This window comes from Marmota flaviventris, chromosome X, assembly GCF_047511675.1.
Source record: "Marmota flaviventris isolate mMarFla1 chromosome X, mMarFla1.hap1, whole genome shotgun sequence".
Taxonomy (NCBI): domain Eukaryota; kingdom Metazoa; phylum Chordata; class Mammalia; order Rodentia; family Sciuridae; genus Marmota; species Marmota flaviventris.
The window spans coordinates 9,843,835-10,132,192 of record NC_092518.1 but is presented as its reverse complement, the minus strand read 5'-3'; the positions used below and the strand labels follow the sequence as shown (position 1 = coordinate 10,132,192).

Sequence of the window (288,358 nt, the reverse complement as noted above, 5' to 3'; positions counted from 1 at the left end):
CTTACAAAATGTATTCAAAATCCAACCACAGGGGGAGATTCAAGATGGCGGCCTAGAGGAAGGCTGCATTCCTACTTGCTCGGTGGCTTGGGATTCAAACAGCGGGAATACTGCTTCTCAACGAGGTGGGTGAAAGAGGGATTTCACTAAAAATCCAATATTAGCCAGAGTGTCTTAGAGACTCTGAAATGGGGGTACTTTAAACAAAGAAGAAAGAGGCCATTGGAGCCTAGCCGGTTGTGGCAGCAACAGCAGTAGCAGCGCTGGTTGGCCCCAGGGGAAGGGAGAACACACAGAGCACAATGGACAGATTTGGTACAGAAAAACTTGAGATCAGAAAAGCAGCCTGAACTTAGCTGATCCAGAGGCTGCACTGTGCACTGGTGTTTGAAAAGCGCCCTGTGTTTCCCAACTGGTGCGGAGAGCTGAGGCGGAGCCATCTCCAGGTGGCCACGCTGCTGCAGCTGCGGCAGGAGTCCGGGGATCTCAGCAAACACTGCCACCCGGTCCCGGTGAGCGCCTGCTGTGGGGCTTAGGGTGGACCTAACAGAACGGTAGCAAAACGGGCACAGGGAAGATTTTACACAGGAGGATTCAAGTTGGAAAAGCAAAAGGGAGCCAACTCGCTGCTCCTTTGAGACTGGCGGCTGAGGAGCAGCTGAAGCAGGTGGGGAATCTGGGCAGGCGAGTGTCCATACTCTGAGGGACTAAGCCCAGGAAGGCTGTGTTCGTGGGCTGCAGAGTGTATGGAGGATTGGCTCTCCTGCCCCCATGAATAGAATTTTGGGGAGGCTTCTGAGATCCAGATTCCCCACCGAGAGCCGGGCCCTAGGGGTATGTTGATTTAATCTCCCTAGAGCAGACACCACACACCCAAACCCCCGAGGCCTGATTAGACCTAAGCACCAGCTGCCAGAACTCCCCCTTATGGAACTCTGCAACACCAATCTGGTCTCTGCAAAGACTCCAACTGTCAGTACTTCCCATTCCATCCTATCTCATTCTGGTGAGAGGGGATTCTGGGACTTACTTTAACCATCTTCAGTCTTAGGCCCCTCTAACTGGCAGCTGGGAGAGCAACACCAAATGAGGAAGGAGTTAACAACCCCCAGCTTCTGCTCTCCTTCTCAGTACATAGCTCAGGAAGAAATGGAAAGCTGGGTGTGATAGCTCACACCTGTAATCCCAGCGACTTGGGGAGCTGAGGCTGGAGGATTACAACTTCAAGGCCAGCCTAAGAGACTTAGAGAGACCCTGTCTTAAAATAAATGAATACATACATACATACATACATACATACATACATAGTACTGGGCTATGGCTCAGTTGGTTAAGCACCCCTGGATTCAATCCCCAGTACAGGGTCGGGGGAAAAAAGAAGAAATGAAAAGAAGGGACAGCTGGGCATAGACAGTGACTGTTCATTCTCATTGACTATTTTGACCATTTAATTAAGAATCTTTTTCCTGTGTGTATGTACGTGCACTTGCTATGCTGATTGGTTCATGGACATATATACATATGCATATTGGGGGATTTTTTCCCCTCATTTTTAGCCTTTTGAAAATATAGTTCATTTTCCTTGCCTTGACTTTTAAAGGTTAGGATTTTTGGTTTGTGTGTTTTGGTTTTGTTTTGTATTGTTTTCATTTATTTCTCTCATTTCTCTTTTTCTTTTATTCTCCTGCTAGCAGCCAAATTCCATTATTCTCTATTTTTCTCTCCCTTTGTTTCTTCTCCTTCCTTATAACCATCATCTGCTATATCTCTTCTGCATTTTCTCTGTTTGCTTTTTGAAATTGTAAAATCTTTTACTACCTTCCTATCACATCTTCTTTTCTCTTAACTGTATTTTTACTATCTTTTAGAACTTATTGGTTTTTATAATTCCTGCTCCCACCGTTAGTAATGTTGCAATTATTCCTGCTATGGATAACATAGTTGACACCTATTGTTTGCTTCAATGCCAGACCTACTTTATGTTTACTTATCGTTTTTGCTGTTGGTAATTGCTGACCCCACCATTTCTTTTCTTTTCTTTTTTTTTTTTTTTTGTGGTAATTAACATTGTAGATATCACAGTGGGGACTAGGTATTTATTTTAATACTGTTTATTGTTGCGTTGGTTGATGCTATGATTTGTTTACCCCTTTTTTGTGAGGTGCTGGGACATATAGGGACACTACAAGTTCACAGGACAGAGACTTTGTTGCACACCTTGCTCCACCTGCAAATTAATGACACTCAATCTTCAGCTATACTTCAGTACAAAGAATAGAAGATCAGTAGAGAACTAGAGATCAGTAGAGAAAAGGGATCAAGGTAAAGAGGGAGAGGGAGTGGTAAAGAGTGACACTAGCCAAATTATATTGTTATACTGTGTGCATACATAAATATATAACAACAAATCCCATCATTATGTACAACTTTAATGCACCAATAAACGGGGGAAAAACAAACTAATGACTAGACCCCAAGTAGAAACAGCTAGGGATGGGCTACCAGGTCCCACCTATGGACATGCATTGCTACAGCAAAAACAGAATTAACACCAAAGCAGTGGATACCAAAACCTACAAGGGGCTCTCAGTTAAGATCACTCTAGGACACTTTGGCAAGTGAAGACTGCCCTAAAAAGGCCCACAAATAAAAGTGGAAGAGAAGTCCCTCTTAACAGATGTATAAAACCCAACAGAGAAATACAGGAAATATGAAAAAACAAGCCAACATGCCACTACCTAAAGTTCATAATTCACCAGCAACTGACCCCAAAGATATTGAAATGAGTGATATATCAGATAAAGAATTCAAAAGAGTCATTATAAAAATGACCAATGATTTCTAAGAGAACACTAAAAAACAACTGAATGAATTAAGGAAGTCAGTACAGGATATGAATGAGAAATTCAATAAGGAGATAAAATGTTGAAAAAGAACCAAACAGAAATCTTAGAAATGAAGGACACAATAAATCAAATACAATGTTAAGTTGATAGTCTCTCTAACGGAGCCAATCATGCTGAAGATAGAATCACAGAGCTAGAAGACAAAGTAGCCAACCTTGAACATTCAGACAGCATTAAAGAAAAGAAAATAAGTAACCGTGATCAGAATATACAAGAACTCTGGGACAACATTAAGAGACTAAGTTTAAGAATTACTGGAATTGAGGATGGTTGTGAGATGCAGGCTAATGGAATAGATAACCTCTTCACATAAATAAAAACAGAAAATTTTCCAAACCTTCAGAGTGAGATGAACATCCAGATAAAGTAGACATTCAGAACTTCAAATAGACAAGATCAAAAAAGAACCTCTCATCGGGCACAGTGGTGCACGTCTGTAATAACAGCAGCTTGAGAGGCTGATGCAGGAGGATTGCAAGTCTAAAGCCAGCATCAGCAACTTAGCAAGGCACTAAGCAACTCAGTGAGCTCTTGTCTCTAAACAAAATACAAAAAAGGGCTAGGAATGTAGCTCAGTGGTTAGGTGCCCCTGGGTTCAACTCCCAGTAGCCCCCCCCCAAAAAAAAATAAAACCTCTCCATGACACATTATAATTAAAATGCCCAATTATACAAAACAAGGACAGAATTTTTAAAGCCTAAAAAGAAAAATGTAAGTTTATATTTAGAGGAAAGCCAATCAGAATCACTTCTGCTTTTCTTAGCACAAACTTTAAAAATCAGGAGGGCTTGGAATGATGTATTCCAAGTTCTGAAAAAAAAAAAAGAAAACTATCAACCAAGACCGCTATATCCAGCAAAGCTATTTTTCAAAATCAAAAAGATTCATGCCTACTAAACTAACACTACAGAACTTACTTAAAGAAATACTTCACAAAGAAGAAATAAAAAAGAAACCCCAGAGCTCATGAATGAACAAATCTCATTTGAAGAATAGCTAAGTAAATGAAAAACAGAACCAAATTAAACATTATAAATAAATCAAAATGGCAGAAATTAATAAACATCTCTATATAATAATGTGAGTATAAGTGGCCTCAATTAATCAATTAAAAGACATAGGCTGGCAGAATGGTTTAAAAAACAAGACCCAACTTGATGCTGTTTGCAAGAGACACACCTTATGGGCAAAGACAGAGACTGAAAGTGAAAGGATGGAAATTATGCAAATGGAGAAAAAAAAGCAAGAGTAGCTACTCTGATATCTGTCAAAGCAGACTGTAAAACAAAATTAATCAGAAGAGACAAAGACGGTCAAAAACTATGCAACTCCTAGAAGAAAACATAGGGTCAATACTCCAGCATATAGGCACGGGCAACAACTTTCTCAATAGGACCCCTAAAGCTCAGGAAATAATGCCAAAAGTTAATAAATGTGATGGCATCAAATTGAAAAGCTTCTTCATGGCAAAGGAAACAATTAGGAATGTGAAAAGAACCTACAGAGTGGGAGGAAAATCTTTGCTAGCTATTCTTCTGACAGAGGATTAATATCTGGAATATTATGTAAAGAACTCAAAAACTTTATACCTAAAAAAATCAAATTGCCCAATTAATAAGTAGGCAAATGAGACTTTCCAAAAGAGGAAATACAAATGGCCAACAAATATATAATAAAATATTCAACATCATTAGAGGTTAGGAAAATGCAAATCCAAATACATTGAGATTTCATCCCACATCATTCAGAATGGCAGTCATCAAGAATACAGTTAATAATAAATGTTGGAGGTGGGCACGGTGGTGCATGCCTATAATTCCAGCATCTTGGGAGGCTAAGGCAGGAGGATTGCGAGTTCAAAGTCAGCCTTAGCAACTTAGTGAGGCCCTAAGCAACTCATTGAGACCCTGTCTCTAAATAAAATAGAAAAAAGGATTGGGGATGTGGCTCAGTGGTTGAGTGTCCCTGAGTTCAATCCCTGGTACCAAAATAAATAGATAGATAAATGTTGGAGAGGATGTGAAGAAAAAGGAACACTTTTACACTGTTGGTGGGATTGTAAATTAGTACAACCACTATGGAAATCAGTAGTGATTTCCTGAAAAGACTAGGCATGGAACCACCATATGACCCAGCTGTACCATTCCTCAGCATTATCCTAAAGAATTAAAGTCATCGTCCAGGCATGGTGGCACATGCATGTAATCCTAGCAGCTCAAGAGGCTAAGCAAGAGGATCAAGAGTTCAAAACCAGCCTCAACAACTTAGCAAGGCCCTTTCAACTTGGTGAGAACTTGTCTCAAAGTTAAAAAATAAAATAAAGCTGGAGCTGTGGCTCAGTGGTTAAGCACCCTTGGTACAAAAAAAAAAAATGGAATTAAAGGCATCATGCTAAAGTGGTACATGCATACCCATATTTATAACAGCACAATTCACAATAGTCAAACTATGGAACCAGCCTATGTGTCTATTGATGGATGGATGAATAGATAAAGAAAATGTGGTATGTACACACAATGGAGTTATATTCAGCCATAAAGAAAAATTAAATTATGTCATTTGCAGGGAAATGAATGGATTTAGAGATCATTATATTTAAGTGAAATAAGTAAAACTCAGAAAGTCAAGGGTTGTGTATTCTATCTCATATGCAGAAGCTAGAGAGGTAAAAGGAAAAGAGAGGTGGGGGAGGATCTCAAGAAAACCAAAGTGAGATCAGCAGAGGAAAGGGACCAGGGGATGGGATGTGGGAAGGAGGGGGAAAGTGCTAGAGAGAGATACTGGCCAAATTGTATTACTATATCTTGTGCATATACATATATGTAATGATAAGTCCCATGATTATGTACAAATATATAATACACCAATTTAAAAATTTAGGAGACAAAATGAAACAAAGCAAAACCTCAAAAAACATAGTTCAACCACATTGTATCAACTCCACTGCTGCTACGAATCCACTATCAGATGCCCCATGGGTTATTGCAGCAGTAGTTCCTCACTGGTCTCTCTGCCCAGAGAAATCACTCTGGCTGCTGTATGGAGAACACACTACATTTGGGCCAAATTGATTCCTCTTAAATATAAATAAGACCATGTCACTCCTTTGCTTGAACTCTGCTATGGATCCCATTTCATTTAGAATGAAGTCTCAGGTTTTTGAAGCTTGGGGACTAAGATGTAAATTTATATTAGTGGCTCCCTTGTTCTAATATAGTTTGTAGTGTCTAGGTGTGAAAATAAATTAGGAGTACTGAGGCAAGCAGTGTACTGTCATAAAATTAAGCCAGTCATAATCAGTACAACCTCCCTGGAATGCAGTTTATCCTTACAAATTTGAACTCTGTTGAAAATATTTGTCAAGTTGGTTAATGAAGATTATCTTTGCTCTATCTGTAGGGAAAACAGACTGCTACAAGACTACAATGTAAACAGGAAAGAGCTTTTAGCTTTTCCTTTAGGCAGAAAAGCCAACTGGTTATTTATGTTTTGTAAAGCACTTATAAATTCACTTTATGTGATAAACATGTGGTCAAAATCAATTGTACTAAATGGAAACAGTTCTTGGCCATGTAAACTTTTAAATTTCTCTGTGCTTTGTATTCCTGACAGCCTTTCTTCTTCCTGTCAAAAGCATTACTAAATGTTAAGATAAGGGCTGGGGTTGTGGCTCAGTGGTAAAGTGCTTGCCTGGCATGTGTGAGGTGCTGGGTTCAATACTTAGCACCACATAAAAATGAACAAATAGAATAAAGGTATTGTGCCCATCTACAACTTTAAAAAGAATATTTTAAAAAATGTTGAATTATACAAAACATTCTTTCTTCTTTGATGTCTACTAAAGTTATCCTCTCAAGTTGGGGAACTAGAAGAGGTTTTCCTATAACTATTAGGCAACCTCACCGTTTGTGACTCAGTTGGAAATCTGTAAAAAAGTTGAGCAGCAAGAGAAACATGATCTCAAAGTCTATGCACTTTGCTCTTGCAGAGTAAAGACCTATCCTATGGTTTGAGCCTATGAAAAGGGAAATTCCTGATGGACCTTCATGGTTATCTAGTTTCCATTTAAATCTTAGCAGACAGCAGATCAAAAACAGGGAGGAGATTTGTGGTGGGTAGGGCTACCAGAAGTCAATATTCCAGGAAGCGAATGTGCAGAGACAGTAGAATTAATAGCAATAAAGTATTTGCAATCATTTAATGTAAAGCCCTGAAGACATTGTCGCATTATAGCCTAGTCAGTAAACAATGTTCCAGATGATTACACTGAGTCATCTGAACATGCACACACACACACACACACATACACACACTCTCTCTCTCCTCTCTTCTCTTCCCTTCTCTCTCTCTCTCTCTCACACACACACACACATACACACACACACACACACACACGAATATCCAAGCAACAACCCTATTAGGATAAAATATAGTTTGGAAAAATTTCTATCTGAAATAGTTTCAAAATATGAAACTGGTATAATCATAGCAGTAAATTTTACTTTTACTTAATGTGGGTTTTCTTGCTCTCAGAATATGAAAGATTGACAAGGGATTTACTATTCCTACATGAGGTTAGCAGATAACTGAATCTATGGCTCCATGGAGAGAAGAAAGAAACCTTGTAAACAGCCTGGGATCAAAAACAGCTCCACTGCCTATCGGTTGTAGGAATTTGGGCATCATGGGAACACTAAGAAGCTCAGTTTCCTTAATTATAAAATGGATCTCACAATTCCCATCTACAAACATTGCTATGAAAAGTCTGTGTATGAAGTATATGCATCACAAAGACAAAAATATGTGAACTTTGGGAGGAATCATTTACATTCACCACATTTTTTTGTCCCTCAAGTTAGTAGTGATTGACTCAAGTTTTCTCCTATCTTTATATATGATGTTTTGTACCAGGACCAAATTTGATGATCAGAGCACTTGACAGTTTTTCCGTGGCTGAATTCATGCAGACTCCCTGGCTGACTCCCTTTTCCTTTCACAAATGACCCTGCTCATTCTATCGGTGAGCTCCTCAAGCCTGCTATTTCAGCACAGGTTAGCAAACTTCAACAATGCAGAATCCTATAGGCCAAATAAACCTTTGAGTCAAACTCAGCTAAGCTCTACTGCAGTGTCCTTGTAAAATGAACCTGCAAATGGTTTGCTTAAACATTTTAGTGTGGAAGTTTATTATTTATTACACTGCTTCTTTCATTTTAAGCATCTTTTATTATTAGGCTTCTGGTATTGTTATATACACTCTTATGTTATTCATATAATATAACATTCCTTTAAGGTGGATATAATATTATCATCAGCTTTTCAGTAAAGAAATTAGGTTCAGGGAGGATATCAAGTGCCTTAAGTCATATAGCTAATAAGTGGAAGAGTAAATTCACTATCTTATCTAAGTCTTTGTCTCAATGACAGTGCCACGATTGAGGAGAGTTGTCTACCCCAAGTCTTCCCAAATCTGAACTGTTCTTTAAATTATATTATTTTAGATCCATCTACTATCTTATTTATTTTCCTCTGGATAGTCTCTTGTATCTCTCTAAACTTGAACATAGATTATTTATTTATTTATTATCTAGATTATTTTGTATCTCATACTTCTATTAGCACAGTCCACTATAGTCTAAGATGGATTTACTTTTTGTTTGGGCATCCAAGTTGGATTTATAGTTGATATGAAGCTTTTATTCAATCATCTTGGCTGGGCTGCTGCAGGACTTCATTAACTGTTCTCTAAGCAGCAGGTGCACTGATCCTATTAAAACTTTTGCCAGGGCTGGGGATGTGACTCAAGCGGTAGCATGCTCGCCTGGCATGCGTGCGGCCCGGGTTCGATCCTCAGCACCACATACAAACCAAGATGTTGTGTCTGCCAAACACTAAAAAAAAATAAATATTAAAAAAAAAAAAAACTTTTGCCAGATACTCGCTCTGCTTGAAGCCTTCCATTGTCTTCCCACATTGCTTAGAGTAAAAGCCCAAGTGCTCTAAGGCCCTCCTGGTATGGCCCCTAGCTTCCTCCATACCCTTTGTACTTTCTGGTTCCCCTGTCTGGAAAAGTCTTCCCCTCGTTATCCGCATAGCTCTCTGCTCAAATGTCACCTCTTTGAGAGGCTGTCCTTGCAGAAAAATCTCCGCACTTCTTATTGTCTTTCCCTTATTTCCTGCTTATCATAGTCATAGCATTTATCATCAACTCTTTGTTTCTTTCCCTCACCTCACATAATAGGATAGTAACAGCCTTATTTATTGGTGTATATCTAACGTATAAAACAGTACCTGGTGCAGTAGGTAGTCAGCAAGTAATGGTTGAACCAGGATTATTGTTGTTTTGGACGTGAACTCTTTTTGATCAGACTGCCTAATCTTCTACTGTGTAGTTGTTTCAGGGGACATTTGGACCTAGTCATAGCGCTTTGTTTTATTAAATCCCTTGTTAAAATGGAAGATAAACTATGGCTTTAAAAAAAAAAAAAAAACAACCTATTGTGTTCTTTTATCAGAGGCAACATCTGGCTTATTCCCAGTGAAGTAGATATACATTTTTCCAAGTGCAAATCACGTTCTAAAAATTATGTTTTTGTCAAGTGTCAAGGTCAAACTCATTCCTCTATCCTTTTGAAATGAACCCCCACCTCCAGCACTTTTGAAAGTTAGAATAGCTTTCTTGTATGTTCAGTCTTCTAATTTTTTTCTGCTTCTCCATGATTTCTTAAAGACAATACATTCCTTTGGGCCAGTTGTTTTACTGGATCCCATCCCCTTGGGTTTTCATGGATTCTTTTCATTCTATCAGAACATCATATCTTCTCGATGGAGAATGAACACAAATTCCAAAACTCTAGTCAGTGCTTGCAGTTGTGCATCATGAGCTCATTTTCCTACAGAATCACTGTAAACAATTCCTCCATTTCCCTTGCTTGTCAAAGTTTATTGGCTTCCAGCATTTTCCTGTCTCACTCTTATCTCAGGCTTCTTGTCCACCTATTTTTAGCTTGAATTTTGGTTCTTGCTTTCTCCATTTCAATTTGATTATGTTGATCTTATTTTTTGCCTGAGAGAATTGATTTTGGACTACTGTATTTTCACCCCCAAACCTAAATATTTCATACGGGAAATTACCTGAATAGAGAATTGTTTCAACTTTTATTCAAGTAACAGCTCAACTCTTTGTTCAAAGACTTATGTGCTATTTCCGTTTTTGTAGCCTGTTTTTCTCCTAATATGTGAGAGAAGCGAGTGGATTTCAGCTTCCTTGAATGTAAAAGGAGCCTTACTGAAACTTCTACACTGATCACCCCCCAATCTCACTTTCTTTAAACATTCTTTCTTGTTATTTAAATTTGTCAACCACTTTGTTTTGTCAAATGATAGTATGTTTTAGATTCATATTTGATGTAGTAGTACCAAATCCATCATCTTCACTAAAGGCACAAGTCTGTCTGCTGTTCTTTAACTATAGCTCCATGACCACTCTTAGACTGTAGACTATATTTAGTTAAGGGTCTATATTGTAGAATCAGACTGTGGATCTATGCCTCATCTCCACCACTGATTATTGAAGTTTAGTAATTTTATGAGCAATTTCATAAGCAATAAAATGGCAATAAAAATATTTGCCTTTAGGTTTGTTATGATGCTTAAATAAAATATGTGCATATATGAATATGGCATAATGAATTCCATTATTATGTATAATTATAGTATACCAATAAAAAATTTAAAATATTACAACACAAAGCACTTTGAACAGTTATTGTTTCTTTCTTATTTATAATAACATGCATAATTTGGAATAAAGTTAAGTAGTGAGAATTTTTTTTAAGGCTTGGTTATTGCCATTTCATCTGAACCTGGAAGACTTGTTTTTCTGGGTGAAGAAATGTTTTCTCTGCATGAAGGTTTCATAATCACAATCAAGCAGGTCCATGAGCCCTGCCATTTGAAGTTGCTGCTCTCTTTTATCTGTGACATGCTTACACCCTGGTACTGAGAACACTATGCCAGCTCCTGAGATTCAACAGGATAACCACTAAAATCTCTCTGTTCTCTTGCCATGATCCTATGGCTATGGATGACCAGAACTTGACATGGGCACTCTTTGGATTTCATACATGCGGCAGCATTTCTTACTTCTCTTTAGCTTCAACTGAGTTTTGAACAGGTAAGTGAAAGGGAAGGACATCAAGTCAGCCTTAGAACTGGTGTTTAACATGGTCATCTAATAAGATGAAAATGAGCCGTTTGAAGTTTTCCACAGCTAGATCAGAGCCTTAGCCCATGCAGTGGAGAGTAGTCTCATAATTTAAAAAAAAAATGGCCATGGAAATTAAAATTAATCCAAAAAATGGATTTTATAAAGACAAAGTCTTTAAAAGGGAAAATATTACCCAACTACTGAGTTTCTGTGAACATGAGCTGGAAATAAAAATAAAAGAGGAATAACTGAATATTAGTGGAATTATCAGAAAAACATAAATGCCAACATTACCCCATGATTTCTAATTCTAACCCTCTCCATTACTGAAAAATCATAATACCCTCAGTGTATATTTAACAGTTTTGGGGGAATATATTAACCAAATGTACAAGTTTTGATTTAGCCATAAAGTGCTAGGAGAGCTAAGGTTTTCTAGGATTAATGAATAACATGTCTTTATTTGTTTTACTTTAAAGAATATCATTCTAAAATCTGTTTACATATCTGTCCTCTCCAGGATTAGGTTTATATTGGTTCAGCAGATTGTTTACTGTTTTCTTCTTCTTCGTTTTCTCCTCCTCCTCCTCCTCCTCCTTTTTTTCTTTCTTTTTTTTTTTTTTTTGGTGTGTGTGTGTGTGTGTGTGTGTGTTCCCTCCTCAATGCCCAACCCAAGTTCAAAGGCTGAAGAGAGAAAAACTCATGAGGAAATTTTACTCTAGGGAAAGTTGTTCAGTGGATGGGATCCTGTCCTGGCGCACGGGGAAAGATGTTAGGCTCTTCCTGGCTCCTTCTCAGCTTTGTTGCTGTGACTGCTACTCAGTCCACCATCGAGGAACTGGCCAAGACATTTTTGGACAAGTTTAACCAGGAAGCTGAAGACCTGGATTATCAACGTTCACTTGCTTCTTGGAATTATAACACAAATATCACAAAGGAGAATACCCAAAAGATGGTGAGTTCTCATGTTTACACAGCGGGTATTTGTTGCTTCTTACAGATTAGAACTACTGCCCATAAAACTAAAAAGGGAAATGAAAGAAATCTCTTGAGCTCTAAGCCTGGAAGTTTGCCTTTATATCCCTGATTCTGTAGTCCCAGATGACTAAACTTAATTGACCTTGGAGTTCATTTGAAAAAATGGCTGCAAAATCATTCACTGGTCTCAGTCCAGATTCTAGAAACAATATGCTTTACAACGTGATCATAATAATTGTCATTATAGTCCGAGTTATAAAGCATTTCATGGAAATGCTACTGTAATTGAGTTAATAATTTTCTCTAGTCTATAATGTCAACAGGGATATATAAAGACTAAAATGACATATTGACTAAAAAATGCAACTGGAGGCTTACTGAATGAACCAGCTAGTAATTAAGCTAACCAGGGGTTGGGTGAGACTGGACTTGGGAATTCCTTCTTTCATTGTCACGGAGTTCTGAGGGACTTCCAAGAGTGACAGAAGAGCCCTCCAAGAAAAACTATGATTAAACCAGTTCTGAAAAAAAAAATCTCAGAAAGTTCTAGGAAAGCAAAATGCTTTATTTGACAAGTACAAGGATTTAAGAAATTTTTCACAGATTCCCTAAGCAGTATCCTTACACAGTTAAGTGCTGGAAAAATCACACAATTAATTTGAGGAAAAAAAAATTGTGTTATTTGTGCAGCAAGTTCCTTCTTTCGAAAGTATTATAGTTTGGAAGCTTGTTTTTTTTTTTTTTCCAAATGATTAGTGTGTTGCATGTTTAATTTAAATAATTACTATTCACTGAACAGATTCAATCTGAAAATTGCTGCCTCATTTGAAATCCCCCAAGCTATTTTTTTTTTCTATTTTCTAAAGTTAAGAGGAAAGCCAGGAGATTTTGACAGCCCAGTGCTAGCATAGAAGATGTTTTGTCCTATCTTACATTTTGGTATTACCTCTCTTCATCTCATCATTGAACCCCCTCCATTTTTATTTGATTTCTGTTAGAGGTGATTGCAGAGTTTTGTGGGTTTCTTTTCATTCTCGGCTCAATGGTTCATGGGTGATGATGAGGTATACTAGAATAATACCCAAAAGCTAGAGCTGGACTACCTACATCCAAATTCTGATTCCACCACTTTTTAGGTGGGCGAAGTTGAGCTACTTAATTAGCTTTTGTCAGCCTTATTTTCTTCATCTGTGAAAAAAGTAACTAATACTCATATGTGCCTCATAGCATTGCTATGAAGACTAATTTAGTCTTAAAACCACAAGAACAGTGCTTGATGCTTGTGGGCATGGGAGAACAGTAAGACATCATTGTTATTAGTATGAGAAGGAGTTGGGTTTTTTGTTTTCAGAGACAGATTTATTTAGGAAAGCAGATACACATTCAAGGGAGATTGTGGGTCATCTCAAAAGAGGCACCTTTGGGGATAGATCAAGAAATACACATTCAGGAGAGAATGTGAGCCATCTCTGGAGGGAGAGACAGCAGGGAGTTAGAATTTTTTTTTCTCCCAGGGCCAAGGACCAAACTCAGGACCCTGTACATGCTAGGCAAGTGCTCTGACACTAGCTAAATTCCCAACCCCAGAGTTAGGATTTTTTAAAATACTTTTTAGCTGTAGTTGGACACAATACCTTTATTTTTATTTGTTTTTATTTTTATGTGGTGCTGAGGATCAAACCCAGCGCCTCGCATGTGCTAGGTGAGTGCTCTACTGCTGAGCCACAACCTCAGTCCCAAAGTTAGGATTTTTAAAGAAGCATGTAACAGTTCTGTTGAGAGCCCAGATGTGGAGAAGGCATGTTATGGAATGAGAGGTAGTGATGTTCATTGAAACCATCTCTGAATCATTAAAGTGTTATCACTTTTGAATTGTACAAAATGAAATGAAAGACAATAAATTACTAAATGTGGCTAAACTGGAAGAAAGGTATAAGTGCTTTAAAGGAACATTGAGAATATTTAAATGCAAGAAGCAAATGAGAGGTCCTGTATCTCCTTCAGCAGTGAAGAAGGGGCACGAATGCACTCAGGGGCACCTATGTGTATTTACTTGGGAAGGTGGGGAGGGAAGTGGCTCCTTCTATTCTCTGATCACATCTTGAGATTCCTAATGCACTGTGTACTGTGGCAGATGTAATAGAGAACTAGGCTGGGGATATAGCTTAGTTGGTAGAGTGCTTGCCTTACATGCACAAGGCCCTGGGTTCAAATCCCAGCAGCGCGTGCGCACAAACACACACACACACACACACCCAAAAAAAGACGAGGAATTGCTGAGATTTATTATGCTATAAGGATATGCACACACTATGGTCATGTATAAGTGTCTGCTATAGTAAGGGTGGACTCTGGGGTCTGACCTATTCTGGGTAGGTTCAAATACTACCTCTGAATCTTATAAATTGAGGGTCTTGGGTAAGTTTCTTTCTTTCTTTTGGATACTGGAGATTGAACTCAGGGGCACTCGACCACTGAGCCACATCCCCAGCCCTATTTTGTATTTTATTTAGAGACAGGGTCTTACTGCGTTGCTTAGTGCCTTGCCATTGCTGAGGTTGGCTTTTAACTCGTGATCCTCCTGAGCCGCTGGGATTACAGACATTTGCTATTGCACCCAGCTTGAGCAAGTTTCTTAACTTCCTTCAGCCCCAATTACCTCATCTATAAACTGAAGATTATTATCATAATACTAGTGATATAGTCTATGCTGTACCAGATTACTGAATTTGGTGAATTTATGTGTTTGAATGCATGTGACTTTAATCTTAGCACCATGTCTGGCAGTTCTCTACATCAACGTTGATGACAATAATATTATTCAGGGACTTTATATTCTGAAAGTCCCACAGTCTCACTGCTATCTCAAGTAGGTAGTTTTTTTTTTCCTTTTAAAATTATAAATACTAAGCTGGGCGTGGTGGTGCACACTTATAATTCCAGTGGCTGGGGAGGCTGAGACACGAGGATCTCAAGTTCAAAGCCAGCCTCCGCCAAAGCAAGGTGCTAAGCAAGTCAGTGAGTCCCTATCTCTAAATAAAATACAAAATAGGACTTGAGATGTGGCTCAGTGGTCGAGTGCCCCTGAGTTCAATCCCTGGTACCCACACAAAAAAATTATAAATACTAACTGATATTAACTGTACAAATTAATGGATTTCCCTATGACATTTCCATACGTGCATATATTATGTTTTAATCATATCACCCCTCCTTACGATCCTCCCTTGCCCTCAGTGGGTGGTTTTTAAAGAAATATTTACCAGAAAAAGTCAGAGCTAGGGAAAGTGAGAGTCTCCCACCTCTGAGACTCTTCTGATATTCACAGTGCAGTTACTGAAATGATATGAACTTGGGGGCAATGCAGTTCCCAGAAACAGCCATAATGTTCCTTCCTTTGCCTGCTTCTTGGCCTGTAAGCAGCAAACTCAGGGTCAGGAATTAACAAATATCAACCTTTGACTGTGTATCTTGACAACAAACCTTTCCTGCACAAAGGGGAGAATTCATCCCCATAAATTTATATACTACTGACTTCATGTTTTATTATAGACCAACATCTGTTCTTATAAAATGTACTAACTTGCTAAATTAAAAACAGTGTGGATTTATTTTAATGAGACTATCTGATGATCTGGTTTATTTTCTTTGGAATTAAACTATAAATGAACTTCTTGGACAGAGAAAATAACTGCCCCTGTAATCACCAGTGTTTTAACATTTGCTCAGCAATAATCCACTCAAGTGAAAGCAAGTAAAATATTTGAAATTACCATTAATATTTTTAAGGCCACTTGGTGTTTCAATTCTTGATATCGTTATACCTTAAGAAGATATATTTGTTTATTTCCTCAAAGAGGTTTTATAAATTCTGAAAAATGTTCTCCAATGACATGAATATAAGGTGCCATAAAGCAGATTTTGGGCAGATTATTAATGCATAGGCAAATGTTTGAAAAAAAATCAAATTATAATAAATAATCTTGCCACCAAAAGTTGTAATACATAGTAAAAATGACATAAATTAGAAGTAATCTAGAAAATCCAGGTTGGATATATGTGGGCTTTCTCCTGGGAACTAATGAGTTGTTAGAAATCATTTTTAACTCAGGAAAAAAACCTAGAAGTCATTCAAGATTGTTCCCTGAAGACTGAATAAGTTTCCATGACCACAATAGTCTAGACAGTTGTGGATATAAGAGAAAACATTTTCCCATGTCTTTAGAAACATAATGCTAGTGGCCCTGTTTAAAGGAAGAATTTTATAAAAGGACACTGTTACACCAAAAAGAGCAATCAGAGTGATTTAAGGGGATCAGAGGCAGTTGGGTGCTACAGAAAACCTGACTCAAAATGAAAAAGAAATCTGAATAGTTTGAGATGGAACAAGAAAGGATGGATGGAGTATTCACAACTATATTGGCTAAACCTCTTAATACTAGAAAGGTAGTACAGTTGAAAGCTCAATAGAGATAAATTTAGAGTAAATAGAAGGAAGTGCCATTTACACTAAGGTGGCAACACTGATAAGACTTGTAAAACTGAGCTATTCTTTAATCTAAAAAACGTGAGACATTTAAAACTGTAAATGGTTTTTTGACGTGTTTAAGCAAATGTGTGAATTGTAGATCCACTGTGGCTTAAGGAAGTATGGTCAACTGCATTTGATGGACTTAGTTCTTCATCCTTTCCTATAATAGTGTCTAAGGTCACGTCAGTCTGTTTGCAGTGCTGTCCCACAGCAGGTTATGTGACTGTGTCCTTCATCATGCGTCTTGGTTTGTGTTAGCAGAAATGATGAAAGCAGAAGCTTGGAATGCACTTGAATAATTGGGCTTGTTCTTTGCATCTTTTGCCTTTGCCAAGAAAACCTGCCTGGGCTAGCCAACTGAAGACCAGAGACACGTGGAACAGTTGCCCAAGCAGAAGCCAACTCCCAGAGTTGTAAGGAAATCTAGCCAAGATCGGCAGAGCTACCTGCCAAGCCCCAGTGATTCTAGACACATAAACAATAAATACTTAGGGCATTATGGTTTTTGGTTGTTTCTTATATAGTATCATTGTAGTAACAGACAACTTACACAGGAAGGGAAATTTGGGAATCAGCATGACATTTGTATGTTTATATCCCATCAGTTTAACATTATTAAAGATAATCTGCTATTTCCATATTGCTCCTTGGTGTAACTTTGACCTATCAGGATAATGGACTGACTTGTCAGCCTATGGATATGACTTAGTATGGCAATCCTTAGATCAAGTTGTAAGAATGTAACTTAAAATAATAGAGGGCATCAAACTTAATCAGTATAGAGTCCTAAAAGCAACTTTAGAAAGAACACACTTGATTTTTAATAGTGAAGCCGAAAACTCTCCAGCAACATAGGTGGTCCTGGACCATTGTTATCCTTGGAGAGAGCAAGATTCCATTGCTAGTAGAGGCAGCCTGGTTCATTGTTTTAGTATTTGGTAGTACCAACTACAGCTGCTCCAAACTCTTGTCAATGAAACTGAGTGCACATTTAAGACTGCCCAGCTGGAGTCTGCAAGGTCTCTAAGAACACTTCATAAATACTTCTTAGTTGTCAGAAGTTAGAGACCCACACTTTTTTTTTTTTTTTTTTTTTTTGTACTGGAGATCTAACCCAGGGACACTCTACCACTGAGCCACATTCCTAGCTTTGTTTATTTTTTATTTTTAGATAGGGTCTTGCTAAGTTGCTGAGGCTGGCTTTGAACTTGCCATCCTCCTGTCTCAGCTTTGGGAGTTGCTAGGATTACAAGCATGTACCACTGTGCCTGGCAGAGTAGGGTATTTCAAAACCACTATTCTATACTCAAGGAAAAAAATGTTGACTTAATCCTTATCTCTAACGAGTCTGTCCCATGCTTCAATGTACCCATAATACCCACACACAAGCATAGGAGTAAGGAAAGACACTGTAATGCAGTAAAATGGAATTTAGAGCTGAGCACTTTCCCCTCAGAAGATAAAATTCAGAAAAACAAAAAAGTCTATAAGTGTTTAAAAATTAAAGTTTTCAACTATTAAAACTGTCATGTAAAATACCAAAAAAAATAATATTTTGAATCCTAAGGTGGAGTGGTGGAATTCATATTCATATAAGTTATATTACTGTTAAATAAGTGTTTTTAAAAATATACCAGTTTGGAGCCAGGCCCTGTGGCGCACACCTGTAATCCAGCAGTTCAGGAGGCCGAGGCAGGAGGATTGCGAGTTCAAAGCCAGCCTCAGCAACTTAGCAAGGCACTAAGCAACTCAGTGAGACCCTGTCTCTAAATAAAGTACAAAATAAGGCTGGGGATGTGGCTCAGTGGTTAAGTATCCCTGAGTTCAATTCCCAGTACACAAAAAAAGCCAGTTGTAGCTCAGTGGTAGAGCACTTGTGAGGTACTGGGTTCCATCCTTGGCAGCACATAAAAATAAATAAATAAAATAAGGTATTGTGTCCATCTACAACTAAAAATATTTTTTAAAAAAGAAGGGTTATTTTTTAATGCCAGTTTGGGGGAGGGGTATACTTAAAATGTAACCTGGGCAGCTTCATCTTTGAACCTGATGTGGCGTTGAGAGCCATATCTAGAAACTGGGCCAGAATATGGAACTCAAGGTTTTCTTCCAAGCTTGTTATGCTCCAAGGTACTAGATGAACAATGTGTGTCTTGTTCCCAAATGCTCGTGTATGGCTATGGAAAATTTTCCTCTTTTAGTTGCTTCTCTCCTGCCTTCCACAGAGATAGTGTGGAATGTCACCTATTTTATCTGTACTAGTTTCTCTCAAGTGTGGAATGTCACATATGTTATCTGTACTAGTTTCTCTCAAGCCCTGGATTTATGTAGACTAGTGTACTATGTTTCATTTTAACCATTATTCAGGTCCAAAAACTACATGTAGCTGTTGACCATTATCTAAACAATCTGAATAGTATGTATGAACTGACTTTCATTCTCTGTATTCCAGCCAATCTGTTTTATTTAGGCTCAAGAGCCTTAACGTGAGGATATAAAATAAGTTGTAAATAATATTAAAAAGAATAGCTTGGGAAGGAACAGTATATCCTCAGAGACCAAAATGCAAGGCAATGTGAAGTAACTGTTTGGTGATATAAAGTATAACACTTGTAAAATAGTAGTGACAAATAAAATCAAATCAGATAGCCTAAAAGTTCCCACATGCAATAAAATAAAAAATGCTGTAAGACTGAAGCATTTGGGGTAGTTGTTAGTTGTTTTCAAAAATGATCAGCAATAACATTATAATTTGCCATCAAAGTTTTACCAGAAATTTTACATAAGAAAAAATTATCCTGGACTGGATGAAGAAAGGTAGGGATTGATAAGACAGTTATCTGTAGACCAAATTCCTCTTTCCACAGTTCACTCCCTCCCACTCCTGCATGTTAGAGAGAAAACTAGAATGTGTCAAATACAATCCCTAAGACAGTGGTTCAGAGCATTAGCTTTGGAAGTAAATACACCTGGGTTGGTGCCCCGGTTCTTTCAATTACTAGCTGTGTGACCTAAGAAAGGTTGCTGACATGCTCTGTCTCATTTCCCTCATTTTAAAAATGGGGATGATGACAACTTCTTCAAAAAGTTGTCACATGTGAAGATTAACTGAGAAGCAGTTCCTGAGGGGTTGTGGGTATTCAATAAAGACAAAAAAATATTTTCTATTTTCACTGCCACTATTTTTCTTCATCTCTTGTTTGGTCCATTATTGTGACTGTTGTGTACAATTCTCATCATGTCACATGCCTGTTTAAAGCTTCTCAGTGAATGCTTGATACTCACAGGATAAAAGTAAAATTCCTTGGCCTGGAAAGTGCAATCATGCCTGTAGTTCCGCCTGTGGGATCTGTACTAGTTACCTATTATATTAAAAGTTACCACAAGGTTAGTGGCTTAAAATAACCCACATGTATTCTACCACAGTTTCTGTGGGTGAGGAGTCCAGGCACAGTTTAGCTGGATCTTCTATTTCTAATTCTCATAAGTCACATTCAAGGTGGCAGCTAGAGTTGGGGTCTCATCTGAGGCTTGAGGTGAGAGAGATCTACTTCCAAGCCAGTGTGGTTGATGTTAACATTCAGATCTTTGTATGCTGCTGAACTAAGGTTCTTGGTTTATTGCAGGATGTTAGTCAGAGGCCATCTTGGATTCCTTCCCATGTGGCCCTTTCCATAAGATAGCTTGTATTATGGCTTCTTGCTGCATCAAAGTCAACAAAGGAGACTTCTAGCAAGATAAAATTTATAATCTTTTGTGATACAAATATGTATATCCTGTCACCTTGCTGTACACGGATGGCTAGAAGAAAGTCACAGGTCTGTTCTTAAGAAAAGGGTGTGCCCACCAGAGGGAGGGATCATGGGAGCCATCTGTCTGCCACATGCAGGATTGAATGCTGGTAATTGATTGCCAGTTCCACTATTTCTCTAAGCCTAATGGAGACACAGTGGTTTTCTATCTCACAGTTGTTAAAATCTTAAATGAAGCCAGGCACAGTGGTGCATGCCTGTAATCCCAGTGACTCGGGAGGTTGAGGCAGGAGGATGGCAAATTCAAAGCCAGCCTCAGCAACTTAACATGGCCCTATGTAACTTAGAGAGACCCTGTCTCAAAATAAAAGGGCTGGGGATGTGGCTCAGTGGTTAAGTGCCTCCTGGGTTCAGTTCCTGGTACCAAAAAATTAAATAAAAGCTCAAATGAGGTAAATGATTTGCAGAGGATTCTACACTCATCCAACTCATACATACTTTAAGGTTTGTCTTACATTCTACCTCCTCTATGAGGGCTTGGCCAAGTCTGATCACCCACATGAATTTTTTGTTTCTTATAACACAAATCGGGCCACTCATAGTTTATTCAGTATTATATACTCATGTTTCATAAATGAAACATTCATGATGTTTATCCATCTGATAAAATTAAAGCAACTTAAGAGCAAGGATTTTTTCTCTGTAAGTAATAAAGTAACATTTATTAAATATTTAGGATGTGTCAGGCATTCTGGTAATCATTTTATTAATTATTAATTCTTCTAATCCTTCCATCAACCCTTTGATAGAAGTCCTATTATTACTCTTATTTTGCAGATAAGGCAACTGGCTTGGAGATGCTAAGTAATTTGTCCAAGGTCATATAGCTAGTCAGAGGTGTCTGACTCCAGGGATGAAGTTCTTACCTACTTCATATGCTACTCTTTTGTATGGTCTAGGGCAGTATGATATACAAAGTAGTTGTTCATTTTAATCTTTGATACATGGAAATGAATTTATTTTGGAGGGAGAAGACTGCTAGAGAAGTCCACTTTCCTACTGATGTTCAAGATGGATTGGGAGTGGGGGGCAAGTGTGTCCTGGCATCCTGCTTATTGATTTCTTTTGCTGGTAGAAAGTTTCCATGGCTACCAAATAGCCACATCCTATGAAGCCTTCTTTTGAGATCACAACTTAAGTTCAGAATCTTTGTGCTATGTCATAACACCTAGGAGCTTACTGTGATCTGGTTCTCATTCATTCCTCTTGGTTCCCATGGTCATGAGGGACTATATTCCCACTATGTCCACTCTGTGTTCTACTCAGTTCTCCTTTAAGAGCATTCATCCTTGAATCCTTAGCCAACTCACCCAGTCACTGAACTAAGGCCATAAATTCCAAGGCCTCACAGTGTGAATTATCTGTGAGAATTTACTTCCAGTTCTGGGGACAGGACCCTTGGGAAAACTAGGCACTGGGCCAGAAAGAGAGAGTGACCAAGAGTGGCCTGGTCACCCTTAACCTGACCTTGACCTTCAGCAAAGTAGAGGACTAAGCCACTCAGGAAATAGTATATGTTTCACCAGATGTTCTCTGGACTATATCTTCTGCTTTATCTATTTAATCTGTGCTCTTCCAACTTCAATTTTATTTTTTGCCATTTCAGAATGAGGCTGAGGCAAAATGGTCTGCCTTTTATGAAAAGCAGTCAAAGCTTGCTAAAGCTTATCCACTACAAGAAATTCAAAATTTCACACTCAAGCGTCAATTGCAGGCCCTTCAGCAGAGTGGGTCTTCAGCGCTCTCCGCCAATAAGAGGGAACAGGTATGTTTCGGAACATTTCAGTACTGCCCCCAAGAGTTGAAATGTTTGGGAAATATTAACATTAATGTCACCCATGGATGCTTCTTTCATCTGCAAAGATAGTAATGCTGACATTAGAAAGAGATTTGTACCTCGGTCAAGTGACTGTAATTTATTATACAAACTGGCATCTCTTGGAGGGTGAAAGAAGACATTGGGTTCTGATATGGAAAGAAGTGAGTAGGAATGTATCACTCTGCACCCCGTGATCTACACCAACTAAGACAGTCAAGGACTATATTAGATTGTTTTGTTTTTTTGATAGCCAAATGCCATGGTTGGCTCATGTCAACCTCACTGTCAATGGAGTCTCCAAATCTCTTACACCAATGTTGCTTTCAAATGGCACTCTAAAATTTTGTTTTCTTAGTTTGTCCAAATTTGAGAAAGCCTATATTCACCCCTGTTAAAATAACATCCCTCATTCCATTCCTCTAGCCAAGGAATTGGCAAAGTTTTTTTCTGTAAAGGAACAAATAGTAACTATTTTAGGTTTTGCAGGCCATATTGTTGGTGTCACAACTAGTCAGCTCTGCCATTGTAGCAGGAAGTCAGCCATAGCTAATACATAAATGAATGGATGTGGCTGTATTCCAACAAAACCTAACAAAAACAAGCAACAGACAGGACTTGGTCTGCAGACCATAGTTTGCAGACCCCTGTTATAACCTACTGAAATATTTTTATCTAAAATATTTAGTTATTTAACATCAAAGTCGTCTTTCTCAGTTACTTGTCCTTTGGAACAAGGACATTTTTATAAAAATAAAAATGCATGATAAGGACAAAGATAAAGCCATATGGTATTTATTTCTACAAGTTGATATTTATTATTCTGCATTCTTTGGATCCAATTATCCCACGAGTTATCAATCCTCTTTATCTTATCCATTCCATGTTTCTCCGTTGTTTTCACAAGGACACCATGAGAAATCTTGGCCTTTTAATTTAGGCAGCATACTCTAGCCTGGATGGGACCTGGACATTCTATTTTTAAAAGATCCCCAAATAATTTTAATAGGTAGCCAGAATTGAAAACTGCTTAAATGCAAGTAAGAGCTTGAAGTGTCTGGGAAGGAGGGAGACTCCAGGATGCATGTGTTCAGTGAAGAGAAGGAAGGGAGATTAAGGAAGCAGATAGAGAAAGAGACTCTGAGGAGTTTTGTGCCAAGGGAAAGAATCTAGGTTTATTGTCTTGGACTATGGGATTTGTGGAAGTTTCAAGCATGGTATCTAGTTAATGTTTTAGGATAATGACTCTGTAGCAGAGTAGAAAAAATAATGGAAGAGGGAACTAGAAAAAGGGGAAACAGGACCTTTAATACAGTGCTTCTTAAATCATATCTTCCCTTCCTCCCTCCTTCCCCAGTCCCACCCATCACTTCCCTTTCTTCCTTTATTTCCAATCCACAGCAAATCAATATTTGATTAAGTTCATTAATTACATACTTAGATACCATGGAAATTTCAAATCATTTAAAGCTTATAAACATGTACTCTCACAATTCCTGTGCCTACCACAGCATGGAAAAGATCTTTTGCTGCCTTGCACTGACCCAGAGGCATGCTTTGCATAGCATGCCTTTCTTCACATAATTATCATCACTTTCCTTGACCTACAGAACAAAGTTTGAATTTTTCACTATGGCATACATGGTCCCTCATGATCTGGCCCCTGCTTACCTCTGCCTTTCTCATCTCCTCCATTTTCCCCAGTGAACATCGGTGCTCCACTTTTATTCAACATCTTGCCACTCCTTGAAAATGCATTATCATTTCCAACCTCCTCCCATTTTTAGGCTCTTCTCTCTACTTCCCTTCTGTACCAGACTAACTCCTACTTCTGTGTGACACAGCTCTAATGTCTTATCCTCTTTGAAGTCGTTTGTGAGTCTCCAGGCTATACATCCCTATTCTACCCTCTCATCAATACTGCCACATCACTTTTTGGTGACAGTTATTATAACACTTGTCATTCTGTTATGTAGTTATTGATTTCATGGCTGCCTCACTGTCTCATGACTCTGGGGTCTTTGAGGGCCTGTGACTTGTTTATTTCAGAATTGTCAAAGTGTAGGACATAGTAGAGACTCAATAAATGCTGAATAAAAGAAAAAATGCACATATTTTCCTATAAGTAATTGAGAAACATTGTTGGAGTTCTGGTAGATCTGTTCATTTCAATTACTCCACATACATTTATTATGTGTTTATAAGGCTATGTGCTAGTTGACAGTGAGGAAAATTAAATGTATTCCTCCCTTACATACAGGAAGAAATATGGAAAAGAAGTGAATCGCTGCATTCTGAGGGATCAAAAAGCCACATTAGGGGGCTGGGGTTGTGGCTCAGTGGTTGAGCACTCACCTAGCATGTGTGAGACCCTGGGTTCAATCCTCAGCACCGCATAAAAATAAGTAGATAAAATAAAGATATTGTGTCCATCTACAACCAAAAAGTAAATATTAAAAAAAGCCACATGACCAAAAGGATATCTTTAAGTTAGCATTCTCTTTAGCACATTTTCCATTTCCAATATTATTTATTATCTTTAATTTGCAGTTGAACACAATTCTAAATACGATGAGCACCATCTACAGTACTGGAAAAGTGTGTAACCCAAAAAAACCTCAAGAGTGCCTACTACTTGAGCCAGGTAGGCTATTAATTTTGAGTACTGATTGTGAAATTTACTTTTTTTTAATTCCAAATTTTAAAAATGAGATTGACTTTAGATTATGACATTTCACTTTTCAGATGGGCAACTGAAAGATGATAAGATTACAGATTTGTGTTTCAGCATAGATGCTCTTTTAACTTCAAAAAAATCTCATTATAAATTCTATCACATTCAAGTAATTTGTCAAGTAAATTATTGCACTGGTTTATTTTTCTCTGTAAACACAATTTGGATCTATAGTAAGGGCAAGGAAGTGAGTTAATCACAAGATTTCATTTAATAACTTTATGACCTTGATGTCTGCCAACTTTACTTTTAATTCTTTAAAATTCATATAATTATTTACAAAAAGATTTTTTACAAATGCATGTTTATTTTCCTTTGGGGCTTTGGGATAACAGGTTTGGATGGAATAATGGCAAATAGCACCGACTACAATGAGAGGCTCTGGGTTTGGGAAGGCTGGAGGTCTAAGGTTGGCAAGCAGCTGAGGCCATTATATGAAGAGTACGTGGTCCTGAAAAATGAGATGGCAAGAGCAAACAGTAAGTTTATTGGACTTAGAGTTCCTGGAGATCTCTGGGACCATGGGACTATTTATCATTCATTATTAAGCCTGACCTTGGATATTAAGATGTCTCTAAATTAATAATCATTTGCTAAACAATTCATGTTACCTGTTTCAACAGGAAACTACTGGGGCATATAAAAAGGTGCATTGAAACTCTAAGGTTTAAACAGCTCAGGAATGAGATTCAACTACAAGATCTCAAAGGAATTAATTGTCCAGAAATTATTAATTATAAGTTATTCAAGGAAGTCTCAGTCCCCCAAGGGGACTGAAGGAGGGAATCAGGGGATTGAGTTAGTATCCTATTTCTTAGACAGAATTAGAGACAGTGACATTATCCCTTATATAAACCCTCATCTGGCCATAGTTCATTTTCAAAACTCATTTACAGGGGCTGGGGTTGTTGCTCAATGGTAGAGCGCTTTCCGAACACGTGTGAGGCACTAGGTTCGATTCTCAGCACCACATAAAAGTAAATAAAATAAAGGCATTGTGTCCATCTACAACTAAAAAAAAATTTTAGAAACTTATTTACATATCTACCTCTGGGTGATGGCTCAGAAAGAAACAAAAAATCAGGTTAAGCTGGAAACCCTTTATTTTTTTCCATTGTAATTATAACTTGAATCAAGTAGTCATAAAAATATTAACTTGGGAAAGAATTTCCATATCTCATAACTTATTCTTCTACCTTTATAATGAGCTGAAGTCATGGTGTTATGAATAACTTTATGCTTTCATAATTCACTGCCCTCTGGGGTTGAGTAAGAATTTTTTCATTTATTGTTATTAGTTTCTTCCACAGCCTTAGGCAAACTGAAGACAGTAGCTTATCATCAATTTTATTATAATATCATGCATATCCTTCTATCCAAATTATTTCTTTCCTCATCTTCCTGATCATCCATTGCCAATGTGTGTGTAAAAATAAAAATGATTAAAATACATTTGCAAACTTTATTAGCTAATACCCTAATACCAGCTTGTTTTTCCTGATGGTTAGATACTAAATGAAGCACAGAGAGATGTGCTATGTATACATATAATTTGCAAACAAACACAGGCCCACTGTTACAGTGTCTAAGATGGGTTATATCATATCTGAAAATCTAAGGTCCTGAACAAAATGAAAATAAAAAGATTTAGAGATTCAATCATATGTTTTAAAGCTAATAATATAAACTGACATATGGAGTAAAGACCCAGGGCTGGGAAAGTAGAAGTGTGTTTCTGTCCCTTACCAGCTATATGACCTTAGCCTAGTGGTTTAATTGCTCTAGGCATAGGCTGTTGGTGACAATGTAGATTGGTGTAGCCATTATAGAAAACAGTGTGAAGGTTCCTAAAGAAAATTTAAAAAGAACTACTGTATGTGACCTAGCAATCCCTCTTCTTCGTATATACTTAGAGGAAATGAAATCACCACCTCAAACAGATATCTGCACTCCCATGTTCATTGTACATTATTTATAATAGTCAAGAAATGGGAACAACAGAGGTACCAATTAACAGACAAATGGATAAGAAACTGTGGAACAAATGTATAATAGAATGTTATTCAGCTTTAAAAAAGGGGAAACTCTACCATTTGCTACAACATGGATGGACCTGGAGGACGTTATGCTAAATGAAATAAACTTGACAGAAGAAGAAAAATACTGCATGGTTTCACTTATGTGTGGAACCAAAAAAACTTTTTTAAAAAAGGTCAAATATACAGACAAAGACAATAAAATCATGGCTACTAGGGATGGGATAGGAGGAAATGGGGATATGTAGGTCAAAGGATACAAAGTAGCAGGATATAATGAGTTTAGAGATCTAACGTACATGAGGACTGCAGTTAATGTAGTTTCCTATATTCAGAATTTTTGCTAAATGAGTAGATTATAGCTGCTCTTGCTATGGGAGGAAAGATGCAACATGATGGATATATTAATTTGTTTCACTATCATAAACATTTTAATATGTGTCTGTGTCTCATAACATCATGTGTATACCTTAAATATACACAATACAATTTATTTCAGAAGTAAGCACAGGCTGTTCATCTGTGTAGTGAGGGCTCTAATAATGACAATCTCCTATAGTTTTGTGTTTATTAATAAGATAATACATTTAAACTGCTGACACAGAACAAGTGCTTAACAGAATTAGCTAATGTTGTTATTCATTTATATTCCTTTGAGTTGATGTTTGGAAGGACAATAAAAATGTGATAAACCTTTAAATTTCTTTTAACTTCCTTGCAAGCTAATCTTTGCAAACTCCATTTTCTCTCTTTTCTTTCACTTATGTTCTCTTGTTTTGCTTTTGAAAACCAGATTATGAAGACTATGGGGATTATTGGAGAGGAGATTATGAAGCAGAGGGAGCAGATGGTTATGGCTATAACCACAACCAGTTGATTGAAGATGTGGAACGTACATTTGCAGAGGTAACTGAGGAACCAGAGCACACTGGAAGTGGGAAAATCTCCAAAGGCATTCTGGGTTGTTTTTAACATACTGGGCAGCCATTCCCAGGCTGACTAGAATTATGGAATATTAGAGCTTGAAAAGATTTTTGAATAATAGGGCAGCCCCTACACATGATCAGAGTTGCTCTGCTTAACTCCTCCTTTCACTCACTGATTAGTAGTTGCCAATAGACAGATTCTAAGAAGGAATACTCTTTTAGATTATAAAGAATGGCTTTTGTGAGCTATTTGTGGCTGGCAATGTCTTCCTTTATTAGTAGAACCATAAGGTTTTCTCCTTTCTGAGGAACAATTGATACTATTATTTCATTAGCCTTTGACTAAGGTAGTTTTTCCCATATTTTATTAGTATATTATAGCTGTATATAATGGTGGGATTTGTTGTTACATATTTGTATATGCACACAATATAACAATATAATTTGACCAATATCATTCCCTAGTATTTCTCCTTTCCCTCCCCTTGACTAAAGAAGTTTTTATAGGGAAGAGAGTACTATAAGTAGAAGTGTCCTATGGACACTTCTCACTATGCCCCTCTTTCATTTTGACCTCCCATGCCTCCCCTTTATCTCTACACCTTCAAACTTCTGATGTGAATCTATTGTCACAACCATAGTTGGGCAGAACTGTCAAAAATGGAAGTAAGCCAGACATGGTGGTGCACACTTGTAATACCAGCCACTCCATAGGCTGAGGCAGGAGGATCGTAAGTTCAAGCCAGCCTCAGCAAAAGAGGGTCTCAGTGAGATCCTGTCTCTAAATAAAATACAAAATAGGGCTGGGGTCATGGCTCAGTGGTCGAGTGCCCCTGAGTTCAATCCCTGGTACCAAAAATAAAATAAATAATCCCCCCCCCAAAAAAAAATTGCACAAGTGACTAAAGTGAGTAAGAAGTTATTGGGTAAATGCAAACTATAATCATGATGAAAATCTACTGTACATTCACCAGAATGGCTATGGCAATAAAAGATTGACAATACCAGTGGAGACTACTAGCAGAAATGTAAAATGATAGTCACTTTGGAAAACAGTTTGACAATTTCTTAAAAAGTTATATGTACACTTACCATAATACTTAGATATTCCAATCTTAGCTGTCTATATGAGATAAATGAAATACACATATCCAAGAAAGACATACACAAATGTTCATGGCAGCATTAGTCATAATAGCACCAAACCGGAAATAAGCAAGTCATGTTTTAACTGGTGAATGCATAGACTGACTCTAATATTTTCACACTATGCAATACTACTCAGTAATAAAATGGAAAGAACTATTGATACACGCAACGATATGGATGAACCTAAACATCGTTCTCTGCAAAGGGAGCCAGACACAAAAGATCACGTATGATTTTGTGTATATAAAATTTCCAAAATAGGCAGAAGTATAGAGACTGAAATAATTTCCATGATTACTGGGATCTGGAGATGAGAGTGAGATTGGCTGCTAATAGGCACAAGGAAATTTGGGGGGAATGGAAGTATTACAAAACTGGATGGTGGTAATGGTTTCTCAGCAGTTTTAATTTATTAAAACTTATGAAACTGTAGACTTAAAGTGGGTGAATTTTATGATATGTAAATTATACCTCAATTTAAAAATGAAAGAAGTAGATAACATCTTTAAAAAATATTTTTGGGGTATCTGCTATCTTTCTGAGATCTGCCTTCTTCCAGGTGTTTTTATTGATTTATGTGATAAGGCTAGTCATCATCAATACCTATAAAGAGGGAATGCTTTGAAACTCTCTGGAATATTGGAGAGGAAAAGAAATCATTTAGGAAATTCTACTTATATAAAGAAACTCTTGTTTCTAGTGTTGGGTATTGGAAATTTGATTTGGCTACTCTGGGTCTTAAACTTTCTTCCTGGGCTTTTCAGATTAAACCATTATATGAACATCTTCATGCTTATGTGAGAACAAAGTTGATGAATACCTATCCTTCCTATATCAGTCCAACTGGATGCCTTCCTGCTCATTTGCTTGGTAAGAAACCTCAGGAGTCTTTTGTGTTCTTTGTCAGTTATTTATTTCTACAAACAAAATTGTCTTTTGGAGTGAGATCCAACATAAAAGTTTTGAAAAATTCTGTACTTGTAGGAACATTATAGAGATCAAATTTTAAAGGCACTTTCTTTAACAGAAGGCTCAGTTTAAATCATTCTTTCTTACATTACTATTTTTATACATAATAATTATGTTGGCTATAATCCAAAGGATAAAGGAGTTATTTAAGATAAGTAGAAAAGAATTCCAGGTTAAAATGAGAGTGGAGGGGCTGGGATTGTGGCTCAGTGGGAGAGTGCTCGCCTAGCACACGTGGGGCCCTGGGTTTGGTCCTCAACACCACATAAAAATAAATAAATAAAACAAAGGTATTGTGTCCAACTACAATTTAAAAAATAATTTTTAAAAAAAAAATAAAAAATAAAATGAGAGTAGAAATGAGGAAAATAATTTTCAGTATTCAATTTGGTTGAATTAGCTTTTAGGTGAACTTTGGGATTTTTGTATTATATTGTCAGAGAAAGAAAATCTTGTTAGGCTAGAAATGCGAGGGGTGAGAGAAAGGCTTTCTACAATTAAGGTATGTCCTGGAAAGCTTCATGAGTTCATTCCAGATAACACCATTTAGTCTTGATGCAAAGTACTGGGTTTGGACTCATATGAGTAATGAATGAAGAAGAGTGACCATCCTCTTCTCCACCCCAAGGAGCCAAGGCCGAATAAGATAGAAATATTTGAAAATTTCATGCCAGGCCTACATAACATCCCTTCTATAGTCAAGTTTCTAGAAGTTAATTTTCCTCCACAGTGAAATCTCATAGCAAGAGAGAATATGGACAAAGGACCCATGGAGATTTTAACCCTAAAGTAATACAGAAATCTTTTCTACAATGTTCTTGACAATCATTATTCAGTAATTTAATATTTGATTAAATTCATCTGGTGTGATGGGGCTCTTTCTGCCTTCCAAAGTAGAATAACTTATTGCTACATGGCACCAGTTATAAGAAAGTTCTAACTTATATGGAATTGTATCAACAGTTCTCTAATGCCTTCCGTTAATCATTACTATTTCCATGCTATGAGTTTACCCAGAATATGTCAATTCCTATTTTACAAGATGACCTTCCAGATAGATGTAAACAACCACCATATAAGACACAGCATAGTACCTGGCACAAGAGTATGTATTCAATACATTTTAATGGCTGTCATGTTATCGTCAATTATATACTGTTTTCTTTTTTTCAAGTTAAATATCCTACACAAATTTTCAACCATTCCTTAAAATTCCACTTCTATATTCATCCTCCTTTGGATGAGCTATACTTTGTACATCCCCCTCTTCAATTGGCATGCTCAGAATCAAACAGTTACTTCAGATCAGGTCTTATTGATGTAGAAAAAAATTAGTATGAGGACTATCTTTATTCTAGATACTCTAACTCTATCAGTTTAACTGACAGTCTTATTTGTGTTTTAGAAGCCATCCCATAGTGCTTATTGGGTCTTTTACTGTGAAATGTGATTCATCATGATATCACATTTATATTTCTATGGTGAATAAGTTTTCCTTTAAAACTTTTATCTCTACTAATTTCTTTTTAAAAATAAAATAAAAATAAAGATGAATCCACTGGAGTACTCTTCATGTAGTTGTGTTGCCCCGTATCTTTGGTGGCAGGATTCTGCTTGCTGTTAGATTGATGACATTTTTCTGGATCCATTTCCCCTTTTAGTGTCTATGACCTTGGAATCCAGCCTCACATTTTTGGGGAAGCTTGAAAAGTCACCCACTATAGTAATAAAAATGAAATTTGGTTACTGCTTAAGAAGTTTTTGAATGGTGATCTTATATGATCTTATTTTAATCCAATACCAGGCATTATTGATAGTTTAATTTGTAGTATTTTGTCCCATGAATGATAGATTATAAAAATCTCTTTCTAATCTATAGTAACTATAATGTTCCATATATTTAATAAATTATGCATTTGAGTAATAGTTTCAGATAGGGGAAACTGGGATGATTCCCTAACAAGTTTTGCCTGACCACATAGTCTCCTGCCATTTTAGTCTTTTAGAGGAGGTAGAAGAAGGAAATGTTGCAAGTCTAAAATAGAGAAAGAAAAAAGTGAAAAACTGGTAGTGAAAGGGAAGCACAGAAATGATATTGTTTAGAACTAATATAATATATGGCTTACTTACAAATCTAACCTCATGCACTATGTAAAATCAGGTCTGTATTTCTGCTGTCGTTGTCATATATTAATGTATTCTTTTTTAACAACAGGTGATATGTGGGGTAGATTTTGGACAAATCTATACTCTTTGACAGTTCCCTTTCCAGAGAAACCAAATATAGATGTTACTGATGCAATGATAAAACAGGTAAGAAGAAGAGGCTTTAACTTCATTTCCTTTGATCTAAATTCTCTATTTCATTTCTTTTTATGCCATCCTTTCTGTTCTTATCTTTTGTATGTGAAATTTTATAACTCAAAAATTGAAACTACTTTAAACTTATTTTATTATGTATCTATATTTTCATGGAAAAGTTGTTCATAATGTCAGTGACCTCAAGTAGCTTAAATTACAGATATGGTATTGACCTTGTTGAGAGGTATGCAAAATGAAGATGACTTGAATTTTCCTCTAAGCAGTAAGATGTACAAATTACTAACTGCCTGACATCACTCATTCCAAAGTTAGTCATTGCTAAGTAATCAATCATCTCTATGAATAATAAAAAAGCCCAAGAATATAATTAGAAGATTTTTGCATATTTAGAAATCATCATTAAAAATATTACAACAATCCCTTAACTCATCCTTTTTGTTATTAGCATACATTAATTTTACAAATTAATGGGTTTCTCTGTGACATTTCCATATATTCATATACTATGCCTTGATTATGTCTACCCTGTGACTTCTCTTGCTTTCCCCACTCCCTTCTCTCCCTGGTCATCTACCTATTCCCCAATAGTCGCTCTTCTGCTTTCAGGTCATCTTTTTTCCTTAGTTTGCATATATGAGAGAAAATATGGGATATGAGAGAAAACAAGTGGTACTTGTCTTCCTAAGTCTGGCTTTTTTTCTTAACATAATGATCTCCATTTCTACCCATTTTCCTGGAAATGACATGATTTCATTCTTCTTTATGGCTGAATCATAAGCCATTGTGTTACATACCATGTTTTCTTTATCCATTCACCTGTTGGTGTGCACCTAGGCTGGTTCCATACGTTGGCTGTTGTAAATAGTGCCCCAATAACTATGGGCATTCAGGTATCTCTTCTATAAGCTAACTTCATTTCCTTCAGATATATATCTAGGAGTGGTATAGCTGGATCGTATGATAGTTCTACTTTTATTTTTTTGAAGGAGCTTCCATATGGAAGGGAGTGAGTGTACTAATTTACATTTCTACCCATGGTGAATTAGGGTTCCTTTTTTTCATATTATCTCCAGCACTTGTTACTTATTTATGTATTTTGTTAATGGCCATTCTGACTAGAGTGAAACGGAATATCAATGTAGTTTTGATTTGCATTTCCCTGATGGCTAAAGATATTGAGCATATATAACATGATCCAATTGTGGGGTTTCTAAAAATTTATTTATTCTAATTTGTTACACATGATCGCAGAATGCAATTCATTTCATATTGCACATATAAAGCTCAGTTTTCCAAGTCACTGATTGTACACAAAGTAGAGTCACACCATTTGTGTCTTCATACATGTACTTAGGGTAATGATGTCTAATTCATTCCACTGTCTTTCCTACCCTCATTCGTCTTCCTTTCCCCTTCCTCCCTTTGCCCTATCTAAAGTTCCTCCATTTCACCTATGTTTCCTACCATCACCATTATGAGTCAGCATCCTCTTATCAAAGAGAACATTCAGCCTTTGTTATTTGGGTATTGGCTTGCTTCACTTAGCATTTTATTCTCCACCTCCATCCATTTACCTGCAAATGCCATGATTTTATTCTCTTTTAATGCTGAGTAATGTTCCATTGTGTGTATTTATATCCCATTTTCTTTATCCATTCATCTACTGAAGGGCATCTGGTTTGGTTCCACAGTTCAGCTATTGTAAATTGTGCTGCTATAAACATTGATGTGGCTGTGTCCCTATAGTATGCTGTTTTTAAGTCCTTTGAGTATAGACCAAGGAGTGGGATAGCTGGGTCAAAATGGTGGTTCCATTCCAAGTTTTCCAAGGAATCTCCATACTGCTTTTCAGAGTGGTTACACCAATTTGCAGTCCCACCAGCAATGTATGAGTGTGTCTTTCCCCCCACATCCTCGTCAACACTTATTGTTGTTTGTATTCTTGATAGCTGCCATTCTGACTCCAGTTGTGTTTTAATGTGTATGTGTCTATACCACAACAAACCCCACCAATTTATATAATTAATATACACAAAAGAAGAATAAAAAAGAAGACATTTAAATGGTCAACAGTATTTGAAAAAAATGCTCAATATCACTAATCATCAGGAAAAAATGCAAATCAAAACCACAGTGAGGGGCTGGGGTTGTGGCTCAGTGGTAGAGTACTTGCCTAGCATGTGTGAGGCACTGGGTTTGATTCTCAGCACCACATATAAATAAATAAATATTAAAGGTCCATTGACAACTAAAAAACTTTTTTAAAAAACACAATGAGATATTGCCTTTCTGTAACAATAATGGTTAAGATTGAAAAAACTAACAAGTGCTAGAAAAGATGTGAAGCAAAGGGAACCCTTGTACACTATTATTGGGAATGCAAATTAGTAGAGTCGTTATGGAAAATAATACATTTCCTCAAAAAATTAAATATGATCCAGCAATCCCACTACTGGGGGTATGTTAAAAAGAAATTAAGTCAGAGACATATTCATTCCCTGGGTTATTGAAGCACTATTCTCATGAACTCAGAAATGGAAGCAACTTAAATATCTATGAAGTGATGGATGGATAAAGAAAATGTGGTATATATACACAGTGGAGTACTTACATAGCCATAAAAACGAATTCCTGTCACTTGCGACAAGATGGATGGAATTGAAGATCATTATGTTAAGTGAAATAAGCCAGGCACAGAAAGACAGGTACGAGAGTAGAATGGTAGTTTGCAGAAGCCAGAGAGAGTATTGGGAACTAAGTTAGAGTTAGGTAGGAGTAAGAAGTTCTGGCATGCAATAGCACAGTAGAGTGAGTATAAATAAGATAATGTACTGTATATTTTTAAAAGCTACAGGAAAAGACTTCCAATATTTTCACTATAAATAAATGATGTTCAAGGAGACAGATACATTTAACTTTATTTGAACATTATACAATGTATACTTGTGTTGAAACATTGTAAAACCCCAGAAATATGTAGTTTTTATGTATCAGTTAGAATTAATTCAAATTTTAAAAGAATGACATACTCATCAATACCAATTTCCTGATACTAAGCCTTTAAATGTGAATTTAAAAAAAACCCAGAGTCTTATATTCTGTTTCTTATTCCCAGGTTTGACATAGGAGAAAAACTAAACTTGACCGTGTGTTTAAGATTAGAGGAAGTTATCTGTGTTATTAAAATGATTTATGAGCTGGTTGTCAGTTACCCACTTAGCCTGCCTGATGTGGGCCTTATCTCCTAAGCTAAGACTTGGTCATCTCCTGGGACATTAATCTCAAGAAGAGTTTCCTTTGTGGCAGATGTCTATGGCTCTCTCTCTGCAGTTCCAAAACATTTTGATGGTTGTTTCCACTTTTTTCCCTATTAAAAATACACTCAGCTGAGCGTGATGGCACATGCCTGTAATCCCAGCAGCTGGGGAGGCTGAGGCAGGAGGATCGCGAGTTCAAAGCCAGCCTCAGCAAAAGCTAGGCACTAAACAACTCAGTGAGACCCTGTCTTCAAAATAGGGGTTAGGTATGTGGCTCAGTAGTCCAATGCCCCTGAGATCAATCCCTAGTACCCACCCCCGCAAAAATAAGTGCAATGTAAATTCTTTGATCTAATTTCCAAAGTTAGTTCTCGAGAGACATAATTACTGAAACAGGGTATAGCCATTCTGGAAGCTGTTCATACATGTTGCCAAACTTCCTTTTAGAAAGATTATTGTCAATGTACATATCTAACAGAAAGGATGCTGTTCTTTTAATGCTGAGATTAAATACTGTTCTTTTTTTCCCCCTAGAACTGGAATGCGGTGAGGATCTTCAAAGAGGCTGAGAAGTTCTTTGTATCTGTTGGCCTTCCTAATATGACTCAAGGATTCTGGGAAAACTCCATGTTAACTGAGCCAACAGATGGCCGGAAAGTGGTCTGCCACCCTACAGCTTGGGATCTACAGAAGGGTGACTTCAGGTAGTTGGATTAATACTTATAGCCCAGATACTAAATGGAAAATGATGAAGGCAGAGATTCCTTCTTTGCTTTTCTGAGTACAGAAAATACTTTTAAATAACTCTTTGAACTAAGATCGGGAGTCCACGAGAGCACATCTGGGTTTTGAAGATTACCAGCAGGTGCTAACTTGAACTTTAGATGATCTGCCTCATTTGAAATATTATACCCCTATTAGAGTTGCATGGTCATGAGGATGGTGGTGCCCCCATTAGAGAAGTTTTGTGCTGAGATTTATGGAGAGGAGATGTCAATCAGATATTGATCTTTCCCCCTGTGTTTTGCTTTCGAAATAGGATGAGTGAATAACAAGCTAGGATAAAAAGGAGAAAGTGCTATGTGCCCTTAGAGGGACAGAGGGAATGCTTTATGGGGAACTGGGAGAGAACTTGCCACACCTGGAATAGGACAGAAGATCAAAGAGGGCTTTGTGGGCAGCATTGGAATTGGGTCTGGAAAGCAAGAAGGCTTTGGACAATTGGGAGGAGATCAGCAGGATTAGATGCAGAGAGGCAGGACCCGGAGTGTATACCAGGGTCAACAAGTTAGGCAAGAATAACAAATATGTGAAGGGGAGTCTCTGTGATGTGGCAGGATGAGCACAGGCTTTGGAATCCTAGGTGTGTCACTTAATGACTAGGTAACCTTGGACAAGGAATTTAACCTTCTTAGGTTTCAATCTCTTTATCTATGAAGCAGATTAGTAATCCAAGTTTGCTGGTTGTGAGTGTCTTAGGCTGGGTTTACCAGCTTGCAATGAAGATTCTTATACAAGTGTACCCAGGCAAAGGGGAGCAAGGGAAACAGGCTGGAACAGGGGAAGGAAGGAAGAAAGAATAAGATCTGTGGTGGAGACTTGGCCTCAGCCTGATCCTATGAACCTCTTCAGAGCCTAATTTGAACTAACATTGGTCATGCCTGAAGACAAGGAAGCTGGCCACTTGTACCCTCTATTACTCAATCTTTGGCTGTAGTCTGCCCCAAGTGTGGAAAGACATAACCTCCTGGTTGAGGCGCCTCTCATTTAGCCAAACCAGTGAAGAAGAAAGCCATTTTGGGCCCTTATTAACACTGACTCAGACAGCTGGGGGAAGGTAATCTATCTAGTAGAGCAGACCTGGGAAGGGCCCAGGCCTACCAGTGCTCAGTGGAGTAGGAACTGGCAGTCCTTTCCTGAAGAGGACCAGATAGTAAAGAGTGTGGGCTTTGAAAGTCTGTATTGTAACTACTCAACTCTGCCTTTGTGGCATGAAAGCAGCCACAGGCTATCCATAAACAAATGGTCATGACTGAGTTCCAGTTAAATTTGATTTATAAAAACAGGCAGCAGGCTATGGAATACCAACCCCAATACTAGAGGGAGGCTTAAAAGTGAGAAAATACATGTAAGTTTCCTAGCACAGAATCTTACCTACAATAGACAATAAATATATAAGAGCTATTATAATTGTTAAAACAAGTCAAAACAGCAGATTGGAATAATATTGGGTGTATAAAGGAGGCCGAGTTAATTCTTGAGTATTGAAGAGTCCTTAAAGGGTATTTATGGGGGTAGTGTGACATGATCAGAGTAGTTGGAAAATTAATTTAGAAATCTACTGAAATATGACCCCTACACCCACCTGAATGAAAATGCTTTTGTCAAGTTGAAAAGAACCACAACCTAATTGCCAAATGCAGTCCTTATTTCATGGGGTCACAGCACCATTACAGTACTTACCAGTTGTCTTTTATTTTTTATTGTTTTAGTTTTGTTTGTTCCTGTTACCATAGAATAACCTAGCCTAATGGTTCTCAAAGTATGTTCCCTGGACTAGCAGTATCTGCTTCACTTGGGAATGTGCTAGAAATGCAAATTCTCAGGTTGTATCCTGGGATTACTGAAGAAACTCCAGGGTGGGGCTTAGTACTTTGAGTTTAAACAAATCTTCAAGGGATTCTCAAACACACTCAAGTTGAGAACCAGTGCCTTGCAGGTACGGACTGATACAGCCATCTCAAGAGTAGGAGGAATGAGAAGTCATGGAGAAAATCATTATAGTAAACTTAAAAAATCTGAGTAAGACATTAATTAGTGAGTCCGATGTCATTTTGAAGGGAGGGCACCTGGGATTGAACTCAGGGGCTCTTAACCACAGAAGCACATCCTCAGCCCTTTTAAAATATTTTATTTGGAGACAGGGTTTGCTAAGTTGCTTAGTTCCTCACTAAGTTGCTGACGCTGGCTTTTGAACTATGATCCTCCTGCCTCAGCTTCCAGAACCCCTGGGATTACAGGCATGCAACACCACACCCAGCCAATGGCATTTTTTTAATTGACCTCTGAACTGTCATCCTATTCCAGACTCCTTTGGCCTCTCTAATTACACTTTCTCCATCTTCCCTGAGGCTTCTCCCAAGGCTTTGGCTCTTCTTTCCATTCTATTCTTGCTGTATGAGCCATCAATCATATCCTCTCCATGAGTTACATATTAATGATCCTCAAGTCTCAATTTCCAGCCCTTTCTACTGCTTCTCTATCTATACTGGCTATAGTGAAAGGCTTGTAATATCCTGAATATCATATTTTTTTTCTCAAGCCCTTATCACTGAACACATCCAGGAATATCAGTCTCCCTGCCATCTACTTGGCAAGCTCCTGCACATTGATTGAGGTAAAAATTGCTCATCGTATTCTTAGTTATGCCCTCCTTGGTGCTTCTAGTAGACTGTGCTATATTCATTCATTGTTATGCCCAAGGTCATGTCTATTGCTAACTTATAGAGTATTTTCCTCAGAGTTTTGACAGCGAAGGGCTCTGGATGTCTCTGTTCCTATCAGTATGTGAGTGGGAGAACAGGAGTTAGCCCCACCCATCACTTTATATTGAGCAACTAGTATATAAGGACATAAGAGATAGATACACAAAATTCAATGGTGAATAAATCTTGTACAGAATTCATGCTACCAAAACTTCATACAACTCTACTATAATGATTAAATGAAATTCAGTGACATTCATTTTACTCTTGTCTATTTTTATACAGAATCAAGATGTGCACAAAAGTGACAATGGACAACTTCCTGACAGCTCATCATGAGATGGGACACATCCAGTATAACATGGCATATGCCATACAACCTTACCTGCTAAGAAATGGAGCTAATGAAGGGTTCCATGAAGCTGTTGGGGAAATCATGTCACTGTCTGCAACTACACCTAAGCATCTGAAATCCATTGGTCTTTTGCCATCTGATTTTCGTGAAGACAATGGTATGTTTTTTTTTTCATTGTTTGTTTTGGGGGCTCATTAGTGTGATGTGCACAAAAGTATTAACATGTCTAGGAAATATTTGCTTTTGCCACATAAAGTGTATTTGTGGGTAATTGGGAATCGCTACTGGTAAAAAAAAATTTTTTTTGAAGTATATATCAGAACATGCCAATATGTGGTTTTGTATTTTTGGACAAGGAATAAGAGAGGTAACTGACTGAATGATCTTATAACCCTAAAAATATCTACTAGAAACTCAGTGAGTTTTTAAAAATTTTTTTAGTTGTTGATTGACCTTTATTATTTGTTTATATGTGGTGCTGAGAATCAAACCCAGTTCCTCACACATGCTAGGCAAACACTCTACCAACTGAGCCACAACCCCAGTCCCTCAGTGAGTTTTTTTAAAGATGCTGAAAGAGTCTCACAGAATTAAGAAATAGCTTGTCCCAGGCCATCCAGCTAATTAGTATCAGGCTTCTGAATATATACTGTGATTCTAGGTAGAAACTTCTCACAATGTTAGCACTGGAATAGATTCTAAAAACTATTTTACAGAGGAGGAAACTGAAGAAATGAAAGGGAAAATACCTCAAGGTCAAAAAGCAATGCAGTGGACTGGGATTGTGGCTCAGTGGTAGAGTGCTTGCCTCGCATGTGTGAGGTACTGGGTTCAACTCTCAGCACCACATACAAATAAATAACTAAAATAAATAAATGGATAAAGGTATTGTGTCCATCTATAACTAAAAAACTATTTTTTAAAAGCAATGTAGTGGCAGATCCAGAACTAGACCCCTAATATGAAGCCTTTCCCATAATAGTATGCAAAGTATAGCTTGAAATTTGGGAGTTCTTAAAGGATAGGGGATGGAATCAAAATTTGAAGGGCCTGAAACATTTTGTTCATCCAGTGGAAGCATACTTTTTCCTGCAACATCTGATGCTTAAAGAGTCAGACCCAGGTTATCTGTCAACATGTTTGCCTGAGGCAGCCCACTTGACCTAAGGCTGCCAGTTTCTCTTTGAATGTCTTGGACATGACTGAACACAACACATACTCAGGAGATCCAGATTCTTTAGAGACGACGCCATGGCTTTTGATTCTTCCTTGTAAAAAAAAGACAATAAGAGCCTATTACCTACTCCTCTTCCGTGTATTTTCCTCCATGAATTTTAACAGTTTATGACACAACAATTAGCTCTGCTGGCTAGAATATTTGGTCAATGAGGTCAAGGTCATGAGCTCCATCCTTGTGTGGGCAATTCACTTCGCCTTGATCTCTGCCTCCAGGTCCTTGGTGATCTCATGAGGACCTGGGAGTAGGCCAGTATAAAATTGTCATCATGAAAAACCCAGTGGAGTATTATGTAGAACAGTTGTGTCAGCATCCAATAAAGAAAGCAACAAAGGAAAGAAAGTTCATGGCAACTATGCCTGATTCCCAATTTTAAAATATCATTCGCTTAAGTCAATGAACACACAAATATGTGTTTTATCATTTAATATTCCTTGAAGGTAGGCAAAAATGATGGTATCACTATGTTTCTTAAGATAATATCAGACATGGTTAAATTACTGGTTTAAAAAACTCTTGCTCCTTTTCTTAGCTCTGACCTTGATTTATGAATGATACTAAATAAATTCATCCCTTCTCTCCTTGTAAAAACATTTTAAATTCTTGGTAAGGAAGAATCAGAATATTTAGATTACATTGCATTTTTTGTATATCCAGTGGATGGTGCCTTCTAGGAGGGCTCTATTTATTTATGTATGTATATTTTTATTACATTTATTTTAATATAAAAATTATACATATTAATGGGGTAACCTATGATGTTCCAATACACATAGGCATCGTTTAATGTTTAAATTAGAGTAAACATATCTATGTTCTCAAATAGTTTTCATTTCTTTATAATGGAAACTTTCAAAAATCCTTTCTTCTAGCCTTTTTTGGTTTTTTTTTTTTTTTTCAGTGCTGGGGCCTCATGCATGTCAGGCAAGTGCTCTACCACAGAGCTAACCCCAGCATCTTGTAGCTTTTGAATTGTACAGTACATTGTTATCTATAGTCAATCTATTGTGCAACATCATGCTATTCCCCCCATTCCTGATTTACTAGCTTTTCACCACATGTTTAGTGTTTGCTTATTTACCACGGACTCAAAGAGGGCATTATGTAGCAGACACTGGAGAAGGAATACAGTGTAGAATGAGACATTAACAGTCACTGTCTTCATGGAGCTTTCAAGAACAAATAGTATGCCTGAGAAGGTAGATGAAATAGCCCTAATTATCTATGATAAGGAGTATTTAAGGGAGGTGACTGAAACTAATAAAAAAATAAGGATTAGGATTAACATGTGGATTTTTTTGGGTGGAAGGGTACTGGGGATTGAACTGAGGGGTACTCGACCACTAAGCCACATCCCCAGCCCTATTTTGTATTTTATTTAGAGACAGGGTCTCACTGAGTTGCTTAGCGCCTCACTGTTGCTAAGACTGGCTTTGAACTCGAAATCCTCCTGCCTTAGCCTTCCAAGCTGCTGGGATTACAGGCATGCGCCACTGCACCCAGCTAACATGTGGATTTTTATGTACCTGTTCTGTTCCAGGGCTTCACCCTGCTACAAATCCCTTAGCTGAGAAAATGAATATATACATATATTATTATGTCCACCATTAATATTCTTCATGTAATCATCCTTCTAGTAAATCTGTTTTGAAGCCTAGTATTTTGAGATTAGGAGAGTTTGTTTGTTTGTTTGTTTTTAACACAAAACAGCCACTGTCATCTTCATCTCACTATTTGCCCTTTTCCATTTACTTTCAGAAACAGAAATAAACTTCCTGCTCAAACAAGCACTAACGATTGTTGGAGCTCTACCTTTTACTTACATGTTGGAGAAGTGGAGGTGGATGGTCTTTAAGGGTGAAATTCCCAAAGATCAGTGGATGAAAAAGTGGTGGGAGATGAAGTAAGTTAATGAGTACACCGTCAGTAAAATGTTATCTCATGAGTTTGTTGTTTATTTTAAAGCGTTTGACTGGCGTGTACATACACACACACACACACACACACACACACACACACACAAAACTGGTATCTGTATTTCATTGTCTTTGGGGCTTCCTTAAGCCATCAGAACCCACAAAGGGCAAGAGGGGCTAAGGAACTAATGCCATCCCCAACAGCCCTCAACCAATACCTTATGGGAGTTGATGGATAAATACCCCAACTGCCCTGCCCTCAGGTGGGACTAGCCTTTGTGCTGAGTACTCTATAATGAATCCTAGGATTCTTCAGAGGGAATAAGTTACAATTACTTACAGTCATAACTTACTCAGTAACATCTTTTTTGGGTTGCTTTCATTTCCCTGTCTCACTTCCTCCCTCCTTTGCTGATGTTTCCAGGGATCACCTCCCAGGACCTTATCTATTTTTTTTTTAAGAGAGAGAAACAGGGGGAGAGAGAGAGAGATTTTTTTTAATATTTATTTTTCAGTTTTCGGCGGACACAACATCTTTGTTTGTACGTGGTGCTGAGGATCGAACCCCGGGCCGCACGCATGCCAGGCGAGCACGCTACCGCTTGAGCCACATCCCCAGCCCCCAGGACCTTATCTAAAGAGTCTGTTTCTGAGAAAATCCAATCTAAAAGAACTAGGATCAGGGTTCTCAGACAATGTTTCATAGTCAAAACCACTAGAATTTGAAAAGGTGAATCTTGAAAGCTGGTGATTGGAGTTAAATATGTGAAAAAGAGAAAACTGTATTCAGGTTAGAGGAATGCCACCATACTACGCATGCGTGTATGTATTCTCTCTCTCTCTCTCTCTCTCTCTCTCTCACACACACACACACACACACACACACACACACACACACACGTTAACTGCCTCCTTTTAAAATTTTTCAGTCTCCATTTGGGTGCCATCTCCTCAGATAAAATCTCCTTGGCTCTGCCCCATATCTTAGGTCAGGTGACACTACTTCATGGTGTATATTCTTAAATATACAAAAAAAATTTTGGATCACATTTTAAATTGTGATACCATTTAGGAAATGATCAATCTATTCACTTTTATGTATTCTGTGTCCATTCTTTTATTTTTATTTTATTTATTTATTTTTGGTATTGGAGATTGAACCTAGGGGTGCTCAACCACTAAGCCACACCCCCAGCCCATTTTTATATTTTTATTTAGAGACAGGGTCTTGCTGAGTTGCTTAGTGCCTCACTAAGTTACTGAGGCTGACCCTGAACTCACAATCCTCCTGCCTCAGCCTCCCAAGCTGATGGGATTTCAGGCATGGGCCACCACACCCATCTCATTCTTTTAAATAAAAATGGTGACTTCACATTTTGGGCAAAGCACTGGATGGAGATCTGCTAATCATTTCAAATGTGGTCCTTGATCCCCTGCTCCAAACTTTTGGTCTAAGGTACAAACGTGCAAGATAAAACCACTGTGTGATTGTGTGAAAGAAAGGTACGGGGATCCATGAGTATTTAAGAGGAGATCTAAAGCCCTTGGGGGGCCAGATGAAGAGAGACATCCATGTTGAGTCGTGAGAAAGGTGTGGGAGTTAGCCGGGTGTGTGTGGAGAGAATTTCAAGCTTGAGAAAACCTGGTACTGTATCCCAGATACCCTGCACTGTGTCAGGCACATGCAGCTATGAAACAATTATGAGAGAAATCTTTTTACCGTTGCATAGTAGTCAGAGCCCTGTCAATTACTTCTTGTTTTTCCTTTTTGAAGTGAAGATCTTATATGTGACATTCAGTCCTCCATGCACAAGTTTAAATTAGTACCATTCTTCCTTTAAGCTTTTCTATGTTAACATAAATCTTCCTTGGGAAGAAGGAGGCTGCACCTATATAACTGTGTTTCTAGTGTTTGAATATGACTGAAGCTGGCCATAAGGACCCCACAGTCATAAAGGACAAATGTATCCCTTTTGAAACAATGCCAAATATATAGTTTATCTTTTTTTTTCTAATTGGACTGATTTTTTGATCCCTTAGTTATTTGTTATTTTTTTAGTACTGAGGATTTAACCCACGGGTGCTTTACCACTGAGCTACATCCCTAGTCTTTTTTATTCTTATTTTGAGACAGGGTTTCTCTAAGTTGCTTAGAGCCTCACTAAATTGCTGAGGCTGGCCTCGAACTTGTGATTCTCCCGCCTCAGCCTCCTGAGCTGCTGGGTTTATGGGCATCCACCACTGTGCCTGGCAATGCCTCAGTTTATTTTAAAGGTACATGGAATCCGACCTTTAAAGTAATTTAGTGATTCCTTTAGTCATTCAACAAATAGGAATGAAGTTTTCCCTTAGTTTTAGGCACCATGTTTGGCACTAGAACTGTAAAGATGACCAAGGCACAGCCCCCATCCTCTAGGTGTCCAACTCTCCAGGACAAGGAGTTTTATGTTAATAACTATGACAGAGAGAGAGAGAAATGGCAAGGAGACAGCTAGAGAAGACTAAGGGAGATTGAAGGATCAATTGTGCTAGAAGGTGGGTGATATCAGGGCTGCTTACAGAAGAAGGTCCAGTAGAATTACACTTAAGGAAAAAAAACCTAAGATTTCAATTTTATAAAATGAAGATCTTCCAAAGGCACATAAACTATGGTGCCTGAGAGGAACTTCTAGGGCTTTCACTATATGTTTTTGGACACGCAAAGCACTTTATGAATTTTCTTAAATTAGTGTTTTGAAGATACAGCTATTTTCCAATGGTATATTTTGGTTATATTAAAGCAATGAGAGATAACAACTCAAGGAACTTTACTTTTTCTGATATATTATTCTGTTTTCATTTCACCTGACAACCAATTTCGATGATCAATGTTATTGTCTACTGAAACTGCCGAAGTTGTACCCAACTCTACCTTCTCACGTTGGTTGATCTACAACTAATGTATCTTTTCCTTTTCTTCCCAAAGGCGAGAGATAGTTGGGGTGATGGAGCCTGTGCCTCATGACGAAACATACTGTGACCCCGCAGCTCTATACCATGTTTCTAATGATTTCTCATTCATCCGGTAAATGACAATTTTCTTCTGTCTAACTTCGAGAATTTGTGGACAGCCATGCTATGACAGATACATAGGGCTCAATGAAGTGATAATTATGATTTTTCCTTCTCCACCTCTCACCCTTAAACTCAATATACATGATCAATTTCAATGCAGTTGAATCCAACATGATTTGTTGGCTTAAATAAAACTTGTGGGAGATCATTTTCCCGTCATCAAGGAATCAACAATACTATTGGGAAAAACGAAAAGTATTTTTGTTTGTCTTATTTTTACTGGCTGAGTTCACCATGTATTGAAAGAGCATTTTAAACTTGAAGTCTAAATCATATGTTCTTCACCTATTATCCCTAGATCTTAGATTGGCTGGGCCTCAGTTTCTGTATTTGTAGATTGGCATCATTTATATGAAAGGACTACAAATTTGTAAAACAGTACCAAGGTGAGCAAACAATTAACAGAATAATGATATCACCTTGTTTTTTGTGAATATTTTTATTAGTGCATTATAGTTAAACCTAATAGTGGGGCTTGTTTTGATATAATCATTACTGTCTTATTTATCAACTAATACATAAAATGCAGATAGATTATGATGAATCTATAGAATTCATGTTTAGGTTTCCTAGAGAAAGAGGTTTGACTACTATCTCTTTAGTTATTGGGCCCCAGAATTTACATATATGCCCCAATCTATGACTCTACTATAGTAACTAAACATGGGACGGACTTTTCTGTTTGTTTCTTTATCTCTTGCACAGATATTACACAAGGACCATTTATCAATTCCAGTTTCAAGAAGCCCTTTGTCAAGCAGCTAAACATGAAGGCCCCCTCCACAAATGTGACATCTCAAATTCCACCGAAGCTGGGCAGAAGCTGCTGTAAGAAATGTCTCAAAATTTTGAACCTCTCTGAGCTGGGGTGGTGGCTGAGTGGTAGAACGCTTGCCTAGCATATGTGAGACACTAGGTTGGATCCTCAGTACCACATAAAAATAAATAAATGTCTATCAACATCTAAAAAAATTTCCAAAAAAAGCTTTAAAAAACAAACAAACATGTTGACCCTCTCCTATCTCCTAGTGTCCAATATTGCTCATTTCTGTGCCTGTTTTGAATTTGATTTCTTTGTTCTAAAAAAGAAATTTGGAACCTCAAAATTTCCTCATTCACAAAGTAAATGTTTAATTTGTGGTCAGACACAGGAACCTAGCCCATGAAACGGCTGGATGGGTCACCTCCTCTCTCCATGTCAGAACTATAGAGCTCTATTTGTAGTAATTGGAAGGAAAGAGAGATTGAAGGATGAATCCATCCATTAATATGCATAATTTTCTTATCTGCTGGGAGAAAATTTAGCTAAGTCAAAGAAAAGAAATTGTAGATCATAAATGTACATATGTGTACATATGGAATCCCTCAAGAGGTCCTGAACCCCCTCTTTTTTCATGTAGCAATATGCTGCGTCTTGGAAAGTCAAAACCCTGGACCTTAGCACTGGAAAATGTGGTAGGAGCAAGGAACATGGACGTAAGACCACTGCTCAACTACTTTGAACCATTGTTTGGCTGGCTGAAAGACCAGAACAGGAATTCTTTTGTTGGGTGGAACACCAACTGGAGCCCTTGTGAGTACACCGAGTTGACTTGTTTTGCATTGCTCCCTGTCTGCCACCCTAGTCTCCTTTGGCCCCAGCCTTATGAGGGTGGTGACACAGCTGAATGCATGTTCCCTCTGTGTAGAACCTGCTTCTAACTGTGCTTCAAACTCTTTCAACTGTTTTATTAGTCTCATGTTTAAAACAAGAGTGTAACAATCTCCAAACCACTGCACTTGAATCTTCTCTTCAAAGACAAAAACTTTTAACACTGTCACCTCCTCTTTCTGGCAGTTACTTTCATATATCTAAATTATATTATTATTTTCTTTTTTATTAATTAATGTATTCTAATTAGGTATATATTGTTATTTTCTAATCAGTTTTAGACATCCACTTCTGCCTCCTTTTCCACTCTCATTTTCCCAGTGAAGCTTTATCATGATTTTTAGTAAAGCAGTTATCAGTGCTTTCATAAGGTTGCCTACAGAGCCAAGTTATATATCATTTGGTATCCTTTCTCATGTGACTTGTTTGCTCTGGAATTTGTACTTGTCTCGATTTTTTTTTCAGTATATCTAATTTACCACCTGCATTGTGTGTGTTTTCTCCGAGTTATTCCAACATATATATTCTTTTCAGCCTCAGTTTCTCCCCCTGGACACTTTCCTCCTGGAGTCCTGAATCCTCCTATCTCACTCAGACCCCAGTTTTCCGCATGCGTCATCTTTTTGTTGTTCTCCTGGGGAGAACCCTCTGTTTCCTGAATCCCATGCCTTCTTTCTTGGATTATCTCTTGTTTTGTTGGTGCACAGGCTCCAGGTGACTGTCTGAGCAAAGGCTCACAGGGGTAAGAGGATCAACTGTTCCCCCAGTAGCTTAACCACACCCTGAGTCCATCGTCCTTGTTTTTAGCCCAGTATCCCCTTCCCACCCTCTGCTGTACCTGAACCAAAGCTTCCCTGGGATTCTCTGGCTCTTTTGGGTCTGGACTCCCTCTGTGTACCCCTCAGGCCATGGCTTCCTGTCCTCTGAGAAAACAGTTACCTGTCTCCCATCGTTTCTCATTTTCCAAAAGTGTGTTTATACCTTGTAAAAAATTCCTTTGTGGGACCTTGGGAGGGAAAGGAAGTAAACACATGTGGTCAATCTGTAACCAGGAGTCTGCAATTTCTTTTTAATTAGATACTGACCAAAGCATCAAAGTGAGGATAAGCCTAAAATCAGCTCTTGGAGAAGAAGCAGTGAGTATTCCAGACAGTGTATCCATTATTTTCCAGCACACTTTTTTCCCCTTAAATAGTACATAATCAGCCCAATCTAGTATGGTCTAAACAAAGAAATGCTGGCCAGGCCCAATGGCACATGCCTGTAATCCCAGCGGCTCTGGAGGCTGAGACAGGAGGATTGCGAGTTAAAGCCAGCCTCAGCAATGGCGAGGTGTTTAGCAACTCAGTAGACCCTGTCTCTACTAAAATACAAAATAGGGCTGGGGATGGGGCTCAGTGGTCGAGTGCCCCTGGGTTCAATCCCCAGCACCCAAAAAGAAAAAAAAAAATGCTGTAAACCCCAGCTTCTGGCCTCCAGCTTTTTTACTTTCCCTACAACCAATTCCTTATTGGCTGTGCCTACTTTTTACTTATTATCTTGAGGTTGTTCTGAAGTGCAACGTGAAAATATATGTACCAATCCTTAAACATCAAATATCCATCCTTCCCATTAACTTCTCACCATTATTTGTATTTGAGGATGAGGACATGGTTATATTTCAAGAGGATGTCTCCTTTTAGAAGCAGTATCTTTAGGGGGTTTTGTTTGTTTTGGATCAATTGGTCCATCTACAGCCTCTCTGTTTATTCAGAGTGGTCTATGGACCAACAGCATTCAAATCTGAAAGCTTGTTAAAAATGCAGACTCTCAGGCCCCAGCCCCAGACCTACTTAACCAGAATCTGCATTTTAACAAGCCCTCAAGATGATTTGTATGCACAGTAAAGTCTGGGGAGCTCTGATTTCGAACACTGCTTCTCAAGCTCGGCCACACATTGGAGCCACATGGGAAGTTTTCAAAATGATATATGGGCTCCATCCCCAGAAATTCTGCTTCAATTGCCCCAGGTGTGGTATCAAGAATTGGGCATTAAGGAATCCCACTATTATGTATAATTGTAATGCACCAATTAAAAAAAAAAAGAAACCTGCCAAGCCATGTGAAAAAACAAAACAACTCATACCAAACCAAAAGAGAGTTGGGCATTAAGAATTTTAAAAGCTCTCAGTGGGATTCTAAGTTCAGCAAAGCTCACTCTTATCACGTGCATTAGTTGAGTCAGCTGTTGCCTTCTGAACACCTGTCTTAAGTGAGCCAGCCTAAGGAAGTACAGCAGCAGCTTTGATTGGGAAAGAGAGGACAGGAAATCTCAAGGCAGATGGGGATCAAAGGCCTGGGTGGCAACCTGAAGGCTTTGCAGGTTTAGAAACCAACCTGGGGTTACTAGATAAAAAGTCCAAGGTACTACAGAAAATTGTCATCTCATCGTATAGATCCAAAGATGAAAAGTTAAATATTTTCCAAGACTCAAAAATGCTTTTTGTATAATTTTCATAGATAAGTCAGACATCAAAATATAAATAACAGGAGTGAAAAATGAATATGAAGAAAGTAATAACAAAAATAGAAGTTTTCTTCCCAAACTCTGAGTTCATGTTCCTATTTTTTAATAATCATTGAGTGTGATTTTTTTTTCATCTTTGCCATACTTTATTAGCTTTCCCTTGGCCTAATAAGTTTTAATTACTCATGACAGATCAGAACTCTTTTCAATTGCCAGGCAGGGTGGCGCACACCTCTAATCCCAGCAGCTTGGGAGGCTGAGGCAGGAGGATCACAAGTTCAAAGCCAGCCTCAGTAATTTAGTGAGGCCCTAAGCAACTTAGCAAAACCCTGTCTCTAAATGAAATATAAAAAAGGGTTGGGGATCTGGCTCAATGATTAAGCACCCCTGGGTTCAATCCCTAGTACCAAAATAAAATAAATAAATTTTCTAAAAAAGATTTTTTTTCTTGATATTTGTGCTCATATTTTCTATGCAGTGAGGGATTGGCTAATAGTCTTCAGAAGTTTTGATGGTATAATGTTCTGAGACCAATTCACTAAGCAACAGTTGGCTTTGATGAAGTCAGAACTATAATCTTAATGCGTGTACACATCAGGGCCAAAATATTTGCCCTGTTCAAGTAATTTTCGGGTGATTATCAACCAGATCTATGGCCTTATTTTTGAGAACTCAGACTTTTTAAAAAAAATTTAAATATGGAAATAATAACCAGAATATTATTTGTAACAATGTTAATACTATCATTATTACTATTAAAGAGACTCCCTTTTCCTCAAAGATGAATGAAAAACAAATTGAGGTGAATGTGATAATTTTTTATTTTTTGTGAAATCATGTTTTGTCTGAAAGGGAAAGGAGAAACAAATCTTGTGCTATTCACTGATCTCTACTGCCATCTACTGGAGGAAAGAGTACATTTTTTTCCTCTTTAAGCAGGTTTTCAAAGACTATGCATTTGCCATCCATTTGTTCAGAATCAGAAAAAAAGAACAGATTACCTTGCTGTTTACAACACTTTATTTTTTTTCCTTGAGCCCCCAGTTTCTTTCTTTTTATTTTCTCTTTATACATATCGAGAACTTACTATAAAAATAGTGAGAACTGCTGGGCGCTGTGGTACACGCCTGTAATCCCAGCAGCTCAAGAGGCTGAGGCAGGAGGATCCAGAATTCTAAGCCAGCCTCAACAAATCAGCAAGGCCCTAAGCAACTTAGCGAAACCTTGCCTCAAATAAAATATAAAAAAGGGTTGGAGATGTTGCTCAGTGGTTAAGTGACCCTGGGTTCAATCCCCAGTACCCACCACCCCCAAAAAATATATATATATATAATCAGTTTATCTCCAAAATACAGACATTTTAAGTAAAACCCACAAATTTTGTTTGATCCCATTTAAAACTTATCCTCAGGATGCTCATTTCAGTTTAGATCAAACTAAATGAAAGGATCATGAGCCCAATTGTTCCTAAAGCATGGTTGCCTGGCCAGCAGCATTATCACCACCTGGAAGCTAATTAGAGATGTAAATTTGTGATCTCATTCCAGATTTCTGTATCAGAAACTTTAAGGTTGCTTTAACCATCCAGTTGCTGCTGCTGTGTACTCACATTGGAGGTCACTGGCTTAATGAACAGCAAGAGTCCTTGGAATATTAAAAATAATGCCTGAGGAATATTGAGCTTTAAATATGTCTTAGGATCCCTAATGAGCAGTGCCTGTCTTCTCATTTTGCAGTACCAATGGAATGACAATGAGATGTACTTGTTCCGGTCATCTGTGGCTTACGCCATGAGAATGTATTTTTCAAAAGTCAAAAACCAGACCATTCCTTTTGGGTGAGTTGATTTGCTGAGTTCTTAGGTTCTCCAACCAGCAATTCTCTTACTCTTGAGTCTTCAAGTGAAATTGAGAAAAACCTCCTGCTAACTTTTAAACTTCTTGGACATCCTGAAGTTTGGGTGACTCTATTTAGGGATAATTGTGGTTTATTTAACGTGTAGATAGCAAGAACATTGTTCTTATTAAGCTCTCTTGTCCAAATGCTCTTACCTACCCTTAGCACTGAAAGAAAAAAAAAAAGAAATTTTCACTTTCATGGAGCTTATATTCTGGTTTGGGGGGGGGGGGGGAGAAAGAGAGAAGGTAAGTGAAATATGATAGTTTTGCGAGAGACTTACATTCCCTGCTTAGCCAATTTCCTTCCATGGACAATAAAGGAAGGGAATTCTAAATGAGTGGGATTTATTTAAATGAGAAGAGATAGAACTCTTGAGATGCCAGAGGGGGCCAGATAGCTATAAAACCCATGTTGGAGTGCTAGCTTAAGGGCGCATATGGTTTGAGCATGGATCAAAATCTATGTTAAATGGGCACTGAAAACTTTACCAAGGCTATTGGCTGTGTCCTTGAGCCTGAGTTTTAATCCTTCCCTAACTCCTATTTGGGTTCACTCCCACCATTGATGTTTACCCCCCTCTCAGGTAGGAAGAAATGTTCCTGCTGGAAAGCCTCAAGGTCTTTTACTTTTGAAATAGGCCTTGATGGTGGCAGTAAATATTTCTGAGGATTAGCCTGGGGTGTGGTCTCTGCCTTGGAATAAGACCTTAATTGGGGCCCATTGCCTGACCATTATCTATTCACAATAAGTGCTGGGGAGAAAGACACAATAGGAAAAAGATTAGGGAGTGCTGGGGAGTGGAGGAGCAGTTCAATTTTAACCCAAATAGTCAGGAAAAAAAAAAAAAACTTCCCTAATATTGAGCAAATATGTGAAGCAGCAGAGAGAGCACCATGGGAGAAAATGTATCCACTAAGGGCGACAGCAGGCACAGACTCTGAGGAAGGACTTGTTGAAGGACCAGCAAGAAGGCCAGTATAGATGGAGTGGTGTTTACTAGTAGGAAATTTGGGCATGGAGGGCCGGAATGGGTAAAGAAAGTTCTTGTGGGCCTTGAAGGCCATTCTACAGACTTTGGCTCTTATTCTGAGAGAGATAGGTATTGATTCAAGGACTAGAGCCACATGATCCATCATAGTTTTTACTAGTATCACTCTGGCAGCTATAACAGCACAATCTTGTCACATTGTATGCTAAACCTTACTTTTTCCCTTCACCCATGAGTGTAACACCATGTTTTTTGCTGGGTGTGGTTGGGTGAGGGAATATTAACACACCATTTTTTTCCCTGATATACTGAGCCATCTTTGCCTACCAAATTTTTTATCACAGTCCCAAGCTATCAATGATTTCTTGCTGATTCTCTTCAGTCTTTCAGTTGGAAATCTTTCTATCATTGAAAAAAAATATGGATTTTTTTATGATAGAGGAAAGAGTGCCAAAATGTGACATATTTATTATTATTGTTGCCAAATTTGCTCACTTTGACTTTACAACATTATATAGTTGATTTCATGTGTTTGGAGCATTGGTAAAGTTTTTTGGATCTTATCTCCTGTCATTGTTCCCTCTGCTCTGTGTCTGGCTAACTTAGTTTTACCAGGTGGGAATGTCATTCTTTTTATTGTGTCCTCTGAGCCCAAAGGGAAGATGTTGCTTTTGTTTCTCCACAGAGAGGAGGATGTATGGGTGAGTGATTTGAAACCAAGAATCTCCTTCAACTTCTTTGTCACTACACCTCAAAATGCGTCTGACATTATCCCTAGAACTGATGTTGAAAAGGCTATCAGGTAACATTTTATTTCAAATAATCTATATAAAGGGTGAAGGAGTTAACAAATGCAACAATAGCTAATATTTAGGACCAGGCATTGTTGTGAATCATTCACATGTTTTGCCTCATCCCATGAATTTGCGTTTTAATTCTAGAAGAATCCAATAGCAGAGAAGTTAATAGGGAGGGTAAACATGATCAAAGTATATTATATGCATGTATGAAATGTCACAAAGAAACTTATATTTTGTACAATTAACATGCACTAAAATTTTATAATGAAATGGTGTGGAGATGAAAAATAATCTAATGGCAAGAGAATTATCTTGATTTAGAATCCCCCAGAGGCAGGCCCTTAGGCAAAGATTTAACTATAAGTAGTTTATTTGGGAGGCCATTTCAAGAAGCACTGATAAGAAAATGTGGACAGGCAACAGAGAAGGGAGGGAAGACAATAGATTACACTTTATCACCACCATTGTCACAAAGAGCTTAATACTTCCTTGTGGGCAACTCTGGGATAATGTGGGGAATGTGCACCTGACTTGTCCCATCAGAGAATTGAGGGAGCTCGGTCATCATCCATTCACCACCACTCACCAGTCATGGGCTGGGAACTGCTTCAAGGTGACATTAATTCCCCAGCAGTGCTCACAGGCAAAGGGAAGTAGGTGTTGGCTGAAGGAAGTCTAACCAGCATGCGTGGAAAATGCTGAAGGGACATGGACAGGTATTACCATCAGTTGCTAGAGGGACACTAACGGAGGATTCATTTGACTGCCCAAAGCCTGCAACAAGTTGACAAACATAGGATTCCTTGGACATTGGTTGTCCTCCATATTGAGAGAGAGACTTAGTATGGACAGTGAATGCTTAGAAGAAATGGTTTGCTCTATTTGCCTCAGTTCTTTCCCACAAGACAGCAGAAGTCATGGATGCATACATCTCATATATGGTTCCCCTTTTCATAAAAAAAAAAAAAAAGGCTTAATATAGCCACTGCTACTGGGGAGCTCAGTAGGTGGCCCTCTTGAGCTGCATCAATGTTAATTGTCTTTGAAAGCAGATCTAAGACCAGCTGGGCATAATGTGCCTAGAAAATCTGGCTTGGTTGGGGTGTATGACTCAACCACACCCAAAGATTCAGTCACTGCTTCAGAAGTCTTGTCTCCAAAAACCAGTAGAAGTATTGGCTGAGATCTTTGTAAAAGAGATTAGCCTTCTTGGAGTCCCAGTCACCTACAGTACACCTTAAACTTTCTGTTTCCAGAATGGCTTGAGATATGAACCCCCAAAGTTGCCAGGGGTTACATGGCTAAAAAAAATTCTGCTTTGGCCTCTTTTTCTCTCTGGTGAGCTCAGACCTCCTAACCTGGGATATACCCAAGGTTAGGAGGATGTGATACTAGACACTTTAGTCTTTGATCCAGAATGTTCTCCATTTCAACTGTTTTTGTTTTAAAAGATCTTCATCCTTTTTCCTCCATAAAATTTAGCCATATCCCATCCCAGTACTAGAGAAATTGGCCAAGGTCTCTTTCCTGTGTTACTCTTCAATGCTGGAAATTCTACTGTAGAAACTTGGGTATAGGATGTGATTTATTTATAGAAGACAGATATCAAATTATCCTTTTCCATTATTTGATATCAAGTCACAGCAGATATACTCTGGCAGACAGGAAATTATTACCAAATTTGCTCACTTTGCCTTTAAAGCACAGCAGTCACAAATGTACAAATACCAACCATTTGCACATTTCCATATTTGCAATTCAGTTTTTCAGTGAAGCTGTTGGCAAATCTAATTTAGGTTCCAGATATCAAAGATACATAACTGTCAAAAAATTCGTGTCTTTCATTAGACCTGATTGCCTAATTTCATTACTTTAGATGTATATTCTTATGATATACAAATTAAATTCTTTTGGGAACAATGATATAAAGAGTAAATAACTAAACACAATTTTATTTTGCCTAATTGTCCCCTTTACTGTTTCACTTTGGGGAAATAGAATGTCCCGGGGCCGCATCAATGGAGTGTTCCGCCTGGATGATAACAGCCTGGAATTCCTGGGGATTCAGCCGACACTTGGACCTCCTTACCAGCCACCTGTCACCATATGGCTGATTGTTTTTGGAGTTGTGATGGGATTGATAGTGGTTGGCATTGTCATCCTCATCTTCACTGGGATCAGAGATCGAAGAAGGTAAGAGTGCTTTCCTAGACCTATCTTCCGACAGGAAGATTTAGGGAATACTAATTGGAAAACTTCCAGTAAGTGGCAGGTTATATAGTTCAGTTACTTAATTGGACAATTTTGCCCCCAAACATTCTGAGGCATTCTCTAGAAATTTACTAGCACTCACCTTCCTAGCAAGCCACATAAGATATCTAGCCTGCAGTTTATTAGCATGCTCTTGTAAACTCATCCAAGCCATGACATCATTTCCCTACTGCCAAGAGGCACTGACAACTTAGCAGCGGTGGGTGGACTCGGTATTATCCTCACTGATGAGTTCTTCTTACTCTGCAAGTGACCCTAGAGACTTGACTGGTGATGGATTTCACTGTAAAGTCATTCAAGAAGGAGCTCTGAGATTTTTTTCAAACAGCTTCTCTTTAGTTGCCTTTGTTCCTCCTGGGGTAGCTCAAACTCCATATTATCTTAATTCATGGTCGGGTACTCTCAAATTTGTTCTTGAGTTGAAGATCCAAATTCACCGAGGATTTAAATCATTAAAGATCTGATTTATTTACTTACTTATTTTTTTTTTTTCTTTTGATACCAGGGATTGAACCCAGGGACACTTAACCACTGAGACACATCCCCAGCCTTTTTTATTTTTTATATTGAGACAGGGTTTTGCTCAGTTGCTGAGGTTGGCTTTGAACTTGTGATCCTCCTGCCTCAGCCTCCCAAGCCGCTGAGATTATAGGCATGTGCCACCATGCCCGGCTAGAGATTGGATTTCTACTCTTACTTGACACTAGACTTTTTTCTGCTAACTTTAAGAAATAAGTTTCACTGGGCTTATGAAGTAGGTTAATAATATTTTATAACATCTACACAAAACTATGCACACTTCAAATAGAACATATTCTTGATTGAATCTCTGCATATATTAATTTATTTCACTTAATATTCTTCACTATAATTTTTAGTTCTCCAAAGTAGCTTCATTTTAAAAATTAGACATTGACTAGGTAGTACATTTCATATTTAGTTAAAATTGTTAAAAATGCAAAAGAATACAGAATCTTTGTCGTCCTTTGCCTTTAAGTTTCCTCTCTTAAAGTTAACCAAAATGATCAGTTTCTTGGTGATATATAGCTATATACACTTTTTTAGTGTATGCAAATTATGTATAATATTCTGCATTTTTAATTTCCCACTGAATAGGTTTTAGTGATCTTTCCATATCACTTGTACAAAGAGATTTCCATCTTTTTTTAAGGCAATGTGGTTTCACATTTTATGGATAGATCATAATTTTGTTACCAAGTCCTCTACTGGTAGACTTTTAATAAAAAGGTGCAATGGCTTAATGCAGGCAGGTTCTTGTGTGTGCCAATATAGGTGCAAGGTAAGTCCTAGAAGTGGGAGAGCTGGGTCAAAGTCAATGTGCACTTCTAATTTTGATAAATATCACCAAATTGCTCTCCATAGTGGCTGAATCAGTGTATATTTGTACCATCAATTTATGAAATTTCTTTTTTCCCCCAGCTCACGTCCTTAGACATGATACCATCAAGCCATTTGATCTTCATCAGTCTGATCAATGAAAAGTTTCCTTCTAACATCCATTTTATTTAACAGGAAAAATCAAACAAAACGAGAAGAAAATCCTTACGCCGAATCCTCCATGGAAATGGGTAAAGGAGAAAATAATCCAGGATATCAAAACAATGATGATGTTCAGACTTCATTTTAGAAAAATATTTTTCCTCTTAAGGTGATTTTATTGTATGTGCATGTTAATTTCATGGTACCAAAAGTATGAGATTATAAAAATATTATTAAATATCAAAACTATGACTCTGTTCAGGAAGAAGTGCCCAAAGACATCATGATTGAGCAGTGGGCATCTTCCCTGACCTTGCTTTCAGTATTTATATTTGTCTCTAAACTTGACTTCGCTTTTGATTTCCGATAGGAAGGCTGATGTTAGAGTAAAATAGGGAGAGTATGCCTTTGGCCTCACAGGCTAGCTAGAGACAATGGAAATGGAAACATCTGTTGAGTAATCAGAGTTGGGGAAAAAGAAGACTATCATGATAGAGCGTGTTGGACCTTGTATGGAATCTGTGCTGTAAGCTGCTGGGGCTGCCAGATTGAGAATGCTACACACTGTTCACTTTAATCCAAGTGCCAAAGATAAAGAATGGCACGTTTTCTTTACATTAACTTAATCCAAATACTGCAGTAATTTTCTCAGAGTGATGTTTAGAATGGACCATGCCTTCTTCAGGGTGGCATGTCTAACAACGAAAGGAGAAGTCAGAGAACAGTAGAGAATATTATTTTTTCACTTTCAAGCTACTTGATCAACATCTCCCTGACAACACAAAACTAGCACAAGGGCCTCCATGAACCTCCAGAGAATGTCTGATAGAAACTTGCTTCCTTTGTTCTTTAACTGTAGAGTGAGTGGAAATTCCAACTGAGTGTTCATCCTCTGAAGTGGATACCCAGTCTCTTAAATCTTTTGTATACCCACTGCATCTGAGAAGTGCTGAGCACAAAGCAGACACGCAATAAATACTTATTAGATGTATATACTCCTGTAGTCTTATGTGTTCTTATATACTGGGATTTCTGTCCATTCTATCTGCTTTTCATTTCCGTGGACAAAATTGTCATCTTACTGTCCAGGACCTTTGACCTCCCAAATGTGTTGGGAGATATCCTAATTCTCAAATTGCTTTATTGGACAAAGAAATTGTAAAAGCAGGTCAAAAAGAGTTGTATTTATATTGTATTATACTGTCAGGTTAGGAAGCAAACCTAGTGCTACTTTTATATTTCTTAGAGTACCCAACCCAGTTCTGAGCACAGCATCTACTACCTACTTGAAGATTTGATTAAAACTAGATTAAATAGATTAACATATAAAAAGTTTACCCATTGAGCACATATATATGGTAACCACATAATGTCAGAGTAGCTCATGCTTAATAAATTTGATGTGATAATGGTAATGGTGGATCAGTTCCCCAAGTCAGGAGAGAATGACTTTCAAAATCCTCTATAAAATTGCTTCAAGATAGCTAAATAGGCCGAGTCATTTGAAGCTCTTCAGTATCTTTTTAATTATACTCAGATAGCAAAACTGGAACTCTTTATTTTCGCATGAAACCCATGTCTGTCTTTATCACCTTTGACCTCACTTTCACGTCATTCCTTGGGCCCACAGCTTGGGATAACTTACAACAACATCTCCTTATTTACATACCCATTTCATTGGCATCCTTCTATCTTGAGTATGTCCTATCTTCTCTAACACATCATGACAATCTCTGCCAAGCTTCTTGTTATCTAAACATTCCTTATAATTGCCACATTCTCTTTATGAAGTTCTCAGTCCTTGTTTTGGTTCAACTCAGTGCAAAAATAACCTCTACAGGAACCAACGTCATCACCTAACACCTTCAAAAGAGCCTCCCCAGCCAATGGAAAGGATCCATGGGTACATGACATAATGTTCAGCTGTAACTCAGAATTTAGAAAAACCTGCTGATTTCCCTACTTGATCTTGGGGTTTTCACCAGTGCTGTTCTCACTTTGCCCCCCAGGTGAAGCTTTGTGGTCCTTTGTACAATAGATCCTCTAAGAGGATGGAGACTCTACAAAGAGGGTCTTACACTGAGTCTAGGATGTGAATTGGCAAACTGTGACCTGTGAGCCAAATCCCACCCATCATCTGCCTTCCTATGGCCAGAGTTAGGAATGACTTTTGTATTTTTGAATGGCTGCAGGAAGAGTAGAATGATATTTCATGACACATAAAAATAATAGGCAATTCATATTTCATTGTCCATAAATGAGGTTTTATTGGAATCCAATTACATCCATTCATTTTCATATTGTCTAGGGTTACTTTCATGCTACAAAACAGTGTTGGGTAGTTGACTCAGAGATGGTACAGTTCACAAAGCCTTGTTTATTTTTTGGCGGGGAGGGGTACTGAGGATTAGACTGTTTTACCACTGAGCCATATTCTCAGCCCTTTAAAAAAAATTTTTTTTTTGGAGACAGGATCTCTCTAAATTGCTAAGCCCTCACTAAACTACTGAGGCTGGTCTGAAACTTGTGATCCTCCTGCCTCAGCCTCCTGAGTTGCTGGGATTACAGGAATGCACCACCATGCCATCTCACAGGGCCTTTTCCAGGCAAACTTTGCTGACTAAGGAAGCAAGGGTTAAATGAAATTATGAATGTGAACAAGCCATCATGGAGTTCAGAGACAGAAGGAACATCTGTTTATAGAATCAGAAGACATTCACTAAGTGTTTACTTCCTAGGAATTTAATTATTTTTTATGGGATGGGGTTGGTAGAAAAGTAATCAAAGCAAAAAGGGCAGATGCTACCTTCTTCTCCCCTGATGTCTGTCAATGAATTATTCTCCCTCATTTGAAAGCCATGCTTTCCCCATTAAGTAAAGATGGGGCCTTAGGTCCAATCTCTCCTCATTCACTTAAGAGTCAGAGTCAGAATCAAAATTGAGAAACTCAAATTTATAAGTCTACTATGTTAGAATCTTTCTCTTGATTAATTCAAGCAGATATGATATGGATTTTGCTAGACTCTCTTGACTTTGCATTTCACTTTTAGCAGATCAGAAAAAGCTCAGCAAGACTTTTGGACTTGGGGCTGGGGATGTGGCTCAAGTGGTAGCGCGCTTGCCTGGCATGCGTGCGGCCCAGGTTCAATCCTCAGCACCACATACAAAGATGTTGTGTCCACCGAGAACTAAAAAATAAATATTAAAAAATTCTCTCACTCTCTCTCTCACTCTTTCTTTAAAAAAAAAAAAAGACTTTTGGACTTCATCTAGAAAATCTCTTCTCTGAAGTTGCTCTTTGGCTTGCCCTTTGGGAAAGTTTCTTAGCAAAGAAGTCTGTGCCTTTTTCTTTACTCCCCTGAGAATGTGGGCAGACTTCTGTTTAAAATTATAACCATGAATGCTGCATATCACCACAAAACACAATTAAACCACATTTTAAAAGTCATTATGTATTTTTTAGATATATGAAGTTTTGTTGTTTTTTGTTTTGGGGGTTTTTTGGGGTTTTTTGTTTGTTTGTTTGTTTGTTTGTTTGTTTTGCTCCTCTTGGACTTATTTTCTGGTAAGCCTCTAGTGGTACCTTAAATTCTTGCTTGACTTGGTTTCAGGAGTCAGGCTTCTAAGCAAAGCTTTATTCTCTTTTCATAGTAAACAATTCTGTATTGTTTGAATTTTGCAACAAGCATGTACTACTTTTGTTATAAAGCAGATTATTTTTTAAAAGATCAAATACACAAAAATAAGGACAATAAAGGAAAACAATCAAGAGGGAGACCAAAAACAAAGATTAACAGTCTATGATGCAGGTTCCCACTGGTCTGCAGGCTCATGGAGAAGGCAGGATTGTGTCACTTGTTCCTTCTCTTCCTGTGGGTAGGAAAGAATGGGGCACACAGCAATCACAAAATAAAAGAGTAAATGAATGAATGTATAAATGACATGGTGATTATTTTTAAAGTACATTTCATTATATATTGAGATTTGTGTACCTCTATTCAAAATAGATGATGATCAAATGTTAATTTTCTTTTTTGGGGGGATTGAGCTCAGGGGCACTCAACCACTGAGCCACATCCCCAGCCCTATTTTGTATTTTATTAGAGACAGGGTCTCACTGAGTTACTAAGCACCTCGCTAAATTGTTGAGGCTGAACTCGTGATCCTCCTGCCTCCACCTCCTGAGCCACTGGGATTACAGGCATGCACCTGGCCTTAATTTTCTTTAAAAAAAAATTTTTTTTTAATTCACTGATAGACAGCATGCCTTTATTTGTTTATTTTTATGTGGTGCTGAGGATTGAACACAGTGCCTCACACATGCTAAGCAAGCACTCTACCACTGAGCCCCAGCCTCAAATGTAAATTTTCTGTTGAAATAAAGGAATCATTAATTAAATGTCAATAAATGAATAAGTAAGAGAGAACATTTGAGCTATCTGGTGGGTGAGGGAGTAAACAGGATGTCTCTTAAGGGAGAGTATTAATTTTTATCTGAAAAATAACAGTATGGTTTAATTGGAGTTTTTTGCTTTTTTAAATAGTGCCCCGTATAGCATTCCTTTCTCCCTTCTTGATAATACAAAAAAGACAATGAAATATTCCAAAAGATACTAAAAAAAAAAAAAAAAAAAAAACTAGAGCTGGGGTTGTGACTCAGTGGTGGAGAACTTACCTGATATGTGTGAGGCACTGGGTTTGATTCCCAGCACTGCATATAAATAAACGAATAAAATAAAGGTCCATAAATAAGTAAAAAAAAAATAACAAAAACAACCCTAATGGAGTCAGCAGCAGATTGCAAAGTAGGACACTCCCATAAACATTCTAAAATTAAGAAATACCCTTTATAATAGCCACAAGAAGCTAAAATAGTACTTCTGCATCTTTGTGTTAAGATCCAAGACTGAAATTGAAACTTCAGCTGTCAAACAAGCCAAAAGCCCCAGAGCTCCAAATTCAAGAATGTAAAATGATTCAAAAGCATCAATTTTAGAAAAAGACCCTGGTTTCACTGAGTTGTGATTGATCATAGTCAAGGTTAAGGCTAAAGTTAAGGAAAAAGATATCAAATTGTACCTTAGCATCTTTTAAAATTTGCTCTATGTGAAACACGTTTAATATATTGTTGAATAATATTATTTAACTTTAGTTTTATATGTGTATACATGAGGTAAACAATCGGTATTCTAAAAAGGCGAAAGATTTATACGATCTGAAGAGAAACCAGAGTATAACAATCGGTATTCTAATCTGGATATCAGAAGACAGTTGTGCCATTTGGATTGAATCATGGACCACAAAACAATGCCCCACCACAAAATGAGGTGCACTCAGGTAATTCAAATGACAGCATTAGCAATGTCTGGGAGCTTGTGAAAAAATACAGATTTACAGGCTGCACTCGGGCCTGCTCTATCAGAATCTCTGGGGCTGTTCCAAGAACAAGTATCTAACAAATAATTTTTCAATTCTACCCAATCTTGACACATGCTACACACTCTCTCCATATTGCAATATGAAAATGTACTTCTGCTACAGACTGGGAAGTGTTACAATAAAAGCAGCATAAAGGAAATTACTAATTTGACCTACATTTCAAGGAAATTTTTTATTTCCTATCTTACTCATTTCTAGATAATATGAACAGACAAACAGCATGCAGAATGCTATTAAGAACTAGCTAAATTACATTGGGACTTGCTACTTTTCTTCTGTTCAATATTTTTTAGTTGTAGATGAACACAATATCTTTGTTTTATTTATTCATTTTATGTGGTGCTGAGGATCGAACCCAGTGCTTCACACATGCTAGGCAAGCGCTCTACCACTGAGCCCCAGTCTCAGCCCTGCTAATTTCCTTTTAAAGAATGAAAATGTTGGCCAATATTTACATTCATTCTCATCAGCACTTCTAATTTCTTCTTCAAGGCTTGTCTTTTTCCCGAAGTGGTTCGATGGAAGATAGGAGTTGCTGAAATGTGGGGCGCTTTTCTGGAAGCTAAATAAAAGAAATATCCAATATTTTAGATAGTGAAAGTTATAATTAAAAACTTTAAAAAATCAAATATTTATACTTAAGTCCTAAGGCTAATAACTTTTGAAATGTGAAAGCCATAGATATTTCTGGTAAGGAACAAGGCAAGGGGCCTGCTATATCCATCACTCTGAACATCATGTTGAAGATATTAGAATGTGAAAACACTTAAAGGCCTATAATCCCAATGGCTCAGGAGGCCAAGGCAGGAGAATTGCAAGTTCAAAGCCAGCCTCAGCAACTTAGTAAGGCCCTAAGCAATTCAGGGACACCCTGTCTCTAAATAAAATGTAAAAAAGAGCTGGGGATGTAGCTTTGTGGTTGAACACCCCTGGTTCAATCCCTAGTTAAAAAAAAAAAAACTACAGCCTCATAAATTGAAAAAGGAAAATTATTATTTTTTCGCATAGACATAATTGTGTGCCTGGAAAACCCAAAAGGATCAATGATAGAACCAACTCAAGTGATAAAGGAATGTACCAGGAGAGCAGGATATAAAATTAAGATACAAAATCAATAACCTTCACATATACCTACAATGACCAGTTAAAAGATATCACAGAAAACTCTATTTCTTTTTTTTTAAATATTTTGTTTTAGTTGTAGTTGGACACAATACCTTTATTTTTTATTTACTTATTTTTATGTGGTGCTGAGGATCAAACCCAGCACTTCACACATGCTAGGTGAGCACTCTACTGCTGAGCCCCATCCCCAGCCCCTGAGAAAACTCCATTTCTAATAGCAACATCATCAAAATGAAATACTTAAAAATGTACTTCCCCTCCCCAATGAGGAAAGCTTTAAAACACTGCTGAAAAATACATATGTTCTAGAATGAGGCATGTCGGTATTATAAAGATGTCAAGTTTCTCAAATGAAATACAGTTTCCTAACAAATATGAAAGAGTTTGTTTCAAGCTAAACAAATTGATTCTTTGGTTCATAGATTGTTAAAATATGCAAAATGGCTAGGAAACTATAGAAAAAGGTGATTAATGTGGGGAGGGGTGGTGTGTTAGCCTACCCAGTATTAAAACATTGTCCAGTCTCTAGATATTTAAAACAATGTGGTGCTACCACACGAATGGAAAGAACAAAGAACAGAAGAGGAAGTCCTGAAATAAATCTAAATATATATCTGTAAATTTAGAGTAACGTTAGGGTGGCATTTCACTACAATTAAGGTGGTATCTCATCTCTTGGGATAAGATGGTCTTTTGATAAATAGTGCTTCCAACAACTGAATAAACATTTAAAACAATACACTTGGAGCCATACTTCATACTGTATAGCATAACAGACACAAACTAGATCAGAGACTTAAATAAAAAATAATGAAAAGTATTAGAGGAAAATCTGAGCAAATTCCACTATAATTTGGGTGTGGGAAAGACTATATGACTATGACTTAATTTCCAGAAGCAATAAAAGCAAATATTGACATATTCAGCTATATTTAAAAAGATGTTTGCATGGCCAAAACAAACAAAAACACTTAAATCAAAATATAGCTAAAAAACTGAGAGGAAATATTTGAAAATACAGCTTATATCTCAGACAAAAATTAATATGCCTGATTTATAAAGAAATCATTAACACCTGATAGAAAAAAAACGGGATTTATGGGTCTCAGAAAGATATATAAATGAGGGGCTGGGGATAAGGCTCAAGTAGTAGCGCGATCGCCTGGCATGCGTGAAGCACTGGGTTCAATCCTCAGCACCACATAAAAATAAAATAAATATATTGTGTCCATCTAAAGCTAAAAAATAAATTAAAAAAAGAAAGATATAAAAATGACCCTTAAATATATGAAAAGAGGCTCAACCTCATTCATAATTAAAGATATACATGTTAAAGCTATACTAAAATGCCATTTTTCATCATCAGATTAACAAAAATTTGAAAGTTGATAACGATCTCCATTGGTGACAGAAACAGATATTCACCTCCATTGCTAGCAGGGCAACCCCTGTGAAGAATAACGCATATGCTACTTCTTTGTAAGAAAAAAAGGGAAACACACAGCCGTTTTTTGCACAAGGAATTCCCAGAAGGATAAATCAGAATCTAATGAAATATTTGAATGTTCTTTAATCTTTTTATGATTTGAAAAGTTGCAAAGTAAAATATTAAAAAAGAGGGGGAACCCAAATCTCTAAACTCTACTCACCATATGCAGAATCTTTAACTGGGTATTGTCTCTGTGCAATCCCCTTCATAGATTCTGTCATAACTCATATTTTCATGGGCCAACCATGAGAAGCAGGCAGTTCCTCCCTATTTAGAGCCCCTGTCTATCTGATGGGCCAGTCATATTCCCAGGAGCTAGAGTTGGGAGGCCCAGGAGGTGCCCAGCTTCGTCTGAAAAACCCTTTTCTGTTCTTCTTCTTCAGACAGGTGACAGCAGTAAGTCAGCCTAGTTGTGAGTGGTCTGACCCTTTAGTGCAGCCTGAGACTCTTGGACTGTAATTTTGGGGTAGGAAAGGGTAGGGGAAATTTACGTACTAGTCCAAGTGGCATAGGGTGGGGAACTACAAAGTGCCCACGTTCTAGGAAAGCATTTAAGGCTATGTGATAAAATATTGTTATAGGATATAATCACTCAGTAGTTGCAAGCCTCCTAACATCTTGGTGCTCCACTGTAAAATAGTACTTTCCTCAAAGGATTATTGTATGGATTGGATAAATTACTATCGAGTCCTTAGAACTGTACCTGGTATATAGTCAGTACTTTCTGTTTGTTATTATTATTGCACATATAATTGCAAAGCAGCCATGCACCAAGCACTATGTTTGGAGCAGTGGTGACGCGCTCAGCAACTCAGTGAGACCCTGTGTCTAAATAAAATACAAAATAGGGCTGGGGATGTGGCTCAGTATCGAATGCCCCTGTGTTCAATCCCCAGTACCGCCCCCCCAAAAATTTTTTTTTAAATTTATAAAGTTCTTAGTATAGTGCTGGACACAAGTCTTTCAGTAAATTATCAGCACCTGAACTGCTTGGTTTAGATCTCAACCGTTTGAAAACAGAAGTCAGGAGCCATTTCCACCTCTTCTCTATCTAGCAAGTGCTTTCCCTGAAAAAATTTTGTCCCAGTGGTGATACAGCAACCACCCTGGATGCACTCGGGACCCCTTCCAGCTTACTCGTGGGTGTACTTGCCTCATGCCAGCAGCTGTACATGATCTGGTAGATGGTGTCCGACGCCAGTTGTGGCTGGTAGAGCCTATGGCCCTGGGAGACCTTCACGACCACCTGGGAGTTGTCATACAAGTCATAGGGCTGCTTCCCCAGGCTGAACACCTCCCACATCAGGATCCCTGCACCACACCCAAGGGGTGGTCAACGGACAAAAACAAAACAAGACCAAAAAAACAAAGAGTCAACGTGAGAAGGCACAGAGTGTGAATTAGCTTCACATCCAGGTACAGAAGGCCATGATCAGAGCCAGGGATCCCTGGGAGTGAGTCCTAGGGAAAAGGGCAGGCATGGAGGGTGGGACTGTGCCTTCATTTCTAGAGCCCAAGGTCTCTTCCCCCATCCCATGAGATCAGTCTAACTGTGCTTGTTGGAAAAAGATTGAATGGCAAGGGCAGTGCGGAGGAGGCCACTTGGGGCCAAGGTTCTTGGGCCTTTCCAGGCAAGCAGCTGAGGCCTCATTCCGCTCATAGTGACAACAACCTGTGTAGGGAGCCCCGGCCCCAACCTTTATGAGTAATCAATTGAAGTCCTCACCCTCTCTTTCTCTGCTTTGATGGTTATGTGCAACAACTTCATTGCACGAATTACCTTTCAGAGGAATTAAAGATAAAATCAGCCAAGCACAGTGGCACACACCTGTAATCCCAGCGGCTCAGGAGGCTGAGGCAGGAGAATCATGAGTTCAAAGCCAGCCTTAGCAACTAAGCAAGGTGCTAAGCAACTCAGGGAGACCCTGTCTCTAAATAAAATACAAAATAGGGCTGAGGATGTAGCTCAGTGGTTGAGTGCCCCCTAGTTCAATCCCTGATACCAAAACAATTAAAAAAGATAAAATCATTGATGATGTTCCCCTTCTCTTGCCACTGCCTTTCCCTTCAGCATTTTTGTGTTCAATTTCAGGGTGTTCACAATCCTTCAGGGCATGTGGACTCCACATTAAGAAACCGAGTTCTGGTCATGATGGCCAAGAGGGTGGCATTTCAAGAGGGTGGCATTTGAAATCAGTCAGAACTTTTTTTTTTTTTTTTTTTGATGCCAGGGATTAAACCCAGGGGTCCTTAACCACTGAGCCACATCCCCAAACCTTTTTATTTTTTATTTTGAGACAGGGTCATATTAAGTAATTTAGGGCCTTGCTAATTGCTGAGGCTGGTCTTGAACTTGCTATCCTACTGCCTCAGCCTCCAGAGCCACTGGGATTAAAGGAGTGTGTCACCATCATCCGGCTCTGTCAGAACTTTTAAGCCAAGTTCTGCCACTTATATAGGCTGGGTAGATTCCTTAGTCGCTCCCAGCCTCAGTTTCCCCACGTATAAAAGAGTATTTACACCACATGAACTTGCCATGAAGATTCAGTAGAATATGGCATGCAGTATACTTGAAAGTCTTCCAGGACATTTTAAGTGCTGTCTGAATAGTGCTGTTCTGTCTAAGGACAGAGAATTTCAACATTCTGCCAAATTCAAAACCTTGGAAAACCAGAAGAAAGAAAATTGTTCTAAAGCCATAACTGAGATACTAACTCTTTTTTTTATTTTAAGGTTACAGTTTTTTTTTTTTTTGGTAAGATATGTATAAATAAAGCAATCTTTTAAGTTGTTGTGACTCTTTTTTTGGTACCAGGAATTGAACCCAGGGGCGCTTAACCACTGAGCCACATGCCCAGTGTGACTCCTCTTTAAAAAAAAAAAAGAAAAAAAACACATTCTAAAACAACTATCCAGGAGAGTGCTGATCCCTCACAACCTTCTCTTTGGAAGTCTAAACATTTATTTCAAGGTTAACATCACTGCTAAAAAAAATCAGTGGGGCTACTCTTTGGGAACTGCTTTCAGAGGTCCTGATTCATTTTGTATATCGACCCTGGGAAAAACGAAGAATGGATTATTGTTTGTAAGCAGCCAGGAAATATCTAGAGCCAAATTTTGTTGCAAAAAGTGAATACTCAGGCTGGATAGGCTGAGTTTTGGCCAAAACCAAGTTAAAACTATTAAATGATAGTGCTGATTTTTAAGATATCATTTATTAGACATATCAACTGATGTGTGGACATTGAAACTAATTTTGACAACAAGGTACAAAATTTAATCAATACAAAAATGACATTAACTATTCAGCAAAATGCTAGCTTCATGATTTTTCTTTTCTGTGTATATTGGATTTTTTTTCCAATGAACAATGCCAAATATCCAAAGGGAAGAGTTATTTTTAAAAATGTTGTCACATACCCAACAACTTAGGAGGCTAAGGCAGGAGGATTGTGAATTCAAGAATGGCCTCAGCAACTTTAGCAAGGCCCTAGGCAACTTAGCAAGACCTTGTCTCAAAATAAAAAATAAAAATTGGGCTGGGGACGTGGCTCAGTGCTTGAGCACCCTGGGTTCAATTCCTAGTACCCCCCCAAAAAAAAAAAACCCCAAAAATCTGTGTCTCATAGAAAAATAAATGACTAATGAAATGTTTCTTTTGGGGGACCATCTTGCAAGTATTAAGCAGTAAGTCAAATTGCACTTATGAACTAAGACAGGCATGAAATAGGTCTGTCATATTTAATATGTTTTATAATTTTATGATAATTTAGATTACTTATCCTGGACCCCATCTGACAGTGATTGAAAACAGTGCTGACATTCTCATCACATTAAAAAAAAAAAACTCAAAATTTATAGAGTCACAAGAATTGATTCCCTTTCCTAATTACCTTTACCAATTTTTTTTTTTTTTTTTTTAGTGCTAGGGATTGAAGCCAGGTCCTTGAACATGCCAGGCAAGCACTCTACCACTAAATTTTAATATAGATATTTTAATAAAATAGGAGTTAACAAACTTCTTATGTAAAGGGCTGCCTAATAAACACTTTAAGCTTTGTGAGTCATTTGGCCTCTGTGGCAACTACTCTCCTCTGCTGTTGTAGCATAAAATCAGTCACAGACAATGTGGAATTAAATGGCCATGGCTGTGTACCAATAAAACTTTATTTACAGGTGGGCATAGTGGTACACACCTGAAATCCCAGTGGCTTAGGAAGCTGAGGCAAGAGGATTGTGAGTTCAAGGCCAGCCTCAATAATTTATCAAGGCCATAAGCAACTTAGTGACACCCTGTCTGTAAATAAAAATATTTTTAAAAAAGGTCTGGGGATGTGGCTCAGTGGTTAAGTGCCCCTAGGTACAATCTCTGGTTCAACAACAACAACAATAACAACAACCAAAAAACTATTTACAGAAATAGGCCACCTGTTTTTTTTCCTGCCCCCAATCTAAACTATGAATTTTAACAAGGAGAGGAGACTACTTGAAATGAGGACTGAACTTGCTCTTGTTTGGGTCTTGAATGTCCTCCAAAGACCATATGTCAAAGGCTTGGTCCCCAGGTTGATGCTATTGGGAGGTGTGGACACTTTAAAAGGTGGGGCTTAGTGGAAAGTCTTTAGGTTCTTGGGAGTGTGCCCTTAAAGGGGCTAGTGGGTCCCCTGCTCCTCCTCTTCTTCTCTTTTTTTTTCCCTTAAATTTTTTTATTAGTCATTGATGGATATTTATTTATTTATTTATATGTGGTGTTGAGAATCGAACCCAGTGCCTCTCACATGACAGGCAAGCAGTCTACCACCGAGCCATAACTCTAGCCCCTCTTCTCTTTTTTGCTTCCTGGCTATGAGGTGAGCAGCTTTGCTCCACCATGTGCTGCCTCACCACAGACCCAAAAGTCATGAAGCCAATTGATCATGGACAAGAACCTCCAAGACTGTGAGCCAAAACAAACCTTTCCTATTTATAAGTTGATTATCTGAGATATATGTTATAGTGATGAAAAGCTAATACCAAGCTGAAGAAAGTGCTGAGTCATGTCTGATGCTTCCATTAGGGATGCCCAAAGAATTGGTCTATTCAGAAGGGAATAGTTATCAGTTACTTTCATACAGAAAATGACTCCATCTTAAGTCTTTCAACTTTCTGGATTTTAAGCAAACTCAGATTTAGTTTTTAATGACTCCTTTAAAAAATGTTTGAAATCTTCATTGGGAGAGTTTTTATCCCCTTTGACTCTATGAAAAAATGTAAGGAGGATGCAAATTATGCGATGTGCACAGGACATCCTAACACCCGACCTAAGAAGGTAAGTCATCTTCTTCAATTTCTTGCTTGTCTCAAGCCATATGTATAATTTTGTAAAATGGCCTCTTTAAAATGGATGTTGTTGCTCTTGTGGTTTCCTGTTGTGGAAGCCAGCTTATGAAACAGGGCCAGGTCCTGTGTGGCCACTTCCTTACCAAATGCCCATACGTCTGACTTGCTGCTGTATTTGAAGTAGTGAAACACCTCTGGGGCTGACCACTTGACTGGAAACTTTGTTCCTACTGAGCTCACATACTGGTCATCAAGAACATACCTAGGGGGAAACATCAACACAGACATTAAGTACATGGTGATGCAAAATGGGAAGACCTCTGTTATGGTATAGATGTGGTATCCCCCAAGGGCTCACATGTGAGACAATGTAAGAAGGTTCAGAGGAGAAATGATCCGATTGTGAGAGCCTTAACCCAATCCGTGAATTAACGCCTGATGGGATTAACTGGGTGGTGACTGGAGGCAGGTGGGGTGTTGCTGGAGGAGGTGGGGCATTGGGGGCATGGCTTTGGGATATATATTTTGTATCTGGAGAGTGGAGTCTTGCTCTCTGCTTCGTGATCATCACGAGAGCTGCTTCTCTCTGCCACACTCTACCGCCATGATGTTCTCCCCCAAGGAATGGAGCCTGCTGTCTATGCATTGAGACCCCTGAAACTGTGAGTCCATAAACAAACTTTTTCTCCTTTATAATTGTTCTGGTTGGGTCTTTTAGTTGCAGCTGCAAAAAAGCTGACTAAAACAACCTCTGCTGGCCACTATTGCCTGTGTGGTGGAATAGGCTGGTGAAGGGCATCCAGAATCTTAGCTGAATGTCCTGGTTTTCTTTTGCTTTGCTTTCCATGTGTCAGTTTAATTAAAGGCTTCTCATGATTTGCAAGTATTTAGAAAATGTAACTTTGAAAATAGCAAAACATGAATGAAAAGTGGTAAATAGGGGAAAACACAAATATAGACAAATGAAAAAAATCACTCGGAATCCCACCCTGAAGATGACTGTAATTCTATCTCTCAAGGTATAATTTTGCTTGTATTTTCTGATCTTTTTTCTGGTATTACGTATTGAACGCAGGGGAGCTTAACCACTGAGCCACATCCCCAGCCCTTTTTATTTTGTATTTTGAAACAGGGTCTCACTGAGTTGTTTAGGGCCTTGCTAAATTGCTGAAACGGTCGGGAGGACTTGGGGTAGACTCTACTTTTAACTTTACATACTAATGCTATATTTCTTATAATATGTACATATTATTTATATAATTAGCAGAAGGAATACCATGTATTTGCTCACACACACACACAAAAAAACTCTAGTACAGGGACTGAGGCTGTGGCTTAGTGGCAGAACACTTGGCTAGCATGTGTGAGGTGCTGGATTCGATTCTCAGCATCATATATAAATAAATGAATAAAATAAAGGTCAATACATCTAAAAAAATTTAAAAAATAAAAAGAAACCCTAGTACACAAACAAAATGACTCAACTAGAGAAAATAAGAGAAAGAAAATTTCAGAAGTCAAAAAAATGAATATAATTGATAAGAATGCTACACAGCAAAATATGTTAGAAATCTCTACTGTAATATCAAACATCAGGAAAAACAACAACAAAAAAACCTGATTATTGGCTTACCTTGTCATTCCAAAATCAGAGACTTTCACAGACAGGTCACTGTCCACCAAGCAGTTCCGAGCAGCCTTTGGAGGGAAAACAAATCTCTGAGTGATAAAAGTGCCCAAGAATTTCCTGATATCAGAATCACTTTTTTTCTGCTGCAGCAGAATTCTAGGCAAAATCTAATATTGCCTATAATAACCCCAAATGCTTTTTTGTGGGGGTACCGGGGGTTGAACTCAGGGGCACTCGACCACTGAGCCACATCACCAGCCCTTTTTTGTATTTTATTTAGAGATAGGGTCTCACTGAGTTGCTTCATGTTTTGCTGTTCCTGAGGCTGGCTTTGAACTTGCAATCCTCCTGCCTCAGCCTCCTGAGCCACTGGGATTACAGGCGTGCACCACTATACCAGGCTCCAAATGCTTTGAAGTTGTCTTTTTTTCCCTTGCAATTTCAATTTTTTCAAAATACAAATGTGTTTCCCATAAGAATTTTCACCCAGCACCCATTCTTGTCAAGCAATATGAAAGTATATATTTAACACACAACATTAGCTTACAAAGGAGAAAGGAAAATTTTCTAGGTGCTCTGGATACTGAACTTTAACAAATATTTTGAAGTCATATAAACACTGCACCAGCGACTTATAGAATGAATACACTGGCCTGATAGGCATGGCATGTTTGTATGCACCACAAGAACATCTCTAAAGATAGACCTCAGGTAATGCCACCCACAATGCTCTCCATTCCATTCCCATCCCAACCCAAGAATCCACAAATTTCGTTTCCTTTTTTTTTTTTTTTTTTTTGTTATCAGGGATTGAACCCAGGGGTGCTTAACCACTGAGCTATATTCCCAGCCCTTTTCATTTTTTATTTTGAGACAGAGTCTCACTAAGTTCTAAGTTGCCTTGGGCCTTAGTAAGTTGCTGAGTTGGCCTCCAACTTGCAATCCTACTGCCTCAGCCTCCCAAGTTGCCTGGATTATAGGCGTGCACCAACATGCTCAGCTCTAAAGTCATGATATTTATTACAAAAGTGTTATGTGCTTATACAAGTTACAAGTAAGCAAAGTAAAAGTGAGGATTCCCTCCTTGCTATCCTTCTGAGTGGCCCATCCCTGGAGGTGGACACTTCCTTTCCATTCTTCAAGCTTCCAGTGGCTTAGCTTACCAAGTCCCGGTGTATGAATTGGTGACTCTCCAAGAAAGCCATGCCTTCACAGACATCATAGCACATTTCTAAGAGCTGGGAGGGTTCTAGTCCTTTTCCATGACTCTTCAGATAATTGAGCAAGCAGCCGTTAGTTATATATTCAGTCACTATGTATATGGGATATTTCTTTGAACACACTCCATAGAATTTAACCAGCTTGGGATGGTTGAGTTTCCTGGAAAGAACAGATTTTCAAAGTTCAATGCTCTACTCCATTTTTCCAGATGCCCTGAAAAAGAAGGATTGTCAGTACAAAATTTAAATATGCTTTTAATCTGAAATAGGCTAGGATTTGCAATTTCAATTATCTTTGACAAAACCTCTACTATAATATTATTTTCATACCCTGATACTTGGTTCCTCCAAAGTAGAGGGATCAGTTGCACTGGTTTGCCTGGGACTGAGGGGTTTCTGAGATACAGAACTTTCAGTTGTACATCCAGGAAAGTCCCAGGTAAACCTGGAGGATTGGTTACCTTCCAAAGTCTGATTCACCATGTTGACAAGAAGAGGGTGAATTATGTACATCACACACACACACACACACACACACACACACACACACACACACACGAGTGATGAGCTGTGTTGCTAAGAACTGAGGATTATGCTTGGAATCTAGATTCATTAGGAAGGAAATCTTCATTTATCAGGAAAGAAAAAAAGTAGGGTGAGAAGGGATTTTTACCAGACTGTATTGAAGGTATCAAGAAGGAAAAGGATATTGGTGGTAGCACATTACTTTACAGTGTCGTCTTAGTCCTGGGTAGTAGCACCACTCTGTCCCTCATCCCACCATGCACCTCCTCAAGGGTCAGAAAGGCCACAGTGTGAAGGAGACCTTCCTGCACAGCCTGTATATCCCTTTCTTAGCCACTCTTGGGGTGCTGGGACTCTGGAACCCCTTGTCCATATAGTCCTGAGGCTTCTTCCAGAATACTCCTTGGGTCTATCCCTTCAAGGGCGAACCTTGCTACCTCTAGTTAAGATCATTAGCTAATAGATGGTTATTTCTGGAGACAGGAGGGAGCCTGGGCTGAATGCTGTCTGCTTGAATTACCTGTGGATGGGAGGAGAAAGGGCAAGGGTGGAATTTGGAGGACCAAAGGCTGGTCACACTGTAGAGTCAGAATTCTGAATTCAAATCAGGTTGTTCAAATTCTTATGATGTGTCAAAGTAATAGTAACAGCACAAACTGTTATTTAAGTTTGTTAGCTCAACTTGTAACTTCTAAATATTTCTATGACATGAGGACACTTGCTCAGGCCTTGCATATATTAGGGACAGGCTCATGAGTACTAATGCCCTCCTGTGATGAAAGCCAAAATGTCATTCCTTAGAAGAAACTTACATCATGGTCTGGGCCTCCTGAAAGAATTCATCTTCTGACATGGAGCCCTCCTTGATCATCTTAACGGCAACGTCATACTGTTCCTTCCACTTGCCCAGCTGGACCACACCAAACTGGCCACTTCCCAGCTCCTTCAACAGGGTGATCTCTTCTCTTTTCAGTTCCCAGATTCCTAAGAAGGCAAGACAGACACTCTTGAGGATGAGTACAGAAGGCTTTGGGACCAACAGCTTCCTAAGTGATTTCCTCCTTAGTGAGATTTTTATATTGACATATGAAGAACAACAAAACTTGCCCTTTTTGTACTTCGAGACAGAGTCTTATTAAGTTGCTTAAGGCCTCACTAAATTGCTGAGGCTGGCTTTGAACTCTTCATTCTCCTGCTTCAGCATCCTGAGCTGCTGGGATTACAGGTGTACACCACCACACCTGGCCAAAACTTTTAAATTTAAGTCAGTAACTCAAAAAAAAAAAAAATCTTTAATGATGTGGTCTTATGACACACATAACACTGCTCAGGAAAACACTGTTCTTAAAGCAGCTGCAATTACCAATAAGAAAGTTTAATCTTAGTAGCTCAGGAGGCTAAGGCAGGAGGATCAAAAGTTCAAGGTCAGCCTCTGCAATTTAGTCAGACCCTGTCTCAAAATAAAAAGGGCTGGGGATGTGCCTCAGCAGCTAAGCACCCCTGGGTTCAATCCCCAGTATCAAAAAAAAAAAAAAAAAAAAAAAAAAAGAAAGAAAAACCTAGAGTAAAATGCTACCAACCAAAAGCATCTTGGAGAAATCAGTGTCAAAATGTGTTTGATGCCCTTAAGTTGGTAAAATATTGTTAAAAAAACTGTAGTCTAGGCAATGGGGTGCTAGAGAATAATGGTAGGATCAAATAAGAGGAAAAATTTGATAATCTTTTGGGTATTGCTGGAGAGTACAGATTTCAGTTGGGTGGATAGAATGTTTTAAGAAATGACTCAAGGGGCTGAAGCTGTGGCTCAGCAGTAGCACACTCACCTGGCATGTGTGAGGCACTGGGTTCAAGTCTCAGAATCTCATATAAATAAATAAATAAATAAATGTCTATCAACAACTTAAAAAAAAAAGAAGAAGAAGAAGAAGAAATCTCAATCTCCAGAGCTGAAGCCCTCCCTGGAACAATCTGAACAGGACTTTCCTTCCTGTCTTCCGTCATTTTTCCAATTAGTTAACTATTTATGCTTCAACCAAAAATGGTGGGAAATGAAGTTTAAGAGCCAAAAGGTGTATCCATACCACTTCCCAGGGACACAGAGGCTGGGACCTTGTTGGCCTTGGTTGACACAGGGTGGCGGAGCCTTGTGATCATGCCTGCAATGAAATAGCATCATATCATTGCACATATCATATCACTTCACATAGCATTAGTTTACAATTATTCTCTCTCCAGAGTAGTTGAGATGCAGAAAGAGAATCTATTCTGACTATGTTCATCTTGTAATTGTATTAATTTGCTTGACCTGATTAGGTTAAATCCAAAACAAAAGTTAAGAGTAAATCGCTTAATGTGATTTTTTAAAAATCTGTCGAAATTAGTAGCTTGATGGAATCTTTCACTTTAAAATTTTTTCTATTTTTATTTTGCTGTCTCCTTATAGTCCTACACTTAAATATGTGTACAAACAGCACATTCATTTGGCAAACATTTCAATAATATGGAAGGGTATACATTAAAAAAATAAACCACCTGTCTTTTTTTAAAAAAAATTAAACCTATTACCAAATTAAGCCTGTTACTAAATTTACATAGCATTATGGTAAAGCTTGGTTAAAATCATTATAATTTTTACAATGCTTTGAAAGAACCCATTCAAAAATGTAAACAATTCTTCTTTCAAATTTGGGGTGTTTTCCAAGTTCATTTTTCTTCCTTTTTCTGGGCATTTGTTGTTGTTGTTTTTTATTTATTGGTTTTTTTGGGGTTTTTTTGGTACTGGGGATTGAACTCAGGGGCACTCAACCACTGAGCCACATCCTCAGCCCTATTTTGTATTTTCTTTAGAGACAGGGTCTCACTGAGTTGCTTAGGGCCTCGTTTTTGCAGAGGCTGGCTTTGAACTCGCAATTCTCCTGCCTTAGCCTCCCAAGTCACTGGGATTACAGGCATGTACCACCACACCCAGCTTATCTACCACATTTTCTTTATCCACTCATCTGTGAATCATACAATACATTAATAGAAAACTTAAGAAAGTGAGACTTAAAAAAAAACTCTAAATAAACATTTTAATCTCTTCTTCCTATCCCCTATAAAGTTTCTTGTGTATCCTATAGGTGGAATCATTCATTTAAAGATGTCTGTTTACATAATACCTTTCTCAGAAGATACTTTTGAGGTACTACAAGTTGAAATAAGAAATTTGGATAAAAGAAAATTGCAAATAATAACCAAGTCAGATGCAGCAACACAAATCCAATGCTGAGCCCATGGTTTATTGTTATGTACTTATAGTTGGAAATTTCCTAGTCACTAACCTTAAGTGGTACTATTCTAGAAAACAGAGGGGATACACACACACACACACACACACACACACACACATACACATTCCATCTTATTTATATTTAATCTCCAGTCCACTAGGCAAAATTATAAATGAATAATAGTACCCAATGTTGGGGAAGATGAGAGAGAAATTGTTGTGGGATTTTACATTCCTGAAAAGCATTCAACAATTTCCAGGCTTTAAATATTCTTAGCCTTTGTCTTATAAATTCCACTTCTAGGAATTGGCTATAGAAGTAGTCAACTAAGAGTATGAGACCTCCGTGCAATGAAATATCCATTGGAATGTGCAAATATAGGACATGATCCAACTGGTAATCAATAGAGGGCTATGTGAATAAAGTATAGGGTAACTCTACAATAGGATTCTATGAAGCTGTTAAATAGAACAAAATAAGCTACATGTGTTTACAAAGAAAGACATAGTGAAGAATGAATACAAGCTTAATACATGGAAAATGATCTTATATCTATAAAAATGCAATGTTTATACATATGATTTATATTTATTATCAATAAAAGTGTTTGTAAGCATATAAAAACATCTGCCATAATTGAAACTAATTTGTTCATGGGGATTATCTATGATGCGTATTTCCTTAATATTTGAATTTTACAGTCAACTTGCTACCATAGGAAGGAACAAAAACCAACAAATATTTTTATAAACAGAATTTATCCTTCTAAGTCACTCAAATCACTCAACTTTATTCTTTTTTTTTTTCGGGGGGGGGGGCAGTACCAGAGATTGAACTCAGGGGCACTCAACCACTGAGTCACATCCCCAGACCAATTTTATATTTTATTAGAGACAGAGTCTCACTGAGTTGCTTAGCGCCTCGCCAAGTTGCTGAGGCTGGCTTTGAACTCACGATCCTCCTGCCTCAGCCTCCTGAGCTGCTGGGATTACAGGCATGCACCACTACACACGACCCTCAACTTTATTCTTGCAGGCATTATGGCATGTATCCTGTTATACTTCAAGAAGTGTAAGTGAAAGACAGTAGGCAAAGGGTTGCATTTTCCCCTACATTCTTGGTTCCTTATATAATTAAGAGTATTAGGAGGATCAGTAGTATCCAAGAAAATTGGTATTTATCCACAAGGACCCATACAAGGTAAATTACCTGCTGAATTGTGTTGATGATAATGAATAAGCTTTGGTATGGAATCAAAACAGTAGTTTTCTGCCAGGTATAATTTATTTTCAGCATTTGTATGCACATGGTAATGTTTGACAGTTCCTTTTTTATCACTAGTAAGGAAAAAAGATTGTTACAACACTTCAAACAAACAATTGAGGCTTGATTAAATGGTGGTTAAATAATTATTTTGGATGCATTTGCAAATTTTGGAGAGGAAGTCAGGGTGGGTTTCTCAGTCCTGACATCTGGTGTTTTTCCAAAGGTATCCATGACAGTAATTATGGAAGAGGGCTGCTCTCTGAACTCAATGTATCCTTTGTACACATACAAAATTCATGACTAATTAAATTCCAACTTTCCAGACTGTTCTTCCCATAGTAAATATAAAAATAGAATATTTCTTTGATCATTAAGAGCCTTGCAGTTCTTTAGGGTCATTTCTGAGCATAAATTCTCTTTCAGGATAATAATAGAAATGAAAATCCGGGAGACAAAGATGATTAGGTTGTGGGTCTTCTCACCCCAGAGCATGGATGGGAGATTATTTTGGGAGTAAGGCACATAGGATGGAGTGGGTGGAGATGTCCTTTAATTCCTCATATAAACTAATACCTTTTCTTTTTTATATATATATTTATTCTACTCTGATGGACTGAAGGGAGGAAAGACTAACAGTCATCCTTATCCAACAAGCCCTGATTCTTTTTTGTTGTTGTTAATTTTTAGTTGTAGGTGGATACAATACCTTTATTTTATTTATATGTGGTGCTGAGGATTGAACCCAGTGCCCAATGCTTACGAGGCAAGCGCTCCACCACTGAGCTACAATCCCAGTACCTTTTCTATATAAAACGTTTTTTTCTTTTTCTCTCCTTTTAGAAATCATAGATAATTGATGCACATTGATTTAGGCTAATCAGGAATAATATGATTGTCTTAGATTTTAGAGTATGGCATTGTGGTCAAGTACCAGGTTGTTAATCTGGTTCTAACACTTGCTAGCTACTTCCTCTAGTTGTTGTCTAGTGTTGGATGAGGTTGTGTGTGTATGTGTGTGTATGACCCACAAGAAGCAGTTAATGAGTTATTGCTGTTAGAATGCCAACCTATTTAAAATTGCAATTATAAAAACGAGAAAAGGGTGCTCCTTTTTGTTGCAAGTGGCTAATCTGGTCTTGGTGTCAGTGTGAAATTCCCTCAAGTGCACTGACAAGGTTTCATAAAGGAAGGCTTCTATATTCATGGATCATGATTATTTTCATTTGATTTCTTATCTATTTGCTAATTTGTCTACCTGGCCCCCTTCAAAAATGAATCTGGAGTTCAGAAGCTTGAATAGAAGAACATCTGATATTAGATTTGGCCCAAACTGCCAGGCCAGAGGGCCACAGAGGTCACTCAGTGAACACAGTCTTCTCCCACTTCTAACTAACTGCATTGGTTTTAGTTGACATCGTGTGCATCCTAGTATAGGAGCTACACTGCGGATATGACTTCTGGCATTGGAAAACGCCATGTGGTCACTCAGGATACACCCTATTATCTCAATTGGACATAAGTACTCTGTAAAAAAGTATTCTCAAAATACTTTTTATCACTTTATTATCATAAATACACAGGTAAGCACTGTGAAGTGGAGCACCCAGGAAGAGCACCGAGGCCAATGGTCATTCAATTCAGCTGTTAAAAAAGGATCCCACACATGGGTTGGGGTTGTGGCTCAGAGGTAGAGCGCTTACCTAGCATGCATGAGGCACTGGATTCGATCCTCATTAGAAAAGCTTACTTAAAACTGAACACTGGAGTAGCTTTCCGAGCTCAGCAGGTGGCTAGGGCTGAGAGTGTGGGGCTGCCATTGTGTATTTTTTTCTTTCTAAGCTTAGGCCTGAGCTAAAGGCAATCACCCATGAACCTCTTTTTTTTTTTAATTGGTTCTTTTTAGTTATACATGACAATATAATTTATTTTGACATAATTATAGACACATGAAATATAATTTGTTCTAATTCAGTCACCACCTCTGAGTCTTTTAATAAATATTTACTGAGGCATGTTGTTCTCTGGGCACTCTGCCATTGTCTAGGGTGGGAGGGAGGAGGTCACTCAGAGAACAGTTTCTTGAAAGTGGGGGTAAAAAGACAACAACAGGGCTGGGGTGGTGGCTCAGTGGTAGAGTGCTTGCCTAGCATATGTGAGGCATTGGGTTTGATTCTCAGCACCACATAAAAATAAACAAAATAAAGGTCCTTCATCAACTAAAAAATATTTAAACAAAAAAAAGACAACTACAAATGGTCACATTCAATAAAAATACTTTGACCCCAAATTTCAGAATTTATAGATGGTGTCTTACCTTAAAATGTGACAAAGTGATCAGCCTATTCAAAGAACATATGCAGAAGGATAAGAGAAATCTATATCATACTTACTTCACAGCCTTACTAAATAAGGACACCGTGTACATTCCCACCTGGCTGGAATTTCTAACCATAAATGCACCTTCTTTTCCCTGAAAAGGAAGGATTATTTTTATAGCTTTTTTTTGTGTGTGTGTGTGTGTGTGTGTGTGTATGTGTGTGTGGTGCCTTGTGCATGGGAGGCAAGCACTCTACCAACTGAGCTACATCCCCAGCCCCCCTTTATAGTTCTTGACAATGATTTTTCACATAAGCAGTAGGAAAAGAAATCTTTTAGATTCACTTTAAATGTCACTGAGGGTCCAGATTATCCAATAGTTAGCATAGAAGGGGTCCCACAGTTTTACTTTCCTACTTTTCTCAATATCTTTTTTTTTTCCTTTTTCTGTACTGAGGTTGGAACCCAGGGCCTTGCACATGGTAGGCCAGTGTGATAATACTCAACATCCAGCCCACTCAATATCTTTTTTTTTTTAAGGCAAAGAGAGATGTAATAGGGAATACTTCTGAGCCACAGCCACAGCCCCCCCCCCCCCCCCCCGCAATCAATATCTTTAAAAATCTATTCAGTGTGTTTCAACTCTTTCTCTCCAGTTAATTTTTAACTCTTGCTGCTTTTTTTTTCTTCATACTTATGCAAGCCTAATATTTTTTATGCTTACAAATAAAATTTAGAACCACATATCACCATGTTATGTCCTTGGAAGGTTTTAGAAAACCAAAGATGCATGCAGAATAAATCATTGTTAAAGTTTTACATCTGACTTGTCTTTCTCAATGACTTGTGCTAATTGTAAGCAGATCCAGATTCAGAAAAAGCAGATGATAAACTACGAATGTGACAAAGCACCAAGTGAAGTCATCAGATTCTCTCAAGTACCTCTCAAAGAAATATTTGGTATGTTCACTATTTTATTAGGTTAAATTATATCAAAATATCATTTTTATAGATAAAAGAGGTTGCTATTGGTAATTCCATATCAATTGGTGATAAAATCAGATAAATGTATTCCCTATTACATCTGCTGTAATAGGGAATTTAGATGCTAATGAGTGGTGACAGACCTGAAGTAAATGGTTACACTGATGGTCCTCAATAAATTATTTCTCTTGGGCTGGGTGTGTAGCTCAGTGGTAGAGCACTTGCCTAGCATTCATAAGGCTCAGGGTCCTATCCTCTGTACTGCAAAAATCAGACAAAACAAAATAAATCATCTCTCTTATTCATGGTCCTGTGCAGTATCTTCCTACATTGACTTTGGGCAGGACATCAAGAAACATGACAACAGCAGCAACTTCATAAGTGCTTGCACTATGTCCTGTTTTACCACTGCCGTTCTGTGAGGAGGCCCAGGTTAGGCACATGGAGAGGAAGAACTATGGTGCCTCAGTTGACTGCCTCAGCTGAATTCCACCCCCAGTCAATCCACCAATTAAATGCAGCCACAAGAGTGAGCCTATGTAAAATGTACATCTGGGCCAACTGACTCAGAACTGTGAGGAATCAAAAATCTTGTTTCAAGCCACCAAAATTTGGGGTGGTTTATTGTGCAGCAATAGAAAATGGAAGAGAAAATATGGTTGGACATCAAGGGCCTGGTAACCCAAAGGCTGGACAACCAACACTATGATGAGTTGACTATATACTTAGCAATATTTCTATGAGAATTGGATTAACCTCTGGGCCCACTAATACAAAGAAATTTCTAGACTGAGAATGTAGCTCAGTGATAGAGTGTGTACTTAGATGCATGAGGCCTGGTGCAATAAATAAATAAATAGTTTTTAAAAAGAGAAAGAGATTTTAGGGCTGTTTTAAAGAATACCACTTACCTTTTGTCTCAGTAACTGCTCAGATTGTGACCTGGAGATGTTACCTGCAAACCAACTGTAAGAGGAAAGGATTCCATATTTGAGAATTAATAATTTTTAAATTGCATCACTTGCATTCAAATTTTTAAAATAAAATGAGGCATTGGCCCACATCAGGGGTTTTAAAACCTGACTCCAAAAGAATCACCAGAAGATATTTTCAAAAATATAGATCCTTGAAAAAAAAATATATAGATCCTTGAGACTCTACCACCCAATTCTGATTCTAGGGCAGAGCCTGAACATCTGAAGTTTTAAATGGGCTGGTGTTCAGGAACCTCTGGCTTCCTTCTAGGTGACCTGTTTTGTAAGTTATCCTTCATGTCACCATTTGGCAAGAGGGCCAGAGATTAGACCAATGAAGACTCTTCCAATATAAAATTCAGAATTGCCAAGGATAAATGCTCTTGTCTTTCAACTCCATCATTTTCTTTTAATAATCTGAAAGAAACACACTATATATCATCTATGGTCAAAGCAAATGCTTTTTTAAAATTTAAAAAAAAATTTCAGGATAGCCATAGATAAGCATCTAAGATTACATTAGGGCTGGTTTAGTGAGATGAAACTGAGAAAAAGATGATATAGGGAAGACAGGAGTAGTTCTTTTCTTTGAAAATAACCTTTAAATATCACCCTTTTTACTAAATTAGCCAAGAACATCATGTCCTACATTGTATACAGAGCTCAACAGGCAAAGAGCTGTTTCTCACGTGGAGTCAACAATGTCTGTGGCCTTTGGCTTTGTACTAATAACAATGTACTAATAACAAACTGAGTAGAGTATGATTGGGATGGGGTGTAGGTTTGAAGGATTGAGAGGACCCCCTGGCTACAGCAGCGTAACTGAGGCAGAAAGAAGTACGTGAGGAGGATGGGAATGGACGGGAAGGGTTGTGTTGGTCCTTCTCAGTCTTGCATGTCTTAATATAAATTATGATACCAGATGCTTTCCTGAGGGTAGATATGAGGGCAGAAAGTGGGGCTAAAAGAGAGCTGGAATGTGGGGAAGAGATCATACTGCAAAGGGATAGAGATTACAGCACATCTACCCTGGTGTGACAGGCACACCCAGGACCAGGCTGGGTTAGAGTTTAAGAGGAAGAGTGCAAACAGTGACATATACTTTGTAAAAGCTCTCACTTTCACGTGTAACCAATGAATCAATGACAACCCTCATATGAAAACAGAACTAGAAATATGCATAGTCTAGTGTCCACACAAATTTTATAATTTGGGGCATAAAGTGTGTAAAAAATGCAAGATGCTCTATTACTCCCATCTTTCCTTAACATCAATCTTTATTGTTTAGAGAACAATTATATGTTGCTATTTGTAGAATGCTAGAACCCTATTTTTTGGAGAGAACCTTAATGGCCACTTAAATCAATGAAACTCAATATAATTAGGATGGCTACACTTTCTTATTTGCCTAGAATAATCCAGTTTATGCCAGATGTTTAGTGAAATTTTTCTCTCTCTCTAAAGCATTTCAATTTTGGTACTAAATGATAAGGTCACCCTGATAATAGGAATCTCTCAACAGAAATGCTGCCATGTTCAAGTTCTCAGGATGCTGCTACCTTGTAAAATCACCAATTTAATGTTAATAAGGCCTGAAGAAAGGCCTTTCAGGGAAAAAAATGAACAGAAACATCATATGCTCTATTTATAAAGACCAAGTGAAATGAAGGGGAACACTGGATAATGACAAATCCATTGAAAATGTGCAGCCAATTTAGAAAGCCTAGATTGGGGGAAATATAATCATTGATAATAACCTAGCTCATTGCCACCTGTCATTTAGAACCCACATGAGCTTACCCATGTAAACACAGCCTCCTGAGAAAGTCTGAGCCATCTGTTTTAATGCCTTTGAGGAATCAAATAGAAACATCTATGCCTAATCTTAGAGGAGCACAGAAGACTTTCAATACTCACTCATAATCATCCAGGTTTTCTTCTTCTTCAGATGAACTTGACTCAGGGAACCCCCTTAACAAGAGTCAAGGAACAACATGAATGAAAAAAAAAATCATCAGGAAACAATCAAAGTGCCAGTAATACAATATTAGACCCCACTCTTCTTCAATCCACATAAATAAAATCTAGACTATTAAGGATTCATTTTTGCACTAAGGAAGGTATCAGCAAAGTGAAGAGACAGTCACTCAAAAGTTGGGCTTATGCTCAGTTTAATGATAAAATGGCTCTTTAGTGTAGAAAGCCCCCTAGGAATATAGATGTCTTTCATTCTCTCTCTCTTTTTTTTTGGTACCAGAGATTGAACTCAGAGGCACTTGACCCCTGAGCTACATCCCCAGCCCTTATTTTGTATTTTATTTAGAGAAAGGGTTTCACTGAGTTGCTTAGCACCTTGCTAAGTTGCTGAGGCTGGCTTTGAACTCACAATCCTCCTGTCTCAGCCTTCTGATATAGGTCAGATAGTAGAGTGCTTGCCTCACAGGCACAAGGCCTTGGGTTCAATCCCCACCACCACCAAAAAAAAAAAAAAAAAAAAAAAACATTCTCTCCTTTTTAAACTATAATTATTAGTAAAAATTAATTGTACAAATTCAAATTCATGGGTTTCATTGTGATATTTCCATATAACATGCTTTGATTTTTTTCAAAATAGTGAGCTCATGAAATACATCCCCTTCAGGGGATAATATGAAGTTAAAAAACAATTTGGGCTGCGTCTTGAGCTATTCTTAGGGAAGAGTAAATCAATTCCAGGTTGGTTTCCCTCCTGCTAGAGATGCCTGAATCAGCTAGATTAATGTTCATGCTAACACCAGAGTATGTCATGAAGATTGGCTAGGAGAAATCAGTGTGAGAACTGTAACACACAAACCATGGATTCAGACCCACCTAAGAGTTCAGAGAGACAAACTACATGGACATTTCTGATTTATCTTCATCTTATACATAAAGCCTAGTTGCAAAATTATTGCAAATTTGGTTAGCTTTCCTACAAATGGAAGCCAATCCTGGATATAAATTAATATCTACATTTGATTTACCATGATATCTTTGAGGTGCTGTGATTTACAATATTTCTTTCCATCTGATAACTGCATGCAACATCTTCACTGCTGCAAAAGATGTTTCATAAGTTTATAAATTTATGCATACTTATACATCTTAAATGACAAAAGTAATTCTGTTCAAATATGATTTAGCTTTACTTGACATTTAGACCCACACATTTCATTTGGTTTGGAAACTTAAGCTAACTAATTACTTTCCCAGTGGTCTTTTCAGGGACTTCAATAAGAAGCAGTAGCTTGGCAATGTGCCTATATAATAATGGCTTATAATGACCCCAAATAATAACAAACCTGGATTAATAAATCATTTGACCTAGGTTTGCTCTGATTTTCTTATGGATATGTAAGCATTCTGTCACTTATATATTTAAAATAAGCTATTCTCCTCTTTGTTGTCATGATTATAATCAAAAGTCTTCAAAATGCTAAACTGTGAACTCTATGTGGACATAAATGGATAAACAGGATTTTCATCCTCTACCACCCATCATTTTATCTCTTCAATTTGGGTGAGACTGAGGAAGTGCCTTCCTCCCAAAGCCTCAACACTGTTTTATCTGGAATGTAGGACCTATTTCCTGTTTGCTTTCATAGACCAGGCTCTTTTTCAAAACCACATTTCATTGGCAAGGAAATGCTCTTCTGGCTCCATCTCAAAGAATGTCTAGAGAAAGCCCTTAAACACTGCAATGCCTCCCTCCTACCTTCCCACAGAACCTGGCCCACCAGAATGACCTTTCAGCTTTAACTCTTCATAAGAAAAGTCTTTATTTAAAAAGGCTAGGCAGGGCTGGGGTTGTGGCTCAGTAGTAGAGTGCTCGCCTAGCACCCATGAGGCACTGGGTTCAATCCTCAGCACCACATAAAAATGAAATAAAGATATTGTGTGTCCACCTACAACTAAAAAATAAATATAAATAAAAAATATAAAGGGTAAGCAATTTATTTAGCCTTCTTGTTTTGAAGAGTTTGTGTAGAGTAGCAATCAATAGTACATCACTTTGGTTTATCCATATAAAGGAGTACTTTATAGACATTAAAAATAATCAGGTAGATTTCCAACAATGTGAATGTACTGAACACTACTGAACTATGCATGTAAAAAATGACTGATTGTGATAAATGTGTATTTTACCACAATTAAAAATTGAAATAAAATTTAAAAATTAAGTATATCTTCATGTGTTCAGATGGGAAAAAAATGTCAGAGGTCAAGTGAAAAGAACAAAGGGCAGGGGCTGGGGTTGTGGATCAGTGGCAGAGCACTTGCCTAGCATGTGTGAGGCACTAGGTTCGATGCTCAGCACCACATATCAATAAATAAATAAAATAAACATATTGTGTCCATCTACAATTTAAAAATATTTTTTAAAAAAAAAGAACAAAGGGCAAAGAAGACTGAGCAGTGGGAATCTGCTTTGGTTAAAAAAAATATATATATATATATATATATATACACACATATTTTAAAATATATATAATAATTATAAGATATACATATTTTAGCATGTACACAGAAAACACTTAGAGGAATATACATTTGAATTTTAAAAATTCAAGCTCCATGAAGACCTTTTAACAAGTATTAAAGTATTCTAATTCACTCATAGATGTAATGTAGCCCATGCTAAGATGTGAGTGACCAATCCTTTGTATAAAAAATTAGCTTTCTAAAGGTCTAGGGCAAATCCAGGGTCAGAATTAAAGGTGGTTTAAAATGTAAGGGTACATGTCAAAAACTTAGTATTCAAGATAAATAGTTCTTTATTGAAATATTAATTAATGCTAAAAAAAAACTTTGAACAAAATGTCAACTTTTGAAATGCAGATAGGATCTGGCAATTTATGAAAATGTGAAAATTGTACAGTCATTTTCACCACACACCTCCCTCAGGAAATCACTGAGCCTTCTATCAGGGAGGTGACCTGGAAAAACTTAACATGACATTCACTGTCCTTGGATCTGGGCTTGTTGATCATCTCCTTCTATAGGAACATTGGGCTACAAGCAAATAAATGCAGCCTTTTCCCTCAGGTACCAGGTATGGATTAATACACTTGGATACTAGTTCCACTTTAAAATGAAAGGGACCACAGCTTATTATATTTAAAAAACAAAACAAAACAACAACAACAAACTAGAAGAATCCACTTACAGATTTTCAAATTCCATATGGCCTTGTGGCTGTATCATTGGTACAGTGAGACATTTGCTTTAGATAAAAAAATAATGAGCATGGAAAGAATAGAGGAATAAGAAGACAAGGGAGAAAACAAAGAGACAAAGATAAGTCAGAGAGATGATCTGCATCACTGTGGGGAAAGACAGACATGGGTACCCTGTATGGAGGCTCACAACTGGATGAAAAGATGGCAGGCAGTGGGCAATGTGATGGGGAGGAAGTCTAAGGCAGCAAATAAGAAAGGGAAGTCATGGCTAGGTGTGGTGGTGCATGCCTGTGATTCCAGCAGCTTGGGAGGCTGAGACAGGAGAATTACAAGTTCAAAGCCAGCCTCAGCAAAAGTGAGGTGCTAAGCAACTGAGTTGAGACCCTATCTCTAAATAAAATACAAAATAGGGCTGGGGATGCTCAGTGGTCGAGTGCCCCTGAGTACCAAAAAAAAAATTTTAAAGTTTCTTTAAAAACAAAAACAAGAACTTCCGGACCCGGAGGCTTAAACATGGATGTGCACCCCACGAACTTCCGGATCCTGGGCCTTAAACATGAACGTGCGCCTGAGGAACTTCCGGATTCAGGGGCCTAAACATGGACGTGCATCTGACAAACTTCCGGATCCTGGGGCTTAAACATGGACGTGTGCCCAAGGAACTTCTAGATCCAGGGTCCTAAACATGGACGTGCACCCGAGGAACTTCCGGATCCGGTGGCCTAAACGTGGACGCCTGAAGCGCTTCCAGATCCAGGGGCTTAAACATGGACATACACCTGAGGAACTTCCGGATGCTAAGGCCTAAACATGGATGCCTGAGGCACTTCCAGATCTGAGGGCCCAAAGATAGACGTGTACCTGAGGAACTTCTGGATCCGGGGGACCTAAACATGGACGCCTGAGGAACTTCCGAATCCTAGAGTCTCAACATGGACATGCACCAAAGGAACTTCCGGATCCTAGAGCCTAAACATGGACGTGCAACTGAGGAACTTCCAGATCCGGGGGCCTAAACATGGATGCCTGAAGCATTTCTGGATCCCAGAGCCTAAACATGGATGCCTGAGGAACTTCTGGACCCAGCGGGCTTAAACATGGACGTGCACCTGAGGAACTTCCAGATCCAGGAGCCTAAACATGGACATGCACCCGAGGAACCTCTGGATCCGTGAGCCTAAACATGGACACCTGAGGAACTTCCGGATCCTAGAGCCTAAACATGGACATGCACCTGAGGCATTTCCGGATGCTAAGGCCTAAACATGGACGTGCGCCTGAGGAACTTCCGGATCCGGTGCGTGCACCCATCGAACTTCCGGATCCTGGGGCTTAAACATGGACGTGCCCCTGAGGTCTGGGGGCCTAAACATGGATGCCCGAGGAACTTCCAGATCCGAGGGCCTAAATATGGACGGGTCCCTGAAACTTCTAGGTCCTTGTGCCTATAAAGGGCAGGGCATGACTCTCAGAAGGGACATGGCCCATGAAGGGGAGCCGAATATGGGGCCTGTTGGGAGGCAGACTGAGCTGTCACACCCTGAACTTGAATGTGACGGTGGCCTCACTTCCCGGCCTTCCCCTGGGTGTCACTTCCTCCCCTTCCAGGAAGTGCCGGGAAGGAAGTGAGACCAGGGGCAGGGACCAGACCCTGAGGAGGGACACCGTCTTTCTCCTGGCTTAGCCAGGCACCCAGCCTGGCTGGGGACAGTGACATCTTGTGACATTGGCTGCTTCCTGCATCCCTGCCCCAGGACCTCAGGGACCACAGGCAGAGACAGTCATTGGTTCTCCCCTGGCTTCTGACCCTCAGCCCCGGGGTCTGCCCAGGGAGAACTCTGTCTCCCAGAGGGTCAGGGACCCCTGTGACCTGCTGCTCCTTACCCACCGTCATCCTGGACAAGCACAGGTCAGGACACCAGACGCTACTGAGAGTGACATCTCCTAGATGGGTGGCTGGGGACTTTCCCTCTGTCCCCAGGCCTCGGACACTGGATGATCCCCCCCAGAGACAGAAAATAACCCCACACTGCCCAAGACTTATTTTTAAGCTTTGGATTCTGAAAATTTCCTGCTGCCACCTTCTTTGTGAAGCCAGTTTTTCAACGAGACAATATTCCAGGGGAAAAAAAAAAAAACAAAACAAAACATGGAGTCATTCAAACCAAGCTGACACATCTGGTCCTCCAAGAGAAATCTGGATTGGAGGGAGAACAGCCATTCTCAACTGGCGAAATAATGAAGTTCCCTTGTCCTTATTTTGTGTAAGCAAAATAAATAATCTGATGTTAACTCATCAAAAACAAAAACAGAGAAATTGCATGACCCTTTCTCCATGATCATCTTATGATTTAATTCAATATTTATTGAGCATCAAATTGGTCCAGACGCAGTGCCAGACCCTGGAGATATATACAATTTATATACCTTCAAGGTATTTAGATAGAAACTTTAGGCTGAAAAGCTTGAAAAGACTAATCAAGTAAGCTCCTTCTAAGCCATCTTTCATATAGAGAACATATTTTAAAGATTCTGTGTGTGAAATGTGCAGTTCTTTGGAAGAAGTGGGAACAGAAGGGAATCAAATGCTTAAATATCACTTAAAACATTAAATAAGATAATATAAATGGCAAGTGTATGCTGCTCAATCCCAGAAGAACCACACGCTTCCCCAGTTTTCTAGTTCAAGTACTGAACATTTTCTGAGTAGACAGCCCTATCTCAGCTAAAGCCTGTATCAACGGTTTTGAGGGTGAGGTCCAAGGCAGTGGGATCATGGGGACATTATCTACATGCTGAGCAGACAGCCCAAAAGCTGAGGTTTACCTTTTCAGTTTTCTTACTTGCCACCAGTCAGGGCAGTCTTCCCTTGGAATATATCGCATGTTGACATTTGGCTGGGAACTGAAGTTTTTCTTTGCATCAACGTCATATTGAGGTAGAGTAATACTTGAAGACGGTGCATCCATTTTGAGAATAGGAACTGCCCGAGGAATCTTTAGCTTTGAAGAACAGGAGATTTACTACATGGTGGTGAGGCACAGATTCAGGAACTAGGAACTAACAACTAAAGTATATCAGCTCTTAAATTAGAAGGAAAGAGGGGAGGAAGGGAGGAAGAGGGGGCATAGTAAGTATTGTTAAGGATATGGAGCGACCATAACGTATACTTTTGCTGGTTGGAGTATAAAGTGGTAAAAACACATTGGAAACTTATTTGCTGAATGCACTAAAGATGGATGTGCATATACTCTATGACCCAGCAATTATGGGCATGCACACACACATACATGCACATATACTCTATGACCCAGAAATTATACACACACAGACACACTCTATGAACCAGAGATTACACAAACACACACACACACACACACATATATATAAAATAGTGAAACAGAAAGATGTGGAAAACAACATTCATAGCAGAATATTTTGAATTAGATAAAAATTGGAAATTACTGAAGTGTTCATTAAGAGGATAAAATAGTAAATACACTGGTTGCAGAAGATTAAGTAATAGCTCCCCAATATGATCATGTCCTAATTCCCAGATGCTGTGATTATCTTACATAATACAAAGGATTTTGAAGATTGTGATTAAGGAATTTGAGGTGGAGACATTATTCTGGATTATAGATATGGGACTGATGTCATCAAAGGGACCCTTTTAAAAGGGAAGATGGTCAGGGATTAGAGAGAAGAAATAGGCATGGAAGCAGAGGTCAAAGAACAGAGAGGCTACTACCCTCTTGACTCTTAAGATGAAGGGAGAAACCAGGAACCAAAGAATATAGATAACCTTCAAAAGCTGGAAAAGTCAAGAAAATAGATCCTCTCCTAAAGTCTCCAGAATGAATACAGCTCTGTGGAACCATTTTAGACTTTTGACCTTCAGAACTATAAGATAAAAAAATTGTGTTGCTTTTAGCCACTGAATTTGTGGTAATTTCTTAGAGCAGCAATAACAAAATAATATAGTGGCATAGTCATACAATGGAATTCTATAAGCAGTAAGAATAAACTACAACCATACACTAAAAGAATGTGAATCTCATAACTTGAACAAAAGACAGACAACAAATGACTATATACTTTATGATTCTACTTATGTAAAGGTCAAAACCAGGCAAATAATCTATGATATTGAGAGTTAGGGGAGCAATTACTCTTGATGGGCTATAGTGACTGGAAGGGAACATACGGTTCTATGATGTTCTGTTTCTTAATCTGAATGTGTTTTATACAGATGTGTTCAGTTTGTGAAAATTCATCAAGCGGAACACTTAGGATCTGTGTGCTTTATACTTCATCAAAAATTGTGTGAGGGGCTGAGGATGTGGCTCAAGCAGTAGCGTGCTCGCCTGGCATGCACCACATAAAAAATAAAATAAAGATGTTGTGTCCACCGAAAACTGAAAAATAAATATTAAAAAAAAATGTGTGAGTGTGTGTGTGTGTGTGTGTACAAGCATGTGAGCACACATGTGTGAGCTCTAAATTTAATTTTTTCAAATTTATTTTCCTTTTTTCAGGTATATCATTTATTTGGAGTTGAGGCTTTGACAATCTGGAAAATTTTTGTTACACAGGATACTGATATATATAAGCTATAAAATGGGTTCTTTCTAAAGATAAATGCATTGGAAAGTTCCTTAAATGGAAATCTGAATAGAATGGCTATCAAGCTGATTTTTATTTCTACCATTCAGAAAATATGTCTTCTATTTAGTGCTTTGGTAAGAACAAAACAGAGAAAAAAATGCTTTTCACAATATCCTTTCTGAACTCTGGTTCATTTGGGCAGTTTATAATCAGAATAGGCTTAGGAACCCTTAGTCACTGATTTGCTTGGCTGATAATTTTCAACACATTTCCCAAAGAATTTCCTGCCAGAGGTGAGATGCAATTGTTTCTAACTTCTTAATTATCTTCTGCTCTTAGATTTGTTTAAAACAAACTTCATTGGAATTCACACTTTTAAAGTGAAGAATTATGTGACTCTTACTAAATTTATCAAGTTGTATAACCATCATAATCTGTTCTTAGTATATTTCCATCACCCCATTAAAATCCCTTGTGTGCACTGACAGCCAATCTCCATTTCCACTCTGGCCTTAGTCAACCATTATTTGACCTCTGTCTGTATAGAGTTGCTGAATCTGGACATTGCTGTTGGGGCCATGATTTTAATGTAATGATGGGGATGGAACCCAGGGTTTTGTGCATGCTAGATAAGCATTCCACCACTGAGCTACACCCCTGGCCCAAGGGTCATAATTTTTTTTTTTTTCCAAGGGTCATAATTTTTAAGCTTTAGGACTGGAGCAAGTATCCAAATCCAAACAGCAATGTTGCTGATAACAAAGTGAAAACTCCAAACCATAATAATTGTTTCCTTTGGCTGCTATAACAAATCACTGCACATTTGATGGGTTAAAATAACAAAAATTATTCTTTCAGGAGCTGGGGATATAGCTCAGTTGGTAGAGTGCTTGCCTTGCATCACAAGACCCTGGATTCAATCCTCAGAACCACACACACAAAAAAAGATAAGACATCTGTTCTGTCATAAATATTGATAACTTTGCAAATGTGGATTGAAAATTCAAATTATTTAGATCTTCACATGGTTCTCACATAAGACCAAGAATAAGCATTAGGAAGCTCACTCAGGTGCTACCGATACCTAATCACGATAGGACCAGCTATATAGGAGCATCTCTTTTTCACTAGATCCCCTTTGGCTTTAACCCTGAAAGGGTCAGAAATCTTAGCCTCTCTATGACCCTTCCTCCAAAGCAAGCTGCCAGCTGATGCCAACTCAAGTTAGGTAAAGTGGTGAAGGTGTAACTCAAAATAATGTTTGGAGTCATGTGATTATAACATTGGATGGGACAATTCAGAGGCTGTTCTTGTGACTACTAGCAATTAGGGCAAAACATCATCTGAGAGTGAATGAAAACTATGGAATCTGCCTAAGACTTTTTCTGGCAGCTTTGGAGGAATCACGGAGGGAAAAATGATGTTGTTTTATGCTTGTGTCTCATTCCGTCACTGGGATATCTCCAGGAGTCAGTGTTGGCAATGCTGGTGGTAGGGAAACAATGATCGATATTAATAATTGCTGGTTACATGTGACACCATCTTAAGTACTTCTCTCCCATTCACCCTTTTTGTGTGTGTGTCACTATTTATAGGTTTACTGGTTAGGAAAAGACCTAGTGGTTAATACAAAAATATAAAATGTTACAATGGTTCTATTTGAATCCATTTTGATACCACCCATAAGTAGTAGTGATTGCTCACATTTTTCCTCTCTTTGCTAAGTGGTCTGCATGAAGTCTACATTTTCTGGTCTTGAATCTGGCAACTCTTCATTCATTTAATATATCCTGACAATGAAAAACATTAAAACAAACAAACAAACAAAGAAAAACATTGACTTACCACCCTGTCTGGGAAAAAGGGAGTTCTGTGTTTCTCTTCATTAATGGCAATGTGCAGATCAGCATCTGAAATGTAAAACCAAGTATTATCAGAAGAAATGTGAAATAAAACAAAAACAAAACAAGAGAATGTTAAGAACTAATGGGCTCTTAACTAACTAATGTTAAGAACTAATGTTAAGAACTAGTTGTAGCTCAGCGGTAGAGCACTTGCTTGGCATGTGTAGGCCCTGGGTTCCATGCTCAGCACCACATATAAATAAATAAATAAAATAAAAGATCCATTGACAACTAAAAAATATTAAAAAAAAAAAAAAGAAGAAGAAGAAGTAAGAGAAGGAGCAGGACACAGTGGTACACGCCTGTAATCCCAGTGGCTCAGGAGGCTGAGACTGAAGGATCAAGAGTTCAAAGCCAGCCTCAGCAAATGCAAGGCGCTAAGCAACTCAGTGAGACCTTGTCTGAATAAAATACAAAATAGGGCTGGGGATGGGGCTCAGTGGCTGAGCGCCCCTGAGTTCAATCCCTGGTACCAAAAACATAAATAAATAAATAAATAATTTTAAAAAAGAATTAAGAGAATGAAACAGATTGTGTGAACAATACTCCAGACTCACTGAATTCAAACACAACATCTGGAATAATTCTGTAGCTTTCCTGTATGATGCCCAACTCAAACACCACTCCTCTATCATCAATTATTGATAACTTTGCAAATGTGGATTGAAAATTCAAGTTCCTCTAAATCCTATAAACTATTAATTTATACCTCATATCTATCCTATATTTTAGTCACAGATATCTAATCTGGTTAGGTAGTACATATGAGCCTAGGGGTCAGTATTTCTGTCCGATTCCTCTTTGATTGGCTCATACAAGATATTTTAATAATTATTGAAGATGAATAAATAATTCATGAATACATAAATAAATTTATTACATGCTTTCTGTTCTTATGATATTTGTTGATTTCTTTTCCACCCTTACATGGAAATAGATGCCCAATCTGTGAGAATGAAACCACTGTATGCGTTATCAGTGGAGTGATTATATGGTTTATTACCCAATCTGAATCATATGCCTTTAATAATTAGGCCAAATTGCTAGGCACCAAGTAAGAAGTCTTGAACAATGGGAGGCTTCCTGGCAAAGTGTTCCAGAATCTAGAAATTTGGTCCTAATGGGGGGGAGCCATCCACCCAGGGTTTAGTCCAACAAGGGGTCATGCATTACATGCTTCCCAGAGGGTACATCCTGGGGCCGCTTTGCAACTCTGCTGGCAGCACAGGAACTTCCCATCCACGAAGAACCCACTGTGGTACTTGATCAGCAGGTAGGGGTTGCCCCTTATCTCTGAGGAGCAGGTAGAAAGGAAACAAGATGTGAGCAGATGTTGGCCCAAGAGGAGAAACACAGCCAGCAAGCACTGTCATTGCAGAACAATAAAAACTCCATTTGCCAATAACTGAGGTAAGAGCCAGTGGTTCCTGAAGGATATGTCTTTCATTCAGAGGTTAATAAACCACAAAGAAAAAAGTTTAGCTATGTGCATAGTGAGAACAACACAATAACATATCATTCTTTAAAAAACACTAGTAAAAATGCATATACAAATCAGCTTGCTGTTGAATTTTAGAAATTCATCCATAGATCTAGTATGGAAGGACTAGATCTTAACAAGGAGACAAAAATTCTTATAGCTTACACTTCCCTTCACTTTTTATTTTGAAAACACTCAAATATACAGAAAAGTTATAATAGTATAATAAACATTCATGTACCCTTAACAGATATTCACCAATTATTAGTTAAACATTTTGCTTTTTCTTTCTTTCTATACATATCATTATTTCTAAAATTTTTATCATTATTAAATTTTGCTTAATAATTTGAGAGTGAATAGCAGGTATTATGACCTAAATAATGTCAACCATAGATACTTCAATGTGTAACTTTTATTAACAAGGGCATTCTGGGGCTGAGGTTATGGCTCAGTGGTAGAGCACTTGCCTAGCATGAATGAGCCACTGGGTTCCATCCTCACACCACATAAAAATAAATAAATGAAATGAAGGTATTGTGTCCATCTACAACTAAAAATATATATATATTAAAAAGAGAGTGTTCTCTTATATAACCATAATACAATCATCACATTCAGGAAATCTAGCAGTGATAAAATATTACTAATAATATGAATTTCACATTTAAACATTTTTCTGACTGTTCCAATTATGTCCTTTATAGTCACTTACTTTTTCTGATCAAGGATCCACTCCAGAGTCAATGTGACATTTAGTTATCTAGTTGCCCTTGACATAGAATGGTTTCTTATCCTTTGTCTTTCATGACTTTGACATGTTTAATGAATGGCTTATGGGTTACTTTTCATGGAATAGGTACATATTAAAAAAAACTATAGGAATACATCAATATTTGATCCAAAGAATTCAATTTCTAATCTTGGTGTATAATACTAAATCTATAACAATTTAGCCTCTTTTGAAATACAACAGAAAAGCTTACAGGGTCTTAATAGAGATTCGTTTAAGAAGCACTGCTAGGTGGGGGATTTCTTATTTTAATCTCAGAAGATCTGCTCCTCCTTTAGAACCTACTCAAGGAAGTGTATGGAGATAATAATAATAAATATTTTGCTGAGTCACTGGGAAGATATAAGATAATGTATATAAATATTTGGCCCCCAAAATAGGTGTTCAGCTTTTGTAATCATTCCCTTAGTTTAACTCAGTTCAGTTTAGCTAAAAATGCTGGCATTAAAAAACTTCATTACTGAAAATTATTACAAAAATCACAGAAAGCAAAAGGAATAAAGACTCTAAAACACAACTTTCTGATTTTGGTTCCAAAGGATCCTTGGAATTTCTTGGGCACATTACTTGTCTTCCTGCTGTCTAAGCTCCTGGTCTCACATGTCAAGATTCCTAGGATTTCCTACTATGTGGATTTAGATTCCTGGCTAGCTAATTCTTTTTCCAATCCAGTCCAAAAGTTTGCACTGCAACACTCCCACCACCTAATAATGACAATAAGAGGAACTTTCTATAAAAAATGAAAATACAGTAGCTACAGGACTTACACAGTCCCAGTAAGACCTGGACTTTGCCCTGGTAAAGGCAAGCACAGTGGGTGGAAAGCAGGTGGCTTAGCTTCCCGAGCTGCTGGCAAGACACAATAACAAGCTCTGTGCTGAGCAGGATGGGGGGCGGGAATCTGATCCTCAGGCTTCCTGTCTGTTAACAATGAGAATGCAAAAGGAGGATGGGTCTGGCATATTCCCTGAGGTTAGTAGGAAAATCAGTAGATTATTTCTTGGCATTGGGTCCTTTTACTGCTTTATCTTTCCTCCACCAAGCCTCAAGAGAATTCAATCCATGAGTCTCCTTTATATGACATTTTTATTACCTTTTTGTAATGCTTTCAACCACTGACTTCGGCTCTCTTCATTTGATGCATAGACATAGAGAAGTCCATCTTTATAGACAATCTGGAAAGGAAAGAATGTGGTTCATTTTGATATAATATATTGTTTATTAGCTTTGGAATTAGATGGAGAAAAATCTATACTTTTTGTTTGTTTTTATCTTCCACTTTTCAATTTATTTTATCCCAGACAGTTCAAATCTTTGGAAAATCATAGAAATTATGCATCTGACAGCGGTGAGCATTGAGGTCTCAGTAGGGATGCCCTGGACCGTGGAGAATTATGTTAGACATTACGTGTGTCTTACAAGGGTTCTGGCCCATCCATTTGCCCATTGATCAATTCCTTTTACAGCCCATTGAAAACCAACTGCTTTATCCTTAAAAATATGTCTAAGGATGGAATATTCTTTATTTTTTTCAGGTCATCTATCGGTCTTCATATATTCTGATCATTTTACAGTTCATCTTTACATTGAATAAAACTATGTCTACTTGTTACTTTAGTCTTGCTTCGTATGGCACCCTGGAAATCTCCAGAATACATATTATTTTGTTTGTTTGTTTCTAAAGAAACTTGTTTAAATGTTTGAAGATTATAGTGTTTTCTCAAGATCCCTCTCTACTTTATTCTATTCTTGATAATAATGTTTAATAAATTTATTAAACACCTACTAGTTTCTGGGCTCTTTCCTAGGTACTATAATATTTTAATCCTATTTCGATTCTATGAAAATATATGAGTATGCCTTTTTGTTAACAAATGAGAAAACATACTCAGAGAAAAGTTGAGTATGTGCTTATAGCTATACACCTGATAGGATTAGGAGCTCTGCAGGATTCCAAAGTCTGTGTGCCTTTGAGTACCCTATGCTTCTGTGATGTGAGTTTGTAGCCTCTTCCATGAGCACACTCTTCCCTGGTTTCTCCCAATTGGGTAATGTAGTTATACTTGGAAATATGGGTTGTTGAGCAACTGTATTATTGTACTTCATTTTTGACTACAGGTCCCCAATACTAGCACTGGATAATCTGGCCATCTGAAAGACAACCCATCCAGGGCTGGGATTGTAGCTCAGTGGCTGAGCGCTTGCCTTGTATGCATGAGGCACTGGGTTAGATCCTCAGCACCACATAAAATAAATAAATAAAACAAAGATATTGTGTCCATCTACAACTAAAAAAAAAAAAATGTTTAAAAAAAAAAGAAAGAAAAACAACCCATCTGTCTTTAAATCAGAAAGAAGTGTTGATTATATAATAAAAGTAGGGCATGACTTAAATCAAGCCACTTCCAAAAGGTACTGAAAGGATACTCTCCGTAGTATACCATACTTCAAGGTAAAATTAAAATTTCTTAGAATGATGTGCAAAGTCCTTCATGATTCTGCCCTGTCCACCTCTCCTGGATCATCTCTGTCTCTCTCATGAGGCTTCTTTTTCAGAGTGACTCCTATCTCACACATCAGTGCCTTGACACTCCTGTTCTTTTGTTCTGCTGCCTTTCCTTTCTGTGCTGGCTTAAACTCTTATTTGTCCTTCCTAACCTGATATCTTGGCGTGAGGAGCAAAGCTAGCTTCCGCTTCCTGGAGCACAGTGGATATACTATGCTGACCTCCGTCTTACCACTTGTTTGTTAGTCTATTTTGCTACGTCCTTGTAAATTACCTTGGGGCAGGGTGAATATTTTATTCTGTATAATGTTTCTATTACCTGGAACCCAGCAGAGACACTCAGCAATGTTTGATAACAGAAATTGTCAGAGCTGAGACAGGTCAGGCCATTGCAGTTTATACTCTCATCTTGCTTCCCTTCCCTCCAGGGATGTAGATTGGTAGTCAGAATTTTAGCAAAGTGTGCAACTCCCATTCGGGAATATTCCAAGTCATCATTCTCTTAACAAAGCGTTTTGCAATATTGTTATTTGCCTAGATATACTGAGTTCATGATAGAAAATGTCAAAGTGAAGAATCAACTACTCGAGGTGATGTTGTGCCTTGTTTTACCTGAAATGGGTACTGTCTCTCCACTGGTGTTTGCTCCTCGAGATTGACTTTCTCCACACATCTGATTTTCTTAATTTCAATTGATCCTTTTCTACTGCCTCTTTTCTGAATTAAAACACAAAATATTAGATTTCTCATGTGATACGCCATGGTACATAGGGAAAAGCATAAAGCTAAAGTTATGATTGGGAGAGAGATTTGGAGATGGTATGATCAATGGAGAATCACTTCCCTTTCTCTAGAGTAGTCAAGTGTAAACACACACATACTCCAAAAGCAAGTGTTTAAGTACTAGTTAAAATTTTGTTTGAGAATCATAAAATGGGGTTTGACCCCCCAGTTCCAAAAAAAAAAAGGGAGAATCATAAAATGTGTTTCAAATCACCTGCCATGTGGTTAATACACTCAGGAAAATCAAGAAATTTAATTCCCTAAAGCTTCTTCACTTCATTTCAATTTTATGACAGTATTTAGTGTGTTTTTACAAAGTTAAAATTCTCACCTGAACAGAGATATTTGTTTATCCAGTGTTGTTTTAAAGCTGCATTTCTGATCTTCAACACTATTAATATTTGGGGCTGGTGAGATCTTTGCTATGGGGTCTGTCCTACGTATTGTAGGATATTTAGTAGCATCCTGGAATTCACTCACTGGATGCCAGTAGTACTTGCCCCATAACTAGTTGTGACAACTGGAAATATCTCCAGTAGTTACCCAGTGTTCCCTGGGAAGCAAAAATGCCTTCAGTTGAGAACTACTATTCTAAAGTCATCTTTTTTGTTGTTGTTTTGTTTTTTGGTACCAGAGATTGAACCCAGAGGCCTTAAACATTGAGCCACATCTCCACATCCCCAGCCCTTTTTATTTTGAGACAGGGTCTTGCTAAGTTGCTCAGGCTGGCTTTGAACTTGTGATCCTCCTGCCTCGGCCTCCCAAGTTACTAGGATTACAGGTATGCCCCACCACACGGAGCTTATAAAGTTAAATTTGCTTTAGTAAAGTTAAACAACATGTACAAAATAAAAACACTCTTGCTTTTTATCCCAAAATAAAAAAAAAAATTTAAAACCCTTCATTTTGAATTCATCACACTTTGGTTAAGGAAGGGCAGTGTAATCAGTGGATACCAGTTGATCTTTACTGCACAAGCTGAGAAACCTGATATTCTTTCACTGTAATCAAGTACTTTGTGGAGACTTAGGAAAAATAATAAACAGTATAAAAACAATGGAATAGAGTCTCACCATTTTGTCGTATTCATAGTAAGAAAGGTTTGTTTTAGTCAAAACAAAAAGCCGCTCTTTGTAATTATTTGGTGACATTTTCTTCTTTTGCTGTGACCTTTTGAGAAGAAGTTCTTCTAGAATGGATTTTGAATCCATATTATCGTCCTAAATAAAATAAAATAATTTGAATGAGTGTAGCCTCTAGCCAGGTTCTCTTTCAGCCTTCCTATATTTTACTCAACTGTTTCTCATTTAGGACTAATCTATATGCTAATTTAAAAAAATAAGATTATAAATAACTACACACATACCTACAGCTTTTTCTACTGCCTTTGTTCTGAATTTTATAAATATGCTGATATTTTTAAACTTTATTTATTTTTTCTTATGTGGTACTGAAGATCAAATCCAGTGCCTTGCACGTATTAGGCAAGCACTCTACCACTAAGCCACAACTCCAACCCAAATATGTTGATTTTTAAAAGCATTTTGTGAATTGAATAATGAACTCATTTCCTGGTCTGCACCATAAATTCACCATCTTTACACCACCCTCTAGACCACCTTATCACAATGTTCTTTATTCCTTAAGCATTCCTTAGGTGTTTGTTGAATTGAATAGGATATAATAAAATTTTCAAAAAATTGCAGTTCAGAGAGTTCACCATATATGAATTAATTGATCAACTAAAATTTCCCTCCATTTATGTGGCTAGTGGTTTGTGAGAGAAATATCATGGCAGATGACATTGTAATGGTCAGATCTTCAACAAAAAGGATATGGGTATAATTTTAAATATTTCAGAGATTTTAAAATCAAAGTGATTCCTCAAGATAGAATAAAAGGAAGAAAATACTTGGAAATTCAACACAATTTATATCAAAAGAGATTTAAAAGACCTAAAAAAAAAAAATCAGTACATTTACAGAGTAAAACACTCTTGCTTTTCTATCAGAAGCATGTAAAGCATTGAGTAAGGTATTTTCGAAAAATAAATTCAAAGACTGTTGTTGTAACTTCAGTCTGATCTCAAATCTGATCATGAAAAAGACCTATGTTAGGCAGTAAGCCACAGAGATAAACTTTCTTTTGTTCTTTGCCTTCTCAAACTACATCATTGTTTATAGTTAGATGTCCACTAGTTAAGATCTTTGTTTGATGATCTGAGATAATTTACTTACCTCAAACTCCTTAGAGCCAAAGTCTACACGGGTCCCTAAGTTTAACTCTCAAGCTCTAAGCAAAAGTTAGTGTTCCGAGCCACCATCACTCATATTTCCTCTGGCTATGCCAGGGTTGGGCTTTAAAAAGAAGATATTTGCATCCTATTTATCACTCTTGATCAGGAAGCACCCACACAGGCATTGCTCTGTCTGACTGGAGGCAGGTGCCAGGTAAATCCATCCAATCAATTCTCACTGGCTCAGGACTATGAGGAGCCCACTATGGCCAGAAATGAAAAGAAAAGGAGACTAAGAAAGATAGCCAGATGTTGTATAAACCACCATCGGTCCAAGCCACCTTTCCTCCTGTCATACACCATGCAACTCTGAAAGAGGGAATTTGGAAAACCAGCTTTTATTATTGATTTGCCTTTTTTATTTACTTAAAAATGGCACTCCGGACAGCTCACAGGAGAGCTATTTATTATTAATAATGAGGAGACTATTTATTAATTCCTAAAATGGCCTCCATGGCCTTTGCTTGACTTATGGACAGAAGTAGTGAAAATCTTATTCATTAAAAATAATAACTTTTTGCTTTGGATATTGTTTCACTGAGTTTTAAAATAGGATAATTCTTTTGCAGAGGTAGAAAAGTGGAGTGGATTCTTTTGAGCACAGTGGATGTTGTCCACAGTGGTCACTGGTTTCTTTGCTTGGGGCTAGGAGACAGGGCAGAGATCAGGGTGGAGTGGAGCTGGCAGGATCTACAGAGGCAGATGTCACACCATCCTTACATCTCTGCCTTGGTTGGAAACTCTATGCATATGCCTGCCTAGATAAGCTTTTCTTTTTTTGAGGTGGAGGGGGGGTACTTGGAATTGAACTAAGCTGCACTCGACCACTGAGCCACATCCCCAGCCCTATTTTGTATTTTATTTAGAGACAGGGTCTCACTGAGTTGCTTAGTGCCTCACCATTGCTGAGGCTGGCTTTAAGCTTGCAATCTTGAGCCACAGGGATTATAGGTGTGTACCACCTCATCCAGTTTAAATTTATTTTTTTACATCCAAAATGTACAGCTAGCTGAGAATCTGCTTGAAATTCATGGAAACCATGCAGGTATACTTTTTGTGAGATGTAGACCCCTTTGGGGGAGCCAAACACTAGACAGAGCTTCAGGGCACACTTGCATTTCTATATTTAAAATTTTTACTAATAAAGCAGAAAGAGAAAAGTATAAAAACTTTTGCCAAATCTCTTTTATGCCTACAGCTAAAATATTACTCTTTAAAGAAGAGTGCTAATTAAATAGATCTGGTTGGTTGAACAGAAAGTTTGCTTTTTAGAATTTTTTCAGGTGCTGAATAAATTCATGACATTAAGGACACTTTATAAAATGCAAAACCCAAAGTCCCAGCAGTTCATGATGATATACACACTTTTCTATGTATGGAACTTTCATATGCATCACATTTAAAATTTTTTTTTCAAAATTTTATATAAAAATTAATGAGTGGCTGGGCTGGGGAGGTGGCTCAGTGGTAGAGTGCTTGCCTCGCATACACAAGGCCCAGAGTTCAATCCTCAGCACTGCAAAACAAATAAATAAATAAATAATGAGTTGAAGAAACCACTGACACATCCACAAATTTTCCTGTGTCTGTTGAAGAGAAGAAGAATATTGAGTAGAAATGAAGAAATGTATGAAGCCCTCAAGATTCTTCAATAAATCACCCAGGATTTACAAGGCTTGTTGCATCTGACAAAATAAAATTTGTCTAATTTCAACATAATTGTTCATTTCAAAATCTTGCCCATTGTGAATTTTTTTCTTTCATTTCTAAAATTATATGTGATATAGGTTTATTCTACAAAACCAAGAACTACAAGTAGGTGAAAGAATGTAAGTTTAGATTATTTTTTTTTTCAAATATACACAGGCACATGCTTATTTTCACAAAGATGGGGGTCACATCTCGTGCATGTGGGTCTGCAATATGCTGTTGTTATGTAACAAACACCTGGAGCCACATGTCTTTGAAGTTCTATCTCAGAGAGCCAGTCCCTCAGAACTCTCCTCCCCAAGGTGGACTCCAAGGCTTCCTTAACCAACTTCAAAGCCCTGTTTTGATGATGCATGCTTTTGTCATCTCCTGATGAGTTTCTTCAAAGACAAGCTTTGTGGTTCACACTCAGGCTTGCACCCACTGTTCCCCTTCTATTTGCTCTGTCTCTGTATTTTCCCCTTTCTGCTCTAAATAGTCTAGATTCTAAATTAAAGGCATTTCTATGGTCTCACTTGATATAGGGGTGATAATTGGTGATGACTAATTTTTAGAAATGTAATGACTTCTTCCTTGTATTAGGACGATAAATAAACAAGGATCAGGTACCACTGTTGGTTGATTCAAATGCCTGTCCAACACCTGGCAAACCCTTCTCTGCTCAGCCTTTCCCCACCCCCCTTATTAAAGGGAAATTCAGTTGAGAAGGTGAAAGAAAAACTTTTCAAAATATAATGAGATCCTACACCTAGTTAGCATTAAACAGAAATCTATTTCCATAGAGGAGCAGGTGGGATTTGGCTGGACTCTTATTACCTCCCATGTAGAATAGAAATACTGATTTGCTTACCAAATAGCCCAGGCTGCCTATTTCCATAAGCACATAAAACTAGAGAGATATTAAAGCATAGGGAAGAAAAAAAAAAACACTAGTTGCAATCAATACAGTATTTTCTACAAAGAAGCCAGTAAGCATTATGTAACCTATTACATACACAAAAGGCACATGTTGAATTAACAGGACTGTAATCACTATGATTATTTAGGATTTTTAAGGAAAGAATATTATGAGAGTAAGAAGTTCACATTTTGAAAGTCAATAAGAACATGCGACCTTAAAGATTGAAATAAATTTTAAGTGGTACCGAAGAGGCGTAGGAGGCACCCAAGGAGGGTGTTTAAATAGAGCTATTGAACCAAAAAGTCTATTCCCTGACTGGCTCATGATGCTGCCTTACAGTTTTCTTCTTTAAGAATGAGAGATGAGGACAGAAATTCCTTGTCCTTTTACTTGGTTCAGTTATATTCTTTTATTTTACATGTCATTTTTAGCTAATGATTTTGATTAGTAGTTAAACAATACATATGTTGAGAAGGCAGTAGAGGAGGGAGTATGAGAAGGAGGAGGAAGATTCTCCAAGAGGGGACTGGGCAGGGTCTGAAAGAGAAATCTGAGGACTCAGTGACAAACTTAATCTTCAAATATTTGCCCAAAGCCAGACCCGCTTATCTTCATGCAAAATAACTAAACAGAGTACAATGGCAAGTCTCAACAGGATCAAGAAGCTTAACTCAAAATCAGGTGGCAGGCAGTGGTTTAAGAAGTCTTACTATGCTGGTCAAAACCAAATACCAGCTCCTCAAAACCTGACAAATTCCTATTTCACATGCAGGACAGAGAAAATTGGAGTTGATCTTGGCATAGTATGACAGACAGAAACTCTAACTAACATGGACACTCAAATCCTCAGTATTTTGGAACACCATACGTTAATTACTCTGAAAGGAATTTATGAAAAACCAGACATTTGGGGAGGACTATTTTCTCACAAAGAAAACAAAATTTCAATGCTATTCCTGTTGGACTAAAATTTACTTTGAGTGTGAAATTCATGTTCAGCACTTTCTAGAGCTTTTGTAAGCCCTTTCTTCTTCTTTGCAGCAACCACTTTTCTTTTGTTACCTCCCCTCTGCCCAAGGCACTCTTTTGGGGCACTTCCCTTAGGAGCAAAACAAAAAGTGATCAATCCATGAGCTAAACAAACTGGATTAGTTTACCACATAATGCTGCTTAGGTTGATGTGGGTGAAAGCATCAGGTTTCGGTTCATTTGTATCCTTGCTGTTTCTATGCAACCCCATATGTTACTTCACCCTGCCAAACCTCAGCTTCCCCATCTGTAAAGGGAGTAAAAACAATAGCCACCTTGAAGGGTTATGAGGAGTCAAGAGAAAGTGGTAGTAACAATGCCCAGCACCCTAGTAGATGTTTTGGAAAGATACCCCTTCACCTTCCCACTCCCTAGGCAAAATTTAAAAGTAGACCATAGTAAAGTTAAAATAATGAAGACAATGAAAGGAACCCCGAAGATCAAATTTCACTTTTCATCCCCCTGCCTCCAACTGCTAGGCATAGAAGTTAATGGGAGGCAGAAAGATCTCTTGAATTCTCAAGTAAAAAAAAAAAAAAAAAGCAACTACTCTGTAGATTTGTTTCAGACTTCCCATCCTGGCACTCATTACCTTAAAATCAGGTTGAACCAGTCCCTTTTTGGTGGTGTATTATACCATCATATTTCTTACAAATTAAAACTTGGAAGTTACTCAAAGTGTGGTCGTTCTGTAGGCTAACAACATTGGCACCACTTGGGAGTTAATTAGAAATGCAGACTCTCAGGTCCCACACCAGACTTAGTGCATCTGAATCTGCATTTTAGCAAGATCCCAGTGATCCATGTGCACATAGAGCTTGAGAAATGGTGATGTAGAGCACGATGTATTTGTACTGTTTTTAAAAATCCAATGAAATGATCATGGCCCACAAGAACTTTGAGTGTAACTATATGCTTAACCTTCTCATCTTTCTATGTCTGTCTAAAATACCACCAAGTCTCTGATTTAGGGAGACTTCAGGAAACTAAGAACCAATATTTATAGCTAAATTAACATCATGAAAGTATAAAGAAGATATAAGTGAAAATTCTGTCTTTTTGAAAGCAGTTACAAAGTCAATATAAAAAGCAGTTAGCAGAGGAAATAGCACAATTTGATAGCTTTTGATGAGATTTTGAGCAAGCAGTAAATTCACAATAGCAGTCTAAGCCTCTGGTCCCCAAATTACACCTTCCAAAGTGCCAGGGGAAGCCCCAACAATTTCATATTCATAATTTGGTATTACTTTTTCCTATAATTTCAAGCCCCATGACACCTGGATCTGAATCTATTTTCTTGTAGGATGTGACAGTGCATAGCCACCTGCCACTAAAACGCACCATTTTGGCGTGTTTGGTCGCCTGGGTCCACTGTGGTGAAGTTAATCTGCTCTCCCAGGAACACAGCTGAGGCTGTCCTCTTCCCAGTAGCAGCAAATCGGCTCACATTTTCTTGGCTGCTGGGTCAGAAATGGCTACATTACTCAGTGTCCCCCAAACGTTTATTGTCCTGCAGGGCCTTACACAATCCTACAGGAAACCACGCTCAACACTTAGCCAACACTTGTTGATCTGATTGAATGCAACAAAAACGGAGACAAAAGCATATTTCATAAAGGTTCCAACTTTGATAACTACAGCTCCTGCTTTTCCCAGGCAGCACTCGGGTACATGCGATAACCCTGCCTTTGTTTAGAGAACTCTGTGCTGGAAAGAACAAGAAAATCTCTCAGCAAAACGGGACTGCTGACGCTGACTTCTCTCACAGGACTTGGTCAGGAAACCATTAGGTAATGCCAAAGGGCACAGAGAATAAGCAATGAAAACTTCAACTCCACACTTGGACAAAGGGAGCCTGCAAAAGGCAAAAGAATAGTTCCTATGACCAAAAAGGAGCACACTTCCACAGTTGCAATTATTAAGAATCTAGAAACAGAAAGGAGTTCAGTACAATGCACCAAGATTACAATGAAAAGGTGTGATTGTTACTTTATATCATGACAATATCACCATGTTTGGCTTTACATGTTCTGTTAGGTAGTAGCAACCAATGAGCAGTGAAATGCAGGCAAGGTCACAAGTGTTCTTTAAATTACTTTAGGATCTTCTTTAAGTGACTTCCAAAATAGATGAGAAAGCAAAGGGTGGTAGTTAATTTCTAAAAAAGAAACAGTAGCAAGGGAGCTATTTGTAAAACTCATCAAGAGAAAAGAATTAATGGGACTAACTCTTGACAGGATACACTGAGGTTGATGTAAAGCTAGGAATTATGGCTATAAGTGTCTTCAATTGTCTAGGAAGGAAGATTCCTTTAACAGTAAAGGTGCACTAAGGTAACTTCTGACCAGCTATTGCCCCCTGTGCCCACATTAACATGAGATTGACTTGTAGATGAAGCCCCCCTAAATAGGATGGCCATCATGACAGTTCTGGAGAGGACCAACTAAGATCAAAAACTTCACCATCCAATGTGAAGTAGGAGTTGAACACCTGATTGGCAAAGAGTACAGAAGGTGTTGCCAGTTCCCCTGGTAAACATCAAACAGTAATAAATTTGTAGACAGCATTGTCTCCTTGCTGTTCTCTGCTCAGAGATGGCTCACTCTATCTGGAGAGTGTTCTCTGCTTAAGCCTCACTTTGCTTTTACTTTACTTTCTAGACTAAAATAAAGTTCTCTTGCATGACTTTTGGAGTCAGACTTTAAATTTTATTTCATCAGAACACAAGAACCGAGATTTGAAGTTTCAGCTCCCTGCTTTACTGTGACCACCATTTTCTCTGGTGTACACTGGCTGGTCACATATAATAAATCTAATGACATGTTTTAGGCTCTTCTATGGATACCCAAGAAAATCAATCATTCTTTTGGCATGCATTGACACACTGTAGTAACATAAATTTTTGAATGCTTTAACTTACTCATAAGCATCTATGATGTGATAAAGTTTTGGAGGAAAGCAAAACTATTGACTTTCAAAGAGGTATATATATATATATATATATATATATATATATATATATACACACACACACACACACACACACACCAGGGGTGCTTTACCCCTGGGCTTCATCGCCAATCTTTTTTTTATTTTTGTACTTTGAGACAGGGTTTCGCTAAATTGCCAAGGCTGGCCTTAAACTTGAGATCATCCTGCGTTAGCCTCCCAAATTGCTGGGATTACAGGCATACACCGGCACACCTGGTGTCAAAGAGGTATTCTTTTGGGTGGACAAAGGAATAGCATAATTTCTATTCATTCAGTCAAATCTTACTGAGAGACACAACAGTCAACAGAACAGAGGAAGCCCACATTTCCGGGGGCTTATGTCTAGTGGGGGAAGAGCACAAATCATAGTTTAATTCCAGTAGAGTGTGAAAAAGAACTTGCAGAGACATTTTTAATATTTCTGTTTGGGAACTGGAATTTGCGAGAGGGCAAAGAGTCCTTCAGAAAATTCAAGAGTGTAGATTATACTTTGATAGCAAATAAAAGTCACTGATGAATTCCAAATAGCTCTCCATCCTCTAAGGATAAAGTTTGCAGTCATTGATATCTTGGGAGCAAAGCAGAGTAATGATAGCATAACAACCTGGTGAAGTAAGTTCTACCTTCTGCCAATTAACTTTTTTTTTTTCATATGGTGCTTTGTATTTATGCCACTGCTTATTAAATATGGTAACACAGTAAAAGATGGATTTTAGAATAAAAAGTAAATTTAAGGAGGCAAAGGAGGAGGTGGTATAACTGTGGAAACTCATGGGCACAATCTCTTGGAATTTCCATCCCTTCTCGGGGCTTAAAACACTCAAAGGCAGCTGGGAGGAGTGGTTTCCTCCAAGTCAAAATGTCATAGATTTATTTAGGTCTTCTATTCATTCACTTCCTCTGCTACTTCTCCTGAGTCTTGCATTAACTCTGCATTTTCCATATCTTCAGTTAAATCCTAATTTTTGACAACTTGCTATTTCAATTACATGATTTAATTTGCTCAGACTGCCTCGTCACCTTCACCCAGTTGAGGCCCTTAGGATTTTACCCTAAAGCTTGTTCCTGTAAACCTTTAGCAGGAAGTACAGCTAAAAGGACACAACATTGGCTCATTTGACTTTACAACATGAATAAGCTTCTTCACTTGTGCTTACATTTTTTAGAATAAGATACATTCCTTTGGCTTATGGGTTTAAACATCACTTGTATGCGTATGATTCCAACTTTTAGCCAAGATTCCGCCCCCCCCCCCCGATTCTAGAGTCACATTTCACTGTCAAATTGTCCATTTATGCTTGGAATATCTAATAGATGTATCAGATTTAATATGCCCAAAACAGACATACTGATTAACCCCTTAAACTAGCCCCTTCCACAGTCTCCCCCTTCTCAGCAAATAGCAACTCTATCCTTCCAGTTGCTCATGCTAAAGAAAGCACGATCACCCTTGTTTTGTTTTGTTTTAGCATTCCCATACACCTCAGCATTCAATCATTACTGAAATAAGGTTAGCTCTGTCTTCTAAATGTGTCCCAAATTTGGCCGCTTTTCAATACCTCTACTGCTACCTACTGGCCAAAGTTAACATCATCCCTCACCTGGAATATTGCACTAGCCTCCAGACTCTTCTCCTTTCCTCCACTCTTGCACCCTACAGGTATTCCTCACTGAGTAGCCAGATTAAATGTATATCAAATCTTTCCCACTTCTCCAGTCTGAATTCCCCGGTATTCCTTCCTCTTCTGGTCCCTGAGTACTGTTTCTAACATGATCTCATATTATTTTCCTTTATCTTACCTTTCCTAAAACTGGCCCACTTGCTGCGCCTCCTATGCTTTAAGTACCATCTTCCCCAGGGCCTGTGCATGGTCAGTATCCTCTGCTTGATCAACTGTCCCAGAAATTTGCCTGGCTCATCTCCAAGCTCTGTTTCAAATAGCTTCTTACTAATGAGCCCTGCCCATGCCACTCTGTTAATATTACAATCTCACCCCCACCCAGCTTGCCCAACTTCCTTACTCTTCTCTATCTTTTTTCCATAATACTTATGACCTTATAGCACAATGCATAATTTACTTATTTATCACTTTTATTGTCTGTCTTTATTAAAGAGTCAGCCCACAAGGGTGCCAACAGCTTCTTTCTGCAGCCTGAGCTTTTCCTGTGGTTATCTCTCCACAGGGAGTATCACTCCATCACTGTCTGCATTTATTCCTTTTGGTACTCTGCTCGGAGCCTGGAATCTGATGTGCACTGTTCATACTTACTGGAATTGTAGATTAATAAAGTGTCTCTCCTAAGGATGCTTGCTTCTCAAACCTTGGGTTCAGCAAACAACCTTGCTCCTGATGAAAGGAGATAGTTGAGTAAGGGATCTGAGGTACACACTAAAAGTCTTATTGTTTAATGTTGCTACAACCTTTCCTGACATCTATGAAATCTTTACATAGGCTATTGGCAGTTCATCAATGTTATTCCCAATTTTTTGTGGGAGGTAAGCATTTGGGGTCTAGATGAAGTACCATCTGTTTTGTAAATAAAACACATTGGAACAGAGCTATCATTCATTTGTACATCGAATCTGGCTGCTTTTATTCTATAATGGCAGAGTTGAGTGGTTATGACAGAGATTACACCTGGAAAGTGTCAAAAATTTACTATCTGACCTTCCCAGATTAAATTTTCTAACTCGTGCTTTAGTGAATCCTGCCAGGCCTGTAATCCCAGTGGCTTGAGAGGCTGAGGCAAGAGGATCATGAATTCAAAGCCAGCCTCAGCAAAAGCAAGGCACTTAGTGACTCAGTGAGACCCTGTCTCTAAATAAAATATAAAATAGTGCTGGGGATGGGGCTCAGTGGTCAAGTGCCCCTGAGTTCAATCCCTAGTATTAAAAAAAAAAAATCCTGCTGCCTGCAGAAGTGACCTAGTAGATTGGAATTCAGTTCAACAGCTCAATTTCACAGACATTGACTCAATTGTACTGTGCACAGGTGCCAGAGTTAGAGGCAAAGAAAGTGGACAAACAAGGTATCATTAAGGACTCCTTCCAGTCCTGATTCCCACTTTGATTTAAATTATTTTTTCTTGAAATTTTATCATGAAAAAGTCTCTATATATAGAAAAGTGAAAAGAGGTTGAAGCATTCATACACCATCATCTAGAGTCTACAATTAACATTTTATTGTATTACCTTTGTCATATAACTATTCATTCATCCCTCTAACTTATTGTTATTATTATCATTGCTTTTGCTATTTTGTGTGTATTCAGAGTAAATCTCAGATTTAGGTATGTGCCATCCATATAGACCTCAGCAGACATGACTTCAAATTGGTTTTTATTTTAACGCCAACACTACAATCCTGAAAGCAGTCCTCATCTAATTTGGTTAGAAAAAACGACTTTACCAAGGTTGAAAACTGAGAAAGGTTATCAGAGTAATTGAGGTAAGTATCAGGGGAATCATTCAGCTAAATTTTTCTCTTTTCCTAGTTCAGAGATGAATCAGCCTTTCAGGGCCAAGAGTGATTTGCTTGTGATGGATTCTAGGAATGTTCTGTGCCTTTGAAGAGAGGGTCATAAGCTATGCTTTTCTGGGATGCTGCCAAAAACCCACAGGAAAGACAGAGAGGAACACAGGAGTTTTATGCAATAGTAGGCCACATGTAGCTTCTAGGTCAGAAGCCTGGTTGATGGAACAGACCAGGCTGTGTGCTCTCACCAGGGTGGAAATGGGAGTCACATGTGTCCATCTTTTTTCTAGATATATTTGGATGTCCTTAACCACTCAATATGTTAATGGGTTTCAGAAACCAATGTCTACAAAATAATCAGTCCTTGATTTGAAGTCAACCGATTTCCTGGGTTCAGTGAGTCTGAATCCCTAATGTGGAATATTTCAGAGATATTTGTCACTTAATGAATAGCCGCTACACTGTCCTAGGAGACAAATTACCAAAATCTACAGGATAGAATTTTTGGTTGATAGCTTGAAGAAGAAAAACGATCGCAAGTGATGAAGTTTTTAAGATGTCCACACACTTGTATAAAATGTATCTTTGAAAAGAAATTTATTAAGTTATATGAATGAAGAAAATAAAATTTTTGAATAAAAAAGTCAAATAAAATGTGCTGACAATGTGGGGGTCTTTTTTTTTGGTACCAGGGATTGAACCCAGGGACGCTTAACCACTGAGCCACATCCCCAGCCCCCCCTGCTTTAAATTTATTTTTTAGTTATAGGTGGACACAATATTTTATTTTTATGTGGTGCTGAGGATCGAACCTGGCGCCTCATGCATGGTAGGCGAGCACTCTACCTCTGAGCCACAACCCCAGCGCCCCCCCCAGCCCCCAGCCCTTTTTAATATTTTTTTATTTTGAGACAGAGTCTTGCTGACTTGTTTAGGACCTTGCTAAATTATTGAGGTTGGCCTTGAACTTGGATCCTTTTATCTTAGCCTCCCAAGCCAAGTTGCTGGGATTACAGGTGTGCACCACCTCACCCAGCTGTGTGTGGGGTGGGGGGGAGGGTCTTTAAAGATTATAATAGTGTTATTTTATTTTTTAAAATTTTGTAGTTGTAGTTGGACACAATACCTTTATTTATTTTTATGTGGTGCTGAGGATGGAACCCAGTGCCTCACACGTGCAAGGCAGGCACTCTGCCACTGAGCTACAGCCCCAGCCCTATAACAGTGTTATTTAAAGTCACTTAGGGAAGGCATTACTCATTGTCATATGAGTGTGAAGCTTTCTGTTATGCATCCCAGGATTTCAAAGGTGATTGAAATCCTGGATTTCAAATGACATGGTAAAAATGGCTCAAGGTTCAATGTACAGGGTCATGCTTGTCATTTCAAAGGTGGGCCTTGTTATAGTGAAATATCAAATACCCTTTATTCCATTTCTAAACATTCTTCCCTCTGCCACCTTTTCACCCCATTTTTAAGTCTTTGAGTTCTTCAGAACTAACTTTCTTTCTCTCTTTCTCTCTTTCTCTCTTTCTCCCTCAAGGGGCCAGCAAATGGAATTCCCTGTTTTGCTCTGACCACTCACAGCCTTGAATTTATCTTCTAGCAAAGGCCAACTTCTCAAAGACTTCTATAAAGAAGGGGAAGCTTGCTCTTATTCCTATTATGGTCGTGGAGATGAAGGGGATTTTGAGTTCCAGAGGGAGCTCTGTACAGGCGTTAAATTGAAACATCTCCAAGAATATTGCAGATCCAGTAAAGAGATGGGTGAAAATGAGCATCTAAGCTATTCCCCCTTGTTCTCTTTTATTATAAAGTTGTCTTGGTAAATGCTGATTGTGAGGAAAGACACTGGAATGAATCTAACCTAACTTTCCTATGTACATATAGGAATAACCACAGTGAATCTCACCATTGTTTCATTTATAGGAAATTATTAAAAAAAAAAGGGGGGGGGAATGTCAGAAGGATCAATAGAAGGAAGGGATCTGGGATGGGGAGAGGAAAGGGGAAGGAGAGGTACTAGGGTCAGACTTAGAACAAGATATATTCCATGCTTGTATAATTATGTCAAAAAGGATTCTATTGTGTGTAAGTAAATGGAACCAAAAAAAAAAAAAAAAAAAAAAAAAGAAAGAAAGAAAGAAAAAAAAAAAAAAAGTAGAACAGTTGGAAAACCAAAAAACAGAGGGGCCTTTTTGAGACATCTGCACTTTTGTAGGTCACTGCTATGGCCAGTGGGATGAAACATTTAATCTCTAAAGCCTAGATTAATAATTATTTAACTTATTTGGTGGCTGGTCACCCTGGTAATAATTTAAATGGAATGTCCACTTTCTGAAAAGATAAATATTTGTAAAAGTTTGTCATTAGGCTGGAGATCTTTAAAAATCTACCTCTTCTCTTCATTTTTTGGGGGGAGGAGAGAGGGTATGGGGGTGGTTTGAACCCAGGGGCACTTAACCACTGAGCCATACCCCCAGCCCTTTTTATATTTTATTTAGAGACAAGGCCTCGCTAAGTTGCTGATGCTGGCTTGAACTTGAGATCCTCTTGCCTCAGCCTCCAGAGCCACTGGGATTATAGACATTCACCACTGGGCCTGGCCTTGTCTTGCATAAAGGCACATTTTTCATGTGTCCATTATCACAAAACAAACTACTCGAAACTGAATAGTTTAAAACAATCAAATTTTTTTTTTTTTTTTTTGCTTCACAATTTTGTGGGTCAGGAAGTTGGGAAGGATGGGGTTGGGTGCTCATGTCTTATCCATATGGCATGGGCAGGGGCAGCTGGGGCTGGTGCATCCATTTCCATGATGACTTCTTTGTGTTTTGTGCCTCAGTATTGTTGGCTTCTGTCTCTTTGTATGGTGTCTTCCTCCAGGGCTTTTCCTTCCTGTGGTATGGGTTTCTTCCAGAATGGTGACCTCAAGTTCATTGTTTTTCTTTTTCTTTCTTTTTTAGTACCAGGGATTGAACCCCATGGGTGCTTAACCACTGAGCCATATCCCCAGCCCTTTTATTTTTTATTTTGAGACAGGATCTCACTAAATTGCTTAGGACTTCGTTATGTTGCTGAGGCTGCCTCAGCCTCCAGAGTCACTGGGATTAGAGGTGTGTGCCACTGCACTGTTTGATGGAGGAATCAGACCTGATTATAAAATGAAATTATAAGAACATTATGATGAAGAACCAATGCCTGGGGAAAAAGTTAAGGCTCCCCCTCCCCAATCTCAGCTTCTCCTCAGGGAACCTACTTAACCACCTGGTCCCTATTTATTGGATTGTAAATAGCTTTCTCTAGGAGTTTTCCTCTCTTGAAAATGTAAACATCCTTGTGACAGACTTTCAAGGCCACAGATGCAACAGGTGCCCATGAAAAAAGTCATTTCTTCTTATACTTTGAAACTTTCTGAAGTCTGTAGGAATGTAGCCACATCATTTAACTGCTATGCCAATAACTGCTGTCTGAAACTATGACCTCCTAGGCTTACTTCTTACAAATATAGCTCTAGGGGCCAGGGTTGAAGCTCAGTGGTAGGGCGCTTGCTTAGCATGTGTGAGGCACTGGGTTTCATCCTCAGCACCACATAAAAATAAATAAACAAAGTAATTGTGTCCATCTACAACTAAAACAATATTTTTTTAAAAAAATGTAGCTCTTAGGGAGATAAAAACAACTTTTTTTTTTTTTTTAGATTTTCTTTTTGCAGTGCTGAGGGTCAAACCCAGGGCCTTGTGCATATGAGGTAAACACTCTACCAACTGAACCACATCCCCACCCCCCCAACTTACCTTGAGTTACTGCTACCTGTGGTGAAGGCCACTGTCTTTGTTCTACACCTGTGAACTACTGTGAATGATCTTTGGTCAGATAGGCCAAGAATTCAAACTCACCAATGTTGTAATAGTTAAGAAATGATGTCAAACTTCCTATAAAAGCCCCTAAACCTCAGTTCAGGGCCCAGAACTTCAGAGTACTCATTATCTCTTCTGGGTTTGCCAGTGTAAATAAACCTCAGTTCTCCAACCCTGGAGCAGCTGAGCTTCATCTCTTGCTGAGCGCAATTTCCATAACAAGCAAGAGCAAGATTTCCATAACAAGCTAAGTCATTGTTTTTCTTACAGTGCAGTTGGCTTCCATGAAGCAGGAAATGCGAGCTGCCAGGCCATTTCAGAGCCACACTCAGAGCTTGGCACAGTGTCGCTTCCACCATATTGTAGGTCAAAGTACCACAATCTCTGTCCAAACTCAAGAGGAAGAGATGTACCCTCTACTTTGTGTGTGTGGTGCTGGGGATTGAACCCAGGGTCTTGTGCATGCTAGGACCCTCTACGTTTGATTGAGTGTGAAAGTCACATTGCAGAACAAGAGCTTTTGAGATCAGAGACACTGTTCAGGGCATCATAGGAAAACAATCTTTCAAAGGTTGACAAACATGGCTCTGGGAAACAATGTGTAGGCGTGAGGATTTTCAGGCCAAACATCTTCCCTAGACTTGAAGGGATAGCTGAAGATTTCCCAGAGAGAAAGACATGGAAGCTAAGAGCTGAAAGATGAATGGAGATAAGCCAGATCCTAGAGAAGGAAAGAATGTTCCAGACAGAGGTATAGCAAACCAATGAGAGGGAGCATGCACATTCCAGAACCTAAAATAAGTTGGTGTGTGTTTATCTTTCAGATAGAGTGTATTAAGGGCAAGGCCAGTTCATGAAAAACCAGCCTCTACCTCAGAGCAAAGCCTGTCCAAGGAAGGGACATCACCTTTGTCCTTGGAAAGACCCACAGAACACTCCTAGGCACATTCCCACCCTGCTAAGTAGTTTATCTACAAATAACAAGAGAGATCTCTGCACCAGGTGTCCCTGACTCGGTCAGGCTAGGTGGGGATCCATAGCAACCCCCTAGCAGCCACCAATCAGCATGAGACAGGGAAATACCTGGGATGCCAGATGACCCTCCCAGTAGTTTATGGTGTTGGGAAATCACACAGTTCAGCACGAACACCCCTTTTGGCTTAAACCAATCAGTTCAAACGAATCCCCCTCTTGTAGTAACCAATCACCCCTACCCAACTTGTTCCCTCCAGTGAATGTGCTAATCATGTTTTAGAGTTGTTATTTGATTTTCCCACGGTGTGTGATGATTTGCTAAGAGATGCTATGATGTATGTGGGGGTCCCTGCCTTCTCCAAAGGATGTATAAAACTGCTGCAAACCCTGGGCTCTGGGCCTCTCAGTGTCACCAGTTGCTGTGTGTGCGCGGAGGACCCAGCTAGCTCGCAATAAACACCTCTTTGCTGTTTACATGGATCTTGGTCTCTGGTGGTCTTTTGGGGGTTCCGAATTCGAGCATAACGTTCAAAGATATCACAGAACTTTCTATTGAAGGTTTTAAGCAATTTTGATTCCATTTTTTTAAAATGAGGTAACTTTTTTTTTCATAGCTTTATTTTATTCATTTATTTTTATATAGGTGTTGAGGATCGAACCCAGGGCCTCACATGTGCTAAGCAAGTGCTCTACCACTGAGCCCCAGCCCCAGCCCCATTTACCTACGATTTAAGAGAATGGGTTAGCTAGGCAGGAAGAGCTGGTGGTTGTTGGAGAAGATGGACTGTGGTAGTCAAAATGGGAAGGACTGGGTGTGTTGAAAGTTCTTAGGAATCAGAATCTCTAGGCTTTCAAAGTGAAAGAGTGAGAGAGGGGACCTGGCATTCCATGAATCTAAGAATTGGTTGAAGTTGAGCTTTTGAGTAGGGAATGCAGAGCATTTATAAGGGCTGCAAAGTGCAGTCAGACAGAGTGCTCATGCTTATATTTTACTTGAAGACTGTTATGGTTTGGATGTGAGGTGTCCCCCAAAATCTCAAGAAGGTTCAGAGGAGAAATGACTGGGTTGTGAGTCTTAACCTGATGGCATGGCTTTGCGGTATATATTTTGTATCCGGGGAGCAGAGTCTTCTTTCTTTCCTTTTTTTTTTTTTAATACCTTTATTTTATTTACTTATTTTTATGTTGTGCTGAGGATCGAACCCAGGGCCTCACTCTACCGCTGAGCCACAGCTCCAGCCCCTCTTTCTGCTTTCTGATCATCATGTGAGCTGCTTCCCTCCACCACACTCTTCTGCCATGATGTTCTTCACCTTGAGCCCCAAGGAATGGAGCCAGCTTTTTATGGAGTAAGATCTCTGAAACCGAGTGCCCTCAAATAAATTTTGCCTCTACTAAAGCTGTTCTGGTTGGGTCTTTTTAGTCACAGCAGTGAAAAAGCTGACTTAAAACAGAGACAGTTGCAGAAGTAATTATAATGGTGATAAGAAACAATACATTATTCCATCATGCTTTTAATGGTCATATGTATTAACTCATTTAGACTTGCATCACACAAATAAGGTAGAGAAGGTGGTTTTGAGCCCCACTGATATGTAAAGAGCCCAGGGAAAAAGTCTTTGTTCCTCTATTAACCTGTTCTTAAGAGCAGGAGCCTGCAAATGAGGCCTGCAGCCAAAATTATCTATTTTGTGCAGTCTGAGAACTAAGAATGATTTTTTTGGGGGGGGGTGTGCAGGAGACTGAACTCAGTGGCACTCAACAACTGAGCCACATCCTCAACCCTTTTTTGTATGTTATTTAGAGACAGGGTCTCACTGAGTTGCTTAGCCCAGATCGCTGTTGCTGAGTCTGGCTTTGAACTCCCATCCTTCTGCCTCAGCCTCCCAAGCTGCTGGGATTACAGGCGTGTGCTACCGTGCCCAGGTAGCTAAGAATGATTTTTACATTTTAAGTGGTTGGAATAAAAATAAAAAGGAGAATAATATTTTGTGACAAGTGAAAATTATATGAACTCAAAATGAAATGAATCATCTGAATTCAAATTTCAGTATCTATGATGAAAGCTTTATTGAAATATAGGCACACCCATTCATTTAAGTATTATCTATGACTGCTTTCTTGCTATAAAGGCAAACTGGAGCAGTCTCCAGGGAAATACTCTGTGTTTTGCAAAGTCAAAAATATTTACTATCTGGTCCTTTACAGACACAGTTTGCGGGCCTTTTTTGTTGTTGTTGTTAAAGGAACCCCTTTCTTTTCTTTCTCAAAACCAGGCAAGAAGCCTTTTGGTGTTTAGAGTACAGGAACCACAGCCAGGCCTGTACCTCTGATTAATAGTCCTAGCAATTAACTAGATTGCCTGGCTAACTGGAGGCCACTCCTCATCTCCAGGGGAAACTCTACAAAGCCTGTTCATTGTATTCCAACAACATGGAAGCTCTTAACCAATTGTCCTAGCTGGAACCCTCCTTCTCTTTAGGTAGGAACGGAGATGTCTTTCTTGATTCTTGGCTCCTCCTCTTACCCCCAATTCTAACTGGCAAACAGCAGGAAACTTACATAACAAGCAATTTTATGGTGCCTAGGACGTGACAGGCTCTTTTAGTTCTCAGTATAACCCCATGAGGCTGGTACTATTATCATCAGCATCCTCAATTCACCGAAGAGGAATCTGAGGCACAGAGAAACTGAGCCACCTGCCTGAGATGACACTAAAGGATGCCTCCAAGTGGTGCAGGTAGCAGTCGAATCTGTGCAGCCAAGCTCTGCGGGTTGAGTGACAACTAGTCTGTGGTTAAAGACAGGTTTCCCGCGAAGGCAAATTGGGGGTCTTTGTTCTGATCAGAGCACCTGCTGGGCCCGCACACCCTTCCCGGGACCTGGCGCGCCCCCAAGCTGCCGGGGTGCGCATCTCTTCCGCGCGGTGCCGCAGCGGCGCAGAGACCAAAGGGCAACAGAACTGGCCCCAGGAAGGCGAAGGGCGGAGCAACAGGATCTGTGCCGAGCGTGAATAAAGGGAGTGGCGGTCAGGGCCCCGCAGACCCAGAGACTCCCGCCTCCCAGAGGCTGCCTTGGGCGAAGCGCTGAGTCACGGTGAGGAGCCTGTGGCCTCAGAGCCAGCCCGCGGTGCGCTCGGTGCGGTTCCCTTGTCCCCCATCCCACGGAGGCTCCAGGGGCCGCCGCGCCTCGCTCCTTGGCCGCCGCGATCGCTGTGTGAGTGCCTGGGGCTCCCCCAGAGGTGGGCTGGGTGGAGCATGTTGCAGATCGGTTGGCAAGATACCACCTTCCCAACCCTCTTCAGACTCCTGAAATGACTAAAGATGCTGCAATCAATAGTACTGAGATTTTGTCACAGTGCTAGTTGGCTTTTCTTTCCTCAAAGCACTGAAGCCTGTTAAATACCTCATCAGTTGTTCACAGGCATAGAATTTAATTGTGGGAGTCTGGAAGGACCCAGAATAGTCTAGCTGGGGGTAAACAAAGTTTCTAGTTGCTCTCTGGTAGGTAGATGTTGACAGGGCTGTACAGCTCTGAGTATTAAACTCCTTTCTCTGCCTTGCATTCTGTCGCCCAATAAATATTTACTAATTATCCACTGGGGGAGTATACATTTTAGGATGGGCCTTGAGTAACTGGAGGGTATTGCTGGGTAGAACCCCCCTGAGTAACAGCAACTAACATTCTCATGGTACTAACCACACCCCTTTGATATGGGCACTTATTACTCCCACATTATGGATGCAGAAAACTGAAGCATAGAGTCCCAGGTCAAAAGTGAAGTTAGGATGCAAACCTGGGCTGTCTGACTCCAGAATCTGCTTCTCGCTCAAGCATTTTTTTGAATTTCAGTAGGAAACTTTGAAGGAATTAGTTCTATTTCACTTGAAGAAGAGATTTAGAGAACCATAGGTACTATTTGCAAATACTTGAAGCGGAAGTGAAGTTAATTATATCTGTTCTGTGATAGTCCATTGGTTAGAACTTAGACCCCTCAAAGAGGAAACACTCTTCAATAACAAATGCAGAGTATAGGTCCTGAGTATGGAGTGCACCCTCAAGGGCAGTTCACCCATGAGTTGCCTGAGCTTTAGAAAGCTCAAAGATTTCTTTCCTAGAAAGTTGGCCCTGCACTTTAGGGATAGATGTATTTTTGAATTCAATGACCCTTGAAGATCCCTTTCATTGCTAAGATCTTAAGAATGTTCTGGTGAGAGTCATGGACCTCTTGGTTTTGTGTTTCCTATCTTGCCACACAAATCCTCCTCTGACTCCCTACTTCATGAAATAATGAGCAGGGTACTGGGCACCTAGAAAGTACTATCATTATAGTTATTTTAACTCACCTAATCCACACCCTGTATATAGTAAACATTCAATAAATTGTAGCTGTTGCTGGGCGCAGTGGCACACGCCTCTAATCCCAGCAACTCAGTGAGGCCCTAAGCAACTTAGTGAGACCCTGTCTCAAAATAAAAAATAAAAAGGGCTGGGGATATGGCTCAGTGGTAAGGCACCCCTGGGTCCAATCCCTGGCAATCAATCAATCAATCAATTTATAGCTGTTACCCTTTGGGCAAGTCCTAATTTTAATATCCTTTATGTTGTAGTCCTTGGATATTTTCTTCTGTATAACTTCTTTTTTGTTTTCTCTCCTCTTGCCTTTTATCCTTTGTGGCAGAGCATCAGAACACTCTCCTTTTGGATTTCTACATGGGGTCTTCCAAGAAGGTTACCATCTCAGTGCTCAGCCGGGAGCAGTCAGAAGGGGTTGGAGCACGGGTACGCAGAAGCATCGGCAGACCCGAGGTATGTTAGTTGGGTGGCTGCTCCTGTTTTCTTTTCAGAAGGAACTGGTGGGATGTTGAGGATGATTTGGAAAGAGAGGGCCAAGATGGGCATGAGCTTCCCTGTGCAGTGCCATAGATACAAACTCTAAGCTTCATGATTGAGGCCACATGCAGACCATCCCTATCCTAAAGGGAATTTCTAGAATGTGAATACAGAAGTCCGGGGCAACAAGTACAGTTGAGCTTCAGGAAGTGTGTCTGCTTCTGTCTGCACATCCATGTCCTACCTTGGGCTGACCTGCTCTCTGATTTAGCATGTGCATCACTGAACATATAGCTCCTCAGTTTATATGCTCACAATTCAAAGTATTTGGGAGTAATTTTGGGTCTCAATTCTAAATTCCCAGGAGACAGAATTGATTAGCCTAGCATGGGTCAGGTATCTATTCCTGGTCAATCCCAAAGTGTCGGGGATTTGGATTCACAGAGAGACTGCTTAAGACTCAACTCTGTAGACTTCTGGTGAGGGGCCCATAGATGGGGACTCAGTAAAGGTGAGATAGATATTTTCAACATTAGAGAATCTTTTCACTTGAATTATATTGGGAACTTGAGATTTAAAGGGGAATAAATTCTTAGTATCTATTATTTGTCAATTCAAAAAAATAAATAAGAGGTATCAAATAGTAGTCATAGCCCCGGGGCCATACCACATTCCAAAATTATTTTTGAATAAGAGGAAATGCATAAGAGAAATGGATTCCATTTTGAGAGTTGTCAATCCTCTTAAACTCTATTCAGATTGTACCTTTTTTTTTGTTTTTGTTTTATTTATTTATTTTGGTAACGGGGATTGAACTCAGGGGCACTCAACCACTGAGCCACATCCCCAGCCATATTTTGTATTTTATTTAGTGACAGGGTCTCAGTGAGTTGCTTAGAGCCTCACTGTTGTTAAGGCTGGCTGTGATTCGCGATCCTCTTGCCTCAACCTCCCTATCCACTGGGATTATAGGCGTGTACCACTGTGCCGGGCCAGTACCTTGTTTTAAAAATATTTTTTAGTTGTCAATGGACTTTTATTTTATTTCTTTATATGCGGTGCTGAGAATGGAACCCAGTGCCTCACATTTGTTAGGCCAGTGCTCTACCACTGAGCTACAACCCCAGCCCCTCAGATAGTATCTTGCTACTTTGTGGCTAAACCTAAGTTTTATGCCACTCATTGCATAAGACTTACTGTCTGCACCTTTAAACAAAAAGTTATCTTTGAAAATTGCTTACAGGGTTTTTAAAACATGGCTTTCCTCAGTGAATGTGGCTGTGCATTGTTGATAGATTGGATATTTTTTTAAAAGTAGTTATTTATTTTTTTGAATTAATCCCCTGATGGGATTAAACCAGTGGTAACTGAAGGCAGGCAGGGTGTGGCTGGAGAAGGTAGGCACTGGGAGCGTGGCTTTGGGGGGACACCTCACATCTAAACCACAACATATGTGTACATTGTGAAATGGCTAAATGAAGCTAATTAACATATGTATTACTTCACATCATATTTTTTTTTTCTTTTAGTGGTGAGAATGCTGAAAATCCCTGGTCTAAGTAACTTCCAAGGGTACAATACATTGTCATTAATTGTAGTCCCCATGTTGTGAAATGGATCTATTAAACTTGTTCCCTAATTGAAATTTTGTGACCTTTGACTAACATTTCTCCAGCATCCCCACCCCCACCCCTGGTAGCCACTGTTCTCTGCTTCTACTTGTTTAGATCCCACATATAAGTGAGATCACGCAGTATTTATCCTTGTGTGCTGACTTTATTTCACTGAGCAAGAATATTGCTGACTGGCCATTGAAGTAGGGGGTGAATTGTCAACCTAATTCTGCAGCCAGTCTACCAGGTTTCCCTGGCTGTTACTTGCTATTTCTCTTTACAGGGTTAACTTCTTGTTTACCCACAAATATCTCTCAAGGCCCATCAAATATTGTTTGCCAAGGATACATGCAGACTGGTTGGTACTAAGAGCTAAATGCGTAGGGGCAGATGGAGGTGGTGTCATATTCTACTATGCTCCATCAACAACAGAACAATTGGAAAGATTTCTCAAACACTACAGACACCTCTCAGTTAACTGTTATTGTATGTCAAGGGTAGCTAATACTTTAATGAGTCCAACCATCAAGAACACATTTGCTGAGGATTTTCTGAAAAAGAAATTTTGATCTGTTTGGTGGTCTGATGAAACCTATCAATTCCTTTGCAAAACAATGTTTTTAGATATATAAAATAGCTGGGTGCTATGGTACATACCCATAATGCCAACCACATGGAAGACTGAGGCAGGAGAATTGCAATTTCAAAGTCAGCCTCAGCAACTTAGGGTCTCGCTAAGTTGGTTAGGGCTTCACTGTCTCTAAATTTAAAAATATTAAAAAAAGAGCTGGGTGTGGTAGTGCACACTTGTAATTCCTGCAGTTTTGGAGGCTGAGACAGGAGGATTGCAAGTTCAAAGCCAGCCTCAGCGAAAGCAAGGTGCTAAGCAACTCAGCGAGACCCTGTCTCTAAATAGGGCTGGGGATGTGGCTCAGTGGTTGAGTATCCCTGAGTTCAATCCCTGGTACCCACCCACCACCCCACAAAAAAACAAAACAAAACAAAAAAATTAAAAAGGGCTGGGGATGTGGTTCAGTGGTTAAGCACCCTGGATTCAATCCCTGGTACCAAAATAAATAAATAAATAAATAAATACGTAAAATAAACCACAGAGGATTACCAAGAAAAAATTTTATACTACAATATGGTTAAAATTTTTGAGAACCACTGGTGCAGTGCTGTACACCTGTAGTGCCAGCACTCCTTGGGCTGAGACAGGAGCTTTGCAAGTTTGAAAGCAGCCTCGATAACTTAGTGAGACCCTTATCAACCGAGGGAGACTGGTTTTGGAGAATGCTCTTAACACACAGCTGAACCTAATCCTAAATGATATAAAGCCAATAATACCTGAGGTAGCAGGGTACAATCAAGTGATTCTAGGTTAGCCTACATCAAGACAAGATTGTAGGGCTGGGGTTGTGCCTCAGTGGTAGAGCACTTGCCTTAAATGTGAGGTACTGGGTTTGATTCTCAGCACCACATATAAATAAAAAATAAAGGTCCATCAACAACTAAAATGAATGAATAAATAAAATTTAAAAAAAAGACAAGATGGCAGCAGCAAAGGGAGACCCTCCTCACTAAGTTATTCATGACCCTATTTTTGACCATTTAGGTTCTTGCTGTGTTTTTGTTTGTTTGTTTGTTTTTTGGTACTGAGGATTGAGCCCAGAGGCACTTAATGACTGAGCCACATCCCCAGTCCTTTTTTATTTAGAGAGAGGGTCTCACTGAGTTGCTTAGGGCCTTGCTAAGTTGTTGAGGCTGGCTTTGAACTCATTATTCTCCTGCCTCAGCCTCCAGAGCTGCAGGGATCACAGGCGTGTGCCACTGTCCTGAATGTTGCCATGTTTTCTCAGCACTACGCACTACCATCTTGTCAGAAAGGTAGACCCCTAGTCTCATCAGCAGAGAATAAAGCCATTTGTCTAATGTCAAGGAAGTTACTTTTCAAATTCTCTGCACTAAGGTTTAGATCTCTGAAGAAATATCTCATAAACATTGGATCCCAGTGCTATTTTTTGTACAAGGGATTGAACTCGGGGGCACTCAACCACTGAGCCACAACTCCAGATCTATTTTGTATTTTATTTAGAGACAGGGTCTCACTGAGTTGTTTAGCACCTCACTATTGCTGAGGCTGGCTTTGAACCTCCAATCCTCCTTCCTTAGCCTCCTGGGCTGTTTTACAGGTGTGCGCCACTGCGCCTGGCTCATATCCATGTTTTTAGTATCCACAATGATTGACTCATGGGCAATCATTTTGTGTATATCCTCCTCTATTTCTCCCCTTAAAGCATTTTGAAGGGACCCCTAGCCATCTTTTCATTTATATATATATTTTCAGTCTATAAAAGAGAAAAATTGAAAATATATGTATGAATACAATCCCATTATCACACTTATAACTTAAAATAATTACTTAATATCACCAAATAGCCCTGCCAAATCTTGGTCTTCATTGATTTAGCCCCTGTAGCTGGTGCTCACCATTATCAAGATACTGAGTTAAGGTAGAGGGTGTAAGAGTCACAGCTCAAGATAGTTCAAGGCTTTATCTAGATTTCTGTCTGGGATATGTGCTTGTGGTCTCCTAAAACCTCAGGCCACAGTCTAGATGCTGAGTAAGCCTAGGAGGTTAAGCCTCTGAGCTGCTAGAGGGCCTCCCTTTTTTGCTGCCATCTTGTTTTGATGTAGGCTAACGTAGAATCACTTGATTGTACCCTGCTACCGCAGGTATTATTGGCTTTATATCATTTAGGATTAGGTTCAGCTGTGTGTAACAGCATTCTCCAAAACTAGTGGATAACAGAAGTGTTTGTATTTCTGTTTTGTAAAGCCCCAAAAATAGGCAGTCAGGGGGTTAAAGGCCTCACTGTTCCTCATTCTATCTTAGGTCATAATTCTTGTTTATTCCTTATGGTCCAAGACAACTATTAGGGCTATGTTAGTCATCTTTACATTGCAGTGATCAAAATACCTGACAAGACAATTTAGAGGAGGAAACATTTAGACTCATGGTTTCAGAGGTTCAGTTCGTGGTAGGCCAACTCCATTGCTTTGGGCCTGAGATGAGGCAACATCATGGCGGAAGGGCATAGTGGAGGAGTGCTGCTCTGTTTCTGGCAGCCAAGAAACAGAGGGGAAGAATCCAGGAAGCAGAGAGAGGGGTAAGGGGCCACAGGGAAGATGAACCCTTCCAGGTATGTTCCCAGTGAGCCACCTCCTCCAGTCATGCCACCCCTGCCTACAGTTACCACATAGTTAGTTCATTCAAACTAGGATGGATGCTTTAGGTTACAGTTCTCATAATCTGATCATTTTGCCTCTGAATATTCCTGCATTAACATAGGAGCTGGGGGGCAGGGGCATACCTTATATCCAAGCAACAACAAGGGCATCAACAACCATTTACACTCGGCCACACAAAGGAGGAAGAGGGGAAAGGAAAAAGAACACACCTCAGCTGTCCATCCCCCTTTTATAAGGAATTTTCCTAAAGGCTCCACTCTGTAATTTCTACATTGTGGCTAGTTTCAATCATATGACCACACCTAGCTACAGAAAACTAGGGAATCTAACACAAGTACTACTCAGGATTTTTTGTGGGGTACCTTCCTTGTATATAGAAGTATTCTAAATTCAGTGGAGCATCATAACAAAAGCACAGCCCTAGCATCATAACAAAAGCACAGCATGTGTCCTATCCCCAGGGAACTGCCATTCCTAGTTGGTACTTCCAGTGCTTCCTGACTTAAACAAATACCAGGCTGCTGGAGTTTTATTATGCAAGTGCTGTGGGCCAAGGGGTGGTGACCACAGATTTTGATTGACTTTCTCAGGAGATCAAAAGAAATAACTTGGAAGATACAGCTTGAATTTGGCAGTTAAAGGATTTGGAAGTGTGTACAGGAAAGGAAAAATTTAAAAGAGCATCAATTTGATATGTAGAGAAAGAAATATGTGATTGAGTTGGGGTCTTAGTTAAAACAGGTTAGAAAATCAGTTTTCATATAAACTGATCTTATATACAGGTAACATATTTATTTAACACATTGTGGAATCTATGCTCAATGTTTAGAGAATATTAGGAACTTTGATAAGGACTATTTTTTTTCTTTTTTAAAATATCTTTATTTTGTTTGTTTGTTTATTTATTTATTTATTGTTTATTTATATATGGTGCTAAGGATCGAACCCAGTGCCTCACATGTGCAAAGCAAGTGCTCTACCACTGAGCCACAACCCCAGCCCCAAGTACTAATTCTTGACCCTGCAAATAACACTTTAGTACAATAGTTTAACACAAGATACTCATACTTATTGGAGAAAGATAGTCTCTAACACTATCTTTCACCTTTTGGCCACTAAAACTGGTTGTTACAGAGCTGGGGCCTTCTGGGAAATTGAGGCATGAAGAGACCCCCCCCCCCCTTCAAACCCCAGTTCTTTCGATCAAGTCAGAAAGATTTCAGACATGTCACTCAAAGTAACAGGCATGAATTGATTGAAGGTATAGAAAAAGGGAAAGGAGAAACTCTCAAGGGAGAGAGAGGGTCCTATGAGAGATACGAGGGACAGTTTGCCTCTCTTGCACTCCAGTTTTATTGGGGATCCCAGAGAAGTTTCCAGAGATTCCTACCCAGGTTCACTTCTTGACTTTTGACTGACAGCAGGGTGACATCAGACATCTACATCCCCACTGCCATGACCACTCTAGTTATATTGGGCCTTGCTGACTGGTTCTAATTGGATTCTTAACCTTTCTTTTATGGTTAAGATTTTATGGTTAGGTTAAGATTTTATGGTTAGGAAGAATTACCCTTATCTCCCTTGAGTTTCAGGATCTGGTCACCAAAGTCTCCTGGGTTCCTCCCATCAACTTTATCTTGGGTCTGCATTTCGCCTGCAGTTAACAGGTAGTTTGCTCAGGAATGTGACATATCGGTCCAATTATGCCCTGCAGGGCTGCAGGTAAATTGCTTCTTGAAAAAGAAAGCATGTGGGGTCAGCACAGTGGGCCCATCTTATAGAATTATTCTCTTGTGTTCCCACCATCCTCATCTGTCTGTCCCCTATCAAGGTCATCCCTCTGACTCGCTTCAACCAACCCCCTGGCTTCTGTAATCTCTTCCTGGTCATGGCTTTCTTCCTGTGTGTGTTGCTACATCATGGTTTGGTGACCAGTATTACAAATAGTTTTGATATGGTTGAAATTATCCTCAAATTGATATGTTGAGACCCTAATCTCGAAGGTGATGTTATCAGCAGGTGGAGGCCCTCAGGAGGTAGGTCATGGGGCTGGGACATACCATAGAGTCAGCTGGCCCCTTCCAGTATGTGAGGACACAGCTAGAAGTTGCCATCTATGAACCAGGGGGTGGATCCTCACCAGATTCTGAATTTGCTGGTGCCTTAATCTTGGATTTCTCAGCCTCCAGAACAATAAGAAATATACATATATATAGTCATTTATAAGCCACTCAGTTTATGGTATATTGTTTTAGCACCTCAAAAAGAATAAGAAAATTGGCACCAAGAGAGGGGTCATTCTTCCATTGTTTTGGACAATATATCCTAGCTTCTGTTTAAAATGGCTCCTTATCAAGTGGTGATTTGGCCACATCCTTGGTTTTTCTCCCACACATTTCTTTACAATGAGAAAGCTTTATTCCAAGTAGGCTGAGGATTTTCCAAATCTTTTAAGCTCTACTTCCCTTTTAATTAGCAATTATTTATTTATTTATACTGAGAATTAGACCCAGAGGTGCTAAACCATGGAGCCACAACTCTAGCCCTTTTTATTTTTTATTTTGAGACAAGATTTTGGCAAGTTACTTAGGGCCTCACTAAGTTGCTGATGCTGGCCTTAAATTTGTAATCCTCCTGCCTCAGCCTCCAGAGCTGCTGGGATTATAGGTGTGTGCCACCATGCCCAGCTTAATGATTAACTCCTACATGTACTTTAAGACCTCCTTTATTCTACCTCATTCTCACATGTGTAAAATTGTCTTTCCTTAGAGCATTTACAATCACATTGCATTACTTGGTTTTGTAGTCTGTTCCATTATGAATCTGTTTAGGACACAGATGATCTTATTTGTACTTCACTATTTATATCTCAATTGATTATGAAATGTTTGTTCACTCTTAGTAAAACATCAACTCTCTAACACAATCAGCAAAAAAAAAAATTCCCTATTGTTGCAGGAATAAGGAGTTCTTTTTTTTAAAAAAAATTTTTTTTGTTTTTGGTACCAGGGATTGAACTCAGGGGCACTCAACCACTGAGCCACATCCCCAGCCCTATTTTGTATTTTATTTAGAGACAGGGCCTCACTGAGTTGCTTAGCACCTTGCCATTGCTGAGGCTGGCTTTGAACTCGAGGTCCTCCTGTCTGAGGCTCCCGAGCCACTGAGATTATAGGTGCGTACCACAGTACAGGCAGAAATAAGGAATTCTTCCTGAAAGCAATTTTCATCACAAGAAGTTGCTTTCTGGCTATGTAGTTTTTGATGAGTTTTGCTAAATCGGTTCATGAATGCAGTCTCTGGTATCATGGCTGAAAAAGCACATCTAATCTGATGAATTATATTTTGATTTCAGTTAAAAAATCTGGATCCGTTTTTACTTTTTGATGAATTTAAAGGAGGTAGACCTGGTGGGTTTCCTGATCATCCACATCGAGGTTTTGAAACAGTAAGTATGATAATTTGCTTGTGAAAGTGTGTATTTTAAAACTCACTTCTAATTGAAAATTCAATTTTGGAATAATGGATAATAGACTAAAATTCATTTTATAAGTTTCTGGCTATGCACTGTCTTACCATAGAACTGTAATATCAATTTTACATGAGATGTACTCAAGTTTAAGTATTTACTGTTAATATTCTTTGGATTTGTGCCACTGGAGGCATTTCATTTGAGCAGTTAATAAGCAAAAATTGGCTTCTTAAAGTACTTTTATAATTAAAAAAATTTATTGGAGATGAAAAAACTATTTAAGATGTGATTAGTTATATCTATCTATCTATCTATCTATCTATTTCTATGCAAGAATAGATACATTTAACCTCATGTAATATAAACCCCCAAAGACAATTCAAGAACTCAGTGAGTATTTATACTAGGTTCTAAGAAATTATAGAATCAGGGGGCCAAAATGCAACATAGCCTAAAAATTAGGGTTTTGAGGACATACTTAGACCTTTGCAAGTTTAATTGCAAAATTTAGAGATTCTGTTGAATAATATTTTTAGTTTTGATTAGATATGGAAAAAATATGCAATATAATATTGTGGCACATTCAATGTTTTCCATATATATATATATATAAACACAAAATAAAACACAAAATATATATATATATATTTTTTTTCTGGGAAAACTCAGTGACACTTCCTGTTACAAAGTTTAGCCATTTGCTCTTTATTATTTTTTTTTAATATTTATTTTTTAGTTTTCAGTGGACACAACATCTTTATTTTATTTTTGTGTGGTGCTGAGGATCGAACCCAGTGTCCCGCGCGAGCGCGTTACCACTTGAGCCACATCCCCAGCCCTGCTCTTTATTCTTAACAAATAATTCAGGGCTTGTTAAAGGTTTAATATATTTGCAAAGCCAATTAGTGAATAAGTAAATATTTACTGAAGGCTGGTGACATGCAAGTGTTGGTATAGGGTGATCTTTTGTATTTCCGTGTGTTTATTGTGTGTTGGGGACTGTTGGTACAAGGCAGAAGGAGTGAGGCTAAAGAAGAATGGGGCATGATCCTTACTCATATCCATATGTGGTCTAGTTAAGGATATGAAAGCTGGCTAGAGAGTTAGCCATCATTGTGTAGAAGTTAAACGAACCCAGAAACTTCTAGAAACAGGATCAGGGTAGTTGGGATCTGTCTTCCTTTAGCAATTTGCCATCTAGTTCATCTCTGCTAATATATAGGGAGCACTGTGCTTTACATAAACAGCAATTTCGGGAGCCATGTGTCTCATGTTCTCTATATCCATGTTGGATTCCAGCACTTTTCCCAGAACATGTCTCCTCTGCATACCTCCCTCTAGTTTCCATCTTACTAATCCCTTAAAAAATTTTTAAAACGTCATTATGTCTATCAAGTTTTCCAGACAATCCCAAGAGGATGCACTTTCTCCTTTGTTTGATCTGCATAGTGTTATATTTTTTACTAGTCTCACATCCATTATATATTAAGGGTGATCTTGATCATTTTCTTTCTGTCTTGTGTTAGAGTTGGGACTTACCTCAACCTCCCCTCACCACACCCAAGAAAACTGTAAATTGCTTCAGTAACTACTGGCTAAAATTAATTGGATAATAAAGATGACTTTTGCTGAAGACAACAAGTATATTTAATAAAATGAATGGGGAAACATATTACTTTCATTTCCATTATGGAAAGTGCCTTCTAAGGGGACTGTTTTATATATTGGAAGTCATTCAACTTTAAAAACTCAACTGTCAAATATCCATGTTTGGTGCTTTCTTTTTAAAAATTTTCCTTAAATCTGTAAATTAGTAATCACAAGTGATGCTCATTATTTGTGGATTGCATATTCATGAATTCACCTACTTGGAAAATTCACTGGTAACCCCAAATCAATACTTGTGGGGCTTTTGTGGTAATTCATGGACATGTATGGAGTGGTGCAACTTTGGAGTTGCCCAGTGTTCATGTTCCCAGCTAAGGTTGAATAAGGCGATGCTCGGCTTTCTTGTTTCAATTCTCATAATGTAAGTAAGTGTCCTTTTCATGGTCTTAGTGCCACATTTCTTATATTTTCATGCTTCTTCTTGGTCATTTCACTGTTTAAAGTGGCTCCCAAGTATAGTTCCACAGTGCTGTCTAGAACCCCTACGCACAAGAATACAGTTAATGTAGGGCTGGGGTTGTAGCTCAGTGGTAGAGTGCTTGCCTCGAATGAGTGAGGCCCTGGATTCGATCCTCAGCACCACATAAAAATAAAGATATTGTGTTCATTAACTGAAAATAAATAAACAAAGAATACCGTTAATGTGTCTTTTCTCATGGAGAACAGTGTATCTTACATAAACTGTGTTCATGTATGAATTGTAGCACTGTTGGCTGAGAGTTCAATGTCAATTAATTGACAATACATATTACATAATGTGTCTTTAAACAGAAACACATAAAACAGAGTCAGATATTGACAGGTTGACAAAAAATACTATGGAGGCTTGAAGGAACCCAATCCTGTATTTCCTGTAGGAACAGTGGTTCAGCATTCACTAATCCAGTGATCATGGTAACTTTATAAAACATAACTGCCTTGAATCATGAGAAATGACTTTGTGGGTTTTCCCCACAAGGGTTGGTAAGCCAGGGACTCAACTATCTCTTCATATGGACTTTAAAAAGTCTACGATTTAAAGCCAAGTTCAGTGCTGGGGATGTGGCTCAAGCGGTAGCGCGCTTGCCTCGCATGCGTGCGGCCCGGGTTCGATCCTCAGCACCACATACAGACAAAGATGTTGTGTCCGCCGGAAATTAAAAAATAAATATAAAAAAAAAAAAATAAAGCCAAGTTCACCTGTAGTCTCTCATCACCTTTTCTCTGGAGGTTTATCTAACTTATACAGGCTTATAAATTTTGAAAATGCTGGCAAATATAAAGAACAAAATTAGGATGTGCTGTTATGTTACCTTAGTGTACAAAAATATTGTTATTTTTTATCTATTTTCCTCTAGTACTTTTCTGTTATCTTGCTATATATGTTTTGCATTTTTTTAACCTAACATTATACTGTTAGCATTTTTCTAATATTCTTCAAAAACCTAATTTTTATTGGTCTCATTAAGTATCTGCCATGATGATTGTACCAATTGACATTATCTTGGTGAAGTATGAAAGCAACTATTTTCTTTCAATATCACCAACATAATGCATTTTTAAATCTTCTTTGCCCTTTTTCTTTCTTTCTTTTTTTTTTTTTTTGACTGGGAATTGAAACAAGAGGCGGGTGCTTTATCATTGAGCCATATCCCCAGTCTTTTATTAATTTTTTTTTTAATTTTGAGACTGGATCTCACTAAGTTGCTTAAGGCCTTGCCGAGTTGCTGAGGTTAGACTGAAACTTGTGATGCTCCTGCCTCAGCCTCCTCAGTTGCAAGGATTACAGATGTGTGCCATGGATCCCAGCTAAATCTTTGCTATTTAGAGAAGTGAAAAACAATGCCTCATCATAGTTTTAATTGACATTTCTTTTATTTGAGCAAGACTGATTTTCTTTTCATTTTAAAACATTCATTTATCATAGATATTTAGATCTTTGCCCTATATTTTTTCTGTTGTGCTGTATTGTCAATAGTGTGTAAACCATGAGTATCTTCTTTTCAGGCTAATCTAAACTTTGGCAGGACTTGCCAAGGTTTATTCTTTTTTGGCAGGGGTGGTGGTGGGGTGTGCTGGGGATTGATTTCAGGGGCACTCAATCACTGAGCCACATCCCCAGCCCTATTTTGCATTTTATTTAGAGACAAGGTCTTACTGAGCTGCTTTAGCGCCTCGCCATTGCCGAGGCTGGCTTTAAACTTGTGATCCTCCTGCCTCAGCCTCTTGAGCTGCCTGGATTACAGGCATGCACCACCCCATCCAGCTCAAGGTTTATCCTTATTGGTATTATTTTTATTATTTTACATAAGTTCCTTATATATTAAGGAAACAAGATCCTCTTAGTGATAGGAGGTGAAATAGTGTTAAGAAAGATTAGAATGTTTTGCATGTCTCCAAACAAAGCGTAGATACTAGTTAATAGAAGAACTTTCTAAGCTGGGTGTGGTGGTGCATGCCGGTAATCCCAGTGACTCAGGAGGCTAAGGCAGAAGGATTGCAAGTTCAAAGTCAGTCTCAGCAATTTAGCAAGAGCCTGTCCCAAAATAAAAATAAAAAGGTCTGGGGATGTGGCTTAGTGGTTAAGTGCCCCTGCATTCAATTCCCAGTACCAAAAGATTTTAAAGAAGACTGAGCAGTAAGGGGTGGAATAATTTTGCAGTTATCCAATTTTTAGACTCTCCTGATATGATAATTTGTTTAGGGAAGCTATAAATAATCACAAGCACAGGATGATCTAAAAAATAAGAAAGCCCTGCCCAAGTTTAGTTTAGTTCAAAAAAGAGGTACTTAGCTAGGTGTAGTGGTGCATTCCTGAGATCCCAGTAGCTCAGGAGGATTGTGAGTTCAAAGCCAGCCTCAGCCATGGTGAGGAGCTAAGCAACTCAGTGAGACCCTGTCTCTAAATAAAACACAAAATAGGCTGGGGTTGTGGCTCAGTGGTCAAGTGCCCCTGAGTTCAATCCCCAGTACCCGCACCCACCCCCTCAAAAAAAAAAAAAAAAAAAAAAAGAGGTACTCACAGCACACACCTATCCTGAGAAGAAACATATTTTGTGTCTTTCAAAATCGCCCTTAAATTATGGTCTTAAGTCTTCCCAGGTTTTATCACTGAAAAGTCTCATGTCCCTGGGAACCCCTCAGGCCTGAATAAACTGAGATGGTTAGTGGTTACTCCTGCGTCATTTTAGGATGGTCTCATTCATTATGTTCTTAGTTAGGCTAAAAAGTATTTTAAAAAAAGTTTTTCACTACAAGCCTCAGCAGGTCCTTTGATTTTCTTCATGAGAACAAAACCACCCTGTTTCCAAGGGTGTGCCTATCAGAAAAGCCACACTCATAATAACTGGTTGGTAGCCAGCAGCATTTGCAGGCATTGCCTGAAAAATATCCTAGAGAGGAAGGGAAAGGCCCTAGTGATTCACACCTAAAACTTATGACCAAATTCCAGCGTCCTATCTCCCACACAGCCTGTTTCTTCTAGCTTGCTATGTGCCATTTTCAAAAGCAAACCATATCATCCAGGCTGAATCAAGGGTGAAAAAGAGAGAGAGAGAGAGAGAGAGAGAGAGAGAGAGAGCGCTTGATGAGAAGAAAAAAAGTTTCTGGAAAAATTGGGAAATGATACTTTCTTAATATCATAGAGACTATTGTTTTATGAGTATCTTATGTCATATTTATTTATTAAAAATTTGTTCTAATTAGTTATGTATGATAGTAGTTATGTCATATTTAACACTCAGATATTGCTAGCCCAAACTGGATTCAGCTACTGTGAATTTTCTTTTGTTATCATATTACCTACAAACAAATAATTTTCTTCCTCCTTTCCAATATTTATGACTCTTATTAGTAATGGTTAAAGCTCTCAGAACCATAAGAAATTGTGATTGGAGGACTCAGGACTTGTCCTAAAGTTGTGGGTATAGTGAGGCATATGGATTTTAGAATATATGTTGATTTTGGAAAGAAGTTAAAGAGTTGATAAGAGGGACATCCCCACCCCTATGACATCCCTGGGCACCACCATAATAAGAATGTCAACCAAAACCTCTAAGTAAATGGCTAGATCTAAAATAGCTATGTAAAAATCAACCACTTTTCTACATAAAAGCAATAAACAGATGTAATTCGGGGAAAACATTCTCTTCCTAATGCAAATAAGAACCTCATATAATTCCAGAGAAAGAAGTTATTTCCCATTAACACAGTAATCCTACTTCTATGAATCTAATAATTTCCTGGAAAACAGCCCAGAGTAAGAACAAAGGCTTATTATACATGTTTACCCCAGTACATTTTTTTTTAAAGAAAAGAACAAAGTTATTCAGAGTAATAGGGTGATAATTACATATGTGGAAATTATATATGAGGAAATTATTATGTGTCTGGAAAATGAAATATTAAGCTGCATTATTTATAAAGATAATGTTGTAAACTGTTTAAATATTTATCAATCACATTCTGTTTACATTGAGATTTTTCAACCTCAGCAACTATTGACATTTTGGATGGATGATTCTTTGCTGCAGCAGGGGTGGAGGGGAGAAGTTCTGTGTGTTGTAGGATGTTTAATGGTGTCCCTGGCCTTTACCCACTAGATGCCAATAGCATCTACCCCCAATTACTGCAATAAAAATGTTCGAAAATCTTGTCAACTGTCTGCTGGGTGGGAGGAAGTAGGGTCAAAATCACCTGTGGTTGAGAACCAGTAGTTTAAATCTAGTGTCTATGTAATAGCTCACTACCCAGTCCTTAAGAAGAATAACACAGTTTGGTAGGTATTAGTACAGAACAAACCCCATGATATTTGGAAAGCGACAGAAGCAAGGTATAGAAATTATAGCACAGTGAAGGATTTATATAAAAGCAAAAGGTATACCTTTATTGTTTAATGGTTTATTATCAGGATTATTGTTAGGAGGACGGATTATTTTAATGCATGGCTACTTCCACAGACTATATGGAATCAAAGAAAATAACATTACAAAACACATGTTACAGTACCAAAAGAAGTGGTGCTTAGAAAGAAAATGAACAAATCATTACAGCTACAACAAGTTCTTAGGCATACCTAGATTATCTCTGAATGGGTACTTAAGAAACTGGTGACATTGCTTCCAGGGAACATTTCTAAATGACAAGGGAGAAGGGGTGGGAAGTTTGTTAACTTTCACTCCTTTTTTTTTTTGATACTGGGGATTAAACCCAAGAGCTCTTAACCACTGAGCCACATCCCAGCTTTTTAGACAGGGTCTCGCTAAATGGCTTAGGGCCTCAGCTAAGTTTCTGTGGCTGGCTTTGAACTTGTGATTCTTCTGCCTCAGCCTCCTGAGTGGTATGCCACTGCACCTGGCAGAAGCTATCACTTCTAACAGAGGATCTGGGAGGTTTCAGGGGGAATGTGGACATTTATATTAAGACCTTCAGGAATAAATAAGATTTGACTGGATAGTGCAAGTTAAGTGTGGAGGTCCTGGTTTAGAGGATATAATAAAAACAGTAAGTAGCCTAGTCAGGCTTAAAAACTGTATGAACAGCCCAGCATGGTGGCTCACATCTGTAATCCCAGCGGCTCAGGAGATTGAGGCAGGAGGATTGCAGTTTCAAAGCCAGCCTCCACAATTTAGCAAGGCCCTAAGCAACTCAGTGAAATCCTGTCTCAAAATAAAAAGGGCTGGGGAATGTGGCTCAGTGTTTAAGTGCCAGTTGAGTTTACTCCCTGGTATAACCAAACCAAACCAAACCCTGTATGTACAAGGGCAGGATGGGGCTGGGGGATGTGATGGCATCTAAAGCTATAGGTTGGGTCATTGTTGGAGAAGGTCTTCAAGGCCAAGCTTGATCTCTAGTTGGGAGTGAATGGCTGATATTATACATTCGGAAACTGTCAGGTTGAAATAATTTTGTTAAAATAGAGCCATCTCTAGCCTAAAAGTTCAGCTTTTTTGGAGAGTATTATTTTTTTTTCATGTAACCATTTATAGTATGGGTGTTTTATTTTGTGGAGAGTATTATTTATGTCAGTGTTTCTCAACTGGATAATTTTGCCCACCCAGGTCATTTGGCAATTTATATAGGCATTTCTGGTTGTCACAACTGATATGACACTGCCATCTAGCGGATAGTGGCCAGAGATGCTGCTAAGTATCCTATGGTGCACAGGGCAGGTCCCACAACAAAGAATTAAAACCTGGTTTATGTCAACAGGCATAAACCATGTAGAGGAAGGGAGAACTTTAACTGAAATATTCTTTGAAAATAATCCAAATAAAGTCCAAATTTTCCCATCCATCTCACCCAAACTACATTACAATTACAAGCAGAAACCATCCATTCATCCGAGAATACTTTCCTAAAATTCTTAAGTAGAAAAGTTGGTATGTGTACATGTGTGTAAAATGACTCTAAACTAGTTATTAAAAGATTATTTTATGTTGGGCGTGGAGGTACGCTCCTGTAATGTCTCAGAAAACTGAGATAGGAAGATCGCGAGATCAAATACAGCCTCAGCAAAAGTGAAGTGCTGAGCAACTCGGTGAGACCCTGTCTCTAAATAAAATGCAGAATAGGGCTAGGGATGGGTCTGGTGGTTGTGTGCACCTAAGTTCAAGCCCTAATACCAAAAATAGTAATAATAAAATAAAATAAAAGGACTGGGGATGTGGCTCAGTGGTTAATTGCCCCTGGTACAAAAAAAAAAAAAAAAAAAAAAAAAAAAGAATTGTTGTCCCCTCATTTTACAAATGAGGCACTCCCCAAGCTGAAATAATTGAATGATTGTGTTAAAGCAGAACCATCTTTAGCCTAAAGAAATGGTGATTTGTCAAGTTCACTTGCAGAGCAGGATTGGACAGGCCCGTGTGATCCCAGGCCCACACTTGTCCACTCTTCCATACTACCACTCCCTTCCAGAACAAGGTTGCCTTTGTGTACATGTGATGTTCTTTCAATACACTCACATGTTCCAATGAGTAAAAGGTTTTATTACTATTAGAAATGAAATTGCATGAGTAGCATAGATCACAGAACTATTAAACATTCCATACTTCTTCCAAACTTATTTACTATGGGACCTGATGTTTTCTGGGGTTAGGGATCCAGATTTTCCTACCTGAGAGTGCAAAGTAATGCTGTTTATCTGAACTTCTAGTTTAATGAAAAAATGAATTGTTATACCTGGATATAGAAGGACTTTCTAAAGTCACAAGGAGACCCTTCATGATCTAATAACATAATAGTTAACAAATTCATACTTAAATCACTCATACATTTTATTACAAACTAAAAATTCTTTCTCTTCTTTTGTACACTTCTGGCCCCACCTTACCCTGGGTTTTCCTCAATATATCAATCTTTTAAGGCCCATCTGGGAAGATGCCTCTCCCGCGAATAATTCCCCAATTCTTCCAGATTCTTCTTTACCAGAATTAATCCTTCTGTGTATCCACTGGAACTGCTCCTATTCCTCTTTATCTTTTGTTTTTTTTTTTTAATTTTTTTAAGTTGTAGATGGATACAGTATCTTTATTTTTATTTATTTATTTTTATTTGGTGCTGAGGATTGAACCCAAGGCCTCACACATGTGAGGCAAGCGCTCTGCCACTGAGCTACAGTAACCCCAGCCCTCCTCTTTATCTTTTCTACACTTGTCTGTATATTTTAATAGCTTATCCCCTACTGGAATGGTAGCTCCCTAAGGGTAGAGAAGTAATGGTCACTATGTTCCTTCTTGATGATTCCTAACTTCCTGTTTGTGATTTTTATTATATTTCCCCCTGTGCAGGCCAAAATGAAAAACAGAAAAATGATTAAGAAAATAGTAGGGATAAATTTATTTTATTTAAAATAATGCCAAGTGTGGTGATACACACCTGTAATCCCTGCTACTCAAGAGACTGAGGCAGGAGGATCACACGCTCAAGGCCAACCTGGACAAATGTAGCGAGACCCTGTCTCAAAATAAAAAATAAAGAGGGCTGGGGATGTGACTCATTGCTTAAATGCCCTTGGGTTTAATCCCTGGTACCAAAAATAAATTATTTAAAATTTTGGAAAGATTCTTTTTTATGTAGATATTGCTATTATTTCTTTTTTTGATTGTTTACATGGACTTTCTTTTTATAAAATGATGGCCACATAGTCTTCATGTCTCTTCAAAATTATTGAGCTCATGAAAAGCAAGGAAAGAATGAGAAAGTGCCACAGGTGGAAGAAACTGAAGAGACACGATGACATGGATCCTGGAGCAGATAAAAGACATTAGTGGAAAAATTGGTGAAATCCATATATGTTATATACTTTACTTAATAGTGACATATCTAATCAATGGGTACAAACTTACACTTAGGGGAAAAATTTCTGGTAAAAATTGCTTACAGCCTCCCTAAGTTACTGAGGCTGGATTTGAACCTGTGATCCTCCTGCCTCAGCCTCCTGAGCCACTGGGATTACAGGTGTGTGCCACCACGCCCAGCTATAATAACGTTTTTAATTAAATATTAAAACCAAAGTGAAATTGACACAAGTCTCTCAAACCTGTACCTATGTAAGAGCCCTACAAGCCCCAACCTGCCTAGGACTCTGTGCTGGAGTAGTTTTCAGGCACTTCATTCTCAGGTGTCTCCCTGGACAATTTTTGATCAGAGTTTGAGCTGAGCAGAATAACTTCCCTCTAAACTACAACATAGCTGGTGCTTTGGCGATAAGATGGCAGCCTGCTACACTGACACTCAGTTCTTAAGCTCAGGTGCCATGCATGTGCTAGAAGGCATATTTACTTATCCTGGTTTGGTGAGGCGTGATTGTGGAAGTGAGCACACATCATTTGGGTCAGCAGAGGGCGCTCTTAAGCAACAGTCGTAGTCACTACCTACTTTCTCCACTGGGTGTGGACAGAAGACTGTTGCATGGGGGAGATTTTGTATAATCGTAGAAGTTGGCAAATCATTCCTTTGAGGACCCTTAAATATAACATGGAAGGTAAAACAATGCAGGTAAAGCACCTTTATCACATTTTATAGAATGTAGGTGGTACCAGTTAGGAAGCTGGGCTACTGATTACATGGACAGGCAGCAGTAATTTGTCCGAAGAGATTCCTCAACAGTTTGAACTTGTTCTGGATTCAAAGAGGAAGAGGCATCCTATCCCTGTGATTCTAGAAGTAGATGCTGCAATTCAGCTTGACTGAATACTTAGGTTTGTGGATATGATTAATGTGCATGTCTAGAAATTTTAATCAGAATAAAAGGAAAATGAGTAGGTTTGGGAGACTTTTGAGAATGTGAACAACAGAAAAATATGAGGAAAATAGCCAGATTTCTCTCTCTCTCTCTCTCTCTCTCTCTCTCTCTCTCTCTCTTTGTAGTTAGATATTATCGGGTAGAACTCCTCAATGTCCATACCAATGAAGGACTCTATGATCACTTCAAATCAGGATACTGTGGCTCTGGGTCCCTTGGCTGAGCTCTTCTTTTCACTTAGGAATCATGAAACCTATTATCAGCTTTGCATACTGAGGCATGAGATCCTTCCTCTGAGCTAGCCAGTTCACCTGAAGCCACTGACATTGGTAATGTCCTGTTGTTACCTGTGTGAAACCCCTACAATCTGGCTGCTATTGCAATTGGGGAGGGTGAAAATAGTTTTATTTTCAGAGACAGAAAATGTTGATTTACGTCCTTGCTCTGCTCTTAGGAACCACACACCCTAATTGTACTTGGCCACAATTGTTTTCATCAGCAATGTGTAGATGATGATATGTACCCAGCGTCAGATGCTTTGTAAAGGCTGAAATTCTATGCAAAGGCAAGATGTCATTCGTTCATTCATTCATTCAGCGAATCTTCAGTGTCAGCTGTATGCTGGGTTTTGTTGAAGATGAGTTTAAAAAAAGTCCTTGCCCTCAGGGATTTTATGTTCTCTTAGGGAAGATGGATAATAAATGAATAACCAAATAATTTTATAATATAGTGTTATGTAGTAAAAAATCTGGAAGAAACAAATCAGGGTATGAGATAAAGATTAGATTGAAATGAAACTGTAAAATTAATATGTGATATTAATTATAATAATAATAAAGACTAGATTGATAAATTAGATGCAATGGGCTGGTTGAGGCAGGTTTACTTAGGCAGTGACATTGAGCAGAGGCCTGAATGATGTGAGGAAGTGAACCATGAGAACGTTGGGGGAAATATATATCAGAAAGCATGAGGATCTGAGGGAGGACCCACAAATGGGATCTCTGCCCAAGGAGGTGTAACAGATGGGCTAAGTCTAGAACTTACTGAGCAGGTACTTTGCACACATGACCTCATAGCTTCCTTCCAAGGTCCTTTTTTTTTTTTTTTTTTTTGGTACTGGGAATTGAACTCAGGGGCACTTGACCACTGAGCCACATCCCCAGCCCTATTTTGTATTTTATTTAGAGACAGGGTCTCACTGAGTTGTTTAGGGCCTCACTGTTGCTGAGGCTGGCTTTGAACTTGCAATCTTCCTGCCTCAGCCTCCAGAGCTGCTTAGATTATAAGCATGCGCTACCACACCCAGCCCAATGTTCATTTTATACATGCATAAATTGAGCCTCCAAGAAATTAAAGGACTTCACCCCACATCTCACACCTGGTAAATAGCAAACCTGAGATTCCAACCAGGGCACCCAAACTTGACTGATTTCTGGAGACAGAGCCATGTCAACAATGGGAAGTGAAAGCAGGAGTCCCCGAAGCATCTGGGCCTCTTCAGGGTGTGACACAGAAATGTCATGAAGGGACCTAGTAGAATTTAAAGTAGTTGGGTTTGCCTGTGGGCTAAACACCTGAACTGTGTTGGTCATTTTCTTCCTTTTTAATTAAAACTACTTTTTGTTTCTTGTGAAGGTACCTATGTGGGGTTTTGGATTAGATGAATCAGTTTAGTGGGATGATTTTTTTAGGTTTTTGAGTGATTGCTCAAGTTGGCAAATCCTTGTTAAACATTGTTAAAATATTTGTGTAAACTAGCTTGTGTTCTTCATTGTATGGATTCAGACATCATATTTCTATCCCTGACACTAGTTAGCAGAGTCTATTATGCAGGCTGTTCCTTGGTGGCATTTCTCATCAGCCACATATGACCTCAACTTGTGTTTTCGTTTTGTTTTACTCAGCTACCAAGAGGCAGGGGAAAAAAGCTACCACTTAAGGGCAAATGTAAATGAAAGAAAAATATAATTTCCCCTATGATATAAACTTTTTGCTTTAAAGAAAAAGTCTTGCATCGTATTGCGAAACAGAATGAGGCACCCACACTCTTCCTTCTAGGTACCATTTGGAAAGAAACCACAAACTATATTTTCTTTTGCGTTGTAATTCTTCAGAATTAATTTACAGTTCCTTGAGGGACACCTTTCCTAAATTACATATGGCAAGTGACACTTTTCTGTCATCACTGTTATGGGTTTGTTTCTTTCTCTCTCCATACACAAACACAAAGAAATAAGAACTGACAAGGAAGCAAAAATATTTAGTAAAGATCCATGGAAAGGACTAGAAGGAGGAAAGGAGGAAGACCGACCAAGAAGCACATCAACTGCTTTAAGAAAACACCTGGTTCAGATTACAAACTTCTTACTTAATTAGACACACACAACCCTTGACTTTAAACATAACACTCAGAATTCGTCAGCCACCCACAGCAATTCTCCAGGTGTTTCTGATTATGTAATGCCCTCAAAAATCATCTGGATTGTGTCAACTCTCAGAAGCACTGCTTGACTTTTTGTAAAAAGAAATCCTCTACGGACATTGATTTATATGTAAGGTCTCAGGGTAACATTTATAGCACTCAGCCAAAAATAAAAGATTATAATAAAAGGTCAGGGTTTCCTTGGTTTCTGAGGTTTTTTTTTTTTTTTTTTGCTTTAAGTAGTAAAAGGTAGGCATTATGTGTTCAATAATTCTTCATTGACCAGACTTCTAATTCAGATTTTATAGTCTTTGGGGTGGGAGAAACAATGTTTACTTTATTAATAATCAGGGAGAAAGAGAAGGTCCACACTGCAAACGTGAAGGAAAAGGGGAGATGACTATCTTTGCAATTTTTGAGAACAGGGTTGAAGTTGCTCTCCAAAATCAAATTTGAAAATTAAAAAACAAAACAAAACAAAACACCTCTCTTCTCTTGGTGTCCACTTAAATTTTCATCTTTAAATGAGTCACAACACAATTTATTTATTTATTTTTTTGAAGTTCCCTGGCATATTTTCTGATGATTAGCAAGTTGAAAGTCCTTAGGCTTGGATAACTGAAAATTTGGGGATGGAAAATAATATGATTGGAAAGGGACTATTTGAGAACCCAAAGGGGAGCTTCAGTACCAACACAATGGGAATGGCTTTTCTTATCCAATTATTTAAATTGAAAGTGTATATGTAGGGCTTGGGCTGTGGCTCAGTGGTAGAGCACTTGCCTAGCATGTGTGAGGCACGGGGTTCAATCCTCAGCACCACATAAAAATAAATAAAATAAAGGTATTATGTCAATCTACAACCAAAAATATTTAAAAATAATATATGAGTAGCAGGAAAAGGAATGCCATTCTAGACCCACTCCTTAGAGTTTAGCTGACTGTTGTTTGAAAATTGGAAAGTTTTTACTCCTATTCTGACACGAATATCCTCTATAAAAATTACAGGTCTTTTCCACCTAGTATACATGTTAAAGTCTGAGCTATATGGCCTTATATGTGATAGGGAGTTATTCTTCTTATTCTTCATATTTCTTCTTATGTCCCCTTGCTTTTCTGTTCATCTGTGGTTCACCTAAGCAGGAAACAGATATTTACCAGCATCTACATGCATAGAAAGAAGCAGAACACTTATTCTCATCCCGCTGATTAGAGGCAGCATCTTTATTTTTTCTAAAATAAAAAGCTATTTCCATTAGAAAAGTAAATTAATCATTGCCAAAATTCAAACTATCGGAAAAATGGAAGATTTTCTTTCCATTTTTATTTATTTTCAATAATATATACCTGAAATTCCGTTACTTGAAGATGACTGCTGTTCACATTTGGGTATGTGTCTATCTGAGCACCTTCATGTACACTAACAATAACTGGATAAAATTTTACTGATTGAACCCATTTAAAAACACTTGTATTTGACTCCTTTATAAATGGAGTTGCTGTTCTTTGACCTGTTTTTTTGATTAAATAATCATTGATTTTTTCTGTGTCAATAGAGATCTATACCACTTTTTATCAGTTGCATAGTATTCTCTTATATGGCTATATCATAATTAAGTGTCTGATATTAATCCATCACCTAGATTGTTTCTGTTTTTTTTTCTATTGTAATAAATATTGCAAAGGATAGATTTGTGCAGACATTTTGTATTTCTTTTGTCTCATTAGATTCTAATCTTGGAAGTATATTATTTATATTTAATTCATCCACTGGAATATGGTTTTCTATTTGGTGGGAGTTTTCTCATATGATCACTCAGTAATTCCAATACTGTTTATTGGAAAATGCTTGTCTGCCCCTCTGATTTAAGATCGCTGTTATCAAATATTAATTTCACATACAAATGGCTCTTTTGTTCCTGTGTCAATGTTGTACTGTCACTGTTACCATAGTAAGTCTCTAGGTATGATGAGTTTTATAGTTAAAAACCTATAACCTCTAATTTCTGAAGCCATCTGCCTATCACCTGCTAGAGTAAAGGTTCTGCCTAGGCTGTTCTGTTCACAGTGAACCTTAACAGCATTGTTTTGCACGATGAAACATGGAGAGTCCTCTGTTAGCTAGCCTGGATTTGTAGTATAGTAAGTGCTTTATAAATATTTGGTTCCAAGAACTGGTACCGAACACGGTTAGCTCAAGAAGAGGAGGGTTTACTCTCAGGCTACAAGATAAAACTTCAACAGCACCACAATACAGGTCTTTTATTGCCTTGGTTTGGGATATGAAGAGGCATAATGAATAATGAGCTGGTTCCCAGCCTGAGTTGTCAACCAGTTGAGAAGATTAAAAAAAAAAAAAAAAGAAAAGAAACAAGGCAGACAAAAATGTACCTTCATTTCTGATAAGGCTGATATTGGAGAAGGTGGCTTATATCTGCAGGCAGGTCATGCTCCTGAAAACTAGGCAGACATACTCAGATCTCACTAACAGTGTTGGACCCCTGAATGCCACTTCTATGAGGGCTGGTCCCCTCCCAGAGGCCAAGAACTAAAGAGGACTACTCTTACTTTCGGGGCGGGGCTGAGATCTAAGAGGAAGGGGAAAGAAAGCAGTTCAGCTTTGCAAGCTCAGTTTCTTCTTTCAAGTCTACTTGACTGTGAAGGGGAGGGTGAGGTACAAGAGGCAAAGTGTGGCCTGCGAGGTGGCGCACACGTGTCATTCCAGTGGCTTGGGAAGCTGAGACAGGAGGCTCATGAGTTCAAAGCCAGCCTCAGCAAAAGCGAGGCCCTAAGCAACTCAGTGAGACCCTGTCTCTAAAGAAAATACAAAATAGGGCTAGGGGTGTGGCTCAATGGTCAAATGCCCCTGAGGTCAATCCCTGGTAGCCCTCTCCAAAAGAAAAGAGGCAAAGTGTGTTAACATTAATGAAGTTTCCTTCATGCCGAAGCATACATCAAAAAAGGGAGCACAGGTTCTAAGCCTTTGTGGAAGGTCCTGCCCTGCTTTTATCAGCTGTGACTGATGGAGCATTACTCACATGGAATGGGTGAGAATATGGCAGTAGGAGGCTAAAATTATGGATCAATCCAGAATAGTACTATTATTTGTTTTATTTCTAGGAACTTTCTCATCTCCCTGTTGCCATTCCTATTTGTTGGATGAGTCCTGTTTTTTTGTTTTTTTTCTCACTTCTTGACTTTCACACATGCCTGGAATACACTTCCTGCCCATCACCACCACCATCTTTTTTTTTCCTGGTATACTCCTATCCCTCACCTCCTCTAAGGAGCTTTACCTTGCACTCAAGTGTTAGTAAAATACCCACCTGTCCTTATCAGCACCATGTTCTAACTTGGCAGGATGCAAGTTCTCTGTTTTACTTCCTGCCTGATATTTGTCTTTCCCATGAGAATAGAAGCTTCATGAAGACAATTAACATATCTGTCTTTTCTACTCTTTTTGTTTTTAATCTTCTCCCAACATGATATATAGAACTTATAAAGGAATAGTGTAGATGAATTCATCTTCTTAATATTTTTAAATGATTATCATAGGTTTTATACCTTTGAATTGATGATCTTATGATTATTTTCCCCAACACAAATTTATAGGAAAAATGATTTTAAAAACACATTGCCACTTATGAGTTATAAAATAACTTTTTGAATTTCATGTTAAATGGCCACTTAGGTCTACTTTTTATACTTTGTTATAAAGCAAAGACATACTACAAAAGCAATCTAGCCTGAATATATTTGAGAGGTTCTTGTGTAGAGGAGAAAATAATTATGTTTGTGTAAAACAGAAGTATCTGATGTATATGTTAAGAACTTCATAACTGGTTTTTCTTTTCTTTTTTTTAAGTTGATGGACCTTTACTTTATTCATTTATTTGTATGTGGTGCTGAGGATCAAACCCAGTGCCTTACACTTGCTAAGCAAGCACTCTACAACTGAGCCACAACCCCAGCACTCCCCCCAACCTTTTTTTTTGACTTATTTCAGACAAGAGGCCTAACAGTGTTGGCCTATTTTTTATTAGGTACTGGGGATTGAACCCAGTGGCACTTAATCACTAAGCCACATCCCCACCCCTTTTTATTTGTTTATTTATTTATGAGATGGGGTCTTGCTGTTATGGTTTAGTTTTTGTTTTGTTTTGTTTTTGTGGTGCTGAGGATTGAACCCAGGGCCTTGTGCATGCGAGGCAAGCACTCTACCCAACTGAGCTATATCCCCAGCCTGCTGTTATGATTTACATGTGAGGTGTCCCCCAGAAGTCCATGTGTGACACAATGCAAGAGGGTTCAGAGGAGAAATGAAAGATTGGGTTATGAGAGCCTTTACCCAATCAGTGACTTAATCCCTGATGGTATTAACTGAGTGGTAACTGGAGGCAGGTGAGGTGCTGCTGGAGGAGGTGATTCACTGGGTCATGGCTATGGGGTATATATTTTGTGTCTGGAGAGTAGAGACTTTTTCCCTTGCTTCCTGATCGTCACCTAGAGCTGCTTCCATCTGCCATGATGTCTACTTCACCTCACCATGATGTCCACCTCATGGAGCCTGCTGTCTATGGACTGAGACCTCTGAAACCATGATCCCCTGAATAAACCTTTTCTCCTCTACAGTTGTTCTGGTTGGGTCTTTCAGTCGCAGCAGAAAAAAAAAAAAAGCTGACTAAAACACTCACTGAGTTACTTAGGGCCTTGCTAAATTCCTGAGGCTGGATTTGAATTTGTGATCGATCCTTCTGCCTCAGCCCCTCCGGAGCCACTGAAATTACACGCATGGGCCACTGTGCCCAGACATAACTAGTTTTTTTTTTTTTTTTCAATATATATATTTTTAGTTATAGATGGACACAATATCTTTATTTTATTTATTTATTTTTATATGATGCTGAGGATTGAACCCAGTGCCTCATGCCTGCAAGGCAAGCACTCTACCACTAAGCTACAACCCCAGCCCCATAACTAGTTTTTCTTACCTCTTCGGCATAGTTTTTTTTTTTTTCCTTCTTCTTTAAATAATAGTTTCACTTGCTTTTTTAAATTGAGATTTAGGGAATTGGTAACAGTTGCAAGTTCAAGAAGTTGGTAAGAAGCATAATTTATTCTTTTTAAATACTGACTTAAACTGCTATATTTGGTTGAAAATTAAGTCTAGATACATAATAATAGATGTTGGGATTTTAATCACAATTGGCTTTTTCTGGTTCGTTCATTTAATAATGGTTGATAAAATTTTGAAGTGAAATTTCTGGTATTAAAAAAGATAATGATATTAGGAAAATATTGAGATAGCTAAAGTATGAAAAAGTCATCCAATAATGTAAATGTTAGAAGTTGTTACCCTTAAGCCTGAGGTAAGGAGCCCTGAGTGGTTTGCAGATAAACAGCATTTTTTTAATGTTCCTTTCAGGACTATCTAGGCTGATTGGCAATTCCTGTAGGAGTAAAAGATGAATTTCACAAATGTTTACAAATTGAGCAAAATGGTTGTCAAATCTAAATAGAATGTACAAAGAGATCCTTGTATCTTGACACACATGACATTTTAAGTCTTACATGCTAAATTGTGCATTTCAAAAAACAATATTACCACATCCCTTAGGTAATTAAAAATTCTAAGTATTTGGTTTCTCTTTAATCCTTGTTTTCTAGGGTAATCATAATAGCCTTAAAAATGAGAATTTTAGAACTGCTTGATTTTTTTCTTATAAAAATTATTTTTTCACATATTTATTGGCTCATTATAGGTGTATATAATGGTGAGATGTTGTTATGTAATTTGTACATGCACATGATATAGCAGTATAATTTGGCCAATAACACTCCCCAGTACTTTCTCCCTTGATTTTTTTTCCTTTTAGTAAAATAATGATAGGAGGGAGGCTCAACTTTCTTCTGCTTTTCAGAGTTTTCCACCCATACAAAATGCTCACCATTGTTGACTGTTGATTTTCAAATTCATTTTTCTAGATCATATTGTCAAATAGAAATTTCTGTAAAGATGGAATATTTGCCAGGCATGGTGGCGCATGCCTGTAATCCCATCAGCTTGGGAGGCTGAAACAGGAGGATCATGAGTTCAAATCCAGCTTCAGCAACAGTGAGGCCCTAAACAACTCAGTGAGACCCTGTCTCTAAATAAAATACAAAATAGGGCTGGGGGTGTGGCTCAGTGGTCTAGTGCCCCTAAGTTCAATCCCCGGTACCAAGAAAAAAAAAAAAAGAGATGGAAATATTCTGTAATATTCCCCATCCATTATGGTAGCCATTAGCCACTTGGGGCTATTGAGCACTTAACATGTGGCTGGTGCAACTGAGGAGCTGAATTGAAATTTTATTTGATTTTAATTAATTTAAACTTCAGCAGCCCCACATGGCTAGTGGCTACTCTGTTGGATAGCACAGAATTTCCATTTTTAGATTCAATATGGACATAAATCCAGAAAAGTGGACTTTATGTGAATTTATTTGACATATTTCATAAGAATTTATTGAGTACCTAGTAAATTTGTGTGCCTGGTGTGAGAAATGTTTCATTTGGACTCTCTGAATTGGCTTTTAGGGGAAGGTATGGAGATCTGAGATGCATCATCCCACAAACCTGTGAACAAGGCCTTGGTAGCAGGGACCTTACTATTTCAACAGGAGTTACCCTCTTTCACCCTGAGCTACAGGGCCATCATCTACCTGCTGAGGGAGTGAGCCCAGTAACTGGCTATGAGCTCTGGCATGCCAGGGCTGTTGCATCTGAAATGCTCTCAAAGACTTTGCATGGGTGGGTAGTGTGACCCTGTCATTGAGACTCCCTCAGCTTGCTTTACTTTCTTAATTATTCCCAACATTTTTTTTTTTTTTTTTTTTTTTTGAGTACCAGAGATTGAACTCAGGGCCACTCAACCACTGAGCCACATCCCCAACCCTATTTTGTATTTTATTTAGAGACAGGGTCTTGCTAAGTTGCTTAGTACCTTGCCTTTGCTAAGGCTGGTTTTGAATTTGTGATCCTCCTGCCTCAGCCTCCCAAAACACTAGGATTACTGAGGGCACCACTGCACCCAGCACTCTTGACATTTTCCTCAACAAATTTTTGGTGGAAAAATCAAACAACTCTTCCCTGACACTTGATACTTTTGTCTTCCCCTCCCCCAGTTTTATTGAGATACAGAAGACAAGTTAAAAAAATGTACAATGTGATGTTTTGATACATGTATTCAATATGGAATGATTATCACCTCACATAGTTACTTTGTATGTGTGTATATGCTGAAGATCTACTACCTTATCAAATTTCACATATACAGTGCATTATTAAGAACTCTAATTACATGCTGTGCAGTGGGTGTCCAGAAATTTTTGATCTTATAACTGCAAGTTTATACCCTTTGACCTACATTTCTGTATTTTTCCTGTCCCTGATCCCTGGTAACCACCCTTCTACTTTCTGTTTCTATAAATGAGATCATGCAATATTTGTCTTTCTGAGTCTGGCTTATTTCACTTAACATAATGTCCTCTGGCTTCATCTATACTGTTGGAAATGACAGGATATCCTACTTCTTTAAGACTTTGAATAATGTTTTACTATATCACAATTTCTTTATCTACTCACCCATTTGCAGACATTTAGATTGTGTCCAGACCTTGGCTGAAGAGTGTTGCAGTGAACATGGGAGAGCAGATATCTCTTCAAAATTTTATTTACTTTTTGAATATATACCTAGAAATGAGATTGCTGGATCCTGTGATAGTTCTGTTTTTTAAATTTATTCAGGAATGCTTATACTGTTTTCCATTGTGGCTCTACCAATTTACATTCTAACTAGGAATATATAAGGGTTCCCTTTACACCACATCTTCATCAACACTCATTATATTCTGGCCATTTAATAATAGCCATCCTGACAGGTGTGAATTCATATGGCATTGTGGTTTTGATTTGCATTTCTTTGATAATTAGTGATGCTAAATATTTTCACTTATACCTGTTGGTCATTTTATGTCTTCTTCGAAAAAATATGTATTCAGTTTCTTTGCCCGTTTTCTCCCCCCATGGGAAAGCAACTTGAAATAGGAGAAAATAGTTTGCAAACCATGATAAGGAACTCATACAAGCCAATAACAAGAAACCACACATAATCGAATTTTAAATTGGGCAGAGGATCTACTTTTTCTTCTGTTTGTTTTTTAAAGGTATCTTATCTTCTGGAAGGGGGAAGCATGGCCCATGAAGACTTCTGTGGACATGTTGGTAAAATGAACCCAGGAGATCTGCAGGTATAGCTAAGGGGAAGGGATTGCTGAAGGTTTAATAGTCTTTGGGTGTGTCCTTGATCTTGCTCATTTCTAGTGCATTCATGCTTTCTGTCCTCTCTCTGTACTATTTCTGACCTCTCCCTTTTTTTTTTTTGGGAGGGGGGCTACCAAAGATTGAACTCAGGGGCACTCAACCACTGAGCCACATCCCCAGCCTTATTTTATATTTTATTTAGAGACAGGGTCTTGCTGAGCTGCTTAGCTCCTCACTTTTGCTGAGACTGACTAAGTTCGAAATCCTCCTGCCTCAGCCTCCCAAGCTGCTGGTATTACAGGTGTATCCCACTGGGCCTGGCTTGATCTCTCCCTTTTTATGGATCCTTCCACTTAGCTTGGAAACCTGCACAGGTGTATTTGACCCCCTCAGTCACTTTCTGGTTCCCAACTATCTTTTTTTTCCCCACGTTTTTCAAAAGAATAATCAAGAGCAACTATCTCAGCTTCTTTTTCCTCCATTTCCCCCCTTCTGCTTACTGAATCAGATTGGTTTCTCAGCAGCCCCTTCTCAAAGCTTTATGAAATGGTTCAGGCAGTAATCACTTGTGATGTCCCAATTGCCAAATTCAGTCCTCATCTTTCTAGATCTCTCTGAAGCATCAGAGATAATTTACTACTTATCTTCTAACTCAATTGCAGGATTAGGTGTTGTCATTTAAGATAATAACCCAAACTCCTGCCCCATCCCAGTCTTACCTGAGATATATGATAATTAAAAATCCCCAAGAAGTGCTTGGATCATCTTTGTCAGTTCTAGAAATCTGAACACTGTATCGGATACTCTCTGGGATCATTTATATATTTGTGGGATGATAAATGCACATATGTGAATTATGGTGTTTCAAAGAATACAAAATTTAAAGACAGAAAAGCAAAAAGGACAAAAAGTCATGGTGAAAAGTCAATAGTAACCTCTCACTGGAGCAGAACATAAAATAGAGCCCGTCTGGAAAGGTAGACATGATGAGTGGGTGTGTCCAGATTATGGGAAGCGGGGACTGTTGCCAGTGACATCATTAGGCTGTTTCTGCAGCCATATATGTGAGGTGTTGGCCGACACTTCTATCATTATAACTTCACGTTTGGTTAGGATGGTGGTTGCATAGTATTTTTCAGTTTATTTAGCATTTTCACATGAAGGATCTCATTGAAGTAAGTACTGTTTTTATTTCATTTTAAAAATGAGAGAATAAGGATTTCAAAATGTTAAAAAAAATAAAAAGATGCCCATGGCTGCAGAGCTAGCAAATAGTGAGGAAAGAGAACCTTTTTCTCCCCTTGTAAATCCAATGGGTGGGCCATTTTAAGAAAAGTATTGCTAACCTAGGTTATGTGAAAAGGTTAACAAAGCATTGAAACTATGGAGAGATGAACTTTGATGGAACAGGAAAATGCTTTAAATTGGGAGGATGTCTTTGAAGAACACCAATAGCTATTGTCAGACAAAACAAATTTTGGATCTCAGATTTAATCAGCCTTGTTAAATGGACGATAGAGAGAAATCTATTTAAACTTAATGAAGGAAAAAAATCTCTAACATATGACTGGTTTTCTTGGTCCTTGCACTAATAATGCTGATTCTTGCCTCAAAGCCTTTATCATATGCTACTGTTACCTTTTGGAGCCCTCTTTCTCTCCCCCTTCCCCTAGTCAATCCTTACTCTGCCTAAAAGTTTCACCTTCGGGTAAGCTATTTTGAACTGCACCACCACATCATATGCTCTCATAGAACCTTGGCACAGTGCTGAGTGCAATTGTGAAGTCAAGAGTGATTTTATGCAATGATTTATTTAAGGATTTGTTTCCTCCCATAAGGGCTGGATGGAGGATGATATTGCCTCATAGCTTCTTGGCCCACCTCTGAGTTCAGGTGATGACAGTTCTTAGGTGTGTACACAGCACAGCATCTCCAGTGCTGCTACTCTTCTGGAGGGCTTTCTTCAGCCCATATACCAGCAGCCTTGATGTGCCAAGAATATGGAGGGATGGAAATGGAAATCAAAATGTCCTAGATTGGGCTGGGGTTGTGCTCTGTGGTAGAGTGCTTGCCTAGCATATGCGGGGCTCTAGGTTCGATTATCAGCACCGCATATAAATAAATAAAGGTCCATTGAAAATTAAAAAAGAAAAAAAATTTTTTAAATGTCCTAGATTCCCTTCTCCTCCATGCAGTAATTCTAAAGTGTATTTTCCAGTGATATTGAGTCCCAGGTGTCCAGATACCCTGCTCACTAATACCCGTCTGTGGCTTTCTGCCCTATCACCTGCACTTGTGCTTTTGCATCACTTTCCAAATAAACTACCTGAAGATAGGCCCTTGTTTCAGGTTCTTCTGTGGCATAACCCAAGCTAAGACAAGCAGGAAATGTACCCCTTAGGCTGGGCTCCATCCCTTCACTCCCAAGTTCCAAGGTTAGTTTTTGGAGCTGGCCCCTAATATGTTCTTCTTCTTCTTTTTTTTTTTTTTTAGTTGTAGATGGACATAATACCTCTATTTTATTTATTTTTATATGGTGCTGAGGAATCGAACCCAGTGTCTCACACATGCTAGGCAAGCATTCCACCGCTAAACCACAACCCGAGCACATATTGGTCATGCAGTCACATATATACACACAGACCAAAAAAAAAAACAAGGTAACACCACATGTGTATTTAGACCCACACATATATCTTCCAGGTGCTGGGCATACTGGTTGCTGATGGCTCATTGCTCCATCTCTCCTTTCCAAAAGTTGGCCACGTTGCCCCAACTTGGGACATTCCTAAAGGTTTTTCTCTATTCCAGAGCTCCCTCTCAGATTGGTTCAGCCCTGTGTTGTAACTGCATTGCTGGTTGGCTTCTCCCCCTGCCCAATACTGCTTTCTTCATTTAAGTTGTATCTCCCAAGAGTGCTCCCCAATATATTGTCTGCCTGCAACTCTCCACCTTGGAGCTCAACCTAACACTCAGGGATATCCTGGAGAGGATTCTTCCATGTGCAGGAATTCCATTTCTGATGCTTCAATTTCAAATGAAGCAGCATGGCAAGCGTTTGGAAAATTGGAAAGGGCTCTAGCAATCTTCATTGATGTTTGTTATTTCTCATATTGCCCAAGGACTGTGAGAGCAGCACCTGTAAGATACATCACTTAGAGATGATGTTGTAATTGTCCCACATGCAGATGTGTTAGGGGCTGGGCTACCTTATCTTTCCTGTTGGTTTGATGTTTGCAGTGGATGACCGCTGGCCGGGGCATTCTGCACGCTGAGATGCCTTGCTCTGAGGAGCCAGCCCATGGTCTGCAACTGTGGGTTAATTTGAGAAGCTCAGAGAAGATGGTGGAGCCACAGTACCAGGAACTGAAAAGTGAAGAGATCCCCAAGCCCAGTAAGGATGGTGTGACAATTGCTGTCATTTCTGGAGAAGCCCTGGGAATAAAGGTAAGCCATATTGTTATTGTATGTCTGTGAAATGTGGGGCATGAGATAACATAGGGCTGGCCCCATTGTTGGCTCTCACAAGGTTTATTATAGTTTGTGTTTCACGGGATGATCTTGCTTCAGAGGTATCAGAATAAGTACAACCTAAGGGAACCCAGAAATTTTTTTGCTGTGTGCAAACTCATACAGTTAAGAAAATTACAAGGGTACATATCCATGTAAGAATTTGGTCAAAAAGCAGTTTTCAAGGTATGTCTTAATATGTGTGCAGATTTATCCTAATCCCTTTCACTTGTAGTATCTATTCAATGCTTTGAATTAAAACGCATTGGCACTACAAGATTGCTGCCTTTAAGAAACAAACAAGAGAACAAAGAACAGGACCCACTCTGCTCCATAAAGATTTATGTAGATTATTTATGACCAACTTAGTAAGTAAGGGAAGCACACTACTGCAGTATACAGAGGTGGTTTTTAAAAGTTAATTTGACCCTTTATTTAACCCATACACAACATGCCCTGTGTATAGCTGAGACTTTGTACTGTTTAGGTTTAGGGCCCCACCTTTTGTCACATCGAATCAATTGATGTAAACATTATGGACATGTTTATGGGAGGAAAGAAGTGTGGCAAGCATTGTGCTCTTACACACTGGAACCGCTGGCTGGGGAGGCTGATTCCTCACACCAGCCAATTGGAGGTGGGGTTTCCCAGAGGCAGACCCTGTAGAGATGCAGGCTCCTGGGCAAGTGATTTTAAGGAAAGTGCTCCTGGGAATAGGAAAAGGAAGCAGGACAAAGTTGGGGAGGAAGTCAAGCAAGGGTACCATCTCAGGCAAAGTCCTAAAGAGGGAGGCTTTAACCTGATCCTGATAGGGATGGTGGAAGATGGGTCTGACTCAGTGTTATCCTTACCCGCCCCAGGCAAGGAAGCTAGGCATTCATTCCCCCACATCCACTTGTCATTGGTTATGGCCATTGACTTTGGGGCTAGAGGGGGTCCCAGAAATGATCAAAAGTGATCTGAGGGGATCTGTGAAGGGTCTGGTACCTGGCCACGAGAACATGAAGATCTTGGGAACTACTTTGTCATTCTTCCAGCAGACCACCAACACTTAAAACTATTTGAAATACTTACTTATTAGTATTTTAATTTTAACTTTTTATGTGTACCAATGAGGATAATGCCTTGGCAGTGGCTGCTAACTTACCACTCAATAGGATGTATTACATGGTTAACAGACTGGTTATGATTATAGGTTGGGATTTACCAGTTTTTCTTTCTTCTGTATTATAACCACAGTTTTTGAACCTATCCCATGTCTCGATGCATGTATTATTTTGCTTTTTGTTTCCAGTGTACACAGAAGTAATTGAAGAAAAAAAAAATTCCAAGTTCTGTCTGTGAAGCATAGCTGACTTTTCTCCACCCGCTGGAAGGCCTATTGCTTACTTTGCCTCAGTTGGAAATGACCTTTCTTTGTGTTTCTGTGACCCGTTTCTCTTTTGCCCAGCATTAAACAGTGCCCTTTTCCACTATTTGTGAAGACTTTCCTCTCTTTCAGTCTGCAGAGGAGAGTTAGCATCCTGTGAGGCCTTCCTGGAGTTAGGCCAAAGGACATCACTGGGTATAGTGTCAGACAGAGAGGTCTAAGGGGAGCTTTGTTAATGCAGTTGTGAAACTGTTCCCTCTATCCCATGTGATATTTTTTCATTGTGTTTCTGGGACTCTAGGACTCTAGGGACATAACTTTCAGGGAGTGGATGGTGGAAGGCAGGTAGTTCCTCCTCCCCTTCAGCCAAAGCACAAGACTGTCCGGTTGCGTGTATTGGAATTATCTGTAAGATTTCATTTAGAAAAAGATTTGAGCTGTCTGCAGCTAAAAAGAGAACTTGGACCAGTGATTTAACAGATAAGCAAAGCCAGCAATATCATGAATCCTTAGAGTTTACAAATGTTTTTCATTTATAGAAAACACAAGGCAATTTTAAGGTTGAAGCTGGTTCCAATTATAGGCAGGACATTTTAAAGCATTTCCAAGCAGGAGACCATGTGGTGTTACAATTGCAACCAGGAATTAGAAACCAGAGGTAATGTTTTAACTTTTGTGTGTGTGTGTGTGTGTGGTGCTGGGGATTGAACCCAGGGCCTTGTGCATGGGAGGCAAGCACTCTACCAACTAAGCTATATCCCCAGTCCCATTTCTTAACTTTTTCAAATAATGTTTTGGTAGCTGCTAGCCTCTATTGTTTCTTTTTTGTCAAGTAAAATCTCTAAAGTGAATTATATTCTCTTTGATTTGAGAGCATTTTAATATTAAGAGCCTCTTTGAACCATGAGTAGCATTAAATTTTGATTTCTGGAAGCAGCACTGGTCAGTACTTACCTGTGTGGACTCTGGAGATGGTGAGTTAGAATACCTACCATGAACCAGCTGTGCAGTCTTGAGCAAGCCACTTAATTTCTCTGTGTCTCACTTTTCTCATCCATAAAATAGGGTTTCTGTGAGGATTAAGTGACCTTTTATACAATAAGCTCTCAGAATAGTGCTGAACACATTTTAAGCACCACGTAAGTAGTAGGTGTTATTATTCTGGTAACCTTTGTTAGCCCAGGCAGGAACTGGGCTGAAATTTATATTTGCCATCTATACTAACAGGATTTGCTGCAATTTGGGAAAGATAATTAATCTGCTTTGAAGAAAGGACACCAGTGTGAGTCACTGAGGGCTATTGGTCATTTCTCTGTGGGTCTGATAAGAGACATAATTTTGTACATTTGAAGCCTTAATGTCTGCTCACCAAGGAATAACTCGGTGTTAAAAGGTCTAGATCTACTATAAAAACACACTGAATATTTTTTTTTGCATCAGGAAGATAATTTCAAGTTAAATTACACAGTGAGACAGAGATTATACCTTACAAGAGAGTGCTGCATGTGTAACATATAGAATCAATAATAACTACCCTTCCTGCAACTAAAATATCTTGAAAATGAATAACATAGACTTAGTTATCATTGCAGTACTTCTCTGACTTTAATATTTATATGGCTTGCCTGGAAATCTTGATAAAATGCAGATTCTGATATAGCAGGTCTGCAGTGGGGGGCTGAGATGCTATCTTTTTTGGTACCAGGAATTGAACCCAGGGGTGCTTAACCACTGAAACACACCCCCAACCCTTTTTATATTTTATTTAGAGACAGGGTCTCACTGAACTGCTTAGTGCCTCGCAGTTGCTAAGGCTGGCTTTGAACTCATGATCCTCCTGCCTCAACCTCCCGAGTCTCTGGGATTATAGGCATGCACCACCATGCCTGGCTGTGATTCTGTATTTCTAACAGACTCCTAGGTGGTGCTAATCCTGTGGGCTGCTAACTACCATTTGTAGTATGTATAAGAAGCACGGCATCCAGGTTCTGTGACTTTTGGCAAATCATATTTAATCTTTCTGGACTTCAAGTTCCTGCATCCACAGAAAAGGTGAGGAGCTTTTGTGTAAGATGCCATAACCTTAACTCACAACAAAACTGTCTTTTTGTTATTTCCAAGGCAGGATGTATCTTTGTTTCCCAGGTTGTATGTGTCTAAGCATTGATTTGGCTTTGGAAAGGCATAGCCAGTTTTGAGCAAGATTCTGCCAGGACAGCCCAGTCTAATGTGAAGGCTAAGAGGGGAGAAAAGATAAAAATGGGATAGTTTGAATAGTTTCTGTCACTTCTGGAAGGTCACAATCACATGTTTATTTCATGAGAATATGCAGTTCTCCAAACCCCATTCCATTCTTATCAGCCGGCCAATCAGCTATATTCCTTGCCAGCTCTCTGTGGAACACAATTCTTTTCCCAACAAATGCCTCTGACTTGCCTCCTGCTGCTCTAAATTCCATTAGTTATGTCAGAAGCAAGCCTCCAGGAGGCCTCAGCCCCACCCACCAGGGTCAGAGAAAGGCAATCTTGGAGCCAGATGGCTTGGGTTCAAGGCCAGCTCTGCCACTGACTTGCTTTGAAGAACTCACTTAAGCTTTCTGAGCCTCAGTTTTCTAATCTGTTAAATGGAGAGGACTATAGTGACTTAGTTCAAAGGGCTTTTGGGAGGATTATATTAATAAATACGTGTAAAATAGTTAGAATAAATACTCTGTGTTTGGCACAGAGTAAATTCTGTGTAAGTGGGTGCTATTTTTACTTCCTTTCCAAAGTGCTAGGACATGTTTATGTGGCCTATAAAGAATCTTCTTTCTGTTGGCAGACTGTGTCTTCCTGAATTGTATGTAACTACATTTTTAAAAATTTAGTGTTTAAAGGATTTTGCTAAACATCTCATGGAATTTTCTCAAATCTTTCTTTTTTTGGTACCGGGGATTGAACTCAGGGGCACTCAACCACTGAGCCCCATCCCCAGCCCTATTTTGTATTTTATTTAGAGACAGGGCCTCACTGAGTTGCTTAGACCTTGCTTTTGCGGAGGCTGGCTTTGAACTCGCGATCCTCCTGACTCAGCCACCTGAGCCGCTGGGATTACAGGCGTGCACCACCTCGCCTGGCACTCAGATCATTTTGAATTCTATCTATTTCTCTATTTCAGGGCATTTTCAATGAAGCCCCATCCATTTTCTGCCTACTTGAGCTTGTTTCTGTTCCCTTGGTGAAATCTGTCCTTTCCTTCCCAAGCTCGGGAGGACATTTTTGCAAAGTAGCATTAAAAAAAAAAAAAAAAGATTACATCTTAAACAGGTAGCACAGGCACATGCCCCCCCCCCCTTTTTTTGCCTTTAAAGTACTCCAACAAGTTCATAGGTCTAGCTTGAAAACCATGACAGATATTCTCCTAATGGTAGAGGTTGAGTGAGACTGCGGGTTTGTGACAGAAGGCACTTGAGAGAATGGGCTTCAGCTGTCTCAGAGAGCAAGCAAACGGAAAACTATGCTAACTCAGAAAGGAACCTTCCCTTCCAGTGGCCTTTTTGATACTTTATTTTATGTATAAATCAGAATACTCTGTGATTGAAAAGCAGATCTGTGAGTATAGATCTGTAGATCTCTAATAAAGCTTCCCTTTGGGGTCCAGGTGGGGGTACATGGATAAACTCTCTGTATGTCTTTCCATTTTTAATTTTGAAAAAAACAGAGATGAAAAATTGTGGTATATATGTGTATTAAGAATTGTAATGCAGGGAAAAAAAAACAAAGTGCATGTATAAAGACATGAATTGGCATGAACATACTTTATATACAAAGATGAAAAATTGTGCTCTATATGTGTAATAAGAATTGTAATGCATTCTGCTGTTGTGTATTTAAAAAAATAAAATCAATTAAATTAAAAAAATGGGAATATTTATATATTTAAAACATCGAACAGAAAAGGAAAAAAACCCCAAATCTTGAATTTTTTTTTTTTTTGTAGTTGTAGATGGATAGCATGCCTTTATTTTATTTGTTTATTTTTATGTGGTGCTGAGGATCGAACCCAGTGCCTCATATGTACTAGGCAAGTGCTCTGCCACTGAGCCACAACCCCGGCCCTAAAACCCTAATTCTTAAAATCAGAAACAAATGAAAAATCTACAGTTAGTGTAAAGATTTCAGCAATATAATCACACAGAGAAAACATTTATTTTCAGGGCTCTTAAACATAGTTCTCTGGCTGTACATTTTTGGTGGGGTAGGTTCTAAATACTCAAAGAATGGCACAAAATTTTTAAACTTCAGTGTGTGGTTTTATTGTTGGTGTTGGTATTATAATTTGGTAACAGTTTTATGTATGTTATGAGATAAAACAAATGAATAAATTTGTTAGTGTTTTTAGGAATCAAGGTTTTTCAGCATAAGAAAACAGATACAATAGAATACAATAGACACTAGTATGGCTGTATGTATAATTGTGGCTGTAAAACCAATGTGATACTGTAATCTGTACATGTGGAAAAATAAGAATTCATACCCCATTTGAATCAAATGTATGATATGTCAAGATCATTGTAATGTTTTGAGCAACTAATAAAAAATTAAAAAGAAAAAAGAAAACAGATACAAGGCAGCACGGTGGTGCACACCTATAATCCCAGCAGCTCCGAAGTCTGAGGCAGGAGGATCTCAAGTTCAAAGCCAGCCTCAGCAACTTAACAAGGCCTTAAGCAACTCAATGAGACTCTGTTTCTAAATAAAATACAAAATAAAGCCGGGGAATTGGCTCAGTGTTTAAGTGCCCCTGAGTTTAATCCCCTGTACTACCAAAAAAAGAGAAAGAAAGAAAACCAACAAAAGAGTTAATAATGTAATAGTCAATGCTAAACATTAAGTGGACACATAAAAATGAATGTCCATTTGTCTCTTTGAGGCAGTGTTTGTAGATCTAATATGATTTGATCACTTCGGGAATCCAAGATGCAATTTTATGTTTCTTTCTGATAATTTCATTTTCCATTGGCTTTTATTTGCAGCGATTTTTCTTAGGTCCATTTTAATTACGTGCTATGAAAAATGCTAAAAAAATAAAGTTCCACCTAAACAATTCACAATCATCATAACGAATTCTGGCAGAATTTCCCTTTTGAGACTTTAAATAAGTATATATAATTGACTAGATGGGGAGGACAAAGGAAAGGAACTATGAATATGAGGCAGAGAGCTTCCTGGTCTCCCTTTGGCTTAGGGGAAGGCGCTAAATAGCATTTGAGAGAAAGAATATTGCAAAGTACTATGGGAAAATGGAGTTGAGGGTTTCACCATTTTTATCTGCTTGCTGGTGCTCATAAAGGTCCAACCCAGCTGCCCAGCTCATTAGCATATTGACTTCCCTCTAAATCCACACCAGTATCCTATGTTCATTCATAACTGATGACATTTTTGGACTGGCACTTCTCATTTTGTATACTTCTCCCATTTCTCTGGGATCTCTGTTTATTCAGTCATTAAGCACCCACTTCATGCACGTTGGAAACATGATATGAATAAGATACAGCCACGGTCCTCAAAAAAGCTCATAGCTGAGGGTGGGGAGAGAAGCTAGCAAACATCAGAACTATAATATGACATGGGAAACCCTAAAGTAACAGTATGTAAAAACTCCATTATAGTCCAGAGGAGGGAGAATTCAATCTGCTTGTATGGATGGAGGGAGGGAAAGAAAGAAAATAGAGAGGGCAGAGATTGTTTGATAATGGTTTGTATGTTCCTGAATCCCTCTCTTTGAAGATTTTAAACAGCAGGGCTTGAGGTTCAGGTAGTCCTATCTCATCTCAAATTTCTTGGAACAGTTTATTGTATGGTCCCTATCCAAAACAGGCCAGGTGGCCCGAGCATATGATCAGCATCATTCCACAGACAAGGGCAAAACTTGGTTTTGATTCAACATTGAGAATGGGCACAATTAGGTTGTTAGTCTTGCTTAGTAAATAAGAGAACACCAAAGAAATGCACCCAGCAACTTCAAAGAACTTGTGCTGTGGTAGGCAGCCATAGTTGGCACTTCATTTGCAGTTAGGAATGTTCAAATAAACAATGGTCAAGATCTGCTCAAATCAGCTGTACAAAAGGTTGCTCTTGCCCAGGGCAGCCCACTCACCCCAGAAATACCATTCTTGGTGTGCACAAAGGGTGCCAGATGTTCTTATTCCTTCAAGATGTCCCTGTTGACCCAGTCACCTAGGAAGTACATTCCAATGGTGTCAACAAGCCCTCTTCTGTAAATGAAGTAAATGAAGAATGGATAGGTACATTTTTAATCCAGAAGTTACATTCTGTTCTATTCATACATCCTTGGCCTTAGTGATCAGGATTATAAATTTGCTGGGAAAATTACACTAAGAGCATAATGAAAACTATAAAAAAACCAAGATGTCACCTTCAAAAAAAGGTGAGTGGACATTTTAGCATATTGTTGTAATCACTCCTCTGGCTGGCAAGGCTTGCCTTTTAGGATATAATAAGTCTTTCCTCAGGAGCACATCATATTTTTTCTAACCATAGCAAAAAATATAGGATAGTGTCAAAGAACTTTCTGTAGATGACTCTAGCATATTGTATTAAAAAGTTGAGATTGATGTGAGTATTTTAAAAACTGGTATCAGCATATATATAAAGCTCTGTTGTTAATAACTATAAACATAAGACTTTATTTTGACCAAAGGACAAATCCTTGGGAGCATGTAGCTTTTGAATAGTTTGACCAAACTTACACTAAATATGATAAGCAAATTTAGTGTCAAATATAATTCTGATTACTTGAAGCATTGAAAGTTTACGGTATATAAATTATACCTTAATAAATCTATTTTTTATATATTTTCAGATGTTGCTGGACCTTTATTTTATTCATTTATTTATATGCAGTGCTGAGAATCGAACCCAGGGCCTCACACATGCTAGGCAAGTGCTCTACCACCGAGCCACAACTCCAGCCCCAATTAGTCTATTTTTTAAAAAGAATTCTACAGAACAGGTATAGGCACTCCAGGATAGCCAAATATTTCAAAGTTTCAACTCAAATGGGCTCAAAATCATTGAAGTAATTACTCTATTAAAAGAGGAGCATGGCCAGTTAGATTGGCAGCCATTATGAAGTCAAACAACAACAAGTGCTGGCGAGGATGTGGGGAAAAGGGTACACTTGTACATTGCTGGTGGGACTGCAAATTGGTGCAGCCAATTTGGAAAGCAGTATGGAGATTTCTTGGAAAGCTGGGAATGGAGCCACCATTTGACCCAGCTATTCCCCTTCTTGGTCTATTCCCTAAAGACCTAAAAAGAGCATGCTACAGGGACACTGCTACATCGATGTTCATAGCAGCACAATTCACAATAGCTAGACTGTGGAACCAACCTAGATGCCCTTCAATGGATGAATGGATAACAAAAATGTGGCATTTATACACAATGGAGTATTACTCTGCATTAAAAAATGACAAAATCATAGAATTTGCAGGGAAATGGATGGCATTAGAGCAGATTATGCTAAGTGAAGCTAGCCAATCCCTAAAAAACAAATGCTAAATGTCTTCTTTGATATAAGGAGAGTAACTAAGAACAGAGTAGGGTCGAAGAGCATGAGAAGAAGATTAACATTAAACAGGGATGAGAGGTGGGAGGGAAAGGGAGAGAGAAGGGAAAATGCATGGAAATGGAAGGAGACCCTCAGAGTTATACAAAAGTACATACAAGAGGAAGTGAGGGGAAGGGGAAAAATAATACAAGGGGGACAAACGAATGTCAGTAGAGGGGGCAGAGAGAGAAGAGGGGAGGGGAGGGGAGGGGAGGGGGGATAGTAGAGGATAGGAAAGGCAGCAGAATACAACAGACACTAGTATGGCAACATGTAAATCAATGGATGTGTAACTGATGTGATTCTGCAATCTGTATATGGGGTAAAAATGGGAGCTCATAACCCACTTGAATCAAATTGTGAAATATGATATATCAAGAACTATGTAATGTTTTGAACAGCCAACAATAAAAAATTAAAAAAAAAAAAAAAAAAAGAGGAGCATGGTATGATCTGAAAACCACAGGGAATCCTTTTTATCATCCATTACAGATCCAGGGGTTGTTTTTTATTCACTTAGTTTAGTAAAAGGAGAAGAGCAAATTGAAAGAACCTACCATTACCAGAAGGACTTCCATATTAGCCATGGGGAGATTGGAAGGATTTCCTGGAGGGCATCCTGGGAAGTTATGACATTAGTTCAGTTGAGTACAGCACACGTGTACTGAGGGCCAATAGTGGGCAAGACCTGTGAAGGTATGGGGAGAAATGCTGGAAAAATCCAAGGAGCTGGAAGGTCACAATTAAAAGGACAGACACATCAACTGGTAACATGAGTATATTAGGGTGAGCCCCCAGAATAGTAATTGTGGTGGGTTAATGGGAAGATAGATTAGAAGGATCAGCCCTATATGAAGATTAAAGAAATGCTCTAAGAAGGCCTTCAAAATAAATGTTTATTCTTTTTTTATTGATTTTATTTTTAAATACATGACAGTGGGATGCATTACAATTCTTATTACACATATAGAGCATAATTTTTCATATCTTTGTATATAAAGTATGTTCACGCCAATTCATGTCTTCATATATGTACTTTGTTTTTTTGCATTACAATTCTTATTATACATATATACAGCACAATTTTTCATATCTCTGTATGTAAAGTATGTGGACACTCTCATGTTACTATCAGAGTCTTTTACTGTGGAGAATATAGTTGTTATACTTGGCTTAGAACATGAATACATCAATGTCCAATTTGGCCTTGCTAATTGAGAAGTAATAATAATTTGACTCTTTTTCTGGAAATGTTAAAAGCCTCCTTGTTCTCTTTGCTTTCATATAAGCATTTTTAACAACATGGAAGGAAACCATCATATTCATAGTTCTTTTCCTGGACCAACTATAAAGACCAATTAGAGACATTTATTTATTCATTTGAATTTTTTATTCTTTTTAGTTATACATGATAGTAGAATGTATTTTGACACACCATACATACATAGAAAATAACTTCCCATTCTTGTGATTGGACATGATGTGGAGTTAACACTGGTCATGTGTTCATATATGTACACAGGAAAGTTATGTCTCATTCATTCTACTGTTTTTCTCATTCCCACCCCCCTTCCCTTCATTCCCTTTGTCTAATCCAATGAACTTCTATTCTCCCCTCCTTATTGTATGTTAGCATCCACATATCAGAGAGAACATTTGGCCTTTGGATTTTTTGGGACTGGCTTATTTTGGCACAATAGTCTCCATTTTCATCCATTTACTGGCAAATGCCAAAATTTTATTCTTACTTATGGCTGAGTAATATTCTATTTTTTTTAAATGCTTCCTTTTAAAGGAAGCGATTTTGAAGTTCAAACCAAGGATCATCTTTCCCACCCCCTTCAAACACCTGCCTGGGTTAGTTTTTGTTGTATCTCTAGGTTCTAAAAGTAATTCTGGCTTTGTCATCCCATCACCTTCTGTTATTTGTTTGTTTGTTTGTTTGTTTTGGTGGTGCTGGGGATTGAACCCAGGGCCTTGCACATGCTAGCAAGTACTCTATCAACTGAGCTATATCCCCAGCTCTTCTGTTATTCTGTAATTACAAATAAGTGGTCCACAAGAGAGGGAGAGCTGAACTATTAAAAGGAGTAAGAAAAACAACCCAGCAACTTTTTTACTCCATCTTGATTCCGTTAGCATTGATTTTTGTTCCTTTCTCCTTTTTCTCCACCAGTTTTCTTGTAGACTGCCCGCCCTTCCCTCCCCTGCCACACACACCAGTTACTGTTTCTGCCAGTTGAGTCCTGACCAGATTCTGTTTCCAAGCAGCCTCCACTTTGGCTGTGGCAGCTGTCCTTGTCAGAAGTCCATAGTCACCTACGTCTTTGTCTGCCTTGGGAGACTTTGAGTGTCTCTGACTAACTACTGAGACTTGGCTGAGATACTGATTTGAGGCCATCTGTTACTTATCAGTCCAACAGAAGTTTTGAGCAAGAGTTCCTGGTGACTGTCATGAAATGTTTTCTTAGGTTTTAACTGATACACTGTCAGCCAGATGCACTAAAGCAGACCAGTACATTGTAGAGGGCCTAGAATTTGGTAAAAGTCAATTGTGGGGAATTGAGGTTGAGGAGACAACCAAAATTTGCTACTCCTTTCTACCCCTCTCAAATTCAGAATGGTCTAAGAGGTAGACTGAGAAGGTGGCCAGATAGGGAAGCAAGTATCATCTCTATTACCAGTTGAATCTGGGTAAGAGCACGTGACTTGTATCTGAGACCTTTTGGGTTTTCTAATACTCCCCCCAACTTCATTAACCATGTCCAGGAAGAGCTATAGGGTCATAGCATCTTTAGAGGCATGCTTGTTATCTCATGGCCAAAAAATAGAGAAAGAGACATTAAAAAGCCTGGAAGGGTTGGGTCTGAACTGAGCTGAGCATGCTCAGTTCCTTGAATTACCCTCACCAACCCCATCTTACCTCCTTCTTCCCCGGCAGTGTTTCCTCATCAGGACATTAGGGAGGAGTCTGGAGGCTCCCCCTAACATTCCCTAGTGTTATGTTTTATTAATATATTAGATTTGACACTTTGTGGTGACTGTCTCCTCAGGGAGGGAGATGAGAAGTTTGTCAGTGTGGCCCTCCTCCCACCAAAATTAACTTCTGCTCTCTAGACTTGGTTGTACCCCAGAAGGATCTGAAGGGAATACAGAGTATTTTCATTATATTTACAGCAAGGGACATTGGTATTCTAGGCTGCACATTCACTCCCTATTCTATTTTTCTGCTAAATTATTTGTAACCATGTTGAGTGGTATATGAGAAGCCTGAGTAGCAGCATAAAAATCATGTCAATAGTAAAATATCCCAAGCTTGAAGGCAAACTTCTCCTATCATCAAGTGTCTAAGATGAAATAAAATTCAGATAAAAAATTCCTTGTCTTTATAAATCAAGTCAAAAGAAATTAAACTTAAAATTTATCTTCTAAATAAAGTACCAAAGCATCTTTACCCAATTTTAATCCTGCTTTGCTTGCGTAGAACAAGGATTTTCTTTCTAAGCAGCGTAGCAAGGGTTGCATCCCCGGCACTAGATATGTCTCCAATAATTCTGCCAAACTTGAATTCATTCCACCTCAATTTGCATTTATCTCACTTAAAAAAATAGCCCCAACAGGTAACACAAGACACATTTATTACAATACCAGCCGTGATTCCATGAAATTTCATTGCACAAGCAACCTCCAAGCTCTAGAGGTTGGTTACTCTAGAAAGTTGGTTACTGTCAAGTGCTGGCAGGGATGGGAAGAAATGGCAACATCATGATTGGCAGGCAGTTGTGATTATATTCTTTGTGGTGAGCAGGCTGGCGTTACTCAATAAAACTAACTGCATATAAGGCATGTCCCGCAAATTTCCTTCCTGGAAATTTGTTTCACCAAAACTTCACCAAGCAGACATATGACAGTGGTCATCCTAGTATCATAGGTGGTAGAAAGCGGTCAGCCATGATATACAGGTTCTTCAGGGAATGGATAAGTAAAATATAGAGATCCTATGAGGTGGAATACTGTGTAGCTGCCAGAAGCAATGGTCTATATTTACTTAGACTTATATTATTAGCTTTCAGAAAATAATATGGAATAAAATCAGAACAAGGAAGCAATTTACCACATCTTGTGACTTAGTTCTTCATTGAAGTCTTGATGGTATAAATCAGATTTTGTGTTAAGAGCAGGCTTCATCTGTGGCAACTTTAAAGATAGAGTCTGAGAGACATATGTTGAAGGGCTCAGAGGAAAATCTTGACCATCATCTATAATTTTGCTAAGGAGCTGACCACTTCCTACTTACCCAGGAATTCATGAACAGGCCGGCTCCTGAATTGGGAATAGATACTGACTCCTTCTGTAGATCCCCAGCGGTTTAGCAGATTTGATCAGCTCTGCAGTTTCTCTGAGATGTTGTTGAATAACTGGAAACTTCCTCTTATTTTTATATATACAAGAAGCCATATTTGATACTTTGGGAATCCATTTGAATACTTTATTTTAGACAGATTGGGGTAGTAAGTTTGAGGTTTTGGTGGTTAATCAAAGAAGAGTCAGGTTTGTGAGAGGCAATAACACAAAATTAATTTAGGCAGTGCTTGGACAAGGTTTCATGAGAGGGGGAAGTCCCTCACAGTTGAAGAGTTTCCAGAAACAGTGGGAAGGAAAATAGGGCAAGAGATATGCTGAGGGAGAGGGGGAAAGTCAGAGAGGGGAACTTATGTGTCATGGTTATGTCACTCAACAGCAAAGTGGGGTCTCTAGCAGCAAGATGAGGTGTCTTTGGATCAGAGAACTCCAAAGGATAGCAGCAGTTTGGGGTACTTTTTAGATATAAAGTTTGTCTTATTTTTGGCTAGCAGACGTTGGGTGCAGTTTGGCTAGCAGATGTCAGGTAGAGATGTCAGGGTTAGAAATACGAAGGTTCTAGATGGTTAAAATTGTTTATTCAGAATGTATTTAAAGCTATTTGATATGTGAGAATTTGAATTTGGTATCAGTGGGCTTTGGGTTAATGGCCTTAGCCTGCTGTGGAGAAGTAAGCAATATGGGGGCCATTTTTACCCAATATACATGGAACCATCTCTGTTCCATATATATAATAGTTGGTTAGGAAACTTTCCATTTGTTCAGCTTCTCCATTGCTGTAATGGGGTACTAGAACCTAAACAAAATTCTTAGGAAGCAAGAGTCTAGAATTCTAATGAGTGAGATGCGTCTCCAAGCCAACCAATACCTTCTCTTCCATTTCATTTGGGCTCCTCCATTTGAATCAGAATGTCAGGCAGCAACAACACACTTGAGATATCAGCTCTCCTGTTGGGCTGCTTTGCAAATGACAAAGCTGCAGTCCAACCAGGCAAAAAGTTTTCCCCAGTGTCACATAGTTCATTTCAGAAGGACACTAGACCTAAAGACAGGTTTCCTGAATTTTGCCCCATTTTATTGGCACATTGCCCTTTCCTTTTCACACCATTCAGCCCTTCTGCTCAAATTTGCTGGCCATGTTTCTCTCCAGTTTGGAAATGCCTTATCTCATTTTTATGGAAGGAAGCTTCAAAATGAACATCCTTTCTCTTTCTACATCAAAAGGGGACCTTTAGACACATGTCTGTTCAAGCATAGATCCTGCCTGTTTCAGAATGTCCTGCAAACAGTCACTTAGGAGAAGTCTTGTACTATAGTAAATTCCCCCTTTATCATTAAATTAAAGGATCCTATCCATACAAAGGTATCAGTTCCCAGAGTTCTATGCAATTTTGTCTTTGCCAAATAGTTTGTCATGTTACACCTTGATGCATTTTCTTGCAAGAACTCTTAAAAAAATTCTTAGCAAACACCAAATGTGGCTAATAGAGATTTAAAATATTACAAAGCCCTATGAAGAATATTCTAGCATCAGTTAATAGGTTTGCTGACTCAGTCTTGGAACATATTACCTATGGATTGGAGCCAAGGGATAGGAAGGCTCCTTGCTGGCACATTTAAGGGCCATTTGTGGTTTCATTGTACTGTTACCTTTATGGGGTTATAGGTAGATTATTTATACAAGTGATGGACCTTTTTGCTTTCTCTGGTTTTAATTTTCCAAAAAATTAGAACATCTGTATCTTTGGGCAAGGATGTTGACTCAAAGGGTGAAAAAAATCACAGTCCACTTTCACAATTAACGTGTCTTTAGCTTAATTTCCTGTCAGCATCTTTGTTCTTTTCCCCTTTAGTCACTCTCTTCTCTCTGCCCTTCCCATAAATAAAAGATGAGAGGAGAAGGATTGGAGTGTTATAAGGGCTGCTTGAGTAAATGATACTATGGAGACTAGACTGAGGATAATTTGGCGATGTTCAAAATTCTTGGTCAGCTGGACAGCTTGATGCTCAAGACTGTCCACAGTCCTTCACGGTTGATAGAGGTTCAAAATGTTTTCTGGTCCTCCTCTCTAACTCCCACCCTACACAGAGGCTTGGCATTTTGCCCAAGAGTTCCTTGTCTTCTCTTTATGTAACACTTCATGTATATGTCAAAATACCATCACGGGTTTTAATTCTTCCCACAGTACCTTTGGCACTGAGGATGGAAACTAATCTCTCCCACTCCTTATCAGAATTGTTTAAAATAATCAAGAATTCAGAAATAAGAGTGCTTGGGATTGAGGACAGAAAACATCATTTTGTTGAAGAGCATTAGCTTATTCTAAACAAGGAGAGTTGGAAGTTTGCTTTAAATTAGGTGGTAAATCTACTTTATGTTTCCCTGAGCCTTAAAATCTTAAAAAAAAGGAAGGGATAGTTTTGCAGGCAGGGGCTGTGGGATCTGGTACTGAATTTCTTGAGTATGTATGGTGGTGGAGAGAATAGGTCTGTGCTGAAATATTTTGTTCCCAGCACAAAGCCCAACAGACCATGAGGGTGGAAAGAAAACTGAGGAGACTAGGAGGCCATGGGAGAGGTGCTAGATGTCGACACGAACTCCTCGTACAGTAGATATGCTTCTATTAGTTGGGGCTCCTGAGGTAGCTGGTAAAGTGGACATTTGGTCATCTCCATTGAGGCTCTTTGTAACTGGCAGAAAAGAACCTACCTGAAATAAACCCAAGTGTAAAGAAGATTATAGATTCTCAATCAATATCTTCCAAATGAGAGAATTCATAAATGAATGAAAAGTTAAATAGGTTAATGAGCAGATAGTTTTTTTATTGGTGCATATAAGTTATACAGAATAGTGGATTTCATTGTATCATTTTGTATATGTATGTAACAGATAGTTTATTAAAAGGGAAGTATAGCTGGGCGCAGTGGCCGGAGGCTGAGGCAGGAGGATCTCGAGTTCCAAGCCAGCCTCAGCAACAGCGAGGTGCTAAGCAACTCAGTGAGACCCTGTCTCTAAATAAAATACAAAATAGAACTGGGGATGTGGCTCAGTGGTTGAGTGCCCCTGAGTTCAATTCCCAGTACCAAAAAATAACAGGGGGAAGTATAAGCAACATAATTAATATACGTGAGGTCTGTAGAACAGTGCTTGGTACATGTTAAGTCCTCAATATATTTAGCTATTGTTATTCTTATACTAATAATACTATTTGTTAAATTAAGAGTAACAATAATCATCTAAACTAATAGTCAATTTAAAGAGTAAGGAAATACCAATTTGTGTTTTTTAAATTGAGATTAAAAATAAACGGACCAACATTTTGATGACATGGGTACTTTTTTACAGGTAGTTGCCAAGTGACTTGACCAAAAACAATTAGGGAGAAAGTCACTTAGTATAAGAAATGATCAAAATAATAATTTGCTAAAAAAACAATTACTTCTAGATACACATTGTTGCAATATTGTTATTTGTACTATGGAGATGGTACCTGTAACATTTTTTTCAGGTTAAGTTACTTTTCTTTTTTTCCATTTTTAAAAGATTTTCAGATTTTTTTCCTTTTCCTTTTTTCCCCCTTCTTTTCTGCAATTAATTCTTCCCTTCTCTGTTTGTGACAAGGAAAAACATCTAAATGCGCAATAATAGGGAATTTATTGGAATGTGTTAATCTTCTAACAATGGGGGGAAAAAAACCCAAACCAATAGAAGGAATTGAAAACTGCCCTGTGGTATAGCAAAATTTCCAAGACTAGAAAAAGGAGTGGCTAGCTTTAGACATTTTCAATAAAATTGCTGTTTAAACAGATGATTGTGTTGACCAATTTGCTTTGGGCTACATTGTCTAGACCTTTAGACTCATAATTTTTCCATAAAGGGAAAAATCAGAAATGCAGTCAGAGATTTACATGCAATAATATTAGTCCCAAGTTAGCAATGACACATACACCCAAAACCCATAAAACATAATGCCCATCATTAGAAGGATGGCCTGGCTGGAGGGTAAAATCTAGGAACAGGTAGAAACACTGTTTCTTTCTTCATATTGGGGTTTGGAACTCCTTAGTATAATTACTTAATTTGTTTAGCAAATTTTCTTAGACTGAGAATTTGAGTGCATTTCTTGAAAAGTCACTAAATTAGAGTTTGTGAAATAGATCCCCCAAAGAAATGTGAAAGCATTTATAACAGCTCTGACACGGGCATTAAGTTGTTTCCACTTGTTTCTAGGAAGGACAGCCTGGTGACAGAAGCAGTAGCACTCAGGAATAAATGGGCAGCAGTTATCTTGTGAAGGGAGCAGTGGCAAAATTCAATATATTCCCTTTGCCATGCTCACATATAGCAATGTAGCATACTCTTTTTCTTGGGAAGATGTTTTAAAGCCACATGGCTTCCATATGGAAGCAATTTCATCTCCTAATTAAGATCACATTTGTGAATAAAAGCAGAGGAAGGAAGCCAGCTTGACAAGGGTATCATACTAAAAGCCCGGGTAACTGGGAAGTCTTTGAAGGATGTAAAATGAAGGTAGTTTGAGTTTGGAAGGAAATGATTTTATAGACCTAGTTTTGTCTTGGTTGTTTTGTGGTTGTTATTGGAATGGTGTCTGAGACTCATTAAGGGTTTGGTTCTGACATATTTATAGAGAAAGAGACACAAAGCTCTCCTGCATTTGGTAGCACCCCTGTTGCTGTAGGTTAGGAAAATTCACCCTTAACCTCTTATGGAGAGTTACATTACTTATGTTCTAGAAGCTTTCTTGTATGTTATTTGAACCATGTGATTATAAGCCATTAGGCTCTTCAAATATAGGCTAAACTCTTTAAAGGAAAGTTTCTTAAATACTTTCTTTTTAAAAAATATTTATTTTTTAGTTACAGGTGGACACAATATCTTTATTTTATTTTTATGTGGTGCTGAGGATCGAACCTGGTGCCTCACGCGTGGTAGGTGAGCGCTCTATCTATGAGCCACAACCCCAGCCCTCCTAAATACTTTCAACCAAGAATTATGAAATGGGAAGAAAGAAGAAGGAAGAATAGTTTGGGATTTTAGTACCTGTGCAAGCGTTATTAATCAGAACAAAAACAGAGAAAAGGAGAAAGTAAACAGTTTCACTGATGGAATTTAAGTGCATTAGTTCTGTCCATGCTGAAACAGATTTGTAGAGGAATATTCTATTTTAGTTGGTCATGGCCCAATTTGTTTCAATCCTATGGAAATAGATAATTGATAACTAAGTTTCAACAAAAAAGCAATGATTTATTTAAATTCCCATTCCACTTTGAGGGTGTATTAATAGTTTAATACTATACATAAAAATAAACAGAATACAGGAAAGAATGTACCTAATTGTGATATTTCTTTATGCTTGAAAATCAGCAGTGTATGTAATAGAAAAACTAAATCCAGGTTTTCAAAGTGTATTGGAGGCTGTCATTTTTATCTTTGAGTTAAGTGAACATAATTTACAGTGCTATTTCAACAGAGTTATGATGGAAGATCAAAAATTTTAAAAATTGACCTGCTTTTCAAAAAATGTGTGTATATTTGTATATATGTGTGCACCTACTCACATACTCACGGGAACAGCTTTCAACTGAGTTTTATCTTATTATAAATTAAGTAGAATAATATACATTTAGTTTAGAGGGGTTGGGACAGTCATTTACTCAACACATGTGATATTGAAATCCTCAGTGATCCAAATTTCAATACAAAAGAATACTAGAATCAGAATTCTATTTTAGGATATAGATGTAGTGAAAAATACCTCTAAAATCAATTTAAAAATTCCCTTTAGCCTTTTTTCACACTCTGAGGCAATAGGATATATTTCTGGCTTTATAATATCTCTCATTGCTGGGTGTAGTGTGCAAGCCTATAATCCCAGTGACTCAGGAGGCTGGGGCAAGAGGATTTCAAGTTCGAGACCAGACTCGGCAATTTAGCCAGGCCCTAAGCAACTTAGGGAGACCTTGTCTCAAAATTTGAAAAAAAAAAATTGTAAGAAGGGCTGGGGATGTGGCTCAGTGGGAAAGTTCCCTAGTACTAAACAACAACAACAAACAAACAAACAAACAAAGTCCTTGATTTTCATTTAAAATTTTCAAATGAATGCATAAAATGAAAACAGAATGCTCTATGTGTGCATGGTTGGGTGTGTGTGTCTGCATTTATTTGTGTAGTCTTAGTTAGATTACTAGTTTTGAGATAATGTGGCTTCCTTTGAGAAGCTAAAGGCAGGAATAAAAGAAGAAAAATAGCCAGCCCAGGAGGGCAAGATTTATGGCTAAAGCTGAGGGCAAAACAGAGGGAGTTAACCAGTGGCCCCCCACTAGCTCCCTACTGTCCTAGTTGTCCTCCCTCACCCCAGCTACAGTCTCACTTCTCAGTAACTCCAGTCTGAGAAATTAAAAGAGAATTTTTACAAATTAAAGTATGAAGGAAAAACATTAATTTTCTGACCCAGAACTTCAAACCCAGAAGTAGACTTAAACATCAGCAAGTGTCCCTACAAAGTTTTCAGATGAATGAACTAAACTTTGTTAGTCAGCAGGGGAAGCAATATCAAAGACTGCTGATTTCAGTTCAAGGTTATTTTTTTTTTCCATATTCTGAGAGAATACTAGTAAATAATCAGCCAAGAACCTCTCTGTGATTAATCTCTTTGCTGTAGGTAAAGACATGCATCTGCCATTGGGGCAGAGATTGATAAAGATGCTTAAATCAAACAGGCATCCTTTGTTTGAAAGTTAATATTGCCCAAGTTGAAGAGTCATTTGATATTATGTAAAGTTTACCTTGGATCTTTTCAGAGGTAACTTTAGACGTCTTCACCAGGAAAAAAAAAAAAAAAACAAAACAACCACCAGTCTCTTTCCAGATGGTGCCATGCACACCTAATCACCTAATGATCCTAGATCCTGTGTCCCTTGTGAGCTGCCCTTGTTTTATGTATGCTTCAAGCTCTTCAGATTGATTGTGAATCTTTGGCCCTGGGTTGCACTTGATGTCACAGGTCTTTCTGGTTTCATTTATGTATGCACAGGGGAATTTGCCTTGCCAGTCTTTGAAGCTGTACCAGTGCAGCGTGACCTTCTAAGCCATGTAAAACCCCATTAGACCATTTTATTTATTTTATTTTTATTAGTTCATTTTAGTTAGAGATAGCATTTGGATTCATTTTGACATAATTACACAACCATGGAGTAGAATTTGCTACCAGACCATTTTAAAAAGCCTTGATAGGTGACATAAGAAAGGAAAAAGGTCTACTGATAATCAACATTACTTATTATAATTTATAATTCTAATTTAATGTACAGACCATACTAAATTCACTTGTCCTGAAGAGTGGCATTTTGCTACATATAGATAAAGATATTGATGAATATCCTAGATATACTGTCAAAAATATATTACTATACATGGGATTTTCCATTGTGAAACATCATTTGATAAATATTTATTGAATCTGGGTGCAGTGGTGCACATCTGTAATCCCAGGAGCTCAGGAGGCTGAGGCAGAAGGATCACTAGTTCAAAGCCAACCTCAGCAACTTAGTGAGTTCTATGCAACTTAGTGGGACCCTGTTTCAAAATAAAAAATAAAAAGGGGCTAAGGATGTAGCTCAATGGTTAAGCACCCCCTGGGTTCAATTCCTAGCACCAAATAAATAAAATATAAATATTTGTTGAATACCTACAACGTGACAGATAAATTGCCCCTGAGAATTCAGTGATAAAGGCATAAATGTCCTTGTTGTCATGGAACTTATATAATTATTCTCTGCAAAATTATGTCCTTATCAACAGTGGTAAATAATTCTGGGTTCTGTATTCTCTTTTTGTGTATGTATAAATGCTTTCTTTTCTTTTCTTTTTCTTTTTTTTTGGTATCAGGGATTGAACCCAGGGCACTCAACCACTGAGCCACATCCCCAGCCCATTGGGTATTTTATTTAGAGACAGGGTCTCACTGAGTTGCTTAGAGACTCTCTAAATTGCTGAGGCTGGCTTTGAACTCCAGATCCTCCTTCTCAGCCTCTGGAGCCACTGGATTACAGGCATGTACCTCTGTGCTCAGCTATAAATATATATATTTTTCTTTTTTGGGTACTGAGGATTGAACCCAGGGGTGCTTATATGATACTGCCAGTTATCAGTGAGGAGTCCTGCTTCCCCACATGTTGAAGTTTGAACATTAGAGAAGCATATGAAGCAGGGTTTATAACCCACTTGAATCGAATGTATGAAACATGATATGTCAAGACTTTTGTAATGTTTTGAATAACCAATAAAAAAAAATAAAGCAATAAAATAAAATAAAAAGGGGTAACATAGATTTCTCCCGAGAGGGAGAAGGGGGCTATAGTTGGTATCCTGGTATCCCAAGAGGGGAGGTGTTCTGCCCTTTTTATATGTCCTAGGCTTCCTGTGTTCTCCTGCCTTTCCCCCTTATCTTTCTCCTTCCTGCATATGTGACTAAGCCCAGGGGATGCTCTGTGGGGTGGCCAAAAGGTGGAAAACAGGTGGGCTGAAGGGGGAAGGGCAGGATGCAGCAGCCCAGGACACATTAATTAACAGCCTTACAGCTCCCTGTAGGGAGGGGAAATTCCTGGGATGGGTTACCTTGGCAACAGGTTGGAGCAGGGGCAGGTTCTGGATAAGATCCCTCAGGGGACAGTCTCCAGCTTCCCAGACTCATTTAAAATTGGCTTCCTTAACCCGACCTGACTCGACCTGACTCGATTTACCTATCTACGCTGACTGCCTGTCTAATTCTGGCTTCATAACCACTGTGCCACATCCCCAACCCTTTTTTATATTTTTTTTTAGAGTCAGGGTCTGGCTGAGTTGCTTACTGCCTCCCTGAGTTGCTGAGGCTGGCTTTGAACTTGTGATCCTCCTGTCTCAGCCTCCCAAGCCGCTGGGATTACAGGTGTGGGCCAACGTGCCTGGCTATGAATGCATTTTTTTATTTTTATTTTTTTTAGTTGTAGTTGGACACAATATCTTTATTATTTATTTATTTATTTATTTTTGTATGGTGCTGAGAATCACACCCAGTGCCTCACGCATGAGAGGCAAGCATTCTACCACTGAGCTACAACCCCAGCCCTATAAATGCATTTTAAAGTAAGTTTTTTTTTTATTAAAATATGAACACAGAAAAGTACACACATCAAGTGTACATCTCAGAGAATTTTCTTCACCAAGTGACCGCACCAATGAAACTAGCAGCCAGATCAAGAAGCAGAATGTTTCCAGTGGTCCCCAAACCCCGTTTTTTAAACTCCATCCAGTTACTAACTTTCCTAAGGTAGACGCTTTTCTGACTTCTGACACCATAAATTAATTCCATCTTGTTCTGAACCTTACAGGAATGAAATCACATGCTGCTTGCTTCATTTACTCAATATTTTGCTTGTGAGATTGCTTTGATTTGTTCCATGTAGTTAAGTTTATTATCCTCCCTGCTCTATAGTATTTCACTGTATAAGTGCATTACAATTCATTTATCCATTCTGTTGTTACAGACATATGGGATATTTTCAGTTTGTGTCTATTATCCACAGTGCTGCTATTAAAATCCTTGTACATGTCTTTAGGTGAATATTTAAATTGGGTATACACCTGTGAGTTGGATTGTTCAGTCAAAGGTTATGCATATATTCATCCCAACTATATACCACTAAGCAGTTTTCCAAAGTGTTTGTACCAAATTATACTGCATTAGCAGTGTATGAACATTCCAGTTACTCCACATCCTTGACAAGCTAACTCATTTTTGTGTGAATTTCTTTTTTATTTATTTTTAGTTTTAGGTGGACACAATATCTTTATTTTTTTTTAATGTGGTGCTGAGGATCGAACTCAGTGCCTTATGCATGCTAGGTGAGCACTCTACCACTGAGCCACAACCCCAGCCCCTAATTTTTGTATGACTTTTTAAGTTACAAAAAAAAAAAAAAAGAAAGAAAAAGAAAAAAAAAGAAAAGAAAGATAAACTAGAGCCACTAGGCTTTGTGATAAGTAATGAGACATCATAAAGTTTATAGCAAAAGTGCTAATCCCCTTATATTTTGGTCTGCATCAATGATTCTGTATGGCATTATATTGAATCACAATCTCTACTTAATTGTTGATGGAATCAAAGACACCATTTACAATGAAAAATTCTCCAAAACTTTGCCTTTCTTATATTTGGAGTCGGGGCTTTTACAAGCCAGCAGTAGCAGACTAACTTTTTGGGCAAAAGAGCCAAATGAGAAAAAATAATATATATAAGCCACTTTTTCGAATTTCAAAATGGAAATGGCTTTATGGAGTCCTGGGGAAGAAACATACATTTGGATGTGAGATAAATTACTATATCAAGTGGAAGATTAAAAGTGAGAAATGTGGAGTAACTGTTAGCCAGTAAAATATTAACATTGGGGTCAGGCATAGTGGCACACGCCTGTAATCCCAGCACTTGAGAAGCTGAGGCAGGAGGATTGCAAGTTTGAGGCCAGCCTCACCAACTTAGTGAGGCCCTAAGCAACTTAGCAAGGCCCTCTCTCAAAATAAAAAATAAAAAGGTCTGGGGATGTGGCTTATGGCTCAGTGGTTAAGCATCCCTGGGTTCAATCCCCAGTATAAAAAAAGTTTTATATATACGCATGTGTGTGTGTGTGTGTGTGTGTGTGTGTTTAATATAAAAATACACACGTACATACACATTGGGCCATATTTGAGAAGTGGCTGTAGGGAGACATCTGTTATTCTTTACAATTAGCTCGTAAAGCTAAGAGGGCTAACTTCTAGACCAAGACCCTTAAGAGGAGCATATAACAGCCCACTCTGCCTTAATAGCACCTCCCTAGGAGGAACCATAGATGTAATAAATCTGAGCCTGGACCTATTACAGAAGGGCCCCTTATTCTGCTGGGGTGTGGCTCAGTGGTAGAGCACTTGCCTAGTATGTATGAGTCCCTGGGTTCCATCCCCAGGGACCTTATTCTTAGAAAAATGCTGATGGTTTCCTTTCTCTTTTCAGTCCAAGGTTTACACTCGCACACCAACCTTATATTTGGACTTCAAATTGGACCAAGGAGCAAAGCATTCCCAACCTATTCCTGAAGGTATGATGGGTTCTGAGGTTTAGTAATCTTGTTAAGGAAAAGAAAGAAAGAAAGAGAGAGAGAGAGAGAGAGAGAGAGAGAGAGAGAGAGAGAGAGAGAGAAGAAAGAAAGAAAGAAAGAAAGAAAGAAAGAAAGAAAGAAAGAAAGAAAGAAAGAAAGAAAGAAAGAAAGAAAGAAAGAAAGAAAGAAAGAAAAGAAGAGTCTACTTTCTCTGGAATGCTGTTCTTTATAAACCTCAGCACAAAATCCTATGAAATTTATTGATGTTTAATGATGTTTAAATTAGCAAATGTTGGGACCTTTCAAGTTAAGAAAAGCAAGAAGAATTTATAGAATGTTGGGGCCTGACCTTCTGGGTCATATCTCTCAATTTACAAGTGTGGACACCAAGGCACATTTGAAACTTGGTCAAGGCCGTGTCAAGACTTAATGGATGAGGTAGGGCAAGTAAATTATCCATGTTTCCTGACTTTCTGGCCCCTATTAACTCACAATATTTTTGGAGGCAAATTCTGAACTTTGTTACTTAAGAACAAATGCATACTTGATTGCAACGCAGGTTTTGCTTGATATAGGTATGGCTAATCTTTGAGATGACATTTAAATCCAAAGAATCATTAGAACACTCTCAAGTATTTAAGGTCAATTTTATTTTTAAAAATGGCTAGGGCTGGGAGTGTAGTTCCATGGCAGAGTACTTGCCTAGCACGTGCAAGGCCCTGAGTTCCATCCCCAAAACTGCAAAAACAAAGAAAAGCAAAAGGTTACACTCAAGGTCATTGTTCATCAAATTTAAATGCACACTATACATGAGTTTTATGATAGTAAGTGTAAGAGCTTATGTGCTTTAACTGTTGTGTATAGTATTTTTTGCTTCTACCTTTAAAAAAAAATCTATTTTTTTATTTATATGACAGTGGAATGCATTAAAATTCTTATTACACATATAGAGCACAATTTTTTTAAAAGACAGAGAGAATTTTTTTAATATTTATTTTTTAGTTTTCGGTGGACACAACATCTTTATTTTATTTGTATGTGGTGCTGAGGATCGAACCCAGCCCCCTGTGCATGCCAGGCGAGTGCGTTACCACTTGAGCCACATCCCCAGCCCCTAGAGCACAATTTTTCATATCTGGTTGTATACAAAGTATATTCACACCAATTCGTGTCTTCATACCTGTACTTTGGATAATAATGATCATCACATTCCACCATCATTAATAATTCCATGCCCCCTCCCTTCCCCTCCAACCCCTCTGCCATATCTAGAGTTCATCTATTCCTCTCCTCCCATGTTCTCAACTTTTTTTTTTTTTTTTTTTTTTTTTGTGGTGCTGGGGATTGAACCCAGGGCCTTGTGCATGCGAGGCAAGCACTCTACCAACTGACTTACATCCCCAGTCCTTGCTTTTACTTTTGATATTTTCTTCCCTTCAATCCTTTTTGTCCTTTATCCACTTATAGTAATGCCCTTTCTCTCTCTATAGCCCAGATCTATCCTGGAATGAAATCTTGCTGTATTTATCACCACACTTATTTTCTACATTAATAACAAACCAATGGTGCAGAACAGAAGACACAGAGACAAGCATACACAGATACAGTCATTTGATCCTTGACAAAAACATACGTTGGAGAAAATATCCAGAATATATAAAGAACTCAAAAAACTTACCACAAAACAACTCAGTCAATAAAGAGGCAAATGAACTAAACACACACTTTTCAAAAGAAGAAATACAGGTGGCCAACAAATGTATGAAAAAAATTTAACAACTAGGAAAATGTAAATAAAAACTACACTGAGTTTTCTTCTCATTCCAGTTAGGTGGCAGCTAAAATGAATACAAATAACAATAAATGATGGAGAGGATGTGGGAAAAAAGGAACACTTATACACTGTTGATGGGATCGCAAATTAGTACAAGCACTATGAAAATTAGTATGGAGTTTTCTAAGAAATACTAGGAATAAAGCCACCACATGATCCAGCTACACCACTCCTCTGTATTTATCCCAAAGAACTGAAGTCATCATAGTACAGTGAGTGATACATGCATGCCCATATTTATAGCAGCCCAATTCACAATAGTCAAACTATGAAACCAGTGTAGGTTTTCCACCAACAAATGGATAAAGGAAGTGTGTATATATACACAATGGAGTTTTAATCTTATACTTAATATTTTAAGAGAGATTTTCATTACAATGATTTTGTACAAGGTTGGGGGCAGTTTCCTTTCTGTTCCATGGCTTCTTTAGTGCTTTGTGAATTGTAGACAATAAAAATTTCAAACCTTCAAAAAAAAATATATGTGTGCATGCAGATATACACATATATAGAGTTATTTTGTCATTGCTTTACTCAAATGAAATCACGTTATACTTTTTTTGCATCTTTTTTTTTTTTTTTGACTGAACAATACCTTGTGGAAATCTTTCCTAATTTACTCATGTGGATCCTTTTAGCAGTGATGTTCTACATTGTGGGCTTACAATGATGCATTTAGCTATTTCTTATCAGTGGGCATTCACTTTGTTCCTAGCACCTGACTACTGCAAACTAGTCTGCAGTAAACATCCTTTTACATTTGTCTTCCCATATGGGAATTTATTTTAATGGGACAGGTTTCCAGGGATAGTCACAGGTATGTACATGTTTAATTTTAAAAAACATTGTGAGATCACAGTAAAAAATGGCAGCTTTACTTTCTTTTTTGGCGGGGAGGTACCAGGGATTTAACTCAGGAGTACTCAGTCAACCACTGAGCCACATCCCCAACCCTATTTTGTATTTTATTTTGAGACAGGATCTTACTAAGTTGCTTAGTTCCTGGCTAACTTGCTGAGGCTGGCTTTGAACTTGTGATCCTCTTGCCTCAGCCTCCCAAGCTGCTGGGATTACAGGTGTGCACCACCACACCTGGCCCGGCAGCTCTACTTTCTATCAGCAGTATTACAGTTTCTCAATGACCCCATCAGCAGAACGTATATAGTTCATGTTCATTTTGGCTCTGCTCTTAGCTGTCACCCCTGTATTGCCTCATGAGAGAATGGGTATATGCCCATTTGCAAGTCTGTGTTGGTATTTTCTTGTCATTATGAATTTTAAACCTAAGATTTGTTTACAAACACATTTTTAGAGGGATTGAAGCAAGAAAACTAAGACATTACTTCTAGTTAGTGAGTTCCATCTTTTTCAGTCTCTCTCCCTCTCTCTTATTTCTTATGTGTGCTCACTGTTTCTTTCTCTCTCTCTCTCCTCTCTCTCTCTCTCTCTCTCTCTCTCTCTCTCTCCCTCCCTCATATGCACCCACACATCCATGCTTCCATTGAATTAGGTGACAAATTCAATGTTTGAGACTTTACTATCTAGTACTATCTAGTACTTTACTATCTAGTACTTGTCTAATTAATTCAAGTATTATAAAGTAATTATTATTTGCAGATTTGATGATCTCAGCTGCTTGAAGTCAGACACACTGGATATAACCTTATGCTGTACAAATTTTATTATGATGTCATTCAACTCAAGGTTACCCTTTGTCTTTTATTTATTTACTTATTTTTTTACCACTTTTCCAGGTCAAATTCCACCACAAACTCCAAGGACTGTCTAAATTTATTTTATTTGGATGATTTGTTGCATCAAATATTCCTTGAACTGTGAAGAGCATTGGCTGGATCCTTGACATGTTTTGTTTATAATATTTTGATGATTTTTGTTACTCATGGTAAAGGGATTTGACATGGATATCTGGGTTATGTTTGGCTTTTGGCATACACTTTGGAGTCTGATTTAATGTCAACTTGGTTGTATCATTACCAGATTAATTGGATAGAAATAGAAGTACATACTGCTACCATCCCATCCCTGATACCAACAAAATGCCTGTGTCCCAAGGGAAACCCTGTTAAGGGAGCCCAGAACCATTTTTCATGAATCAGGCTAGGGTTTATCTGAATTCCTTCCCATAAATAGTATTAGAATTGATTTTTGCCATTGCTTATTTCTTTTGGGCTAGGCACGGTTCTGTTAGGTTGTGCTAATCTCACAGAAACAGATGTTTTATACAGTGATGATTTGGAAGACAGTTGATATCAGAAATTGAGCTGGACTGTGCATCACTTACAAAGAATCCAATTTGTCGAGTCTCTGACAGTACCAGATTCCTTTCATATTGGCCACACGTTTTTCATATTAGTTCTTGGCTAAAATAAGAATAAGTATGGTTCTTTCATAGTGACTTTTACCATCTCTTGCAAGGCAATCTGATTTTTCTTGTATAAACTGATACACAGATAATATTATCAGTTATCAAACATTATGAAGGACATAAATCTGTGTTTCTAGGAAAAGTATCAATCTTTTCCAAGAAATTTATGCCTTCTGGTCCTCATGTCCCCTTTGTCTTCTGACTGACTACATCAAAGTTTGGCCCTCAGTAGCCACTCTGTTTATTTTCTCCATCTTCCTTCATAACATCTCTGCTTCTGGGTACTTAAAAGCATGATATGGAATGTTAAAAATGGAGACATGTTGTAGTATGGAAAAAGTTGGATTTTGTGAATCTTTTGTTTCCCTTACCATATAACTTTTTTGTGGGTACCAGGAATTAAACCCAGGGTCACTTAACCACTGAGCCACATCCCTAGCCCCTTTTTATATTTTATTTAGAGACAGGGTCTGGTTGAGTTGCTAAGGACCTTGCTAAATTGCTGAGGCTGGCTTTGAACTCTCAATCCTCCTGCCTTAGCCTCCTGAGCCACTGGGATTATGGGCATGCACTACCATGCCTGACCCACCTTATAACTTTTCTTTTGAATATTTGTAGGTAAATAAATAATTTATTTAGAGTACATATAGTCAATTCCTTTGTGGTAGGCAGATTAATGCCCCCCCCACACACCAGATATTCATATCCTGGTCCCCAGAACCTACGAATATGTTATGTGGCAAAAGGGACTCTGCAAATATGACTCAGTGAAGATTCTGGAGATGGAGAGTGTTATATTTTGGATTAGTGTCTCTCAAAGGCTATGTTCCTTGAAGGTTTGGTCCCTAGTTGGTAGCACTATCGGGAGGTAGTAGAAACTTTAGGAGCTTGGGTGTAATGGGAGCAAATTAGGTCACTGTGCATGTGTCCTAGAATGAGATATTGGGATCCTGGGTCCTCTTATTCTTCTCTTTTTCACTTCCTGGTTGCCATGAGGTGAGCAGCCTTAAGGCTCTGCTGTGGACTCCTGCCATGATATTTTGCCTCGCCACAGGCCTGAAAGCAAAATGGTCAACTGAGCATGGACTGAAATCATGAGCCAAAACAAATTTTCCTCTTTTAAAGTCAGTTATCTCAGGTATTTTGTTGCAGTAATGGAAAGCTGACTAATACAGAGAGATTAAATTGGATAACTCAAGTAGGTACAGTGTCATCATAAGAGTCTGTATACATGAAAAATGAAGACAGAGAAGTCACAGAAAAGCAGGGAGGACAATAGAAGCTGTGATGTGATTGTGATTTATTGAAGCAGCAATAGGAAACTAACATAACCTCCTAAATATTGTCAATATATTTTTGATTCTGTGTTTACCTTTAAAGGGAGAGAGAAAGGAAAGGAGCCATACTTTAATTTTTTTTTTTTAAAGAGAGAGAGACAGAGACAGAGAATTTTTTTTTTAATATTTATTTTTTTAGTTTTCGGCGGACACAACATCTTTGTTTGTATGTGGTGCTGGATTGAACCCCGGCCGCACGCATGCCAGGCGAGTGCGCTACCGCTTAAGCCACATCCCCAGCCCGCCATATTTTAATTTGATTTAAAAAGTAGATTTTAGGGCTGGGGATATAGCTCAGTTGGTAGAGTGCTTGCCCTGCATGCACAAGGCCCTGGGTTCAATCCCCAGCACCACAAAAATAAATGAATAAATAAAGTAGATTTTAATGCTCTCCATTAATAAGTACTTGGTAAGTCACATTAAGCTATATTTAAATAAATCTTATTGTATTAGTTAACTATATGCTGTATAACAAAATTACCCCAAAACTTGGTGCCTTAAGGCAACATGTATTGTCTCACAGTGTCTCACAACTTGGCTGTGTTCTCTGGCCCAGAGACTATTACAAGGCTGCAATAAAGATATCAGCCAAGACTGAAATTATGAGCCTCACCTGGAAGGATGCACTTCCAAACTCATACTTATGTGATTGTTGGCAGCAATCGTTTTCTAGAGGATGGTTGGCTAGAGTCTGTTCTCTGTTCCTTGCCACGTGGCCTCTCCATAGGACAGCTGTTATGGTTTAGATTTTGAATGTCCCGCTTTAACCTTTTTTTGGTGATGCTGGGGATTGAACCCAGGGCTTTGTGCATGTGAGGCAAGCACTCTACCAACTGGGCTATATCTCCAGCCCCTTGAATGGCCCTTTTAAAAGCTCATGTGTTGAAAGCATGATCCCCAAAATAGCAAGGTTCAGAGGTAGGACTTTTAGGCCATGATTGGATCATGAGGACTCTGACCTCATCAAATGGATTAATCCACTCATAGCTGAATGGACTACTAAGATGTAGGACCTCACTGGAGGAAGAAGGTCACTAGGGACATAATTTGGAAGAGTTTTATCTTCTCCCCAGCCCCGCCCCCCTCCCCATCTGCTATGAGCTGAGTGGCTTTCTTTCACCATGCTGTTTCTGCCTTGGAGCCAGCTAATCTCAGAAGTGACATCCTATCACTTTTGCTATATTCTATTGATTAGAAGCAAGTCACTAGGTGCAGTCCACACTCAGTGGGTGACACAGGGAAATATTAGGAGGCAGAAATCATGGTGTCATCTTATAGTCAACTGCAACATTTATGATCTTGGTTAAAAGTATAATTCATTTTTCCATAAGGTCAATGACTCAAAAATGAGTAGTGATTTTTTTTGTTTTGTTTTGTTTTTGTTTTATTCTGTACTGGTAACTGAACCTAGGGCTTCATGCATGCTAGGTAAGCATTCTACCAATAATCCATACCCCCAAACCCTTTTGATTTTTTAAAACATGATTTGAATGAGTCTGAAGAAATACATGGTGAGTTTTCCTCAGAGTTCCTGCCTAAATGTCTTTTCATAGTTATTCTTTACTGTTAAGGAGAATAACATGAATGATTCATGTGATTTTTTTAGATTTTGGGGTATTTCCATAGAGACAGTGAAAGCTGATTTTATTCACCACTCCAAATACATGATTTAAGTCATGGATAGTTTTTTGCAAAGCTTTCTACTTAGAATATTCAATCAGTTTCCCTCATACTTAAATATATGCATAACATTTATGGATGTAAATCAATAAGTCTTCAGAGCAGTGATGAATGGGAACCAGAAGCTGAAATGTAAAATTATCCATCAAGAAGTTTCATATCATTTTTCTTTGTGTAGATTGTCCATGCTTTTTCATATTGATTTCTAGGAGCTCTTTATATATGCATAATACTAATTATTATCAGTTCTTTGTATTGCAAATATCTTCTCCCATTTGCCTTTTCACTCTTCTATACTATTATATTTTCTATATTTTAATAAATAAGAAGTCTTTAAGTATATGCATCTATTCCTTAATGATTAGTGCTTTCTGTGGCTTCTTTAGCATTCATTACCTAACTCAATATCATGAAAGTGTTCACTAACAAAATGCTTTGTTATTTTGCCTTTCATATTGATGTATTTACTCACCTGGAATTAATTTTCTTTTTAAAATTATTTTTAATTGACAGATAAAATTGTATGTATTTATCATACACAACTTGATTTTTGAAGTATCTGTATCTTTATTTATATATAGTAGAATAACTAAATCTAGCTAATTAACATACATTATGTAGTTATCATTTTGTTAAGAACAGTTAACACTTTTCAAGAATACAATACATTGTTATTAAATATAATCAATGTAATGTGAAAGTAGATCTTTTTCTTTTTTTTTGGTACAGGGATTGAACTCAGGGGCCCTGGACCACTGATCCACATCTCCAGCCCTATTTTGTATTTTATTTAGAGACAGATTCTCATTGAGTTGTTAGCACCTTGCGTTTGCTGAGGCTGGCTTTGAACTCATGATCCTCCTGCCTCAGCTTCCTGAGCCTCTGGGATTACAGGCATGTGCAACTGTGCCCAGATGAAAGTAGATCTTTTAAACCTTTTAATACTAATTGAAATTTGTATGCTTTGATGGAATTGGTTTTCATGTATGGTGAGATACAATTGCGTTTTTTTTTTTAAATATAATTTTGATATAGAGGAGAAAGTGGCAAAAAACCAGAGGTGAGGAATGTCATGAACTAATCATCATAGCTAACATTTATTAAGTACCTCCTGTTTGCCAGAAACTGTTCTGAGAACTTTACCCATATTATCATCTGCAATCCTCACAATCCCATGAGGTAAGGAATGGGATGGTTTCAGTTTTCAGATGAGGAAACTGAGGTACAAAGAGATTAAGTAACTTACTCAAGATCAATTAGCTAGTGAGTGTTAAGTATGAGATTCTAACCCACATGGTCTGACTTTTCACTATGATTCTTAACTGCCATCTTGTCCTGCACACACACACACAAAAATAATAATAATAATGGATCTTTAGTGATTAGTACTCTATTAGTAGTGCCTTGGGCATATTGGTAAATAATCCCAAGATTTTTCACATAGGTTAAAAAATGAGTATTCTTGAAAAATTTTTTAGAAATTTCAATAATAATTTTCACCAATTTAAAAATTATGTTTTCCCAATATGTCATCTTTAGAAGCAAACAGTTTAAATGGATAATCAGTGTAAAACAAGAAACTATTCTAAGAATTTAAACATATTTCAAGTTTTACAGAGGTGTGTTTTTTCATATTTTGCACATACTATTTAAAAATCCTTTTCCCTTAAAAAATAGTCAACTGTCTAAATATGTCCTAAGATAATCTTAGGGGGTATTTATGACATTTCCTCCTAATTTCCAGTTTCTATTGTTTTCTGAGCCTTTATTTAATTCTCAAAATTCTGTATATTTTAGAACTTAATATTCTATAAACTTTGCTTTAACCTTACTTTAAGTGCTTAAAATCATTTCTATTTTATAGCTTGTTATGTAATTTTGTGATTATGTCTACAAATTTGAATTATTTTCTGAGCCATTGGAAAACCAATAGGAAATACTGTATAGTTGAGGAGACAAATTCTTTTGAAATAAAACCAAAAAATAATAGGAACATATATTACTTTAAATAAAAATTATATTAAATGTCTTCTTAGTTACGAAAAAAAAAATGTCAATGCTTCTATGTAGGGTTTAGTCTTTCAAGAGCAATATATGCTCCCAGGGGATTCTAATATATTTTCTTCTTGCTATTTTATTGGCAAGAAAATAGTCTGCAGAGTTTATCCTGTAGTGGGCTAGGCTCCACTCAGGGCATACAGAAGGTTGTCTTCTGAGAACACTGTGCAGAGCTTATATTGTTAACACGTTTTTCATTAAAGTGTTAAATTTTATTTATTTCCCAGTTTTTCTGTTAGCCTTTGAGCAACAAATATTCAGTATTATAAATGTGAACCAAACTGTTACATTTTTTTTCTAAAATAGAGGATCTTTACAGATGACTCTTGATGTTATATGCCCAAGGTTTAGAAGCAAAGCCTGTGAAATAATCAATGATCATTCTGTAATGCATGAAATATATCTACTTTCTTTCTTTTTGGTACTGGGGATTGAGCCAGGGACACTTTACCATTGACCACTGAGCTACATCTCCAGCCTTTTTTTTTTTTTTCTTTTTAATTTGAAACAGGGTCTTGCTGTTGGCTATGAACTTGAGATCCTCCTGCCTTAGCCTCCCAAGTTGTTGGCATTACAGGTGTGTGTCACTGTGCCTGGCCCTACATGTACTGTATTCTGAGTATATTTTATTCTGGAAAGCCAATTGTCTCAAGTGTAATTACTTGTGTAGCATGCAATACAGGTGGACATTTTATTATCAGTGTCACCAAGTTTGGCAAAATGGGCATTTGTTTGTTTTCTTTGGATGGAATTCCTGCAAATTCATGGTATAACCTCTTTCCTAGATTGCAGAGCCGCAAAGTTGAGACCTCTGTGTGTCACCTTTCTTGCTATTTATGAATAGTTATAAGATGGGGGTTAAATGACTATTTCAGGCAGACTTATGATCTTATAGTTGCTGTATGACCAGAAATCCTGACTTTTATCACCAATTCTAGACTGCAGTGTTCAATGGGACACAGACAGCATCTTAAATGCCATAGGGAGCTTGATGAGGACGTTTGGAAAACAGTTCCAAAATGTAGAGCTCTTAATTCTGTTTTGGGGAAACAGGACCCTGCCAAACATTGCTCAGTGTCTTGTGCAATCTGCTGCTTGGCTTGGTGTTGACAGGGATGCAGTGGGGAACGTGTGGTCATCTCTGTAGCTGTGATCCTTCTCTGTCCTGGATCACAGCCTCATCAGATGTGTATAACCTCCTTTTCTGCAAGAATTTGGAGCAAAGTAGAAAGTAAAGGAATGGGCAGGAAAGGGAAGTGACATTTAAAAAAGTACCTCCTAAGTGTCAGGCGTGGTATAGAGAACGAAGAAAGCATTTAACACACGTCTGCATGTGAAAATTTATATATTTGTTCAGAAATGCACCCAATGCCACTTAATTATCATAATAGCCCTGTGTTGTACCTATTTTTTCCCTTATTTTACAAACCAGGAGACAGGTTTGAAGAAGTTTAGAGTCTGGTCCTAGGTTTCCCCATGAATGTTGTGTGGATTTTTATACCTACACTTTCTGACTGTGATCATGTGTTCATTTTTGTTGTTTTCTAGTTATGTGGTTGGTTGGTTTTCTCTTGCTCCACAAAGCTCCCTTTGTGGAACTGCTGCCCTGCCCTCCTTTCACCCCTCCCCAGGAAAGGTATGCTGGGTTAGAATTAAATATGGAGGCAAAATAATCAGAGGCTCCATGCTAATGGAGAAGAGGAGCAAGACCAGATTGAGAAGAATCTGCCAGCTTTAGAATCTCCCAGCTTACTGGGAGAACAGGAAGTCATTGAAGGTTTTGGGAGTGAGGGGTTGGTGTTTTGGGTTTTTTGATAGTTCTGGGGATTGAACCCAGGGGCCCTCTACATCCCCAGCCCTTTTCAAAAAAATTTTACTTTTTAAAAATTAGGTTTTTTTTTTTTTTTTTTTTTTTTTTTTGGTAGTAGGGATTAAATCCTGGGACATTTTACTACTGAGCTATATCTTCAACCCTTTTTGTTTTTTGAGACAGGGTCTCTCTAAAATTGCCCAGACTGGCCCTCAGCTTGTGATCCTCCTATCTCAGCCTCTTGAGTCACTAGGATTACAGGCCTGCACCACCATGCCTGGCTCCACTAAAGCATTTTAATTGGGGCTTCTAGAAAGTTCCAATTTGCTATGTGTAGAAAACAAATTGGGGCCAGTTAGGGGACATTTCTTTTACCTGTATAGATTAGTCTTAAAAGAAAAGGGGTGGAGAATGTAGTTCAGTGGTACAGTGCTTGTATGAGGCCCCAAGTTCAATCTCCAGTACATGCACACACACACACACACACACACACACACACGTGCATGTACATACACACACACATACGCACAAAGTGAAATAAATGTGTTCATTATTTCATACTTTGTATGCTTCCATATTTTTTTAAAAAGGCAAAGTATTGAAAATAAATGAAAATTCTTCTCTAAGAGGGGAAAGGGATTAGCAAACAAACTGATCTAATGATGAGGGATCAGCAAACAAACCTGAACTGAGGGACTTTCTACAAAATAACTGGTCTGTACTTTTAATGACACTTACACACAAACACACACACACACACAAAACAAAACAAAACAAAAAAACAACCTGAAGGTCTGTTTCAGATGGAAGAAGGTTAGATGTGATCACTAACCAGAGCATGTTACCCTGGGTGGATCCTTTCCTAGAAATTTGTTTTTCTTATCTCCATAAAAGATATTATTCTGAAAATTGCAACAATTTGAATATGTAGATAATGGTATTGTATCAATGTCAATTGCATAATTTTTTATAAGAGCGCTTTACTTGGGCTTGGGGTTGTATGTAGCTCAGTGGTAGAGTGCTTGTTTAGCACATGTGAGGCACTGGGTTCCAACCTCAGCATCACATATAAATAAATAAATAAATAAATAAATAAAATGAAGGTGTTTTAAAAAAGAGCTGGGCATGGTGGCACATGCCTCTAATTCCAGCAGCTCCGGCGCCTGAGGCAGGAAGATTGTGAGTTCAAAGCCAGCCTCAGCAAAAGCAAGGTGCTAAGCAATTCAGTGAGACCCTGTCTCTAAATAAAATAAAAAATAGGGCTGGGGATGTGGCTCAGTGGTTGAGTGCCCCTGAGTTCAACCCTGGGTACCCCCACTTCCCAAAAAAGAGTGCTATACTTTTGTAGGAAAATATCCTTGTTTTTAGGGAATACATATTGAAAATTATTTCAGGGTAAGAGGCATCATGTCTATAAATTATTTAGAAGTATTTTGGGAAAAATGACATTTATACCAAGAAAAATGATAAAGTATGATAACATGTTGGCTTTTGGGGAATCTGAGTAAATGGTGTCCAGTAATTCTCTGTATTATTTTTGCAGCTTTTCTGTATGTATAAATAAAAATTTAAAAATAATTTGGTGAAATGAGGAGAGGACCAAACATCTCTGCCTCCTGTCCCAGGAAGTCAGGCATTAAGTCCATGGTGAGGTATTTGCCTGTGGAAACTTAATGCAAGGACTTCTGGGGCAGATTTTCAGGAACCACGGCTGTTTTGAGGTCTGGCAACCAGTGTGACCCAGAATTGGATTCTCTTCTTGGCTCCTTTACCCTCTCCTCTCCTCCCAAGAGCTGACTTCTATTATGGATTTGGTGTGTCACCAGACCATGTTTTTCTACTTTTTATCTAGATACATGTTTCTGTAAATTCACTGGAATAATGAACTCTTAAGACTGAGAAGGGCCCTGCCCGGTTGGTGCATGCCTGTAATCCCAGTGGCTTTTATAATCCCAGTGGCTCTGGAGATAAGGCAGGAAGATCGCAAGTTCAAAGCCAGCCTCAGCAATTTAGCAAGACACTGTCTCAAAATAAAAATAAAAAGAATTGTAATGTGGCTCAGGGGTTAAGTGCCCCTGGGTTCAAGCCCAGATTAAAAAAACAAAAAATGACTGAGGAAGGAGGAAAATGATCTAGATTAAGCCAAGGAATGTAATTAAAAAAAAAAAAAAAAAAACTCTCACTAGGGATGTTTGCAAGAATTAGGAACCTCCCTGGAAATGAGAACAGATGCCACAGAAAATGATTTACATAATTAAAAGAAACATTGTACATTTTTTTATGTTTGGCTAAAGGAGGTCTGATTTATATGTGTTGCTGACTTAACTGTCCTAGGGGGCCAGAAAAATATGACCTCTATCCCAACTCATTTTATTTGTTATTGCCTAAGGGAAGGGAAGCACTTCCCAGCTGTAGAGAGACGGTAGCTTGGCAACCATATTTGTAAAAGAAAGGAAAATGTAGGGGTGTGACCCTGACAGCAACAAAATCGTGAAGGTCCCTTTGCTGATGCAATACTGCTCTTAGTAGAGAGTTAATTCTTTCTTTCTTTCTTTTTTTTTTTGTGGTGCTGGGGATTGAACCCAGGGCCTTGTGCATAGAAGACAAGCACTCTACCAACTGAGCTAAATCCCCAGCCCATAGAAAGGTAATTCTAAGGAAACAAGGTTGTTTTTAAATATGTAGTATGCATTCACATACTTGGGCATTTGTTTTCTTTTATGCTAGCCTTAAGAAAACAAACTTAGTGGAAATTAAACAAAGTTTAATAAAAACAAGTGCATGTGGTCACCCATGCCGAAAAGAAGATAAAAAGGAAATTGCCCACTCTTGCAATTCCATTACTTCTAACATTGTGCATTCCATCCAGCAACATAAACTGTATTATAACTGGCAAAAGAAGACTCTATATCCTACTAGACTATTTTAAAAAGGAGGAATAAAAATAGATAAATGCATTTAATAAACTGACTCAGCCATTCCTTGAAGCAAATGTTTAGTACTTCTGGGTTATGTGAAAAAATTTTAAAGAAAACTGACCTCGGCAATTATGTTTGGACTAGATTTCTGCTTAGAGGGTAAGAGGGAAACAAAGGAGTAATGAAATTAGAAAGATTAAAATGATCCTACCTGGATCCCTACTGGCTAGGTATGGCCACTCGCTCTCATAAAATAAAAATGGAAAAAGGAAAAGTGAATTTTGTGCATTTTTTAAAAAAAGATTTTTAAATTGTAGATGTTCACGGTACGTTTATGTTGTTTATTTAGTTTTTTTATGTGGTACTGGGGATCGAACTCAGTGCCTTAAGCGTGATAGGCAAGCACTTTACCACTGATCTACAACCCCAACCCCCCAATTTTTTGCATTTTGATGAAACTGGGGAAAAACAGCTAGATTGCTTCTCCTGCCTGCCCCACAGAAGCATTTACCATTTATAAAAGCAAAAGCCAGGTGATATACATATGTAGATTTGCTTGGCTAAAGAGGGGACAAAATGGGAACAAAAGGCAGGAAATATCCATATGCAGATTTAGTTAGCCCATACCACACAGGCTGGGGCAGGGGATAGTCTCCATTCCCAGATTCTCTGTCAGGCCAGGAAGTTGAGGGAAGCCCCTTAGCTTCCACTTGAGTTTAGAGGGGAGCTCCCAAGTTCAGTCCTTTTCAAAATGAGTTTTTATTTGGTATTGAAACACACAGAACTTCCTCTTGCTGAAAGTGGAGATCTTTTCAAAGCTGACTTTGAATAAAACCTATTTGCCTACGAATTTGACTCTGGAGCAGCAAGTGTTGTAGCCTAGTCTTTTCCTCTTAGAGCCAGGATCAGAGCCGCCAGGTAGCAGGTTGAGCAATTAACAGCTTTGAGGTTGTGTCAAATGTGGAAAGAGTTTTTTAATACCTTGAAACCTTGAAGAGGGGATTGGTTATGTAGATTTTGACATGTCCTTACAGTGCAATGCTATACAGCCTTTCCTAAGGATGAATTATTGCTCTGTGTTTTGACAAGGAAAGGATTTCAAAACAGAACATTTTGGTCTGGTGCACGCCTGTGATCCCAGCAATTCAGGAGGCTGAGGCAGGAGGGATCTCAAGTTCAAAGTCAGCCTCGGCAATTTAAGGAGGCACTGAACAACTCAGTGAGAACTTGTCTCTAGATAAAATATTTTAAAAGGGCTGGGGATGTGGCTCAGTGATTAAGCATCCTTGGGTTTAATGCCTGGCACCCCTGCCCCCCATCCCTCAAAAAAAAAAAAAAACAGAACTTTTTGTTCTCTAATTTTTAAGTCATTATCATACAGTGCATAAAAGGAAACAAACAAAACTTTAAGTACAAATACCAAATTGCTAACAATATTTATGTCAGTGTAGGCATGATGATGTAGAAAGATTTCCAGTTTAGATGGTCTATGCCTTCATATTCTTAAAATAATGTGTTACTTTTTTTATAATCTAAAAAAATAGTCATTTGCATTTTGAAAAGAAAATCTCAAGAATTTCCAGTGGTTTTTTTTTTTTTTTTAAACAAAGCAAACAGAAGAATGGGGTTTTGTTGTACAGTATAATGATAAATCAGGCTTAATAGGAATGGGAAGCTTGGCATCCATTAGCAGGCAGATCGGAGTGCGCTACAGAGTCTGGTGAGGGCTTTCAGCATCTGCCACGGACCTCTCTCCCCAGAGCTGTGCAACTTGAGCACCGCTGGCGGGGCCTTGTTCATTTTTATATCTGCCAATTGTGTTTGGCCAACCTTCAGATTTTCTCAAGACTCCATTGTGTTCAATGTTATCAGTTCTGGCGTTTCTTTTGGGCACTCTTGTGTGTTTGAACCCACCAACCATCACAACCATGTCCTTAGAGTGTATTTTATTCTCCTTATCCTTCTGTGCCTGCTTTTGTCTATTCAGTCACTGTGTCTTTGACTCCTGGGCCCTTCCTTCCCACCATGAACTCTGCCCTATATTTCATTTCCAGATTGTCTTTTCTGCTGAAGGCACAAGGAATGACATCCTCACTCCTTTTTGAGTTTGCCATTTCTAGGTTCACGTCTCTCCAAGCAAACACTGCAAATATTCATGAAAATCAAGTGCTGGGGCCAAGAGTGCAAATGTTAGGTTGTGGCTGGATATGAGCTCTTGGCCCCTCAGTCATGGTAGGAATCTCATAGATACTATGTATCCTTTTCCCAGAAAAATGCACACTTTTGAAAAATTGTATGGACAATTCCAGGGATTTCACAAGCCATCTGAAGCCCATTAGATTTTTGTATCCTTACATCCTTGCAACTGATGCATGTTATACTTTAGAATAGATAAGAAAAAATGAGCCCACTGAAAACTAGAATTCAACTAAGTAATTAAAAAAAAAAAAAAACAGGGCTGGGGTTGTGGCTCAGTGGGAGAGCGCTTGCCTAGCATGTGTGAGGCCCTGGGTTCAACCCTCAGCACCACATAAAAATAAATAAATAAAATGAAGATATTGTGCCCAACTACAACTAAAAACTAAAATATTTAAAAAAAAATCTTTATAGCATTATTTACACTTCAGGCTACCTGGGGACATAGCAAACCGAAGATAAAAGACAAATTGGAGTCTTGCAGTTAATAGAACTAGAAGGAACAACTTGTTTGTTAATATGACTTTTGGCATATAGATATACAGCCACATGAATTGTGCATTTTCTACTTTGGGTGGCTCTGAAACATTGGGAGTGAAGTCATTTAGGTTTAGAAGCACGTAGTGTGCACGCATGTGTGTGTAAGAAAGTGCACATATGTGAGTATGTATTTTAATCAGCTCACAGAACTAGAATCTCAAATACATGTCTAAAAGAAAAGAAAGGATTTTATCTTCAGATTTTTCTTTTGTCTTTCCTTTTGGCATTATGGACACTAACATTTTAATGTTGCTGGTCCTTTTTTAGGGTGGACGAGTTTCATTTATACCATATCTGGAGATGTGTATATTGGTAAGTTATAAGTATATCATTTTGGCTTCAACTGCAACTTAATTTAAACTACTAAAGGGATAAATGGTAGATTGAAACTATTTTGTATAATCAAATACACCAGCCCTCTCTACATTCACGGCAGGGTGCTCACAGTTCCAGAATTTTCAATGAGGGAGAATATGAATACCATTCATGACATAGCCATTTTCTGTGGTCTCTGTGCAGACAAGAGGTCCAAGCATGATTATGTGTGTTATCATCTCACTAAGAAGAGGTTGGCAACCTCCATACTATAAGGAGATGCAGCTATAATACACTCCCCTAGGAGCAGGAATCTATCTCCTCGGAGGTGAAAGGAGGTGAATTAGCAGTCCCAGGTGCCTCTGAAGTATCTCAAAGTGAGTTTTTTCCTATTCTAAGGGTTGTGTATTGTATAGCTTGTTGAGTCTTTTAAAAAAGGGACATTTGAGAACTAATTAACTCTCATTTTTTTACATGAGGAATGTGAAATCTAAAGGAAGTTATTTAACTTGCCAAGGGTACATTGGTAGATCTGGGACCAGAACCAAGATAGGAAATGGTTGTAGCAGATGCTGTTAGTGCCGTACCCATAGCCCTGGGGCTGTACATCCTCAGTACCTACTGATCAACTTCCAGTGGCCAGTATCTATGCCACTTTCTCTCAAACCCTGGAAGGCTGCTCTGCCCCGGACAGGCAGGTTGAAAGTGCTAGAGAATGAATATTCTGAAAGTTACCTGGATCCTCAGGTAGAATAACCCAGAAGCCTTTGTGAGAGACCTTTTCCTAAAGTTTCCTGGTGGGAGTGTTCCCCATGACTCGCCCTTCATTGTCTGCCTTCTGTTCCTGTCTAACCCTTCTGGACTGTTGTTCCCTGGAATCAAATAAACTTATTGCACCAGAATATTCATCTTTAGCTGTGCTTTTGGGAAAACCCCAAAGAGAATCAAGTTCTCATTTTCTGCTTCTCATCCCTGTGAACACTGATGGCTGGGGAGGATCCCAAGGTGCAGGCCACGAATCCCCATTTCTGAGACCCTCCTTTCCACCTGCTTCTTGCAGATGCCCATAATGAACTTCCAGGGGCCCTAACATGACCACCTCTTTGGGAATACACTGTAAGCTCCAGGATAGCTGGCTCGCTAACATCATCTGCTCAGAGCTAGAAGGCTACACTCAGAGGTAGTTTAAAGCATTCTTTTTTTCTTGGTCCCAAGGATTGAACCTAGTAGTGCTTAACCACTGAGCCATATTCCCAGCCCTTTTTAATTTTTTTTTTTAAATTTTGAGACACAGCCTTGCTAAGTTTCTGAGGCTGGGAATGTGAACTCATGATACTCCTGCCTTAGCCTTCCTTTTTTTGGTATTGGAGATTTAACTCAGAAGTACTTGACCCCTGATCCACATCCCCAGCCATATTTTGTATTTTATTTACAGATCAGGTCTCACTGAATTGCTTAGCACCTTGCCTTTGCTGAGGCTGGCTTTGAACTTGCGATCCTCCTGTCTCAGCCTCCTAAGCCGCTGGGACACAAGTGTGTGCCACCATGCTTGCCTAAGCCGTGCTTTATATTTTCCCAAAAGAGTGCTCAATTATCTACAAGTTTTCTTCTGGAAATAACAGTATTTTGAACTTATTCCTAATATGGTGTAAGTGGACTTGATTCCTCTTTCACTGAATAGCAGTTCAATTAAGGGTCAGAAGCAAAATTCATTTATTTTAGCATTCAAGAAAGTATGAAAATAATCTAGTATTGTATATAAATCCCTGAGCACATATATTAAGCTATATTAACCACCTGGAAGAGATGAAATATCATTTATTTTTATAATCTTCTGAGTATCCTGATAATTCCATAATACTTTGTGAAAATGTAAAAAAAATAAAATGGAAGTAGTACCCTTGATTTATGATTTCAAGACCAAGATTATTATCTGCATAAATGGAACATAATAAAGAAAGCACATGAATTCTAAGGTGGATTCCAGAAATATTTATGTGGAATAAGAAAAAGCAGGAGAAAGCGAACTTTCTATAAAGGACCAGACAACAAATACTTTCATCTCTGTGAGCCACAAAGTAGTCTCAGTTGTGACTACTCAACCCTACCAGCAGGCACAAAAGCAGCCATAGGCAATAACACATACAAATATATACAATTAAATTTTATGTGAAATTTGTGTATTTTTCATATGTCATCAAATACCATTTTTAAATTTCTTCCAACCATTTAAAAAAGTAAAGACCTTTCCTAGCCTATTGGCTCTACAATTGATTTTGGTTTTAATGTCATTATGAAGGATAAAGGGGAGGAAAAATTAACAAGTAATCTTCAAAATCTATTTTAATCCATTGTTACAGTCTTGTTTCCTGAGAGACCTTTAGTTCCAGAAGTTAATGCATGAAAAGCTCTGTACTTCTCAGGGTGAGAGTGCCACTGATTTTTCTTATTGTTTTTTTCTTATTTTTAAAAATTGTCTTATTTTATCCACTTATTTTCCTTGAGGTGAGGCAGGATTTTTCTGAGTCGTCTCTGATCACTGGCCTGATTCCCATTTGTGACCACGGGCCACAAGTGCAAAACATCTGGCAAGAAATAGGGTTGTGTGGCCAGGTGCAGTGGTGTATACCTGTAATCCCAGTGGTTTGGAATCCTGACACAGGAGGATCATGAGTTCAAAGCCAGCCTCAGCAAAAGCAAGGCCCTAAGCAAATCAATGAGACTTTGTCTCTAAATAAAATACAAAATAGGGCTGGGGGTGCTGGGGTTGTAGCTCAGTGGCAGAGCGCTTGCCTTGCACAGGTGAGGCACTGGGTTTGATCCTCAGCACCACATAAAAATAAACAAACAAAATAAAGATATTGTGTCCATGTATAACTAAAAAAAATATTGAAAAAAATAGGGCTGAGGATGTGGTTCAGCGGTCAAGTGCCCCTGAGTTCAATCCTGGTACTCCCCCCCCCCCCCCCCCGCAAAAAAAAAAAAAAAAAGATAGAGTGTGGTCTGTAGTCTTGGAGTGAAGTTGCATCTATCCAGAGCAAGCGGGACCATGGACAGAATCCAGCTCACAAAACTAGCCTCTTAGGACTCTGCTTGAATTAATGAGCAACCCCATTTGAATTTTATCTCATTTGAATTTTATGAGGACCTCATTTGAATTTTACTTCCTTCCCTTCTTCTTACCCAATCTCTAATAGGGGTGTTAAAAAAAAAGAGTCAAGAACAATCACGGAGAAAAGAAACGGCAAAACAGAAAGAGCTATTGAATGTGTTCTGACTTATAAAATTTATATAGAATCTAGAAAATGCTTTCCGATTTTACTGCTTTGATTTTATCTTGCTTATAAAACTAGATTGGCACCAGCCAACTACAGATGGCAGGAACTGATAAACAAGTAATTGTTCTTTTTGAAATGTTAATAAGCACCTCCATTCTGTTGAAGTAGGTGTGATAAATATGGGCAAGAGGAAGTACTGGGGAATGAATTCTACCAAATTATGCTATGTCCATGTACAAATATACCACAATGATTCCCCATTTTATTTATATGTGTGTGTGTGTGTGTATATATATATATATATAATGAACTAATTAAAGTAATAATAGAAGGGCGATCAGTAGACTAGAGCAGGTAGATCAAAAGGACAGAGGTGGGAGGGAAAGAGAAGGTACTGAGGAAGAAGATTGAGCAAATTATGTTATGTGGATATACAGCTTTGATATAATGAACCCATTATGATATATAATTATACCAATAAAAATACATGTAAAAATAATTAGTGTATTAAGCTGCAGTAAAATAGGCTGCAATTTGGATTGAGAAAATAATCTGGGGAGACTTCACAAAGTAGAAATTTAAGAAGGCTCTTAAAAGTATTCATCAATCCCAGGGACTCAAGAGGCTGAGGCAGGAGGATCACAAGTTCAAAGCCAGTCTCATCGACTTAGTGAAGCCCTAAGCAACTCTTCAAGATCCTATTTCTCAAAATAAAACATAAACAGGCCTGGGGGTGTGGCTCATTGGTAAAGCACCCCTGAGTTCAATCCCCAGTAACAACAACAACAACAACAACAAAAAGTATTGATACAGGACTACTTAAAAATAGACATTGGTACATTTAGTTTGACTGTAAACAGATGCAGTTTTGAATGATGGGAAAGAGTGGACATATACTTGTCAAGGTTAGTCATACATTTTAAAGTTCAAGGTAAGTACGGTGAGATCATTTAACTGTCTTCTAATAACACCCTGAAGAAAAGCTGTTAACAGTGCTAATATAAGATGAATAAAATTAGCACTTTCTTACTAGATTCAAGATTCATTTGAAAGTATCCAAGGCTTTTTGTAAATTTTGATACATTTGCTTTCTTTAACATTGGAAAAGCTTTCTAAGTCAACTGTTGCCTTTGATGACAGTCTCTTATTGAGGCAGAAAGTCCTTTGACCATCACCTCAGCTGGATTCTGTGCAGAATGTGATAAAAAGAAAAAAATCAAAAGAATATAAAAACTGTATGGTCAGAAAACTAATAGATTCCAGAGGTACTACTACTGAGCCCCTTCCCTGCAGCTATGATGAAAATTACACATTAATGCAGAGATCAAAAGGGTGAAAGAGTTTATGTGTCATGTCCTTGAAGCTTGCTCTGGTTTTATCAGTTTGAATGCCAGTGCCCTAAAAGGACCAATATCAAGTATAATGTTGGTGCTGAGAAAAAGGCATTTAGAAATCTAAAAACATTTATCTGTGGTACTGAAATGACAGCTAACTGGCTTACAAAGGCAGAATGGTCCCACTTAAACTTAGTTGGTATTCAACCTTTGGTTCCTAATTCTGAGTGGTATTAAGAAACTTGACATGGTCCTTGGATATTACAATAAAAGTGGGCAAGCACACATATATACCAGAAGTGCTCTTAATTGACCTCCACTTACTCAATTAACTGGATTGACTGGTGCTCTTGCATTCCATAGTGAATACTGTGAGGGATGTACCTCACAGCTAGGATGATCAGGTCTTTCCACCAGCTGAGCTGTACTGGACTCCAAGGCAGTTGTTTTTGTTCTCCATTTGTTTGTGCCAGTTGCACCATTAATTGCAACTATGTAATTTAATTAATATGTAAAGCAAAGAAATAAATGTGAAAAGAGAGATGGTATTCTAGAAAGACTAAGACAGATGCTTTGTAAAAGTAAGTTGCTGAAGAAAATGTCTTCAAATCAATATGAATGAGACAGATGGCAAAGATTAGGGGAAACTGTAATAAACCAGAAGGATTTAGGTGATGCCACATGGGTATGTCTTACAAAGAAAGACAATGCTTCAATCCAGTCAGTAGACCCATTTTAGCTGTATTCATAAAAATTCAAAAACTAATGCACATTTACACTTCAATTTAAAATGAAATGTTTAAGGAAGTTTCTGTTTTTTGATTAACAGTCTTGATTGTATCAGATAAGGGATCTTCAACTATATACATAAAATTAGTGGTGTCAAAATATGATGGAAGTACTAGAATGTGTGGGACACAGAGTAAGTGGGACAGCAGTTCTCATAAAGAGAAGAAAAAGAAAAAGACCAGATGGCATATGCAGAAGGGATGTACAGCAGTTAATGGCACTTTTTTTAATAAAAGAATTTTTTAGGGGCTGGGGTTGTGGCTCAGTGGTAGAGTGCTTGCCTAGCATGTGTGAGGTCCTGGGTTCGATTCTTAGCACCACATATAAATAAAATAAAGGTCCATTGACAGCTAAAAAAAAAAAAAATTAAAAAAAAGAATTTTTTAGTTGTAGATGGACACAATACCTTTATTTTATTTATTTATTTATATGTGGTACTGAGAATCAAACCCAGTACCTCACACATGCTAGGCAAGTGCTCTACCACTGAGCTACAATCCCAGCCCCAGCCCTGAGTTTAAAATAGATTTTCAAGTATTTTTGCTCTTTTATGATGGTTTAGGTAAAAAATTTGCAATTAAATCATCTTCGGCTAAATTTTCCTTAACTATCCTATTAGATTGAACATTCTTTGGCACAGATTCCCAATGGAAACTATTTATTATCTGATTTGGCCCTATTTATAATAGAAAGTAATCAGAAACAATAAGATATATTTCCTTTGAGACCAATTTTAGGTTCAGGAGATAACTAGATTGGGAAAAATATCATAGAAATGACCTAGAAATGAAGATGAAATCAGTCTTTGCCTTCTATGACCCCTTGTTTTAAGCATTTCATGTAACAATGCAGAAGCTAGAGGTACATTTAGAATTATTACAGTGGAAACCTGACTCCAGTGTCTATAAGAAAGGTCTATCTCAGGGTGAAACATTTTGAATGGCCTCTCCAGTACTGACACTTTCATACATCAGCAGGGAGCACGGGCAGAAGTCGCACCCCATGTAAAGTTAGGATTAGAGCCCTTCAGACAGCTCAATTCTTGGTTTCTAAATTAAGATTTCCTCACAAATCAATGAGCACTGCAGTAGAGCAAGCCACCCTGATAAGGGGTGCAGAGAAATACCAACTCGGTATTTCGAGTGCTGTCTCTTGTCAGCTCACTCCATTAACGCATAGCAAAGGAGTTTGTAAACTATTTTGGTCTATGTATCATGAAACACGCTATATGACAAACTTAGGGGCCAGAAAGGAACCACACGGGTAATGGGGGCTATATATGAATAAGATGAAAATAAAGAAAGACATGGTTCATTGCTCCCAGGGGATCTCAATAAAACACACCCAATAAAATGCTGCTCCACATCACAGTTAAAAATATCATCCAACTCTAAATGAGGTTCTTCTTTAATTCCCAGACTTTTCTTTTATTGCCAAATCTAAAGCCAGCCTCCATTTCGGTCATTCTAGAAGCATGTTTGAGCAATGGTGGGAGGTCCACAGTTTCCCCAGAAATGTTCCTGCATTACCTTCCCACTGTCTGTCTTCTTGTCTAGAATTCCCCTTTTCCCGACTTTGCTTCTTGCAGATTTATCCTAGTTCTGCAGAGCTCTGTTTAAGTGTTATCTCCTCCACAACAAATTTCTGGAGTCCCTAGACCTGAATGAGCCCTGCAGCCCCTGTTTTCACAATCAACTTTTTTGTTGCCTTGAAAAGTCAATTTCATTTGTTCTTTCAATACAGTCAATACAGAAGGAATGAAACATCAATACGTCAATACAGAAGGAATGAAAACTTATCTATCCTGAAGATACCCTCTACAGCACTTAGAATAGGGTCCTGTTCGTAGTTCAATAGCTATTATTCAATAGCTATTTATTTTTCAGTCGAATTATTCTCTGATTATTTTGTGTATGTATTTTGTTTGCTCCAATGAGATTTTTGTTTTTTCTATCAGGGATTGAACCCAGGGGCACTTTACCACTGAGCTACATGCCCAGCCCTTTTTATTTATTTTTGAGACAGGGTCTCACTGAGTTACTTAGGGCCTCACTAAGTTGCTAAGACTGGCATTGAATTTGCAATTCTCCTGCCTCAGCCTCCAGAGTCACTAGGATTACATGCGTGTGCCACCGCACTCAATCCTAATGAGATTTTTAATTATTTGTAAGCAAGAAGTCTGCTTTGCACATTTTGTATTTTCCCATGATACTAGGCAATTGTAGGTACTCAGTAAACATTGCATTGAAATGAATAAATGATGGAATTTGATAATTTTCCTAGGTATGATTACTTTTTCTGGGGTTTATAATTTTCCCAAGGAAACACTTTTAGGAACATGTAATGCCAAGGACTTTGCTTATCCATTGAACTATAAATGGAAACACAATGCAGGACTCACTTCCCTGTTCTCATCTATATTGAAAAGCAACCAGTTTCAGACTTTGGTAGTGTCAAATCTACCTGATCAAGAGGTTTGAGGAGATCCCTAAGTCTGTTATTTTGGAAATTAAAACTAATATGGTACTAAATGTTTGCCCAAATATGCAATCATAGGATAAATGTACTATAATAAGTCTTAAAGTTAGTGGGTCATCTTTTTTCTTTTTTTTTTTTTTTGTAGGGCCTGATGATGCTCAACAGAAAATAGAACCTCATCACACAGCAGTGCTTGGAGAAGGTGACAGTGTCCAGGTGGAGAATAAGGTACGTATTAGAAATCTTTACTTTTCTTAACTTGTACTTCCTGCTAGTTTCTAGGAAAATACTTCAATCTATTTATTTATTTACTTACTTACTTATCTATTTATTTATTTTTATGTGGTGCTGAGGATCGAACCCAGGGGCCTTGCACGTGCTAGGCAAGTGCTCTACTGCTGAGCCACAACCCCAGCCCTCCTTCAATCCCTTGTATAGCTGGAAATTGTTCTTTCTTCCTGGGAGAGTAAATTATGCCACAAATTTATCAATCCCTTTCATTAATTTATGCTATTTTTTATTCATTTATTTTAAAGTTTTGTGTATGTTGTCTTTAATTTTCATCCTTTGTAAAACTGGTTTATTTTGCTTTTAGCATAAGTAAAAATGATTTGGCCCTCTAGAAGTGTAAATATTGACCTGCACGCATACTCACATAGAGCCATTTGAAAATAATCCCCATTTGGAACTGAGGGGGCCATGGGATGTGTTTCATCTCCTTTTTTGGATGATTCTCTGTTTTATAAGTAAAGGTTAATATTTTAAAAGTCCCGAGAGGTATTTTGTCCAGGTTGCCAAGCTTCTTTCTCATGTCTATTTCATTCTATTGAGTGGCTCGCTCACCTTCTTGTGAGTCTGTTAATGCAATGGGATGACTTTGGGTCACTCTAATAGAAAAGATTAAAGAGACAATTGTGCAAAAGCTTCTGAAAAGATGAGTTTTGAGAAGTAGAAATGAGAACTATTTCAGTGTGCCAGTGACTGATAGAGAGGTAGTGTGACTCATTTCTGACCCCCGACCCTTGTCGTACAGAGTGTAATGGATTTTAGGAATTATCATATCTTAGCCCACCTTCCTGGAAGTCACTTTCTGCTGCTTTCCTCATTTGCAGCACCTCCATGAACTGTAAAGTAAATAGGAGAAAAATCTCATGAGCACCAGAAAGAGTGCATATCTCAGAATCAATGCCCTGAATGTTAGGTCGAACCATATGAAATTGCCATTTTTGACCTACAAAAATGCACTTTCACATATTTCACTCCAATTCAGAAAAGAGGCATGAAAGCTATACATGGGCCAGAATCTACTGATGTCAGATTAGCTTGCAATATTATTTAACTTAGCAGCCTCATTTCTTTGCAGATAATAAGGATTTAGAAGGTAAAATGGAACACCAGGAAGAAATGATGAGGGGAGTCAGAGCACAGGGGACAACTGGGATAGAAAGGAATTAGCTAAAAATCATCAACACATGGGCAAGCAGCACTCCTGGTTCAAAGAACTATTCTGCCATTGTTCTGTGTATAAGCTATAGCCTGCACCATCCAAACCTTAGAAAGATTTCTATCTAAAAAATGGTTTTTAAAAATTAGCATTTAAAGAGTGCATGTTCTATCCACAAGAGAGTAGAAATTTCCCCTTAGATAACATCAGTAAAGGGATTGTAAAGATTTGAATCTTGGCTTTGCCACTTGTTCGTTATGACACTTTAGTGGGCTGGGGTTGTGGCTTAGCAGTGCAACTAGCACGTATGAGGGACTGGGTTCAATCCTCAGCACCACGTATAAATAAATAAAAAATAAAGGTATGTATCTGTCCACTTACAATTTAAAAAAATTTTTTAATTGAAATAAGGGGTTGGGGTTGTGACTCAGCAGTAGAGTGCTTGCCTAGCATGTGCAAGGCCATGGGTTCAAGCCTCAGCACCACATAAAAAAATTAATTAATTAATTAATTAATTAATTAAAAGGTATAAAAAATTGAAATAACTGAGGCCAACTGCAGAGATTGTTAAGAATATTTGGAATGATCTAAGAGTCTATTTATATCTAGCACGGGGGTCAGTAAATAATGTGTACTAGGCCAAATCCAAATATGTCTTCATAAATAAAGTTTTATTGTATCACAGTCACATCTATTCTTTTCTGTATAGTCTATGGATTCTGTCACACCGTAAAGGTAGAATTGAGTTGCTGTGTTCCCACAAAGCCTAAAATTCTCTGCCCTTTACAGAGAAAGCTTGCCAATCCTTGGTGTAATATATTGGAGGTGCCCAAAAATGGTAGCTGGAGAGTTTACTGATCCAAATACCTCATTTAACAGACACTTATATCACGTACATGTTATATCATAAGGATCTGTACATACCCTACCTAGGCTTGAAGGCAATTTCTACAGCTAAAAAAAGTCCCTAAGGGACCCTGACTCAGCATCATGCCTGTCTTCTTGGTTAACAGTGATGGGGAAAGTTTCCTCTAGAGGGGCCAATCTTAGAGATTAGAATCGACCTCAGGCTACCCAGGACATTTCATCCTGGACTAGTACCAGTCACCCTGGAATGGTCTGTTTCAAGGGCTAAGGCTCCCTTTGCTGCTTGGGCCTCCCAGTTGTTGCTCTGAACTTTCTCCTGAGAGATGTTTGTCCTGATGGCTCTATGATAAGGAGCACATAAGTTTGATATGAAACACTCCATCTCACCTTTAGACCCTGTTTATACTAGTTTTCTATTTATTATTAACAGTCTCACCTGTAGTATACTGAGGTAAACAATCAAATCCTCATTGACTATCTTCAGAACCATTCTTGGGAGTAACCAGTCTCTCAAGCTGGCACCATTTGTGCAGAATTCACTAAAATAAAGACATGAATATTTGATTAAATATAACATTTCAGCCAGGCTCAGTAGTGCACACCTGTAATCCCAGTGGCTTGAGAGGCTAATGCAGGAGGATCGCGAGTTCAAAGCCAACCTCGGCAAAAGCTAGGCCCTAAGCAACTCAGTGAGACCCTGTCTCTAAATACAAAATAGAGCTGGGGATGTTGCTCAGTGGTTGAGTGCCCCTGAGTTCAATCCCTGGTACCAAATATATATATATATATATATAATATTTGATTAAAATAACTATGGAGGGGCTGGGGCTGGGGCTCAGTGGTAAAGCACTTGCTTCACATGTGTGAGGCACTCAGGTTCAATCCTCAGCACCACATAAAAATAAATAAAGATACTGTGTATTCATCTACAACTAAATAAATATTAAAAAAATAACTATGGAAAGAGAAATAAAATACCCCATTTTTGCTTATTTATGTGTAAAAATTTCATGATGAAAGAAACCACTAATTTTTAAAAACTGCAGTTAATTGTTTTATCTTTCCATTGGCCTAAGAAGTATAAACAATGAATTCTAGTAAGAATAAGTGTATGCAATTAAGCCATGCTAAAGTTCAGTTCTTTTCTGGTCATTTTTAATGTAATATGTGACTATGAAAAATGCTACTATAGCAAAAGCATGCCCTTTGATTAATTCTCAAAGTCCTGCTATTATCCCAAACTTTGTATTTATAATCAATCACACAAACCAAGAAAGGCATAGTTTAGAAGTTATTAACACATTAAATGAATCATAGGACTCTCATCTGGACTTTAATCATCTGTTGTTAGTATCAGTGGAACTCAAGACATATTTTGGCAATAATACTTATGGAATAACAAGCAATTTTTAAAAGTAAGTTTCTTTTTATCCTTTTAGTACTGGGGATTGAACCCAGGGGCCTTAACCACTGAGCCACATCCCCAGCCCTTTGTATATTTTTATTTTGAGACAGGCTCTTGCTAGGATGCTTATGGCCTTGCTAAATTGCTGAGGCTAGCCTCAAACTTGCCATCCTCCTGCGTCAGCCTCCTGAGTTGCTGGGATTACAGGCATGTGCCACTGTACCCAGCTATTAAAAGTAAGTTTTAAAATGGCAGCCATTATGAAGTCAAACAACAACAAGTGCTGGTGAGGATGTGGAAAAAAGGCACACTCATACATTGCTGGTGGGACTGCAAATTGGTGCAGCCAATATGGAAAGCAGTATGAAGATTCCTTGGAAAGCTGGGAATGGAACCACCATTTGACCCAGCTATTCCTCTTCTTGGTCTATACCCAAAGGACCTAAAACCAGCATACTACAGGGACACAGTCACATCAATGTTTATAGCAGCACAATTCACAATAGCTAGACTGTGGAGCCAGCCTAGATGCCCTTCAATAGATGAATGGATAAAAAAAAATGTGGCATTTATACACAATGGAATATTACTCAGCACTAAAAAATAACAAGATCATGGCATTTGCAGGGAAATGGAAGGCATTAGAGCAGATTTTGCTAAGTGAAGTTAGCCAATCCCCCAAAAACAAATGCCGAATGTCTTCTCTGATATAAAGGGCGGCGGGGCGGGGGGGGAATGACTCAAAATGGGGTAGGGAGGAAGAGCATGGGAAGAAGATTAGAAAGGGAGGGAGAAGGGGAATTGCATGAATGGTGGCAGGAGACCCTCATTGTTATTCAAAATACATGTATGAAGATGTGAGGGAAAAAAAAGAATAGTGTTACCTTAGATTAGGTAGAGAGAAGTGATGGGAGGGAAGGGGAGGAGATGAGGGGATAGGAAGGATAGTAGAATGAAACAGACATTATTATTACTGTGTGTATATATGTGAATGCATGACCAATGTGATTCTGCAACCTGTACACTCAGAAAAATGAAAAATTATATTCCATCTGATTCAAATGTATGATACGTCAAGGTCAATGTACTGTCATGTGTAACTAATTAAAACAAATAAAACAAATTTTAAAAAGTAAGTTTTAAAGTAAGGTGCAAAGGGCCTAACTCTGAGCCAGAAACTCTGAAAATGTACACTAAAGTAAAAGACATGACCTCAGCCTCCAAAGATCATGAATTTTAGTTGTGGTTATTCTATGTGTAGTAAGTGGGCCTCTGTTATCTTTGTATTTTCATTAAACTCCACAAAGACATTTACTTAGAGCCACGCCAGGACTCATGTCTTAAGCAGGTCTTTCATTTTCTTTGCTGTTGCATGATTTTCATCATCTTCCACCATTTGCAAGGTCACTGTAGATGAGCAGTTTCAAGATAACAGTAACTGGGATTTCAAATCACATCAGTGCTCTACTGAATATCCAAAACAATAACCAGAGTTTACCAAAGAAGACTAGTTAAGGGAAGCAAAAACGATATATATTTTTTGAAAAGACACAAAATGGATCTAGTTTAGATTACAGGAGAGGAAGCCACCACTCAGAGGTTAAATTTGTAGAAAAGTCATTGAAAGAAATGTGGACCATCCTGTGGATTTCTGCAGTGATTAGATAAACCCAATCCGCCAATTCCCAGGAGTTTAATAGTTTTGCATTTTCACACAAAATGCACATGTCTTTGTATCCTCCTGCCCAGATAATAATTGGAAAGTCATTTTATTTGAGTAATATCAAAAGAACAAACTTATTATTTTCAAGACTTTATCATTCCAAAGTTTAGGACATGCTTACCAGTCAAGAAAAATCTCTTTTGAATTAAGAAATGAGAAGCACATACACCATATAGGAGATCAGCCTTTCTTCTCTTAACCCCTAATCCTTTCTCCTCTGCTTCCTGACCCTGGAACTCAAGTATATCTCCTTGCCCCTACTAAAAAACACCCCCAAACACTATTAAATGACTTCCTCTTTCAGACCAACTTATAAATAAGGTCTGTTGTTTCGCACTAAAATTTCATCTCTCCAAAACCATCAAAGAATGAATCTTTAGTGATAAGTGACAATTAAATTAAAAATTAATTAAAATTAAAATTATTATTGAGTTTTTATGATCTAAAACTAATGTAGTCACATTGGAAAAAAAAAAAAAAGAAAGAAATCATTTCAGACAGAAACCTTTCCCTGCTTCTTTCCATGCTAGAAGCATTCCCCAAAACATGGTAAATGTTCTCTGTGTGCCCAGGGAAAGTAGCATTATGACAGGAAACACTGGCTATGGTGGGTAGACTAGGCCAATTTTTTGGAAGAAGGCTAAAACTGTAAAGATTGTCTTGAGCCTTGAGTGTATTGAACCCAACTACAGATCTAAGAAATTGGTAGTATTAAGAAATGCAAGTATTTTGAATTGGAAGGAGATAAGAGAAAGGGCCAAACAATCCAGTTTTGTGCTTCATTTTAGATAATAAAATCTTGAGGTCATATGCATTTCAAAAAAAAAAAAGAAAAAGGAACCTTCCCCTTTCCTGTGGACTTATATGATGCATAATTTAACTTATTCATAACCTTGGGTTATCAGTATATATTGCCCAACTATGAAGTCTTCAGGGCTTGCTTGCTTCTATATTAAATGGGTCTAGACAAATTTTTAAGCTCATGTGCCTCTTTTTCATAGGTTTTTTTTTATTTTTCATTTTTGTCATTGATGTTAAGCTGTCAAGTTTTTTTTTGTATTGTTATACAGTAGTGCTTTCCTGTCTTGCTTTGCATCTTTTATAAATCTAATAACCATGAAGTCTAAAAGTTAGAATTGTGTATCAAGCAAGAATAAGTAGGGATTGAGTGAGGATCTATGCTAAAACTGAAGAAATAATTTTAGTTAATGGGCCAGCTATTTTTAAACATTTAAATTAGCAGAAGCTGTTTTAGGTTTACTCCTTGATTTTCAGCTGGTTCGCATTTACACATTTTGAAAGCTAGTTGGATTATGGATAGAAAAGATAATGATGCATAGATATGCACCTTGGGAACGATCGAACAAATTTTCTTTAATTTTATTTTTTTTTAATGTGATGCTGAGGATCGAACCCAGTGCCTCACACATGTGAGGCAAGCACTCACCACTGAGCCATGATCCCAGTCCTGAACAAATATTTTTTAACATGAAAAAGTGATTAAATCATCAACTAAGTGGATGTATTAAATGATACCTGCCCTGGGGTTGAAGAAACCATCTACTTTACTTTCCCATTTAATTTTTTTGAAGTTGAAAGACCAGGAGAAGAAACAAATTTCAGTCCTATAAAATATGGCAGTTTTGATTAAATACATGGAAAAGTAAAGAGTTAATTATTAATCTTTGTTGTATCCAGTAATAAATCTGGGACTGGAAACATTATGATGATTTCTAAAACTTTATGTTAATAGAAGTACATAAATATATGATATTGTTTAAAATAATGGTATGATATTTAGGTAAATGTTGAATTATTAGGAAATTGGTGAAGTTTTAGAAATTTTCAAGGTTTTGTTTAAAAGGACATAATCAGGACTGGGTTGTGGCTCAGCAGTAGTGTGCTCACCTAGCATGTGTGAGGCCCTGGGTTCAATCCTCAGCATGACATAAAAATAAATAAAATGAAGGTATTGTGTCCAACTACAACTAAAAACTAAATATTAAAAAAGTACGTAATCATTTTGCTTTTTATTTTTTCTAAATTAGATAAACCCAAGAGAAGATTAAAAAAATACATAGTGTTCAATTACCTATTAGTAACAAACCACCCTGCAATGTTTTGCCTTAAAACAATAATAATTTATACTTTTTCACAATCATTGAGAATCTGCTGTTTTCTCTAGTGTCATTCATGTGACTCGAAGGCTAGTGGTTGGCTCAGCTGGGGCTATTGTTTGGGGGTGCCTCAGTTCTGCTTTATGTGGCCTTCCTGCTTGGCTACCTTGGGATTCTTCACAAGATGACAGTCACAAGAGAGCTCCCTGGAGAAAGATTCACAGGTGGGATGAGCTGTAGAAATCAAACTATAAAAGCAGAAGTTGAGAAATCAGAGAAGTCACTAATCCAATTAATCTAGTATACTAAAGCACATCCAGTTACTGAAATGAGGCCACAAAAGGGAAACTGATGGAGAATCTACTGAAAGACTCTGTAGTTCTGCAGCCAAAAGTCTGAAAAATGGTTCTGGGGTTGCTTTTGGTCAGCAGGGTTAGCAGTCAGGAAGAAGGACGGGTAATAGTGTGGAGGAAAATGAGAACAAGCTGGAACCTACTAGCACTCTCTCTTAGCATGCTAACTAACTTTGTGAGAGCACAAAGCAGCACCACATATATCTAAGTATATATGTAATTCATTTCCAACAGAACTACAGTTCTTAATTTCAAATCAAAGCACATTTGGAATAAGTAAATTTGTTGAAGAGTTCATATAGGATATAAGTATGATTTTGGAGAGAAAGGACTCTGACAGTTAACGTGTTAATTACTTAAAATATTTAAATAATGTCATTTTATAAAATGAAATGCTCATATGATTTTTTTGTCTGAATGCATTGCATTATAAAATAACTCCTTAAACACAAACTTTTAAAAAACATGATTTTTTTCTTATACATTCTTTGTTTCTTTTTGGGGGGGGTACTGGGCTCTACCACCAAACTCCACCTTTAGCCCCCCTTTTTAACTTTTAAAATTAGCACTCAGCATATTATTGGAGCAATTTTTTTTAAAGAGAAAAACAGAATAAAATTCACCTTAATTTTCATTACTCAGAAAGAATCAGTGCTAAAATTTTGGTATGTCTGTCCCTTAATCTTTCAATATATGGTATTTTTATTTTCCTAAAAGTGAAAAATACTATTCATACACCATTTTGTGGTATTTTTAAAAACTTACAATACATTATGAACATTTACACTCTTAAGTATTTGTTGAAAGAAATATTTTTAATGGCCATATAATATTTCATCTTAAAAAAGTATAATCATATAACCAATCCCTCATTACTGGAGAATTGTTTCTAATTTTTTCTGTAATCAATAGTTCTACAATGGGGATACTGGCATTATTAGATTAGAGGACATCAGCAATATTGGAGGTTTTGAATCATATTTTCAAATTGTTCTCTGGAAGGACTACTGCACCAACTTCAAAATATCCCAAAAGATATATCAAAGTATGTCTTTCCCTGCATGTATACTAGCCCTTGATATTATAATTAATATTTTTCCAGTTTCAGGGGGAAAAAATCAAATCCTCAATTCTCTTTTTTTTTCCTTTGGTACCGGGGATTGAACTCAGGGGCACTCAACCACTGAGCCACATCCCCAGCCCTATTTTGTTTTAGTTTTTATTTTTTAACTACCCGACAGCAGTGGAAAGCATTACAATTCTTATTATAAACATAGGGCACAATTTTTCTTATCTCTGTATATAAAGTATGTTCATGACAATATATGCTTTTATACATTATTTATGCTTTGTTTTTTTTGCATTACAATTCTTAATACATATATATCACAATTTTTGTAACTCTGTTTGTGTATACAGTATGTTGACACCAATTTAAGTCTTTATACATGTACCTTGTTGTTTTTTATTTAGAGACAAGGTACCATGGAGTTCTTAGTACCTCGCTGTTGCTGAGGTTGACTTTGAATTCGCAATCCTCCTACCTCAGCCTCCCAAGCTGCTGGTATTACAGGCCTGTACCACCATGCCCAGCAAATCCTCAATTCTAATCAAAAACTTAAAAAAAAAAAATAGGACCCTTTTGGAAAGAAACTTGCCTGAGCAGATGTTCCTTGGATGCTCTGTTTTTATAAGGTTCCATTTGGTGTAACATATCTGGGGCATATTTTACATTAATAGTAATAAAAAGTAAATAAAAGTAAATAAAATCTAATTTTATTTGGACTTATGTAAGTAATCTTTTCTTTTAAAAATTATATCGTTAGTTAGTGAACTCTATAACAAGCCAAGTCAGTCAAATAGTTTGCCATGAAGATGTTTCCAGTTAAGATGTTAAACTTGAGAATGTTAATATTTGGGTGTCCTGAATTTATTTTTTAGTTCTAGTTACTACTAAATATCTTAAAGAATAAATGTTTCCATAATGAGTATTACCCAGAAAATATTTTTGGAATTTGTACTCAGAAGTATGAACATCATTCATTTAGTTAACATGTCAACTATAAATCGTTCCTAATTTGACATTCAAACTAAGCATGTTTATATGTTTTCCTTGTTAACTTTAGGATCCTGAGAGAAGCCATTTTGTCTTAATTGCTGGGGAGCCATTAAGAGAACCAGTTGTTCAACATGGTAAGCCCAAAATGATGCTGATTTTCCTGGTCTATTTTCTTTTTCTTTGAGAGTAGTGCACATGTATAGATTTACTGAGAAGACTGGCTAGATTTTCGTCCTCACTCTCCATCAGTGAACCTAAAGATTTTATTTCATTTCTTCACCATCAGAGGAAAATATATATCTGGTGTTTATTCCTACATTAACTTCTGCTTTTTTTGGAAAAAAAAATGTAAGTACTTAGATGTGGCACATTAATCATAGAGCTATGGGAAGAATCAAATAGTGCTTTTGTATTGTATCATAGGGGATTTCAACTTGAAAAAAAGGTTCTGCAGTATATTGGGGACTTGAATATCATTTTTATCTTTACCAAAAAAAAAATAGTGGTTTTAATACTGTCTTAGTTTATTTTCTGTTGCTATAAGAGAATACATGAGGTGAGATAATTTATGAAGAAAAGAGTTTTATTTTGGCTTACAGTTCTAGAGGTTGCCAAGTTCAAGAGCATGGCAGCAAAGTATGGTCCTCATACTGTTTTAACTCATGGAAGAAAGCAGAAAGGTAAATATGTGCATGCCGAAGAGGCAAAACCACAAGGGGAGTCCTTGCCTTGAAACAACTGACTCGTATGGTAATTTATCCAGCTGCAGGAAAATGAAAACTCTCTCACTAGAGAAAAGCATTAGCCCCTCTTAATGACTTCATCAACTCTTAAAGGCACCACTTCCAATATTGCCACAATGGCAATAAAAATTTTCTTTCAACACGAGTTGAGGGGACAAACCACATTCAAACCATAGCAGATATTTTCCTTATAGTTTATTGTATTTTTAATGAAAATATGGACCTCTTAGGAATAATATTTCTTTGAAAGTTTCTATAATTGTCCAGCCATTCTTCTTTACTTACAAAAATGAATAAGGTAACTATGGCATTGTAGTAGTACTATTACTTGGAGGCAGAAAATCTTGACATTAAGTACCCAGTCACTTCAATTCTTTGAATCTTGATTTTCTCATATCATTGGCATTTGATTAAATGAGAAACATTTAAAGGCACCTAGAATGCAACTTAATATTTAGATGCATACCTACAAAACAAATGTTTGCTTTACTAATTATTAAATTCAACATGCATTAAAATCCATCATTGTGTTACCTTGCCTTACATGAATTCCCAGATATACACAGTGATTGCAGATAAACCCCAGCTGATCATAAGTTTAAAGAACATGGATTGTCCTACAAATATTCTTTTTTGGCTCTATTAATAAATTCAGCAGGCATATTAAATAATAACCCCTATAGTTCATGACATCCATTTTGCATATTAACTTTTCCACTCCAAAAGTTAGTAGTATCTTGACCTAACAGCATTGAAATTGTTCTTCTAGAAGAAGGCTGCATACAAACTGAGTAGGGCCATAATCTCTATTTGTAGAGACTAGAATTTAGGTAGGAAAAAGGTGTGTGGGATTGAAATCTTTTAAGTTAGGCAATTTCCTCTGCAATTGTAATGAAAAACAGGGGTCCAACCAAATTAGGTGACAGAACTGTGCATGGTGGCACACACCTGTAATCCCAGAGGCTCGGGAGGCTGAGGCAGGAGGATCCCAAGTTTGAGACCAGCTTCAGCAATTTAGCAAGATCTTGTCTTAAAAAAAAAAAAAAAAAGCGGGGGTGGAGGGGCTGGGGTTATGGCTCATCGTTTAAGCACCCCTGGGTTCAGCCCCTGGTACAGAAAAGACTTAGGTAACAGACTAAAGGGGACTGCTTAAGACCACTGTACACTTATATATGTGAATCCTCTTCCAATGGCTTGAAACACAGGGATACTAGGTATGCCTACAAATACAAACTCAGATCAACCTAACAAAATAGTATGTCTCTTAAAATATCAGTTACTAAGAAACAAAGCATTTTGTTTGCTTATTTTGTTTATTTAGCTTCTAAAGCTCAGAATTTAAGTTTTCCTTTTACCTAAGAATGTTTAAAGGTAGCCACCACTGTCTCTCGACTATGTGAGAACTAGTACTGTTTTCATGAATTAGTTAATAAATACCCTGCTCCTCTTGTCACCAAGATGTTTTCTGGATTCTGTTTTCTTCTCGAGTCTCTGAGGAGAGAAGCTTCCAGAACATGGCTTTGCAGGGCTCTAAGCTTCTAGTGTTTCCCTGTGTATCAGAGCCTCATTTCTCCAAGTGTGGTCCAGGGATTAGCAGGATTATCATCAGTTGGGAGATAATCAGAAATACAGAATCCTAGTCCCCACCCCAGATCTCCTGTCAAAATAGGAGTTTTAGTAAGATTTCCAGGTGTTTGATTTATGTGAGCATTATAAATTGAGAGACATGGCAGAATACCCCAGAAAGTGTCAAAATTGAATCCCAGAAGCATACTACAGAAAAATAGCTTGTACATGATAGTGGTGCTCCACAAGCACAAACTATAGGAAAATTATGATGTGCAGGAAATCGGTCCTTGGCCTGATCTCATTTTCCAGTTTCCATGTCCCTTTCTTCTGTGTCCTTTAAAAAGTTGGCTTCTCCAAGGTCCTCTTTTGGACTTATTTATTTATTTTGGTACTGGGAATTGACTTCAGGGACACTCAACCACTGAGCCCCATCCCCAGCCCTATTTTGTATTTTATTTAGAGACAGGGTCTCACTGAGTTGCTTAGTGCTTCTCTAAGTTGCTGAGGCTGGCTTTGAATTGGTGATTCTTCTGCCTCAGCCTCCTGAGCTGCTGAGATTACAGGCGTGCGTTACTGCACCCGCCCTCTTTTGGATTTATTATTTATTCAGTATATAAGGTCTTTCTCATTCTTTTCTGCCTGATGCAGTTCAAACCTTCACTTCCAGATGCAATTTCTGTCATGAGCCCCAGATCCATAGTCCCAACAATGTGCCAAAGACCTCTCTGTTGGGAAACCATTTTACTGTCTCTAATACCTCTGTGTCAAAATATACAGAGCCAAACTCCTTGTCTACCAACAGCCTCCTGCATCCTGTATGTCATTACCCTTAGCTCCACCATTGACGGACTCAGCTTCCCAGGCCAGACAGCTTCTCTACCCCAATGCCAAAATTGCCTTTAGAAGCAACACATCAGATCATGTTATTTCCTATTTACCCTTTCTGATCACCTACATAATTATGTCCAAACTTCTTCCTATAGATGGCCTCCAAAGCCCAAAAGTGTCTGGTCTCTTCCTGCATCTCAAATCCCCATTCATTTTTGCCCTTCACTCCCGCCTTGCAGCACTGTGACTCTATCCTGAACTCCCCCAGTATTATGATAGTTCTGACAGTGCCATTCTTCTTTGTTTAACTGAACCTCACTTTCTCTGAATCCTTTCTTGGCTCCCTCCTCCTCCTCTTTCTATATGGATTCTGTAGATTTTACATACTTTTATTATTCCATGTATCACACTGTTTTGTAATTTGATTTTTTATTTTGTTTTTATGTCTGTGTGATAAATTCTAGGTCATTCACCTTTCACCTCTGTGTCTCTAGCTTCTAGCAAAATGTCTGTCATTTAATGGGTATTCAATAAATACTTAATAGATAGAACAAATGAATGAATGTAGATGGCTTTTACTGAATTTTCTCTTCCTATTGGATTCTATTTCCCATAATCTCCCCAAAGATACTCAACATCGGTCAGGTGTATTATCCTGTGTCTTCATTTTCAAGTTTTAAATTATAGTGATCACCAAATCTATGTTGATATGCTAATAATGGTTAAGAAATTTGAATGTGTTATTTCCTTTGAAGTAATGAAATTATATATAAGTCAGGGTCTCCCAGAGGAGACCTTAGTGGAGAGAGTTCCAGAAAAGGAATGCCAGGAGCCTCTGCAGGCTAGTAGAAGAAACATATAGAAAGGGCAAGTCTGTTAATTGCTTTCAAGACACTGCCTTTACCAAATGAGAGTGGGCCTTGAGATAACTCCAGTGCCCCATTACCCCTACAATGTGTGAAGAAAAGGGACAAGACAGACACTTTTCCTTCTGATAAATTAGGGGAGAACTTGTGTACTTTTAGCAAAACCTGATTTCAGATCCAGGAATTCGAGAAAGAGATTACCAAACTATCATCCATGACCCAAATTTGTCCACAGTGTGTTTTCGTAAATGATGTTTTGTTGGAACACAGTCATAGGTAGTCACTTTCATATTGTCTGTGGCTGCCTTTTTATGCTTCAGTGAGAGTTGGGTAGTTGAGATGGACATCTGTGGACCCACAGAATCTAAAATAATATGCTCTCTGGCATGTCACAGAAAATAATCTGCTGACCCTTAGGGAATCAAAAAAATGATGCTTTCTTCACTTGGAAATTTTGTAATCTCCTGTTTATTGTCAATGAGATGCTGCTAATTTTCAAAAATGCTTTAAAAACCTTCATATTCATACATAGCCTAATATACTGCTTAGGCACCTAAACTATGATCAGATTTGCCAGTTTGTCATATCAGATTGGTGCCATTCTTGATGTCACTTAATGCTATAAAAATAAAAACTACAAAGTATGGTTGTAAAGCATATATAGAGAACCAAATCTAAGAATGTTTTGAATAAAGAAATTGTCCTTACTGGTGAGGTACCTTCAGTGACTGGGTGAGATGCAATTGCAATTGTTCATTTAAAGTTTGATCTTTATAGTAATCTGAGATCATATACAATCCTAGGTAGGAAACCTGTAACACAGTCCTCTGGGAAAATAAACTTTTGCTGTTCAGAAACACTTAGATTTTATCTCAAATTAGAAACTACACAAATACATAGATAAAAATATCGCCACCCATAACTTTCTGAATGTCTCTTTCTGTCCTAGGTCCATTTGTGATGAACACAAATGAAGAAATTTCTGAGGCCATTCTTGATTTCAGAAATGCAAAAAACGGGTTCGAAAGGGCTAAAACCTGGAAATCAAAGATCGGAAACTAGTGAAGAGCCCAGAATAGGTCTTGATGCTTCCTAGAATTTTGCCATTTGTGGTGTCCAGCCATTTGAGGCATTCAGTTTCCAAAACTGACTTAGCCAGTGCTTCTAAAGAATTCCACATTAAAGTGATAACATGGTTTTTGTGGCAATGTATGTAGGATATTTCCTGGCACATGCAAATAAACCTAATTGCTACATCTTTAAAAATCAGTGTTCTTCATTTTGACCTAAGTTATTAAGCGTCTGTTACAAAATTCCTTTTGTCTATGTTTTGCCTTTTTGCCGGTATGTATCAGTGTTTTGTTATTTTTGTACACATGTGGGGTTTTTGAAGCCTGTTTGATTGGTTTCTGTGTTACTGTCAGCAGGCACAAACATCTGAGGTCCCTTGCTAAGCAATCCTATTGCAATACAACCATCAAGACTATGTGCTGAGGTGTCATGTTACAGGTTATCTGCTTTAAAATAACAGCAGCCCTGAGCATTGGAGTCAGTTTTTAAAACTGCCCTGCTATTGGTAGGAACAGGACAGGATTACAGCCAAGACTTCCCTGCATTTTCTGCCAAAATCTGTGTCAGATTTAAGACACATGCTTCTGCAAGCTTCCATGAAGGTTGTGAAAAAAAGTTTTAATCCAGAGTTGGGTTCCAGCTTTCTGTAGCTGCAAGCCTTGGAGGCTGCTCCATCTCCCTACAAAGCAACTAGAACCTAGGGCTTAGGGTGGAGAGATTTTTAATTTTTTTTTAAATTTGCTGGACATGAAATGAATGTAGAATGCTTTCTAACTTCAGGTTGGAGATATGATCACCTCCTGATTATTTTTGGAGCATGAGAACATTTTAAAACTTTTTTGTAAATCCCCCCCACTAGGATTGTGAAAAAAAAAAAAAAGACCTTGCCTAATTGAAGTCATTTCATTGGATTTTGATCACAACTGATCGCTTTTCCATGTGAGGTTCTGGGGGTTTGAACTTCTTCTGGAGAATGCCTTTTGAAACCATTTTTTCTCTAGCTGCCTGATGTCAACTGCGTAGTAATCAGTGGATATTAAAATATTCAAAATGTACAGAGAGTGGGCAGTGGTGAATATTTTCATAATGTCTTATGTGCAACTGGTGCAGGGCTTCGGTAATGAACATGGACCAGTGAAGGTAGGTGAGCTCAATTTTTAATGGTATGAAGATTTATACAGATTTATAATGTGATGAAGATTTTTACTGATTTATATAGAAGACTTTCTTTGCCCTCACTATTTTTGAAACAATATAAAAATGCAGAGCACTCTTTATAGTGGACAGGATATATCCTGTGTTTATTAGTAATTATTCTGTTTCTCGGGCTTAATAAGCTTCTTGCCATGAGTATTTGAAAAATGCTGAAGTTCTTGTTTGTTTGTTTTTTTGTTTGTTTGTTTTGGGCTGGCTTTTTTTTTCTTTTGAGTTGTAATTGAACTTGAGTAGTCTGAAATCTTTTCAGATGGAGAAGTTTCTCCCAATTGTATATGCAAATGGCACAGCGATTGTCTATCAAGCACCAATTTGTTCTTATGACACACATAGATTTGTGGGCCATTTATTTTGTGAGTAGCAAAAGTTAGTCTATTTCTTCTGTAAATCGAAAATTATGAGACTCTCTATGGGCGTTTTCTATTTTCTTTTACAAATTATCAATTGCCACCATCCAGAAAAAAATGTTTTCTCAAAGGTTGTTTTTGTTTTTCCCTTTTTGAAATGTGTACAGAATTCAATAGTAATCACGTCTTGGGTTCCATGAGAAAGTATCAAGTAGAGTCCAACAAATTGCAAAAAATAAAAACAAAATAATCAGGGTGTTACTGACTGCTGGGACAATGTTTTACTCAATTTTATGTATTTCATAGATTATATATTTTTAAAGATTTGTATTCTGAAAATGATTCAGATATAATTGTTTTGACTGAAGAGTGTTAAACCATTGTTGATAATGACAATTAAATGTGGGCTTGAGTTTATATAGCTTTTATTTCACAACCTACATTTTCAACAGGGATGATATCGCCCCCAACAGGCGAAAAATGGTTCATAGAAGGGTGTGTGAAAATTTTGAATATAAAGCACAAATATACGTATCGTACAAAAAACAGATTTATAGCACATCTGTATTAAAATTTCAATGGGAAAATGTCTAAAAAGGCTCCTGGTTGACATCAGTAAATAGGGTACCCTGGGGGTTGATAATAAAGCAAAAGGTCAAGCAACACCAGAGTGGGAGTCAACTTGTCTAGCAGCTTTGTAACTTTTCAGATTTGAAATGCACATGGGAGAAATCCCAGTCCCGAGCTCTACTTTACTGCCATCAGCCTTGTTGGATCTCAGCACCAGATTGTAGGTGAAAGGGAATCCGGTTTATTTTGTTGTGATTATTTTAAGTTGGATTGGTTTTATTGGTACCAGGAATTGAACCCAGAGGTGCTTATCTACTGAGCCATACATCCCCAGCACCCCCACCCCCCCACCCCGCCTTTTTTTAAATTTAGAGACAGGGTCTTGCTAAATTGCTTGGGCCTTACTTCCGGAGTCACTGGGATTACAGGCATGTGCCACTGCGCCTGGCTGGGAACCCAATTTTGTGCATAGGTAACAGAGACAAAAAGTCTGATTTATTTGAAGGAAGTAAAACTTTTCAGACTATCCAGCTTGTTTGTAAGTCCACAAAACGCAGGAATCCTGTAGATGTGGTGGGCTCGCTATATTTTCAAATGTTTCCAGTTTACTTTTAACGCATCAGTTAATTTGGTGGTACAAGAAAGAAGACTGAATTGTTAGAAATAAGTAGTATTCTTTAGGTCATTCAGTTCTTTTAAAGAACATAAACACTAGAATTTTCTACATGTCCTGGGAACAATGAAGTTTTAAATGTTTTGAATTTACTGTTAACATATAAATGTGTATAATGGGGCAGTAGATGAAAATTGCTAAGCTTGCATGTGACAGAAAACATGTTCTTACACATGGCAAATTCAGCACACTTGCTTACTATGCAACATTTTTCTCTTACGTATCAGAATTTCCTTTAAAAACTGAAGCAATATATACTGAGCTTATATCTACCCAACCCCTACATAAATAAAATTGTTTTTGATATGAAGGAAAGAGTTACCTATAATTAAACAGAAGTTTTGAAATAGATGTGCCTAAGTGGTAGGGGATAATGTTGTATATCATATTGGTTTACAGTTTTTTTCCTCCCTCCAACTTTTTCTTTTATTTATTTATTTATTTTTTAAATATTTATTTATTTATTTATTTTTAGTTTTCGGCGGACACAACATCTTTGTTTGTATGTGGTGCTGAGGATCGAACCCGGGCTGCACGCATGCCAGGCGAGCGCGCTACCGCTTGAGCCACATCCCCAGCCCCCCAACTTTTTCTTAAGAAAGATTCTAAAAACTGTTTCTTAACATTAATGTTCTTGTGGGCTGAAGTTATGGCTCAGTGGTAGAGAGCTTGCCTCACATGTTTGAGGCACTGCGTTCAATCCTCAGTACCACATAAAATAAATAAAAGTATTGTATTTATCTACAACTAAAAATTATTTTTAAAAAACCATTAATGTTTTTCTGGTTTAAATTAAAATTTAATATGGAAGCATGTTCAGGATGGTAATGGTTTATGATACTGGCATTCAAGTATTATTTTTTTTTTTTTTTGCCTTTAGAGATAAAAATGTTTCATTTATTATAAGAAATTTTCATAGCACATTCTTCTTTCCATCCTCCCCTCTATCTTCAAATTTGTCCCTAGGTTGTCCCCCATTCCTTAGCCTGGTCCCAACTTTCTAGCTTTGGATATTGTTTCAGCTTAGATTGGCATTGCCTGCCCTACAGTTCTTTTTTTTTTAACCTGGTGGGGATTAAACCCAGAGGCACTCAACCACTGAACCATATTCCCAGCCCTTTTTAATATTTTATCTAGAGACAGGGTCTTGCTGAGTTGCTTAGGGCCTCAATAAGTTACTGAGTCTGGCTTTGAACTCACGATCCTCCTGCCTCAGCCTCCTAAACCACTGGGATTACAGGCATGTGCCACCATGCCAGGCGCCTACCCTATAGTTCTTTTTTTTTTTTTTTTTTTTTTTTTGTGGAAGGGTGCTGGGGATTGAACTCAGGAACACTCAACCACTGAGGCACATCCCCAGCCCTATTTTTTGTATCTTTTTTTTTTTTTTGATACCAGGATTGAACTCAGGGACACTCACCCACTGAGCCACATCACCAGCCCTATTTTGTATTTTAAGCACCTCACCATTTCTGGGGTTGGCTTTGAACTCGTGATCCTCCTGTCTCAGCCTCCTGGCCAACAGGATTACAGTCATGTGCCATATCACACCCAGCCCTCCCCTATAGTTCTGTTAGTATGTGAGCAACTTTTTTATAGCAACCATGTAAACAGCTGCTAGTACCCTGGACACTTGTATAAAATGCCACTTGAAGGTAAGGCATACTAATTTCATTAGTCTTGCCACTTGTACTCTGAAGGATAGCTGTTTGGGTTCAGTAATGCATGGAACATGTGAACTGAGGCAAATCTGTTTGAAAATCTCAATTTGAATCCATTGCATGTATAATTTAGCTATTAAATTTCTCAGTCCAAGAAAAACACATTTTCTTCTAAAAATAAGAAAAACCTCTTGTTGGTTGTCTAACATAATTATATTACAGCCTAAATGTGGGATTTATTTCTGTTTCTATTTTCCCAAGGTTTTTAAAAGACAGTTGGAACAATCATATACAGTTGCTCTGGGTGTGCACTTCACAATTCCAGGGAGCTGCATCTGCATAGACTCACATCTATAATGTGACAGCTCAAAGTACAATATTGTAGATGCTCTGGACATGTAGTAAATAAGTACCAGCAATCTCACTGTCCTGCCATTCACATTGGTGTTCTGACTAGCACTATTTCTAGCTGATCTAATAAACAATTCTCATTACCAGGAATGTGGGGTTTTCCTTAAGACACTAGGGGAAGCTACCTGTAAATCTTTTTGATATCATCAATGAAGAGCCTACATCCTGGGAACAAATCTTTACTCCTCACACTTCAGATAGAGCCCTAATATCCAGAGTATACAAAGAACTCAAAAAATTAGACAATAAGATAACAAATAACCCAATCAACAAAGGGGCCAAGGACCTGAACAGACACTTCTCAGAGGAGGACATACAATCAATCAACAAGTACATGAAAAAATGCTCACCATCTCTAGCAGTCAGAGAAATGCAAATCAAAACCACCCTAAGATACCATCTCACTCCAGTAAGATTGGCAGCCATTATGAAGTCAAACAGCAACAAGTGCTGGCGAGGATGTGGGGAAAAGGGTACACTTGTACATTGCTGGTGGGACTGCAAATTGGTGCAGCCAATTTGGAAAGCAGTATGGAGATTTCTTGGAAAGCTGGGAATGGAACCACCATTTGACCCAGCTATTCCCCTTCTCAGTCTATTCCCTAAAGACCTAAAAAGAGCATGCTACAGGGACACTGCTACATCGATGTTCATAGCAGCACAATTCACAATAGCAAGACTGTGGAACCAACCTAGATGCCCTTCAATAGACGAATGGATAAAAAAAAAATGTGGCATTTATACACAATGGAGTATTACTCTGCATTAAAAAATGACAAAATCATAGAATTTGCAGGGAAATGGATGGCATTAGAGCAGATTATGCTAAGTGAAGCTAGCCAATCCCTAAAAAACAAATGCCAAATGTCTTCTTTGATATAAGGAGAGTAACTAAGAACAGAGAGCATGAGAAGAAGATTAACATTAAACAGGGATGAGAGGTGGGAGGGAAAGGGAGAGAGAAGGGAAATTGCATGGAAATGGAAGGAGACCCTCAGGGTTATACAAAAGTACATACAAGAGGAAGTGAGGGGAAAGGGAAAAATAATACAAGGGGGAGAAATGAATGACAGTAGAGGGGGTAGAGAGAGAAGAGGGGAGGGGAGGGGAGGGGGGATAGTAGAGGATAGGAAAGGCAGCAGAATACAACAGACACTAGTATGGCAATATGTAAATCAATGGATGTGTAACTGAGGTGATTCTGCAATCTGTATACGGGGTAAAAATGGGAGTTCATAACCCACTTGAATCAAAGTGTGAAATATGATATATCAAGAACTATGTAATGTTTTGAACAACCAACAATAAAAAAAAAAGATGAATCATTGTAGCAACAAAGTCATGGTAGGCTTTCAGAACCCCTTTCTGTCAAATTTGTTTCTTTATCTTCTTTATCTTTTCTCCATACTACTTTATTTTTTTTATCCTTTTAGTACTGGGGATGGAACTCAGGTGTCCTTAACCACTGAGCCACATCCCCAGCCCTTTTTATATTTTATTCCGAGACAGGATCTCCCTAAGTTGCTTAGGGCCTTGCTAAATTGCTGAGACTGGCTTTGAACTTGTGATCTCCTGCCTCAGCCTCTCAAGCTGTTGGGTCTACTACTTTTTTTTTTAATCTACTGGAAGAAGAATATTGCTGGATGTTGGAGGCATTCAAATTCTTTGTAAGTCTGGAATAAATCCAAGACCCACAGGAATATGGGAGACCTCGAACTTTTATGAGACGCCATGGGGTTCACAGACTTCATCACCTTCATGACACTTGCCTTCTGAAATTGTGTCAAGTGAATTGAATAAAAAGGACAGAGGTGCACCTTCCTTATTTAATTCCAGGAAGCAGATTTATTCCTATTCCCTACCCTGTTCGCACTTATGAAGTCATATATAGGCATGCCCACTGACTTTTGCTGGAAAAACAGCCCCATTGTGTTCTTCTTGACTTTTCTTTCAGACATAATCCTTGGCACAAAACATCTGAAATATTTTTCATTAATCTTCACTTATGATCTTGTATTTAAATCTTCTGTCCATATATTCTGTGCACAGATGTGTTTTAACCTAGTTAGTCACTTATAACTAACTGGTGGTTGAAGCTTTTATATCACTGTAGCATATTATTGGTACCCTATCCAGGATACAATAGAGCTCCTTGTATCATACATCTTGAATGATACATTTATAACTTTTAAATCCTGATTGAGACCTGTAGATAAATTTTTACTATAAACCCCTTACAAAGAAATTTTCTGGAATGAGGATATGATTTCCTGCAAAACTCAAGGTAAACAGGTCTGGAGCCCCTAGACACATTTATTACCATAATTGGATAAAGGTGCTAGAGAAATAGGGGTAGAAATGACAGTAAAATTGTTTCTGAGCATATTTCTAAGTCCAACTTTTTCTTACTACATGAGATGAGCAGAAGGTGGGAATAATATGTAATTGGGGATAAGACTGAGATCAGATAAGACAGGTAAGATGAAACATTTGTTGTTAGATTGCTTTTATGGAGGTGAGTCCACTTTTCTTTTTGTCTTGTTTCTTCCAGTTCTTACCAAGACACTACAGCATTATTAAGCAAAGGCACTCTGAGTGCCCCACCCCACCTCCTTCATCATGAAAACCTTGGCTACTCGAGATGTCTTTTGTAGAAAATCTCCCTTCTTAGGGCTGGGGATGTACCTCAGTTGGTAGAGTGCCTGCCTCACATGCACAAGGCCCTGGGTTTGATCCCCTGCACCAAAAGAAAAAAAAAAAAAGAATCTCCTTTCTCATTAGAACTTTCCAGTGTTTGGTAATTTCTTTCGTATTTTAAATTTTTTTTTTTGGTAATTTCTTTATTAAGTTTTTCATTAAGAATTTATTGAACACCTGCTATATCTAGGCATTGATCTAGGGGGTGGGGTGCAGCAGGAAACAAAACAGTGTTTTAGCTCTTTTGGAACTTGTATTCCAAATGTAGTTGATGGAAGGAGACAATATGCAAATCTCTAACATGTCAGGGATGATAATTGCCATCAACAGAATCAAGTAAGAAGCGGGTACACAGAATGCTGGGGAGCAGGGAGAATTCTCTGATTCACTTTCATTTTCATAGGAAGGAGGAAGAGGTTACTATCAGTGCAGTAACCATGGTAGGAGCAGGGAATCGACTTGATGAGAGATTGGGTATTAGTCAGGGGAACAGTGTGGCTGGAGAAAGGTAAGCAGAGGCTAGAAGTACAGATATTCAGGTTGTAGAAATAGTGTGGGAAGATTATGCAGGGTGTGACTGTTTCAATAAAACTTTATGGACACTTAAATTTGAATTTTATGTAATTTTCATGTATCATGAAATATTCTTTTAATCTGTTTCAAGCATTTAAAAATGAAAAAAAAAACATTCTAAGCTAATAGAATATACAAAAGCAGGCTTCAGGTTGAAGTCAACTCATGGATCATAGATTGCCAGCAGTTCTCTATATATTTGCATTGTTCTATTTTCTTCATGGTATACAACTGTAAATGACTGATAAACTAGGCTTGTGGGATTTTGAGATATCCAGTATGTGAACTATTATATTAAATAGTCTCTAACATCTACTCTTATCATAATTTGTCTGATTTTGTGAATTGATTTTAAATTCTAAAGCATTTTTCCTCCTAAGGCAGAATATTTACTCTCTCCTATTTTCCCATGGAGATAGGTTAGAGTTTGGGTGACTGTATCAAAGAGTCTTCCAGGTCCTTCCAGCCACAAGCTATCCTATAAGGTGTTTGTTTCTAGTAGCCAAAGTTATGGAAGGAAATCACCTTAGCCCATTAATCCAGCCTGGTGGTTACAGAAAGAGAGATGGGCAAAGCAGCTCTGGCCACATAGCAGGTCTGGACAAAATTTAAATACCTTGATGCTTTCCTTCATCCCTGAGAACCTTAAAAGGGCTACCTCTGAAGCCCTATGTAAATATTAGGTGGATAGTGACAACATAGTAAATTATGGCAAAATACTCTGGTCAGATACTTTATGAATCAGGCTAGGCCAGGATATGCTATGATAACAAAAACCCTCAGAATTTTGGTGGCTTATAAATAATTTGTTGCTCATACCATATCACTATTCTGGTTCATTTAGTGTCAACTCCATATTGGGAAGCAGCTAGCTGAGTATCCACATCTAGAATATTATAAACCACCATGACAGAGGGAAAGAGCACAGTTAAATTCTCTGACCTAGAAATGTTATACATCATTCCTGGTCACTGCCTTTAGATCGACTGGCCCACCTAGCCACAAGGGACCAGGAAATGCAGTCCCACCTTGTATTCTGAAGGTAGAAAGGTAAAAATATTTGGTGAACATATTAATGATGATCACACAGAACTTGAGTCTTTTTAAATACTTCCAGGAATTTATCTTTGTCTCTAGAGTGTTGAAAGCATCCCCAAGCTTATAGAAATGATGAAGAATGAATTGTATTGAGACAGCTTGGGAAGGGCAGGAGGAGACAATAGAAAGTCAAAATTCACTGATTTCCATCATACCTCCTTGCATGGAAGACCCTTGGCTTTGCTTAAAAAAATCTGGTTTCCATGCTTGGAACAACTTCACTGGAGATGGGAAAGTTTGCTGAAAGAAGGCAGGTTTATTTCTGTTGCTCAGCAGGCTCCTCCTTGGGAAAAGAAAAGCTGTACATTTAGTTCAGCAAACGTGTGGAATGTCTCCCATGTGCCAGGCACATGAGTGAAAATGGTATTTTTATAAAATAAAGATGTCTTAAATGTTTGCATGTCTTACTAATAGCCAGAGAATTCATCTTGGCCTGTGGGGAGGATAATTTTAATGCCTGAAACTTTAAGTAATGATATACATTTTATAGAGGAATTTTTTTTTGTCATTTACTGAGTATTACTAAATACTAAGTATTCCTTTCCTGAAATCTGGATTTGGCTAAAATTGTTTGTGGATAGAGGAAATGGCACAGCAAATGTCCCTATGAGAAATATTTTGCTGTTACTTACTTTTCCTTTGTGGATAGAGTTAAAAAAAGGTATAACTTTGATTGAATGAGTACCCTAAATTTAAGATTCTACACACACACAGAGAGAGAACAGAGTGGAATGAAGAAAAATAAAAGTAGCCTTTGCAAAGGTGTATTTAGTTCAGAACTACATTGTCACAGTAAGATTGGGGATCATTGGGCATCATTGTGCAAAGGATGCCGATAATGAAGAGAAGGTGATCAGTGGATGTTGATGTTGAACACTAGGTCTTTAGGAAGAAATGTGAAAGGGGACATTCTGGGTTGACTGACCATGGCTAGATGGGCTGCCTTAGAAAGGACAATTGAGTTTTGCATGAAGATCCTCCTCCCATCCAATGGATTATGCTACATCTTGACTAAAATAGAGCTGTAGCAGTTAACTATTGCCATAATTGTGCCGTGTAACAAATCAGTACGATTTTCAGTGGCTTAAAACATCAATAATTTATTCTGTGCCTTTATGAGTCAGCTGCGAGTCAGAGGATCAAGGATCAAGCCACAGGTAAAGTGTGGGTCTGCCCCACATGGCTCTTGTTTTCTTTCAGTCACTGGGCTAGCAGGAGCATGTCCTTGTGGTGATGGCAAATGTCAAGGAGAACTGTGAGATCATGTCCCATTGGTCAAAGTAGGTGACATAACCCAACATCAATAAAGCTAGAAAATATATTCCTTCCACAGAGGGTAGAAGGAGGGGAGAAATTGTTTTTAATAATAACGTAATCACCATGAAAGCTTTCAGTTTTTTCTTAGTCATTGGACCCTTGGTCATTGAGATCAGTGATACAAGGGACTATAACATATCCCAGGATCTATACTCTTGGGGTTATTCAGAGCATACTTTTAAAAGATCTAGAGCTATCTTGCCACTCAGGCCTATTCCACACTCATCTACCCCCTCATTTTTTAAACACAGCTATGTCAAATGGTACAGAGTCATTTGAGTAGAGCACAGATTTAAAATATATAAAAGGGATATTGACATGTCCTCAAATGTAAATGATTTGGATGGAGAGAAAACTACCAATGATCTTCATCAAATTGGAGGCATCTTAGTCCCCTAGCATCTCCCTAAAATATCCAGAGAAGTATGCACAAGCACAAATTCACACAAACACAAACACACACACAGAGTTCCTATATTTGTAGTTCCTTTACTTAGTATAAATAAACAATCTGTATTCTCACATATGCTTTTAAATATGAAACTGCATAAATAAAGGAGCCATCAGTAGCATGAAGCCCCTGAAATAAACCCCTATCCACCCCCAGATGACCAGGTTTCTGGATTTCAAAGATGCAGGACCAAGCCCTTGGCAGGTTGCATGTGATCAGCCACAGCAGCCATAGCCGCAGCAATAGTTATTAGCAAGTGCACATTTTCCTCCCTACCCCCAGTTGGTATGCCCCACACCATCAAGCACCACCTATTCTAGGTAAAGCCAGACCCTAATAACAAAACACAAAGTTTAAAAGTGAGGGTTTTTTTTTTTGCTTCATATATTGAAAAATTTACTTCTTTCTTGGTGTGAAGTTCTATGAATCTTAACACATATACAGATTTGTGTAACAACTGTAACCAATAGTTTATTCTTTTTTATTGCTGAGTAGTAGTCCATTCATACATGAGTTGTTTCCAGATTCTTTGTTTTTGTTTTGTTTTGTTTGTTTGGCTACTACAGATAAAGCAACTATAAACATTTGTGTATATTTCTTTTTGTATGTATGTAAACATAGGCTTCATTTATCAAAGGTAAATTCCCAGGAGTAGGGCTGCTAGTCATATGATGAGCATATGCTTATTTTTATAAGAAACTGCCAACACATTTTCCAGAGTGTTATACCATTCAAAGCTAGTCTTCAATGATTCAAATCTATGCTTGCTCCTCTCAAATAACCTGTCCAGACATAAGAGTGGATTATATAATATTAGGTAAAGCTTCCTTGGGGTGAATATGAGTTTCCTTGAGAGCTATGAGAGGCAAAGTCAACTTACACTTGCAGGTTGGGCAAGACCTGGACAGGTTCCTTGACAGGTGGAAGAGGGAGAACATCTGTGGAGGACAGCTTGGGGCACAGCGGGACAGTACAACTTGGACCCGAAACCAGGAAAAATGTGGTGGTTTTGGCTAAACGTTAGCCATCAAGATAGAGATGAAATGCAAAATGTTCTTCCGGTGAAACCCAAGAAATTGCTAAGAGGTGGAAGGAACACGGAACTATTTGTATTGCAATATGATCCACTTCCCCAAACCCGCTGCAAAGGGAAATTGCTGATCACGGTAACAAGACAACTGGGCCCCAGGCAGCTCTTCTAAATTCTTAAGCAAATTTAGGGAAAGTCATGTGCAATGTGTTTTCTCCATAACTCACACCAAAGCTCCTGGATATTCCAAATATACAAATTCTACTCACCAAACCCCCTTATCATCAAACTTCTGGAAGTTTTCACAAAGAAAATAGCATCTGCAGTTTTTAAAGGCTTGGAAACAGTCTAATACCCGTTGCTCAAGAGTTCCAATGACAAATTAAGCAAAGCTGATCTCCTTTTCCATGTCTGGAACCGGAGGTTCTTAATCAAGTGAACCTGGAATGGCCCAGGAAAAGCTTTTTTGCAGCTCTTCGAGGAAAGAAGCTGCCGTCCTTTCTTACCAATTTTTGCAGATGGCCTGACAGCTCAGAGCTGGGATGGGCACCCAGCTGCATACCCGCAAGCCCAGCTCCTTCCACTTGGCATTTATATATATATATTTCCATATCAATAGACCTTTATTTATTTTTATGTGGTGCTGAGAATTGAACCCAGTGCCTCACACATGCTAGGCAAGTACTCTACTACTGAGCTACAACCCCAGCCCTAACTTCCCATTCTTGTGGTTGTACATGTTGTGGAGATTCACTGAAGTGTTTTCACATATCAACATAGGAAAGTTTTGTCTGATTTATTCTACTATCTTTCCTATTTCCATCCTCCTTGCTTGCCTTCATTCCCCTTTGTCTAATCTAATGAACTTCAATTTTTCCCTCTCTCTCCTTATTGTGTGTTAGCATCTGCATATCATAAAGAACATTTGGCCTTTGGTTTTTGGGGAATTGGCTTATTTCACTTAGCATGACAGTTTACAGTTCCATCCATTTACTGGCAAATGTCATAATGTCATTCTTCCTTTAGGCTGGGTTAATATTCTATCATTCATATATATATATATATATATATATATATATATATATATATATATATATATCTCACAGTTTCTTTATCCATTCATCTACTGAAGGGCATCTAGGTTGATTCCATTTTAGCTATTGTGAATTGAGCAGCTATAAACATTGATGTGGTTGCGTCACTGTAGTATGCTGTTTTTAAGCCCTTAGGGTATAAACCGAGGAGTGGGATAGCTGGGTGGTTCCATTAGGACTGCCTTTTAAGGGAATTATAATTTATATTTTTTCAGTTTAATTCCAACAGTATGTATTATTTAATTAAAGCATGTATTACTTAATTAACATTTAATCAAAGCAGTATGTATTATTTTAAATTTTATTTAAGAAATGAGCTGTTTGGAATTTGGGGGAATTCGAGGGGCAGTTTAGTCTGTCGTTTAGGTGGGCAGCCAGCCTCATTATGTTGTTTAGTTGGGAAAACAATATCATTGGTCTTGAACCTTGAAAAAGTCATACAGGCTGGGAACTGACCTGTAACCAATCAGCTAACTTCAGTGAGGAAAAGGCTTTAAAATACACTTCAGTGAGATACTCATACAAATATTTTGAACCTAAGGTATAAGTCAAGGGATTTAAAGAAACTAAAACTATTTTGAAGCATGCATCAGTCATTTATTCCCCTCTGAAGATCAGTGGACTTGTATAGACAGAGCTCAGGCCCTAACCCAGGTCTTTGAACTCAAAATCAGAATGCTCCATGCCCCAAATCAGTGGTTTGCATTAAAATTGATTGGGAAGATTTTTTTAATGAGCATTTTATTTTGAACTGATTTGAGATTTTCAGAAAAGTTGTAAAGATAGTATAAAGAGTTCCTGTAATGCTCTTCACCTAGCTTCCTCTGAGGCTAACACAGGAAGTTTATAAAAATCCTGATGGCAAAGCTGAGATCCAAGCTTATAAAATGAGAATCTCTGAGGAGGAGATGCAAGCATCAGTATTTTTTTGAAGTTTCTTCCCAGGTAGAAGACAAGGTTGGGAACCTCTGCTCCAAATCCTTCCAAAAGTGTAGTCAGCCAACCATAGAGAATTTCCATTGCTATGGAGCTTGTTAGGAATGAACACTCTTAAGTCTCTAAGTGTAGGTCTACTCTATGAGTAGTATATTGCTAAAGTTTTGTTACAAAAACTTTAAGCCTCACAAATTAGATACTGGCTTCTGGTAGCCAAAAAATCACAGAATGATTTGTTATTTAGAAATGAAATTGCTAACAGTCTTACATGAATTACAAAGAGAGAGAGAGAGAGAGAGAGAGAGAGAGAAAGCTACTGCTGTAATAGAAAACAGATCTGGTAACCCTGTTTCACTTCCTTCCTCTTGCTGACTACTTTTTTAGTTATTTTAGTTTTGATTAGCATTCCCATTAGAAAATAGGAAGAAATTTAGTGCAACTTATTTGACAAAAGTTTAGTAATTAAAACCTTTAAAAACAATGGTTTAAGTATGTATTTTGGGATTATGTCCAGTCTTTTGAATTTTTATTTTTGTCTTGCCAAAGCAGATAGCATAAAGTTGGTTATATAAAAATCAACCAATGCAGAAAGCCAATTAGAAACAATAGGCAGCGATTCTTTTTTTGTTGTTTTTGTTCTTTTTAGTTATACGCGACTGTAGAGTGTATTCTTCATATTATACATACATGGAGTATAACTTCCCATTCTTGTGGTTGGACATGATGTGGAGTTACACTGGTTGTATATTCACAAATGAACATAGGAAAGTTATGTCCAATTCACTCTATTGTCTTTCCTATTCCCATGCCGCCCCCACCCCACCTGTCCAATCCATTAAAACCCAGCACACACCTATTGTGAGTCAGCATCTGCCTATCAGAGAAAGCTTTCAGCCTTTGGTTTTGGGGGATTGGCTTATTTCACTTAGCATGATAGTCTCCAGTTCTATCCATTTAGATAGCCATTCTTGACCTAGGTAAATGTCTGCCCCAGTGAATTCATTGTCAGATGTCTACTTACATTGAATTTAGTACTTCCGTTTATAATAGCAAAATAAGTGTCTGTAATTCCTAAGTTATTTCAAACTAGGTTTTAAATTATGAGACAAAGGATGCTTAAATGACCTACTACTTGAGTATACACTGGATTTTTTATGAGACAAGTCATATGAGCCATTCATTGACTTTAATTCAATCCAGAGAATTCATATTTTCTCCTGAGTTCTCATGGTTGGATAGTTTAAAAATATTTCTGAAATTGAACTGAAATCTATAAGAACTATGAAGGCATATGTCAGCCTGTATTTATAGATGGTATTGGATGAAATTTCATCACAATAAATAAAAATCCTTCAATATAGTGTATTTTAATAACATTAAAAAACTATTTGGTTGCTTTCATCAACTTCACATGGAAGCAGTATTGTCACAAAATTTTATTTTGGAGATTAAATTGGATAGGAAGTGGCTATACCATCCAACAAGAAGAGGAAGTGGGTAATAAGGAAATAGAGACTATTGACAAATGGAACTTAATGTAGAGTCACTGAATTTCAGAATTGCCAGGGACACTAGCAATTATTCAGTTTAATTCCTAGAGTTCCTAGATGAAGAAACTGTGGCAAGCCACTTAAATTCAATGCCAGTGCCCACAAACCTCATCTGTACTCCTCAAGCTTTTCCATCACCTGACTCCCAGAAAATTGTCTTGATTCACATTTCACAGAGAAGTGGGAAGCCACAGGCATGAGCTTGTAAAGCTTCCCAGGCAGACTTGAAATCTACAAAGCTATGTTATTCCCTATAGTTCACCTAGGTCTCAGAGAGTCATCTTCTTGTCTATTCATACTGTGACGACTTATCTCTCGAACTCAGGTCAGACCAGATCCTCTCATTCCCTGTTGTATCTCTGATGCATAAGCTTTCAATTTCTTCCTTTAGCTCTTTCCCTCAGCTTATAAACCCATCCAGGATTCTCCTACCTTGATTAAACACACACATATATACTGGACTAATGGATCTAAATGATGAGGAAAGAATGATGAGAAAGGGGAAAAAAAAGAATTTCTCAACAAAGCACATCAAGATACTTATTACTGAGAAAGGCAGCAATAAAATTAATCACTGGGATATAAATCATATCCATGAAGCTAAAATATAAAATAATTTGAAGACATACCTAAAATAAGAATATTTTTGACCCTCAAAGAGGTAAAGGAATAACATCCATAAAACAAGAATGACAAATTAAGAACATATGAAAATGAAACAAAAAGTACATAGGAAGAAGAATGAAGTAGAAATACTTGAAATTATGAACATGGTTATTGAGATTAATGATTTAACAAAATAAAATCTTGACTACACAATTGAACAATTGGTGATTAGGAAGATGAACCAATTAAATGTGTTTTACCCATAAAACATTAAAGATAGATGAAGGGGGAAAATAGGTAAATATGAAAGCACATTTAAATGACACTAAATAGATTTAAAGGCTTCAACATATCTGGTAAGTATTAAAAAAAAAAAGAGTAAAGGGGCTGGGGTTGTGGCTCAGCAGCAGAGCACTCACCACGTGAGAAGCTCTGGGTTCTATCCTCAGCACCACGTAAAAATAAATAAATAAAAGTATTGTGTCCAACTACAACTAAAAAATATTTTTTTAAAAAGAGTAAAGACAGCATTATAGATGGAATAGTGGGAAAGATACTGGATGAGATATTAAAGAATTGAGGAGAAAAAGACAGGTGGCCTCAGATTGAAACTGTCATGAAGGTCTCTGTCATAACTTCTCAGCTTTGTCATTGTAGCATGGAAGCAGCCATAGATGATATGAAGGTAAATGGAAATGGCTGTTTTCTGTGCCAACAAAATTTTATTTATAAAAACAGCAGGCCACAGGCTGAATTAGGCCAGAAGTCCATACTTTGATGAACTTTGATCTAAAAAATAACCATTTTTACATTTTCATGTATATGTCTTCAGATCTTCATATATATATATATATCATATACATTTGTATATATATCTTCATATACATATGACTTGAACCACACTTCCTCTTCTGAGTGCCCACCTTTTTTTTTTTTTACCATATCTGTTATCATATTTAAAAGAAAAAAATCATATATCCCAAGGGGCTGGGGTTGCGGCTCAGTGGTAGAGCACTTGCCTAGCATGTGTGAGGCACTGGGTTCGATCCCCGGCACCGCGTAAAAATAAACAAATAAAGGTATTGTGTCCATCTACAACTAAAAAAATATATATTTTTTTTTAAAAAAGAACTTGCTAAAAAAATCCTATTCCCCAAATACTGATGAACAATATAAATTTTATCTACTGTTTTCAAGGGGCAATGGTGGAGTGTGTCCATTCACACTACTCAAGTAAAGCTTCTAAAAGTCCCATTTGCTTGTCTCTGGTTCTACCCACCCCTTTCCTCCCCATCCAGCAGGCAGTAGACCTTCATCTCTCCCTTTCACCTTCTTCTATCAGCATCTACACCACTCTTCATCTCTTACCGAACCCAAGCTCAAAATGCCTTCAGTCTGCACATCCCAATCACTCAGCATAACAAGAACCCAGAAACTCCAGGGTCAGCAAGGGAAAATCCCAAGCCCTAGCCATAGGCAGATCACCTTATTATTTCTGCAGCACATTCAAGGAGGTTATAAACTCATTCTGTCCCAAATTACCTCTGCATCATTGGTTTTGATGATCACGTAGTATTTCATTGTGTGCATGCATTTATCAATATTTTATATAAAAGCCCTCAATTTTGAAAAAGATATTACATACTGAAAACCTTTTATTGACTGAGTCTTTTTTCTCACAAACCCATCTAATATAATTACGTTGTTTCAGTCAATATAGTTCATGTGAAAGCAATTTTTCAATGTAAATTCTAGAAATGCACTTTATAAGAAAAAGTCACGTTTTTAAAATAAGAAACAAGCTTTCAAAGAAAAAGAAAAGGACAGAAAGGTTTTGAAGTCAGGTTATTAGAGTCTCAAAATTTTCTTTTCTTGTCTGATTGTAGGCAGGATTCTCCAGAACTTTGTGGATCAGTGTCTAACAAATAAAGATGAAAACAATTGTCATTAGTTAGTGTCACAAAGTTAGTATGATAAAAATATGTATTATTTTTCTGTGGCCATTGTAACAAGTTACCATAAATTTGGTGGCTTAAAACAGGAAAAAATCTCAAATCAATGTGTCAAACTCTTGTAGAGAGAATCCTTCCTTCCGTACTTCTTTCAGTTTCTCATGACTGTGTGATCCCTGTGTGGTGGCTATATCACTTCAATCTTTGCCTCTATCTTCACATGACCTTCGCTGTGTCTATACCTTCTCCTCTTCTGTCTCCTACAAGGACACTAGACATTGGATTTAGGGTCCTTGTAGACAATCTCATCTCAAGATCCTTATTAAGTTCATTATATCTGTATAGATCCTTTCCCCAAATAAGGTTATGTTCACAGGTTGCATAGGTTAGGATGTGGACATATCATTTTGAAGTCCACCATTCAATCTGCTACAATATTCTTTGTAAGAGTTCTGAGAAATCAGGAGAAAAACGTACATCCTCTTCAATCATGAATAAGTGAAATGTGAATCAAAACTACTAGGTGTCATTTCTCCTAGGCATTGATGTATATTTGAATAATCTAATTTCTTTACAGTTCTATTTGTTTTTAAGTATTAGCAATGAAATTTGTCAAAACAGATTTAGTGACTTGCTCTTCAACCCCTATTTCCCTTTTAAGCGGTCATCTCGATCAATGTTAGAACAATCTGAACAGCAGATTAGGGCCGCTTCCAGTTTGGAGGAGCTACTTCGAATAACACATTCTGAGGACTGGAAACTATGGCGGTGCCGGCTGAAGCTGAAAAGTTTTACCAGTATGGATACTCGCTCAGCATCCCATCGATCCACCAGGTTCGCGGCAACTTTCTATGACATTGAAACACTCAAAGGTAGGTGTGTGGGTATAGACACAAATTCTTTTTTTTTTTTAAATCAGATAGTGACAAATGTACCAATTTCTTCCAAAAGTTTGAATAGGACAGACGGATGTTCAAGGGAGACTAAAAGGGTATCTTTAATTGTTTTGGAAGGGGTACTGGGGATTGAACTCAGGGACACTCAACCATGGAGCCACATCCCCAGCCCTATTTTGTATTTTATTTAGAGACAGGGTCTCACTCAGTTGCTTAGGGCCTCGCTAAGTTGCTGAGGCTGGTTTTGAACTCACGATCCTCCTGCTTCAGACTCCTGAGCTGCTAGGATTACAGGTATGCACCACCGCACATGGTGGTGTCTTTCATTTTACAACTTCGGTATTAATGGAGGATCCTGATGTTTAATTTCTTACTTTACAGGGAAACATACACAATATGATTTTGAGATCTAAAACCAACACAAAAACATTTCAAAACATAGAGTTAAATTCAACTCAGGGATGTGAGGGCAAAAGAAACCCTCACAAGACTTTTTTTTTTTTTTTTTTTTTTGGTACTGGATTGAATTCTTGGGCACTGAACCACTGAGCCACATCTCCAGCCCCACCCCCCTTTTTGTGTTTTTATTGAGACAGGGTCTCACTGTTGCTTAGAGCTTCTCTATTGCTGAAGCTGGTTTTTTACTTGTGATCCTCCTGCCTCATCTTCCCAAGCTGCTGGGATTACTGGTGTGTGCCACCATGCCAGGCAAGACTTCTTAATAGAAGAAAATCACTGAATTTACTTTAAAATTAAAACTATCTGGATATTCAACAACAAGGAACATTCTACTGCCATACATGCATAAATAAAACCAATGTATAGCTTTTTATATCTTCAACATTCTGTGATTTTTAGTAAAATTGAGAAGTAGATGTCAGAAGCTGAGCTATAATAATGGGTGCTGGTATTGTTGAGAATAATGAAGGCAGAAAAGTCTCAATACAAAATAATCAAAACTTCAGGGTAGAAAATAAAAAAGGCAGCCCTTTGTATCTGCATGTTCCATACCCGTAGATTCAACCAACCATGGACAGAAAATGTTTGGGAAATATATGAGACTTCTTGTTATCATTCCCTAAATGATACAGCATAAGAGGTACTTGCATCATATTAGGTTTTATAAGAAATCTAGAGATGATTTAGAGGATATGGGAGAATTACAGGTAAATACTACCCATTTTATGCAAGGGACTTGGGTACCTGAAGATTTTGATAACTGTGGAGGACCTGGAACCAATCTTCTGAGGGAGATGAATATAATTTGAAACAAGGGGAATGATGGTTCACCAGTAAGGCTTGGATATTCTTTATAAGAAAACCATTGCATGTATACATTACACCATAACAAATGAAATGCATGTCCAATGAAGTTGTGTGGCCTCTGAGTAGGCATTAATTTTTTGACGACATGTCAAAACAATACAAGAAGCTATTACAGCATTGTTCATCTAGCATTATAGATTTGAATAATGTGATTGCCTAGTAAATGATTATATCTATTGCATGGCCTTAACCAGATTACCTATCTGAAGGCTTGCGGTGCATCTAGAGATACTGTTAGAAGGCAAGCATTACCATCAAACCAAAACTAAGTGATTTTTAAAAGTCAGACACATTGTCATTTTTTTCTACAGAGGAAATCATAAAAATTAATGGAATTTGAGAATTCTAAAATTTTTCCCTAATCACCTGATAAATTGTCTAAAGTATTTATAAGTTAGAAGCAGTAAGTAATTGAATCAGTGTGTTAAACCAATTATCATTTGTAATTAACTCTTTTTTATGGATTTCAGGGTAATTCCCTGGCAGTAGTAAAGGCTGGGAGAGTTACCAAGGCCTTACTCAGTAGCATCAGTCATAACTCATACAATTTTGATGCAGATCTTACCTCTCCAACTTTCAAAACTTAGTTGTTTAAGGAGAAAAAGTGAATGGGAAGCCACATTTCAGTAGAATTTCAAACAAGAAAAACTTTCATGAACTGATGATTACTTAGGTTTTTTTCAAAGATTTATGACTAATAGTAGTGAATTAAATAATACCTATATTAAAACTTAATTGAATACTTATCTTTCCTGTTTATAACATTCAGCATCTTTATATAAATAGTCACAATCAGGAAATTTAAAAAGATTTCTCAGAATAGAAGATTTTTATTATGAAAAAAAAGGTAAATTGTGTAGTATAAGCAGTGCTCCCCCCATCAAATATGTTGTATTTTGCATTTTCAGTAATTGAAGAAGCAAAAATTGGGATTAAGGAGTAGAAATGGAAAAAGGACATAGAAAGGATAGTTTAAAGGAATAATTTAGACTAGGGTCAGATTTAAAACAGTAATTTCATGTCTGTATACTTTAAGCAGAGGCCCTCTCTAACCCTTCTAGTGGAAATATGTTTACATATATGAGAATTCAGAAAGATCTGGGGAAAGACCAATACAGAGTTTTAAAGATATGATAAAATTGGAGACATGTTTGTCTATTACTACTTAACACATAACTCCAAAACTTAGCTGCTTAAACATTTTTTAAAAATTGTATTGGTGCATTATAATTATGCATAGTAGTGGGATTTGTTGTTATATGTTCAGACACATCCACATGCAAACACACACACACACACACACTTTGGTCAATTTCATTACCTAGTATTCTCCCGGTCCCCTTCCTCTGCTCTGCTCTCTCCCTTTTATTTTCATGAGGCCTCCATTTTTTCCTATTTTCTCTCTAGCTTCCACATATAAGTGAAAAAATATGACCCTTGACTTCCTGAGTAAACAAACATTTTTAATGACACAGTTTTTGTGCATCCAAAATACAGACATGGACTAGATGGGTTTCTCTGCTTCAGAGTCTCTCTGGAGGCTGTAATCAAGATGTCAGCTTGGACTACAGGCATTTCAGGGTTCAACTGGGGCAGGATGTGCTTCTAAGTTCATTCAGCAGTTATTTGCAGGACTCATTTCTTCACAGGCTCTTGGACTGAGGGTCCCAGTTACTTTACTGGCTGTTGGCCACGGGCCTTCCTTAGTTTCTTGCCACATGGATCTTTCCAACATAGCAGCTTGCTTCACGAAAACCTGGAAGCAGAGAAAGATTGAAGGAGAGTGCCAGCAAGAGATACAGACTGCATTCTTTTAAAACTTAATCATGGATGTGACATCTCATCACTCTTACTGTATTTTCTTTATAAGAAGTGAGTCACTAGGTCCTGTCTACACACAAGAGAGGGGATTACACGAGGCCTGGCCACAATAGAGGTGGGCATCATTGAGGGTCAGTTTTTCTGTTTTGTTTTTGTTTTTGGTACAAGGGATTGAACTCAGGGCTCTCAGCCACTGAGCCACACCCCTAGCCATATGCGTGTGTGTGTGTGTGTATATATATATCCTCCTGCCCCAGCCTCCCAAATCACTGGGATTATAGGCATGCACCACCACACCTGGCTTGGGGGTCAGTTTTGCTTTTTTTAGGGAGGGTACCAGGGATTGAACTCAGGGGCACTAGACCACTAAGCCACATCCCCAACCCTATTTTGTATTTTATTTAGAGACAGGGTCTCACTGAGTTACTTAGCACCTTATTTTTTCTGAGGCTGGCTTTAAACTTGAAATCCTCCTGCCTCAGCCTCCTGAGGCACTGGGATTACTGGGATTACATGGTGTGTGCCACCATGCCCAGCTCAGTTTTGAAACAAGAATTTTTACCATATCCTTAATATACAATAAAGTCTACACTTCAATGCATGGGAAACTGTAGAGTTTTATTATAAAATTGAATCTTTCCTCCAAAATCAGTCATAGAAAGACTAGAAGCATTAAGTGTCCAAGTGTAAAAATCTTACTTAAAAAATAAACTGAGAAAAAAATCAAGTACTATTTTACAAGAAAGTAAGTAATTTTCTTTTTATTTCCAGAGGCTTGTTTCTCTTTTTCTTGTTTTCCTCAAATTAGCTATGGCCAAAGGATTGCTCCTTCTATTAAAATGAATGGGTTTATTTCATCATACTATGTGAACATCAGTGAGGGGCATTTACAAATTAGAAAACTCTTGATTTTAGAAAAGATTAGTTCCACTTAAATGCCCATTCATGTGCTTGCCAGGTTTAAGTCCCACTATAGTTAGTTGCTGAAGCAATCAACAAAAACATAGTTCTCAATGTTGCTAAAACCTATCCACAGCTGGCTTCAAGTATAAGAAATGCTATCCAACTGTATCCTGTAAATCATTTGATAAATAACATCAACATGTTATTTTTTACATGTTTCCATTTACTTATTAACCAGATTCCCCAGATGGATTCGGTCGGATTATGTATGGGACACGGTGTACGTCCCCAAAGGGAAATAAAATATTCTATGAAATGTATAGTATAAATGGGAAAGAACACAGATTAGGGGTTTAATATTTTTTCATAATCTTTGCTTAAAAACCTGACCAAAAAATTCCCATGTAGTACAATAAGCAGAAAAGCTACGAAAGCATCACCCTGGCATGTGTTGGCATGTCAGGGTCATTTCATCTGCTGGCCCCAATGAGCTTTCTCTCTACAGTTATCGATGAGGAGTGGCAAAGAACCCAGTGCAGCCCTAGAGAGACATGCGTGGAGGTTGCCAATGAGCTGGGGAAGAGTACCAACACGTTCTTCAAGCCCCCTTGCGTGAATGTGTTCCGATGTGGTGGCTGCTGCAATGAAGAAAGCCTCATCTGTATGAACACGAGCACCTCTTACGTTTCCAAACAGGTATGGGGACGTTAGCAAGTGTGCCCTCTCCAATGCCCTGATGATGGTCTCATTGGTAGCCATTGATGACCTTGTGGCCAAGTACCATGCTTAATAATCTCATTTAATCCTCCAAACAAATTAAAGGGTATTTTATCCTCTTTTTTTTTTTTTGATACTGGGGGCATCTAACCCAGGGATATTTTACCACAGAGCTACATCCCTAGCCCTTTTTAAAGATTTTTTATTTCAAGACAGGGTCTCAAATTGCAGAGGCTGGTCTTGAACTTGCAATCATTTTGTCTCAGCCTCCCAAGTTGCTGGGATCACAGGCGTGCACCACAATGCCTGGATTCTTATCCTGTTTTATAGATGAAAAAACCAAACCTCAGAGAGATAAATTACTTATCCAAAGTTACACAGCTGATGAATGTCAGAGATGGAATTCATATATATATATATATATATTTGGTACCAGGGATGGAACCTAGGGGTGTTTAACCACTGAACCATGTCCCCAGCCCTTTTTTTATGCCTTTATTTTTATTTATTTTTATGTGGTGCTGAGAATCGAACCCAATGCCTCACACATGCTAGGCAAGCACTCTGCCACTAAGCCACAACCCCAGTCCTCCAGCCCTTTTTAATATTTTATTTAGAGACTGGTTCTCACTGAGTCACTTAAATGCCCCACTGTTGCTGAGGCTGGCTTTGAACTCATGATCCTCCTTCCTCCGCCTTCCAAACTGCTGGAATTACAGGCGTATACCACCACGCCTAGCTTCATACTCAGATTTATGGGATTCCATAGCCTGAACTCTTATTTCTTGTACTATAATGTCAAGAACCAGAAAATCATCTGGAAGTCACTTGAACAGGATGTTAAAAGCAGAAGCTGCATCATCTTGTGTTAGTTCTGTGTTGCTCAAATGGAGTGACTGACAAGAGTTTAATGAAGGGCATAGACAGAGTTGAAGGAAGAGAGAAGAAATGGTAAAGCACCTGGGATCAGCAAAGCGAGAATGTCTAGTACAAAAGAACCTGAAAATCAATTTCTGCAGTCCCCACGAAAGAAATATTCCCCCCTCTCCTTTGTATAAGATCCCCTTTGTCCAGCAGATAAGGATACTTTCTGTGGCTACCACATTGTTGTAAAATGGAGTAAATGTTGCCTTTGAGAATTGTAGTAACAAATTTAGGAAAACATTACCCAAAAGCTGTAAATAAAACTACATTCCTTCTGTCCTGTTGTAAATTCCTCACATGTTAATATATTTATTTGTCACATTTGCCAATATAATCTCTTTTTTTCATGATCTTGCAAAGAAGTAGTACAATAAAATTCTACAGGCACCAAATATATTCATGTTAGGCAATTATCTTATTTGTTCTGTAAATAGGCTAACTTATCATAATTTTGTTCCTTCTACCCTCTAAAATAGGATTGAAACTGGAGAGTTTCTTTTTCAAAATACTTTTACAGAATCTTGGAACTTGTGAAAATCTGATTTCTGCCATTTGACAATTACAAAAAAAAATGACATAAAGCATGGCTGAGCATCAGCTTTTAGTAAAACAAAGCTTGCATAATGAAAGAGGGCTTAGTTCATGATTATGTTATTCCTCAGAGCATAGCTGAAAATTGTGCAAGAAGATGAAGCTTATGCAAAGTAAACACTCTGAAAACACTCTTGCTTAGTCTCATGCAAGTTCCATTACATGTTAGAGGTCAGAATAAACACAACCTTAATGGATTGTTTCCACTTAATAGAAGATGGAGCCCTTTATTTTGACTGTTGTACTCAACAAATGATTAAAGAATGTCCTTAAGTGTAAGTGTACAGCAGGTTTTCTTTCCAAACATGCATATGTGAACATTTTAATACTTTGAAAGAACTACCTCTCACCCCAAAGTTATGGATTATGTGAACAACCTATTAGAAACACAGTAAATAAATGAATACGGTATACAGTAAGAACAACATGGGACGGTGATTGAATGGATGTGCATTAAAATCAAGTTCATTCACCCATCATAGAACTACTCTGGAAAGTTATATAAACTCTTTGGCTATCTGTTCCTTCATCTGTAGGATAAGGATAATAAAACCCTACCCCATAATGATTTTAATAAGGGGCAAATAAATTAATATATAAGTACTTATAATACAGCCTGGCATACAGACACAGAAAGAATGATGTACATGTGAGCTATAAGAATTTGGGGGGCATTATGATCTTATGTGAGCCATTAATTCACACTGCTATATAACAAACACCCTGAAACTCAATGACTTTGAACATAATGAGTTATTCTCATTTGTATATCTGAGGTCCATTTGGTTTAGGGTGGTCTCTGCTGGGCTTAACTCTGAGCTGCATTGTAAGCCCAGATGTACTTCTTGTGTCTCTCATCTCTTGGACCCGCAAGTCTGCCAGATCTTATTCTTCTTATGCCAAAAGTATAAGCATGAGAAAACAAGCCCCACCAAGCATGTACAGTTCCAGTGTGCACTTGTGTCATGTCTTCTAACATTCCATTGGCTAAAGCAAGTGACGTGGCCAAGTCCAAAGTCAAGAGACAAGAAACTATTTCTTCATCAGAGATAGTATATGAGGGGATAGGTAGTTTGAATAATGATCTAATCCACCAAGATCTTAAATAATCTTCATATTTCAATCTCATTTAATTCTACAATTTATATTCAAATTTAAAGCAAGTATAGGAACTAATAGTACCATTTCATGAGGGTACAGTGACACCAAAATGTTAAGAGATTTGAAAAAAAAAATGAAGACACTTCATAAAGTTGGATTAGTATCCGGTCTCCTGACTCCCAGCCCAGTATTGTACCATCCCTTATCATTCTTAGTTCCACTCTTAATGTACAACTTTGATGAAGTCACCACTACAAATGACAAAGGCAAAAATGCAGATTATGTATAAATTTAAATAAAAATAATCTATAAAATACAATAATCTACACATTATGATTATCTTTTTCTGCTATAGCTCTTTGAGATATCGGTGCCTCTGACATCAGTGCCTGACTTAGTGCCTGTTAAAGTTGCCAATCATACAGGTTGCAAGTGCTTGCCAACAGCCCCCCGCCACCCATATTCAATTATCAGAAGATCCATCCAGATCCCAGAAGAAGATCGGTAAGACTTTCTTGTACTTAATTATGCTTGTTCGTGCTTTTGCCAAAGCTGTGTATGGAGAATACTTCATTAATTACAGAGGCATCATTTTTTTTCTTAAAGTTTTTTTTTTTTATCTTTCAACTTAAAACTAAGATCTATTGATAGTAACAATTTGGAAAATGTATTTTTTATTAGGTGTTAGATGTGGTAGAACCAATGTGGCTGGTGGTTATGAACTCAACATGGCTACTTGTAGACACCTTGGTTCTTGTCAGTTCTTTGTTCCTATGTGTAAAGTCTAATGCAGTTATAAAACTACTACAGCCTCAAATTTGGCGTGTGTCCCAGCATTCCAAAACAAGCATGAAATAAAATTCATTTCACGCTATTTGTATATTCAAGTCCTGAAATGAAAAAGAAAAAATGAAAAGGATTTCTGGAGTCACTGGGAGGTGGCAAAACTTTCAGCATATGAGTTTTCCAATTTTCTAATGTTTCCCTCAAAGATTTCCAAATGGAAAATTTTTCTTTTAAGTTAAAACAAATTAGAGATAATTGACTTAGACACTGGTGAATGAAACAAGTTTCCAATATACATGCAAAAAAGTTAATTTGACTTTGAATTTATTGAGAATAACCTGTGACTCTTTATAAAACAAATTATGACATTGAAATGTTCTGAAACCAAAGGTAAGGATTATTGATTTTGGAGGAAAAAAAGGATTCAATATAGAGCATTGAAGGGAAAATTGCAAAAACATTGAATGAAAGATGAAATAAGTGAGATACATTCTGCAGATGTAAAACAGTGGACATATTGTGTGAGTAGAATGAGTGAATGAGCGAGCTGGGGATTATATGCTAGTTTATGCTGAGCCATGGGCCCCCTTCTGTCTTTCAAGCAGAAGACAGAGCTCATGGAAAAGGAACATTCATTCTCAAGCTGTTTCTGCTGTCCTGGCCAATGTTCCTCTCTCTATTTTAAAGAAAGTAATCTTAGAAGCTATGTGAGAACAATATTTGCTTTTGGTAAATAAACTGTTGACAGCTATAATTTGCATAGTTTTAACAACCATCTTTTATAAGAGTTTAATAACGTTTCTAAATTACAGCTTGGTTTCTAAAGGTTTCCCAACTGAATATTTATAATTGTAGAATTACTATGTTATAAGATATAGTTCATAAATATGAATTAAGCTCTTTAAAATCTTCTCACATTATTATTTGGGGTGGTGAAAACATTTGAAATTTACTCTTAGCAATTTTGAAATATACAGTCCATTATTCACTGTAGTCACCATGCTATGTAATACAGTAGGTCTCAAACACTCCTGTATAACAGATTAAAAATAAAACAACAAATTTTTAAAAATATTTATTTATTTATTTATTTTGCTATACTGGGGATGGAATCTGGGGCACTTTACCACTGAGCTGTATTCTCAGCCCCTTTTTATTTTTATTTTGAGATAGGGTCTTGCTAAGTTGCTGAGAGTCTCACTAAGTTGCTGAGAGTCTCTCTAAATTGCTGAGGCTGGCCTCCAACTTGGGATCTTTATGCCTCAGTTTCTAGAGTAGCTGGGATTACAGGCGTGCACCACCACGTCTTGCTTAAAATTTTAAAACCCTTAACTGTCCATGACTCAGAAATTTATTTCATGTTCCAAAATTATGATTACTCTTGAAAACTTTTAAATCTGGTTTATTGTTTTCTTTTCCTAGCTGTCCCCAGTCCAAGAAGCTCTGTCCTATGGATATGCAATGGGATAACAACAAATGTAAATGTGTTTTACAGGAAGAGAATCCACTTGCTGGAACAGAAGGTAATGATAGCAATAGTGACATAATAATAGTATTAAAAATATAAGCAGTAGCAATGAACTTTATTGAGTACTTACTATGACTCAGCAATGTCATAATCTTATATATCTTCACGTTTATTATTATTTCTTTAAAAATTTTTTTTTTAGTTGTAGATGAACACAATACTTTTATTTTATTTATTTGTTTTTATGTGGTGCTGAGGATTGGACCCAGTGCTAGGCAAGAGCCACAACCCCAGTCCCATATAATTTCTTTTTTGCAATTCAAAATGGGCACACCAAGATGTCTTATATTTTCCTCAAGGTCACATAGCCAAGAATGATAGAAGCGGTCAGATTCCGGAGCCCTCTGTGTTGTGATCATGTAATGAGTGAGTCCACCAATTCATCACTCTGCTTTTTAATCTCAAAGAAAAGCCAAAAGTGATTACATTATCCCAAAGCACTGGATTCAAAATTTTAATGACAACTACTTCAGAACTAAACACTAGTCAACCACAGTTAACTAATTCATTTGTATGAAAGTCTCACAGGAACATAAAGTAATCTTGGGCTTGGTTTCCTTCAACTGCATCATGCAAAAACATGCCAAATAATTTAAAAAAATGGGGAATAAGGGAAAACGTTTTTGGAACTAGAGCAAAATAAAAGCAAAACATGGATATGGTGCTGAGATGAACTGAGAACAAAGTGAGATAGGCTATTGTCATTGTTCATATTCTGTAATGCTGATTTTTGATGATGAACATATGACTGAAAATAAATGCTTTTAAAATTTATTTCCCAGAGAGCTTGACATGGTTCCACTGGGGGGTGGGGGGATCACAAGGAATCATACAATTTAAATCTTGCTTGTTTTAAACTATGATCTAGAAGCAAGAATATTAAGGAGTAAATGCTAAGACTTTAAGAAGAAGCTGTAAATAGCAACTTAATTTCTATTGTCCTATCTCTTGGCTCCCTTCTAAATGTTTTCATGAAAGCTCAACCTAGGGTGTGAGGTAAACTTAGGGTTCATGTACTTTAAACGCCTATGCAGATCTGGAATGTTCTTGACACCCTTCCCACCAACTGTTCAGCCATCCTCTGCCAGAATATGGATCAGTTATGGGGAAACTCAGCACCCACCAAGAAAGCACTAAGGAATGCCCACATTCCTATTGCTATATTGAACTTGAATCTTTCTCTGTCTCCAGTAAAATGGAATATGATGAAAGTCACGTATGTAACTTTAGTTTTTTGTTGCTCATATTAAAGAGGTAGAAAGAAACAGGTGCCACTCATTTTAATATATATTAGTTAATCCAATATATTCAAAACAGTACTATTCTAACATGCAGCCAATAGAAAACATATTAACAAGACACCCTACATTCCTTGTGCTAAGCCTTTGAAATCCCATATGTGTGCTACACTTTCAGCACCTCTCAATTCAGACCCTTCATTTCATGCTCAACAGCCACATATGGCCCAGAGCTATCTTGTGAATAGCCCAGCTCTACAGCATCAACTCATTTGTTCAGCTTTTACCCTACAAAACCATGTCAAACCAATCTGATTCTTTCTCTGTGCGACTCATTTTTTAATAGCGTTAGAAAGTTATTGTGGGAAGCAGTAGCAATATATATATATATATATATATATATATATATATATATATATACACACACACACACACACACACACACACACACACAGCTCAGAGCTGTTCTAGTCGTGGTTTTCCCAATTCTGCCTCCGAGACAGTTTTACAGGCAGGTGGTTTTTATGCAGGTACAATGAATGCCTTAAAGGGAAAAGATATATGGATGGCAATGCAGTTGCTAAGAGATGTCAACCGATCCTACAGGGAGTTGAAGCTGGAACCCCTTTGCCAGGGATGTCTTAAATAGGCAGGTGAAGGAACGGGCCTGATGGACTGGTCATGGTTATGGTCTGCCACAGTAGGGGACTTAACCTTAGTGAAGCAGCTTCTTTTTTTCTAGAGGTCATTCCTGGAGAAGGATTCATTGGGTACACAAGCGTTGAGGGTGGAAAGAGTAGTGGGGAAGGAGAGAACTGGTCTGAGCAGGGGGGATATAGGCATTTGGGCTGGAGGTGAGAGAACATAGCACTCACATCAAGGGTGCTGAAGATATGCAGTATGAAGTGGGAGTATTGGCCAGATGTGAGAGAGAAAGCTGGGGAGGCTTACAAGGGTGGTGTGAAAGGACCTTGTGAATGTCTGCTGGAAGAGCTTGGGTGGGATGCTAAGGTCAAAGGAAAACCACCAAATGGTCCAAGCAGGGGAGTGACAGCACCCACTAGAATTTTAACAAAATCAAATCAGCAACAGCGAGAAGAGGATGAGTTGACTTGGGCAGGAAAGGAAGGAAGAACTTTTGTGAAGTTATAGCAATAATGGAAGTGAAGATACAGGTGGATGAGATCACAATCACTTCTAGTTTTCATCTCTCACAACTCCCTTATGCAGGCTAAGTTCATGTTCATTTCTCCAGTGGTCCCACCAAAATGATGACATATACTGATCTAACTGTGTGTATATATATATATATATCTCCCAGGGATTGAACTCAGGGGCACTTGACCACTGAGCCACATCCCCAGCTCTATTTTGGATTTTATTTAGAGACAGGGTCTCACTGGATTGCTTAGCACCTCTCTTTTGCTGAGGCTGATTTTGAACTCCCGATTCTCCTATTTCAACCTCCCGAGCCATTGGGATAACAGGTGTGTGCCACTGCACCCGGCACCAAACATCTTTTTCACATAAGTGGCTGTTAAGTCTATTTGTCTTTTCTGCAATGATTCTTCTTCCCGCCAGACAAGTGCAATTGAGTTAGTGAATCCAAGCACAATTTAATTTTATATTGTTAGATTCAGGTCATTGTTCTAAACTTAAAAGAAAAACAAGGTATCGATTCTGTATTGTAAAATATACAATGTGTCCCTTCCTTTCTCAAAAAGCCACAATTTCAATTTTGAAAAATTCCATCAGTATATTGCAAAAAAAAAAAAAGATAAATGAAACAAGGCTGAGGACAGAACACATGGGTGACCCAGCATCAAGCTCCCTAGATATGGAAATCAATATACAATACTTCAGGGTATCTTCCTCAACTAGTTGCTGTTCCACCCTGTTCACCTGCAGCTGGCTTCTGTTCCTTTTAACTTGCCTCTAAGGATGTAAAGACTATTTATTTATTTATATTTTGTTTTAGTTGTAGTTGGACACAATACCTTTATTTCACTTTTTTTATGTGGTGCTGAAAATCGCACCCAGCGCCCCGCAAGTGCTGGGCCAGCGCCCCACCACTGAGCCACAACCCCAGTCCCATGTAAAGACTATTTACGTCACATAATTTGCTAAAGTTCAACCAACAACTTATGGGTATGTGTGTGAGTGTGGTGTGTGTTTGTCCCTAAGCCACCCTGTCCAAGAATGGAGTTGGTCCTGGATCAAGTGTTCTGAGTGTATATCTGCTGCCACCTAGTGATCAATGCAAATCTTTTCCGCACTTCACTGTTATCTGTCAAGTACATCTTACCCCAAAGTGACATCTGCCTCATTGGCCTATGGCTTATACAATGCACTATTTTCCTCTTCACAAAATTCTGAATGGAGTTATCCCAGACACTCACTTTACATAATTTCTAAAACACCATCAATTAGAAGTAAAAATCATAACCCTGATTGACATGAGGTTGTTATTTTGGTATGTCATTAATGATCAAATATCTAGTTTTATTAATATCTTGAAATGCTACATAGGTTTTTAAGGACCTTTTTGTTACACCAAATAAATCCAACAGATGTGTTATTGAGTGCCTGTTATTTTTGTTGTTGTTTGTTTTGACCAAAACCATGAGACCTGATCCCTAATAATCTCCATGATATTTTACTTAATGGGAGAAACAGAAATAAACAGACTAATGTAATTAGTGTAAGGAAGGACTAGGGACAGAATGGAAATATGCACAGGGTCAGGGCACTTAGCTAAACTCGCAGATGTTGGGAAAGATATCAGGGAATTAGCAGAGTAAGAACAATGACAAACGCCTGAGAGACTCTGGCATATCAGAGAAATAAGAAGAACTGGAATTTGATATGGATGGAGCACAGGGTATATGTCAAATTATAAGTCTGGGAGGTTATGAGGGTCTAGTTCATGGAGAGTTTTATATTCCTGGTGGGAAATTTGGCTTCTATTGAGACAGGAGAACTTTTAAGGCATTGAAAGCAGAGGAATGATGTGGCTAGATTTGTGTTTGATAAAACTTGTGGTGGTGAGATGAATGACAGCCATCTACACAAGAAAAAAAGGCACTGACTGAATTATGGAAGTGGCAGTGGTGATGAAAACAATGAGCAAGTTCTGGGAAATGGGACATGGTGGTCAAACTCAGTATAGCCGGTGAGTCCAGAATGATGCTGCAATTTTTGAAACAAGGTAACCTGGGAAAGAAGCAGATTTAGGGAAGAATTGTGGATTTTCCTCCAAACCTTCAAGAATGCCAATGTGACAAGGTTACATTCTTCTAAAGTTTCTGTCTCTTTCATTTTTTTTTTTTGCAATGAATTTCAATTTGCTGATTAGACGTGGAAATGAAGTAGCGGTCTCCAGAGGTTTTGTACATCTTCTGGAAGTATCTGTCAGCTGAGAGTGTCACAGACTTCTCAGAGCCTTCTTTTTGGCTGAGTGTGTCTTCTAGCAAACATCTGTGAAATCAAAGTTCATGGTCACTGGTATATCTTTTATATCAATGTAGTTATCTGTGCTGAGGAAATACATCATTGTTACCATGCTTGGTCTGAAAGTTCTGATGTATATTTCTTAATTTTTTTTTGTTTTAGTTGTAGATGGATACAATACCTTCATTATATTTATTTATTTTTATGTGATGCTGAGGATCAAACCCAATGCCTCACACATGCTAGGCAAGCGCTCTGCCACTGAGCTACAGCCCCAGGCTTTATCACTAATTCTTGATTGTGGAAGCTTACATTTTCAACAAGCCACCAATCTAAAAATCCTTAAATATATCTTAAAAATATTCAGTTTGTGATGTGTATTTTTTAAAAATAACAAACCTAAGAAAGACAAGAATTCTGTGTTTGTCCTATGAAATCAGAGATGAATTTCCTTCACCTTGTGAAAAAAATTAAAGACAAAAATGTATAGGAAAGGGGATTGGGTGAATCCAAGTTATGGATGATGTAGAATCTGTGACAAAGTTTGGTGATCACGTTATGCAGGCCACAGCTATCTAAGGAAGACTTTGTTTCTGTTTAGATCAATCTCATCTCCAGGAACCGGCTCTCTGTGCACCACACATGAAATTTGATGAAGATCGTTGCGAGTGTGTCTGTAAAACACCGTGTCCCAGAAATCTCATCCAGCACCCAGAAAACTGCAGTTGCTTTGAATGCAAAGAAAGTCTGGAGAGCTGCTGCCAGAAGCACAAGATATTTCACCCAGACACCTGCAGGTCAATGGCTTTTTTTTTTTTTTTTTTTTGCTTTTGCTTTAACCTGACTTAGCAACATTTAATGCAAATGCCATTTTTTATTTGATGGGATTCCATATTAAGCTAATTTTTTTTCTCAATGCCCAAGTTCCTTTTTGATAGTAGGACAGAGGTTTGGCAACTAAGGATTAAGTGAAAGTACACAGAGGGATGATAAATTGTGAAATTAGGAAAATTCTGCTTGCTATCAAGAGTTGATAGTTTTTTTTTTTTGGGGGGGGGTAACCGGGGATTGAACTCAGGGGCACTAGATTACTGAGCCACATCCCCAGCCATAATCTGTATTTTATTTAGAGACAGGGTCTCACTGAGTTGCTTAGAGCCTCGCCATTGCTGAGGCTGGCTTTGAACTTGTAGTCCTCCTGCCTCAGCCTCCCGAGCTGCTGGGATTACAGGCATGCGCCACCACCGCACCCTGCTAGGTTGATAGTTCTTAAGTAAAAACTAAATGGACAAGTTTTAAACAATCACTGGGGGAAGGGAAGTTCGACCTCTTTTTCACTATATATGTCCAAATGTATTTGTTTGTTCTTTCTTCGATTACGTGGATGTCGCTGGATTTATGTAAGCAAGAAATTTATTGATGAATAGAACAGTTAGAGGTTATCCGCTGGGCCTTAGTAAATTTCGAATATATGTGGGAAACCATTCAGGATTTTATATTGACATTTTAAATACACGTCTGAAAAATTTCCTTTGAAAATTTAATTAAATCAGAACAGAGTTAGTCCTTTGAACTCCATCCTTGATTCTAAATTCTCTTCTTTACTTTCTTTGGCTACAGCTGTGAGGACTGGTGCCCTTTTCACACCAGAACATGTGCAAGTGGAAAACCAGCATGTGCAAAACATTGTCGCTTTCCAAAGGAGAAAAGAGCTGCCCAGGGACTCCACAGTCAAGAGAATCCTTGATTCAACTTTGCTCCAGTTCCCCATCCCTGTCATTTTAAATATCATGCTGCTTTGCCAAATTGCTGTCACTGTCATTCCCCTATTTTACATAGTGCCACAGTGAATCCAAACCAGCCTTCCATTGACACCAGCTGAGAATTTCCTGGTTCATTTACAGATGACTTCTAGCTGCACATACCTCTGCACATCCAAGAATGGAGAAGAGGGCTCCCGAGGAACCCAAGTTTTGGTGCATGAGAAAGGTTTGCTTGTCATGGAATGACAGGTACCATGTGATTGATTACTCAGAGCAGATGAGGAAAACTGCAGCGGCTGAGTCCTTTGCTTAGTGCAACTTTTGTGAATTATCTGATTCTTTCTTATGCAGAATTTCATTTGTATGATCAGCACTGAATTTCTAATTCCTGACCAGCTTGTAGTTTTTGAGTTTAGAGAACTACTGTCTGATGTTTCATATTTAAGGGTATTTAAAGGAAATAAACACCATTATTCAAGCCATAGAATTTTGTGTTTTGTTTTGTTTGGTTTGGTTTGATACCTGGATTGAACCCAGGGACACCTAACAACTGAGCCACATCCCCAGCCCTTTTTATTTTTTATTTTGAAACAGGGTGTTGCTAAGTTGCTTAGGGCCTTGCTAAATTGCTGAGGCTGGCTTCAATCTTGCAATCCTCCTGCTTCAGCCTCCTGTGTTGCTGGGATTACAGGCATGTTCCACCATGCCTGACTAAAATTTTGTGGTTTTGAATATGCTTCCAGTAAATATTTTATGCTAAAAATGTTTTACAAAACAAAAGAAATTCAGAAGTGGGAGGGACAGGGAGAGACATGAATATAGCAATTTTCCACCTTAGTTTTGGGAAACCAAGGAATAGCTCTCAGAGGTTTATGATTCTAAATAAAGTTAAACAAGTGTGGCTCAAGGAAAGCTGGGAATCGCCCTGTGCTTTGAGATTAAATTGAAGTTGGACTTGACACGAAAGAAGGGAGCCCATCAATGCCCTTGATAATTTTAAGAATTTGCGCTCCTTCTAAGACTCTGGTTCCAAGTTTCTGTACTTACTCAGCTCTCAGTCTCGTTCACATCTCAACTCTTGTTAACTTAAAAACTGATCCCCCATAGCATCTTGCATAGATAGATACATACACACAATCTTATAACATTTACACAGTGTGTAAATACTTGTGTTTATATTTATCTCCCCACTACACTGCAACCCTATTATGTTTGGAAACTGTCCAGATTAAATTTGTGCAACCCAAATTTCTCATGCCAGACCACCCTGGAGCAGGAAAATCCCAAAGAGAAAGACAATGATAAACAGTGGCATTGCTGGATCCTGGCCTAAATCCCTGCCTTCCTTGGTCAAGGTTCTTGAACCGTTCCTGAATTCTCCCTTTGTTCCTTGAAGTTCTCTGGAGGCTGTAGCTTTAGATACAGGCCCTCTGATACCTCCTGTCTTTAATCCTCAGTCTCCGCCCTAAACACATGAGCTGATCTGCATCTAGCCATGGGTCTGTTACCGTCCCAGGCCTACTACACAGTGTGCCAATCACTGGACCAAGTAGTTCTGCAACAGAGAGTTTATTCACAGGGGCCACATGTGGATGTGGGAGACTCAAATCTCAAATCTGCCTCCCTGGGGATAGTGTTCAATGTTTCCTTCAGTTTCTACCATTTCCTTCCTCTCTATGATATTTGGTTAAGTTCCCATGAGAGCTGGGGGAGGAGATAACCCAGGGAACACTATGCAGAAGAGTCACTCTTGTCCTTGATTGATTAAAAAAAAAAAAAAGGCAGAATCTCTGACAAGGAGAAAAAAACCTAAGTTTGCTTGTTTGTTTTGGTACTGGAGATTGAACTCAGGGGTGCTTAACCACTGAGCCACATCCCCAACCCTTTTTATTTTTTTTTGCTAGGTTGTTTACAGCCTGAGTTGCTGAAGCTGACCTTGAACTTGCTATTCTCTCGCTTTAGCCTCTCAAGTCACAAAGATTACAAGCCTGCACCACTACACCTAGCAAGACCTAAGTTAACTACAGACTCTTCCACTTAATCCCATTGTGAAACTGAACAACCTCATGGAGCCTCAGTTTCCTCATCTGTTAAATGTAGATGACAATATCACCTTCCTACATCTCAGAGTTCATCACTTCACTTCAGTTACCATTATTGAAAAAGTTTGTTGAACACTACAACATACATTGCAAGTTAAGGGATTATCCCAAAGAAAAGAAGCAGAACCATTGGCAAATCCCAGGAGTATGAGACCACTAACAAGTTTTGGCTTATACTGAGTCCCTGGATCAGTGCTAAAACCAACTAAAACCATGTTTTAGCTTTAAGTGGCTCCAATTTTCTAATTGCCACTTATTATTTTTAATCTACATTTTTGGTGCATTATAATTGTACATAGTATTGGGATTCATTATGTCATATTTGTATGTGCATATAACAGAATCTGATCCATTTCATTCCAAGTACCTCCCCTTTCCTTCCTCTCCTCCCTCCCCTGATCCACTCACTCTGCTCTACTGATCTCCCTTCTATTATCATTATTATTATTTTAGTTGATGCATTATATATATATATATATATATATATATATATATATATATATGTTTATTTATTTATAACACAAATACACATATATGTATTCAAGATTCATTGTAGCATTATGTTCTTCAGTTCCATCCATTTATCAGAAAATGACATAATTTCATTTTTTATGGCTGAATAAAACTCCACTATGTATATATACTACATTTTCTTTATCCATTTGTTTGTGGAGGGCACCTAGGCTGTTTTTATAATTTGCCTATTATAAATTGTGCTGCTATAAACATTGGTGTGCATATAGGCTAATTTTATCTTTTTGAATTAATATCAAGGAGTGGGAAAACTGGGTCATATGATAGTTCCATATATGGTATTTTTTTTCTTTTTTTTTAAAGTTGTAGATGGACACAATACCTATATTTTATTTATTTTTATGTGGTGTCAGGATTGAACCCAGTGCCTCATGCATGCTAGGCAAGCACTCTACCACTGAACCAGAACCCTGGTCCCATATGTGGTCTTTTGAGGAATCTCCATACTGCTTTCCAAAGTGGTTGTAGCAATTTGCAATTCTATCAACAATATGTAAGTGTACCTTTCCCCCCAATCCTTGCCAGCAACTATTGTTATTTGTATTCTTTAAAAAAATATATTTTTTATTTTTTTAGTTGTAGATGGACAATGCTTTTATTTATCTTTATGTGGTGCTGAGGCTCGAACCCAGTGCCTCACACATGCTAGGCAAGTGCTCTACCACTGAGCCATAACCCCAGCCCATTATTTGTATTCTTGATGATTGCCATTCTGACTGGGGTGAGATGAAATACCAGTGTAATTATGATCTACATTTTCCTGATCTCTCATGTTGTGGAATATATTTTTTATATATTTGGTGGCCTTTTGTATCTCTTCTTTTGAGGAATGTCTGTTGAGATTTTTTTGCCCACTTATTTATTAGGTTGTAATTTTTTGGTGTTAAGTATTTTATGTATTCCGGATATTATTACTCTATTAAAAGACCAGCTGGTAGAGATTTTCTTTCATTCTCTAAGCTCTCTATTCATGTTTTTAATTGTTTCCTATGCTGTGCAGAAGCTTTTTAAATTTGATGCTCAGAATTGATTTGGCTATTCCGGGTCTTTAATTCTTCCATATGAATTTTAGGACTGTTTTTATAGTTCTGTGAAGAATGTCATTTGGTGTTTTTTTTTTTTTTTTTTTAAAGAGAGAGAGAGAAAGAGAGAGAGAGAGAGAGAGAGAGAGAGAGAGAGAGAATTTTAATATTTAATTTTTAGTTCTCGGCGGACACAACATCTTTGTTTGTATGTGGTGCTGAGGATCGAACCCGGGCCGCACGCACGCCAGGCAAGCGCGCTACCGCTTGAGCCACATCCCCAGCCCATCATTTCGTGTTTTGATAGGGATTGCGTTAAATTTTCAGCTTGCTTCTGGCAATATAGCCATTTTGATAATATTACTTCTGTCTATCCAAGAACATGGCCACTCCATTTTCTAGGTTATACTTCAATTTTTTTCTTCAGCATTCTATGATTATCATTGTAGAGGTCTTTCATCTCTTTTATTAGATTTATTCCCAGATATTTTTTGAGGCTATTTTGAATGTAATTGCTTTCCTAATTTCTTTTCAGCAGACTCATTATTGAATTATCGGAAAGCTATTGATTTTTGTATGTTGATCTTTTATCTTGATACTTTGATGAAGTTATTTATCAGCTCTACAAGACTTTGGTAGAATTTTTTGGTTCTACATATAAAATCATGTCATCAGCAAACAGATAGTTTGACTACTTCTTTTCCTATTTGTATCCCTTTGATTTCCTTCTCTTGCCTTTTGCTGTGGCTAGAATTTTGAGACCTGTATTGAGTAGAAGTGGTGAGAGTGGACATCCTTGTCTTGTTCCTGATTCTAGAAGAAATGCTTTCAGTTTGTCTTCATTCAGTATGATGTTGGCTTTGGGTTTGTTGTATATAGCCTTTATGATGTTGGGTAAGTTCTTCCTATCCCTAGTTTCTTCAGCATTTTTAACATGAACAGGTGTTGGATTTTACCAATGGCTTTTTCTGCATCCATTAGGATGATCATGCAATATTTCTCATTAATTCTATTTATGTGATGAATTACATTTATTGATTTGGGTATGTCAATCCAAGCTTGCATCTCTTGGATAAAACCAACTTGATCATGGTGCATAATCTTCTTAATGTGCTTTTGGAGGTGGGTTGCTAATTTTTTTTTTTTTTTGTATATTTTAAAAATTAGAGACAGGGCCTCACGGAGTTGCTTAGGACCTCACTAAGTAGCTGAGGCTGGCTTTGAACTCACCATCCTCATGCCTCAGCCACCTGAGCAACTGGGATTATAGTCATGTGCCACAGTGCTTGGTGGATTGCTAATATTTTATTAAAGATTTTTATGTCTGTATTCATCATGCGTATTGGTCCATAGTTTTATTTTCCTTGATGAGTCTGTTTTAGTCAGCTTTTTCACTGTTGTGACCAAAAGACCTGACAAGAACCATTAGAGGAGTTTATTTTGGGGGCTCACAGTTTCAGAGGTCTCAGACCATAGATGGCTGAATCTATTGCTCTGAGCCCTAGGTGAGGCCACACATCATGACAGAAGGGTGTGGTGGAGGAAAGTGGACAAAATATATATCCCAAAGGCAAGGCCTTAATGACCCACCTATTACAACCACACCCTACCTGCCTGCACTTACCATCCAGTGAATCCCTGTGAAGGGATTAATGCACTGATTAAAAATTCTTATAACTCAATCATTTTGCCTTTAAACTTTCTTGCACTGTCACATGAGCTTTTGGCGGGGGGGTGGGGCACATCATGTCCAAGCCACAACAGAGTATCTAGTTTTGATCTCAGGTTGATACTGGCTTCATAGAATAATTTTGGGAGTATTCCCTCCTTTTCTATTTCGTGAAATAATTTGAGGAGGTTTGGCATTAGCTCTTTAAAGTTCTGGTAGAACTCAAGTGAGATGATTATATGATTCTTGTTTTTAAATCTATTAATATGATGAATTATATTTATTGATTTCCATATGTTGAACCAATCCTGCATCTCTGGGATGAACCCCACTTGATCATGGTGCACTACAGAATTTTATTGAGAATTTTTGCATCTATGTCCATCAGGGATATTGGTTGGAAGTCTTCTTTCCTTGATGGGTCTTTGTCTGGTTTTGGTCTCAGGGTGATCTTAGCCTCATAGAATGAGTTAGGAAGGGTTCCCTCCTTTTCTATTTCATGGAATACTTTAAGGAGTATTGGTGTTAATTTTTCTTTGAAAGTCTCGTAGAACTTGGCCGAGAATCCATCTGGTCCTAGGCTTGTCTTGGTTTGTAGGCTTTTGATGGCATTTTCTATTTCATTACTTAAAACTGATATGTTTAAATCGTATATGACCTCCTCATTCAGTTTGGGTAGGTCATATATCTCTACAAATTTGTCAATGTCTTTGATATTTTCTATTTTATCAGAGTATAAATGTTCAAAATAGTTTTTGATTATCTTCTGTATTTCAGACATGTCTGTTGTGATATTTCCTTCTTCATCTTGTATTTTAGTAATATGAATTTTGTTTCTTTTTCTCTTCATTAGCATAGCCAGGGGTTTATCCATATTATTTATTTTTTCAAAGAACCAACTTTTGGTTTTGTTAATTTTTAAAATTTTATTTCATTGATTCCAGCTCTGATTTTAATTATTTCTTGTCTTCTACTGCTTTTAATATTGATTTGTTCTTTTTCTAAGGCTTTGATATGTAATGTTAGGTCATTTATTTGCTGACTTTTTATTCTTTTAATCAAAGTGCATAAATGCATTCTACTGTTATATATAACTAATTAAAACAAATAAAAAATTTAAAAAGAACTCAACTAAGAATTCATCTGATATTTTACTTTTCTTATTTGGAAGCCTTTTATTATTATTTCAATTTTATTGCTTGACATTGATCTGTTTAGGTTTCCTATATCTTTTTGGTCCAATTTGGATAGGTCATATGTGTCTAGAAATTTGTAGCTGTCTTCTAGAATTTCCAAATTATTGGAATATAAGTTTTCAAAATAGTCCCTAATAAACCTGTGGATTTCAGGAATGTCTTTAAGGGTATTTCCTCTTTTATCTCTAATTTTGTTGTTGATTTAGGTCTTCTTTCTCTTTCGTATGGTTAGTTTGGCTAAGGATTTATCAATTTTGTTTATCTTTTCAAAGAACCTACTCTTTATTACATTAATCCTTTATTTTTTATTCTCATTTCCATTAATTTCTGCTATGATCTTAATTGTTTCCTATCTTCTACTGGTTTTGAAATTTGTTCCTGCTTTTCTAGGGTACTTAATGCTATGAACTTTCTTCTTCAAACTGCCTTCATAGTATCCCAGATGTTTGTATATTATATCACTATTCTCATTTGATTCTAGGAATTTTAAAATTTCTCCTTGCATTTCTTCTATGATCCAGTCCTCATTCAAAATAATATTGTTCAGTCTCCATGTGTTTATGTGGTTTCTATAATTTTTCTTGTTGTTGATTTTTAATTTCATTCCATTATGTTCTGATAAAATGCAAGGGATTACACTGATTCTTTTGTATTTGTTTTAAAAATTATGGAATGCTTCACAAATTTGCCTGCCATCCTAGCGCAGGGGCCATGCTAATTTTCTCTGTATCATTTCAATTTTAGTATATGTGCTGCCAAAGCGAACAGTTAATTGTCATTTAGATGCAGATACTATAGGGAGCCTTGTCTAGGCTAAACTATATACCATCTGGCTTGGCACTGTTAGTACTCTCCCCTTTCTTCTTCCCCAATTCCCCCAAATCACAGTAATCTGCTCTTGGATCCCTGAGGCTGCATCAGGTTAGGGCTGGTCCTTGAGGGGGGAAGTAGGACAACTGGCTTATTGCTTATTAGAGTCCACTAGGCATTGTAAAGGAACATTTATCATACTAATAGCCCTGAAATGTGAGCTGAAAATTTTCAACTTGTTGCAAAATAAAAATATGAGAGAAGTCTTAAGAACTTAAAGCAAACAGTAAATGCCAGTGATGCATGATGCCTCTGATTATTTAAGCCACTAGACCAGAGACTATATTAATAAGATAGCACAGATCATAAATCTGTGACCAAAATAGTATGTGGAAGCCTTTTGGAGGTTAGAACAGATTGGGCAGCAAATGGTCAGAGTTGGATGAAGATTAAAATACTATCTGAGACATTTGATGAGAGATGACACAAAAAAATACACTTTAGCTGGGCATGGGGGCATATGCCTGTATTCCAGCGGCTTGGGAGCCTAAGGCAGGAGGATCACAAGTTCAAAGCCAGCCTCAGCAAAAAAAAAAAAAAAAAAAAAAAAAAGTGCTAGGTAACTCAGTGAGACTCTGTCTCTAAATAAAATACAAAATTGGGCTTGGGATGTGGTTCTGTGGTTGAGTGTCCCTGAGTTCAATCCCTGGTGCCCCCCTCCCCCACAAATTGTGAATTTCATAGATCTGGTAATTTGGTCAACAAGAGCTAATTTACTCTTAATCCTCAGTGTGATAACAATGCTTTGCTTATAGTAGGTGCCTAATAAATAATTACTTAATGAATAATTAATGATTGCATTGATTTTGTGACCAGTAAGTAAAAAATCCCTCTAAAAGGAAAGTCAAGAGTAATTTTATACAATTCATATTGTTTAAATTCAGCTAGATCATAGCATATCAGAATTATTCAGATGTTGTAACTCTAGATAGGAACTTAAGGAAAGATGTATTCTCCTTAAAAAATGTTAAGAAATGACAACTATCCAAAAATATTCTGTTATTTGACCCTTGTAATAGCTCAGTTTAAAAAAAGTCTGCCTCTTGTTATCTTACCACTGATATTGTTTGAAAGCAATCCCACTGGCCAATTTTGGCCCACTCCCTGTTTTTGTAAATCATGTGTTATTGGAACACAGTCATGCTCATTTGTTGATATATTGTCTATGGCCACTTTTGCTCTGCAACATCAGGGTTGAACAGTATATGACAGAGATCATATATCCTGCACTGCCTAAAATATGCACTTGGTCCTTTATTGTAAAAGCTGGCCAATTCCTTGGTGAAAAATATTCCTTAATTTATCAAGTGTTACCAATTACTATGAAATAGGCTGGTTTTTGAGCCTTTACAGTAAAGGACTCTGTTGAATGGGTTGTTGGAATTAGCTGGCCTCACCTTTTTTTGTCATTGTGTACGTATGCAACCCAATGAAGCTAAGGAGTAACCATGATTTAAATTTCAGTTCTCAGGAATAGTTGAGAACAGTTTCTTTTTTCTTTTTCTTGCAGTGCTGGGATAGAACCCAGCGCCTTGTGAATACTAGCCAAATATTCTGCCATTGAGCAATGACCCCAGCCCAATTCTCAGCAATTCAAATAAAGTCATGTTACATTTATGGAAGGATTCTAGTTATTTTCATGGTATACCTCAATGGCATGGACTCTGAATAGTCCATAAAAATAGTCTGCATAAAAGCATTCATCGACTTTTGCTATCTTTCAATGCCCTGAGTAAACACTCCCCAAGAGGAAAGGGATTTTATAAGAGCCTAAACCTACAAAGACCTGGTGAATAGGAAGGTTGACAGAAACAACATTCTGAAAGCTGAAAAGTAGGTGGATGAGTTGTAAATGGTTTGGCAGATCTGAAAATACAAATAGGAATTTAAGCCAATAATAGGGAAAGCTGAGTTCCCCAAAAGCTCAGAAATTGGTGTCCCTTGTACTTGTATAAATGGGAGGAATGCTAAAATGAGGTTCAATCTGAAATCTGATTAAGAAACAGTTTGATCCTAGATCCCCTCCCACACACATACCCTGTCGTAGGGTGAATGCCACTCCTGAGCTCAGGGAAATGATAGGTTATTAATTCTCTGACTAGGGTGAAATAGAGTGCACCTGGACCAGAGGATACCTGGCATCCACAAGGACATGATACTAAACTGAGAACAGGTAAATTAAGTAAACACATGCATACTAAATGTTAAGAACCTCAGCCCTTAGCCCTCTATGTGTGACCACAATGCTGGCAGTCAGGCCTTTACTCAAAATGGTTTTCTGTAAGGGGAATATGACCAGCCCAAGAGGAGAGACCCCCAAAGTACTGAAATCAATCTGAAGGGGGGATTCTCAGTGAAACAGTCCAATGAGTCAACAGGCCCCACCACTCTAGGGCTCAGAATTCTGATCAACTCTTTTGTCCCTTTTATTTTAAGTTTTTTTAAATATATATTTTTAGTTATAGATGGACTACAATGCTATTTATTTATTTATTTATTTACATGGTTCTGAGAATGGAACCCAGTGCCTCACACATGCTAGGTGAGTGCTCTACCACTGAGCTACAGCCCTAGCTCTGACCCATACTTTTAAATATGAGTGGGTAACCATGAATTTCCAGACATCTGGTAAAACCCTAATATGAAAGAGAGTAAAACAAACAGAAGAAGGCAATTTGGAAGGAACAGACTCAACAGGGAGAAGAAAATGTCAAATCATTAATATCCAGGAGGTGGGGGCAAGAGGGGAACACCAATAAGAATAAGGGAAGGGGCTATTAGAAAATACAATGCCAGGGCCTGGGGGTATGGGTCAGTGATAGAGCACTTGCATAGTATGGCTGAGGCTCTGGGTTCAATCCCCAGTCTGTCTGTCTGTCTGACTGTCTGTCTCTCTTACACACACACACACACACACACACACACACACACACGTGACAATGCTGGAGAACACAATAGAGCTCTAGGAAACTAAAACAATTATAAGATAAATTAAGAATCTAATGGGGGGGTGCTGTAGCTCAGTGGTAGAACACTCACCTGGCACGTGGGAGGCCCTGGGTTCAATCCTCAGCACCACATAAAAATAAATAAATAAATAGGTTAAAAAAAGAATCTAATGCGGGGTGAGGGTTGAGGGGGAGATAAGAGTTGAAGAAATTTCTCAGGAAGTAGAATAAAAAGAAAATAAATAAGAACTAAAAGTGAAATACAAAGGGGTCTAATATCAGAATAATGAATGTTCCAGCAAACCAGAGAGACAATGGAAGAATATGTAATCAATAATTTGGAAATTCAAGGAAATTTCTCAGAGCTGAAGCACATGGCTTGGCAAATAAAGAGGCTTTGAGTGCTCAGACTAAGTAATGAAAATATACCTATACCAAGGTATGAAATTTCAGGCCACAAGAGACTGAGAGACAACTGTATAAGCTTCTAGAGTAAAAATTATGAGGATTTCATAAAAAGAGTCAGAAATAATGATGACATTATATTTCTCAACAGCTACACTGAAAGCTAGAAGACCAGAGCAAGGCTGTTAAAATTCTGAAGGAAAATAATATCAGGGGCTAGAGTTGTGGCTCAGTGGTAGAGTACTTGCCTAGCATGTGTGAGGCATTGTGTTCGATTCTCAGCACCTCGTATAAACAAATAAAATAAAGGTCCATTGACAACTAAAAAGTAAAAATAAAAAAGAAAATAATATCAGTCCTAGTACTCGGCACCCAGACTATGAATAAAATCGAAGGGATGAAAATGTATTTTACAATATACAAAGTTTTAGAAAATCCCTCTAGTCTTCTATCATTCTTTCTCAGAAAGCCATATGAGGGAGGATGGTCTTCACAATAGGGGAGTAAAACAAAGAAGAAAGCATTGTTTAAGCCCATCCGTGGCTCCTGTGATTTTCAGGGCCTCTATTTTTGTCATTGCACTAAAATCGATCTGGTCCTCCATCCCTTTTGTCTAGAACTATGCTTCCTAAGCATTGATGTGAACATGAATAAGTCAGTATCTTGTAAAAGTGCAGATTCTTATTCAGTGTGTCTGGAATAGGGCCTGGGAATCTGCATCTTAAGGTCTCTCAGATGCTGGCACCACTGATATGCAGACTGGACTTTGAATTACAAGGGGCTAATTACTCAGGACTAATGAAATAGCCTAAATGGTCTCTTTTCCAGCAGTGCCACTCTTACACTCTCTTCTCCTCCAGCTACTAGAATAAATTTCCAAAGACAAGGCTTTGTGATTTGAGATGTTTCATTTCTATGTTGTACACTGAGGCAAAGTGACTTCCTTAGTACTATTTGCATCATACTAATTTTTATTTTTTTCATTGCACTAAAACCATGTCTAACCTAAACTTTATCATTGAAATGAGTTTTCAAAATATTAATACTTCTTTATATTCAAGATTGATAATTGATCCCTTAATATCCATTGACATTTGCTTCATTTCTGCATGCTTTTGCTTCCAAATTCTCAATTTTTTCCATATATTTCTATTATTTGAATTGTATCTGGAATGAGTTAAACCTCTATCATTACATCTCTGTGTTTTTCTTAGTATACCTCTTTTAATGTTTGGCATTTTGGTTTACAAACTAATCTTGGGCTCTCTCTCTCTCTCTCTCTCTCTCTCTCTCTGTGTGTGTGTGTGTGTGTGTGTATGTTTGCTTATCATCTCCCAGACTAGCAGTGATAGTAGTATATTGCAGATCATCTTGCTTAGTTCAGTTCTCTAACAAGGTAATATCCCCAGAAAGGTAGCAACTATTGCAAAAAATTATTTCAATCTTGATTCACAAGTGGGGGAAATGGTTAGGTAAGGAAAGCTGGTTATCTATTGCTGTAAAACTGCCATAAAACTGAGTGTCACTGGGCACACTGGTACACACCTATAATCCCAGTGGCTGGGGAGGCTGAGACAGGAGGATCTCAAGTTCAAAATCAGCCTCAGCAATGGTGAGGCGCTAAGCATCTCAGTGGGACCCTGTCTCTAATAAAATACAAAATAGGGTTTGGGATGTGGCTCTTAAAACCATTGCTCATTTGGTGCAGAAAAAAAAAAAACTGAGTGCCTTGAGACAACAATGACTTATTAATTTAAATAATTCTGTGGGTTAATCCATATAGCATAGGCTGAAGTCACTCCATTGGTTACATTAAGCTGGGAACTCACTGCTGGAATGGTGGAGATGACCTCTCATTCTTCAAGGTGACTCTTTCCATGTGGCTTTCCATCACTGAAGATCTTGCCTCAGCTTTTTCACAACATAACCATTGGCTTTCAAGAGGAAAGTTTCCAACAGGACATAAACCAGTTCATGAACACCTATTAAGCCTCTGTGGTATCTCATTTATTGATGTCCCATTGCCAAGCAAATCATATGGCCAAACCTCAAGAGTCAATGTGGGAGGGGATTACACAAGGATGCCCATATTGGCAAGTGGCTTATTGAATGTCACTAATACAACAGTCTCTCACCAGGCTGGTTCATGGCTCTAGCCACATGTGGAGTCCTATTAGTCTCTACTATTCTATAGGAGCTAACCCTTGGTTTATGTCTTCCTGTTGCCATATACACAGAGTCTGGGACCTATCTGACTTTGGTCCTGATCACCCTTTTGCATTTTGGTTCTTTTTCTGATACAAGGAAAAAATTATCCTCTTTTTAAAAAAATCACAGCTGAAACTTGTGCTTTCCTCATTTATTTTGTATTTCTTCTCATTTTTTGTTTGAACCAGAATGATTGATGAGTCTTGGAATATTAATTGAAAATGTCATATTGTCTGGAAGTCTGGCTCAACAACAAGTCCATTTTCCTTGGTAAGATCCTCTATCAGTTTGCTCTATCACTGAAAATGTCACTCTTTTCTTATCCACACCCCTTTCCCATCTCTTTCCTGTGTAATTTTACAACAGTGTTCACTGAACAGTCAGTACCTGTCTTTGTCTCTTGTTCATTTTGTTCTTGAAATGGTCTTGCTCTCAAGAGTTGCACAGACACCCTCTATTTACTCTTCTAGCTAAATTTTCACAGACAGAAATACTCTCTCTGAAATCCCTGTATTTTTCTTATGGCACTTGTGAGTTCCTATCTTTTTATCATAGATACATATGCTTTAACTCCATCTTGATTCCTTGGGAGTTATGTTCATGCCAGATTCTCTCTGCATTGTGCTTTGCACATATATAGCAATTTCTCAATACATATTTGCTGCCTTCCCTCTCCAAAATTATCTAAGGCATCTAATTTACACATGAATGGGAATATGACATCCACATTTATTTTACATCTTTTCCATTTTAGGTCATTTAATTCTATAGCTGGTACTGATTGTCCTTATATTTTATTAAGTATAATCAGAATACAGTGCATATAAGTAATTTGGTCTAATTTTGGTGGTTTCTAAGAAAATTCTCTAAAGGCGTACTTTGAGGTCATACATTAGGCTGAACACTGTAGTTAGAATCATTTCTAGATTTATATTTTAATCCTCCTACTGCAACTTTCTTTTGACTTTTAGAAAATAGTTTTAAATGGGTATTGTTGCTTAATATTTAACTGACTATAAGTGGTGTCATGTGTCCATATGAGATTGTAAATTCTTGAGAAGTGGAATCACTACTTATTTACCTTTGTTTTGTTTTGTTTAATCAAGAATTGAATCCAGGGGCGCTTAACCATTGAGCCACATCTCCAAGCCCCCCCACCTTTTCTTTTAAATTTTGAGACAGGATCTTGCTAAGTTGCTTAAAGCCTTGCTAAATGCTGAGGCTGTCTTTGAAATTGTCATCCTCCTGCCTTAGCCTTCTGAGCTGCTGGGATTACAGGCATGTGCCACCATATTTACCTTTTAATGCTCAGTGCCTAGGACAAGCTAGAACATGTCAGTGTTCAATGCCAAGGTACTATCAAAATACAAAAGTGGGGCTGGAGTTGTAGCTCAGTGGTAGAGAGCTTGCCTAGCATGTGTGAGGCACTGGGTTCCATTCTCAGCACCACATAAAAATAAATTAATTAAATAAAATAAAGGTATTGTGTACATCTACAACTAATATATATATATATATATATATATATATATATATATATTTGTTATATATATATGTAAATATGTGTATATATGGGAGTATTTAATTATCTCTGGAGGCTTGGGGAGGCCATCAGAAAAAAGGTGAAATCTTAAGGGGTGAATAGGCTTATTCCAGGTTCAGAAGGGAAGCCATCGTGGTGGTAATGATGGTGCTCAAAAAGGAATTTGTTCTTGTTTGAAAGTACAGGCATGGCAGGGCTGGGGAACTCCAAGAGCCAACTGTGAAGGGTGGGTGACCTTCAGATTACTCCTACTGATTCTATTAGTCCTTTGGCTAAGCACCAGCATAGCCAGTTGAACCTGTTTGAGTGGGAGTCCTCAGATGCCGTCTCCGCTACTGTGAACAGTTGTCTGATAAAATGTAAGTTAAGCAGTTGAATCAGAACTTTATTAAATAAACACTGTTAATTTTTTAGTGAAGCCTCCTGTATTTGGGACAAACTTGTATGAAAAATTATCTGAAATTCAAAGTTGACATTTTTATTTGTTTTGATCTGCTCTTTTTGTGTCTTTTTATTAGTTGCATCTGGCAATTCTGCCAGTACGGTTCTGCTGTGGCGCCAATGATTACAAACAAAATGCCACCATGACCCGGGTTTTCGTAACCTTCTCTCCCAATCGGAAGCGAGCAAGGAGAAAACAGGCTTCCTGAAAAGAGACGCTGTAACTAGGCAACCAGGATAGGCACGCACCCAATCTTCTGCAGCATCTAGAAGACGTGCGCACGCGCTAGCCGACGCGACCTCTCGCGCTGAAGGGTGGGGACGACTGAACGTCGCTCTTTCACGTGACTTCGGTGCCTCCTTGTGATTGGATGCCTCGGGGGCGCGGCTCTCGGGCGCGGACGCTCCGGATTGGTGTTTCGGGGCAGTGGGGCGGAACCCCGGCTACAGCCGCGGGAGGTCCGGACACCGGCGGCCATGGGACTCGCCGGTAAGTGCGCATCTGCCCCTCTCCCCTCCCGCACTCTCGGCCACTTCGGGTCGGCGCTGTGCTGTACCTGCTGGAGTGGGGCAGGCTATGTAAGGGATGAAGCCGGTCGGGCTTCAGGCCCGGAAGTCGGGTCAGAGGGTCTCCGGAGTCGAGTGGGGTTGAGGAAGCGTTGAAGGCTGGAGCCGGTTCGTTGGCTAAGGCTGGTGGGGCGAGGGACTGGGGACGGCGGGAGTCCGGGCCTTAGACCCCTGCACACATTCTGGCCATTTTCCTCCTCCCTTTGGGCCTAATCAGACTGTGCCTGACCCCGCCGGGTCGCGGACTGAGCGGGGGCACTCCCTCCTTGGCCCTAGCGCTCCCTAGCCACCTCTCGGAGTGGAGCCAGGCTATCTGTTAAGTACCTTCCCCTTGATCCCCAACCGCCTCCAGGTCTCCCCGAGGCTCCCCAGGAGCCTCCACTACTAATGACTGCTTGGGGCTTGTTGGCTATGTCGAGAATTTTAAGGTCTTCTTGAATTTTCCAGTTTAAGTGGCTGGGTGGAGACTTTGGAGAAATTGCTCAACTTGTGTTTGTACAACTTCTCATCTGTAATTTGAGAGAGAAATAAATCCTATCTCTAAGCCTCTCTTCAGCTTTAAATTCGAAGATTCTCAGATTCTGTTGTATATTGAATGTTCATGTCCTGATGGTGGGCAGAATCCTCAGAACGTTTCAGATCAATGACAAAATTTTAAATAATTTCATTTGGCTCATTACTCACTGTTCATTATCATTCATCTTTTGAAACTGAATAGAACTGGAAGTTCAGGTTTAAGTGACAAATCACAGTAACACAATATTAGTTAAACCACTTCAAAGTGTTAACTTGAGGAATCTCAATATTTGATAATGTTGAATCTTAGAAATTCAGTTCAGCAGACACTGCTGGAGTATTTCTGAGAGCATATTTAAAATGTAGATAAGGGCTGGGGCTGTAGCTCAGTGGTAGAGTGCTCGCCTCACATGTGGAAGGCGTTGGGTTCAATCCTCAGCACCACATAAAAATAAAACATCACATAAAAATAAAATAAAGGTATTGTGTCCATCTACAACTAAAAAAAAATTTTAAAAAATGCAGATGAGTTTATTGGAGAGAATTGATGTTAAGACTTTGCACACATAGTTAATTTGTATTTTCTGAGTTTGCAGGTGAAATCTGCAATTCAGATTAAGGATGGCTTCCCATTGTATAGTTGAGGTTTCTGGAGCCCTCGGCATCTTCATTTGTAAGCTAAGGAAGATTTTTAACTAGATCTCTAAGATTCTTTAGCTATAAAAGTCTAAGAATCTGGGGCTTGGGATATTAGCTCAGTTGGTAGAGTGCTTGCCTTGCATACACAAGGCCCTGGGTTCAATCCCCAGCACCACAAAAATAAATAAATAAATACATAAAATCTCTCTTTCTGTTTGATGTGGAACATTCATTTAAAAAAAAAGTCTAAGAGTCTGTAGTAATATTGAATGAGCATTTCACATTGATATGGCTTTAGGGGATCCCTGAGATATACATTTCTCACTTTAGATATAGGAACTGACTGGAGATGGAGATTGTCTTTACTTTGGCCTTATTTTCAGACTCCACATTGAAAGGAGAGCACTCAGGGAAGAAGGGCCTACATAAAGAAAGTTTAAGGAAAAAAATGAAGGGAGCAGTTTGATTATCACCATCCTTGAATAAGGAAGGAGAAAATATGGATTTTCCACAGCATGAACTCCAGGTGACATTTGAAAAGGTGCTATCTAGTTCCAGATATATTAACATAAACCACAGAGCCAATACCAGCAGAAATTTATGAGATGAATTGAATCAGTGGCTAAGCTCTAGAGCAGGAATCAGCAAACTTTCTGTAAAGAGCCAGATGGTAAATATTTTAGGCTCTGTGGGTCATATGGTCTCTGTGGTAGATAGTCTGCTGTTGTAGCACAAAAGTAGCCATTCACATAAATGAATGGGTGAGTCTATGTTCCCATGAAACTTTTTACTTACAAAACCAGGCAGTAGACCAGAATAATTAGATTTGAATTCTGGGCTGTTTTAATCATCCTTTCTCCCTAAAACTTAGTGGTTTTAAAATAGCAACCATTTTGCAGTTTTTCATGATTCTGTAGTCTACTAGGCATGGCTAATGGTATTTCTGGTCTTGCCAGTGGCCACCAGGGAGGCTGTATTTAGCTAGCAGTTTGGTGAGAGAATGAGTCCAGATAACATGAGCATGGCTGGGCCTCTGGCTCTCTCCTATGTAGTCTGAGAGCTCGTCTCTCTTCATATTGTTTCCTCCATGTCTCTGTAGCACAATAGCTAAACTTCTTGCATGGTAGTTTAGGGTAGTAAGAGTGCATAACTGGAAGCCACAGGGCCTTTTTCAGGCTGAGGTCAAAAATTTGCATACCACTTCTCTTGTGTCCTGTGAGTTAAACCTGATCCAAATACAAGGTGTAGGTGGGATCACCAGTGAAACACATTATGCTGCCTCTAAGGAGCTGAGTGATCTTGGACAGATTCCTTAACCTCCCTTAAGCTTTAGACTTTCCATTTATAAAATAAAGTTGATACCTTATAGGGTTTTGGTGAAGCTACAAATAAGATGCAGAAAACTCTTAGCACACAGTTCCTATTGTATAGTGGCCATTTAATAAGTAGAAGCTGGTAAAATGATAACAGTAGAGGAAAATATGCACATGTATATATATATGTATGTATGTGATGTGTGTGTATGTGATTATTGAAAACAACTGGTTTGATGGTGTTGCAAACCATTATGTACTGTGGTGTAACAAACTCATTTAGAATTATGAATAGCAATGACTTTTTAAAAATTATTATTTGTTCTTTTTAGATATACATGACAATAGAGTGTATTTTGACATATGTACATGGAGTATAATTCTAATTAGGATCCCATTCTTATGATTGTATAAAGATGTGGAGTTACACTGGTTGTGTATTTATATATAAGGATAGGAAAGTTATGTATGATTCATTCTACTGTCTTTCTTATTACCATCCCCCTCCCTTCCCTTCATTCCTCTTTGTCTAATCCATGAACTTCTAATCTTCCCCTCCCTATCCTCTCTGTTTCTGGGTTAGCATCCACATATCAGAGAGAACATTTGGTCTTTGTTCTTGGGATTGACTTATTTTGCTTAGCATAATATTCTCCAGCTCCATCCATTTACTAACAAATGCCATAATTTCATTCTTCTTTAAGGCTGAGTAATATTCCATTGTGTGCATATAACACATTTTCTTTATCCATTCATCTGTTGTAGGGCACCTACGTTGGTTCCATAGCTTGGCTATTGTGAATTGAGTGAGTAGCAATGACTTTTAGAGCAAAATAAAGACACTAGCAAAATCAAGATGTTGCAGAATGTAGTTTTCTTGTATGGCACCTAGTAAACGTTAAGCAAGTAAATGTTGTCAAGTGAGTAAATTCATTATATGCTTTGTTTTTATGTCTAGGGGAAAAGCTAACAAATTTATGTTAACATTAAAACTACTTTCTAACAGGATTTGGAATATGGAATGTGTTGTGTCTCTAAGCTGAGATTCTGTTTTGCTTTTTTTCAGGTAACAGGATACATAACTGGGTTGCTCTTAAGAACTGATGCCTAAATCACCTCAGCATGGCCTGTAGTGGAGGAGGTGGGCATGGCCAGCCTTCCTCAGCTATACTCTCCCCGGTTACCCCTGGAAGTCTTTCCACTTCTAGAACCCGTGCCCATAGCATATGCATGGTGTCTGACTTTTTCTACCCAAACATGGGAGGCGTGGAGAGCCATATTTACCAGCTCTCTCAGTGCCTGATTGAAAGAGGGCACAAGGTCATAATTGTCACCCATGCTTACGGAAATCGAAAAGGCATCCGTTACCTCACTAATGGCCTCAAAGTCTATTACTTGCCTCTGAAAGTCATGTACAACCAATCTACAGCCACGACCCTCTTTCACAGTCTGCCATTGCTCAGGTACATATTTGTTCGGGAGAGAGTCACCATAATCCATTCCCATAGTTCTTTTTCTGCCATGGCCCATGATGCTCTCTTCCACGCCAAGACAATGGGGCTCCAGACAGTCTTCACGGACCATTCCCTTTTTGGATTTGCTGATGTCAGCTCGGTGCTTACAAACAAGCTTCTAACTGTATCTCTTTGTGACACAAACCACATCATTTGTGTCTCTTATACTAGTAAGGAAAATACTGTACTAAGAGCAGCACTGAATCCTGAAATAGTGTCCGTCATTCCTAATGCAGTAGATCCTACTGACTTCACTCCAGACCCATTTAGGAGGCATGATAGTGTAATAACTATTGTTGTTGTCAGCAGACTTGTTTACAGAAAAGGTAATGAAATGATAGCTATATTTGCATTGCAGTCTTTTTTCCTTATAGAAAGCTGTTGAATACTTGTGTGTGTGTGTGTGTGTGTGTGTGTGTGTATATATATATGATGATTGTTTGGTTTTTCATTTTGTTTAATGGTTTTATAATTACTTCTGCATTAACCAGAGTAAAGAAAGCTCTGATGTTGGTTTACACATCCAAGGAGAGAAATTTTTAGAATGGTGATGAATGCTGCCCCCAGCCTTTGATGTTTTAATGGTTGATGAAAGATAAAAACAATAACCTGATGCTGTGTCATCACTAAGATCTTTTACAAAATTAAAATAGCCCTGCACATGTGGTAAGAAGTAAAGGATTCAACCCACCACATGGCCATTTCTTTCTGATTGTAAAGGTAATATATTTTCATTGCAGATGTTTTAAAAGCTAAGAAAAGCACAAAGATGAAAACTAAAATCAGGGGTATCGGTGTTATTCAGAGATGACCCTAATGGACATTTTGATTTATAATTAACTGTCCTTTTTATGCCTATGTTCATATGCTCAATATGAATGGGCCTGTTTGGCACACTACTGTTTTATAGCTTGCTTATTTGATCTAATCATATATGAAACATTGATAATATTGGCAGGTAAGTGGTGAAGAAGAGAGGATTCGATGGCCCAAGGTCAGAGCCTGACTCTACCCTGTTGTATGATCAAGGGCAAGTTATTTAACATCTCTAAGTTTGTTTTTTCATTTGTTTAAGCAACGGTGGGAACTTTGTGAAAGTTCACTGATGGTTCCTATAAAGTCCTTAGCCCAGGTTGTACTTGATAAATGTCCAGGAGTATCAAGGATTTTTTTTTTTCTTCAGTGCAGCACTCATAGACGCCACTAAAGCATTTGTGGAAACTCGTTTACCAGAATCTGAAATAGTCTGATTATTAAAACATTATAGAGCCAGGTGCAATGGTGCACATCTGTAGTCCCAGCAGCTCCAGAGGCTGAGGCAGGAGGATCTCAGGTTCAAAGCCAGCCTCAGCAACTTAGCTAGCTCCCTAGTAACTTAGTGAGACCCTGTCTCAAAATAATAGGGCTGGGGATGTGGCTCAGTGGTTAAGCACCTCTGGGTTCGAACCCTGGTACCAAAAATAAAAATAAATAAAAACATAGAGAGTTACGAATGCTATTTATGAACCTAATAATCATTTATTTACTTTCTTGAAATATTTGAACTTAATTCAAAATATTAACCACACTGAATAGTGAATAGTTTGATGTAGAGCTGCTGGCTTCAGGTACTAGTACATTGATTTCAGTGGCTTCATCTTGCACAGTCACCTTCACAAAGCACAATCTACCATTGCTACTTTGGGCTTCTTTTAAGTGGGGTGAAAACCTAAAGGTGCATGAAGTAATGTTCTCCTGGACTTTTAAAATTTGCTTTCAGTTTTACACAGTGGTTTAAACATTTGTATTCTCATCTGACAAGAACTTAGTTCTATGACTTTTCTTTATTGGATTTTTCAACCATTCAGCTTAGTTTTCGTAGAAACTTATATTGTCATTTTATGTGATACTTAATTAAATTAACCAGTACAGTGACAAGTACAACTGGCATTACACAGATTTGTGAACAGATGCAGCAGGTTTTGGGTAAGCAAGAAGCTTAGCAGTGTACCAGTGTACTAGGGAGTGGCCCAAAACCTAGATATAGTCCCTGGTTGGTATAGTTCACTTTTGGAATGGGAAGCTTAAGTCCACTTAAGGGAGACTGGTAAAAGAAACTTAAACTAAACCATATTTTCTGGGGCCAAGGCAGCAGTATGCTTCTATTCTTTATCTGAGAAGATATGAATGCGGCTGGGGGTGTTGCTCAGTGTAGCTCAGATAGAGCACTTTGCCTAGCATGTGCAAGGCTCTGGGTTCAATCCCCAGCACCAGAAAAATTAAAAATAAAGAAGAAGATATGAATGGACTTGTATTTTATTCTGAATCTCTTTTGGGATATTGGTGACGTGTTTGCTATAACTTAGAAAATATGCTTAATTTATTTTTTAATCAAATAGTATACTTTTGTGAGGTAGCTGAGTATGAGGCATATGTGATTAAGGGTCAGCAAAATTAACTACTCATCCAAAGGTTAAACCTATCACCTTTACTTCATTATTGTGATGTTTTGACCAGCTGAGATAACCACCAACAGAGTGAAGGTACAGCTTCTCCTGTTTAATACTCAACAAATATTTATCGAACTCTTTCCATATGCCAGGCACCCTGCAAATAGTGGCATTCTGAGAAGGAATGGCCACATTTGTAATCCAAAAGTGAGTAGTCATATTAATGGTCCATTCCTTATTAACAAATTAATTTCTTCAGGAGATGTCTATTGTACCAGCTATCAAAAGCATATTGGAGTGGATTAAGTAAGAGAGGCTAAGTCCAAATTTTCTTTGCCCAGATTTCCTGGTTGACTTCTGAGCCCTGTTTTGCTCTCTGGCAGGGTTTCCCCGTGCTCTGTGTGTGGCACACCCCATTTCCTCCTATAGTGGTAATGACAACCTACCATTTGTATTCTGCAGTTCATAAAGCCTCTGCATGGTACAGTACCTCACTTGACCCTCCCAACAACTGTAGGGTAGATGTTATCTGCATGTAACAGACAAAGAAACAGTCTCAGAGAGGGTAAGTAACTCACCCAGGTTACACAGTAAGTAACAGACATGATAAATGTGAGTCCAGCTCTTCTCGAGTTAAGGCCTCTTGTTCCCCTCCTCCCAGCCTGGCCACCATTATCCTAGGATAGATCAGAAAAATGCTTTAAAATATTGTTAGACTGAGCTTTTAAAGAAGTTTGAATTGAGAATTTTTCTTGTCTTTTTGAGAATGGCAATTGAAAGTCTCTTTGTCCGTTCCTTTGTGTTAGACTCTTCTTAGAGGTACCAGAAATGAATTTTTTTTTTGTAGTGAGGAAATAAACCCTTTATTCTGATAACTATTATAGAGCACTGATAGTATTAACCGGTCTCATTTTTTGAAAAGTGATTGTCAGGATTAAATGACAATGCATTTAAAGTACATTGCCTGACATAGGAAGCATTCAGTAAATGTTAAAAATTATCAGCAGTTATGATTATTGCTCTATTTTTATTTGAAGAGTGAACTCTTAACATTGTATTTGAAAGGGGGGGAAGATAGAAAAGAAAGGAAATGAAGGAATCATAGAAGACTAAATGTTATTTAGCCACCTTTTGCTTTATCTAGAAATTCAGTTGATGGATTTGATAATGGACTTAAGACAAAGATAGCTAAGATTTTTAATGAGAAGCCTTCATTAATTCAGAAAAAATACATGGGAATTTATTTTTGATATACGCCATCCTCTTTTGAAAATACCAGCAGAGTTTCTTTAATGAATCCTACTTTGCATTACTTAATGAAAATGACCTTATATGTGTCATTTCTCCCAGCATCTGTTTATAATTGATCTTCCTGTTTGTGGGTAGATGAACATAACAAATGCAATTTGTGGGTGTAAATAACCAAATAGTAGCACCATTGCTATGGCTTTCGATAGCCCCTTACTTTTTCAGACTATAGGTCATGATTTACTTTATTACTTTATATTACATGAGGTTGTGGTTACAGATTATCAGAAAATATTTTTTTAAAAGGAATCAAGATGCATTCTTTTGTTCTGTGGACTGTAAAGATATAACAGTTGAGGTCCATCTACCCTCATTTACTCCCATTCTGGGAAAGTGGGCTATAGCTGGTTCGGGTGGACTTTTTAAAATTCTGGTAACACTGTAGGGTTCATTACAAAATCCTTTGTACAAACTGCGTTTTGAGCAAAGTGCAGGGAGTAATTAGACTTTGTTGCTTAGTCCTTTCCTGTGGCAGGAAGTGGAATTATAGACTGATAGAATTTTATAGCTGAAAGAGACCTTGGTCTTTAGGTACATAGTTCCCTGCAATTAATAGATCAGGAGACTGCCATGATCAAAGGGCTCACTGGTTAAAAACAACAACAACAAAAATACAGCAGAGGCAAGACCTAGATCTCCTGTTAGTCATTCTGCTGTGGAGAAAGCTAACTCAAATTTTAACCACCTTAAATACCACTTAACGTGGACAAGTAAATAACTTAAAGAATAGTATGTTGAAACAGGATTAATTGTCCATATTTTGGGTGTGTGGAAGGTAACAATGAATGTCAGGGTCTTTGTCTTCAAGAATTGCAACTCTTGGGGACTCCTAGGAATTTATGAAGCATTCAAGTCTTGGGAGATTTGGTTTCTCCAAGTGAGTGAATTCTCAGTAGTTCTGATGATTTTTAAAGTTTAAATATTAATATCTCTAACATTCATCTTTATTTTATATTTTCAGGAACCGATTTGCTTAGTGGTATAATACCTGAACTCTGTCAGAAATATCCAGATTTAAATTTCATAATTGGAGGAGAGGGACCAAAGAGAATCATTTTGGAAGAAGTACGAGAAAGATACCAGCTACATGACAGGTACTGATGGCTTCCATAGTGTCGTGGGTGAGAAGATATCAGCTATCCATTTTGGTTTTGACTAGATGTCTGTTTTAGATGTGCTGCTTCTCCTGTGTGTAGTTGATATAAAAATGTAGTATAAGTCCTGTTTTTAAAAGAATTTACATAAAGTGATAAAATGAGAATTCAGTTTTATTTTCTCTATTAGTCCAATATTATGTGACTTTGGGGGACAGTTGTTGGAGGCACTGTGGAAGGCACACACCCACACACAAAAGTAACCACTTTGGAAATATTTATAGATTTCTGAGCCATATTTTGTTGTGATTTAAATAACATGGCACTGGCTGGGCATGTAGCTCCTTGGTAGAGCACTTGCCTAGCATGCACAAGGCCCTGGGTTCAGTCCCCAGCAATGGAAAAAAATAACATGGCCCAAATCATGTAAATTGCTCTGCACACATAGGTTCAGACAGGTATTTTCTTCAGTAACTGATAATACACAAAATGTGTATGTATGAAACATCAATTTTTTTTGGGGGGGGGGGGCGTGCTGGGAATTGAACCCAAGGCCTTGTGCATGCAAGGCAAGCACCCTACCAACTGAGCTATATCCCCAGCCCCTGAAACATCAATTTTGAAAAGGCCATTTTCCTGTTAGAAATGAGACTTTAATATTCAGTCACCAAAGTGTATTAATATTTTTACTAAATGCAAGTTAGTTTTGGAGAAGATGAAATTTGGTATACGTAACAAAAGTTTGAAATATGTTAGTTATATGAGTTGTAACTCAACAGCTTTATAAGGCTTTCTTTTAGATCATTATTTGATGATACTGGTTCTTAGAGGTGGTAAACATTACAATAAAAGAATCTAAGTATAATATAAATAGCTAACTTAGCTTAGAAATTAAATTTCTTTTGTGGCATGATTTTTCACTCCCTTCTTTCTTCCCCTCTCATTTAAAAAATCAGGGTGCGTCTTTTGGGAGCGTTAGAACACAAGGATGTTAGAAATGTCTTAGTTCAAGGACATATTTTTCTTAATACGTCCCTTACCGAAGCATTCTGCATGGCGATCGTGGAAGCAGCAAGTTGTGGTTTACAGGTAAAAAGCTTTCAGGGCTTGTATTGTTGGGATTTCTGTGTTCATATTTTGGAAAGAAAAAAAAAAAACACACTGAGACACATGCTGTAATAATTTTTTAAGTTGATTTTGTTGATTTCCCCGAGGTCTGATTATAGTGGACCATGTATTCCTTTTTTTCTTTTCAAGGTTGTAAGTACCAGGGTTGGTGGAATTCCTGAGGTGCTTCCAGAAGATCTTATTATTTTGTGTGAGCCTTCAGTAAAATCTTTGTGCAAAGGATTGGAGAAAGCTATTTTACAACAGAAGTCGGGGGCATTGCCAGCTCCAGAAAATATCCATAACATAGTAAAGACTTTCTACACCTGGAGGAATGTTGCAGAAAGAACTGAAAAAGTATGTCACATGCTGAGAAAAGATTTTGTCTGAACTCTTGATGTTTCACACACATATTTGCTTTCTTTTACATACAAGTTTGCCATTGATATTGTTGGTTAAGTTTATGAACTCTCTTATAGAAAGAAAGGAACTATGCATTACTTTTGATACACATCCTGGCTAAGTTTTCGTTAAAACATTGCATTTGACTTCTGATTTTGTTGATTTTCCTGAGGAAAATTAGAGCAACCTCATAACTTGTTAATATTTTAAAATATTTAAAATTTAAATATTAAAAAATATTTTTAGTTATAGATGGACACAGTACCTTTATTTATGTATTTATTTATTTTTTGAATGCAGTGCTGAGTATTGAACCCAGTGCCTCACATGTTCTAGGCAAGTGCTCTCCTAATGAGCTATAACCTCAGCCCATAACTTGTTAATATTTGATTCAAGCTGCTTCCTAAACTTTTTTTGGTCCTTTTGCTAACTACTGTGATTTTCTGCAGGAAAATGATTTTTGCATCTTTGAACTGTTTGAGAACATAATAAGTTAGAATTCAAAATATACTTAAAAAGTTGGAAAAATGATCACAATAAAAGACAGCTATAGGGAATTTCAAAAGGACAGGTACAGGAAATAGATTAACACCCTTAGGTAGGAGAGTGTGCTTGTGAGAAATGCTTCCTGATTTTGGTCTAGAGACTTCATTTATTCTATACAGTTTTATCCTTTAGGTCTTTCTCCTGACTACTTCTTCCTCATGCCTTTTATCACCATGTAACAAGCTGAGTGGAAACAACTCATTCATTGTGGAAACAACAATTCATTTTCTTAGTATATAGAAATCCTGGACCAGAAAGACAGCCAGGTAGAGTATGGAGAAGGTTGTAGTGTAGAGTAGTGCTTTATATTTTCAAGGTATGCAATGGAGCAGTTTTTAGCCTGAAGTAGTAGCAAGGTGTAGCAGAGAAGAGAATATATTGTCTTTTACTGTAAGGCTTTTTTACTTAGTTTCAATGATCAGATTCAGTGTATAAAATGAGCCCATATTTGAGAACAAATTCAAAAACATCTTTATCTCTAAAAATGGTCATATGTAATAAAATTTTCAGGTGAAACATAAGATGTTTTTCAATAAATGTTTTTGACTGAAGTGTCTGTGAGGCACTCTGACCTTTTAGAAGTCTTGCAGAATCTCAACCCATGTGAAATAGCTACCTTTTCCTTTGAAAGCTGGAATCTAGCACTGATTATCTGTGACTGTGCATGTCAGAGTTACCTGGGTAACCTCTTCAGACTCTGTCTCCCTGCCCCCTTAGCTCCCCAACCACTTCCTAAATTCTAATGTGACTCTGGGGGAGCAGAGATGGAATTTTGTGTACGGTTAGCAAGGATATTTGGCTAGAGAGGTTTTTGGCTTTTTTTTTTTTTTTTTATTTTTGGTGATACCACTCTTTTGTTCATCCTGATTGAGAACCACAGCTCTTTTAAGTTGTGACTTGACCTTCTTGATGGACATCATATAAAGAATTCTGAGCTATTATACGTAAAGAATTATGGTGACAGTTTGTCAGCATACATTAAAAGAGCTAGTTAGGACTTTTCTTGTAACCACATATTTTCTTTTAGTTATGTTTAAAGTAATAATAAAGCATCTGTATATTTTTTTCTATTTTATACTCTGGTAGTTTATTGTATACATTTAGAAAAAAGTAAATCCTTATCGATAACAGATTGTCACATTCTCGTCATAGTAGTAAATTGTTATTTTATCACCTAAGATAATAAATTAACTGACATGAAAAAAAAAAAACCTGGACAAACATGTCAATTGTAGTTGGTCTTTTAATTCTAGACATTGTGATTCTTTTCTTTCTTTCGAGATTGAACCCAGGGGCACTTAACCACTACTACATTCCCAGCCCTTTTTTATATTTTATTTAGAGACAGGGTCTCACTGAGTTGCTTAGTGCTTTGCTAAGTTGCTGAGGCTGGCTTTGAACTTGCAATCCTCCTGCCTCATCCTCCAGAGCTGCTGGGGTTACAGCTTGAGCTGCCATGCTTGGCAACATTTTAATTCTTTTAAACTCCTTTTAACTGTGTTGTTCAGAAAGTTGATCACAAAATTAAATTGGGCTTCAGCCTTCACATAATTTTCAGCATCATCCTGATTAAAATGTTTATATTTAAAATGTCCTCAGGATAGAAGAACTAGATGAAAGTGTCCTATACTTTTCAAAGGCCACTGACTTGTAGATCTTGTACTTCATGTTGTAACTTTTCTTGAATTTAAAAGAAGATGGTTTACAGGTCTGTGAAACGAAGCACAAGTAATGCTTAAAGGCAGTTAAAAAATGGTCATGCTGGCCCATTTGATGTGTTCTAAACAAGTATGTTTAAAGATCTTTGGTTTTTGCTATTTTAGAGCAAAACGTGCTCAGCAATGTTTTAAAAAGCAAGCCACCTACTTACCAATTCTCAGCAGCAAACTCAGTTTGCTCAAGTGTGAACTATGCTGCCTACTAAAATTTACCCGCTATTTTCCCCTGTTTTACTTGCAGTCTGTGGAATGTTTCTGAGTAGCATGGATGGCCTTGTGGCAGTTGAAAGAAGAGCCTGTGTAGCCCCAGAAGCCCACTATATTGTGGCACTCTGATTATGCCTGATGTCTGCCAGATGCCAGTGAGAGCTTTCTTTGACCAGTCAAGGCATTGACAAGGCCAGTCCTGCTTGAGCACTGCTAAAGTCAGTGTTGAATTAAATATCCTTTGCATTGGTGACCCAAAAGAACTGTTCAGAAATTGTAGGTCTTTGGTATTCTAGTACTCAGCTAAAGTTGATGGTGATCTCCTAGGGGAGAGGAATTAATTGTAGCTTATTCTTTGTGTCACACATATCTAGCCCAGTCTTTTGCCCAGACTGGGCAATGTACCCAATGAGAGTTGTATCAAAGGGCATTAAGGACATCCTTACTATAACAACAACAATAAACACGAGCAACTTCTGTTTATGTTTCTGAAACTTTCCTGGTCAGTGTGAATTGTCCTTTGATGGGTCCACCAGCTCATTCTCAGTCTTCTCTCCTTCAGGTGTACGAACGGGTGGCGGGGGAAGCTGTGCTGCCGATGGACAAGCGACTGGACAGGCTCATCTCTCACTGTGGCCCAGTAACAGGCTATATTTTTGCTTTTTTAGCTGTGCTCGACTATCTCCTCCTTGTTTTCCTGAGGTGGATGACTCCAGATTCTATCATTGATGTTGCAATGGATGCCACGGGGCCAAGCGGTGCCTGGACTCATCAAAATCCTGACACTACACAAAGGGTTGAGAATGATGAGGTTTTAGACACACCCAGATAGAATAGAAAACCCAGGTTGTAAAGTTTTAAACATTTGTAATAATTCTATTAAGGTGATTGAAAACAACCTTGCTTTGTTTGTTTTTGATTGTTAATTTTAGCAAGTTATGCTACCTCTATATCATTCGATATTTTCTTTTGAGGAAAGAGAAACTTATGCAATTCCTGAGTGTAGAAACTCCTTGCACTTCCTTAAAATGTAGAAGAGAACGTTTAAGCCACTCAGGTATGAAATTTTTCAGATTACTGAAATCCTTCTAGCAGAGATGTTTTAACATTATATTTTGAGAGCTTTGGGTGCTGAAGGGCCAAACGTTTCTGGGCATTTTTTGGCCAGTTTTTAACGTTAAAGCATTAATTAGACACTCACCAGATGTTTACAAGTTTTCTTTAGGGAAGTACAACAATTACATGTTCGTATACATTTATTAGATATTTAAGTCATGCTCTTAAAACATTTATTGGGTCCATTCAGTAAGCATTACATCTAATCAGCGGGTTTCTTAAGTAAGATGGTCTGTCAGTTACCAGCATGTTTTGAGTACCTGCTTTTGTGTAGAATGTTGAACTAGCTTCTTCCTGCTGTTAAGGACCCTGGTTGCATTTGCTCTTTGCTCATCTTTCAGATGGCTTCTTTTGTTATAGTCATAGTTGACATGAGATGGTAAAATGTCTAACATGCCAGAACTCATATTAGTTAATGCCAGGAAAAGTCACCGGCATCCTCTTAAGTATTTCTTTGATCGGTTATGTGTATTCTCCTCAGTAGAGCCTTCATCTTCAGTTATGTTTATGAAGCTTTTGATTTTTAATTTCTAGGGACCGATATCACTGTTGATAGTGCAGAGAAGCCCTCCACATTTTCAGTGCATAATTTAGTCTTCTGTAAATGGCCTTTGTGTTTTCTGAGCAGAATGTATGAGGTGTGCCATCTCACAACCAGCTGCTACCCTATCCTTTTGATATAAGTCGTTTCCTTCACTGTGGCCTAGCTGATGTCTGATAAGTATTGTCAATGTGCAAAAAGGCTTTACTTAAGAATGTTTTATTTATAGCAAACCAACTCTGAAAATCTTAGGACACAGTCTTTTTGTGAGTGGATGTTGTTAACTATAATTATTGTTGCCCAGAGCCATGGGTTTTTAAACCCCAAATTATCCACATGATGTGTATTATTAATTCTTTGAACTCTTTAGAATAAGCTTTTGTGAAAAAAGGACTGTGAATCAAAACAATGAGGCACTTGTGGGTGCACTAGATAGATTCTGTCAGTATTGTGATTCTGTACAGGATTTTTAAAATGATAACATTCACAAAACTTCTTACTTTTTAAGAGTATCTTAATATGCCTATTATCCGGTTGCCATTGGTATAAAAGAAATATATTTGTGTTTTGTTTGTACTAAAACACAAATGCAAGAGTGCAATTTTTAAAATCTAGAAGCTAGGGATTCTTTTGTTGGAGAAAAATGGACTGATCCAAACTATTCAGACCTACTAGGATTTTTATGCATTGAAACTGACATAAATATGAAATAAACAGTGCAATATTCATGGTAAAGTGAGAAATGGTTAACATTTGGTTTTATTTATTCTACTCAGCAATTTTAAAAGGTACACTACTATTTTTTCCTTTTGCTTCTTAATTTATTTTTCAAATTTGTCATTGAATTCTTCAGTTGTTATTTATTTAAAGTGAAAATAGCATTTAAAATTGTTTTTGCATGTAAGATGTGTACTTTACAAGTGAGAAATTATTTTCCTTTTTTTGGTTTTCAAACAAATGGAAGTAAGTTTATTTGTCTTACATAAATCTTAATTTTCAGACTTCCTGGATACCTTAGTTGTAACTGTCAGTGTTGCACTGGTCAGTATGTGGAAACACATTGTTCTACCCGATTACTTAATGTTTATTTAAAAGTGAAATTACATTGATGAGGAATTTATTAAAAATATATTGTATTTCTTTTGCTATTACAGATGGTCGCACACGTAAAATTGGTTTGTTAAAACATGCTACATGCCCAAAAATAAAGATGAGAATGACATTTTTGACAATTTTCTGAGTTTGTCTTGTTTTATGGACAGGATATTAGTTACTGGTGGAACAGGGTCCTCCCGCCCCACCCTCCCTTTTGTTTTTCAGTGTAAATACGTTGCTTGGTTTGTTAGTAAAACAGGAAATGTCCTTCAGATGATGACTCATTCTCCATCATCTTTTATTTCTACAAATACTCTTTCTTACTCATGGAAGAGCAAGTTCCATTGCACCATTGTTTCCTGACCCAAATAAGCCCTTGTTTTGCACTGCACTAGAGTTCTCACATAGGATAAATGAATGCATCTATACACTATTGTTTATGTGAACTACATAATTATACTTTATATCTTGCCAGATATTGTAAGAGGAATTTGGATTTGGAATTTGTTTATAAAAGCCCAGCTTTTCCCACCCCCTTTGTTAGAACCACTGTAAAGTAGTCACCTACATTAAATCAGATTTTAGTTCTGATTTATCTTACACCAGAACTTATTTTTGGCAATGTCATGTATTATAGGTTTGTATTTACTTTTGTAAAGTGTTTTTAAAGACCTTTTTATCTATCCTTGTATGCCCAGAAGGATGTGTCCAGATGTTAAATTGTATGATTCTGTGATTGGGTTTTTTATATGAAATTATGAAAATTAATTCCAGTTTTCTACAAAATTTAATTTGTTTTCTGCATTACTTTGGGGAGTTGAGTTTATTTTATCCTTGATCATTTATATTAGGCTGAGGCTCAGTGGATCTCAACTGAGAGATGGGGGATTATTTTGTTCCCAAGGGGATGTCTGGCAAAGTCAAAACATTTCTAGTTGCATCTGGATGGGGTGTGACATTAGCATCAAGTTGAGTAGAGATCAGGTGCTGCTAAGCATTCTACAATGCTTTGGATAGCCCCCCACAACAGAATCAGTAGTGCTGAGGCTGAGAAAACTGAGAAACTGTTGACTATTTCATCTGTAAAAGATGCTATGAATTAACTATTAAATAGCATTTACCTTTCATTTCTGTCCCAAATATATTGCTCAAATGTAATAAACACAGTCTTTCAGAAATAGTATAGCCATCTATTTGAACCAACTTTTTTGATATGTAAAAAATAGGACTGCCATGTTTTATGTGAAAATTAAAACCCAAACAAGATGAATAATGTTATAATATGATATACATGACTGGTCTGACATGAGTGAACAGTGGCCTCCATAGAGTACAATTGGAGAAGGAGATACATGAAGAGAGCTAAGGCATTGTATTTATGTATTTTCCTACATTGGTGTTCTACTGGATAATCTAAGCTTGATAAAGAAAACATATGTTAATATCCATTCCTTGAGAGTGGAAACAGCTCAAAATCTCAAAATAACAGTGAACTGGATGAGCTGTATCATGTGGCTCAATGTATGCCCATGTGTTGGCCTTGATGGTGCTGTGAAATAGTTCTTATAGTCATTTTAATTTGCCTGAGGGCTAGGAGAAACTCCCAAAGTTTTGCATAAAGCACTTATTAAATAAGGTTTATTTGGTTTGTTTTAATAATTTGCTTTAGTGATAGGTTTTAGAAATTTAGAAAATCGAATATAGTCAAGAATGAAAGAAGAGATAGTTATGAGGAAAATTAAAATTAAATCAAATTCACTTGTATTGGCCAGTTGATAAGAGAATATTATCCAGTTAGGGAAGCCATTGATTTGTGGAATCTTTGGTTACTTCACCTAGAACCTAGAGCATCTCTTTTATGCATTTCATTTTGGTT

The 288,358-nt window shown here is 38.0% G+C and overlaps 5 protein-coding genes and 1 non-coding gene across 18 annotated transcripts; 4 read left to right on the top strand and 2 right to left on the bottom strand.

The window, feature by feature from the left end:
- Positions 1-11,884: 11,884 nt before the first annotated feature.
- Positions 11,885-57,577, top strand: Ace2 (angiotensin converting enzyme 2). Of its 2 annotated transcripts, XM_071606038.1 has the most exons (18): positions 11,885-12,070; positions 22,043-22,201; positions 24,803-24,896; positions 25,322-25,465; positions 27,816-27,928; positions 29,862-29,967; positions 32,282-32,379; positions 36,180-36,349; positions 39,416-39,642; positions 42,481-42,625; positions 45,604-45,702; positions 46,458-46,580; positions 47,153-47,325; positions 48,481-48,539; positions 51,646-51,746; positions 53,482-53,598; positions 55,595-55,789; positions 57,401-57,577. In XM_071606038.1, the coding sequence occupies exons 1-18, from the start codon at positions 11,885-11,887 to the stop codon at positions 57,513-57,515; spliced, it is 2,424 nt and encodes an 807-aa protein (XP_071462139.1). In that variant the 3' UTR covers positions 57,516-57,577. The 2 variants fall into 2 exon arrangements, with proteins under 2 accessions (XP_071462139.1, XP_071462140.1); XM_071606039.1 differs by lacking the exons at positions 47,153-47,325; positions 48,481-48,539; positions 51,646-51,746.
- A 2,032-nt stretch (positions 57,578-59,609) lies between these two features.
- Positions 59,610-107,601, bottom strand: Bmx (BMX non-receptor tyrosine kinase). 4 transcript variants are annotated; one of them, XM_027946488.2, is made up of 21 exons: positions 107,473-107,601; positions 101,269-101,415; positions 100,025-100,129; positions 98,000-98,081; positions 95,807-95,926; positions 94,575-94,639; positions 90,948-91,123; positions 88,109-88,165; positions 85,926-85,997; positions 84,841-84,894; positions 82,861-82,915; positions 81,040-81,119; positions 78,593-78,720; positions 76,196-76,270; positions 74,927-75,098; positions 73,533-73,749; positions 72,373-72,437; positions 70,883-71,001; positions 66,574-66,731; positions 63,262-63,368; positions 59,610-61,237 (listed from the first exon to the last, which is right to left on the bottom strand). In XM_027946488.2, the coding sequence occupies exons 1-20, from the start codon at positions 107,473-107,475 to the stop codon at positions 63,294-63,296; spliced, it is 2,025 nt and encodes a 674-aa protein (XP_027802289.1). In that variant the 5' UTR covers positions 107,476-107,601; the 3' UTR covers positions 59,610-61,237; positions 63,262-63,293. The 4 variants fall into 4 exon arrangements, with proteins under 4 accessions (XP_027802289.1, XP_027802290.1, XP_027802291.1 ...); XM_027946489.2 differs by lacking the exon at positions 88,109-88,165; XM_027946490.2 differs by lacking the exon at positions 88,109-88,165 and having other exon boundaries at positions 85,926-85,994.
- A 12,500-nt stretch (positions 107,602-120,101) lies between these two features.
- On the top strand, positions 120,102-220,374 carry Pir (pirin). Of its 4 annotated transcripts, none has more exons than XM_071606871.1 (10): positions 120,104-120,173; positions 122,115-122,242; positions 130,487-130,579; positions 152,125-152,208; positions 155,462-155,668; positions 180,125-180,209; positions 197,236-197,280; positions 205,308-205,390; positions 215,198-215,264; positions 220,086-220,374. In XM_071606871.1, the coding sequence occupies exons 1-10, from the start codon at positions 120,155-120,157 to the stop codon at positions 220,196-220,198; spliced, it is 924 nt and encodes a 307-aa protein (XP_071462972.1). In that variant the 5' UTR covers positions 120,104-120,154; the 3' UTR covers positions 220,199-220,374. The 4 variants fall into 4 exon arrangements, with proteins under 4 accessions (XP_071462973.1, XP_071462972.1, XP_071462974.1 ...); XM_071606873.1 differs by lacking the exon at positions 120,104-120,173 and adding an exon at positions 120,472-120,529; XM_027946520.2 differs by lacking the exon at positions 120,104-120,173 and adding an exon at positions 120,518-120,649.
- Positions 220,375-220,823: 449 nt separating this feature from the next.
- Positions 220,824-255,906, top strand: Vegfd (vascular endothelial growth factor D). Its single transcript, XM_027946517.2, has 7 exons — positions 220,824-221,347; positions 239,050-239,260; positions 243,840-244,030; positions 247,023-247,171; positions 248,876-248,976; positions 254,271-254,466; positions 255,290-255,906. The coding sequence occupies exons 1-7, from the start codon at positions 221,258-221,260 to the stop codon at positions 255,414-255,416; spliced, it is 1,065 nt and encodes a 354-aa protein (XP_027802318.1). The 5' UTR covers positions 220,824-221,257; the 3' UTR covers positions 255,417-255,906.
- A 6,710-nt stretch (positions 255,907-262,616) lies between these two features.
- On the bottom strand, positions 262,617-262,721 carry LOC114101522 (U6 spliceosomal RNA). Its single transcript, XR_003584337.1, has one exon. It is a non-coding gene; the product is annotated as a U6 spliceosomal RNA (small nuclear RNA).
- An 8,085-nt stretch (positions 262,722-270,806) lies between these two features.
- Piga (phosphatidylinositol glycan anchor biosynthesis class A) lies at positions 270,807-286,619 on the top strand. 6 transcript variants are annotated; one of them, XM_071606320.1, is made up of 6 exons: positions 270,807-270,860; positions 274,472-274,546; positions 279,618-279,750; positions 280,707-280,839; positions 281,008-281,214; positions 284,293-286,619. In XM_071606320.1, exons 2-6 carry the CDS (start codon positions 274,528-274,530, stop codon positions 284,560-284,562), a joined length of 762 nt encoding a protein of 253 aa, XP_071462421.1. In that variant the 5' UTR covers positions 270,807-270,860; positions 274,472-274,527; the 3' UTR covers positions 284,563-286,619. The 6 variants fall into 6 exon arrangements, with proteins under 6 accessions (XP_071462421.1, XP_027802340.1, XP_071462419.1 ...); XM_027946539.3 differs by having other exon boundaries at positions 274,472-275,245; XM_071606318.1 differs by having other exon boundaries at positions 274,472-275,245; positions 284,399-284,484.
- The last annotated feature ends 1,739 nt before the right edge of the window (positions 286,620-288,358 follow it).

Excerpts from the sequence above, each read along its gene's own strand:
- Piga (XM_027946539.3), top strand. The coding sequence starts at position 274,528 with ATGGCCTGTAGTGGAGGAGGTGGGCATGGCCAGCCTTCCTCAGCTATA. Across the intron at positions 275,246-279,617 it reads CAGACTTGTTTACAGAAAAG|GAACCGATTTGCTTAGTGGT; the intron begins GTAATGAAATGA and ends TTATATTTTCAG. Across the intron at positions 281,215-284,292 it reads TTGCAGAAAGAACTGAAAAA|GTGTACGAACGGGTGGCGGG; the intron begins GTATGTCACATG and ends TCTCTCCTTCAG.
- Bmx (XM_027946488.2), bottom strand. Across the intron at positions 66,732-70,882 it reads GTCAGACGTATGGGCATTTG|GGATCCTGATGTGGGAGGTG; the intron begins GTAAGGAAGTGG and ends GGTGTGGTGCAG. Across the intron at positions 63,369-66,573 it reads TGTACAGCTGCTGGCATGAG|CTTCCAGAAAAGCGCCCCAC; the intron begins GCAAGTACACCC and ends TCTTTTATTTAG.
- Ace2 (XM_071606038.1), top strand. The coding sequence starts at position 11,885 with ATGTTAGGCTCTTCCTGGCTCCTTCTCAGCTTTGTTGCTGTGACTGCT. Across the intron at positions 12,071-22,042 it reads AGGAGAATACCCAAAAGATG|AATGAGGCTGAGGCAAAATG; the intron begins GTGAGTTCTCAT and ends TTGCCATTTCAG. Across the intron at positions 51,747-53,481 it reads AACCAGACCATTCCTTTTGG|AGAGGAGGATGTATGGGTGA; the intron begins GTGAGTTGATTT and ends GTTTCTCCACAG.
- Pir (XM_071606871.1), top strand. Across the intron at positions 152,209-155,461 it reads TGAACCCAGGAGATCTGCAG|TGGATGACCGCTGGCCGGGG; the intron begins GTATAGCTAAGG and ends TGATGTTTGCAG. Across the intron at positions 215,265-220,085 it reads AGAACCAGTTGTTCAACATG|GTCCATTTGTGATGAACACA; the intron begins GTAAGCCCAAAA and ends TTTCTGTCCTAG.
- Vegfd (XM_027946517.2), top strand. The coding sequence starts at position 221,258 with ATGTACAGAGAGTGGGCAGTGGTGAATATTTTCATAATGTCTTATGTG. Across the intron at positions 248,977-254,270 it reads TCCACTTGCTGGAACAGAAG|ATCAATCTCATCTCCAGGAA; the intron begins GTAATGATAGCA and ends GTTTCTGTTTAG. Across the intron at positions 254,467-255,289 it reads TTTCACCCAGACACCTGCAG|CTGTGAGGACTGGTGCCCTT; the intron begins GTCAATGGCTTT and ends CTTTGGCTACAG.